The sequence below is a fragment of the Moschus berezovskii genome, chromosome 21, assembly GCF_049115385.1.
Source record: "Moschus berezovskii isolate FMDL1 chromosome 21, NW_MosBer_1.0, whole genome shotgun sequence".
Lineage (NCBI taxonomy): Eukaryota > Metazoa > Chordata > Mammalia > Artiodactyla > Moschidae > Moschus > Moschus berezovskii.
The window spans coordinates 40,878,069-41,165,415 of record NC_142480.1 but is presented as its reverse complement, the minus strand read 5'-3'; the positions used below and the strand labels follow the sequence as shown (position 1 = coordinate 41,165,415).

General features: G+C 48.4%; 1 protein-coding gene across 2 annotated transcripts; it reads left to right on the top strand.

Annotated features, from left to right (window-relative positions):
- The first annotated feature begins 91,282 nt into the window (after positions 1 to 91,282).
- Positions 91,283 to 274,857, top strand: PCSK6 (proprotein convertase subtilisin/kexin type 6). Of its 2 annotated transcripts, XM_055417993.2 has the most exons (22): positions 91,283 to 91,567; positions 145,346 to 145,450; positions 166,689 to 166,799; positions 167,254 to 167,397; positions 169,623 to 169,699; positions 171,496 to 171,584; positions 209,636 to 209,808; positions 215,367 to 215,579; positions 218,983 to 219,083; positions 223,457 to 223,560; positions 225,711 to 225,828; positions 233,212 to 233,400; positions 235,859 to 235,995; positions 256,429 to 256,608; positions 256,729 to 256,767; positions 261,614 to 261,716; positions 262,501 to 262,697; positions 264,677 to 264,764; positions 265,654 to 265,757; positions 269,403 to 269,532; positions 272,178 to 272,290; positions 273,516 to 274,857. In XM_055417993.2, the coding sequence occupies exons 1-22, from the start codon at positions 91,283 to 91,285 to the stop codon at positions 273,611 to 273,613; spliced, it is 2,898 nt and encodes a 965-aa protein (XP_055273968.1). In that variant the 3' UTR covers positions 273,614 to 274,857. The 2 variants fall into 2 exon arrangements, with proteins under 2 accessions (XP_055273968.1, XP_055273969.1); XM_055417994.2 differs by lacking the exon at positions 256,729 to 256,767.
- The last annotated feature ends 12,490 nt before the right edge of the window (positions 274,858 to 287,347 follow it).

Here is a 287,347-nt window from a genome sequence, read left to right as displayed (position 1 = left end):
CCGAAGAACCCCTGTTACACAGGCCAGTGAGTGCCCACCTAGGTGCCCCTCCTCTAATCTTATCAGGTATTTGAAGTTGGTATTGTCTCTTGCAAAGGCAGAGGCATTACTTTGCTGACAAAGGTCTGTCTAGTCAAAGCTATGGTTTTTCCAGTAGTCATGTACGGATGTGAGAACTGGACTGTAAAAAAAGACTGAGTGCCAAAAAGTTGATGCTTTTGAACTGTGGTATTGGAGAAGACTCTTGAGAGTCCCTTGGATAGCAAGGAAATCAAACCAGTCAATCCTAAAAGAAATCAAACTTGAATTTTCATTGGAAGGACTGATGCTGACACTGAAACTCCAATACTTTGTCTGCCTGATTAAAGAGCTGACTCATTAGAAAAGACCTTGATGCTGGGAAAGATTGAAGGAAGGAGAACTGGATGGTAGAGAATGAGATGGTTAGATGGCATCACGAACTCAATGAACATGAGTTTGAGCAAACTCCAGGAGATAGTGAAGGTCAGGGAATCTTGGCGTGCTACAGTCCATGGGGTCTCAAAGAGTCAGACACAGCTGAGCAATGAACAGCAACAACTTGCTGTCATATTAAGGGGAAGATACATATTTATCTTGGTATATTTCTTAAAAACCCTGACACCCAGCCTTATTGAGGATCAAAATCCTCAATAAGCTAACAATATAAGGAAACTTTCTCAACCTAAAAAAAACAAGCCACCCCAATTGTCACAGGTATTCCCCACAATAATGCAAGATGTTAAAAACAGGGAAGTTAGTGGGAGGTGAGGCTCTGTGGGAACTCTCTGAAGTTCCACTCAATTTTTTTCCTGAAAACATAAATCCACTTAAAAATCTTAAAACATATAAAATAAAAAAACAACCCACAGCAAACATATTTAATGGTGAAACTCTGTAAGCACTGTGATTAAAATAAGAATGAAAAATGTAAATGCTATCAATAAGTTCTAGTTGCTCAGCTATGTCCGACTCTGCGACCCCATGAACTATAGCCTGCCAAGCTCTTCTGTCCATGGGATTCTCCACACAAGAATACTGCAGTGGGTTGTTATGCCCTCCTCTGGGGGATCTTCCTGATCCAGGGATGAATCTGTGTCTCCTGCATTGCCGGCAGGTTTTTTACCATCTGAGCAACCAGGGAAGCCCTAAATGCTACCAATACCTTGCATTACTGCTGTCTCTAGCAAACATCATCCGTTTCTGGATCCTTTTGTCTGTGACTTGAGGCACTTTGCTCACTCCCAGTTCTGCTTCCCAGGCTCTGTCAGCTCATCTCCCCTCATCCCCCGCCTTACACTGTTGAGATGGATGAAGACTATCATTGCTTTTTTGTGGATGGATTCTCAGAGGTGGAAAACAACAGACAACAGAACAACTAAGCCCAGTCAAGTGCCAGAGTTACACTTCCTTCTTTATGAGTCCATGGTCAGCATCCTCAGGTCCCTGAAAGGAAAATTTCACATGGACTGTGTTTCCTGCTCCCAGCTACTTGAAACTGTGACAGAATGTTTGGTCTATTTCATATTCAGGTCACATCTTTTATGTCCAGTTCGATTTTCTTTTGGAGAGAAGACACATCTGGTCTTACTCTACAAACGCTTGCAGCTTCTGGCTCCCTACACCTCCGTGTGACTCAAGTGTGTGTCATCCTTGCTCTTGAGTCCTGCCTGAATCCTCTACTCGTCTGAATCAGGTGCTTTAGTCTTCTGTGGAGCGCCTGGGTACCCCGCTGCCTGTGTCTCACACACTCTGTCCTTGACATGGCTCCAGGGTCTGGGCATGCAGTGCTCAGACGCCTGTTCTTCTGGGCCCTCGCTCCCAGAGCCTCTGACCTGCCCCAGCCTAGAGCTCTCTGCTCAGGTGTGGTTCTGCGACTCTCCTGACTGCAGTTCTGGGTTTGGACCCATTGTTTCCTGGAGTCTCTGTTTTCCCTTTTCTTGGTTCCTTCTCTTATTTTGCTGCAGGATTCTCTGTTTCCTAAGAAGATATGCATAAGAGGTTAACTTTCTGAATTCATGGGTATCCAGAAATTTTTTTGGTGCACCTCCTGCTGGAGGTCTCTGTAGCTGAGCCTTTAGCCAGAAGTCTTTTCCCTGGGGGTCAGGAGGCTCTGCCCTGTGGTGCCCAGCATCCTGCAGGTTGCTGGTCTGCTGCTTGTCAGGCTGTCATTCCACTGAAAACCATCTCTCTCTTTGGCCTCTGGAAATTTTCGGGGATTTTCTCTTGATTCTGGCTATTCTGGAAATTCATCAAGCATGGTTAGATATGGATCTTCGTATCATTCAGGATGCTTTCAGCTGCAGTAGAGCTTCCAACATGTGACAACATGAAGGTAAGGAGCTTGGTGGCTTGTCCAATGAGTCCCAGAGCAGGGCCGTTCCAGAGTAGGCTCACTGGGGCCCCAGCTTCTCCCAGTCTTCTCTCTCTGCTGACCTCGACATGACACAGGGCAGCAGGGACCCCAGGCCTCCCCTTGCCCTGTAGTGTTTAGAGTGGGAGGGAACACTCTTGTCCTTGTGTCTTATTTTAGGAACTAAGAAATCTGTCACGGACTTCCTCCTGGGAGACTTTCTCTGTGTTTCCTTGGCTCAAACCAGATCACAGGCCTCTCCCAGTCCCTGTGACGAGAATTACCAGGATTGCACCAGACTGGTATAGAGCCAGTCTCTGGGTCTGCCCAGAGGAACATGAAGATAAAAAAAAGAAAAAGGAATCATGATTCGGTTATAAAGAAGAAAGAGGGAGGAATGGCTGTTGAGTAGTGGTCCAATCCTTTATTTTTCTATTTTTATTTCAGACTTTCAAGTACAAAAATTTAAAATTCTGACACTTGTCATCTAAGAAGCTTGCAAAGCAACTCAAAATGTTTTACTCAAGAATTTCTGTTGAGTTTTTATTTTTTATACAATATTTATACAAGTTTCTTCTTTACACAAACCATGTGATTCATGTAACATGGTTTTCCTGGGTGGGGAGAATGTATAGACAGACAGATAATAGAGAGCCAGACCAGTTCACTGGTAAGCAGATCACTGTCAATTCATGGCACCCTTATAAGAGAAGGGAGTGGCACTGCCCAGCGGGAAGAGTTTCTCTTCTCAGACTATGCAGAGACAAAGACCTGCCCATCTGCGCTGTGACCAGGACACTGGTCTCATGGTCTCACTGCTCACCTATATCTTCTCTTGTTCCGAAAGCTCCACCCAGCTCCTCCACCCCTTCCACCCAGGAGGGGACATTGAACTTGACCTCCATACAGCACATCTGCACCCACCACTGCCCTGGGGCAGAGAAAAGCCCTGCCGTGCACACATCCTTGAGGGTGAAGGGACACCCTTTTCCTTGTTGTTCAGTCACTAAGTTATGTCCAACTCTTTGTGACCCCGTGGACTGCAGCATGCCAGGCCTTCCCTGTCCCTCACCATTTCCCGGACTTTGCCGAAGCTCATGTTCATTGCATGTGTTACCTGTATACTAACAAAATGATTATGAAATTCTTTTGAGTATGTTCAGACCACCAGCTCCACTCTTGAACTGGTAACATCTTTCTTAGAGGCCCAGTCTGCTCTGATCTGGCCTCGTTACCTCCCCGCCACCCCTTCCAGTAGCTGCACAGCTGTTGTCCTGGGGCTTTAATATCATCCTTGGGGTTCCCGTCACCCCTCTCTTACGTTGAAGCCCCTGTTTTCTGAATCTCCAGAAATCTATGTTCTCAGTTTACATATTCATTTTTAATTGGAATATAGTTCATACACCATAAAATTCACCCATTTGAAGTATACAGTTCAGAGGTTGTATTATATTCACAGCACTGTGCTTGTCTGTCTAATTTAAGAAGATTTTCATCAACACTACAAAAAGCCCCAAGCCTGTCAGCAGTCTCTCCCTTTTTTTTCTCCCCTAGACCTGGGAACTGCTAACCTACTCTCTCTGTAGATTTGCCTATTCTGGGCCTTGCAAATAAACAGAGCCACACAATAGGTGGCCTTTTGCGTCTGGCTTCTTCCACTTAGTGTGTTTTTGAGGTTCCTCTATGCTGTATGGGTGTCAGTGTCTCATTCCTCACATACTGAGCTGAATGATACCTACTGAATAGATGTAATACATCCATTTAATCTGTCATCAGTGGAAAAGTGTGAGTCGCTGAGTTGTGTCTGACTCTTTGTGACCCCATGGACTATAGCTAGCCAGGCTCCACTGTCCACAGGATTCTCCAGGCAAGAATACTGGAATGGGTTGCCATGCCCTTCTTCAGGGGGTCTTCCTGACCCATGGATTGAACCTGGGTCTCCTGCATTGCAGATAGATTCTTTACTGTCTGAGCCACCAGGTAACCCCCCATCAGTGGATAGGCATGGGGTTGTTCCAGTTTTTTGAGTGTTATGAATAACATTGCTAGGAGGTTTGTGTACAGGTTTTTGCGTGGCTGTGTGTTTTTTATTCTTTTGGGCAAGTGTAAGTATATCACCCCAAAGTGTACTCGAGCTGTAAGGAAGCGTAAATACTCACTCAGTCATTCTGATAAGGTGCATCCTTTAGCAGCTCCCTGAGGTAGGATGCCTGGTCGCACACCACTGGACCTTGAATGTTTCCAGATATCTTATTTCACCCTCACCCTCACCCTGGGCTGATAGTCTGAGTACAGACTTGTCAGGTGGACGCTGATACCTCAGAATCATGAAGGCATTTTCTCCTCTGCCTTCTGGCTCCCAGTGCTGCCACTGAGAAGTCCAATGTCGTGTTTATTCCAGATTCCTTTTTTTTTTTTTTACAATATTTTTAAAATATTTATTTGTATGTATTTCTTTTGTTTGGCTGCACTGGGCTCAGTTGTGGCACACAGGAACTTCTGTCTTAGTTGCAGCATGCAGATTCTAGTTCCCTGACCAGGGATCAAACCTGGGCCCCTGCATTGGGAGCGCATAGTCTTAGCCACTGGACTACCACAGAAGGCCCCAAGATTCTTTTTATATGACTTTTGTTTCATCTTTGAAAGTTTATAGAAACTTTGCTTTTCCCCTAGTATTCTGATATTTCCCTGTGATGTCCCTCATGTAGGATTTTTCCCATTTATTATAGTGGAGATGAAGTGGAACCTTTTCATCTGGAAAGAAAGTGAAAGTGAAGTCGCTTAGTCATGTCTGACTCTTTGTGATCCCATGGACTGTAGCCTACCAGGCTCCTCAGTCCGTGGAATATTCCAGGGAAGAGTAATGGAGTGGGTTGCCATTTCCTTCTCTTCTTTCTCATTTCCGTTTCCTTTCTCATTTCCATTTCCTTCTCTTCTTTTCATCTGGAAACTCATCTTTTAAGTCTGGGAAATTTTTCTGTACTGTGTCTTTGGCAATTTCCTTCTCTTTCTCCTCTTTGCACTTTTTGCTTAATGTGTTAACTACTAAGATTGTGTACTTCTTGCATTGGTGCTCTGTGTCAGGTAACTGTGCAGTAAACCACCCCTAAATGGAGTGACTTGAAGCAGCCACCACTTGTTTAGCTGGAGACTCTGGATGTCAGCAGTCAGGTGTGGGCCTGGTCAGGCTCATTCACATATCCGTGGTCTGCTGCTGGGCTGCGGATGGCTGACTGGTGTCAGATGGTCTCAGCTAGGACAGCCCCTCCCTCTCCACAATTTCCCTGACCTTCCAGTTGGTAAATGTGGGGTCAGTTCTCATGGGGGCCACATGTGTGTTCCCATGGCAGGAGTCCAGGGAGACACGCAGGAGTGTTCCAGGTTCGGAGCCTTGGCTTGTATGTCGCCTCCTGCACATTCTGTTGACTGAAGCAAACCCCCAGGCCAGCCTGGTTCAAGAGAAGGGGAGGAGACGCTGCCTTCTCTTGCAGGACCTGCAGAGTCACATCCACAAAGGGCGTGCGCTTCTCCCTGAGTTCATACATGGAAACCCTAATCCCCTAATCTCCAAAGTAATGGTGTTTAAAAATGGAACTTTGAGGAGGAGATTAGGTCGTGAGGGTGGAGGTCTCATGGAGGGATCAGGGCCCTTATTAAAGGAGACAGGAGGAATCTTGATTCAGCGCCATCACTGCCACATGAGGATACAAGAAGACTTCGGTCTAGGACCCTGGAAGCAGCACTCCCTAGACTCCAGATCTGCTGGGCCCTTGGTGCTGGGCGTCCAGCCTTTGTAACTGCGGAAAGCAGGCGTTAGTCACCGGCGGCCTGGTCTCAGCATCATGACTATGGCGGCCACGCTGACCGGCCGGCGGGGGTGCAGGAAAGGAGGGCTCTTGGCCATCTTTGAGATCAGTCCCATGTTTCCGTGAGCCACTTCTCTACTTTAATATCTTCATCTTTTATTTGACTCCTCAAGCCTCTTGTTCTTAATTTCTACTACTGTATTTGTAATTTCCAAGAGTTTTTTTTTTTTTCCTCATTTTTTAATCATTAAAAAAAAGCCATAGTGTGATGATTCGGGCCTAAAACAGACCCATCCCTGTGTCATTTGGAAGGAACGCACCCTACTGGTACTTGGATGTCCAGCCCAGCCTCCAGACTGTGAGAAAATCCACTTCTGCTGTTGAAGCCACCCTGCGTGGAGTATTTTGTTCTGGCAGCAACCCCCCCCCATTACCTGAGGCACGCAGTGGCCTGCCTCCTTCAGGACTGTCGGGCAGCCTCTCTGCACTTCTCTGCTGAGCACCGCCATCCCCCTCCAAGGACTAGTCTACACCCATTCCATCAGCGGGAGGCCTAGGCACAGGGAGAACCCAAGTCCCTGGGATGCTGCACACCCGCTTCTGCCCCTCCACCCCCATCCAAGGTCGTCACCCTCCTGTCCTTCTCCTGGCTCCTCTCTGTGTGCTTTAAATTGGTCAGCACCAGAAGGATTTGAGAAACGCTGCTGTCAGTGAGCCTTTCTGCTCTGAGTTGGCTGTGCTGCCCCACTGCAGGGAGCCTGCAGCCCCGGCCCTCTCGCCCTGACCTCCCCTACTCCCTCCACCTCCCCAACCCTCCCCCGCTCCCACCAACACCCACCCCGCTCCTGCTCTGCCCAGTCTTGTTTCTCTGCCACGGCTGCTTTCCTCCCATTCTTCTGTCTTCAGACAGCAAATCTTGCTGCTGCTGTTCTGTGTTGTTACTAACCCCAGGCTCCCTCTGCCTTCTGAAGCAGCATTGACCCAGCAGAGGCCTAGGGAATGTTTGCTGGTGACCTGTGATGGCTCCCCCAATGCCCCCACTCTCCTGTCCAACACGCTGCACTTTCTCTATCTGCTGGGGGGAGGGGGGTGTCCAGTCCCAGGGGAAGTCCCTCCATTCTCTGGGCCAAGGACCAGTGAATCCCATCCTCTCGTGAGGGAGAAGTGGTCCTACCGTGCTGCTGGCATCCAGTTGAGGAGGGCTTCCCAGGCAAAGCCTTTAGTCTCTGCAACCCTGGGTCTTTCTGACAAAGAGGAAAGAGTGGTGGTGGCTTTCATTCAGCTGTGAGATCCACTGCTGTTAAGGTATCCCATCCCATGGCCCCACCTCAGGCTGTCGAACTTGGTGTGATTTCTGACACAGCCAAGAGCTTCCATCTCCCAGATGCTGACGTTGTTACTGTTCTCCGGGTGGAGAGAAGGAAGAAGAATCCTTCCCCACGACTTCATTTCCTGCTTGGTTGACTCTGTGAAGTACTGTCTGTCTCCAGAAGACTGCTCTTCTCGTTTCCCAATTGTTGACCCACAACAAAGTCCTGTTTCTTTTATTCCTTTTTCTCTGAGGAAGGCTTTTAGCTCTCTTACAAGTGAATTTCCAGTGGTGTTTATACCAGAAATGGTCACTCTTCGTGGCTGGTGGTTGACCTCCTTATACTGAAGTTCCTAGAAGTGGCTGGCAGCTGCCCAGAGGCAGGCTTCTCCTTTCTGTCTGCACCGCTTCCCAGAGGCTGCACGGTGAGGCAGGGGTCACTTCAGTCTGCCCCTCCATTTCAGCAGCCGCTTTACTGCCATGAAAAAGGGCTCGATTTATGACAGTAGCTGTAGACCGTCCCTCTGCTTTGTGAGAGAAGGGGACAGGGAGAAGGAAAGAGATCTTGGAATGAGTGTCTTTGGGAGAAGCAAAACTTCTTTTGGCAGAAACTTCCTGAGTCCATTAGACACATTAGTCCAATCCGTGTGGAGGCTGCTTGAAATATCAGTGAGGGCACTGCGGGCAGTAGGCCACGGTATGTGGGGAGGGTGTTGAGGGGGAATGGGAAGCCATGCTTCCCCTGTGAATGGTAGCTCCCTGTAGAGAAGGAATCACAAACAAGGATTTAGCCAAGTACATCTCTCATGGTGCTGTTCTTCCAACTTCTTATAATGCTGGCATGGTCATAAATAAAAAATATGTGGCGTGGCCCTGTCCTCCTTTTTTTTTCTATTGTTTCTGGCCCAGTTACAAGGTCTGAAATCTTTGCCTCCAGAGATACTGTGCTGGGAGGAGAGACCAGACCAGTGTTCAGGGATGTGGCTTTTGGTTCCCACCCTGTAACTCAAGTGTCTGCTGAGTGACACTCTGACCTCATGTCCTCAGCACTTAAGGAGGAATTAGAGCCAACAGCCATTCAATGGAGATGAGCATTAACGTGAACTAAATTATTAATGTAAATTATTAATGGTGTAAATTAAGTTATTAATGGTGATCTTCAGCGTGGCCACTTAGAAAGTAGCTCAAAGTATGTAGTAAATAACACAAAAATTAAAATGGCACATTATAAGACTTATATTTAACACAAAAGAAGGCCGTAACACTTCCCAGGTGGTTCAGGCATAAAGAATCCTTCTTCACCTAGCAGGAGACACAGGTTCAATCCCTGGGTCGGGAGGATACCCTGGAGAAGGAAATGGCAATCCACTCCAGTATTCTTGCCTGGAAAATCCCATGGGCAGAGGAGCCTAGTGGGCTACAGTCCATGGGGATACAGTTTAGCAACTAAACAACAATAACACCAGGAACTGTGGAACAGCTGCAACAAAGATGAGTATTTTATTTTAAATCTAAGATAAAATTTCAACTGTACAGTATTCCCCACAAGTCAACTAACTTATAAGATGCACACATTTCCCATTCCATAAAAATGAAATTTCATGTCTTGATGTCTCATTCTTGAGGGTACTGTCAGAACTGCCTGAAAATGGAGACAGCTATTAGTTGGATAAAAGAGAGTTTTTAAAATCCATTTCAAAGTTGTATTTTTTTTTAAACAGACAATTTAGATGATCAGTTTGGCTATTATATTGATTAAGACTATTTTGCATGCAAGTGACAGACACCCAGGTGAAACTTTCCACAGAAGGAATGTATTGTCATTTGCATAAACTGAATTTATTGTCATGTGTATAAATTATGATTCTTAGTTGCAGACTACAGAATCCACTCCAGTTTGTTTCAGAGAAAGGAGTTTATTACAGCATATTATGTGGTTTATAGAATTTCTGGCCAGGTCAAGAGCACATGCTTAGATCCTGCAGCCAGAGAGATTCCTGTCCAGACCCCAGGACTCATCTTCTGAAAACCCCACAGTGACACCTGCCCCTGCCCATGGCTTAGGGCTGGGACAACGGATGCTGCCTCTCAGCTCCCTCTTGGCTGCTCAGGTGGGAGAGTTAAGCACCAGGTCCACCTTGCCTGGGGAAGGTCTGAGCTCCATCCTATGGTCTTGCTTCCACCTCCCAGTGTCCTGCGGTGTGTGGCAGTGGGCCACACCTGGTGTGGGCCTCAGTCACAGGTGAAGACCTTGCTACAGGGTTTCTGGGAAACATAGACTTTAGCTTCCCATTATTACTGGACTGGAGTAGGTGCCAGTCTTTAGGCATTCCTGGGCAGGAGAGAGCTGGCCTTGGGAAAAGGGCTGGGCGCTGGGCACTGGAGAAGTGACACAATTCCATCTTCATGTTTCCTCTGCCTCTCTGCCCAGCTGCTACCTGCAGGTGACACAGCCTCCAGAAGGTTCAAAATTGTCCTCAGAGTTCGGGTCCAGAGGGGTCTGAGTCCTACTTCCAGCCTCCTCAGGAAAGGGACGGGTGGACCCAGGCAGAGGCAACCATACACTGCCAACAGGAGCAGAGCCACAGTGCATCAAACAGCCATTCACTTGAAAGTAAGGGAAATAATTTTCAGAGAAAGAGTAGCAGAGGGGAGAAGTGGGTGCCTGGGTGAGCTGACTATCAAGAAGGCAAAAGTTGTCACTGAAGCTGCCTCCTCCCTATTGACTGGGCCTAGCTCTGGCTTCCTACCCAGTGGGGGTGGGGCTTTCTCGGACTGTTGCATGTTCACTGTTTTTCTGTATCAGAGCTGCTGGAAGTAAAGCAGGTGGTGAGAGCACGTCAGTGGAGCAGGGCGAGCTGACACTTAGCTCTACTGTCACCTAAACTAGTAGCCTTGGGTAACCCCTGCAGCCCTCTCTGTATCCCCCTGTGTTCAAGATGAGCTGGCAATCAAGGCTGTGAAATTTACACTACAGATGTGGCGGGTCCCTCTGTGGCATCCTGAGAGGGGCCTGTTGGAAAGACAGCGGTGAATGACTATAGTCAGGCACCCAGTTAGTACCTTAAAAGAGGAAAGGATGGGACGTTCTTTGTGGTACAGTGGATAAGAATCTTCCTGCCAATGCAGGGGACACAGTTTCGATCCCTGGTCCTGGAAGATCCCACGTATCCTAGAGCAACTAAGCCCGTGCACCACAACTGCTGAGCCCGTGAGCCCCAAGAAGAGAGAAGTCATTGCAGGAGAAGCCCATGCACTGCAGCTAGAGAAAGCCCATGCAGCAGTGACGACCCAGCACAGCCAAAAACTAAATTTAAAATTTTTCTTCAGAAGGAAAGGATGGTAAGGAACTCCTCGAAGTTCTCTTGGATCTGTCCCTACGCATGGTATCAGGGGCTCTGGGGTGAAGATGGGGCAGAGTGGTAGGAAGTCATCCCAGGATGTCTTGGAGACTGGCTGCCCAGAGATGACCTAGCTGCATGAGGCGACCTGGTTGATTGGGACTGGGTTCAGAAAGGGGCAGTCATGGTCCAGAGTAGAGGCTGTCTGAGTGAACGGCCCCTTGGGTATAAGAAAGCTTGCCTGTCTAGTGGAGGACTGGCCCACATGCGTAGAGGATGTGATGTGGTCTCAAGGTGATACTCCAAGTGATAAAGCCATAGTGGACATCTCCCGCTAGGGTGGGGCTCTGCGGCATCAGATGACACCATCCTAAGGAAGGGAGACCTGGGGCAGCGAAGCAAACACCACCTCGAGATCAGTGAGGGGGCACGTGACTCCTCCTCAATCGTGGTGATGGCCCCCATTGTGTGCACTGCTCCTCTGCCCTCCAGTTCACCCACCACCCGCCTCGCTTGCTCCTACCGTTGTGTCTGGTTTCACATTCTGATTTCTTTGCAGTGAAGCCTCTCTGATCTAAGCATCTAACAGTAATTCCTCCCTTTGCTCTCCCATCCCTGTCACACTGGTCATACAGTGCTAGAGCTTTTTGCACCTGGTCCCCGTCCTGCCCTGCAGTATTTCCAGGCAGAGCCTGCACAACAGTGGTCCAGGGCCAGTCCCTGGGGCTTCTGGAAGCCAGGGGGTGTCTGGGTGGAAATGCTGGTGGAGGGGTGGTTCTGCTCCTGTGGAGATGGCTGTATGAAGAGGCTGCCGTCCGTCTTCCCTCCCAGGGTCCCTGGACATGTGGGGCCTCCCCTGCCCCTCAGGTCCAGTGCATGCCCAGCTGCTCCTGCAGCCTAAAAGAACCTTGGAGACCAGCCTGTGGGGCTTATAACCAGATAGACTAACCCTCTCAGGCTGCTGAATGAGGCACAGAGTTTAGCATAGGGGATTTTCCAGTTCTGCACGTAAGGAGCTTGGAAGTTGCCACTTGTCCTAACAAGTAAAAAACTAAACAGACTGAGAAATCGATGTTTCCTTGGGTCCCTAGGAGAGGCGAGGGCACATGGCCAACCACTGCTCTGAGACTGGAGACACGACCCGCCTCCCAGGGGAGAGACTAGAAGCTGGAAGCTGCCACAGAGCCCAGTCAGGTTGGGAAACCTGGACTGTAATTGATGAACTGTGGGAGGCTCACTGCTGACAGCCCTGAGTGTTGGAAACTCCAGGGCTGCAGTCACAGGAGGTTCTCCACAATTCTGTGAGATTTGCCACCAGGAGCTCGACCAGGTTCTTATAGTAAATGTCAGAGCAATATCCCCTCATGCTTCTGGAGGGGGCGGGGAAAGGAATTATTTTGAAATATGTGCAGAGCAGTTTGCTCTTAACAAAACCTGTCCTTGGGGGAACTAGTTAGCAGAGCTTAATCTGCTGTAGTGTTGTCACCAGGGCCTCGCTGACCGGATGGAGGGAGACAGTCAATTCCAGGCCACTCTTGCCACCTCGTCCCACAGCAGGGGGAGAAAAGTCCAAAACATTTATAAAGGTCACAGTCCAGAGGCACAGGTTCACTGAGTCCTGAGACCTGATCACAGGCTGTAGAGCACCCTGCCCGCCCCAGGTCACCACCCAGTTACTCAAGGCCGGTTTATAACAGTTTTTTTCACCTGGTACTGAGGAAGGCTTTCTTATCTCTCCTTGCTAGTCTTTGAAACTCTGCATTCAAATGGGTATCTCTTTCCTTTTCTCCTTTGCCTTTCGCTTCTCTTTTCATAGCTGTTTGTAAGGCCTCCTCAGACAACATTTTGCCTTTTTGCATATCTTTTTCTTGGGGATGGTCTTGATCCCCTGCCTCCTGTACAATGTCATGAACCTCCATCCATAGTTCTTCAGGCACTCTGTCTATCAGATCTAATCCCTTGAATTTATTTGTCACTTCCACTGTATAGTTGTAAGAGATTTGATTTAGGTCATACCTGAATGGTTTAGTGGTTTTCCCTACTTTCTTCAATTTCAGTCTGAATTTGGCAATAAGGAGATCATGATCTGAGTCACAGTCAGCTCCTGGTCTTGTTTTTGCTAACTATATAGAGCTTCTCCATCTTTGGCTGCAAAGAATATAATCAGTCTGATTTCGGTATTGACCATCTGGTGATGTCCATGTGTAGAGTCTTCTCTTGTGTTGTTGGAAGAGGGTGTTTGCTGTGGCCAGTGCATTCTCTTGGCAAAGCTCTGTTAGCCTTTGCCCTGCTTCATTCTGTACTCCAAGGCCAAATTTGCCTGTTACTCCAGGTGTTTCTTGACTTCCTACTTTTGTATTCCAGTCCCTTATAATGAAAAGGACATCTTTTTTGGATGTTAGTTCTAAAAGGTCTTGTAGGTCTTCATAGACCCATTCAACTTCAGCTTCTTCAGCATTACTGGGCATAGACTTGGATTACTGTGATAATGAATGGTTTGCCTTGGAAACGAACAGAGATCATTCTGTCGTTTTTGAGATTGCATCCAAATACTGCATTTCAGACTCTTTGTTGACTATGATGGCTACTCCATTTATTCTAAGGGATTCTTGCCCACAGTACCAAGGGAACTTTTCATGCAAAGATGGGCACAATAAAGGACAGAAATGGTATGGACCTAATAGAAGAAGAAGATAGTAAGAAGAGGGGGCAAGAATACACGGAAGAACTGTACAAAAAAGATCTTCATGACCCAGATAATCATGATGGTGTGATCACTCACCTAGAGCCAGACATCCTGGAATTCTAAGTCAAGTGGTTCTTAGGAAGCATCACTATGAACAAAGCTAGTGGAGGTGATGGAATTCCAGCTGAGCTATTTCAAGTTCTACAAGATGATGCTGTGAAAGTGCTGCACTCAGTATGCCAGCAAATTTGGAAAGCTCAGCAGGGGCCACAGGACTGGAAAAGGTCAGTTTTCATTACAATTCCAAAGAAAGGCAATGCCAAAGAATGCTCAAACTACCACACAGTTGCACTCATCTCACACGCTAGCACAGTAATTCTCAAAATTCTCCAAGCAAGGCTTCAACAGTACGTGAACTGTGAACTTACAGATGTTCAACCAGGGGAATCAGAGATCAAGTTGCCAACATCCGTTGAATCATCAAAAAAACAAGAGAGTTCCAGAAAAACATCTACTTCTGCTTTGTTGACTATGCCAAAGCCTTTGACTGTGTGGATCACAACAAACTGGAAAATTCTTAAAGAAATGGAAATACAGACCACCTGACCTGCCACCTGAGAAATCTGTATGCAGGTCAAGAAGCAACAGTTAGAAATGGACATGGAACAAGACTGGTTCCAAATTGGGAAAGGAATACATCAAGGTTGTATATTGTTACCCTGCTTATTATTTAACTTATATGCAGAGTACATCATGAGAAATGCTGGGCTGGATGAAGCACAGTGGAATCAAGATTGCCAGGAGAAATATCAATAACCTCAGATATGCAGATGACACCACCCTTATGGCAGACAGTGAAGAAGAACTCTTGATGAAAGTAAAAGAGGAGAGTGAAAAAGTTGGCTTAAAACTCAACATTCAGAAAACTAAGATCATGGCATTTGGTCCCATCACTTCATGGCAAATAGATGAGAAAACAGTGGAAACAGTGTCAGACTTTATTTCTTAGGGCTCCAAAATCACTGCAGATGGTGATTGCACCTATAAAATTAAAAGATGCTTGCTCCTTAGAAGAAAAGTTATGACCAACCTAGACAACAGATTAAAAAGCAGAGACATTACTTTTCCAACAAAGGTCCATCAAGTCAAAGCTATGATTTTTCCAGTAGTCACGTATGGATGTGAGAGTTGGACTGTGAAGAAAGCTAAGCACCGAAGAATTGCTGCTTTTGAACTGTGGTGCTGGAGAAGACTTTTGAGAGACCCTTGGACTGCAAGGAGATCCAACCAGTCCATTCTAAAGGAGATCAGTCCTGGTTGTTCATTGGAAGGACTGATGCTAAAGCTGAAACTCCAATACTTTGGCAACCTCATGCGAAGAGTTGACTCACTGGAAAAGACTGATGCTGGGAGGGATTGGAGGCAGGAGGAGACGGGGACGACAGAGAATGAGATGGCTGGATGGTATCACCGACTCGATGGATGTGAGTTTGAGTGAACTCCGGGAGTTGGTGATGGACAGGGAGGCCTGGTGTGCTGTGATTCGTGGGGTGGCAGAGAGTCAGACACAACTGAGCGACTGAACTGAACTGAACAACAGAGTATCAGACTACACAAGACAAAAACTAATAGAACTGCAAGAATAGTTGAATCCACTATCATAGTTCGAGATTTTTGCACTCCTCTATAATAAGTGGACAGACCCAACACACAGAAATGCAGTAAGAACATAGTTGACCTCACGAACACCATCAATCACCTGGATTTAAGTAACATCTACAGACAACTTCATCCAGCAACAGCAGAATACACATTGTTCTCAGACTCACATGAGACTCACTTTACCAAGACAGGCCACATTCTGGGGCATAGAACACAATTTAACAGATTTGAGAGAACAGAAATAATGCAGTGTCTGGTCTGAGACACTGAATTAAACTGGAAATTAATAACTTTTTTTTTCCATAAAGTAACCTGGAAAATCCTAGAATACATTTCTAAATAACATGTGGGTCAAAGAAGAAATCTCAAGAGACATTTAAAAGTGAAGTGAAAGTGGCTCAGTCGTATCTGACTCTTTGCGACCCCATGGACTATACAGTTCATGGAATTCTCCAGGCCAGAATATTGGAGTGGGTAGCCTGTCCCTTCTTGAGGTTATCTTCCCAACCCAGGGATCGAACCCAGGTCTGCTGCATTGCAGGCGGATTCTTTACCAGCTGAGCCACAAGGGAAGCCCAATTTGAAAGTAGTTTGAACTAAATGAGAATGAAAATAAAACTTATCAAAGTCTGTGGGTTGCAACAAAAGCAATACTTAGGGGAGATTTTACAGCATTGAATACATCTAAAATCAATAAGCTTTCACCTTAGCAAACTAGAAAATGAGCAAGTTAAAATTGAAAATAAGCAGAAGAAAAGAAATAATTCAAGGCGAAATCATTGAAATTGGAAATAAGAGTTCAGTAGAGAAAATCAATGAAATCAAATTCTAGTTCTTTGAAAAGATCAATAAAATTGATGAGCCTCTAGCCAGGCTAACCACAAGAGAGAAATAGGAGACAAAGTACCAATATCAGAAATGAGAGAAGGAACATCACTGTAGATCTTATGGACATTAAAAGGATAATAAAGGAGTACTGTGAACAACTCTATGTCCACAAACTTGATAACCTAGGTAAAATGGATCAATTCCTTAAAATAAAAAATCTATCAAAACTCAGTCAAGAAGAAATAGTCCAAATAGGCTTATATCTATTAAAGAAATTGGATCAATAGTTAATAACCTTCCAAACAGAAAGCAGTGAATCCAGATGGGTTCACTGGTGAATTCTATCAAACATTTAAGGAAGAAATTAGACTAATTAGCTACAGTTTATTTCAGAGGACAGAAGCAGGAGAAATACATTCTAAATCATTTTATAAGGTCAGTATTTCTCTACAATTAAAACCAGACAAGAAAACTATAGATCAATACTTCTCATGAACATAGATGCAAAATTGTCAACAAAATATTGAATCCAGCAATGTTCAAAAACAATTATATATTAATACCTTAACCACTTGGGGTTTATCCTAGGTATGAAAGCCTGATTATTTGAAAATTAATTAGTGTAACCCACCACATCAACAGACTATGTCATATCACTAGATGCAGGAAAACCTTTGACAAAACCCAACACCCATTAATGATACTCATTGAACAAATCATTGAACAAATTTGAAATTAAAAATGCAATATAATCTAAAAATGAAATACTTATGTATAAAGCTAATGAAATTATGTATAAGATATATAGGAAGAAAACTAAAATGTTGATGAATAAAATCAAAGAACTAAATAAATGGAGAGACGTGCCATGTTCATGGATAGGAAGACTCAATACTGTCAAGATGTCAGTTCTTCCCAGTTTGATCTATAGATTCAATACAGTTCTAATCAAAACCCCGGCAATTTATTTTGTAGATATTTACAAACTGATTCTAAATTTTAAATGGAGAGGCAGAAGGACAGACTAACCAATAAAATACTGTAGAACAAATCTGCAAGACTGACGCCACCCAACTTTAAGACTTAATATAAAGCTATAGTAATCAAGACAGCGTGGTACCTCTGGGATAATAGATGATTAGGTCAATGGAACAGAATAGAGTGCCCAGAAATACAGCTACATAAATATGGGCAACTGATCTTCAACAAAAGAAAAAGGCAATGCAATAGATAGAGTAAAGGCAGTCTTTTCAAAGAATGGTGCTGGAACAACTGTACATCCACATGTGAAAAATGAATCCCAACCCACTTCATAAAGATTAACTCAAAATGGATCATAAACCTAAATGTAAAACATAAAACCATAAAACTCCTGGAAGATAGCATAGGATGACATTGCATATGGTGTATACTTTTTAGATACAGCATCAAAGGCATGGTGAATGAAAAAAATAATTGATAATCCAGACTTTATTGCAATTGAAGACTTCTGCTCTGTGAAAGACAGTGTCAAGAGAATGAGAATGCTCTTCAAACTTAACAATAAGAAACTCAAATAACTCTTCAAACTCAACAATAAGAAAAGAACCAAATGAAAAACTGGACCAAAGACCTTAAGACCTCACCAAAAAAGATGTACAGATGGCAAAGAAATATAAGGAAAGATGATCCATTCACATGCCATCGGGGAAATGCAAATTTAAACAACAGGGAGCTGTCACTCTACTGCAATTCAGGTGGCTGAGCTCGAGAACAGTGACAACACCAGTGCTGAAAAGGATGTGGAGAGACGGGAACTCTCCTTCATTGCTGGTGGGGATGTGAAATGGTGCAGCTACTTGGGAAGACATACTGTTAACATACAATCCAGCAGCCATCTTTGGTATTTGTTTACTCAAATGAGATGAAATTTTATGTCCATACAAAGACACACACATTTATAGCAGCATTATTCATAACTTGGAAGCAATTAAGAAGTCTTTAATAGGTGAATGACTAAACAAACTGTGGAAGAACCAGACAATGGAATACTAACTCAGTGCTAAAAAAGAAATGATCCATCAAGTCATGAAAAGACATGGAGGAATCTTAAAAATTAATGATTAAGTGAAAAGAAGCCAATCTGGAAAGCCTGCATACTGTGTAAGTCCAACCTTATGACATTTTGGAAAAGGCAAAACTATGGAGAAAGTAAAAGGGCCAGTGGTTGCTAGGGATTGAGGCGAGAGAGGACTTTAGGGCAGTGAAGCTACTCTGTATGAATCTGTAATGGTGGACACATGTCATTCTACATTTGTCCAAGTCCATGGAGTGTACTTTGCCGACAAACGTCCATATAGTCAAAGCTATGGTTTTTCCAGTAGTTGTGTATGAATGTGAGAGTTGGACCATAAAAAAGGCTGAGTGCTGAAGACTTGATGTTTTCAAACTGTGGTGTTGAAGAAGACTCTTGAGAATCTCTTGGACTGCAAGGAGATCAAACCAGTCAATCCTAAAGGAAATCAAACCTGAATCTTCATTGGAAGGACTGATGCTGAAGCTGAAGCTCCAATACTTTGGCCACCTGATGTGAAGATCTGACTTCTTGGAAAAAATCCTGATGCTGGGAAAGATTGAAGGCAAGAGGAGACGGGGACGACAGAGGATGAGATGGTTGGATGGCATCACCGACTGGAAGTTTGAGCAAACTCAGGGAGATGGTGAAGGACAGGGAAACCTCATGTGCTGCAGTCTACGGGGTCGAAAAGAGTTGGACACGACTGAGTGACTGAACAAGCACAATGGAATGTGCAGCACCGAGAGTGGCCCTGATGGGCTTTGGGTGTAGCAGTGTGTCAGTGCGGCGGGGGGTGTTAACAGTGAGGTAGACGGGTACATAGAACTCTCTATACCTTCTTAATTTGTTGATACGTTGAAACTGCTCTTTTTTTTTTTTTTTTTTTTAATAGTTCTTGTTAAAAGATTTCTCGCTTGGACTATGGGATCAGATTTGCTGAACTTGAAACCGGGCTAGTGTGGCCTCTGACAAGCTGCTTAACCTGTCTGTACCTCAGTTTCCACATCTGTAAAGCAGCTATAGTAACAGTCCAGACCCTCCGAGTGACTGTGAGTGTTGATAAGGTAGTGCACGAAAAACATGTAGCCCCGTGTCTGCTGACAGAGTGAAAGTGAAAGTCACTCAGTCATGTCCAGCTCTTTGCAACCCCATGGACTATACAGTCCATGGAATTCTCCAGCACTGGGATGGGTAGCCGTTCCATTCTCCAGGGGATCTTCCCAACCCATGGATTGAACCCAGATCTCCCACATGTTGCAGGCAGATTCTTTATCAGTTGAGCCACCAGGGAAGCCCAAGAATACTGGAGTGGGTAGCCTATCCCTTCTTCAGGGGATCTTCCCAACCCAGTAATTAAACCGGGTTCTCCTTCATTGCAGGAGGATTCTTTACCAGCTGAGCTACCAAGGAAGTCCAGAAAGAGAGAGAGAGATTTATTATTTACAACTGGTTTGTTGAACAGTCTGAACCAGTGAGGAACACACAGGAAGTGGCTTGATCTTCCTCCAACTTTGGGCTTCTTTCAAATGAATTCTTTCCCATCTTCCTTCTCTGCCCCTTGACAACATCTCAGCAAGCCAGCTCCCTTCAGCATGCCCAGCAGTTTTTTTGTTTTCTTTTTTTATGGCTGTGCCGGGTCTTCATTGCTGTGCCTAGTTGTGTCAAGTGGGGACTACTCTGCAGTGCACGGGCTTCTCATTGTGGTGGCTTCTCTTGTGAGAAGGCTCTAGGGCGCATGGGCTTCAGTGGTTGCAGCAGGCAGGCTCAGTAGTCGTGATTCCTGGGCTCTGGAGCTCGGGCTCAGTAACTGTGGCACACAGGCTTAGCTACTCCACAGCATATGGGATCTTCCTGGACCAGAGATTAAACTTGTCTCCTGCATTTGCAGGCGGATTCTTTACCACTGAGCCACCAGGGAAGCCCTCACCCAGCAGTTTTAATTAGAAGAACAAGCTCTGTTTCTATAAAAATGACTCACTTCCAGGCATGACGGAATCTAGTCCAATCTCAATCAAAATTCAAATCTCACATCCAAGCCAGACTCCTGGGCAGGCCCTGTGACCAGGCCAGCAATGGAAGGGGAGCACCATGCCCCTCTCCTATTCCTCGTTCTTCCCCTTCCTCTCTGGGAGATTACAGAAAGGAAGCAAAATAGCTTTTTTCTTTTTTAACTCAAGTAGCTCTGTGGCGGCTGTCCCCACGATGGTTCTCCAGTGGTACCTCTCTCGAGGGCCGCGTTCTGTGGTTTCCTTGGAGGCCCCTGGGCCTGTGCAAACTGCAGTTTCTTAACCTGAGAGATGCCATCTTTAGATAATCTCTTGCAACCCATTTTAGTAGGTTCATTTTCTCTGCGCCCCATCTCCCCACCCTGATGCACACCCCCTTCACTTTCTCTGTGCCCCCAGAGCCTGAACCCTGAGCCTCCGGGCTTCCTCACTCACTCACCTGTGGTTCAGCCCATGGAGGCTTCAGCAGGAGACAGGAGGGTAGAAGCCGGCCCACCCCGCCTCGCAGCACCAGCCCTCTCTGGGCTCAGGGAACACCGTCGGTGCCCTTGACCTCTGTCCCTGGAGCGGGAATGGCTCTCTGTTGTCACCAGTTCTCAAGTCTGGCATCCACCAGAAGGGGTACCTTCAGAGAAATTCCGGGAATTCCCTGGTTGGTCTTTCCAGCGTTTAGGACTTGGCACTCCCATGGCTGGCGCCTGGGTTCAGTCCCTGGCTGGGGAACTGAGATCCTGCAAGCCTCACACCATGAAAGAAAAAAAAAAAATGAAAGAAAAATTCTTCAAAAGACATCACATTGTGTTCCATATCAGAAACAGTTATCAGCAACATGCAGGTTGACAAAGGACTTGCATGTGTACACAGGACTCCTGCGTGCCAACAAGAGAAAGAAAACATGAACATGGACAAAGACTTGAGTAGGCGTGTCACAAAAGAATGGATCGAAATATCCTTTTTCATGTGTTTCATAAACAGACAAACGATTCAACTTTGTTGGTCATCAGGAAGATGAGAGTGAGGTACGGGTGCACACTCACTTGAGTGGCGGAAATGAAAGTGGTGGAAAATGCCAAGTGCTGGTGAGGCTGCGGAGCAGCTGGGACACCCCACACTGCTGGGGGCGGGGAGAGAGTGTGAGCATTTTGGAAAGGTCCTTGGTGTGTCCACTGACGTTGCGCATACACACACCCTACTCCCCGGCAGCTCCATTCTCAGGAAAACTCCCAATAGAAACATGTGCAGAGGTCATTAAAAGACGTGTGTAGCAGCACTACTTTTTTTTTTTCCAATTAAAAGAAGTATTTATTTGCTTGTTTTTGGCTGCCCTGGGTCTTCATTGCTTCACGAGCTTTCTCTGGTTGTGGTGCGTGGACTTCTCATTGCTGTGGCTTCTCTTGTTGCAAAGCATGGGCTTAGTTGCTCCGAACCACGTGGGGTCCTCCCGGACCAGGAACCACACCCATGTCCCCTGCATTGGCAGGTGGATTCCTAACTGCTGGACCACCAGGGAAGCCCCTAGCAGCACTAATGTTAACCACCCTAGACTAGATACCAGGCACATGTGTGTTGACCACTGAACGTGCCCATGAATTGTGGTGCAGCCACTCGGCGGAGGACGGCACAGCAGTAAGAATCAGTGATCTTCACGGACAGGTGACACATGTATGACTTACAGATATGCTACTGAGTGAAAGAACAGAGATTCAGAAGAAGACACTCTGAATGATTCCACTTAGGGAAAGTTTAAAAGCAGGCAGGACTCCTCCCAGCTGTTAGAGTGCCAGAAATGGTTGTCATGGCTGGGTTGGGCTGAGGGGCAGTTTTAAGTGTCTGGTCAGCAGGAAACGGTCCATTTCTCTGTCTGGGACTCATAACACAGAGGTGCTCAGTTTGCAAACCTGCTTGAGCTGTACTCAGACCTGCACTTTTCTGCGAGTACTTTATACTCAAGTAAAAAAGGTCTTTTTGTCCTTATCAACAAGCAGGTTGTAACACTTAGACCTCTGTGTGGAATGACCCTCAGCCCTCACCTCACACCACATTTTAGCATTAACTTGCTGTGGATCGCAGTCCTCAGTGTAAGAGCTAAACGATGCAACTTTGAGAAGCAAAGATAGGAGAATGTGTATCTATAGGCATGTGTGTTAGGAAAAGGTTTACTCACTACAACACAAGAAGCACCCAGTATAAGAGAAAAAGAATTAATAAATGGGACCTCATCAAAGTTTTAAAACTTTTGTTCTTCAAAAGATGGTATAGGGACTTCCCTCTCAGTTCAGTGGTTAAGACTTTGCTTTCCAGTGCAGAGGGCACCAGTTTGATCCCTGGTAGGAGAACTAAGATCCCACATGTCACTGGGCAGCTAAGCCCATGCATCACAAAGAAAGATCCTCTGCACTAGAACTAAGACCCAATGCCCCCCAAAATAAATAAATAAATAAATAAAAATTTTAAGAAGACTTTTTTTTTTTTTTAAAGCAAAGACACACTGCAGACTAGGAGAAAATACTTGCAAAGTCATATCTGACAAATCACTTGTATTGTTCAGATTACACAAAGAGTGTGCTGTTCTTATACCTCATAAGAAGATAAAAAACTCAAAAAAGTCAGAAAAATTTGAATGAGGCGTGAAACTTCTAATCCGATTTGAAGAATATAAAGAAATACTATGTTGTAAAAAAAAAAACACCAAAAAATTAACATATGATAGAGTATCATTAAAGTACAGATTTTGTTCAAATTTCACTAAGTTTTAGGCTAATGTCCATTATTTGTTTTTGTACCTTATTCAAGACTCCACATTGTATTTAATTGCATTTAATAGCTTCAGCTGCTGGAGAAGGAAATGGCAACCCACTCCAGTGTTCTTGCCTGGAGAATCCCAGGGACGGGGGAGCCTGGTAGGCTTCCGTCTGTGGGGTCACACAGAGTTGGACATGACTGAAGTGACTTAGCAGCAGCAGCAGCAGCAGCTTCAGCTGCATGCAACAAATTCTGGTAAATTCTCTTTTCGTTTTTATTCTATTGCAAGTATTTTCTAAAAAAAAAAATAGGCAAAATATTTGAATAGACACTTCACCAAATATATGTAGAAGGCAAATGAGCGTATGAAAAGACTCTCAGTAGTGGCATCAGTTGTTAGGAAATGAAATTAAAACCCCATGAGACACCTCTACACCCCTCATAGGTTGGCTGCAATTCAAAAGAGTTCCTATACCAAGTCCTGGCAGGAATTTGGAGGAAATGGGACCTGCATATACTGCCGACGAGGACGCACAATGATACAGGCACTTTTGGAAGGTCTGCCAGCTTTCTTTAATGTTAAACACACACTTAACATGTGATATGTGCCTCAGAGAAATGAAAACATATGTCCACACAAAGGCCTGTATATGAATATTTATAGCCCGTTTTTCATAATCACCCCAAAACAAAATGTCCTTCCACAGAGAACAGATGAACAAAGGGTACACTATGCAGAAATAAAAACGAACAAGCCACAGGCTCATGCAGTCGACATGGGTGAATCTGAAAAACATGCCAGGTGAGCAAGGTCAGACACAGACGGCTTCTCACCCTGTGATCCCATCACAGGACCTTCCATAAAAGGCACGGAGGACACTGCGTGTCAGTGGAGGCAGGAAGCGGGACTGGCTATGGAAGAGCTCAGGGGCTTTGGGGGGTCATGTGTTAATAAATCTTGGACTTCTCGCTCGTGGTGGTGGTTACACAGCTGTAAACATTTAGCAAAACTCATTAAGTGGTTCATCCAGTGAGAATGAATTTCATTTTATGTAAATTTCATCTCAATAATTGAATTGAGGGCAGGAGGAGGAGGGGGCTGCAGAGGAGGAGATGGTTGGATGGCATCATCGACTCGGTGAACATGAGTTTGAGCAAGCTCCGGGAGACAGTGGGGCTTCCCAGGTGGCTCAGTGGTAAAGAACCCACCTGTGAATGCAGGCAACACAGAGATGCGGGCTCCATCCCTGGGTCAGGAAGATCACCTAGAAGAGGAAGTGGCAACTCACTCCAGTATTCTTGCCTGGAAAATTCTATGGACAGAGGAGCCTGGCAGGCTACACTCCATGTGGTTGCAGAGTCAGACATGACTTAGCAACTGAACAGCAACACCTCAATAAACAGGATTCTATAAATCTCTTCGTTTTAACCACCTGGGGTAAGTTTCTGGGGAGAACTTGGCCTGAACAACGCCTCCCCCTGGTAAGCCAGCCTCGGGGAGGGCTCGAGCCACCCAACAAAGGCCTGAGTGAGGGCCGTTCCCCTGCTGCCCCTGGGCTGGCCTGCAGTCTCATACTGTTCAAGCACTTGGACTTTTCTAGGAGCAAGGTTGTCCTCTGCACTTTTCCACCAGGGAGCACTCACCAGGTATCTTCCAAGGAAGCCTGCTCATTGCAGGGGATGTGCCAGTGTGTACCTGGGAAACATGATGCCCATCTTTCTTCCTTGGGGCGCCCCATTTCTAAAGGGCCCTCCCTCACTTGGCCTGAGGGATACCCCCCAGCTTTCCCCGACAGGCAGTGACCTCACTTGACCCCACTCCTCTCTCAAGTTTCCACAAGGGGTTGGCCGATGCCCCCGAAGTGAGCGCCACAGAATCAGTTTCACTTTTTTAGCAAAGCCCAGAATGGGAGCTGCTGGTGCTCCGTTGACAACATGGAAGGTGCTTCTTTGCTGTCGTCCTCAGCTTTGGTGTCTCAGCCAGAGCGCAAGCACCTCAGGGACATTTCCTCAGAGCTGGATGGGAAGCCTCATCCGTGCCCCCACAGGAACAAGTGACACAGCCATCACCCATGCAGCGATCTTCAAAAACAGCTGATTGACTGGTTAATTGAATCAGAGCAGATGGCTTTTTCTGGAGAGCTGCACCAAATATATAAAAACTGCAGTAAAGCCTCACCACGTCCTGCCACATCAGGGTTTCCACTCAGGTGAAAGAGTCTGTGTCTGCAGCAGTGTCCCTGGTGCACCCCCAGATTCCTGCAGAGAATGCTCCCCCAACCATGTTCATCCTTGATGGCTGTGAGTGTATTCCTGGAGGGTTGGCTTCTTGTGCTGTTCAGGGAGGATGGACATGTTTCTATTGATGTATAGTTGATTTACTATATCGTGTAAGCCTCAGATGTGTAGCATAGTGATTCAGCTATACACACACACACACACACATATATACAACTTTAAATATATGTTTATATATATATTGTATGAGCTTCCCAGGTGGTGCTAGTGGTAAAGAATCTGTCTCCAATGCAGGAGATACAAGAGACGTGGGTTCGATCCCTGGGTCAGGAGGATCCCCTGGAGGAAGGAATGGCAACCCACTCCAGTATTCTTGCCTAGAGAATCCCATGAACAGAGGACCCTGGTGGGGTACAGTTCATGGGTCACAAAGAGTCAGATACTATTGAAACAACTACAGCACACCAGGCCTCCCTGTCCATCGCCAACTCCCGGAGTTCACTCAAACTCATGTCCATCGAGTCGGTGATGCCATCCAGCCATCTCAATCTCTGTCGTCCCCTTCTCCTCCAGCCCCCAATCCCTCCCAGCATCAGAGTCTTTTCCAGTGAGTCAACTCTTCTCATGAGGTGGCCAAAGTATTGGAGTTTCAGCTTTAGCATCAGTCCTTCCAATGAAGACCCAGGACTGATCTCCTTTAGAATGGACTGGTTGGATCTCCTTGCAGTCCAAGGGACTCCCAAGAGTCTTCTCCAACACCACAGTTCAAAAGCATCAATTCTTCGACGATCAGCTTTCTTCACAGTCCAACTCTCACATCCATACATGACCACTGGAAAAACCATAGCTCTTATATAATGTGTGTGTATTCTTTTTCAGATTCCTTTCCCTTATAGGTTATTACAAAACATTGAGTATAGTTCCCTGTGCTATACAGCAGGTCCTTATTGGTTATCTATTTATAAATTATAATGTGTATCTGTTAATTCCAAACTCCTAATTTATCCCTCCCCCTACTCCCCTTTGGTAAGCATAAATTTGTTGTCTGCATCTGTGAGTCTGTTTCTATTTCATAGATGAGATCATTTGTGTCATATTTTAGATGCCACATGTAAGTGATATGATATCATATGGTATTTGTCTTTCTCTGACTTTCTTCACTTAGTGTGATAACCTCTGGGTCCATCCATGTTGTTGCAGATGGCATTATTTCAGTCTTTCTATAGCTGAGCAGTATTCCATGGCGAGTATGTACCACACGTTCTTTGTCCATTCCTCTGTCAGTGGACACCTAGTTTGTCTCCACGTCTTGGCTATTGTGAATAGTGCTGCAGTGAACACTGGGGCACAGTTATCTTTTCACACTGTGCTTTGCTCCTTTCTTTTTTCTTGTTCTATGGCAACATTCAGGGAGGAGGAGTATTTTTAAGGCTGGAGATAGCAAGTGGATGTTGCTGCAGCGCTTCAATAGGCAGCTGGGGAGAGAGAACCTGCCCAGCCTGGACTCTGTTGCTTCAAGTCTGAAAGGACCACCCCCCTGCCTCCCCGCCCCTGACCTTTGCCAGAACTAAAGCTTTCTCTGTGTAGTTGAGGACCTGGCATCCAGTTGTGAGCCATGCGGCCACAGAAGCAGGGAGAAGATGCTGCCCCTGAAAGAGGCATCCACTCAGAACCCAGATGGCAGCGCTGGGCACGTGAATGGACCTTCTGCATCTTGGGGAGCAGCAAAGGCTGTTACAGGAAAGAGAACCCCATCCAGGCCCAAGAGTGGGCTCTCCTCTAACACTTGGAAATGAACTGTCCAGCAAGACACACGTGCAGACAGAGCAAGAGACTTTATTGGGATGGGGTCCCGTACGGGGAGCAGGAAGTCAGGGAACCCAGGAGAACTGCTCTGCCATGAGGCTCACAGTCTCAGGTTTCACAGTGATGGGTTAGATTCCAGGTTGTCTCAGCCAGTCATCTTACTTGGGCCATACTTGGTGACTCAGGGTCCTTCCTGGTGGTGCGGGCATCTCTCAGCCAAGATGAATTTTAGCACCTCCTGAATTTTCCCAGTTGATTTTCACTGCAGTACCGTTGTGCGACAGCTCATGCAGGTGGTTATTCTCATGCCTGGCCGAAGCAGGCCATCTTGGTCAATGGTTCTCTGATCCTTAACAGAATAACACGCTGACAGGGTCACCCATCTATCCAGGGAACCGGAGAGGCTTCAAGGTGAATGGCTTTAGCTTTACACATCCTGCGATCTGCTTCCATGCTCTGGACGGGTGCCCCCCACAGCTGAGATGTTCTTTCCAAGTATGAACTGGCTTTTTCCAGCTTTGAGAGTCTGTCCACACCCTGTGCTTATGGCCCCTCTCCCACTTCAAAGACAGCAGGCTTCATTTCTCTCCCCCCCAACCAACAGCCACCTGTTCCTCTGACTACAAGTAGGGAAGGGTCTTTTTATTTCTTTTCTGTTTTGGTTTGTTACAAGATATCAAATATAGTTCCCTGTGCTGTACACATGGGGAACTTGTTTATTTTATATGTAGTACTGGTGGTGATTTAGTCACTCAGTTGTGTCTGACTCTTTGTGACCCTATGGACTATAGCCCACCAGCCTCCTCTGTCCATGGGATTCTCCAGGCATGAATAGTCGAGTGGGTTGCCATGCCTTCCTCCAGGAGATCTTCCCAACCCAGGGACTGAACCCTCATTTCCTGCATTGCAGGCAGATTCTTTAACACTGAACCACCTGGGAAGCTCCCAATAATGAAAGGTATGAATGCCAAGTGTGCTGATGAGGGAAACCAATATGTAGCAGTATGTACATGTTAATCCCAATCTCTTGATTTATCTTCTCTTCCTCCCCACCCTACCCCCTGCTTTCCCCTTTGGTAACTACAAGTCTGTTCTCCATGTCTGTGAGTCTGTTTCATAGATAAGTTTATTTGTGTCATATTTTAGATTCCACATAAAAGTGATATCATATGGTAGTTGTCTTTCTCTTTCTGAGTTACTACACTCTGTATGATAATCTCTAGGTCCATCCATGTTGCTGCAAATGTCATTATTTTGTTCTTTTTGATGACTAATATTCCATTGTGTATACGTACCACATCTTCTTTAGTCATTCATCTGTTGATGAATATTAAGATGGTTTCCATGTCCCAGCTATTTTAAATAGCACTGCAAGGAACATAGATGTGAATGTATCTTTTCTAATTTTAGTTTTTGCTGATACATACCCAGCAGTGGGATTGCTGGATTATATGGTAATTTTATTTTTAGTTTTCTGAGAAACCTCCATTCTGTTCTTCACAGTGGCTACACCAATTTACATTGGGAAAGGTTCTTTGCTTCTAAAGATTTGTGTGATTACATTGGGTCCCCCTGAAAAATTCAGGATAATCTCCCCATCTCAAGGTCCTTCACCTTAATCACATCTGCAAAATCCTGTTTGCCTTCTGACATAACATGAAAGTTCCAGGAATAGAGGTGTGGACATCTCTGCAGGGAGGCATTACTCAGTCCACCACACAACAGTGGCTACCATTTGTCGAGTAGTGGTGATTGTCAGTTTGAGTGAAGCACTTTACAGATGTTACCTCATGTAACCCAGCCCGGAGTCCATGAGTCAGGCACTCACGGGACAGATGAGGAAACAGGCCGAGAACAGAGATTTAAAAGTCAAGGCCGATTCTTATGAGTAACACAGATTAATGAGAACCATGAGCCTTTTCGATGTATTTGTTTGTCTGTTTGAAGATAATATCAAAACCTTAACAGAGACCCAGAATTTTCTGGGGAACTGTTTATAACACTGAGCTGTTTAATCCACAGTGTTTGTGCAGGTTAGGGGACAGTCTGTTGAAAATCCATCAAGTTGGATCAGGCATGGATACCCCATCCATGGAGGCAGGGGCCTGGGCCGCCATTTCACCAAGCTTGTCCAGTCTTCCTTGGAATAAAGTGTGGCTCCATGGACTTAGAAAACCATAACTTGTGCCCAGTTATGTTTGCTTTGGATTGAATTTCAGATAAATGATGAATAAATTTTAGTGTAAGCATGGTCCAAATAGAGCTTCTCAGGTGGCGCTAGTGGTAAAGAACCCACCTGCTAATGCAGGAGACATAAGAGACGGGTTTGATCCCTGGGTCGGGAAGGTCCCCTGGAGGAGGGCATGACAACCCACTCTAGTATTCTTGCCTGGAGAATCCCATGGACAGAGGAGCCTAGTGGGCTACAGTTCATAGGGTTACAAAGAGTCAGACATGATGGAAGCAACTTAGCATGCATGCATGGTCCAAATAATGCATGTTTACATACCTAACTTCGATCCTTGGGTTGGGAAGATCCCCTGAAGAAGGAAATGGCAACCCACTCCAGTATTCTTGCCTGAGAATCCCATGGACAGAGGAGCCTGGCGGGCCATAGTCCATAGGGTCACAAAGAGTCGGATATGACAGAAGCGACTTAGCATGCATTTACTTAAACACACAAAAATTTCTTGTTTATCTGAAATCCAAATTTACTCAGGCATCCTGTGTCTTATGTGGCTGCATGGGAGACACATTTCTGGCTTAGGCACCAAACTTGGTGAATCCAAGCCTCATCTTACAGTCTTTAATGACTGCTTTTCAGATATTCTCTTTGGTCTTCAGCAGTTTCACCAGGTTCATGTCCAGGTGTGGTTTTCATTTGTACCACCTGGGCTTTAGGACTCTTCTTCAATCTGTGGCTTTCTGTCTTTCATCATTTTTCTACAGCTCTTGGCTGTTGTCTCTTCAATTGTTACTTCTTGCCCCCATTCCCTCTCTCTTCTCCTTCTGGGACTTGAATTACATACGTTTCTCTTAAATTCTTTTTGTATTTTTAATATTTTTCTCTTCTTGCTTCAGTCTGGATATAGTTTTTCTAATGTGCCTTCACTGTTACTTACTTTCTTCATGGTTACTTACTTTCTTCACTTTGTGGAATCTGAGGTTAAACTTAATTTTAGTTAAAAATCAGTGCCTTAATTTTAGTTACCATATTTTAAAGTTCTATAATGTCCATTTATTGCCTCCAGGGTGCTAGTGCGAATATCCATCTTGTCATTTAATGTCTGGAACACATGACTCTAGTATTTCAAAGTTCTTAAGAGCCTGACAACAACAATATCAGAATCTCCAGTACAAACTGATTCTATTGTCCAGTTTTTTCTTTTGGTCCAAACTTGTCATTTTTCAAACCTGGTAATTTTTTACTGAATGTTGGACATTGTGAAGAAAAATACTGAGAAACCATTGCCATCCTTCTCAGAAAGGTGGCGCCCTTTGCTCTCAGTTGTGGACAAGACAGCCTGCGTCCCCGTCACACAGCACTTGGTATCACCATCTCTACCACAGACACCTTCTCTTTTTATCTCTGCAGAGCAAACCTTCTGACCAGTGTGGAGTTTGAAACTTCACCTTTCTCTGACCCCAAGTGAGGTAGAGCCTTATGTCTTGTATTTATTAGCCATTTGTATTTACTCAGAGGACAGTTTTCTGTGTAAACCTTCACTCGGGTCGTGAATATTGAACATCACTGAGCAGAACTGATGGTGGAAAAGGAAAACACAGCTGTGCATGAGTTTGTGACCCCAGTGACCTGATCAATGAAAACAGCCCCAAACCATCAGCACTGACTCATTCGTAAAGACTCCAGTATCAGTTTCCCAACTGGAGCCTCTTCCTCCGCAAGCCATTTGGGCTGATGAACTCCTGACCACAGGGGCTGTGCCCCGCTGAGAGTGGGTGAAGGTCTCTGGAACATAGTCACAAAGGGAGAGGCAGGGTCAGAGTTCACCATGCTGTGGAGAAGAGAGCTGCCTATGCTTAGAATGGACATAGACTCCGGTGTCCACTGCTCTTCTCATTTCAGTGGCTATCCTCACAAGGGGCAAAGGAAACTGTCACTTGCTTTTGCAAATCCCTGTGACCCTGGCTGCATCCTGTGCCAGGCAGCCCTCCTGGATTCCACTGTTTCAGAAACCCCGTCCATCTTGACTGTGTGTGTGTGTGTGCGCGCGCGTGCACGTGTGTGCCCATCAGGCTCCTCTGTCCATGGAGTTCTCCAGGCAAGAATACTGGAGTGGGTTGCCATTTCCTTCTCCAGGGGATCTTCCTGACCCAGGGATTGAACCTGGGTCTGCTGCATTGCTGGCAGATTCTTTACCATCTGAACCACTGGGGGAAGCCCACTCCTTTTCGGTTGCACTCCTGCACAGGGCTCATGGGAAGCCTCTCCAGCAGTAGAGAAGAGTTTGTATCTAGGCTTATTTTAGGTGTTTGCTTTCTAAATAACTCACCTGGCATGTACAGAGCAGCCAGACCCAGGCATTTAGCTAGTCATTTTTAAAGTCAGGGGTGGGCCAAGTCTGCTTCATTTAGGAGGGAGAATGAGGCCTCCATGTTCTCCTCAGTCCCCCATCAGGGCTCCCTGGACTCCCTTGTGGTCATACTGGCAGCAGCTCCCAGGCAGGTCTGGGCGGCCCGCAAGGCCGGCTTCCAGGAGGGATTTTCTCAGTAATGACCCCCCAGGTGGCCCTCACATGTCCATCCTGTCAGTGAGTAATGTGGAGTTCCTGCTAGGGGACTGGACTTTCCGATGACAAGAACTGGAAGACCAGCTTCCCACCAGTTCTCAATGGGCTTTTATGGCCGAGACCCCAGATCCAGGGCTTTTCTCAAGGGATTTATGTGGCAATTAACGGCTTCAAGCAAACCCCCAAACCCCTGAACCTGACCCAGTGCCAGAGTGTTCACCGCTGGGGAGGCTCCAGGAGCCGCATTTGTTCTCTGAAGTTGCTCTGAACAGGGAGTGTTCTACAGCCATAAATAACTGCTTTTCTTGGGGCGGGGGTGGGGACAGGTGAACCACAGTTAGATATTTTTTTAAAGAAGAGAAACAGTAAACTTACTATGCCTCAAGAAATTTCCATGGATGTCCCATTTATTCCTTGCAGGAAATACCCTGTAATTTTCCTGACTTTCATGCCAGTTTTCCTTATTTTCTACTTTAATGAACGAGGCTTGCAGCCATCCCACGCTAGCTCCATCTCTTTAACATTTTTTCCGTATTGTTATTTGGAGGCTACCTTTCCCCACAGGCTCCTTTCCACCCACACGTGGTCGCCGGAAACAAGCCGTCCAGATGGTCCCAGGAAGCAGGGGTGTCCTCTAGCTCCCGTGGCCAAGCCCCATAGAGCATCACAGATGCCCTAGGGTCCGTGGAGAGGGAGGGAGTGGGGTGGAGGATGTGGAGAAGGTTCTGTGTCCCCCTTCCTCACCCCACACGAGTGAGGGGTTTCAGAAGGGCCTGGAGTGTGCAGGGGAGACAGTGATTGAAGGAGCGAGGCCTGATGAACCTGAACATGGCTGCCCACCCCAGCCTGCCCTGCACCTGGCCCAGGTGTGCTCTGCTACACCCCCAAAGAGCTTCTCCTTCCCGCCTGTGGAGACCCTCCTTAGAGACCAGATGACCTAGCAGGGACTGCTCATGCCCCTCTGTGCTGCTGACTGTTGTCTCTGCATGGCGCCCAGCCCTCTGGGGCTCTTGTGACTGTGCGCTGATCATCAGAATCCCCAGCACCCACCCCACAACCGGGAGCCCAGGTCACCCACTTGCTCTCCTGCCCCCTGAACACGGGTGGCCTGAACCCTGCCAGGCTGCAGGCTCTGAGCCTAATGGGCAGGCAGTGGCCCTGCCAGCAGGTCCCTGTCTTTGCCAACTTGAGGTCTCAGAGGGGAGATGGCTGATAGTGGACACATGGACCAGATAGGAGACTGGAGGATTCCAGCACGTCGGAAAAGCCACGAGAATGAGAAACATCAGAAATCAAGACGGCGAGGTGGGGCTGACTTTGGCCCGAGCAGCCAGGTTTGTCCAAAGCGAGGCCCGACCTGGTAGACAGGTGCAGAAGGTGCCACGTAAACAGATAGGAGGGAACCAAGAGCAATGGGCAGGACATGGAGCCTCCACCCTTTGGCTGGAGACCGGCCTTCTCCTCCTGCACCTGCCAGGAGCTCCTCACAGGGAGCAGGATGCCATAACCCCAACCAAAGGGGAGGCTGGTTTTCTCAGGAAAGGGCACTTACCCCCTGGAGAGCAGGCCTTAGACCACACTGAGCCTGGTGGTCCCACCCATGGGGACTAGGGTGGGACTGGCGGGGCTGATGGCAGGTGGAGGGGTCCCTGAGGCCCCACATGCCTCCCCCCAGATCCCCAGACCTGTGCCCGACAGGGACAAGATGCCTAGGACAAGGTGCCAGCCGCCCCCAGGGGCCTCAGTGCTTCTGGAAGGGGCTTCCCAATACCACAGGTGACCCTACAGTGGCAGCGGAAGCCTGCCCAATCCTGGGGGGCTCCAGCGCACCTCGGTGGCCCTGTCTTGGAGACGCCCAGCCCTGCACACCTCTTCTTGTTCTGCTCCGTCTTCACCCAGGAAGGTCTCCCGGACTCCAACTCCACCAGCACCTTGACCTTGGACTTCTCAGCCTCCAGAGATGGAAAGTAGATGTTGTTTATAAGCCTCCCAGTTAATGTCACTTTTTGTTACACCAGCCTGAACGGACTGAAACAGCTGTGTAACAAGTTACCCCAAAACTTAATGACAACCTTTAGTAAAGCAGTGCTTCTCCTGAGAGGTAGAGGGGTCCAGGAGAGAGCTGCTTTTCTGACCACTTCCTCCCCCACCACCATACCCCTGGAGGTCCACGCATCACTACATACCATCAGTGGGCTCAGTCACAAAGCCTGCCATCCTCACGGACGGGGAGCCTGACTCCTCCTCTGTATGGGCTTCCAGAAGAGCCTGCTATGTTCTCTGTCACCCTGACCCGCCTTGGGAAGACAAAAGGTGCCTGCACTCCAGCCTGGACTTCTCAAGGGACCATCACAGGGCACCCAGACACCCGCAGGCTGAGCAGGTTATGAGTGGAGGAAGGTCCCTCAGCCACGTGAGTACTATCCTCGGTCTCGAATGCCTTGCAGAGAGGATCTAGGTCTCTGTTATCATGTGAACAATGTGTGACAGCGTGCTGGAGGCTGAGCCCCGTGCCGTCTGCTCCTTTTTCACGCTCGCTCTCCTGCATCGCTCTGTCTGCATCTGTTTGTGTCACTGTTGGAAGCTTCTGCTGAATTAGGCTTCTAGTGATGTAGCAGTATCTTGTTTTATTTGATTCTCCATGTTTGGGAGCTTTGTCTTCTAGGGGGTGTCATCTTATTTGTCCACAATCATCCAAGAAGATAAAGGAGAGGGAAGGAAAGGGAGGAGGGGAGGGCGGTTTGATTGTTATGGTATTGCTGGGAGGGAGGTGGTTTGTGGAGTCCTGTATCACTGTTTTGCTGCTGCTGCTGCTAAGTCGCTTCAGTCCTATCTGACTCTGTGCTCGGTTTACAAATAAAGACCCCAGAGGCCAGGGGTGCGAAAACACAGGAAGCGGACTCTCTGTCTGCAGGATGTTTTCTTTTTTTTCCTCAGGAAAATTAAATTCCAAAAATATTTGCACTGACTTAAAAAAATGTTTCTCTTCACGACTCTTATTTTTAGCTACAGTCCTCATGTGTATGTCAAAAAGTTTAAATAGGATCGGAAGATATTTGCTAAAGATGAAGCCAAGCTTAGAGAAACAGCTGGTAAACGGAAAGAACACCATAAATGTGACAGTGGAGAGGAAACTCCTGCCCGCATTTAGACGGCAGCATGGAAGGCAGCCCCTCAGAGCCCCTCCTGGTCCTCAGGCTCCCCTGGGGTGGGGATGGAGGGACCCTATGGGGGTCACGTCTCTGGGGCACAGGTTCGGTCAGCTTGAACGAGGCCCGGATGGTGGAATGTTCCGGAAGGAACCAGCAGTTCTGCAGGTTTCAGTCCTGACCCCGGCCGGTGCAGATGTGCAGGCAGGGTGTCAACTGGCAGAGGCTCTAACTCCTGCCAGAGCTCGGGGAGGGGCTGGAGGCGAGGGCTTCGGGATCCAGTGACTGGAGCGCACTGCGAGCCAGGCGGCCCCAGGCCCCGCCCCAGAGCCCGGTCCTGTCCAGTCGTCCGGGCGTCCGCTGGACCGTAAGGGACCCGGACCCGCCGCCCCTTCAGGGACCCACCACCTCTCCCACCGCCACCGCGACACCTGCTATCACTGCATCCCCGTCCCCTGCAGGAGACCCCGCGATGGCACCACCTGTCCCTTCCTCCCCGGCTCAGCGTGGGGGGTCTGTGCACTCACAGAGCAGCTCCGGGGGTCAGCTTAGACGGGGGAGGGGGACAGTGAGGGGTGGGGGTGGTGAAAGCCGGGGTGTGGGGCCAGGACCCCCACTCCGAGTCGGGGAGATGCACAGCCCCGCCCTCCGTCCACCCCTCTTCCCGCATCCCCCCACTGCGGCTGTTCAGGACGCGACCCATCCCTGCCCCACGCCCTTCACCGCCGCCCCCTTGGTCCACTCCCAGCAATATTACCTCCCTCCTAGGTCACATTCTCCAGCTGGACGCACGTGGGAGTTTCTCTTTCTTCGCGTCCTAAAGGCCAACACCGAACAAAAAGTCCTCCCGTGACCCACTTTCCTCCGGTCACTGCTTTCCATCCTCTTCCAAGAAACTTGTCAGCGAGCCGTCTACACTCGCTTGTCTCCAGTACCTCTGCCATTCTCTCTCCAAGGCTGTCCGGCTCTCAACCCCGCGATCCATCCCGCGGTTCTGGACAGGGGGATGCTGCCCTCTGCCACTGACCCCTCCACCCCCGACACCACATCCCGGGCAGCCCAGTCCTCAGACGCCCTCTGCGTGCACTGGACCGCGAGAAACAGGCGACTCCCACCGCCTTCCTTATGGTCTCACCTGGGCCTCCTGCCCTGCCTCTGCCGCTGGACACCCTCACCTCCCCCTGCTTAAATGCCATGACCCCCGGGCCCGTGTCTCTCACCAGTCTCTGTCCTGCTTGTCCCCTGCCCCCAACACAGAGACAGAGCCAAAGCCCTCTCAGTGGAGTGAGGCTGTTCCCTCCTCCCCGCCTGATTGCCCCCGCCCCTGCCCTCTGCCCTTCCTGATCTCAGGGCCCTGGGGACCATCCCTCCCTCTCACCATCTCAGAGACCCCTCCTCACCCAAACTGCAGCTTCCCTAGGGACCACTTCCTGTCCTCTTTTCCTGCTCCATTTTCCTCCTTATTATGGGTATTTTATTTAACTGTCCTGTTTATGTTTCCCCTCCCCATTAGACTGTAACAGAATGTCCACTCCATAAAAACAGAGCAGGCACTGTGTCTGTTTTGTCTACCCAGGGCCCAAATGAGGGCTGGACACAAGGCCTTCCTTAGCCAGCGAATGAACAGCCCAGAACATCAGCCTCCCCTGCAGCATCAAGGGCCTCCCCTGCCCAGCCAGGTGGAATGAGCTGTAGGGTCCCACACATGAGAAAGTACCATGGGTCTCAGGGTGGACCCACTGAAGAACTGACCTCCTGAGTTACACAGCACCATCCACGGTGAGGGCTGTGAGGTGGGTCCCTCTCAGGGACCAGGACAGGACTGCCGAACACCACCGACAACCAACAACCACTTCCAAAGAGAAAAGCTCCAAAGACACAGGAGGCCCTTGGAGTTTTGCAAGGCTGACCCTCCTCCTAACCAGGACACAGTCGTCATACAGGAAGTGAGCCATTCATGCCACTGACCCAGGGTGAGGGGCTGGGTCCATGGCCCCCCAGCACCAGCTGTGTGGCTGGCGAGTTGCTTCAACTCTCTGCACTTCAGTCTTCTCATTTGTAAAATGGGGATAATAATGATGCTTTTTCTCTTGATTGGGAATGTTAAATATATTAAATACATACAGACATCTATAGTTTAGAACTGTGCCTGGCACTTAGTAAATACTATAGGAATGTTTGCTATTAAAATTGTCAAGCTTATGAAATATGCCCAAAATCTAATTAACAATAGGTTCCTGCATTTTTTATTGTAAGAGGCAGATCATAGTTCTGTATCCGGTAATTTTTTTTTTTTAATTTGTAAGGCAAAATGAACTCCTATGTGAATTTTTACACATTTTCACAATTTGGTTTCATTTTTAAAGAAAGTTCTAGCCAAGCCCCCTTTTCACTATTGCCTGTGAAATGTGCTCAGGGGATCAGAAGTGACCTTATTCAGGTCCAAAGAGGCCACCGGTCACAGGGTGCTCACTGGAGAGGGTGAGGCCTGGGCTGGGGGAGTGCAGAGGCCCGGTCACCAGTTGGCCTGCAGTGAGCGCTGAAGGTGGGCTCCAGGGGGTCCATCACCATCTCATCCATGAATTCACCCAACTATGTTTGCAAGCATCCGCCAGGGCTTCGAATCCATCTGGACTTGGGGGAGGGTAGAAGGAGGATCTGGATGAGAGAAAACAAGCAAGGGCTTCCCAGGGGGTGCTAGTGATAAAGAATCCTCCTGGGAGAGATTTAGTTTCCATCCCTGGGTTGGGAAGATCCCCTGGAGGAAGGCATGGCAACTCACTCCAGTATTCTTGCCTGGAGAACTGCATGGACAGAAGAGCCTGGTGGGCTATAGACCATGGGGTCGGATGGAATTGGACATGATTGAAGCGACTTAACATTTAGCAGAAGGAGGGGTCTGGATGAGATGGAGAACAGGCAGGGGCTGTACTCACCCCCACCAGCATCAACCTTGAAGACCCCTTAGGAGAGGGAGGAGACACACAACTGGAAAGCCCTGGGGAGATGCAAAGCTGGTGGGAACCCTGGGGATGGTGATGGGGGTGCTGGGGGGGAGAGGACGGCCTCCAGGGCAGAGGAGAGCTGGGTGGTTTTGTTTCTATCTCTGCCCCTTTCATCCGAGACAGAGACCAGCAGCTCAGGCAGCAGCCTCGAATCAGGGAGGGTTTGATCGGGGCGGCCCCATCCTGCCAGGTGAGGTGCTGTGGAAGCTGGCACCTCCAGATCAACTTTTCTCCCACACCCCTTCCTCACCTCCCACTCTGAGACTCAGAAAGCCGGCCTCCTGCCAGGACCCCTGGCATCTATCAGTTTAATGAAAATTCTGGTGGAGCAACAGCAAAGAAGGGAGATGGGCAGGAATTCTGTGGTCTTGGGGCTCGTCTGTCTCTTGAAGCCCCTCCGGGAGGGACGCCAACACTCAGATCCAACCTGGGCTTCACCTTGTCCCCCATTATCTGTCCCCAGACAGAATGACAACACCCTGGGGAGGCAGGAGCCCACAGGTACAGCAGCTCACATAGAGACTACACCTTGGACCACAGTCACCCCAGGGAACAGCATTTTCAGGCAGATCCAGAATTTAAAATAAGTATAATAAATGTTCTCAGGCAAAGGAGGGTATTAATAATAAAAAGCAGAAACAAGGAGTCATAAAAAGAACCAAAGGGTGGAAACTGCAACTGTGGAAAGAAGGGTAATGATAGGTGGGTCCCGCGTATGGATGGTTTTGGCAGGGCTGTGTGCTGAAGGGAGGGGTTGGCCTGGGGGCGGGGGAGCCTGGGACTCTCAGCCCCTGTTAGAAGCCAAGGCTTGGATGTGCACACAGACCAGGAATGAATCATGGCCATGGTGCTGAGTGGAAATAAGAAACAAACAAGGCCAACAGACTCATATTAATCATGTAAATTTAAAATATGGTGCTGTGTGTCAACAGATGAGTGGATAACCAACCCATGGTTTCAAAACACTGTGCTACTGTGTGCTAAGTCGCTTAGTCGTGTCCGAATCTGCGACCCTATGGACTTTAGCTTTCCAGGCTCCTCTGTCCATGGGATTCTCCAGGCAAGAATACCGGAGTGGGTTGCCGTTTCCTTCTCTGGGGGATCTCCCCAACCCAGGGATCGAACCTGCATCTCCTATGTCTCCTGCATTGCAGGTGGATTCTTTGCTGAGCCCTCTGGGAAGCACTTGCTGCACTACTCCTCAGCCCTAAAAATGAGGGAAATTCTGGCACCTGCTATGATGTGCATGAACTTAATACATTGTGCTCAGTGAAATAAGCCGGTCACAAAAGAGCAACGACTGTGCAGTTCCACTTACGTGAGGTCCCTGGTGGTGGTATAGTCACTCAGTCGTGTCTGACTCTTTTTCGACTCCATGGACTGTAGCCCTTTAGGCTCCTCTGTCCATGGGATTTTCCAGGCAAGAATACTGGAATTGCCATTTACTCCTCCAGGGGATCTTCCTGACCCACAGATCAAACCCAGGTCTCCTACACTGCAGGTGGATTCTTTACCATCTGAGCCACCAGGGAGGCCCTAGGTGAGGTCCCTATAGCAGTCAAAGTCCTAAGTTCAGAAAGTAGATGGGGGTTGCTGGGAGCTGGAGAGGGAGAGAATGGGGAGTGAGTGTTAATGGGTGCAGAGTGTCATTTGGGGAAGATAGAGTTCTGTGGATGGATGATGGTGATGGTTGCAGTTGCAACCACTTAAGTGAATGTACTTAACACCTCTGAACTGTACACGTAAAAGGAGTTAAAGGGTGGGGCTTTCCTGGTGGTCCAGTGGCTGAGACTCCATGCTCCCAATGTAGGGGACGTGAGTTCAATCCCTGGTAAGGGAGTTAGATCCCACAGGCCACAATTAAAGATCCTGCTTGCCACAACTCAGACCTGGCACAGCCAAATAAAAATTTTTTTAAGTAGTTGAAACAGTAAATTTTATGTTAGATATATTTTACCACAATAAAAAAGTAAAATCTAAAAAAAATTTAATGAACATAATAAAAAACAGCACTGTGTGTTATATACACGGACACATACCAATAAAAGGACGCACATTCAGCCTGCTAGGAGGGTGAAGACATAAAAAGGAATAAACAGACAAATACGCCAAAGGGCTACAATGCAGGGCAGACACTGACCTCTGCCCTGTCCAGAGAGAACACCCACGTCCTCACCAGGGAGGGAGAGGGCGACTGGCTGGGGAGACTGGATTTTCCCAGGAGCAGCTTTGCCAAAGGCAGGGGCTCCCTTGTACCCACAGAGCCAACAGCCCTTCCAACCCCCAGCCCCACCAACACCTTTAGTGCTGTCCACGGTTCCCTTCTCCTCTGCTCTGAGGCACTCGAAGACTGACTTTGCCTTGCTGGCCACCTGGGGCCACCCCTTCCCCCACACCCATGGTCAGTACACAGTCCTGTCTGCTGGTGGGGGACTCGCAACTGGCTCGTGCCTGCAGTAGATGTTCAGTGCGTTTCTGTTGGGTGACAGTGAATGAATGACGGGGTGACTGACAGGAGAAGCATTTTTAAAGGGAGACCCAGTGGCTGGAGGATCACCTGGAGGAAATGATCAGAACCCCAGAGGCACTGGGGGCTGTAGCCTCAGCCCAGGGACTTCCCAGGTTGTATCCAGGCCTCCGCTATTTATGCCCAGGCCTTCTGGGGGCCCTGCCCAGCCCAGTGCCCCCTTCCAGGGCTCAGGAAGAGCTCCTTCTGGCCCTTTGGGTTTTTGTAGAAGGAAGCAGGGGTTGGCCTCCCACCAGAAGAGCTGATTCCCCTGACGTGAGAAGGCCATTCTGATGTTGGACAGCCTAAAATAAAAATGCCCAGCACCATATCAGTGACCCTGGATGTTTCTCAACCCTGTGGCCCCTCTTTGCTGAAGACGAATGACTACTAACCAGTGTCATGCTGTTCAGATTCTTTCCGTGTTTCTTTCTGGTTTCCAGCTGTCAGAACTGTGCTGTGCACAGAGAAAACCTTCTTCCAATACCTTACACAGCCTCGTGTCTTTTTCTCAGGGTATAAAACTATATTCATTCTGTGAAACCTGAGACTAAGTCTTCACGCAAACATTGGCTCTAACAAGTGAAAAGTGACTTCACCAAGGACTGATATGCAGGCCCCAGTCTGCCTACAACAGGACACTGCTCAGCGCGTCATCCTTCACAATAAATGGCCAGGTGTGCAAACAGCCTCAGGGAGTTGTCCAGAGGTCAAGGTCAGCTATGGTTTGGGCAGGGTGGGCAGTGACTGGCCAGGAGGTGTCTGGGTCTGTGGGTCTACGGTTGGGCAACTCCACAATCGATGCCCTGGATGATGAAATGGGGAGTTTGGCAGCAGCCCTTGGTCCTGAGTTGGAATTTCACGTGCAGGTGACCCCAAGAGCCACCCTCAGCAGGGAGGAGGCGGGGCTCCAGGAGGTCTCTGTGGGAGAGCCTTAGGGATGATGGAAAATAGGGGTGGCGTGGGGGAGGGTGGGTATAAGGCTTGAGGTGAGTGCATGATCTGTCACTCCTGGCCTGATTGATCCAGACTCCGTCAAGATAACCACCCTCCTGGAGACCAGGCAACTGCAAGATGGGAGCAACGGACAGAACACTCTAGAAAACAGACTGGCTTGTCATCTCCTGGAAGCCATCCTGCTTGGTGTCCCGAAAGGCCCAAGTGTGAGCTGGAGGACTTTCAAGCAAGCCTGGGATTCTTTCCACAAGTTAGAGGTTCTCCATTTGCGAGCACCTGCCCCAGGCTGTGCGCCCGGAGTCTGCAAAGACACCCCTTGGGACAGCGCGTGAGTCCAGGAGGACAACCCAGCCAGGGCTGCGGGGCGCAGCTGCCCACGCGAGGGGCCGGCGGCCAGCCAGGAGCCGCCTCCCAGGCCCAGCTGCAGGGCTGGGTTTCCTGCAGAGCGCGATTCTGGAGCCAGGCCGCTAAGCCCGTGACGCGTGTTTATGGTTCTCACTGCCCCCCGGGACAGCTGCAGGCCTCTGCGCCCGGCCAGGGCCTGATCGAGGGCTGCTGAAGCTGGAAACCCTGGCAGCTGCTAATCCCCTAAAGCCCCGGCGGCTTTGAGCAATCGGAGCTGTTTGTTCTTCTCAGTAAACAGCTGTTTTCCCAGTGACTGCCCAGATCGTGTAAAATATTAACAAAGCTGCCTCCACAGCCCCTCGCTTAAATATTTAAGTAATTGTCTTTCGGTCCCTGAGTGACTTTGGCTCAAATCGCTCTGTCACCGCACTTGCGTCCGGGTTCATGGAGCATCGGGAAGTGCCAGCGCTCCTGTTCTCTCTCCTCTGCTGTCTGTCCCCTCTGGACATCACTCAGGCCCTGGGTCAGATGTGAATGGCCAGGGTGCGCCCCGCCTCCTTCTCACATGTGTGTGTCTGTGCATGTTTGCACACTCATGTGTGCTTTGCGTGTGCGTGCGCATTCTTGTGTGCGTCTGTTTATGCGCGCACATGCTCAGGTGCGCGCTTCTGCGATCCGTCCTCTCTGGGGCCCGGCATCTCCGTCCTAGTGCATTGTGACCTCTAAGCCGTACTCTTGTTCGCGTCAGGGTTCATCTGAGACCTGTGACTCCTCTGCTGAAGGCTCACTGCGAAGATCAGGAAAAAGGATTAGGAGCTCAGAGCAGCCTCGGCACCGCTGCCGGCAGAAAAGGTGCACGGGGGTGCCCTCGGAGGGCACAGAGCTCAGGGCTCCTGGGAGCTCGGGCTATGCTGTAGTTTCTGTGTCCGCAAGGCCTCTGGTCATAACCACACGCCTTTGGAACGTCCTCCCCGAAACCACAGGTTTACTTGGATTCAGCTGTGGATCTGGCTCCAAACAGGCACTATGGGGGAACCACAAGGCAGTGAGCTTCTCTAGCTTCCTTCTTCCTAGGCTGAAGGTTGGGGATGAAACCACTGAAGCTCTCCGTAGAAAAGGTGGGAAATTCTGGCCCCTAGCTGGGGTCTTCCATCCCCGCAGGAGCGGATGGAACTCTCCCTGGATAACAAGCTGGCGTCCTTCTCCAACGTGGGCTGGACATTTCTCACCTAGTTTTGTGAGAGCCTGTGACAGCTGTGCGCATCCTACGAGCTACTGAAATCTTCTCAAAGCTAAACCAATTGAAATCCACTTTATCTCAAGAGCTACTATTAAGCTCTCAGAGTAAAATGAACTTCAATTCACTTTAATTTTCAAAAGAAATGATCTTTTAAAAATAGATATCTTTTTAAAAAATACTTTTTTAAACAGGGAGAATGGGGTCACAGTTACAAAGCTGCACTTCCGCTGTGGCCGAGGTGTGGCATCACCTGTCCTATGGCTGCTTCCCGTGGGCAGAGCCTGTTGTAGGCGCAGCCAGCAGCACATGAGCCTGTGTGGGATTCACGGGCCCCAACCATGCAGGCATCTCTGCTTCTCACGCCCCTCCTTCCTAAATGGAGAAAATAGAATATGTGTCTCTTAGTGTCCGGAGATTACAGTAGACCCCATCTGTGAAGCGTGGTGCCTGGACACGGTGAACTAGCAATGTAAGTGCTGGAGCCACAGCCATGACCACAAGCTGGAAAGAAGCGTTGCGTGGGTGGAGCAGGAAGTGTCCAGGGTGCACATGGGGGTCACTGGTAGATGATGAGCTGGCTGCTGTGGTCCAGGCCAGCCTGGAGGCAGGGGGCATTAGCAGTCAAAAATTTTGAAAGAAAGAAAAACATGAAATGATTCTGTAAGCTGGAAAGCAGGTGAATGGGTATGAATGGAGGAGAAAGGACAGAAGAGTCCAGCCCAGGACATCACCAGAGGGAGGCTGCAGGCTGCTGGTACCTCCCCCAACCAGAGGGGCACAGGCTGCAAGCTGGCAGGTCAGGAGGTGGGGGAGGGGAAGGCTGAAAAGTGCAGGACTCATTGGAAATCTGCTTATGAAGTATCTCAGTCTAGCCATTCCCCACCCCACGGCACAGAACAATGACAACTTCAGGCCACAAAATGGGCTTTTATTTAGAGACATTGAACAAACTTTCCGATGTGCAAGAATTAACTCTAAAGCCATGCTTCTCAAAAAACGTTCCCTACCAGCAGCATCAACATCACCTGGGAACTTGTTAGAAATGCAGGTTCCCAGGTCCACCCATACCTGCTGAATGAGAAGCTCTCAGCCTTGGGGCCCACTGGTTGTATTTTAACCAGCCTCCCCCCACCCCACCCCCGCCAGGAGATGAAGGCCACACACTGTCAGCTGAGGATCCCTGATCTAGAACAGAGCTCCTCATCCTTGGCTGCATATTGGAATCACTTTAGAAAATGCTGATGCCTGGGGCCCCACCCCCTAAAAAGATTCTGACTTCATGGGTTCTGCACATTGCCCAGGCATCAGGATTTTTAAGACATCCATCAGCTTGGACAGAGAACCACTCCAATAAGGCCTTCCTGTTTTGCATGCATCAGCCATCAGCCCAATTGCTTAGGCCTGAAGCTTCTCGGCCAAAAGCCCTGTCCACTTTGATCTCACTGTCACTCTCCTCAGCTAAAGGAGGGAATTCATGGAGTCCAGACTGACTGCAGCCACAGGGGAACCACGTAGCAAGTACCCAGGACCACTAGTCTGGAGCTCTGCTCTCAAACACGAAAGGAGGTATAATGGTCCCAGGCACATAAGAGAGACCTGCCATGTGAATGAGAAACAGGAAGATAAGCAAGCAAGCCAGCCCTATAGGAAAAGAAACAACGCAGGGATCACAAGATAATTCCTAAAAATTCTCATATCCTCAAAGGGATATGAGAAGTTATTAAATCTGTGAAACAAAAACCAATGCTATGAAAAGGAAATAATTACATAATAAAGAAGAAATTTTAAAAATTAAAAATGCAATCTTTAAACAAAAATTTCAATAAAAGAAAAACTGGGACGCTTCCCAGAAAATAGGATAGAAATGAGAAAAAAACTGAAAACATGAGAGAGATGGGGAAAAAAAGACAAATAGCAATTCAAACCAGGATGTCCCTCGTCTGCCTATTACAGTCCCAGAACAAGCAGAGAACAGGGAGGGGAAAGAAGCAATCTCAGATGGACTGAAGGGTATCTTCTCTGAGGTAAGGGCTGTAAGTCGTCAGACTGAGGAGACCTACACGGGTCACTCGGGGTGGATAATGAAATGTCCACGCCCAGACACAGCCTCATGGATCTGAGAACATGAAGGATGAAAGGCAGGTGCCGAAAGCATTCAGGGAGAAAATAAACAAATACAAGCGGACTGCCTGTAAAGAAATAAAGCCCGGACCTCCTCAGGGAGGTTGCGTTCTAGAAGACAAAGGCCTTCCAAGGCTTAAGAGGAAATATCTTGAATGTAGAATTCTATACCAGCTGAAACAATTCTCAAAAGGATTTGGACTAACAAAAGCAGTTTTCAGATAACTGAAAACTTAGAAATTCTACAAGCTTTTTCTTCCTCAGGAGTTTCCTGAGGAAGTACTCCAGCAAAACGAGGAGGAAAATCAAGAAGGAAGGATCCAAGAAAGACTCTTGTTGAAGGGAAGTCCCCAGAGGACATGGGTGCAGCAGCCTGGGGGCCCCCTGGTCAGGAGGTGAGGCTTTCAGGAGGGCCTGGGAGGCCTGTCTCCAGGCAGAGGAGACTCAGTGCATGGGTCAGTGTCCAGTCAGTAAAGCAGAAACTCCTCCAGATGTTTCCAACAGAGGGGTTGAAATGAGGGAACTGTTTTAAGATGTATTGAAAGCAACTTAGAGTTTCCAGTCTGACATGTAAGGAGCTTGGAAGTTACCACTACTGTCTTCACCAAACAGCTGAACCAACTGAAAATCAACAACTCCCCTTAGACTAACAGGAGAACTGGGGTCACAGCAAACCACTGCCCCAAATATTAGAGAGACAGACTGGTAGATATGGAGAATAGCGGAAGCCTCCAGTGAGTCTGGTGGGTCTGTGGGTCCAGTGCCAAGGCAGAGAGGCCCAAACTGCCCCTTGAGGGCTGGAGCCCTGGTGTGGATGTGTCTGAGAGGGCTTCAGCCTTAGGTGGGGACCCACACACTCATGAATTTTACCTCCATGATCCCTGCAGTGAATTTCAGAGCATAATCTTCCCTTGTGCTTCCAACAGGGGAGTTAGAACAGTAGTCATTCTGGGGATTTCCCTGGAGGTTGTGGTTAGGACTCTGGGCTTCCACTGCAGAATACACCATACATGGATTCAATCCCTGGTCAGGGAACTAAGATCCTGCATGCTGCAGAGTGGCCCCTTCCCCCTGCCGCCCAAAATAAAGTGACAGAGAGAGAAAAGTTGTTGTTCAATTGCCAAGTTGTGTCCGACTCTTTGCGACCCCATAGATTGAAGCATGCCAGGCTTCCCTGTCCTTTACCATCCCCTGGAGTTTGCTCAAACTCATGTCCATTGAATCAATGATGCCATCCAACCATCTTATCCTCTGTTATCCCCCTTCTCTTCCTACCCTCAGTCTTTCCCAGCATCAGGGTCTCTTCCAATGAGTCAGTTCTTTGCATCATGTGGCCAAAGTATTGGAGCTTCAGTTTCAGCATCAGTTCTTCCAATGAATATTCAGAGTTGATTTCCTTTGGGATTGACTGGTTTGATCTCCTTGCTGCCCAAGGGACTCTCAAGAGTCTTCTCCAGTACTACACTTTGAAAAGCATCAATTGTTTGGCATTCAGCCTTCTTTATGGTCCAACTCTCACATCCCTGCATGACTGTTGGGAAAACCCATAGCTTTGACTACACGAACCTTTGTCGGCAAAATAATGTCTTTGCTTTTTAATACACTTTTAGGTTTGTCATAGCTCCTTTTCTTCCAAGGAGTAAGTGTCTTTTAATTTCATGGCTGCAGTCACCATCCACAGTGATTTTAGAGCCCAAGAAAACAAAATCTCCATGAACAGTATGAAAAAATGAAAGAAATGCAGCCATTCTGAAATATTTCCAGAGCATTCTGCTCTTCTTAACAAGGCCTGCCCTCAAGAGAAACTAGTTTCCTAGAGTCTGACCAACTAGGGTTTTATCAGGCCCTAACTTATTAGGCCCTAACTGACCTGGGCGGAGAAGGTGATGGCACCCCACTCCAGTACTCTTGCCTGGAAAATCCTGTGAACAGAGGGGCCCGGTAGGCTGCAGTCCATGGGGTTGGGAAGAATCAGACACGACTGAGCGACTTCACTTTCACTTTCATGCATTGGAGAAGGAAATGGCAACCCACTCCATTGTTCCTTGCCTGGAGAATCCCAAGGATGGCGGAGCCTGGTGGGCTGCCATCTATGGGGTTGCACAGAGTCAGACACGACTGAAGCGACTTAGCAGCAGCAGCAACTGACCTGGGAGGAGAGAAATGTCTAATTCCATCCCCTCCAGCCTTCCTGTCTTATTGGGAGTTGGGGTATTGAGAAGAGCTTGTGAAGGTCACAGCCCAGAGGCAGAGACCCTCCAAAAGTTTGAGACCCAAACTTTGGACTATGGGAAGCTTCCCCTCCCCCATACTCACCAGCACTTCAGCAGAGCTTCTGAATAACAACCAGAACACAACTGATAAGCTGTGCATTTCAGGCTTTATTTTAGAAGCCTCTCGGGAAACTCAAAAGACAAGGAGATGCAAACAAGAACACTAGAGTAAATTTTAGCCTGACCCTACAACTGTAGTTATCAGTAAACACAGCCTGACTTCTAGCCAGATACACATGGTGAAGGCCTACCTGCATCCCCAGTTCTTTTACCAGTTCTTTTACAGCCTTACAGCTGTCTGGCTTTAAGCAAACATTACACGGCATACTAAAAGAGAAAAACAAAAACAACCAAAAAACCACACAGCTTGAAAAGACAGAGCAGGTATCAGAAGCAGACTCAGATACGGCAGAGATGTAGGAATTACCAGACTAGGAATTTAAAACAACTATGATGAATACACTAAGGGCTCTAATGGAAAAGTGGACAACATGCAAAAATACAAGGATAAGGTAAGGTAAGCAGAGAGATAGAAACTCTGAGAAAGAATTGAAAAGCATCACTAGCAACTGAAACACCAGAACAGAAATGAACAGCGCCTTTGATGGGCTCATTAATAGACTGGATGTGGTCCAGCAAAGAGCTGGTAAGCTTGAAGGAGTGTCAGTAAACACTTCTCAAGCTGAAATGTAAAGAGGAAAAAAATAAGGATTGAAGGACAGAGGCACAGATATTGGGAGTGGATGTCACCCAGTGTGTTAGTCTTCTTGGGCAGCCATGACCACATGCTGGGGGCCTTACACAGCACTTATTTCTCGCAGTCTGGAGGCTGGAAGTCCAAGATCAAGGTGTTGGACGTCTGGGGACTTCCCTGGTGGTCCAGTGGTTAAAAATCCACCTTCCAATGCAGGAGACACGGGTTTGATATGAGGTTGGGGACCTAAGATCCCTCATGCAGTGGGGCAACTAAGCCAACGTACCACAAGAGAAAGCCCATGCACTGCAATGAAGATCCAGCTCAGCCAAAAAAAAAATAATAATAATAATAGAAGAAAAGGTGTTGGAAGTTTGGTTTCTGGTGAGGACACTCTGTGGTTTTCAGACAGCTGCCTTCTCCCCATGTCCTCAGATGACATTTCCTCTGTGTGTGTGCAGATAGAGACAGACAGAGGCAGAAAGAACTCCGGCATCTCCTCCTTCTCTTGTAAGGAGACAGGCAAGTAGGGTAAGGTCTTCATCCTATGGCCTTACAAACCTTAGTTACCTCCTTAAACGTCCTGTCACCAAATACAGAGCTTCAACATATGAATTCAGTGCGTAACACCCAGAGATCAGTGGCCACAGGGGGTCCCCAGCCCCTTCTAGAACTGGACGAGTGGAGTGGGAAGTGGGGTGACCCAGGGAATGGGAGCACTACCGCCATTCATTGGGAAGTGGGGAGCTGGCCCCTGGCTAGTGCACAGTTTGAACATGCAGAGCCCAACCCTCCTGCCAGGCCCTCCACCGTTTGAAGCTTCAGGCACCTGCCGTTGCCAGCTGCTGCCACCAGAGTTAGACCTTGCTGGGGAATACAGTTCACAGCTTTCCAGCCCCGTGGTGCCCATGGGAGTGTAGAATGCCAAGTTCCCAGACAGGCCGCTGAGTAAATGATCAGCATGGGACTGAGAAGCTCAAGAATCAGAAGGCAGTTCCTCTTTGTCTACAGGAAAAAAAGAAAGGGTAGTAGAACATTTAGGGAAAAAAACAGAAAGTGGTCTACAAAAGTCATGTTCTCATCATGAATAAAATGAACTTGTGGGCTGATTTTGAGCAAAATGAATGTGTGGAAGAGAAAGAATCCTTCGACCTTGAGGCTAAAATTGTTCTCCTTTCTGTGACTTGGGAAAGCCATCAGCCTGTAGAGAAGGAAACTGCATGACTGCAATAGACAGAGAATGTTGCCTGCCATTTCAGTAAACAGAGGATATTGCTGTGGCCACAAAGCCTAAAGCCACCAGGCACTGCAGCTCTCCCCCAACCCCATTCCACCAAGATGCACCTTGAAGGGATTCAGGATGGAGAAAAACAGAATACTGGTCCTAAACAGTTAAAGTTCCTTTCAAAGGAATAAATTCAATAAGCCCAGACTCTTACATCCTCTGAGACATAGAAAAGTACTAAATCATTAACTTGAAATGTCTGTTTTTTTGTGATTAGCAGCAATCTTTTGATGTTCAACCTTTTTTTTTCCCCTCAGCAAAAATGCCTATATATCCTGTCTCCTCCCTTACCTCATTGGAACAGTCCCTCCAAGGGAGCTGAGAGGCTGCCATCCCAGCCTATGTTGGTGTGGTTTAGTCACTCAGTTGTGTTCAACTCTTTGTGACCCCATGGACTGTAGCCCGCCATGCTCCTCTGTCTGTGGGATTCTCCAGGCAAGAATACTGGAGTGGGTTGCCGTGCCCTTCTCCAGGGAATCTTCCCAACCCAGGCATTGTACCTGAATCTCCTGCATTGCAGGTGGATTCTTCACAGCTGAGCCACAACTTTTAGGCTCTGCTTTTTTATTTTTTGGTTGACACTAGTGCTGTGATTCATGGGGTCACAAAGAGTTGGACACGACTGAGCGGCTGAACTGAACTGAACTGATTGTGAATACTTTAAGGAGTTGTAAAAATGCAGATGTCATTTACCTGTTTTTACCTAGATAAAACTTAACAAAGAACAGAAAACTCAATTATGGTTGTCAAACGGAATGTTATAAATCTTTGATGCTGTAAAAGGGAAACGCAGCTGATAAGGGAGAAACAGGGAAGGGAAATGGAGGAGAGGGCAGAGATGCTGTGGTGAAAGCTCAGTGCTCCTTACAGTGGACAGACTAGCAATGCGTTTCAAGGCTGCAGATGTAAAATATATGAAAAATTAAAAGTCATATTTTGGAGGAGGTGAGGTTAGGATAAATGAGTGAAATTCTCATTTTTAATACTGTAGAATCAGTAAGTATTGTCTAAAAATGACAAATGAAGAAGTAGATGTATTGGCTTACTACCAAGAGTTTTGACATTGAATGAATGGATTCTTTTTAAGAATGGAAACAAGGCCAGAACTACAGACCTTTTTCACAGAGTCTGCAGGAGGGGGTCAGCTGCCCTATGGCCTTGGGACAGTTTTGTGTTGTTTTGTTTTTTTTTCCTTTGCCATTTGCTTCTGACGGTATTTGCATGAGTTTTTATGTTTCCTTAAGCTAAAAGAGGTTGCTAGGGATTTTTCTGGGCCTCTTTGTCTTACTGTAACCACCACAAGACTGTGTGTATCTTCACAAATTAGATGTGGTTTGTTTAACTTCTCAAATGAAGACTTTTGTCCAAGGGCATATTTGCCTTCTCTTTCTTGCTTGTTCAGGGCGGGGAAGCAAGCTTGGGTACAGCTTCAAATGCCCTCTGAGCTGAGCTGGCTGTCCTCAGGCTCCGCTGCTCCCTGCAAGGTTGTGGCCAGGTGAGCAGCTGGGAGGCGCTGGACCAGGTCTTGTCGAGCACAGAGGCTGGAGAGCTGGGTGTTGGCAGTCAGTTATGGGCACTGCAGAGCACTCATATCCCTGGACCCCCAGGGATATGAATGTTTCCTCCCTTCCAGTGTCCCCTTCCCTCTGACGGGCTAATGGTGCCACGACCTGCACTGTGGGCAGTGGTCCCCTTGCCACCCCTGCTTGTAAGGGACCTCCTGTGCCACCAGTTCCATGCGGGCAGGGCAGTCTCAGGTCTCCAGCATCTCCTGTCTCAGCACCCCTGCCAGAAGCCCCCCTCCTCCCACTTCTGGGGCCTGTGTGCAGGACTTTCAGGCACCAGTTTTGTTACCCGGCATCTGCATGTCAGCCCGTTCCGCTGGCATTTTCAGGACATCGCTCATCCTTGTCCACTACCCGTGACCTTGCTGTCACTCTGGGTACTGGCCTAATAATCCTTCTGGCCCTGAGTCTCCTGCCCCCTTTCACTTCAGTACAGACCATCAGGTGAACTCCTGGATCTGTGCTGTAAACGGGACAGATAAGACATGTGAGGATAGGACTGCTCTCCTCAGCAAGCACTTACTGTGTTCTTGACACTGCTCAAGGCATATTACGTCTCTGAAATCATTTACTCCTTGGAGCTCCAATTTTATCTCCTTTCTATAGATAAGGCTCCAGATGCACAGAGAGGTTAAGTGACTTGCCCAAGATCACCCAGCCAGGAAGGGAGAGAGAAGGGATTTGAATTCAGGCTCTAGGGTCCAGACTCTCAAACTTTACACTCTACTACCCCTCCTTGAGGGTTGTTGCTGACCTTGGCCTGGGGTAAAGACGAATTCCATTGGATTGCCCTCTTACCTGAGGCCTGGAACCAAGGGGAGGGTACAGACAACCCCATGGTGTCCCTACAAGGGCCTGGATATTGAAATGTTATGGCATCACTGATTCAGTGGACATGAGTGTGACCAAACTCCAGGAGACAGTGAAAGACAGGGAAGCCTGGTGTGCTTCAGTCCACGGGGTGGCAAAGAGTCAGACATGACTAGTGACTGAACAACAATATCTCTGTTAGGTTGTCAGGAGCTAGTGGCTCAGAATGACAGAAATCTGTTGTCTCACAGGGTCTGCAGGCCAGAAATCCCAGGTGAGCCCTGCTGGGCAGCTACAGCCCTTTGGCCTCTGCCTCCATCACCACCTGGTGTTCCGCGCGAGTGACTGTTTCCTCTTCTCATATGTACCACAGTTGTATTGGATCAGGACCCACGGTCATTCAGCATGACCTCACTTGAACTTGATCATGTCTGCAAAGACCTTGTTTCCCAGTAAAGGACGCATTTACAGGTACTGGGGATTAGGACTTGAACACATCCTTTACGGGAACACAGTTCAGCCCACGACACAGTTGTCTTTGTCCTGTGTTGTTCTTTGTGTGTGATAGATAATGAGCATAATTTTCAAAATGTCTGCCAATGCCCACTCAAGCATATTATGTGACCTTCTTCTTTTTTTTTTTGGCAGTGATTTTTTTCTAAGGGGAGGTTTACTTATCTCTCACTGATGGTGTTGAAGAAAAATGGGGCAGGAGAGGATGACTGTGTACTGCTCTTTGGTGAGCCCCTGGGATGGGCCACTAAGTAAGGGTCTACAGCTTTGCGTGGGAAAGAATTCAGGAGTGAGACCAGTATAGGGAAAGCAAGTTTACTGAGAGAGACACACTCCACAGACACAGTGTGGGCATATCAGAAGGCGTAGGCAGCTGGGAAATATGGGGTGGTTAGTTCTTAAGGTGGAGAAGGCAATGGCAAGCCACTCCAGTACTCTTGCTTAGAAAATCGCATGGATGGAGGAGCCTGGTGGGCTGCAGTCCATGGGGTCGCTACTAGTCGGACACGACTGAGCGACTTCACTTTCACGCATTGGAGAAGGAAATGGCAACCCACTCTAGTGTTCTTGCCTGGAGAATCCCAGGGACGGCGGAGCCTGGTCGGCTGCCGTCTATGGGGTTGCACAGAGTCGGACACGACTGAAGCGACTTAGCAGCAGCAGCAGCAGCAGCAGCAGTTCTTAAGGCAGGGTAATTTCACAGGCTAACTATTGGGAGAAAGTGGGTGGAGTTCCAGGCTTTGGGGCCCCACCCACTTTGGACCTTTTATGGTCCCCCCGGAACTGTCATGGCGCATGTGGGCATGGCTTAGGTGCTAATGTATTACAATGAGCGTATAATGAGGCAGACCTTCCATCAGAAGACAACTTTCCACCATATTGGGCCTATTCAGGCTCTGCCAGCTTTAGGTCAAGTCGCCCACTGCTGTGTCCTTTCAGTGGCCGCACCCTACCCCTTCCATCTTGTTTCACTGGAAGTTGACGCGCAGTTAGGAGACACACTGTGCAGAGCCAGTGGCCCCCTGGGACCCACGTGAAGGCCGACGGCACCCAGGCGTGGGGCTGGCAGAGACACCCTCAGGACCCAGCTGAGAAGGAGCCGGGACCGCCCGCCTCTGGAGTCCCCGTGAACCTGTGCGGTAAGGAAGCGTGCCCGCTGCCGGACGGCAGTCACTGGGGTCGGGCCGCGCAGTTCCTGTCGGTCCAGCAGCCCCCCCCGCCCCCGTCCCAGTGACCAGCGCCTGTGTGCTGGCTCTGCCACTAGGCTCACCCACAGGGGCTCCTTGGGCTCTGGGCTTGGGGTGGTGGCCGAGTTGCGGGGGAGCTGTCTGGCCTCAGTCAGGGCCTCCTGGCTGAAGGAGACCAGGGAGCCTGCCTGCCTTGCGGCCAGCACCTCCCCAGTGGTTTCCTTCCTTTCAGGGCCTGGACGGCCTACAGGGCTCCGCCCTCGCCTAATTCCCCTCCACCCCCTCCACGGGATGTCCCCTCATTCCCTGTCCTGGGCGATGTGACTCCTTGCCACGTGCGGGCCTCGTGTCCTCAACCTGGAAACACTGGCACAAGGTCGCCTTTGTTTTATCCATCTAATTTCGGGAGGTGTGGCTCCTGTGAGCAAGGATGCGCTGAGCGGTCCCCCGCCTCGCAGAAGGCGGCTGGCCTGCTGGGTCCCCGTCAGGATATGGAAAGTCCTCTGTCAGTGGCCCTGTGATGAGGGCGCCCTTCTGCGCCCGCGGAAAACGTCGCTAAACGGGGTTTTGTTTGCGATTTAAAAGAAATAGAACCCTTGGAGCGTTTGGCTTTGGTGAACAAAGAACACAAAGATGCGGGATTTCCTTGCGGTCCGTCCACGCCCAGCCAGGTTCCCGTGGCTGCTGGAGGGAGCGGTGGGCACCCAGATCCCTTCTTTCCTGCACCACCCCTACCCCCGGGGACTGTCCCTGGAGCTGAGTTCTACCTGTTGACTGCTCTGGCATTTCTGTTGTGCTGGTTGGTTGGTTGGTGGGGTGGCTGCTGTGGGCCTGGGGCCGTGTGGCGTGGGCGGGCTTCCATCCCCGGCTCTGCAGTATTTATAGGAAGAGAATTAAAGCCAAAGTAACTGCCATGATAAATGTCCATACTCTCGGCTCCCACCCGACCTTCTAGTCGAACTGGAGCCTGAGTCAGTTTCCAGGAGGATAAACTTAATATTAATGATAATAATACTTTGCACTTGGTCTAGTGAAAATATTTTGAATACGATGGAGGCAAGGATATGAATGTTTGCTTGGCGCTATTTATCAGGAAGTGCTTCTGCTTGTTTATTATGTTAGGGCTTTGTATACAAAACTATTTTTTTCCTCTCTCACCACCGGGGGCCACATTTCTTGCCTTTTGCTACATCCAAAGTTTAACAGGAAGTTGCCGTTCATATTTAAATCATATGTTTTTAAAACACATCTGTAAATAGCTGAAGACGGGAGGGCTGAAAGGTGTGGAGTTGTTTAATATTCTCCCTGACAGATATTTTTGCACTTGAAATTACATCTCAGTGGTTGTGAAACAGGAAATTTGAAAGCACCTAGTCGCAGAGATGGTGACATTTTAATACTTATTCATCTTTGAACCTCTGGGTGTTCTGAGATACTCAGGGAATGAGGATTCTGAGGGGAGGAGGTGACTCTGAGGAATTATTCTTACTTGTATCCAGACATATTACAGGAGAGCAGGAGCTAACCTGGGAAAAGCAAGTGCATATCAGTGTTCTTCCCTAGTTGACAGTGGGGAGAAAAAAGATACTTTGTGAGCTGCATGGTAGCTGTCTTCTCTCCAGTAATTATGAAGAGTTTTCTTGCAGATCCTTCACTTACTCTGGGGGCCATCTCCTGGGTGTGTGATACATCATCTGTGGGTGACTCTGGCGTCAGTGAGACAGCACCCAGTGATGACTGGGGGCTGTGCAGTCGCAGCAGCAGTTCCCTTGGACGGGGTTGGGGCGCTCCATCTTTCCAGCACAGCCTCAGGTGATGTGTTATTCACAGGATAGAACCCCCCCAGGGACCAGTGTGCTCTGACTCCAACTCAGATGAACCCAAGATTCGGCTTCCGGTTGCTTATTGGGTCTCCGCGGCAGTGATTCAGTATCTTATAATCCTTCGGAGTCACAGATCTCGCAAGTCTGGCTTCAGATCCAGGAGACCGTAACCCCCACAGGCCAGCAGACATCAAGTCTGGGCACCACAGACCCATGGCACCGGCTGGCTCAAGAACTTGGAAGGTCCTTTGACTCCTACTTAGATGTTTCTCTAAGTTAAGGAAAAACCAATTATGTGTTTATTCTGCAGAAGCTTAAGAGCTCATAAAACTAGGGAAAAACAGACTTCTGCTTTAAGATGGTGGATTTTTCTTTTTCCTTCCAAATCTCAGTAAAGAGATACAAAACTTAAAAATTTCCTTAACAGGAAGGGGGAGCAGAAGAAGGGGTTATAGGCAAAGAAGACATTAAAATGGATACAGAGAGATGGAAAAGGCCTGGTGACAGATGGGAAGAAACCAAGGATGGCTGCACCCACTCCAAGAACACAGCAGTGGGGCTTACAACAGTGTCCAGTCCTCCCAGCAGAACACAGAGAGACTGGAAAGTGAACAGGGGCATCAGACAGAATGTTTAATTGAAGGTTTATCAACAGAACAGTTGTGTCAATTAGTCTCTACCCTAAAACCCTACCCACTTCACCAGGAGAGACCAACAATCAGGTATTTACCCCTGAGTGAACTGAAAAACCAGAAGACCCCTCCTAAAGGCACTTGGCCAAGGAGATCCAACAGTCTCAGTGTGGGTTTTGGGGACTTCCTGTTCAGATACCAAAGAATGCTCCCAAGAGCACCAGCATCCTACCGGTGAACCCTAAAGCAAAGTCTACTGGTGCACATGGCCAAGCCCACGCGTGATTCTTGCCTCCAAGCCTTTATTAGCTTAGGGTATGGCTTGTTGATGAGACTCAACATGCCAGCTACAGTAATTATGTTCCTTCAACCTCAGATATGAACAGAGGACTAAAGATAACCAGACACTTGGGGAAAGCTGGCCATCTGAAAGAAAAAGACCAAGAAAATTAAACAGAATAGCTGACCCCATAAGATTAAAATCACAACCCAGGGATGAGAGAGAACCTGACAAATCTAGTGACTAGGTTGGTGCAAAGGTAACTGCAGTTTTGCATTGTTGAACTTTGCTGTTTGATATTGGAATACATTCTTAAGTAAATGTGGTTATGCTGTACATCATTTTAACGTGCATTTCTCGCTCTATGTTTTTTTACTAATGACTTACCACTTGTTTATTTTATATATATTTTAGACTAGGGAAATGATGTTAAATGAAAAGTGAATTTGAGTGAGTTTCCTATTCGAGTTCAGAATGGGTCATAAAGCAGTAGAGCAACTTGCAACATCAACAGCGCATTTGGCCCAGGAACTGCTAATGAACGTACAGTGCAGTGGCGGTTCAAGAAGTTTTGCAGAGGAGGTGAGAGCCTTGAAGATGAGAAGCACAGTGGCTGGCCATCGAAAGTTGACAACGACCAATTGAGAGTTATCATCAAAGCTAATCCTCTTATAACTACATGAGAAGTTGCCAAAGAGCTCAATGTTGGCCATTCTACAGTCATTTGGCATTTGAAGTAAAGTGGGTGCCTCATGAGCTGACTGCAAATCATAAAAATTGTTTTGAAGTGTGGTCTTCTCTCATTCTATTCAACAACAAACAAACAATTTCTCTATTGGATTGTGACGTGCAACAAAAAGTGGATTTTATAGGACAACCAGTGATGACCCCTCAGTGATTGAACCTAGAAAAGCACTTCCCAAAGCACTTCCCAAACTTATACCAAAAAAAAGGTCATAGTCACTGTTTCTTGGTCTGCTGCCCATATGATCCACTACAACTTTCTGAACCCAGGTGAAACCATTACATCTGAAAAGTATGCTCAGCAAATTAACCAGATGCACCAAAAACTGTAATACCTGCAGCTGGCATTGGTCAACAGAATAGACCCAGTTCTTTGCCATGACAATGTCATTGTCATGACCGCACATTGCACAATCAACACTTAGGAAGTTGAACGAACTGGGCTACAAAGCTTTGCCTCATCTGCCATTCTCACCTGACTTCTTATTAGCGGACTACCACTTCTTCAAGCATCTTGTCAACTTTTTGCAGGGAAGATACTTCCACAACCAGCAGGATGCAGAAAATGGTTTCCAAGAGTTTGCTGAATCCTAAAGCACAGATTTTTAACCTTCAGGGATAAACAAGCTTATTTCTCGTTGGCAAAAATGTGTTGATTGTAGTGGTTCCTATTTTGATTATTAAAGATGTGTTTGAGTATGGATCTAATTATTTAAAATTCACGGTCCAAAACCAAAATTACGTTTGCACCAATCTAATAGTATCTTCGGCAATCAACTTTCTTCACAGTCCAACTCTCACATCCATACATGACCACAGGAAAAACCATAGCCTTGACTAGACGGACCTTTGTTGGAAAAGTAATCTCTCTGCTTTTTAATATGCTATGTAGGTTGGTCATAACTTTCCTTCCAAGGAGTAAGCGTCTTTTAATTTCCTGGCTGCAATCAGCATCTGCAGTGATTTTGGAGCCCCCAAAAATAAAGTCTGACACTGTTTCCACTGTTTCCCCATCTGTTTCCCATGACTGTGAAGAAAGCTAAGCACCAAAGAATTGCTGCTTTTGAACTGTGGTGCTGGAGAAGACTCTTGAGAGTCCCTTGGACTGCAAGGAGGTCCAACCAGTCTATTCTAAAGGAGATCAATTCTGGGTGTTCATTGGAAGGACTGATGCTAAAGCTGAAACTCCAATACTTTGGCCACCTCATGCGACGAGTTGACTCACTTTAAAAGAGATGCTAGGAGGGATTGGGGGCAGGAGGAGACGGGGACGACAGAGAATGAGATGGCTGAATGGCATCACCGACTCGATGGACATGAGTTTGAGTGAACTCCGGGAGTTGGTGATGGACAGGGAGGCCTGGCGTGCTGTGATTCATGGGGTTGCAAAGAGTGGGTCACGACTGAGCGACTGAACTGAACTGAACTGAACTGAATAGTATCTTCAGAGAAATTTGGGTGAGATTTTGTATCCACAAAATCAGAATTGGTTGCTATGAAAAGAAAATCAGAAGTAATGGTTTTTGTGTGTTTGATTTCTGGCTTAGAGCAGCAGAATTGTTTCTCTCCCAGTCCTCAGTTCAGTTCAGTTCAGTTCAGTCGCTCAGTTGTGTCCGACTCTCCGCGACCCCATGAATCACAGCACGCCAGGCCTCCCTTTCCATCACCAACCCCCGGAGTACACTCAAATTCATGTCCACAGAGTTGGTGATGCCATCCAGCCATCTCATTCTCCTTCGTCCCCTTCTCCTCCCGCCCCCAACCTTTCCCAGCATCACAGTCTTTTCCAGTGAGTCAACTCGTCGCATGAGGTGGCCAAAGTATTGCAGTTTCAGCTTTAGCATCAGTCCCTCCAATGAACATCCAGGGTTGATCTCCTTTAGAATGGACTGGTTGGATCTCCTTGCAGTATAAGGGACTCCCAGTCCTAGAGGCTGGAAATCAGGTGTTGGCAGGGCTGTGTTCCTTCTGAGGGCTCTAGGGGAGAATCACGAGGCTTTCGGAAGCTAAGCATTCAAACAGAGGGCTGAGAGACAAAGCTGAGGAGACCATTTGGATGTGAAACATAGGGATGAAAAGATTAAAAATATAAGAGAAAACATAAGGGACCTACAGCATTATTCCAAGAGAGCCTATCCATTTTTAGATAGAAGATGGAGAGAAGAATATTACCAAAAAAAAAAAAAGCAAACTTTTTGTTCTTCGTTTTAAAAATTTTATTAAAATATAGTAGATTTATAATGTTGTGTTAGTTTCAAGTATGTAGTAATTTAGTTATATATATGAGAAGGCAATGGCACCCCACTCCAGTACTCTTGCCTGGAAAATCCCATGGATGGAGGAGCCTGGTGGGCTGCAATCCCACCAGTCGCTAGGAGTCGGACACGACTGAGTGACTTCACTTTCACTTTTCACTTTCATGCATTGGAGAAGGAAATGGCAACCCACTCCAGTGTTCTTGCCTGGAGAGTCCCAGGGACGAGGGAGCCTGGTGGGCTGCCGTCTATGGGGTCACACAGAGTCGGACACGACTGAAGCGACTTAGCAGCAGCAGCAGAAGTATAAACTGTATAGATATATATTCCTTTTTCTACATTCTCTTCCATTGTAGGTTATTACAAGGTATTGAGTGAGTATAGTTCCCTGTGCTATACAGCCAGTCCTTGTTGTGTATTTCATATATTTGTAGTTGTTTAGTTGTTGTTTAGTTGCTAATTCATGTCCGACTCTTTTGCAACCCCATGGACTGTAGCCTGCCAGGCTCCTTTGTCCATGGGATTTCCCAGGCAAGAGTACTGGAGTGGGTGGCCATTTGCTTCTCCAGGGGATGGTCCCATCCCAGGGGTTGAACTCACATGTTCTGTATCTGCATTGGCAGGTGGATTCTTTACCACTGAGACACCTGGGAAAGCCCGCATTTTATATATAGCAGTGTGTATGTTTTAATCCCCAGCTCCTAGTTTATCCCTCTCCCCCGTCTCCTTTGTTTTCTATATCTGTTAATCTGTTTCTGTTTTGTAAATAAGTTAATTTACATCCTTTTAAAAATTGCACCTACAGCTTATATCATATGTTAATTTGTCTTTCTCTGTTAGACTTACTTCACTTGGTGTGATAATCTCTGGGTCTTTGCATGTTGCTGCAAGTGGCATAATTTCATTCTTTTTTATGGCTGAGTAATATTCTGTTGTATCTATGTACCACATCTTCTTTATCCACTTATCTGTTGATGGACATTAAAATGGTTTCCATGTTTTGGGTATTGTAAATAGAGCTGCAGTGAACTTTGGGGTGTATGTACCTTTTCAAATTATAGTTTTCTCCAGATATATAGGCCCAAGAGGGGGATTGAAAGATCATATAGTACCTCTATTTTTAGTTTTTTAAGGAACCTCCGTCTGTTCTCCATACTGACTTTACCAATTTATATTCCCACTGACAGTCTAGGAGGGTTCTCTTTTCTCCACACTGTATCTAGCGTTTATTATTTGTAGACTTTTTTATGATGGCCATTCTGATCAGTGTGTGTGAGATAATACCTTATTGTAGTAATAATACCTTATTGATTTCCATTTTCTAATAAGTGAAAAATTGAACATCTTTTCATGTACTTTTTGGCCATCTCTATGTCTTCTTTGGAAAAATGTCGTTTTAGAGCCTTTGCCTATTTCTTTTTTATTGGGTTTATTATTTTTTTTAATGTATATCCTGCAAATTTACCAAATTCATTGATGAGCTCTAGTAGTTCTCTGGTAGTGTCTTTAGGATTCTCTATGCATAGTATCATGTCATCTGCAGACAGTGACAATTTTATTTATTCTTTTTGAATTTGGATTCCTTTTATTTTTTCCTTCTTTGATTGCTGCAGCTTCAACTTCCAAAAGTATGTTGAAGAAAAGTGTAAGAGTGGGCCACTTGTCTTGTTCCTGATCTTAGAAGAAATGCTTTCAGCTCTTCAAGTATGATGCTAGCTATGGGTTTGCATATGTAACCTTTATTATATTGTAGTAAGTTCCCTCTATGCTTACTTTCTGGCTAGTTTTTTTTTTTATCATAAATGGATGTTGAATTTTATCAACAGGTTTTTAATGCATCTATTGAGATGATCATATGGTTTTTAATTCTTCAATTTGTTAATGTGGTTTATAGCACTGATGGATTTGCAAATATTGAAAATGAAAATATTTGAATATTTCTAAATATTTCTAATATTTCTAAATATTGAAAATCCTTGCATCCCTGGGATATATCCAGTTGATCATGGTGTATGATCCTTTACATGTGTTGTTGGATTTGGTGTGCTAGAATTTTGTTAATGATTCTTGCTTCTATTTTCATTGGTAATATTGGCCTGTAAATTTTTTTTCTGTGTTATCTTTGTCTGGTTTTGGTGTCAGGGTGATACTGTCCTTATAGAAGGAGTTTGGAAGTGTTCCTCTCTCTGCAATTTTTGGAGTAGTTTCAGAAGGATAAACTCTTCTCTAATTGTTTGATAGAATTCACTTGTGATGCTATCTGGTCCTCAACTTTTGTTTGTTGGTAGTTTGTAAATCACAGATTCAGTTTCAGTACTTGTAATTGGTCTGTTCATATTTTGGTTTCTTCTTGGTACTTCTTGGGGGAGATCATGCCTTTTTGACAATTTGTCTATTTCTTCTAGGTTATTCATTTTATTAACACATTGTTGCTTGTAGTAACATATGGTAGATAGTCTCTTATGGTCCTTTGTATTTCTGTGGGGTCTATTGTGACTTCTTTTCTGATTTTATTGATTTGAATCCTCTCATTTTTTCTTCATGAGTCTAGTTAAAGATTTATCAATTTTGTTTTATCTTTTCAAAGAACCAGCTTTTAGTTTCCTAGATCTTTTCTAGTGTTTTTTAGTTTCTAGTTCATTTATTTCTGCTCTGATCTTTACAATTTCCTTCCTTCTACTAGTTTTTTTCCCCATTCATCTTTCTCTTTTTGCTTTAGTTGTAAGGTTAGGTTGTTTATTTGAGATTTTCTTACTTCTGCGGTAAGCTTGTATTGCTGTAAACTTCCCTCATATAACTGCCTTTGCTGCATCTCTTAGAATTTGGATTATGGATTTTGGACTGTTGTGTTTTCATTTTCATTTATCTCTAGGAATTATTTGATTTCCTCTTTTACTTCTTCAGTGACCCATTGGTTGTTAAGTAGCATATTTGGCTTCACATTTTTGTGGTTTTTTTTTTTTTGGCAGTATTTTTTTCTTGTAGTTAATTTTAATCTCCTGGCATTGTGGTTGGAAAAGTTGCTTGATACAATTTCAGTTTTCTTAAATTTGCCACGGCTTGCTTTATGTCTAGCATGTCATCTATCCTGGAGAATGTTCTGTGTGCACTTGAAAAGGATGCATATTCTGCTGCTTTTGGATGGAATGTTTTGTAAATATTAACGGAGTCCACCTGATCAGTTTCCTTATTGGTTTTCTGTCTGGATGATCTGTCCATTGATATAAGTGGGATGGTATGGTCCCTCACTATTACTGTGTTACTGTCAATTTCTCCTTTTATGTCTGTTGACATTTGCCTTATATATTGATATACCCCTATGTTGGGTACATGCTTATTTGCAATCATCATATCTTCTTTTTGGATTGATTATCATGTAGTGTCCTTCTTTGTTGTGACAACTTCCATTTTAATGTCTTTTATTTCTGATATGACTGTTGCTACTCCAGCTTTCTTTTGACTTCTGTTTTCATGGAGTACCTTTTTTCATTCCCTCACTTTCAGAGTATGTGGTTCAGGATCTGAAGTGGGTCTTTTGTAGACAGTGTATATATGAGTCTTGGTTTTATATCCATTCAGCCAGTCTATGTTTTTTGGTTGGAGCATTTAATCTGTTTAAGATAATTATCGATATATATGTTCTTATTTCCATTTTGTTAAGAGTTTTGGATTTGTATCAGTAGGGCTTTTTTCTTCCTTTCCTCCTCTTTTATCTTCTCTTGTGGCTTGATAGCTATTTTCAGTTTGGATTCTGTTTTCATTTTTCTGTGTATATATATCTATTATGGATTTTTGGTTTGTGGTTACCATGAAGTTTTGATTTAGCAATCTATGTAAGTACATGATGTTTTAAAGTTGCTGATCTCTTATTTTCAAATGCATTTCAGATATCTTACATTTATACCCTCTTTCTCTTATGTTTACTGGTTTTGATATCTGTATTTGTGTGTATCCAGCCTTTCCTGTGGTTACAATATGTTTGTCTTTACCAGTGAGCTTTCCCATTTAGTAGTTTTCTTGTTTCTAGTTGTGGCTTTTTCTTTTCCACCTAGAGAAGTTCGTTTAGCATTTGTTGTAAAGCTGGTTTGGCGGTACTGAATTCTTTTAGCTTTTGCTTTTCTGTGAAGCTTTTGATTTTTCTGTCAAATCTAAATGAGATCCTTCCTGGGGAGAGTATTTTGGCTATAGGTTTTTCCCTTTCATCACTTTAAATATATCATGCCACCCCCTTTTGGCCTGCAGAGTTCTGATGGAAAAATCAGCTGATAACCTTACGGGAATTTCCTTATATGTTAAGTGTTCCTTTTTCCTTGTTGCTTTTTTTATTTATTTTTTTCCTTGTTGCTTTTAATATTTTGTATTTATCTTTAATTTTTGTCAGTTTGACTATTATGTTTCTTTCTCAGTGTGGTCTTTCTTGGGTTAATCCCGTGTCGGACTCTCTATGCTTGCTGGATTGGGTGACTGCTTCCTTTTCCATGTTAGGGAAAATTTCAGCTGTTAACTCTTCAAATATCTTCTCAGGCCTCTTCCCTCTTTCTTCGCCTTCTGGGACCCCTGTCATGTGAATGTTGGTGTGTTTGACATTGTCTCAGAGGTGTTTTAAACTGTCCTCCTTTCTTGTCATTCTTTTTCTTTATTCTACTCCACAGCAGTGATTTCCAGCGCTCTGTCTGGCCACTTATGTGTTCTTCTGCCTCATTTATTTTGCTATTGATTCCTTTTAATGCATTTTTCATTTCACTTTAATATTCAACTCTGTTTGGTTGTTCTTTATTTTCTTCATTAAAAACTTTTTGTAACTTCTCACTTTGCACTGCATTCTCTCTCAAGTTCTTGGATCGTCTTGTACTTTCCTTTACTTGGAACTCTTTCTCAGGTAGATTGCCTGTATCCACTTCACTCAGTTGTTTTTCTGGGGTTTTGTCTTGTTCCTTTGTCTGAAACATATTTCTTTTCTGTCTCACTTTGTTCAAATTCTGTTTGTGTTTTTATGTATGTAGTAGCTTAGCTGTGTTTTTGGATCTTGGAGAGTAGCTTTCTGTAGGGCGTGCCCTATGTGTCCCAGCAATACTCTCCCCTCTTTCCACCCAGGGGCCAGGGACCAGCTGATCCAGGTCGGTTCTGACCTGTGCTTACAGAGTCAGTTCTACAGGCTGCAGGATAGTGGTTTCCTTCCTTCTGGTGTCTGCCTCCCAATGGGTGAGGCTGACCTAGTGGCATGTGCAGGCTTCCTGGTGGGAGGGACTTGTACCTGCCCACTGGTGGGTAGAATTGGGTCTTGGCCCTCTGAGGGAGGACAGGATTGGGCAGGACTATGTCAAGGGGGATGTCTCGAGGAGGCTGAGGGCTCAGAAAGTCTTTCAGCAGCTTGTCTATCGTACCTGCTGATTGTTTGGCCTTAGGAATCCCAGCACTGGAGCCTGCAGGCTATTGAGTGGGCCAGGTCTTGGTGCTGATGTGCCAAGCAAGATGTCAGCCTTTAGCTGAGTACTCTGTGTATGTTCACCACCAGCTTTTATGCCCCAGGAGAGAGCCACAGCCATGCCCTGCCTCCCCAGGAGACCCTCTAAGCAGCAGGTAGGAGAGGCCCAGGCTCCTGAGGAGTCACTGCTTTGCCCTGGGTCCTGGTACACACGACACCTTTTGTGCGCCCTCGGAGACTGGAGTCTCTGTTTCTCCCAGCCCTGTGATCAAGACCCACTGGCCTTCAAAGCCAAATGCCCTAGGGGGCTCTTCCTTCCGATACCAGACCCCTGGGCTGGTAAACTTGACATGGGGTTCTCTCCTGTGCCATGTAATTATTCTTTAGTTTGTGGATCACCCACCCAGAAGGGTATAGGGTTGCTTTTTTATATCATGTGTTCGCCCCTCCTACCATCTTGTTGTGATTCCTTCTTTGTTTTTGGTTGTAGTATATCTTTGTTTGGTAGATTCCACTTTTTTTTTATTGATAGTTGTTCAGTAGTTAGTTGTGATTTGAGTGTTCTCATGGGAGGATGTGAGCTTAAGAGCTTCTATTCCATGATGTTGTCTTCAGTCTCAAGATTATTTATCCTCATTGAGGATGCCTCTGTTCCTCTGCCTCATAGTGATATTGTTGGGGCCTTGGTTAAAATGCACTGTATGTGGGACTTCCCTGGTGGTTCAGTGGCTAAGACTCCATGTTCCCAATGCAGGGGACCTGGTTTTCATTCCTGGTGAGGGAACTAAGTCTCACATGCTGCAACTAAGAGCTCGCCTGCTGCAACTAAGTTCACATGCTGCTACTAAGGATACTGCATGTCCCAACTAAAAGGTCCCTGCAAAAAGATCGGCTGAGACCCACTGCAGCCAAATAAATAAATAAAAATAAAATATTAAAGAAATCTACGCTGTGAGTGGGCAGTCCCTCTACTGAGAAACAAAGACTGTCAGGTTGGCTCAAAATTCTGCCATATTCTGCTTATAAGACACATGCCTCTGCCGTCAGTGGTGGGCCGTCTGACTGAGGGCGCCACATGATAGAGCAGACCTGAGAGAAGTGGCAATGGGATGACCAGGTCCAGAGATGGTAGGGGAATTGGTGGGGTAGTCAGTCATTTGGGGGCCAGAGCCCCAGTGTGCAGCTGCATGCGGTGCAACCCTGGCTGCACTCCACGTAGAGATATTTTAGAAATATTTTAGAGATAGATCTATCTTCTGGTTTAACGTGGCAGAATAAACACCTGAATTTATGGCTGCTCCCTCTCAGAATTTCAGTAAAATGAAAATGCGGGGGATGAATATGTAAGGGCAAAGAGAATGGGAGGAGAGACTGAAGCAATCCTTTTGGAAGCTGAGGGGCAGATGGATGAGCAATAACTGTTAATAGACCCACGAAAGCTGAAGCCTACAGTAGGGTAAACTCTGGAAACTAAAGAGCTACCCAAAGACTCTGGAGTTGAAAGAATCACTTAACTCTGAATGAAAGGACTGGGTGAGGCTCCAATGCGGAGAACTGGTTGAAGATCTTTACAAGAAGTAGGTAGACCTCCTGAGATTCCCATCCTCATCGTGTTCATTGAGGTGACCATCACTCTCTTGTGATGAGCAGAAGAAAGCTTAAAAATCATGATTGAAATCTTAGAAACAAATATATCCATCAAAAAAGATTATTGGACTTCTGTTTTAGCTGATGATAGTGTAACGGGGTCAGATTTATCCTCCTCCTAAAACAACTAAAAATATGGAAAAATGAATGAAACTGAACTGGAGGGCTACTTGAAATGACCTATTATATTTAATTGGAACCCCAGAAGGAGAAGATAAATGCATGAGGTAGGAGTAGGAAACAGGAAAAAAAAATTGAAGAAATAATGCCATAATTTCCCCAATTTTGATGAAAAGTATAAACCCAGAGGTGTAAGGAACTCAGTAGCCCCCAGCACAAGAAATGTAAAGAAAACTACACAAAGGCACATCATAATAAAATTGCTTAAAATCAGAGATAAAGAGAAAAGAGCACCAAGAAAAAAAGTACATTGCTGTTAGATACAAGTCATAGCAATTTCTTGTTGGAAACAAAGCAAGCCAGAAGACAGTGGAGCAACATGTTTATGTACTGAAAGGGAAAAACTGTCAAATAAAAATTGTGTACATGGTGAAAATGTACTTTGAAGACAAAGGCAATACTAAATACATTTTTGAACATACTGAAGCAGAAAGTATCACTTGCAGAAACAAACTACAAGAAATTTTAAAAGAAGTTATAAAGGCAAAAGGAAAATGATCTAGGGGTAAAACTAGATTTGCACAAAGGAATGATGAGCACCAGAAATGATGTGCATGTGAATATACGATTTCTAGTTTTTAAAAAAATAATTTTTAATTGTAAAAGTAATGACCGTAGAGGGTAAAGTTTGTAACATGTAAAATCTAGACGAAACATAGCACAAAATTCAGGGGAGGGAGAATGGAAATATACTATTGTAAAATTTTTATACTACATGTGAAATGGTATAATATTACTTAAGAGAGACTATAATAAGTTAAAGATGTATACTATAAACACTAAAGTAACCACCGAGATAAGAAAGTAAAGTTATAGCATAGCTAATAAAGCCAAAAAAGGAGATAGTTAAATTATAAAGTAAACCAAAAGAAGCTGACAGTAAAGGAAAATAGGAACAAATAAAAGATGAGACAAATAGGAAACAGATATCAAAATGACATGTTTAAACCCAAACACATTAATAATCACACTAAATGTAAATAGTATAAACATCCCCAATCAAAAGGCACAGATATTCAGCGTGAATAAAAGAAAGCAAGACAACTATTTCCTTCCTAAAAGAAACCCATTAAAATATAAAGACACAGATAGGTTAAAAGTAAAAGTTGAAAGGAAGCATATAAAGGTGAAAAAAAGATTTAAAAAAGATCCAGTTGTCTGGATTTAAAGAAAGCAGGAATGGCTGTCAGAGAAATTAAATTTCAGAGCAGAGAATATTATTAGGGATAAAAGGATAATTTCATAACTGTAAAGGAGGAAATTTAACAAGAGTATAAAAAACAAATGTAAACATTAATGCATATCATAACAGAACTTCAAAATACTTGAATCAAGAGTGAAAATATTTGTAAGGGAAAATGGACAGATCCAAATTCAAGTTAGAGATTTCAACTTTCTACTCTCAGTAATTTGTGCAAAAAGTATATAAAAATCAGTAAAGATACAGAAGTCTTGAATAGTATTTTCAACCAACATATTCTGATATTTATAGGACCTTCCACTTATCATTCTTTTTCAGTGCATATGAAATGCCCACTAAAATAGAAAATTCTTAGGCAATAAAAAATTCAATAACTCTATAAGAATTTAAATCAAAATCTATTCTCTGACCACTATGGAATTATATGGATACCTAGAATATCTTCAAATATTTGGAAATGAATACATTTTAAAACAACCCAAAAGTCAAGGAAGAAATCAAAAGATAACTGAATCAAAATGAAAATGCAACCTGTCAAAATTTGTGGGATACAGCTCAAGCACTGTGCCAAACGCATATATTAGAAAAAAGAAAAGTCTCAAATAAATTGCTTCATCTTATACTATAAAAAATAAGAGAAGAAAAGTTAAACTCAAAACAGATGAAAAGAATGAAGGTAAGAGTATAAGTGAATAGAGAATAGAAAACAAAAGAAAAAAATCAATGAAGCCAAAAGTTTGTTCTTTGATAAAAATCAATAAAACTCAAAGCTTCTTGCCAGAAGTATTAGAAAAAAAGAAAGAAGATAGGAATAACTAATATTGGGAATGAGAGAGGTAATATCACTATAGATTTTATACATATTAAAAAGAATATTATGAAGTATCATGAACAACTTCATATCAATCAGTTTAATAACTAAGATGAAAGAGACATTCTTTGAAAAGACATAAACTTTCAAAGCCCCTTCAAAAAGAAATAGATAACCGTAATAAAGAACAACATTCTGACACTTGCTGCAACATGGATGAACTTTGAAAACTTTATGCTGAGTAAGCCAGACACAAAAGTAAAAATGTTGTATGATTCCACTTATGTGAAATACCTATGATAGGCAAACTCAAAGAGAGGAATAGAGGTTCAGTTCAGTTCAGTTCTGGTGGCTCAGCAGTAAAGTATCTGCCTGCAATTCAGGAGACCAAGGTTCGATCCTTGGGTTAGGAAAATCATCTGGAGAAGGAAATGGCAACCCACTCCAGTACTCTTAACCTGGAAAATCCCATAGGTAGAGGAGCCTGGTAGGCTGCAGTCCATGGGGTCGCGAAGAGTCAGGCACGACTGAGCGACTTCACTTTCACTTTCAGTTCAGTTCAGTCGCTCAGTCGTGTCTGACTCTTTGCGACCACATAAATCACAGCACGCCAGGCCTCCCTGTCCATCACCAACTCCCGGAGTTCACTCAAACTCACCTCCATCCAGTCGGTGATGCCATCCAGCCTTCTCATTCTCTGTCGTCCCCTTCTCCTCCCGCCCCCAATCCCTCCCAGCATCAGACTCTTTTCCAGTGAGTCAACTCTTTGCATGAGGTGGCCAAAGTATTGGTGCTTCAGCTTTAACATCAGTCCTTCCAATGAAGACCCAGGACTGATCTCCTTTAGAATGGACTGGTTGGACCTCCTTGCAGTCCAAGGGACTCTCAAGAGTCTTCTCCAACACTACAGTTCAAAAGCATCAATTCTTCGGCACTCAGCTTTCTTCACAATCCAACTCTCACATCCATACATGACCACTGGGAAAACCATAGCCTTGACTAGACGGACCTTGGTTGGCAAAGTAATGTCTCTGCTTTTTAATATGCTATCTAGGTTGGTCATTGGAGAAGGCAATGGCAACCCACTCCAGTACTCTTGCCTGGAGAATCCCATGAACGGAAGAGCCTGGTAGGCTATAGCCCATTGGGTCGCTAAGAGTCGGACACGACTGAGCGACTTCACTTTCACTTTTCACTTTCATGCATTGGAGAAGGAAATAGCAACCCACTCCAGTGTTCTTGCCTGGAGAATCCTAGGGACAGAGGAGCCTGTTGGGCTGCCGTCTATGGGGTCGCACAGAGTCGGACACGACTGAAGCGACTTAGCAGCAGCAGCAGCAGCATCAGGTTGGTCATAACTTTCCTTCCAAGGAGTAAGTGTCTTTTAATTTCATGGCTGCAATCAGCATCCACACTGGTTATCAGGGACCAAAAGGAGTGGGGAAAAGGTTTGCTGTTTAATGGCTGCAGAGTTTCTGTTTGGAATGATGAGAATGTTCTGGAAATAGTGGTGATGGTTACAGGACATTGTAAATGTTCTTAATGCCCTTGAATTGTGCATTTGAAATGTTTAAAACGGTAAATCGTATGTTATGAATATTTTATCACATAAAAATTTTTAAAAAGCTGAATCTGAAATAGATAACCCGAATCAAAAATACATAATCTGAATATGAATAAATCTATTAAAGAAATTTAGTTTGTAAGTTAAAATCTTTCCAAAAAGATGAGTCCAAGCACATATGGCTTCACTTAAGTGTATTCCATACATTTAAGGAAGAAAAAATATCAGTTCTACACAAACAAAATATCAGTTCTACACAAACTGGGGCAATTGAGTTTTGAGAAAGATACCAAAGTGATTCAAGGAGAAAGGGATAGCCTTTTCAATAATTGGCACTGAAACAGTTAGATACACATATCCAAAAAAAAAATGAACCTTGTTTATTGGTTCACATCAGATCATAGACTAAAATGTAAAACCTAAAACTAAAAATCTTGTCGATTAAGAAAACATAGGGAAAATCATTGTGAGCATGAGTCAGGTAAAGATTTTTCAGATACAACATGAAAAGCATAATCCGTGCAAGAAAAATTATTATATTGATTGTAGTGACAGTTTCAATTTTATATACATTTGTCAAAACTTACCAAATTGTATATTTTAGATGTGAACAATTACATATTAATTTTATCTCAATAAAGCTGATCAAGGAATATTGCTGTAGAAAGGAAGATTTAGAACACAAAAATGACTTGGGAATTTAAAAATAAGAAAGCAGAAGTGAAATGTTTAGTAGAAGCCTAAAAAGAAAGTTGAGGAAATCTAATAATTAGAACAACTCCAAGAAAGAAATGGAAAATAGAAGCTAAAAAGTGAGGAAATTAGACTAAGCAGGAAGTTCAGTTCAGTTCAGTCGCTCAGTCGTGTCTGACTCTTTGCGACCTCATGAACCGCAGCACGCCAGGCCTCCCTGTCCATCACCAACTCCCGGAGTTCACCCAAACTTATGTTCATTGAGTTGGTGATGCCATCCAACCATCTCATCCTCTGTCGTCCCCTTCTCCTCCTGCCCTCGATTTTTCCCAGCATCAGGGTCTTTTCCAGTGAGTCAGCTCTTCACATCAGGTGGCCAAAGTATTGGAGTTTCAGCTTCAACATCAGTCCTTCCAGTGAACTCCCAGGACTGATCTCCTTTAGGATGGACTGGTTGGATCTCCTTGCAGGAAGTAGAACAGCTTAAATTATAAAACTTTCAAAAGTAGAGAAGAAAGAAAATGGAGGGAGACAGTTTACAAAAGAAACAACTCAAGGAAATTTTCTGCATATGAAAGACTGAGGGGTTCACCACACACCCAGCATGTTGAGTGGAAACAAAGCCACACAGGACACATCAGAGAAAGGTTTCAAAACGCTGGCGGCAAAAAGAAGGCACTGCAGTTAGGGAGAAAGCAGAGGCCACACAAGACCCAGTGTTAGTCCTGCAAGTGAAGGTGAAGAGTGAGAAAGACCTTCACAGCGCTTATTTATTCATTTATAAATCGAAGTATAATTGCTTTACAGAATTTTGTAGTTTTCTGTCAAACATCAGCATGAATCGGTCATAGGTACACATATGTCTTATTGAAAGTAACTTCCTAGAACTTTGTGTCTTCAAACCCTCACTGTGCTGTTGTTACTGGTGGGCACTTTCGGACATGCACTATCTTGGGAACTTTAAAAAAACTGCTCATGTTTTCTTGCCCAGGAAAGGGAAGATTATCTCTGCTGTTGAAGAGTTTGGGGATGGGTTTGGGATAGGTACATTAAAAACTAAACAAATGGAAAAAAAACATTGGCTTCCAGTGAAAACACAAGATTGTATAAGAAAGGAAAGAAAAATGTAATGTACTACCTACTACAGCCTCTAATAATGTATACATAGTCATAATGTTATAAATGCTAAATATTGATTTGTTCAAAAATTATGATAATCATTCTATTAGCAGAATGGGAAGGAGAAGAAATGTATTTTAGGGTACGGAAGTAGAATGAGAGAGCTGAACCCTTATTGTACATTATCTGAAGTAAATACATTATATTTAAAATATGCAAAAAGAAACATTGGAATTTAAGCATGCGATTTAGAAATACAGAGGCAAATACCAAGGGCTAAAATCATTAAAAGTAGTAGCTTTGGGGAATGGGAAGGAAACAGCTAACCTTATGTGAGACTCGTAAAACTATTTTTGAACCATGTAAATATACAACTTCTATTACAATTAAAAGAATAAAGACACAATAGAAGAAAGTTTCTCAAAAGTGAAGGGAGATATTTATTGCCAGACTAAAAAAGCCTCCAGGTTCCAAGTAGGACAGAGAGTAAACGATTCATGCCTTGATACAGACTCAAGATATTTCAGGACAGCAAATATAAAGAGAAATTCCTAAAGCTTCAAGAAGAGAAGTCATCCTTGAGAGAGCAAAAATATTCTGTCCTCAAATGTCTTACCAGGAACACTAGATATTAGAAGAAAAAATTCTAGAAAATATAACTAAAAACACAATATTCTATACACAGAAAATTGTCATGCATGTGAGAAAAATATAGAACTTCAGACTTGTAAGTACTCAGAAAATTGATCTCCAGAGTGCTCTTTCTGGATGTATTCCAGCAAAAAGCTTTAAGAAATAGTATAATTAAGAGGCTTGGTAATCACAAAGATCTAGCAAAGGGAAAATAAGGCCAATAAAAATTCCAAGAAGAAGGAAGAGCTATGTAAGAAGTTCATCAGTTCAGTTCAGTTCAGTCGCTCAGTCGTGTCCGACTCTTTGCGAGGCCTCCCTGTCCATCACCAACTCCCGGAGTTCACTCAAACTCATGTCCATCGAGTCGGTGATGCCATCCAGCCATCTCATTCTCTGTCGTCCCCTTCTCCTCCCGCCCCCTTTTGAACTGTGGTGCTGGAGAAGACTCTTGAGAGTCCCTTGGACTGCAAGGAGATCCAACCAGTCCATTCTAAAGGAGATCAATCCTGGGTGTTCATTGGAAGGACTGATGCTAAAGCTGAAACTCCAATACTTTGGCCACCTCATGCGACAAGTTGACTCACTGGAAAAGATTCTGATGCTGGGAAGAAGCTCATATCTATGCTTAAATGTGAAAGAAACAAAGTACCGTGAATGTAGCGATTGACCATTTGTGATTCTTGGAGTTAATGACACTGAACCCACAGAGAGGGAAAAAAATCCTACCTGATTGACTTGAATAATATTTTCAAAGCCATAATAGCATAGAAACAGTATTTATTGTTTTTTTTTTTTTTTTTAAGAATCAGCCTATGGACAGAACATGAAAGAATTATGTTCGTAAAACAGTATATAAAACTATCAGCTCTGGCAATGTAAAAATTGTTAGTGTATCATTTGCTGTGGTTGTTGTTTAGTCACTAAGTTGTGTCTGACTCTTTGTGATCCCATGGACTGTAGTCCGCCAGGCTCTTCTGTCCGTGGGATTCTCCAGGCAAGAATACTGGGGTGGGTTGCCATTTCCTTCTCCAGTGGTCTTCCTGACCCAGGGATCGAACTCACATCTCCTGCTTGGCAGGCGGATACTTTACTGCTGAGCCATCAGGGAAGCCCCTGACAAAGTATCATTGAGAGAAATTAATTGATTGAAAACAATAGAACAAGAAGTAAGATTTAGGTGTGAGACGAATGTTTCAAAGGTAGCCAACAGAAAAATTTAAATAGTAACTGTCAAAATTTAGGGGAGGATGTAGTTTAAGTTAGCGAAAGCCTGTGTTTCATAGTAAGGGGTCAAGTTGAGTATCAAGATAGAGCCAGAGTATGCTAGAATTAGGATGCTAAGCACCAGAAGAGCCAAATGCAGAAATGGTTAAAGATGATGGCTTGTGGGCCTCTGGGTTGGGAAAGGAAAGGAGAGAGCGATCTTTGCTTTTCATTACATGCCTTCTTCCGCTGCACGTATTCAGAAAAGCATTTTGAAATGCTTAAATGAATAAAATAAAATATTGATGTAGTACAAGCCCAGACAAGTTTTTGTTGTTGTTGTTTTGTAATGCAGGTGTCTGACTGATGCTTTGATTGCTTAAGCGTCCACCTCAGGAATGGCAGCCTGGTAAATACACCATCGTCCACGGGACTAGAGAAGACCCGGGCTGCCTCCCCCACTGGTGCTCCTCATGTTAGAGAGCTTGTTTGATTTCAGTAACTGACCGCTTGGGCTACTTGTTCTTTTCTCTTCCCACTCTTTCATTTTAAATTCACCAATAAAAAGTGAGCCTGTGAAACCCTAGACCCTCATACTCAGCCTCAGTAGAAACAGAAACCCTGGCCCAAGACCTCCCTGTGACTGTGTGGTTTCTGGGTCCTATAAGTAGTAAACCTTTGTTTTCTCCAGGCTTCCTGATGGCTACTGCTGAAGGGTGTCTTGCAGTCATAATAAGAGCCATAAGGTCCTGTCCAACCACGTCACTGGTTATTGAGAGGAGGAGTCAGGTGCAGAATAGCTATACTGTGAATACAGCCTTGTTCTGAGGTCTGGGTGCAAAGGCTTGTTGATAGGGAAAAGCACATTTTTTAGCCATCAGGATACTTGGATCTTCAGTGTTTGTCGTCCATTTGTCATCAGGCTCCAGGATGCTGCTGACCTTGCTGGGAATGAGAGGACAGTCTGTTTTTAGTTAGGACTGGTGACTCAGATGGTAAAGAAACTGCCTGCAATGTGGGTGACCTGGGTTCAGTCCCTGGATTGGGAAAATCTCCTGGAGAAGGGAATGGCTACCCATTTGACTATTCTGGCCTGGAGAATTCCGTGGACAGAGGAGCCTGGCAGGCAGTCCATGTGGTTGCAAAGAGTCGGACTGAGTGACTTTCACTTTCCTAATTCAAGAATAAGGATAAGCTTACAGTGAACATGGACTATGGTTTTGAGGCCATGTGTCCGTGTGTGTGTGTACACGCCTAGCGAATGATAAGAAGAGCTAAGTGTCTGAGTTATGAATCAAAACAGACAAGCAGTTTTTGTAGAATGTGATTTAGAAGACCTAAAAATAAACCACTACTAAGTATAAAAGAAAGTCCACTATTATGACCTTTAGCGATAGAGCCAGCTGCTGGCTGGGACCCTCCTCTGTGACAGATTTCCCAGTGGCTTCTGCTTAGAGAGAGCCCCTTGTGTGCTTGTGTAGTTCAGCAGTCTTGGATATTTTTGCATCCCGTCTGGGTCCTGGCAGACAGACCCTGGAGAACTGGTAGTGACTTGCCGCCTGGCAGACACACAGGGCCTCCATCCTCCCAACCCCCCTCCCATCTCATTGTGGGAGGCAGTTCTTATTTGTGTGACCTCTTATCTGCTGAGCCAGGCCTCCCATGGACCATGTCTGACTGTCTGGGTCACAGGCCTAGTGTCCCCAGGCCTCTGAGATGGCAGTCCAATGGCCACAGCCCCCACAGGAATTCCTCTTCAGCTCATTCCCACCACCCTGAGGTGCATAAGGATGGCGTGGACTGCCTGGGGATGCTGAGTTTCAGCACCAGTGGATGATCTGACCTTGAGATCCAATCTGGCATTCACGGTGCTGGTGGAAACTGTACATCACGTATTTCACAAGGAAAAAAGTCTCACCTGCCCAAAAATGCAGGCCATCTTGCCAACCCCTTCAGGCTATTTCCAGTACATTGTCTTTTCCACCAGCCCTTAGATGCTTACTGTGATTGCTTACTTGTTTGGTTTTAATGACCACTTGGTTATCTTTGCCTTTGGGGCTGTGTGTCTGACCCTTTGCCTGGCACCTGTGGGAAAAGCTTTGCATTATATGTGTCTGCACGGAGGTAGTGTGCATCGCAGCCTCACTTAGAAGAGAAGACTGAGAAGAGCAGAGTCAGAGCTGTGGGAGAGGGTCTGGGGCCAAGGTGGACTGTTAATGCTTGGTTTGAAAAGCACTGGGACACCCACTGAGAAGGCCCCTCCTGACTGCTCCGCTGACATGAGTGATGACCCCTTGATCAGGGTTTGGTTCAGGTTCCCAGTGACTGTCAGCAAATAGCAGCCCCCTCCCCTTGCCTGACAGAGCTCTGGGAGGGGACTATGCCACTGCAGATGGGCTTGGCTGGAAAGTGTTCAGATGATGGGCTGGTGGCCAAAGTTTGACATTTCTATAGCTTTTGCCTTTTAACATGCTCACTTGAGGACAGCCTGTACCTGCTTTTCTTCTTCAATCCATCACTTTTTTTTTCTGGGAAAAGCACAAAATAATACAGAATAAGGTTTCTGGGTCCGGCAATGGCAGGTACATCCAGGTTTCCTTGAACCTGAAGAAGTGTGGATTAGTCAGAGCTCATAGTTGGCACCCTGTTTCCATGTATGGCAGACGAGAATGACCATTTTCAAATAATTAGGAAAGTTCAATAAATTACTGTATCATGGCTTCTCTTTAACCCGAGACTCAAACAACCCTAGGACTGCTTACAACCTTGATGCTCACTATTCTGCAGACCTCCAGAAGGGCTGGTTATTGTAGAACTAAAGTCACCAACCCTTAACCCTGCCCCCTGGCTTTGGACTAGAAGACAGTGCTGTAGACACTGCTGGACCCCTCTGTGCAGGGGGTGTTGTGTGTCCCCATGGCCTCCCACCTGGTGTCCAAGCCACCCCATGTGCTGTCTCTCACCATGGCTGCTCCAGCCAAGCAGAGTTCATGAAAAGGTTCCTGGGTATCTGGTCTTATGGGGCAGAAAGGACAACAGATGGAATTCACGTCGTGTTGTAAAACGTGGCAAGAGTCTTGCTCACGATCAGAAAAACATTTGGGGGAAAGGGGAAATGAGTAACAAAAAAATGGAGGAAAACAGAATTTAAAACTCAAGGAAGACAGGTAAGAGGTGAAAGAAAATGACAGAAGAAGCAGGAATTGTTTGGGATGGAGCCTCTGATTTGGACAGTGGTCCATTTTGCTGGGGTGCTTGGGTGAGTGATGGGAGCCAGGAGGGATGCTCCAGGGGGATGCGCACAGGAAAACTTCACCTGCCCTGGCCTTGGGTCTGGATCTCTCACTCCACTCCTCACACCACGAAGCCCTCTGGGGCCAGGGAGGGAGGGGGATGGGCAGGTAACAGGATGCTTCCTGGGTCACCCAAACCCTTCCTGATACACCAGCTTGCAAAACCTCCCTGACTTGAGCCAATTCCAAGCCCTGGATGCTGCTGCCGGAGGCTCCAAGCTTTATTGTGATGGCCTTCCTGTCTGTGTCTGTCTTTGTTTTTATTTTTGTGTTGTTTTAACCTGTCTAGATTCCTGATGGGCTGTAATTGAGCTCAGCAAGACACTGTTAATGGTTTTCGTTGCCTTGATTCCTGGTCCCGTCAGAAAGTGTTCGGAATTTTTAAGCTAAAACCTTCGCCTGGTACTTTTTTTTGGCTCTCCTGAGTCTTAGTTGTAGCATATGGGATATTTAGTTGTGGCATGCAGAGTCTTTGGCTTCCCTGAATGCTCAGCGGGTAAAGAAATCCGCCTGCAATGCAGGAGACCCAGGAGACGTGGTTTTGATCCCTACATTGGGAAGATCCCCTGGAGGAAGAAAATGGCTACCCATTCCAGTATTCTTGCCTGAAGAATTTCATGGACAGAAGAGTCTAATGTGCTACAGTCCTTGGGGTCACACAGACTTGGATATGACTGAGTGACTAAGCAAGCACATGTGGAATATTTAGCTGTGGCATGTGGGATCTAGCTCTCTGACCAGGGATGGAACTTGGGCCCCCTGCATTGTGCGCTCGCCATCTTAGCCACTGGACCACCAAGGAAGTTCTTCTCCTGGCACTTCTTAAAGTGATACTCTACCCTTCCCAATTCAGCTGAAGCATTTTTTACCCATCTAAGGCTGCCAGATTTAGCACAGAAAAGTACAGGAGAGCCAGGTAAGTTGGGATTTCAGATAAATAACAAATTATTTTATTAGTATATTCCAACTATTACATGGAATATACTTACATTTTTTCCCATTGTTTACCTGAAATTTGAATTAAACTCAGCATCCAGTTTTCAAATTGTGCTGGAGAAGACTCTTGAAAGTCCCTTGGACTGCAGGGAGATCAAACCAGTCAATCCTAAAGGAAATCAACCCTGAATATTCATTGGAAGGACTGATGCTGAAGCTGAAGCTCCAATCCTTTGCCCACCTGATGCGAAGAACCGACTCATTGGAAAAGACCCTGATGCTGGGAAGGATCGAAGGCAAGAGGAGAAGGGGACAACAGAGGATGAGATGGTTGGATGGCATCACCAACTCAATGGACATGAGCTTGAGCAAACTCCAGGAGATAGTGGAGGACAGGGGAGCCTGGTGTGCTTCAGTCCATGAGGTTGCAAAGAGTTGGGCATGACTTAGTGACTGAACAACATCAACCCATTTTTTGTCTGGCAACCCTGCCAACTAATCCTTTAGCCTTTCTATGAACGCATGTAAGCCCAGGCTCACTCACACTAGACATATGTGGTCGTGTTTGCTGCCTAGTGATCACCCGCGTCACTTGCTCACGAAGTGCACGTCTCCGTCTGGCTGGATGTGTCCAGACACACCTCGGCAGTGGGCTCCTGAGGAAGGGCTGACTGCACAGCTCACTTTTGGACGGTGTCAGGCCATTGGAGGGGATATGTGGGGTGCTCCCGAGCTCTGTCAGGGCAGGCAGGTGGGCTTTGAGGCTGTTTACACTGAATTCTGGACTCAGGGAGCAGGCTCTGGGAGTCTTCTTGAGCTCAGCTTCGCGGAGGGTGAAGGAGGCCCCGCCTCAGCGTCTCTAGCAGGTGCTGCCCCGGCTCTTCCTGAACCCCTCCCCACTCAGGAGGCTCCTCGCCTCACCTGTGGTAAAAGCGGTCCCTGTGGTTCTGCCCTTCAGCCCAGCTCCTTCATCTTCTGCCAAGGGAAGCCTGGCTCAGGAGGGACAGGAGCGCTCTCAGAGCAGGGTGTCTGTGAGGCCTTCTGACTGTGGGCCCTGCTCCTCCACAGTGAACTCTGCTTTCTACCCTCTTCATTCCTTCTTCCTTCCTTCCTTCCTTTCTCTTTTATTTGCCTATTAGAAGTCCATAACTAGTTGCTATTTTTTCATCTCAAAAAGGACAAATTTCCCAAAATTGTGACCAGAGACGGTGCAATGTTCCCGTGAACAAGGGGGGCCCGAGGAGTGGAGGCGCTGTTCCCGGGCGGTGGGCATGTCGTTCCTGCCGCCCCGCAGCCCGCCGGCCATCACAGGGAGCATAGTGACTGACAGGAGGATTTATTTCCGCCAACGAGAGAATGGCTCATCATTTACAGCCCACTGAGCCGGCTTCCACCGCGTCATTAGAGCCTTCTTTTTGTAGACAGTAATAAATTCTCTTATCACCACTGCTGACATAACATGCTCCTTTTTAAGTGCACCATAATTTTTATTTTTAAGAGAATATTCATCCTTGATGGCCTAGCTCAGGGGCATGTGGCTCTGCTGCCCTGGAGAGAAGACCTTTTCTGTTCTTTTCTGCTTTGAAAAAGAAGGTATAATTCAGTTCCCACAAGCCACTGGCAGGGTAGGCTTGCAGACGTTGGGGGGCAGAAAGATGTTTCTAGACATCAATAGAGGGCCTTGTCTTTCAGGAAGAAGGCATCAGAAGGAGGAAGGCATCAGAAAGGTGAAGGCAAGACTTTGCTGCTGGTTTGTGTTGCCTCGATTCCTGGCCCCATCAGAAAGTGTTCTGAATTTCTCCTCCAAAGCCTTTGCCTGACACTTCTCAAAGTATCAGTGATACCTGCCCTCCCCAGTTCTAGCTGAAGTGTGTGATACCATGTAAGGCTGCCAGACTTAGCAAATAAAAATACATGGTAGCCAGGTTAAGTGGGGATTTCAGATAAGACAATATAAGTATATCCCAGTGATTGTGTGGGATACATTTATACTGAAATTTTTTCATTGTTTATCTGAAGTTCAGATTTAACTGGGCGGCTAGTATTCATCTGCAACCCTCCCAGCTAGTTCTGCATGCATCCCCGGCTGGCATTTGGTGCCCACACTTGGATGTGGCCTTGCTACTGCCCCTGGAGGAGGGCCATGGGCTGTGGGTGTGTCCTTGGGCTTTTTATCCCAAAGGGCCAGTTTACCACCACCCAGGGGCAGTGACTGACTGAGGGTGTCCTATACCGGGAGTGGAGGCAGCTCTTGGGATGGTGGGCACCCCCGCCAGGGGATCCCCAGCTTGGAAAACCTGGTCTCCCTCCCCGCCTCACTAGGCTTGCAGTGTGGGGTGGCTTCCCCTCCTCTGTTTCCTCCAGGGGCAGCAGTGTGGCCTGCTGACCCCAGGGGCAGTTCTTTAGGGACCCCAAGAGTCCAGGAGCACAGCCAGATGGGGATGCTAAAGACATCAGATCACTGACAGCAGGGACTTCCCTGGGCCTGTTGCCCGTTCCTGCTGAGACACGGTGGACCAGTCAGGGCTCTGCTTCCCTGCCCTTGCAGCCTGGTCTGGGACCCAGGGACCCAGGGAGCTCACTCACTGTGTGCGGGGAGGGACAAGCACCTCTGGGTGTGACTTGGCCTCCTTGTCCGCCTTTCATCCTGTGCCCTCAGAGCTACCACCTCCATCCTGCCTAGAATATTCACTGGCTCACTTAACCTCAGGAGGGTCTGAGGCCTTAAGCAAGGCCCTTCCTCCCTCTGAGCCTTGACTCTCCTATCTGTGAAATGGGAGAAATGATAGGTACTATTCAGGGCAGTTTCCAAAACAAATGAGACACAGACATGCAGGAGAGCCTGGCAGAGGCCTCAGGAGGGCTGGGTGTGTTTCTCTTCTTGCCCCCCTTCCTCCCCGCCCCCTTGCCTGGATCCCATCTGGTGGCCCCAGAGCTGCACGTGGTGTGCTCTTTCTGGGTCTAGGATGTGGCGCCTCTGTCTTCAAGGAGTAGCACCTCAGGGCTGGCCGGCCTGGAGCACATTTGTGTTCACACAGTACACATACGCTTCTACAGCATCTGTGTTCACAGGTAGTGGCCAGATGCCTCCCAGCCTGTGGCCTCGTAGTCACAGCTCTTATGTGATGCTGTCTAGGCAAGGGCACAAGTCTATACCTACCCTGATTCATTCCTGGTGAACACACATATTATGCCCATTTTATCCTCAGTTGGGAAAACCCAGGCCCAGAGAGGTTAACTGACTTGCCAGAGGTCACACAGCTAGAAAGGGCAGGGCTGGGTAGATGGTCAGTTCAGGAATCTGTGCTGTAAGCCCAGTGATACACCGCCTCTTGTCCTCCTGCCTGGGCATCTGCTCAGTCTGGACCCTCTCTTCCTGTTCTGGGGACAGGACCTGAGCTCACTTCCTGCCATGCTGTCTTGTTTGTGCTCCAAGTCCCACATGAACTTTGACCTGAGAGGCACAGCATCTTGGCCTTAGGGTGGAGACTGAGTGAACGACAGTGACATCTGTGACCTGTGATGGAGCACACTGCTCACTGTTGCTGGTTTATATGAAGGATCAGCTAACAAGAGGGAGGGAGGAGCTCAGGAGAAAGACAGAGAATAGGGGTTGGCCCTGATCCAGATGAAGAGAGCAGGACACAAGATCGTATGGGCTACAGAAATATATGGTAACCAAAGTTTCCAAAATCACTGTGGATGGTGACTACAGCCATGAAGTTAAAATTCACATTTTGGAAGGAAAGCTATGATAATCATAGACAGCATATTAAAAAGCAAAGACATCACTTTGCTGACAGAGGTCTGTATGGTCAAGGCTATGGTCTTTCCAGTAGTCATGTACAGATGTGAGTGCTGGACCATGAAGAAGGCTGAACGCTGAAGAAGCTTTCGAACTGTGGTGTTGGAGAAGACTCTTGAGAGTCCTTTGGACAGCAGGAAGATCAAACCAGTCAATCCTAAAGGAAATCAGTCCTGAATATTTCCTGATGGAAATATTGGAAGAACTGATGCTGAAGCTGAAGCTCCAGTCCTTTGCCCATCTGATGTGAAGAACCGACTCATTGGAAAAGACCCTGATGCTGGGAAGTATTGAAGGCAAGAGGAGAAGGGGGATGACAGAGGATGAGATGGTTGGGTGGCATCACTGATTCAATGTACATGAGTTTGAGCAAACTCTGGAAGATGGTGGAGGACATGGAAGCCTGGCGAGCTGCAGTCCATGGGGTCACAAAGAGTTGGACACAACTGAGTGACAGAGTAACAGCAACCAAATTTTCCACCTTTTGGGAATGATCGTATGGAATGCCAGGAATGGATAGAGTTGCTGGACTTCCTACGAGGGAGAAGGGCTGGACGTGGTGACCGGCGACTCTGCAAAGAGCAGAAGAGTCCCTGGTCTCATCCCCAGGGGAAAGCGTGCTGGGCTGGTCAGGGCTGCAGATCCTGTAGCTCTGTTCTCCAAGGCTGGAGTGTCTGGGTGGAGAGAAAGCATGACAGGGATGTGCTGGCTGGGCTGGGGATTTGGAAGAGTGTAGACTATAAATAGTGAGTATATAAAAAGCCTCAAGTGGATTTTTGGAAGCCCTAAATCCACCACATAGATCCAAGCAAGATAACAGAAACCATTTAGGTTTTAGTAACATCTGAATGTAACTCGGCACAGTGCCCGCCGCCCCACGCTTCTGCTGTCACCACAACCCCTGCCAGCGTCTGCCAAACCAGACACGCGCCTCAGGAGCTCGGCTGTGGGCTACGGCGCGGTGCTGATCCACTCTCCAGGGAGGGCCCGTTTCAAGTCCCATTCTGGAGGCTGAGTAGGCCAGGTGACAAGTCCAGAGTGACACAACCGGAGGGTGTGATTCCACCCTCCTTCCAGGGCCGAACCCTGCCTGCTGCCTGCCCCGCCCGAGACCAGGCTCTGGCCGCACCGGGGCAAGACTGCCTGAAGCTGCACTTATGTCAGCAGAAAATCAAAGCAGCGAGCACGTGGACAGGAAAGGGGATGTCCTTGTGTCTTGCTTCTCATGGCCTACGGTCGCCAGGCTTCTCTCGTTTTTGCGGCCCTTGTTTCATGTGACCCATTGACGTCATGAAGCCCCTCATTCCCTGGCTCGACAAGTCCGATGCGCACCCTGGTCACTGGGTGGCTCGGTGTGGATGGGACCTGGCTCTCCTGCCCTTGGCCCTTGACCAGCTGCTGCTCCTGGACTTCTGTGGTTGGGTGTTCTGGTCTTAACTCTTTCAGCAAAGTCATTGTCACCTGTCACCAAAGGATAGAAAACCTTTGCAGAGTGACATTTAGGATGATCACTGTCACATTTATAGAGAAAACCCAGGGCTCCAATGAATCGTTTAAACTTGGAGAATTCCCTTCACAGTCCTGCCCACCCACGTCAGAGCAGCTCGTCCTCCCCAGGGTTCTGGAAGACACTGCTGTAGGAAGCCCCAGAATGAGGTTCCAGCTGGTTTGTGCAGGGGAGGGGCACTGGGCCTGAGGCTTCATCTCTCAGGGATGAATGGGGGGCCCAGGGAGCCCCATGAGATGAAAAGTGCTTCTGAGACTCAGTCCCCTGCTGGCACCAAGCTGGGTGTGAGAGGTTCCAGGACAGAAAAGAGAGCACCAAAGCAGTTCCTCCTGGGGACAGGAGGGAGGGACACTCTCAGTGAAGGAAGACTTCTTGGAGGAGGTGCCCCAAGGCAGGAGGCCAGGAGGAATCTGTGTGTGGGGGTAGGGAGGGGAGAAAGGCACGCCCAGGGAGGAGCTGTCCAAAGCCAGGCAGCCTGGGCCTGAAGGGCTGGTCTATCTGGGAACGTGGCTGCCCATGACAGGGCCGGACGAACAAGAAAGACAGTGCCAGCCTGCTAAGGGCACGAGGGCTGTGCCTTGTGGTGTCTGGGCTCCACCCTGGTGGCTGCAGAGACTCATGGTGGTCTGAGAGGGCTCCCAGGAGCATGTCAGGTGTCGTAGGGGTGGGTTTGAGGGGCAATGAGGTAGAGCCGGAGACCACATGGGGAGTTACCCCCGGAGCCTGCTTGAGTGGTGAGGGCTCTTCCAGGATGGGGCTGGGAAGAAGAGACTGGGGAGAGAGGCAGGGGAATGTCACAGGGAACCTTCCAGGCCAGGGTCTGGGCGGGGTTGAAGAGGCCAGGGGCAGTGAGGGTGTTGAGTAAAGGGCTAAAGGTGTGGATCGGGGCGTGGCTTTCTGACGATGAGGGTGGCTCAGGTACTGGCTGGAGCAGGGGCAGTGTCTCTCCTCCAGGGAGCAAGTCCAGATTCTTGCCAGAGCTGATGAGGCTGCCCCAGCCTGGCCCCCTGCCTCCTCTCAGGCCGCTCTCCTTTCACTGTCAGTACTCCGGCCCCTCTACCTTCTTCCTGCATCAGGACCTTTGCATGTGCTGGTCCTACTGTAGGTGCAATGCCTAAGCTGGTGACCCCAGGCAGGGGTGGATGGGGGAGTTGGTGCAGATCTAGGGCTACCCCTCTCTCCCGCACCTCAGCTCCTCCCTCGCCCAGGCCACCAGTTCTTCCACTGTAAACACTTGGTGCAGTTTGTGTTTTCCTAGTTAGACCTGACAGATGTCCACTCATCTGGGTATTTCCTGTTTATTTCTTTGAGCTCAGCTTAAAAGTCACTTCCTCCAGGAAGCTCAAACCATCCAGTTCAGTGTGCTTCCAATATCTGACCAGTCCACTGTGCGCGGTGAGGGTGGAATGGAGTGGGTCACACAGGACATCTGGGCTGCTCTGACTTCGGTTTTGCTCTGTGTGAGCCTGGAAGCCGGGGGGACTCTGCACCAGGGAGTGTCCTGAGTGACTGTTTCACATGGTCCCCCGTGATGTGAGCTGATTCAAGGGGCACGGTCAGTGTAGGGGGGCATTTGGGAGACTGCCAAGTTACACCAGGGGGCACGTGTGAGTGGTAGCAGTGAGAGTGGTGAGAATTCAAACTCTGAACGCATTTCCATAGAAACGGTCAGATCCCTGAGAGCCTAGAGTGGGGAGCGGTCGAAGGCGCTGCCCTCCACTGTGAAGGGAAATCTGGGGCAGGGTGGGGGCTAGGCAGACCAGAGCTGTTTGTGGGTGGGTGGGGGGCTTTGGTGCAGAGGGAAACACCCTCAGTGTCCACAGCTCAGCTGTTGGGCCACACGGGGTTAGGAGCCATCAGCTTGTAATGGGCGCCCACAGTGTGAGAATGGCAGACCTGTGCCAGGGGCAGGGGCAGGGAAGAGGGAAGAAGCCCAAGAATGGGGGCCTGGGGCCCTTGATGCCAAGAAGGACCAAGCTGTGGAGGCTGAGGAGCAGCTCTGCGGTGGGGAAGCAGCAGGGTGAGGGGGGTGTCCCAGAGACCACGTGGGAAAGGCTTCAGGGCCAAGTGGCCACGAGCTGCAGGAAGGGCCTGAGGACCAGGGCGAGAACCGGCCCCTGGACTTAGTGACGTGGGCAGTGGTGACAGAGCTGCTCTGAAAGGAGGGAGAGAAACGGAGGGCTGCCAGAGAGTCTGTTGTCATTGCTGTCTATGGAGACAATGGGACCACAGCAGCTTGTTCGTGCACAGAGATCACTGGGCAGCTGGAGCAGGGAAGTCCCTGCGTGACCATGGGGCGGGACGGGGGTCCTCAGGCCGCAGGGGTGGGCCAGCAGAGCCCTTGGGTGCGGTAGGAGAGGAGGGTCTCCCCTGAGAACGTGGTAGGGAAGGGTGAGGGCCTGGGAGAGAGAGGGTGGGGCTGGGGTGGGAGTGGAGAGAGGAGTGTGAGGACTTGCATGACCCTGGAAGTGTGGATAGCAAGTGTCAGAGAGACCCAGTGGCTGGTTCTTCAACTGTGGTCGACTGTGGCCCCAGAGTGACCGTCAGGTGAAGAGCCTGGAGCTCACAGGGTGGGGTGGGGCCACAAGTAGGAGTTCCCTGCGGACCGGGGCAAGCAGGGAGGGGTGGCTCGGAAAGCGGGGGAGGGCAGAGAGGGGCCACATTGCTGCCTTCTGGCCCCAGTAGCCAGTTTGTCCACCCACCCAGCTCAGCCACTCTGCTTGCATCCCCTGAGATGCATGCCCCCACTGTCTCCGTGCACACTCCAGCCCCCAAGACAGTAGTTGTCTAGAAAGGGCTCGTTTGGAACTCTTCCCTCCAGCTTGTGCCTGCAGCCCCCACTGCCACCCCGCCCACTGCCTTGCTCCCTTTGCAGAGACTGCGAAGGGGCCCAAGTTCCTAATTTACTCTCACTTGGAAAGAGTGCTTGGGCAGTGAAGCCGAAACTCATCCTGGCATCAGCGTGATGGTGTCTTCACCCAGGATCCAGATGCAGGTCCCACTGCTCATCTGCTGAGCCTCCTAAGAAGCCAAGGCAAGAAGGGAGACTGGAGAAACTGCAAGGCTTTTATTCTTAGTTGGGACAAGCTTCTGAGCAGTTTTGTTGTTTTGCTCATAAATTCCTCTCTTGACACTAAATTTCCATGTGGGAGTTTATGAAAGGAACACTGAGATAGATAACTGCTAGATCCAGGATAACTGTTTCGCAGGAGAAGCAGTTTTCACAAGATTCTTCAGACATGGAAGATCTAGATGTAAAAGGAGAGTCTAACCAGAAAGACAAGGAGGCGGGGAGTGGGAGCTGTTTATGGCCCCCCCCATCCCAGATGGTCAGACATCCCCCAAGAGAGGAGTAAAGTAGGAATTGGAGCCCACACTGAGGAGGTGATGAGATACACAGGCAGCAACACAGACGGAAGGCAGGGCACAGAACATGGGAGGGGCAAGACCCCTGGCCCGCCACAGCTCGAGGCAATGGCTTCAGGTGGGATTTGGGCTGAAAAGACTTGGGGTTGGTTGGGGGATCCCTGGTTTGTAGATGCCCTGGGTCTGGGTGAAGCTTTCCCTGGGACTGCAGGTGGGGTGAAGATGGCAGTGCGTGAAGGGAGGCAGAGGTCTGCTCTTTCCCACCCCTCCCTCATCTCAGGCTCTCTCTCTGGGTGCTGTATGCAGTGTCTGTGTCAGCATCTGCTGGCCCCCAGGCTGGGGACCGGTGTGCCATCCAGGCTTGGTGATGGGGCTGTCAGCGCCACAGGATGCATTTGTGCGTCTCATCAGGCATCACACCTCTGAAGGCTGCATAGCCTAAAGCACTCAGGGGTTTTCCCGACAGAAGGATAGGATTTGAAAATTCATACTAACCAGGTAATGGAAGAGCCCTTGCTTTGCCAAAGGACTCACAACAGATTTTCATTAAAAACACCGCACTCTTTACCTCTGCTGTGGGATGTCAATAGATGCTATAAGAAAAAAGGTCAGATACATGTGAGAGGGTTAAACAGATTATCTTTACTGCAGTATGCCTCACAGGCACTAGTGCCACAGTCATCAAATCCAAGAGATGCCCTGAGTAGAAGATGATCAGGGTTTGACATGTTACTAAGAAAGGAAATGTGTCCAAGTTGGGGAGTGTCACGGGGACCCTTCCATGAAGCTGTGCCAGTGAAAGGCTGCAGTCGGTGCAGAAGATGAGAAGTAAACCACCGCCAGAGAGGGACCGCACAGAGTCCTGTGGCCTCTGTCCTGGCCATGGTGGAATCAGGGAGAAATCCCGACCCTTTGAACAGTCAGCCGGTTCTCAACTGGGGCCACACCACCCACGTGGTCCCCAAGGGGTTTCAGGAGCTGTGCCCCAGATCACTGGTGGGAGCAAACAGAAACCTACTTGGGAAGATATTAATTTCGGTCCAGGCCAGTGGTGATCACAAAACACCATCTGTGAGATTTCTGGGATGTTAAAATGCAAGGAAATGTGCAATGAGGCATGGTGGAGGACAGGACATTTCCATGCCCCCCTGGAGGCTCCTGGTGCCCGGCAGCAGTGGTCACCATTTGTTCAGTGCAAACTTGGTGCCAGACTGGGCAAGGGACTTGGCCCGCTTCAGCTTTGACGGGCCTTGCAGCTCTTGCGTGGAGACAGCATCACCACTGCCATTTCTGGCAGAGGGTACTGGCGAAACCCTACTTGGGGGTGCACAGAGCAGGGGCGAAGGTCTGCTGAGGGCTTGCTCTTCCCTCACATCAAACACTCTGTGGGGGCCACCCTGACCTGCCAAATGGAACACATGTCCAGAAATGCAATTTTTCAGTCAACAGCCTGTTGCCTAAATGGAGGCAGTTTCTGGATCAAATTCTGTCCCAGCGCACCCCAGTGGCTATGTGAAGTTGTCTTCTGTTCAGTGGTCTGGGCAGTACTGGGCATCTCGTGGCCCCAGCTGTGTAAGCCTGCTCTTGTGTAAAGAGGTCAGCCTTTGTGCCAAGTAATATCCACCAGCGATGCTGCCGCCTCTGGTCTGATTTGAGAAGATGCTGGCATAAATATCACGTTGTCATATTAGCATTTGCTAAAACTTCTGAAGGGACTTCCCTGGTGGTCCACCACTGGTTATCCCAGTGCCACTGCAAGGGGTGCGTGTTCAGTCTCTGATGGGGGAACTAAGATTCCCACATGCTGCACGGTGCAGTCAAAAAGTAATTAAAAAAAAAAAAACTTCGGAAAAATGTCCTGGTTCCAGTCACTTTTCTGGGCCATGTCCTATCTACCTGTAGGACTGCTGACCTCCCCCTCCCTGCAGAGCTGTGTGACCCCCAAGGGCAGTCTGGAGAGCTGAAGCTCGAGTGAGTGGGAAACCCCCTTCTTGCAGGAGGATGAGCCAAGTTGCATTCCAGGTCCCATCATAGAGCAGAGGGCTAGACTTCTGTGATTGAGCCGTCCTGTCACCGTGAAGTCAACAGGAAGCCACTGGAGGCACTATGATTTGGGATGTTCATTTTGGGAACCTGGTCTGCCTACCACATTGAAGCCAAGATATTGTCCAGGCACGTCCACAATAAATGGGAAGTTTATCCCCAAATGAGCAGATGTTAATAAATTCTGATCCCTCCAAATAAAAATTCAGATGCATTTTAGTCTACTCTCAGCTCAGTGGGCTGAATCCCTTAATCTACTAAATTGTTATGGAAAAACCCTTATCTCTGTCTGTCAAAATCACTGCTGTCATGGGGTGCACTCTTGGGAGGCATGAGCTGCCTCATAATAACTTAGATTTTGTGCAGTGTAGCCTTAGTGTGAAGAGAGTCACACACTTTTTTTTCATGTTTTCTTTTTTATTGTGGTAAAAGTCACATAATATAAAACATACCGTTTTAACCATATATATGGTGAATGAACTCAGTGGTAGTAAGGACATTCACATAGTTGTACAACTCTCACCATCATCAGTCTCCCAAATTTTCCACCTTCCTGAACTGAAACTCTGTCCCCATTAAACACTAACTCCCCATCCCCCTCCTCACACCCGCACCCCCCTAACCCCTGATCCCTGGCATCTACCAGTGTACTTTCTGCCTCTATGAAATTGACTATTCTAAATACTTCATATAAATGGAATCAAACAGTATTTGTCTGCACTTAATGTATATTGGAATGCATTTTTAAGGTTAACTTAATTGTCCTGCAAACAGATAGTGCCTTTTCCCTGTGCTAAATAAACAGTAGCTTCTTATTAGTTATCTATTTTATACATGGAAGATTGTATATGTCACTTCTCATCTTCCAATTCATCCCACTGCCTCCTATCCCCCCTTGGTACATATGTTGGTTCTCTACCTGTGTCTCTATTTCTGCTCTAGAAATAGGTTCACCTGTATTATTTTCTAGATTCCACATGTATGTATTAACATATGATATTTGTTTTTCTCTTTCTGACTTACTTCACTCTGTTTGACAGCTTTTAGGTCCACCCGGAGGGTCACAGACTTGAAGGAGAACAACACAGGGTCCAGGCCAGGGCCTGGGGACAGTCTGGCCAACAGGGGCCAGAAGGGGACGGGTATACTGCTGGTAAGTGACAGTGACCCTCCTCTGTGGGCAGCCAGGGTGGCATTGGGAGGAGGTGGGCTGCAGGTTCTGGCTTTGCCTCTGCCCCATTGGGCGGTATGATCTCCCACAGGGCAATCCCACCTGCCTTCGGGCCTCCTGCCTCTCGGGTGGGCAGGATGAGGCTGTCTGTAGGTGGGGAAGGAGGGGTCTGCATTCTGCCTGGTGGGGCAGGCCCAGGGAACTGAGCCCGCTTGGCAGGGGAGGAACGGGAGGACAGACTGCATTTAGTGCAAAAAAGTGGAGAAGGTGTGGAGAATCAATTCCAGGTTCCAAAAGGGGCCTCTGGCAGGAGATCGTGTGAGCAGGAGTTCGGCTGGTCCCTGTTGGGCCTCCCATGCTCCCACCTCCACTGGGGTGACTCATGCCTGCATAAAGGGTGAATCATGTGGGTTACGAAACCAAAGGGCTCCTGAGAGGGAGGCTTGAGAGGCCCCAGGGAGGCCATCATCCTTGGGTCCTGCTCTGTCCCCACCGGCTCCTGCCCCTCTTCACCTGCCTTCTACCTGCCAAGCCACAGACGCACACCCTGAGCTCTCTACAGCCATCCAGAGGCAGTCAGTCAGGTCACTGGTCCCCTTCCCACTTAAAGGCCTTCCTGGCCTAGTTTCTGCTTTGCTGCCAGTGTTAATCAGGGTGAGGCCTTGCTTCCCACGCGTGGCCAGTTGGGACCAACAGCCCTTGGGAGGAATGGCAGAAGAGACCCTGGCCAGTCACCTATCCCATGTGTGACACTCCTGTAGCTCTCCAGGTGCGCCAAGCGTGTCTCTACTGGACTGTAGGCTGCTGGAGGCAGCAGAGCCAGGAAGACCCCCACTGACTGTCCCCCTGACTGGTCCCAGGGTTGGTCGGTGGGGGTGGGATGGCGTTTAAGTCTGCACAACTAGTGATCTCCTACTGCGAGGCAGGCTAGAGCTCATACAAACACTCAGCAAAAGCTGGTGCATGGCCAGCGCTCCTGTCATCCTCTGAACAGCGCCACCGGGGAGATGACTGTTGTCACTGCACTCACAGATGGAGCCCTGTGCTGAGAAGGGGTGGCAGCTTGCCCACGGTCGCGCTGCTGGGAAATGGACAGTTGGGGACCCACAGCGCCGTCCTCCCCCAGGAAGGCTGTCCCCGAGGTTCCTCCCGAAGCCAAACGTCTCTGGCCCCCTTGCTGTGTCCCACTGTCAGGCCTGGTTCTCAGCGGGGCCGACCCGTTTTTCCTTGTGGTTTCTTCTCCCAAGACTCAGGCGAGCCGCGCTTTCACGCGGGGACGAGTAAGGCTTTGCGCGCAGGAGGTCAAACAGTATTAGGCGAATGACTGAGGCCCCCAGGCACCCCGACGGGAGGGAGATGCCGGCAGCCAGACTGGAGTGGGACTCACCTGAGATGCCCTGGGCCTTCCGGCCGCTGGGGGAACGCGTGTCCCGAGCGCCCCCTTAGTCTGCGGGAAGTTACGGGGTGAGGGGGGAGCTCTTTGCCCGCGGCGCGCGAGGGCCGGGTGCCGGTCACCGAGCGCGGCCCAGGGCACTGCCGGGCCGCGCGGGCGGGAACGCGCGGCGGCCGCCGCCTCCTCCCCTCGCTCCCGCCCGCAGCGGCGGCGGCGGCGCTTCCCCGGCGCGGAGCGGCTTTAAAAGGCGGCACCCCACCCCCCGGCGCACTCGCCGCTCCGGCGCCGCGCGAGCCTGCCACTGCCATGCCTCCGCGCGCGCCGCCCGCGCCCGGGCCCCGGCCGCCGCCCCGTGCCCCAGCCGCCGCCGGGGACGCGGGCCCCGACCCGAGGGCCGCCGGCGGGCCCGGGCTCCGGCCGCTCGCGCCGCGCCCTTGGCGCTGGCTGCTGCTGCTCGCGCTGCCCGCCGCCTGCTCCGCGCCGCCGCCGCCGCGCCCCGTCTACACCAACCACTGGGCGGTGCAAGTGCTGGGCGGCCCGGCCGTGGCGGACCGCGTGGCCGCGGCGCACGGCTACCTCAACTTGGGCCAGGTGAGTGCGGATGGCCCCGCGCGCCCAAAACTTTGGCTGCCGCCGGCGGGCGCGGCGCGAGGGGGCGCCCTGTGAGGAGTCGCCCGGAGCGCGGCGCGGGGTCCTCGGCGGCCAACGGGGCAGCACCCCGACGTGGACACCTGCCCAGCCGCGCGGGTGGGGAGCCCGTGGAGGCCGCCGTCCTCCCGTGTCCCCTCAGGTCCTCCCGCCGCCGACCCGGCCCATCGGCGCCGGCCCTCCAACTAGACGGGCGGCGCGGGGCTCCGGACCCTGTCCGCGCGCAGGTGGGGACTGAGGTCGTGCGCTCCCTCGGCGTCCGCGTCTCTCGGAGGGAAGGCGGCCCGAGTCGAGGGGGCTTTCCGGGCCGCCTGGACCCCGCAGCCAGAGGTGAGCGTCCAGCCTTTAATCCCCTCCAGGCCCCCGGCAGGGGTTAGGGGGAGTTGGCTTCGTCTCTGGAACTCTGGTCGGCGGGTCTGATGGCAGTTCTCTGCGGACCGGTCGTGTGACCTTAGGTTGGTCTCTTCCTTCTTTTCCATCAGCCCGCGTGTCGGGACGTTGACCTTGTGTACTTAGGTGCGCGGTGGTTGGGACGGTACGGTCCAGTGTTACGGGCCACAGAGCACCTGCCGGGGCCTGATCACTCCCGCGCCTGGCCCGCAGGAGTGCTGTCAGCGAGCAAGAGGGAACAAGCCCGGGGCAGGACCTCGGGTAGGGTAGCTCCATGGGACCTCAGAGGCAGGCTCCCTTTTCCTGCGCCAACCCAGCCCAGCGGGTTGATCCTGATCTATGGCAGGTGGGGGCCGACCGGGGAACCTCTCTGTGCGTTGAGCAAACCTCCAACAAACTACACACTTAGAGGATCAAGTGGAGTGACAGGGACGCGCCTGCTCATAACTCAGACCTTGCCACCAGCCAGCGTTAAATTTAGTTTCATCATCATCCGTGACATTAGCGGGCCATGTCTGGTGCGGCTCTGATGTGAGTGACATTTTTTTGCATCCTAAGTCCGGTGCCAATGCTGCTAACGTGAGTTGTGCGGCCTTCTGGAAAGGTGGATCCTGCTGTCTGAACTGTACTTCACACCGCGTCTCAGAGAGTGTCTGAAATAACCCATCATGTCCTTGGTGTGTCTTTTTGTTGTATCTTGAACACTCAGGTCTCTACAAACATCCTGTGATTTAAGATTTGCCTTTGGGCAGCACTGGCTTCAGTTCCTAAATCTGAGGTTCCTAAATCTCCCGGTTCATGGTCCAGATGAAGAAAGTACTTCTTGGTGCCCCTCTGGCGCCTGCTTCCCCTGTTGGCTCAGGCCCTGCTCCTGCCACACTTGGTTGCTCCACCCAGGTGGCCCGGCAGTTTGTCTTCAGCTAAAAGTGACTATTTAATGGCACAGTAAATTACAAAGTGCCTGGGTTCCTGGCTCTTATAATTAAGTGAACAGAGGGGAACTGAAGTTGAGCGGGGAGCTCCCGGCCATTGCAGTAGAGGCCTGGTGAGGCCCCTTACCACTCCTGTCCTCTGGCATCAGAGCCGCCAGCCCCCTGACCACGCCCCATCTTCAAACAACTTGCATCCCACTACTGAGGGGCTTGTGCAGTGAAGCCTGCTGTCTTTGCCTGTGGGAGAGGTTTCCTTGGGGTGTGCACCCTTCCCCCAGGATCTCCTGGGGAGTGTCCAGGGCAGCCAAGGTGGGCTGCACACAGCCTGGCACTCAGCCTGGGAATGGGATGCTGCTGGGACTGATGCAGGAGGCAGTCACACACTCAGGGGATAAGAGGTGTCTTGGAGGTGAGTGTGTGTGTGTGTGTGTGTGTTCACATGTGTGATTTCTCAGGGAGGGCCTGTTACCCTTTATTCCTAGTGCAGCGTTCCTCCCCACCTCCAAGTGTACTGCTAATGTGGAAAAGGCCTGGAGCAGTCCGGCCTCTACCTACTCAATAAGAACTCTTTAAAAACCTTATTTGCCTTCTTCAGCCAGGAGAATTTGTGACTCATAAATAAGATGTATATATTATTAGCTTTGATTTATGGGTGAGTGAGCCATGGTTAAGCGAGGGCTGGGAGTGGTTTGCGTCCACACGACAGAGTGTGTCACCTCTGACGGTTGTACTGTGCTTTGTCTCCTTCCACGTTCCTGGCTCCCAGTTTTCCTGTGAGTGACCTTCCCTAGACCCTTAGTGGGCAGCTGGTGTTGTGCCCGGGGCCTGCCCTGACTCTTCATCCTGGTCTTTGCTGCACTCAAGCCCTGACTTTACCTTCATACAGCCATAGACTTGATCCCATTTATCTTCTGTGGTGCAGGTCAAATGATACCAGTGGTTATTCACCTGTCTTGAATCATGGATCCCTTTCAGACTCTGATAGAGGCTCTGGATCCTCTCCATTTAAACATATACATAATTGGGAACAGGACAAACAAGTTTCTTTTTGCCCCTCAACTCATTATATTATAATGGGAATCCCAGATAATGCAACACAGTTTACAAAAAAAGAATAAAGATTGGGAAGAGCCAAATGTCACTCTTGACAGATGACAAAATTAACCACATGGATAATCCAAGAGAACCCAGAGACCAACTATTAGAACTAAGGAGAGAGAGAAGTGGGGGCTTGATTGACAAGAGACCCCTGATGATGGCCGCAGCTGCGAGGACAGCATAAGAACTGTTAGATACTTAGGAATCAATCTGAGAGAAGTGTCAGACTCCCTTGAAGAGGATTATACAACATTGTAAAAAAAGTGTTGGGAAAAAGAAGGCAAGAATGATGGAGAGAGAGATTACATTCATGATGGGAGAGGTGACTGTCTCAGGTCCCCTCAACTAATGTGTAAATTCAGTATAAACTAGTTTTAGTGCAAGTAGGTTTTTATATTGAGTATGAAATCACACAAATACCATAGATGACTCCGAGAAGGAAGATGGGGAGGGCAATGTCTGCCACTATGAGTTCGGTGATCATGGCAGTCCTGCCATGGCCTGGTGATGGTCGTGTCTGTCGGTGACATTGACTCCAGCCCAGGCATATGTGGGAGCTTGTGTGTGAGCCAAAGAGGTTCTTGTTGGATGGGAGGGCCGGGCAGTCCAGGACACGGTGCTCAGAGAGCCAGTCTCCACAGGGAAGGGCAGCAGACCCTCACCTCCCACTCTGTATTGGAACTCCAGATAGGATGAGAGCCTGAGTGTGTGTCATTGGGGAAGACCTTCATCACATCGCCAAAGGAGAGGATTTCTGTTTATAACTTTTTTTAACTTATAACTTATAACTGAAGTATAGTTGAATTACATATTGTGTCAATTTCAAAGTGATTAGGTTGTACATACGTAAATATTGTTTTTTATATTCTTCATTCTCAGGGCACTGAATGTAGTTCCTGTGCTATATAGTAAGATCTTGTTGTTTATCCATCCTATAGATAATGATTGGCATCTGCTAACCCAAAACTCCCAGTCCATCCTTCCCCCACCATGCCTCCCCTTGGTAACCCCAAGTCTGTTCTCTGTGTCTGTGAGTGTGTTTTTATTCCGTGGATAAGTTGATTTGTGTCATATTTTAGATTGCACCTTCATTCTTTTTTGTGGCTGAGCTATATTCCATTGTATGCTATTTCATTGCTAAGTCATATCCAACTCTTTGTGACCCTGTGGACGGTAGCATGCCAAGCTCCTCTGTGCATGGGATTTCTCAGGTAAGAAATTTGGAATGGGGTGCCATTTCTTTCTCCATTGTATATATGTGCCACATTTTCTTTACTTATTCAGTTGTCGATGGACATTTAGGTTCCTTCCATGTCTTGGCTGTTGTGAATAGTGCTGCCATGAACATAGGGCCGCATATATATTTTTGAATTATAGTTTTGTCCAGATATATGCCCAGGAGTGGAATTGCAGGGTCATATTTGGCTCAGACAGTAAAGCGTCTGTCTACAATGAGGGAGACCCGGGTTCGATCCCTGGGTCGGGAAGATCCCCTGGAGAAGGAAATGGCAACCCACTCTAGTACTCTTGCCTGGAGAATCCCATGGATGGAGGAGCCTGGTGGGCTACAGTCCATGGGGTCACAAAGAGTCGGACATGACTGAGCGACTTCACTTTCACTTTTTACTTTCACACATTGGAGAAGGAAACGGCAACCCACTCCAGTGCTCTTGCCTGGAGAATCCCAGGGACGGGGGAGCCTGGTGGGCTTCCGTCTATGGGGTCACACAGAGTCGGACACGACTGAAGTGACTTAGCAGCAGCAGCAGCTCCATATTGTGCTCCATAGTGGCTATGCCTATTTTCATTCTAACCAACAGTGTAGGAGAATTGGGAAAGGAAAGGATTTCTTAAACAAGACACAAAAAGATCAAATAGAGAAGGGAAGAGATTGATCCATTAAAGGTTCTGTATAATAAAGGTGTCAGATCTGATAGATAGAGTGCCTGATGAACTCTGGATGGAAGTTCGTGACATTGTACAGGAGATAGGGACCAAGACCATCCCCATGGAAAAGAAATGCAAAAAAGCAAAATGGCTGTCTGAGGAGGCCTTACAAATAGCTGTGAAAAGAAGAGAAGCGAAAAGCAAAGGAGAAAAGGAAAGATATAAGCGTCTGAATGCAGAGTTCCAAAGAATAGCAAGGAGAGATAAGAAAGCCTTCCTCAGCGATCAATGCAAAGAAATAGAGGAAAACAACAGAATAGGAAAAACAAGAGATCTTTTCAAGAAAATTAGAGATATCAAGGGAACATTTCATGCAAAGATGGGCTCGATAAAGGACAGAAATGGTATGGACCTAACAGAAGCAGAAGATATTAAGAAGAGATGGCAAGAATACACAGAAGAACTGTACAAAAAAGATCTTCATGAAAAAGATAATCACGGTGGCGTGATCACTCACCTGGAACCAGACATCTTGGAATGTGAAGTCAAGTGGGCCTTAGAGAGCATCACTGCAAACAAAGCTAGTGGAGGTGATGGAATTCCAATTGAGCTATTTCAAATCCTGAAAGATGATGCTGTGAAAGTGCTGCACTCAATATGCCAGCAAATTTGGAAAACTCAGCAGTGGCCACAGGACTGGAAAAGGTCAGTCTTCATTCCAATCCCAAAGAAAGGCAATGCCAAAGAATGCTCAAACTACCGCACAATTGCACTCATCTCACACGCTAGTAAAGTCATGCTCAAAATTCTCCAAGCCAGGCTTCAGCAATACGTGAACCGTGAACTTCCAGATGTTCAAGCAGGTTTTAGAAAAGGCAGAGGCACCAGAGATCAAATTGCCAACATCCGCTGGATCATGGAGAAAGCAAGAGAGTTCCAGAAAAACATCTATTTCTGCCTCATTGACTATGCCAAAGCCTTTGACTGAGTGGATCACAATAAACTGTGGAACATTCTGAAAGAGATGGGAATCCCAGACCACCTGACCTGCCTCTTGAGAAACCTGTATGCAGGTCAGGAAGCAACAGTCAGAACTGGACATGGAACAACAGACTGGTTCCAAATAGGAAAAGGAGTACGTCAAGGTTGTATATTGTCACCCTGCTTATTTAACTTCTATGCAGAGTACATCATGAGGAACGCTGGGCTGGAAGAAGCACAAGGTGGAATCAAGATTGCCGAGAGAAATATCAATAACCTCAGATATGCAGATGACATCACCCTTATGGCAGAAAGTGAAGAGGAACTCAAAAGCCTCTTGATGAAAGTGAAAGAGGAGAGTGAAAAGGTTGGCTTGAAGCTCAACATTCAGAAAACAAAGATCATGGCATCTGGTCCCATCACTTCATGGGAAATAGATGGGGAAACAGTGGAAACAGTGTCAGACTTTATATTTTTGGGCTCCAAAATCACTGCAGATGCTGATTGCAGCCATAAACTTAAAAGATGCTTACTCCTTGGAAGGAAAGTTATGACCAACCTAGATAGCATATTAAAAAGCAGAGACATTACTTTGCCAACCAAGGTCCGTCTAGTCAAGGCTATGTCTTTTCCCGTGGTCATGTATGGATGTGAGAGTTGGACTGTGAAGAAAGCTGAGCGCCGAAGAATTGATGCTTTTGAACTGTGGTTCTGGAGAAGACTCTTGAGAGTCCCTTGGACTGCAAGGAGATCCAACCAGTCCATTCTAAAGGAGATCAATCCTGGGTGTTCACTGGAAGGACTGATGCTAAAGCTGAAACTCCAATACTTTGGCCACCTCATGCGACGAGTTGACTCACTGGAAAAGAGTCTGATGCTAGGAGGGATTGGGGATGGGAGGGGACGGGGACGACAGAGAATGAGATGGCTGGATGGCATCACCGACTCGATGGACATGAGTTTGAGTGAACTCCGGGAGTTGGTGATGGACAGAGAGACCTGGCGTGCTGTGATTCATGGGGTCGCAAAGAGTCGGACACGACTGAGCGACTGAACTGAAGTGAACTGAACTGAACGTTTTAAAAGCAAAATAGAGAGTAGGAAGTATTTATAACATATAACAGATTCATGTGTAGATTATTTAAAAGGCTATAAATGAATAATGGAGAGGGAAATAGCAGCCCACTCCAGTATTCTTGCCTGGAGAATCCCATGGAAGAGGAGCCTGGTGGGCTACAGTCCATGGGGCTGTGAAGAGTCGGATATGACTGAGCAACTAACACACGCAAATGAATAAGAAAAAGGATAAGTGCCAGGTAGAAAAATGGGGACGTGTATATGAATAGGGAATTGAATGAAAGGGAAACCCAGGTGAGGAAAAGTGCCCAGCCTCCCCAGGAACTGATGGGCCTTAAGGTGGTCATACCACTTCACGCCTGTGGGGTTGGCAGACCGAGATGGTGTCAGAGTCAAGGACTGCCTGGGCTGCAGAGGAGCCAGGAATTAGAAGTGGGTACAGCTGCTTGGAGAGCGATAGGAGGTCGGTTGTGTCAGCATGTCCACATCCTGGCTTCAACCTGGGAGATCCTCGCTGCTGCCCCAGGAGACTTGTACAGGAGTGTTCATGGAGCATCTCTAAATGAAGGGAGACACCGCCTAAATACCACCAGGAGAAGAATGGAGGAGAAAAGTCGTCACACCATAGGGTACTCAACAGTACGTAGAAAAGAGGGAACTAGGTGTGACTTAGCAGCAGCAGCAGGTGTGTGTCTACATAGATACATCCCAGAAGTAATGTTGAGTAAAAACGGCAGGTTGCAGATGCACAGTGTAATAGTATTTATGTAAATTTTTAAAAGACACTAAGCCATTCTGTAGAACTTATGAACGCTTACACAGGTAGTGAAAGTATACAAGCTTGGGCTGGAAGGATCCACATCAAATTCTAGTTAGTAGAATTTCAAACTTAATCTGCATTGTTGTAATTCCTAATCCACTATAGAGGCATATAGGTATTTGTTGTTGTTTAGTTGCTGAGTCATGTCTGACTCTTGCGACCCCTTGGACTATAGCCCGTCAGGCTCCTCAGTCCATGGGATTCTCCAGGCAAGAATGCTGGATTTGGGTTGCCATTCCCTTCTCCAGGGGATCTTCCTGACCCAGGAATCGGACCTGCCTCTCCTGCAGTGGCAGGCAGATTCTTTACCACTGAGCCACCTGGGAAGGCCAGGCATATATGTATATGTATAATATATGTAAGTTATATACAAAATTATGTTTAAGCATTTTGTACTTTTTTTTGTGTTGGAACATATTATCTACACCCACTTGCATACAGACATGCATATGTACATGGGTACACATGTGCATATTCGTATGCATATACATATATACATGCACACACAGATATACACATGCAGTGTTAAAGGAGGGGGAGAAAAATGCACATCACACCCATGTATGACTGTTCTTGGGCCACCCTTGGGCCCAGGTGAGAAGGCCCTGCCTAAAGTCCCAGGCTGGTCACCCGTGGGCTCAGGTGAGAATGCCCTGCCTAGACTGAAGCCCAGGCTGGGTTGGTCCACTTGTGTAGGAAGCGGTGACCTGGAGAAGCAAAAGTTCTGGCTGCAGTCACAGGGTTCTTGGGACGGAGCTGTACCTGGAGCCCATGCACCCCTCTGCCTTCCCCTCTGCCAGTCATCTTTCTCTGTCAGGTCAGCTCTCGGCAGAGGTGGCCTCAGCCCAGCCTACATCATCACCTCTGACGTTGCTCACTCAGAGAAAAGACAGGTTGTTCATTCACATGAGAAGTATGGCAGCAAGCCGTTGGCGCCCACTGGATCACAGCAGCACGGCGTCGGCAGCTCTTAGAAGTGATGTTTATCTTAAGGGTGGCACTGAGGCGCCGTGCTTGCCCTCGCGTTTCTGCTTTGCCTGGAGTATTGAGCTAATTTGTTGGTTCTGAGTCTGAGCATAAAACAGCAGGCTGGCTGCCAGGGCCCTAAAAGATCTAAGAGCCGTAAATGGTTTTGAACTTTCCTTAAATAGTTTTACTTAAAATAGCTACAGAGCTGAGCGTACCTGGCCCAGAATTTCAGGTGGGCCTTTGTCATTCACTTGTCAACAGAGGAAAATTGTCTTGCTGTACACAGCTTGTTCTTACAACCAGGAGCAAGCTGAAGCTTTAGCCAGGTGTTAGAAGTGATGGGCTGGAACTTGTTCCAATGAGTGTTGGGGACTTGGGAGGGACGAGGGGAGCCCAAAACAGCAGTCACTAGGTACTGTTTTTTGCCTGGAGGCTATCTTGCTTTTATGCTCTCAACTGGGAGCTATTCTCCCGGATGGTCTGAGAGTGGCATGGGCAAGTTTCTGGTGTGAGCTGGGGCAGTGCAGGGTAGGGGGTGGGGTGGGGTGGGGATAGACAGAACTGGGACTGCGAAGGTCATGCAGTATTACATGTTCCTCTCTGCCCTCTTCATTCAGATGGTAATGGATTGAAGTGGACAGGGCTTTATTTGATGGGCAGTATCATGAGTCCCTGGGTCTGCAGTGGGGGGAGGTGAGCAAAGCTTGAGTTGCAATGCATGGTGCTGGGAAAGCCCCCAAGGCCAGGGTCCAAGGACTGAGAACCTGGCTAGGGGGCTAGCCAGCTCTCTGGCCCACTGGGAAAGTTGTTTTGAACTTCTCTTGGCAGAGGCCAAGGGTGTTGGTCCTGGTGGGGCGAAGAGCCTGAGGGCCATCTGGACCCTTCCCTGGTCTTGAACTACACAGGACTGTCTACACTTTGGAGAACACTCCAGGCTCCTTGGGATCTCTGGGCCCCTGCACAGATCTGGCCTCTAGAAAGCAGTTCCTCTGGTCTTTTCTGGCACCTCTGGCACTGGCGCCCCTCTTTTCAGCCAGCACCCTGCCCATGGAGGCCTTCACGATCAAGTGTACGTGTCCTTTCCAGCTGGGACTACAGCGTGGCCTTGGCACTGTTGGGAGGCCCTGGTGTGTGCTTGGGCTTGGCTGGTGCTTCCCTGGGACTGCTGTCACCATGGAGCCTGGTACTGACCTACAGGTGCCGCTGGGCCTGTTCACCGTGAGGAGACCTCGGTCCGGTTAAGCGTGACTTGCTACACATTACAAACTGGCAGGCTGGGGCCCAAAACCCTCCCTTCTGACTCGCCTGCCTGGTTACCCGCCTGGCAGAGGGCCGTCACCCTGCATCTCAGACTTGGGTAAGCCATTGGATGAGGAGCCTTTCAGCTGGGTGCTGCCGCTGACACACGAACCCGTGTGGACCCACCAGCCTCGAGTGTGCATACAGTGCTGGCGCTGGTGTGCTCCGTGTTGCGTGGTCTTTGCTGGCTCCTTCTTCTCCACACTGAGGCTTACTCCTGAATCTCCACATTGGAGGGAAAAACCCATCCCTCCCCAGGGGCTGCACACAGTCCCTCACAGTCTGAGGCTCTCCCCTAGATGGGCCCTCCTCCCCCTCCCTGTGGGTCCCAGTTCACCCAGAGCTGGAGGCCTGGAGGGTGCTGCCACCTTCGTGCTCCTGTGCCTCCTGTGCTGTCTGTAACCACGCTTCTCTCTTTGGCCTCCTGTTTCCCCCACTTCTCCCCATCTAGGCCATGTAGACCCTCCTGCCCCTTCCACCACCTTCTGCTCTAGCCAGACCCCTCGCTCTGCACTTGCTTCCTCGTGGCATCCTTGGTGCTGTTCTCTAAGGCAAGAAAGGCTCTCTCCTTCTACGGCCCTCCTGGTCAGCGCCTTGTCCTTCCTGGCTGGCTGCTACTCTGCAGCCATGCCCCTGGGCTCCCAGGCCTCCATCGTGCTTTCTGCTGGCCTGTCTGTGCCCTCACTGGGCTCTGTGCTTTGCGGGCACCTCAGTTCACACCCATCGTCTGGCTGCTCCCTGAGATGAGGTCTGATGGAACTGTCTCTCTGGTGCAGAGCCGTCGGCCCAGGGCAACCTGTGCCTGGCAGACATGCCCACATTGATTCAGACTGTGTTTGTTAATACTCCCCTGGGTGCTGGGCCCTCAGAGTCAAGGGGAAGGCACCCCTGGGAGAGCCTCTCATGGGGAGCAGGGTGCAGGCATTGTGACTGAGCACAATCAGGCTCCTCTCAGCATCTGGACAGAACTGTCTCCCCTCCACTGCTTATCTGGATCCCTGCTTCTGGGAACCTCTGGGCAGGCCCCTCCCAGCTCCATGGCGCGGGGGGAGGAGCTGCCCTGTGATGCTGTAGCTGCCCCCCAGTCTGGTCGGCTACATACCCCGGCTCCGGCCCACCCTATAGGGTCCCATCATCCTGCCGAGTCCTGGTCTCTGTGAGGTCCAGTGTCTCTACTTGCGGAGTGTTGGAGACCTGGCGGCAGGCATGAGGCCCTGTCCAGCACCGCACAGAATGGGATGAACGGCCATCAACTCTCGGGAGGGAGCCCTGTGCTCATGGGATGGGACGGGATCTGCAGCTTGAGTTCCCATGGTAACCGGCCCATCAATGCCCTCAGTGTCAAGACGGTGGCACTGTGGAGAAGAAGAAACAGGCTCATTGTCTCTGCCTTGGCCGCTTGGGCCCAGACCAGCCACACTCCGCAGGGCCGGACAGTCCTGGCCGCTGTGGGGCACAACCTGGCCGGAAAGGGGCTGTGGGCTTCAGCTTCCTGACCTCCCTGTAGCCTCATGACTTCCTGCCGCTGGCGCCATCTTCCTTGTTGGTCTGCTCAATGGGAGAAAGGGCCTGTTTGCGACGGGGGTGAATAAACCATGTCCAGTGTCGTGGTCGGGTGCGTCCCATTTTGTTTGTGCTATGGTTCTCAGAGATGACCTCCCGTGTTCATTCCACCAGAACCATCATTGCCTGTGATAGGACCCAGCCCACCCTGTGATCCTTGTCAGATGCCCCAAGATGGACAGTTGGGGCAGGAGGGAGCAAGGGGCAGGGTCGGAGGGCCCTCTTGTCAGATAAGGGCCTAAGGTCCCCTGGTCTGGAGGAGAGGCTGTTCTTCCACTCACCCGTCATAATTCTCCAAGCTGGAAACCAGGGCATCGCTGGGTTCCCCTGCCTTCCTCCCTGGTGCCCGTCTGTGACTCCTCTCTGCCTCCTGGTCGTGCCTGCAACCTCCTCTCTGCGCCTGGGTTTCTGCCTCCCTGGGCCATTCCCCACTCCAGGCTGTTCGTTCCCTGCCTTGAAATCACAGAGGCTCTTCTGTAGCAGAGCCAAACTGTGTGGCCCTAGGGAGTGAGCTGTCCCCCGCTGCCCCCTGCCTCTCCATCCCCACCCGGAAACCCCACAGTTGCTGGACACTCCAGCTGGTCCAGACCTCTGTTGAGCCGGAAGTGTGCCGCATGCCTTTTCTTTCTCTGCATCTGCTGTTTTGGGGCTGCTGCTTTAACCTGGGCGCCCATTCCCGTGGAGCCCACTGGAGAGCCTGCCCCTCTTCAGGACTAACTGAAGTGCTGTTTCCTTCCCTGTCTGCTGCCTGGTGGGGCAGAACTCTGGTCTTCAGGCTCCAAGGCCCTGGCCTGAGAGGAAGCCTATCTCCCCGCCACCCCGCAGCCTCTTGTGTCAGGCCCCAGGCCCGCTGTCCACTCCCACACCACCTCCCGAAGCACCGGGGGACTGGGTCACTTGGCCACTGGGTTCCAGGACCTCTGTCACAACTGCCACCAGTTGGCTCTGAGCTGCCCTTCTTGCTCACCAGGCACTGCTCTGATCATCACCCCTGAGCCCTGTTAACCCTGTTACATGATGAGCACTCTGAGGCACAGAGCAGCTGAGTAACTCATTGAGGCTCAGGCCCGTCAGAGCAAGGCTTTCCACGGAGGCAGCTTTCATTCCAGCGTCCACTTTGGAAAAGGCTGCGGAGAGCAGGTGGCCGTGGGGCTGCAGTCGGGGTTTCCTAACTGGTGAGGCAGAGGGTATAGTCCGGGCAAAGGAAAGATTGAGATATAGCAGTGCCCCATGTCCAGAAGATGCTGGCACCCTCCCAGTGAGGGGCAGGGCTGAGCTGCACATTCAGACCCTCCCTTCTTACCAGGTCCCTGGGCTAGGGCTTCCCTTCAAAGGCTTAGGGGCGCTAGGGGTAAAGAATCTGCCAGTGCAGGTTAGACCAAGAGATGTAGGTTCAATCCCTGGGTTGGGAAGATCCCCAGGAGGAGGACATGGCAACCCACTCCAGGATTCTTGCCTGGAGAATCCCATGGGTGGAGGAGCCTGCTGGGCTACAGTCCATGGGGTCACAGAGAGTCGGACATGACTCAAGTGACTAGGCACACATGCGTGTGCAGGAATGAAGGTGGCCCATAGCACTCTTGACCTCCAGAGTCTGAGAGCCTCAGAGCAGGGAGCTTCCCTTGGACGCCTCCTGTGGCCCATTGAGGCCACTGTGTTTTCCACCTTGGATGAGAGTAGAGAACTGTCCAGCAGACACCTAGCCAGAAACCAGAACCACAGAGAAGGGCCTTTGTGACCCAGGGTGGCACTCAGGGTGGCCTGGCCTGGACACGAAACTGTGTGGTTACTTGATTTTCTTTGTGTAATACCGAAGACTACAGTGTGTAGAAAAGTTGGAAAATACAGAAAAGAACAAAAAACACTGAGAAAAGATCATTTATAATTCCACCCCTGCCCCAGATAAACACTGTTAAGACATTTTGGGCTGTGCCCTCTTATTATTTAGTTTTTTAAACCCTGTGGGTGTGTGCGTGTGTGTATGCATGTTCGTTTGTATATCTGGGTATATGGGTGCATACACACGTGTACAGACAGTTTTAGGCCGATGGTGTTGCACAGTTGCAGCTGTACCTCCTGGGTCTGTAACTGTTTTGTGGTGAAATTTTTAATGAATACTCAGTGCCCTGGTGGTACCTTACCTAATCTTCCCTGACATTTAGGTCAGTGGATTCTTTGTGAGGTCATATTGCTGCTGGTAGAGAATGCCAGCACTGGGTGGGGTTGTGCACAGGTTCCCCGCTCTCCCCTCCCCTCCACCTGCTGCCAAGCCTCGCCCCCCAGGTTCCCATGCTGGTTACACCCCACCCCACATCCTGCATCACCCGCCTTGCACAGGGTCCCATACTTGATGACATGTGTCAGTCCTGCTCACAAGGATTCTATGAAGCACTTTTTCCTTGTTTGATAAATCTACTGCCATGATGTGTAAAGAGCCTTCCTTCACAGAGAATTCAAACAGTGAAAGATACGTGAAGAGAAGGACCCCAGATCCCCTGCCCCTCCTTGTCCCATTCTCTTTGACCCCTCCCCCAACACCACCCCGTCCACATGTTAGTGTCCGTGTGTCCTGTTTTCGCGGGGGGTGAGTGGGCCATGCCAGATGTACCCAACAGTACATCTTGGAAAGCTCTACTGAAGTACGTAGAGATCTACCTCACTCTTTTGAAGTAGTTTTAAGCTGTTGTATTGAAGCCACATATTTGGTTACAACATTGCCTTATTAATTCATGTTATTTGATTTTTGTCCAGGTTTTTTTTTTTCTGTATCATAAACAACATTGCAGTGATCATTCTTGTTCCTCTTCTCTGTATGAGAATTTCTGTAGGCTACATAATAGCAAAAACAAATAGGAGTAGTGAATATGTAAGTCCCCTACATATAGACCTTCAAGTTGTGAGCGTTCAAAGATGTGAATGTACGTTCACATGTCCAGTTACGTGACTGAGTTCATGTGTCTGGTGTATGCTGTCATGTGCATGCATCCTGTACACGTGGCTGTGCTCACGTGCACTTTAGGGTACAGTCCTGTACAGAGGACAGCAGTGCAGTGTCTTTATTTCAAGCCCAGGATGTCTAGAAGCAAGCGTTAAAGCAGTGGTGATACTGCTGGTACTACTGTACTTTTCAAGGTACTGTAAGATTAAAATTGTCTTCTCTATTTTTTGTGTTTTGTTTTTTATTTGATATTTGTGTAAAAAGTATTATAAACCTATTACAGTGCAGTACTATATAGCCAAGTGTGTTAGTTGGGCACCTGGGCTTACTTCATGGGACTCAGGAACAAATTGGACTTAATGATGGTCCTCTTGGAGTGGAACTCGTCTATATGTTGGGGACTTACTGTAATAATCACAGATACGTCTTGACTCTTATTATGTGCTTTCCCTGAACTGACTCATTTAGTCTTCTTAAGAACCCTGCAGGTAGGTACTGTCACCATCCCCTGTTTACAGAGAGGAAGCTGAGACACAGGAGGGTTAAGTAACTTGTCTGTGATCGCAGCGCTTGCCCATGCCAGAGCCAATGTCTGAGCTGGGGTGGTCTGGCTCCAGAGGCCGGGGAGCTGCTGAGGCAAAGCTGAGTCCGTGGGCTGGGGGGAGGGAGTAAGGGGTGGTCCAGGCAGATGGGGCTGGGTGACACTGCCCACCCCCAGAAAGTAGGTGGGAGGCCAGGCCCTCAGTGGTCCTCTGGGGAGACTGTCAGTACTATTCTTACAGGTAAAAATCAGCTCTCGTTGTTTTAATATGCTTTTTTCCCCCCGATTACTGTTAAAATTAAATGCTTCTTCATAAACTTATGAGTCACTTTAATTACTCTCTGAAGGATTTGTTTATATTCTTTGCTCATTTTTCCAGTGGTTCATTTTTCTTTTTCCTGATGGTCTGTAGGTGCCGTCACTCTCTTGTGGTTATGAATCTTCTGTCTGTAAATATTCTCCTGTCTGTCACTTTTCTGTGCATGTTGTTCAGAGGGTGTGTTGGCTGCTTGTTTTTGGAGGTAGAATGCGCAGGTGCCGTTGTTCGCAGGGCTTTGGGCTTGTCACTCATGTGACTGTGTGAACAAGGCAACGTCCCTGTCGACATCAGAAGAGAACTAAGTAACCATTGCCAGAGGAATGGTGCAAGGAACACACAGGGGGGACCTGCCTGCTTAGGGTGACAGGAGAGTGGGGCTGATTTCCCCTGGGAGGATCAGGGGCGGCTTTGTGACCAGTGGCTTTGGAGCCAGACCTTGAAGGTCCACGGTTGTCGAAAGCAAAGCGGGGAGAAGCGGGGAGCAGGCTGGCCCAAGGGGGAGCGTCATTCTGCATCCCATCGGGGAGAGCTCAACTGGCTGGCTCAGACAAAGGCATGGTCACGGCGGGGCTGCTTCCAGGCGTGTGTGCGGGGTGAGGAGAACCACTCGGGCTGTGTGCCGTCAGCATGGGAGCCACTGCCCGCACTGGGATGAGGGGATGGAGGGAGGGGGAGCAGGGTCCACAGCGCCTGGTGGGCACCAAGGCAGTGAGGACACAGCCCTCCTGGTGCCTCCCGCTGGCTGAGCCCTCAAGAGGTGTGTCGTCAGGAGGGGTGCAGGGCCAGGCGAGGAGAGGGGGATAAGCAGGGGAGCCGGGCAGGAAGGGGAGCATAACTTGGGGAGTGAGGGACGTCCTGGGTGTGGTGTCTCCAGAGGTACAGCAGCAGGCGTTTGTCGGGTGCTAATGTGAAGCCTGACACTGAAGGGGACTGGGTGGGAAGGTGCATCGGGCTGGCATCGCCCCTGGCACACTGCCTCGGCGCCACTGATAACTGTCATGTGTCCTCTCACATGCCTGCAGCCCTGTCAGACCCCATGTACCTGGATCTGTGCCTCCTTGCCCCAGTCAGAGTTTCTTTAGGTATGTCCGACTGAGGATAGAGTTCAAAACGGGAAAGTCCGTTTTTGGCCACTTGGCACTTGGTCTAATACATGACTTGATCTTTGGTTGTTTTCCTAAACATAAGCAAGTTTATATAAGAATCCCTACTTGGGTTCTTCTTGGTTAAGCCTAATTTCTATAAAAAGGAAAGAAACCTTACTTCTGTCCTGCCCTCAAAGTAGCTATTCATGTCTGAGTTTGCTTACGGTCTTATGTACATCTCATAGTTTCTCTTTTGCAGGAATGTGATGCTGTCGGCCACAGGCCAGCAGCAGGACTTGTTTCCATGGCTTAAACAAGTTTTTGTGCCACGACTTTCCCATCTCAGAGCCTCACAGCCTGCATTTAAGCACAAAAGGCAGAAGCCCATTTATGGGAATGAACGCTCTCTGTTCCTGGAGTTTCATGTCCTTACACAACATGACCTCTCCGCTACTTTCTAGGTTTTTTTGTTTGTTTGTTTTTAGTTTGCTTTTTCAAGGAGTGTGGTTTTCTATCTTCCTCTGATACATGGACACACCAGGAAGATCAGAAAACCAAATTGTTCCTTCTCACCCCAAATAGACCTGAAATCCAAAGGAAACCCCAGAGGTAGAATGGGTTTGCTGCCCCTGGAAGTTCCTCTGTGAGGCTCATTTCCAGGCCCAGGACTAACCACCCCTGCATGATGACAAGCTGTGTCACTCTTTTTCCAGCCAAGGAAGTGCATTTCCAAAACCTAACCAGGAGCATCTTTCCACTTCCCCCTTTACTTTTACTCTCAAAGGGCCTTGCATGTGTTGGTGTTTTCTTCTCATGTCAGAATTTCAATTACTCCATAGAAACGCCTCTCTTCAAGCCAGCTGGTTTTAAAACCAGCTGTCACTTCAGTCGTGTCCGACTCTTTGTGACTCCATGGCCTGTAGCCTGCCAGGCTCCTCTATCCATGGGATTCTCCAGGCAGGAATACTGGACTGGGTTGCTATTTCCTTCTCCACTGGATCTTCCTGATGCAAGGATCGAACCCGTGTCATTTCCGTCTCCTGAATTGGCAGGTGGATTCTTTACTGCTGACTCCACCTGAGAAGCTTGAAAGTTGGTTTTATTTTCCAGCAATTGGTTCCTTTCCTGAAGTTCATCACTAATAGTCTTTGAGCATGGTCTGAGCTGATGGTTGTGCCAGCCTGGGCTTGTCCTAGGGCCAGGCAGCCGCTCAGCCTCCTCCTGGGGTTGCCCCTGCGCATTGAGAGTTCTTTTCTCCTGGCAAAGCCGAGGAAATTATCTGCGTGCTTGCCACTGCTTCCCTCCTGTCCATGTCTGTGTTTCACTTGAACCGTGTGGTTGGGATGTGTGAGTTGGGCTCCAAGTCTCCAGGCAGGGCTGCGTTCCTGCATGCACCCTGGGCTCGGAAGAGATGCTCAAAGATTGTTACAGATAGTGCACTCAGGCCCCATGGAATAGCCATCTCACCAGAACTGCCCAGTCCCTTCTAAATGACGCACCTTTCTTCCCAGGTCTTCTGGGGGAGGTTTGTGAGCACTGAGCTCAGTTTGATTTCTGTATCGTAACAGAAATCTTCATAACAGAAGATGACATATTGGCTTCAGTGACCAGCCTTCCTGTGGCCAGCAGGAGCTGGTGCCGTGGCTTCCCTGGCAGGTCGTGGAGCTTTGCTGAGGGAACCAGACTAGTATGTGTGGCTGTCCGTCAGAGCAAGTCACCAGCTGCCAGATCCCTCGCGGTTTCTCAGAAATCAGGAGTGGGGGAGCACTTCTGTTTTCTCCCGGAGAGGATTATGGAGTTCCCTGGGTTGTTCATCTTGTTTATCCCAATTCTTTGAGTGTCTAAGGTCCACCAGTAGAATGGATAAACAATGTGTCACGTTCCTATAGTGGGCATGTGTCCTCAGCAGTAAAGAGAAGAAGACAGTTGGTATGTAGCAGCAGGGTGAGCCTCACAGACTCTGCAGAGTGTAAAAGAAGGCTTACATCAAAGAGTCATCTGATTTCATTTCTTGTTTTTGTTCAGCCACTCAGTTGTATCCAACTGTTTGTGAGCCTGCGGACTGCAGCATGCCAGGCTTCCCTGTCCTTCATCATCTCCTGGAGTTTGCTCAAACTCATGTCCATTGAGTCAGTGATGCCATCCAACCATCTTATCCTCTGTCATCCCCTTTTCCTCCTGCCCTCAATCTTTCCCAGCATCAGGATGTTTTCCACTGAGTTGGCTCTGGATCAGATAGCCAAAGTATTGGAGCTTCAGCTTCAGCATCAGTCCTTCCAGTGAATATTCAGGGATGATTTCCTTTAGGTTTGACTGGTTTGATCTCCTTGCTGTCCAGGGGACTCTCAAGAGTCTTCCCCAGCACTGCAGTTCAAAAGTGTCAATTTTTCAGTGCTCAGCCTTCTTTGTAGTCCAACTCTCACATCCATACATGACTACTGGAAAAAACATAGCTTTGACTGTACGGACCTTTGTTGGCAAGTGATGTCTCTGCTTTGTAATACACAGTCAAGGTTTGTCATAGTTTTTCTTCCAAAGAGCAATCGTCTTTTCATTTCATGGCTGCCGTCACCGTCTGCAGTGATTTGAAAACCAAGTCTGTCACTGTTTCCATTGTTTTCCCATCTATTTGCCATGAAGTGATGGGACCGGATGCTATGATCTTCGTTCTTTGAATGTTTAGTTTTAAGCCAGCTTTTTCACTCTCCTCTTTCACTTTCATCAAGAGGCTGTTTAGTTCCTCTTCACTTTCTGCCATAAGGGTGGTGTCATCTGTATATCTGAGGTTGTTGATATTTTTCCTGGCAATCTTGATTCCAGCTTGGGCTTCATCTAGCCCAACATTTCACATGATGTATTCTGCATATAAGTTAAATAAGCAGAGTTCATTTCTAGAACAGGCAAAACCCACCTGTGGGAGTGGGATAGCAAGTAACGTGTGGACTGCTTGGAAAGGGGCGCAGGGAGGCATTCTGCACTGATGGTGATGTTCTCTGTCATGAAGGGGGTTTGGGGTCATACAGGAGAAAACACTTATCAAAACTCAACAAATTTATTTATCTCACTGTATGTAAATTTTACTTCAGAGGAGAAAATCTGAGCAAACGCTGAACTCTCCTGATGGTGTGGATGTTGAGATGTTTAGGGGAAGTATACTGTTACTGTGGTTTACTTTGAATGCACCAGAAGTAAGAGGGATTGACGGATAGACAGAGGCCTGGATACACAGAAACGTGAGTCACTTCAGTGATTATGTCAATGAGGCAGTCAGGGTGGTGGGTGTGCGGGTGTTTGCAGTTCTTTCAGCTTTCTGTATGTTTATAAATTTCCACAGTAAATGTTGGGGAGGAAAAGACTCTTAGGAGTGTGGTGGGCATAGGGCAGATTCAGGAGAAATCCCCTGCTGTCCTGACAGGCTCGTCAGTTTGTGTTCAGAGATAAGGAGGAGAAGCCTAGTGGTTTAGTAGGGCAAAGAGGTCACCAGAGAAATCCCATGGAATCTGTGCTTGGGGGACGGACGCTTTGGTAAGGTGAGCTCTAGGGTCATGCTCACATCTGGCAGGATTACTGTGGCTCTCTGAGCCCAGGGACAGAGAGATTCGGCCAGGGGAGAAGCACCCAGGGCACAGTGCTGAGTGGAGGCCTGCCGTCTGAGGGCCTTCCTGCAGAGGGGAGATAAGCCTTCCACAGACAGCCTGGCACCGCGTTGCGGGTCTGGGTTGCTGGCCTGCTGCTTATCTTCTCAGGCCTGCGGTGCTTCTATAGTTACAGGATTTGAATCTACAGACTTTTCAGCCCCTTTTTTAAAAAAATCATAGAAGTTATTATTTTTTTAATCACCTGCAATTTGAAAACAATCAGCAATTACTAAAAAGTTTTCTGGAAAAGAAGGCAAAACGATACTTTGATCTCAAAGACGTAGTGTGACCTGTAGGTAACAGTGAACATTTGACGTTAATACGAATAGCCATTGAAATCGTTCTGAATGGGAAAGTTCGTCGTCATTAGCAGTAGGAGCTGTGAGAATGGAGTAACCATTGGTGCCGTTGGTTGAAGCCTCTTGCGGACCCAGGCAGTGTTGGATTGAACAGGACTAGTGGTGTTCTGGTGGGGGGCTGCCGTACACTGGGGTCCTGCCCCTGCTTACTGAGGGGTTGCCCCAGACCAGATGGGCTGGAGACCACCGACCTCAGGCTTCTCGCAGAGCCTCTGCCTTGGGAGGAAGCTCCCGGTCTGCTGGTAAGTAATTTAGGGCATGTGTGAGAAGAGGGGGTGGGGAGAGCAGAGAAGAATGAAAGCATTATTCTAAGAAGCTGATCTTATTTATAGATTCTCCTAATTCTATTAAAATAAAGGCTGGAGGGTTATAAAACTTGGAACACATAACACGTAATAGCCATGAAAGGACGTTAAGCGAAAATGGGGAACAATAGTAAAATGAGAAGACAGTGTCGACAGGAAGAGGTGATGGTTTTCTGAAATAAAATTGTCCTAGGGCACACTGTATGGGGAGAGTGAGTTAAAATGAGGAGAGAACTTGGAAGGAAACAGAAAACATTTCATAATGAAAAGGGGAAAGTGTTAGCTGACTCAAGGGGGAAACAAAGATTACACTAATTACATTAAGTGACAAATAAATAAAATACCATCGTTGTAAAGAGAAATAAAACTAATTAAATACTTAATGTGCTTTAAGAGGTGTTAGCAAAATAAAATGTATTAACTGTGATAAAATATGTAGGCAGCTGTAATTTTCCTGCTTTGTCCCGGCAGCTAGGATGCATGTAAAACAAGGGATTTTTTATTCCTGACATAGCACATTAATGTTTGTGTGTCATAAAACAAAATAATGAGCCCCTCGTATTATTAATAGAAAAGCTGGAATCAAACAAATGCTTTTAAATGAATGAATTTATGAATGAATAAGGAGTTAAAAAATACACGCTCAAAATGGAAAGCAAAAGAACCACCTTCTAAGATAAAAATCTGACAAATGAAGATGTGAAGGAGGTGGTTCTCTTTAGTGCCAGTAACTTAAGCTCTCTGCATTTTCTGCTGGAAAGCAGAGTTACTGGTACCCCCGACAATCAGATGCTTGGAAAATGCCAGGCCTGCAGTGAACATGGATGTGTGTTAATGCTGATAATCTTATCGTCACCACTGTGATGTCTGTTAATACCAAAAGAGAGGGAAGTGGCATGTCCTTTCCGTGTCAGGCCCTGGAGTCAGACTAGGAGAACACCGTCTGTTTTTAAAGTAGAGCTTCAAAGCTAGCCAAAGGTGTCGTGGAGAAGATTTCAGACATACTGCTCCTTTTATCTTTTGTCTTTTTTGAGGGGAAAAGATGAGCTGATGTGAAAAGTTTAGGAAGGGAAAGGTAGAAAAAAGCCAGACCAAGAAAGAGCTGATGAGCCATTGGGTAGCCCAGACATCTGGGCCACAGAGCCTGCCCAGGGAGATACCTGGTCGGTGGCCACTCCAGCCAGCCCACGTGGGATTCCCCCTCCTCAGCCATCCCCCTGCCAGACTCTTGTCCAATCACAATGCTAAAGAGGACACTCCTGCTTGGAACTAATTAGTTAATGATCCTCTTTGAAGGATGAAAGAAGAGTTTAGATTCAGTAAAACTTATTGTCAGTTAGCCAGCGTGGGCACCTGGGAGCCAGTGAACAAGCTCATGAAGGAATAGTTTGTTGCCTGGACACAGCAGTTGGGGCGTGGAGTGGCTCTATGACTCGGCACAGCTCTGTGATGCCCGTTTGCCTGTTGACTATAACCGACAGGTCCACTTTCACCCCCATGAAGAATAGTGTGCCTGGAAGTGCTGAATTTTATCCTTTTCTCAAGCCATTCTCAGCCTGGGCGTCACTCAGCTGGGCCTGCACAGAACCCGGATTCTCCTGATTCAGAGAGCAAGAGTCAGACTGGGCCTCTGGGACAGGAGACACGAGGTGGGTGGTTTTCTCTTCTGCTGCTCCTCCCACAAGAGCCAGATCTCCCCACTACACCTGTTTTCCACTTTATTGAGCTATTTTGATCTGGTAGCTCTTGCCGTCAGAGCCAGTGGCCAAAACAGACTGCAGGATTGGAAGAGTGGGGTTCTAGTCCCAACATTTTGTCTGCAGTTGGTCAGCAGTTGATGTCTCTGGGTGTCAGGTCACATACCAGTCTGTAAAGTGTGGGTGTAATCATCACTTTCCAAACAGCATTCTCATCTGGCTGTTTTGAACATCACAGCGTGGACTGCTTCCTGTGTGACTGAGAGGGCAGACATTATCAGTGCAGCCGTTCGTGAGCTTGCTGGACCGACAGGTGCTCTGCACAGGCCTCTTTTGTGGACACTGTGACCCCCCCCAGCCCAGGGCCCACCCCCATTTACCAGTACCTGCTGTGGCCCCTTACCTACGTCTTGCCTGGGTGGATTCCATACTGATTCTGGAGGAGCCATGGAACACTGGGTGTTTGCGGCATCCTGGGATCACGGTCCACCTTGGGCTGTGAGGGCTGAGCTACCAAAGGACCAGATTGCTACAGTTTAAGCAGTGATCTGAAAGCTCCCTTGCTGATACTGGAGGGTTTTCATTCTGCCAGGGAATAGGACAGTGTGCCAGCAATTTCAGAGCATCACAGAACAGTAGCTAGGGATCATTGAGGTGCTAAACCAGAGGATGGTGCCCGAAACAAAGGGGGCTCTGACCTACCTGCTGTGGGAACTCAGAGGGGACCATGGAGGCAAGCTGGACTCAGGACTTGGTCTCCAGCCAGCGAGATACCTGCACCAATAACCAACCAGTGGAAGGTGCTAGGTTGTCTGAGAGGTGTGGAAGTGATACTGGAGGACTGGGCACTGGGGATCACTTCTACCTTATGAAGGAAAATAGTGAGGATGATGAAAACAGGATGGGGAGAAGGATGAGGATGATGGTTAGGTTGATGTTGATGGAGAGGAGGAGGAGGAGGAGGGTGTGGAGGGTGATGGTGAGGATAATGATAGGATGAGGATGTTGATGATGGTAAGAATGATGAGAATGGTGTTGGGGAGGATGGGGAGGATGATGGTGGTAGTGACGGTGAGGGTAATGGGAGGAGGAGGAGGAGGATTATGAGGAAGAGGATGATGATGATGATTGTAAAGGTGATGGTGACAGTTACAGGAATGGTTAACTCTTACTGGGCCAGAAACTGCCCTGAGTGCTTGACCTCCGTGACTCCTTACAGCCACTTTCTCGCAGTGGATGCCTCTCCTGCTCCCATGTGACAGATGAGGAAACAGCACGGAGGCCAAGTGGCACATACAGATTAGACGCGGCAGAGCTGCGGTTAGAGCTGACTGCACGCTCACTCCTCCTTTGTTGCCTTTGAAACAAGTTATTCAACACATAGAAAATATTTCCCGCAACATATGTGTTCATTATTAAAAAGCGTAAAAATAGAACTATTGACACCACCACCCAGCCCAGAAAGTAGACAATTATCAACAATACTTACGTATTACTTTTTCATCTTACCACTGTTAAAAGGTAAACCAAGGCATATTACACATTTTAAGCATTTATTTGAGCAAAAATCGATTTGAATCAGGCAGAACCAAAGGGGAAGTGGATATTAGTGCCGTGTGAACACAGGAGCGAGGTATAAAGGAGAACCGGAAACAAAGTGAGGAAGTGATCTGATTGGCTGTTGCTTCAGCGGCTGCCTTATTTGGAAAAGCTTAGTTAGCTGATCCTGATTGGCTGCCCTTAGGTTTTGATTTCTTAACCTTGAGGCATTTATAGGCTTGGGTTTGGTTTGCTTACGTGGGCTGCTAAGGCAGTAGAGCCACCTCAGCCTAATGGCCTCCTTGTTTAATTAATTTAACCCCACCCTGCCCATACCTCTCCAGCCCCACAGGGTAACCACTGTCCAAAGAGTACATGTGTCACAGGTGTAGGTATGCTTAGACTGTACCTTGCTTAGTTTTGCTTTTAGCTCTGTAAAAGCTGAAGCTCCAGTACTTTAGGCCACCTGATGCGAAGAGCTGACTCATTGGAAAAGATGCTGATGCTGGGAAAGATTGAAGGCAGGAGGAGAAAGGGGAGACAGAGGATGAGATAGTTGAATGGCATCAGCGACACAATGGACGTGAATTTGAGAAAACTCTGTGAGATGACGGAGGACAGGAAAGCCAGGCATGCTGCAGTCCATGGGTTCGCAGGACACTACTGAGCGACTAAACAACAGCAACAAAAAATGATAAACTGTGTGTGGTGTTCTGGGACTTTCCTTTTTCTTTTTTTTTCACTTCACATCAAGTTTCTAAGGCTCAGCTACATTGTAGCCATAGCCCCAGCATAGCTGTGGTTCATTTCACTTCTCTACAATATTCTTCAGCCAGCAAATCATCATGTGAGTGTCCTTCTCCCAGCAATAAATAAATGTGATGTCTCTAAGAACATGGTTGCTAGAACAGCCCTGTGCATGCCCTCTGGTTTGTGTATGTCAGAGTTTCTCTGGAGCACGTGCCTAGAATTGGGATGACTGGATTTGTGTATACTGCATACCAATGCTTTGCCAGTTACAAGTGTAGGAAATGGCATTTTCAAGTTTGTGAATTTTTTAAAAAATCCTGTGTAGGTGTCTTCTGATTAAATAGGAAAATTAACTGTTACATAATTGTATGCATCAGTCTTTTCTCTTTTTTATAGCAGTTTTATGAAGATATAATTTGTGAGCCATATGACTTACCTGTTTAAAATGTACAGTTCATTTTGTTTTTGTTAGTGTATTCATAGATTAGAGAGGGCTTCCCTGGTGGTTCAGAGGTTAAAGCGTCTGCCTGCAATGTGGGAGACCTGGGTTTGATCCCTGGGTCGGGAATATCCCCTGAAGAAGGAAATGGCAACCCACTCCAGTATTCTTGCCTGGAGAGTCCCATGGAGGGAGGAGCCTGGTAGGCTACAGTCCACGGGGTCACAAAGAGTTGGACACGACTCAGCTACTTCACTTCACTTCGTAGAGTTGTGCTACCATCTCTATAATCAGGTCTAGAGCATTTCATCACCCCAGAAAGAAACCCTACACCCACTGGCTGCCACGCGCCATCATGCCCTGGCTGCCCCAGCCCTAAGCATCAACTAATCTACTTTCTGTCTCTACAGAGTTGCTTACTCTGGACATTTCACATGATGGAATGATAGAGTGTATGGTCTTTTTTGTGACTTGACTTCTTTCCCTTAACACAATGATCCCCAAGCTTTTTGACAGCAGGGACAGATTTCATGGAAGACAAGTTCTCCAGTGACCGAGGAGGGGAGGGTGGTTTGGGCATGATTCAAGCACATCACATTTATTGTGCATTTTGTTTCTATTATTACTATATTATGACATATAATGAATTAATTGTACCGCTCACCATAGTGCAGAATCAGTGGGAGCCCTGAACTTGTTCTCCTGCACCTGGATGGTCCCATCTGGGTGTGACAGGAAACAGTGACACCCCAAGTGTGTTGCTTATGTCTTCTCTGGAATCTTGTGTTGGTTGCTGTCACTTCAGAAAACCCTGATTCACAAAGATGGGATACTGAAAATGGATGCAGGCTTTTCAGTGCTTTTGTGCAATCTCAGGGTATTCTACCTTGACTTTAATCCAGAATGTATGGAGATTTGAAGTTGTTTCAAACATACTCTTTAGACCACCGTCATTTGTGATCTCAAGTAGTTGATCTTCTAGCACAGATAAAGTCAGTTCAGCTGGCTTATTCACGGGTGGTGGCAGATCCATGCATTCTCAATCTGGGGGTCTTTCATGGTTGGAAAATAAGGCTCAAACTCTTAATCTCTTTCAAAATCCCTGTTACTGTTTGAAACGTCAAAAGTCCCAATGTTCACTCATCACCCCCATAGTTCCAGTTTGGCTTTGAATGCAGTCACTTCATCTGCTGGCTTGAGCACAGTTGTCATTCTTCCCGAAAGTGATAGATTGAGTTAGTTGAGCAGGTTGAATATGTCACAGAAGTAAGAAAATTTTGTGACCCATTCTGTGTACTGAAATGTGCTGCCAGTGGGGGCTGCTTTTCTAAAAGAAATCTTTTCACAGTGGGGAGACCCGCATTCAGAGGCAACCTCTTTGATGCGAGTAGTGAAACCCAGAAGCCATTCAGTCATGGCAGCCACTCCATCCGAGCATCAGTTCAGTTCAGTTCAGTCACTCAGTCGTGTCCGACTCTTAGTGACCCCATGAACCACAGCACGCCAGGCCTCCCTGTCCATCACCAACTCCCGGAGTTCACTCAAACTCATGTCCATCAAGTCGGTGATGCTATCCAGCCACCTCATTCTCTGTCGTCCCCGTCTCCTCCTACCCCCAATTGCTCCCAGCATCAGAGTCTTTTCCAGTGAGTCAACTCGTCGCATGAGGTGGCCCAGTATTGGAGTTTCAGCTTTAGCATCAGTCCTTCCAATGAACACCCAGGACTGATCTCCTCTAGAATGGACTGGTTGGATCTCTTTGCAGTCCAAGGGACTCTCAAGAGTCTTCTCCAGAACCACAGTTCAAAAGCATCAATTCTTCGGCGATCAGCTTTCTTCACAGTCCAACTCTCACATCCATACATGACCACGGGAAAAACCATAGCCTTGACTAGACGGACCCTTGTTGGCAAAGTAATGTCTCTGTTTTTTAATATGCTATCTAGGCTGGTCATAACTTTCCTTCCATGGAGTAAGCGTCTTTTAAGTTCATGGCTGCAATCAGCATCTGCAGTGATTTTGGAGCCCAAAAAAATGAAGTCTGACACGGTTTCCACTGTTTCCCCATCTATTTCCCAAGAAGTGATGGGACCAGATGCCATGATCTTTGTTTTCTGAATGTTGAGCTTCAAGCCAACCTTTTCACTCTCCTCTTTCACTTTCATCAAGAGGCTTTTGAGTTCCTCTTCACTTTCTGCCATAAGGGTGGTGTCATCTGCATATCTGAGGTTATTGATATTTCTCCTGGCAATCTTGATTCCAGCTTGTGCTTCTTCCAGCCCAGCGTTCCTCATGATGTACTCTGCATAGAAGTTAAATAAGCAGGGTGACAATATACAACCTTGACGTACTCCTTTTCCTATTTGGAACCAGTCTGTTGTTCCATGTCCAGTTCTAACTGTTGCTTCCTGACCTGCATACAGGTTTCTCAAGAGGCAGGTCAGGTGGTCTGGGATTCCCATCTCTTTCAGAATGTTCCACAGTTTATTGTGATCCACACAGTCAAAGGCCTTGGCATAGTCAATAAAGCAGAAATAGATGTTTTTCTGGAACTCTCTTGCTTTCTCCATAATCCAGCGTATGTTGGCAATTTGATCTCTGGTGCCTCTGCCTTTTCTAAAACCTGCTTGAACATCTGGAAGTTCACGATTCACATATTGCTGAAGCCTAGCTTGGAGAATTTTGAGCATGACTTTACTAGCTTGTGAGATGAGTGCAATTGTGTGGTAGTTTGAGCATTCTTTGGCATTCCCTTTCTTTGGGATTGCCATCCGAGCGTATACAGACACAAAATGACTAATTCAGTGTTCCCAATATGTGCCCATTTAGAGGCTTAAATAGTTCTGCAACTGTGGTGTTGATTGGCAACAAAAGTGCACATAACACAGTCTCCTGCACATTCTCCTGAAAAATATCTCCCACAGAAACAGGCGTTGTCTTGTCAACACAGGTAGACTCATCAGACCTCTCTGCTAATGATAATCTGTGTTTGTAACTGCTGCCCAGCACTAGCATCACTGCCTCAGCTCCATCTCAGATCATCAGGTGTTAAGATTCTCATAAGAAGCAAGCAACCTAGATGTTTCACATGTGCAGTTCATAGCAGGCTTCATACTCCTGTAAGAATCTACTGCCACCACTGATCTGACAGGAGGTGGAGCTCAGGTGGTCATGCAAGTGATGGGGAATGGCTGTAAATACAGATGATGCTCCACTCACTTGCTCGCTGCTCACCTCCTCCTGTGCAGCCTGCTTCCTGACAGGCCACAGATGGGTCCATGGCCTGAGAGTTGGAGACCCCTGCCATAGCATGCTTTTAAGATTCATTCATTTGAGTATGTTCCAGTACTTTATTCTTTTTATTTCCAAATAATATTCCAAATGGTCATCTGTTTATATATACCAGTATCTGGATATTTTATTTGTCAGTTGATGGACACTGAGGTTATTTTTGCTTTGCTCTTTTGGCTCTTGCGAGTAACGCTGCTGTGGATGTTTGTATGTAAGTTTTATGTGGAGCTATTCTTTTGCTCCTTTAGGGTTATACGGAGGAGTGGAATTGCTGGGTTGTGTGGTAGCTCTCTTTGACCTATTGAGAAGCCACTGGATTGCTTTCTAAAGTAGCTCTATCACTTTATAATCTCTCCAGCAGTGTATGAGTTTTCCAGTTTCTCCACATTCTCATCAACAGCACTTGCTGTCATCCGTCTTTTGTATTGTACCCATTCTAGTGCTGTTGTGGTTGTGGTTTGCATTTTCCTGATGGCTGATACTGTTGAGCATCTTTCCATGGGCTTTTGGCCTCTTGCATGTCTTCTTCAGAGAAATATCTGTTGAGATCCTTTGTCCATTTATAATTGTTTTGTCTTTTATTATTGCATATTTTAGATACAAGTCCCTTACCAGGTATGTTATTTGCAAATACTTCCGCCAAGTCTGTGGATTGTCTTTACATTTTCTTGGTGGTGCCCTTTGCAGCACAAAGATTTTTTTTTTCATCGATTCTTTCATTCTCTGTCTTTGGATTGGTATATTTAGGCTATTCACATTTAAAATCATTGCTGATATCATTGGCTTAATATCATTTGTTCTTCTTCCTGCTGTTTATACATCCTCTAATTATAATAGAGTGTCTTAATAATTCTGTTTTATTTCTTCACATAACACATCAATTATACTTCTTTAAAGTATTTTTTAAAGAGATTTCCTTAGAGTTCACTATATATACTGTAAACTAGTTTATGTCCACCTTCAAATAGCCCTGTGCCATTTGAAAGGTAGTGCAGGCACCTTGTGATAGAGTCTTCCCAGTCTCTCCCTCTTGCCTTGGTGATGCCAGTCTTCAGGGGGAGTGCTTCCTGTGCTCTTGTTGAAGAAGTGCCTCCGTACCTGAGGTCAACAGTCTCTCCCATGCTATTCATCAGTGTCGCAGAGGGCAGCAGACGGCACTGCGGCCTTTCCTTTAGAATAGCCCCATCCCAGCACCCCAGAGGTGGTCAGGGCGTGTCATCCTTCCTTGGCACATGTGCTTGGCTCTGTGTTCTGGAGCTGGGAAGTGAGCCAGGAGGTCCCTCGGGGGCACTGGACACACTTTCAGGTAGACCCAGTCCTTGGACAGAATATAACAGAACACATGGAAGGTTATGTCAGTTCAAGGTAGATCCTTTGAGCCAGGGTGGTATTTCAGGGATGTGGGAGCAGTGTGGATGCAGAGCTTGAGTCTGACGTCCACCGGGAGGTCTGGGAGTCCCCAGTGTACCCCAATCTGAGAGGGTCTGAGGGCGTGGGGGAAGGCCCTCACTCATGCCAGCTGCTCTTGTCCAGGCCTCGCCTGAAGGCAGTGCCTGTGGTCACTGAGGGGCTCTGGGTCTGGGCACTGAGCTCCTGGGGACTCTGCTGCATGGTGCACAGTGGCTCAGTGGGCTTCAGCTTCCACGTGTCAAGGGGCTGCCCCTCTTTTCCTGGGTTCATGCCACCTCTGTCATCACCTCACCCCCTCCTGGCCTCTGTCAGCTGTTCCTGCCACTGGCCTTGACTTCAGAATCCTTGGTTCTCACTGAGAGGTGGTGGGGTGGAGCATCCTTGTCACCTGCCAGACAGAGAGGACAGCTACCGGGATGCTGCCCTGCCCCCAGGCATGCTCTTACCCCTTGGTGAGCAGTTTCCAGGAGACTGATCCCTTCACTTTTACCCACTAACACCAGCAGCAGCAGGGACGACCCTTTTGGGGATGAAGATGAAAACCTCTGAGGCAGGCCTAGCTGTTGGATGTATGAGCCCCTCCCCCAGTCCCTGCGGACCCAGTGTCCGTGAGTCTGGAGAGCCACTGCCCCATGGGTGTCCTTAGTTCCAGCACCCTGACCTCCCCAGCCATCAGCTTTGGTTCTCTCTTGATGCTGATTGGCTAGTCTTGGCGACTGTAAATACGTCCTGCATGTCTGAGTTAGATGTTACAGGTCCCAGTGTGGGGAAAGCATTGTGTCAGTTTGTCTGGCCCTGTCTGGGCAGTTTACATCCCCTCGGCCTCCTTTCTATGTGCAGGCTCTGCTGGCGCACAGTGACTCCCCCAGGGCAGCTCCATGACCTCTGGGTCCCATCTCATTGATGGGTGTGGGGGCAGGGGTGTGGCTGGGTCCAGAGGAGGAAAGGCCCCACTGTGAGGGACACAGGGACACACCTTTTGCTCACGTTGGTGGGAGGGCTGCTTCAGTAGATAAGTGAAGTCAGGTCTAGTTGCGACCAGTGTGTCTGACAGGCCCACTTCTTCCCACCACCTTTCCCAGTCGTTATTTCAGAATGTTGTGCATTGTGATTTTTTTTTTTTCTTTTTGACTCTGGAACCTTGGAGTTGCACTCTGGGGTGCCACAGTGGCCTGCTGGTTCCCCACGTGTGTTCTTAGTTACTGATTTATAGATTTTAATTCCCCTCCTCCCTCCCTCCCCCACTGTGTGCTCTCTAAGGCCATAAGCAGAATCCACCTGACTTTACAGGCTTTGCAGTCACAGTTGTCAGGTTGCCAGGCACCCGTTCTCCCCAGGCCCCACGCACTTCCTGCACTTCATCCCATGTATCAGTATGTGCAATCACGGATGCTCTGGATTGCGTGTAACCCAGTGCCATGGATGACCCTGAGTCCTACACGTGCACACAACCAGTCCTGGCAAGGTGGTTGTCTCAGTACTCCAGGAATGTATACATAGCCCAGTCCCAGGACCCCCTTTTGAGGGACTATTTTAGGATCGCTTGCAGTGAGGGTTGCTTTATGAGTCAGGATCTCAGCAGGAGAAATTAGGGTACTGGGAGGAGGGTAAATTGATAGACTCACCTTTCCCTAGGTGTGGGCAGAGTTCAGAGAAACCACCTGGGACTGTTAACAACAGAATTGCTTTTATCCCACGGCCCCAAAGGGATAGAGTGGGAAGTGATGGAGCCGAGGAGGAGAGATGGCCTTGAGAAGAACCACAACTTCCAGGGAGACACAGCAAGCTTAGGAGACCCTACAGGAGAGCCAGGGGAGTAGCTCAGCCATGTTTACTCTCCTTCATCCCCTCTCTGCTCCCTTCCCAGGGTTTTCCAGGACCAAACTGCACCCTCAACCATAGGGCGCAGAGCTCACTGACACAGTCCTTGTTCCTGGAGCAGAGAGCCAGGTGGAAGAGGTTGGAAAGGAGATGTAGGGAGCTAACCTGAAGATATCTGGCCCATTCCTGTAAGTTCTAAAAGCTTTGGTTTGATGTCTCACGCTTAAATACTTACTCTGGCTTGAACTTGTTTTTGATGTGAAGAAGGGATTTAACTCCCTCCACCCAGTCCCGTATAAATTTCCAAGCACCATCAGTTTCTGAGTCCCTCATTTTAATTGGTTTCTGATAAATCAAGTTCAGTATTTGCATGGGTTTGTCTCTTTTCTGTTCCCTGGGTTAATCTGTCTGTCCTTGACCCAGTGCCTCATCACCTTTTTTGCTGAAGCCTCATAATAAAGCTTGATGTCTTGTCCTTTTCCAGGAATAGCGAGGCTATTCTCGGGCTGTTGGTCTAAACATGTTGACTTTGAATCAATTTGACAAGTTCCACAAAACAAATAAATCCTTTTTGAAATTTGCCAGAACTTTTATATATAAATCTGTTAGATGTGGTTGTTATATCTTTCTGATATGGGGTCTTCCTGTCTGTGAACATGGTATGTCTGTTTATTTAAGTCTCTTTTAATGTCTATTAGCAAAGTTTTGTAACTTCCTATATAAAAGACTTGCATTCTTTTCTTCAGTGTATTGTTCTGTTCCTCAGTTGTGTCCGACTCTTTGTAACCCCATCGACTGCAGTACACCAGGCTTTCCTGTCCTTCACCGTCTCCTGGAGCTTGCTCAAACTCATGTGCATTAAGTCAGTGATGCCATCCAACCATCTCATCCTCTGTCATCCCCTTTTCCTCTTGTCTTCAGTCTTTCCCACCATCAGGGTCTTTTCTAATGAGTTGACACTTCACATCAGGTGGCCAAAGTATTGGAGCTTCAGCTTCAGCATCAGTCCTTCCAATGAATATTCAGGGTTGATTTCCTTTTGGATTGACTGGTTGGATCTCCTTGCAGTTCAAGGGACTCTCAAGAGTCTTCTCCAACACCACAGTTCAAAAGCATCAATTCTTTGGCGCTTAACCTTCTTTCTGGTCCAACTCTCACATCCATATATGTCTACTGGAAAAAACCATAGCTTTAACTATATGGACCTTTGTTGGCAAAGTAATGTCTCTGCTTTTTAATATGCTGTCTAGGTTTGTCATTGCTTTTCTTCCAAGGAGCAAGTGTCTTTTTAATTTCATGGCTGCAGTCACCATCTCCAATGATTTTGGAGCCCAAGAAAATGAAGTCTGTTACTGTTTCCATTGTTTCTCATCTATTTGCCATGAAGTGATGGGACTGGATGCCATGATTTTAGTTTTGTGAATATTGAGTTTTAAGCCAGCTTTTTCACTCTCTTTCACCCTCATCAAGAGGCTCTTTGTTCCTCTTCACTTTCTGCCATAAGGGTGGTGTCATCTGCATGTCTGAGGTTATTGGTATTTCTCCTGGCAATGTTGATTCCAGCTTGTGCTTCCTCCAGCCCAGCATTTCACATCATGTACTCCGGGAGTTGGTGATGGACAGGGAGGCCTGGCGTGCTGTGATTCATGGGGTTGTGGAGTGTCGGACACGACTGAGCGACTGAACTGAACTGAACTCTGCACATACGTTAAATAAGCACAGTGACGATATACTGCCTTGACATACTCCTTTCCAATTTGGAACCAGTCCGTTGTTCCACGTCTGGTTCTAACTATTGCTTCTTGACCTGCATACAGTTTTCTTAGGAGGCAGGTAGGGTGGTCTGGTATTCCCATCTCTTGAAGAATTTTCCACAGTTTGTTGTGATCCATAGAGTCAAAAGCTTTAGCATACTCAATGAAGCAGAAGTAGATATTTTTTCTGGGATTCTCTTGCTTTTTCTATGATCTAACCAATGTTGGCAATTTGATCTCTGCTTCCTCTGCCTTTTCTAAGTCCAGCTTGAACATCTGGAAGTTCTTGGTTCACATACTGTTGAAGCCTGGCTTGGAGAATTTTGAGCATTACTTTGCTAGCATGTGAGGTGAGTGCAGTTATGCGGTAGTTTGAACATTCTTTGGCATCGCCCTTCTTTGGGATTGGAATGAAAACTGAGCTAGTTTTCTAAATTTGCTGGCATATTGAGTGCAGCAGTTTAACAGCATCATCTTTTAGGATTTGAAATAGCTCAACTGGAATTCCATCACCTCCAATTGCTTTGTTTGTAGTGTTGCTTCCTAAGGTCTCCTTGGCTTTGCACTCCAAGATGTCTGGCTCTAGGTAAGTGATCACACCATTGTTCAGTGTATGGATACCTTAAATTTTCTATATATAGGAATTGCACATTTTTTGTTACATGTATGGTAGCTTAAGTTTTCCAGCAGTTGTTGCTGGAAAAAAAATCACCCAGTTGACTTTTTAAAAATATTGTTCTTATATCTGACCACCTTGCTGTAAACTCCCTTATTCTTTCTAGGAATTGGAAATGCTTTCAGTATTTCCCTGTTAAGATGGATATTTGCTGTTTGTTTTTATAGATAGCTTTTTACCAGGTTAAGGAATTTCCTTTCTCTTTCTAACTTGCTAAGAGCTTCTTATCATATGGGTGTAGAATTTTAGCAGAAGTTCTCCTGTATCTCCTTTAATCTTGTTCATGTAATGATTACATTTATTGATTTTCTAATGTTAAAATACCCTTGCATTTGTCAGATAATCTAAACATGGTCACAGTGGATTATCTTGTTTATGCTTTGCTTAATTTGGCTTTCTAATATTCTAGTTAAAAGTTTGCTTCTGTATTCATAAAAAAATGAACCCATGATATATTCCTTTCTTGTACTATCCTTGTTTGGTTTTAATATTAAAGATTTTCTGGCCTTACAAAATTTTACTCTTTTTCTGTTCTCTGGAAGAGTTTATGGTAGACTGAGATGATTCACACCTTGATTTTGGTAGAACTTACCCATAAAACTGTATAGGCCTGTTTGTGTAATAGAAAACATTTTTTTTTTAACTACTGCTTCTGTTTCTTTAATGGAAAGTCTGACATCCAGGGACTTGCTTATATTATATACATTTTCAAATTTGTTAGCTTAACATCATTCATAGTGCTTCTTTATTATTTTTAAATTCTCTGCTTTGCTTATATTATATACATTTTCAAATTTGTTAGCTTAACATCATTCATAGTGCTTCTTTATTATTTTTAAATTCTCTGCTTTGCTTATATACATTTTCAAATTTGTTAGCTTAACATCATTCATAGTGCTTCTTTATTATTTTTAAATTCTCTGCTTTACTTGTAGTCATGTCTCCTTTCATTTACAGCATCACTTCTTGTCTCTTCTCTCAGTTTTTCTTTGTTGATATTGCTGTGAGTTTGCCCTTCTTCCTAGATTTTGGCCTTGTTTATTCTCTTTATTATGAATTTATTTTCTCTTTTTGCAGAATTCTGCTCCTAACTTTATCATTTTCTCCTGTGGCTTATTTATTTAGTTAAACAGTGGTTTTAATTAGACTCTTAATCTCATGAATTTTCAGCGTGTCTCCTAATTTGAGCACCTAAAGTGATATGTTTCCCTCCCACCACCTCATTCACTGGTGCTTATAAAGTTGTTGTATGTAGTATTTTCACTCATCCCGTTCTACGCATTTTTAAATTCCCATTATGATGTTTTCTTTGACCCACGAGTCATATGAACATATTTGTTAATTTCCGAGTGTGTGGATTTTTTGAATCCCTCTTCACCTTACTGATGTTGCTCTTAATTCCACTGCCATCGGACACTGTGTTGTCTTGGAAATCAGTTTTCTGATGCTGTGGGGGATGTGCTTCTGGCCCTGGTCCCGGATCAGGCTTTGATAAGGTCCTGTGTGTCTGGAAAGAGTGCTGTCCTCTGTTGTTGGGGTGGAGTTCTGGGTCCTCTGGACCCTCTATGTCTCCGTTGCCTTTTTGTCCTGTTCTCTGGGGATTTTGCTGTGCCTCACGGCCTCTGCAGCCTGGGGCATGTCCAGGAGGAACAGGTTTGGGCTGGCCCCAGAGGATGAGGAGGATCCTGTGCGATGGATAGCGGTGGGACAAGGCCGCAGAGTGGTGTAGCCTCCAAGGGAGGGCAGAGAGGAGGGCCAGCACCAGAGAGCTTGGGCAAGGCCCTGCACAGAAGAGAGGCCGGGGAGAGTTGTCTGAGGGGCCCACAGAAGGGAGGCAGCGAGGGCTGAGTTGGGGGGTCTGGCTCTGTGGCGTGAGCTCTGGGACGCCTGGTAGTGCTCAGGGTCTCCTGAAGTGACAGCCTGACCACGTGGTCAGGGGGCTGGAAAGGCAGGAGTCGCCAGAGGTAGGGTTCTGAGGGCAGTGATTGAAACAGCAGCCCCAGAGGACCAGGTGGGCCAGTGACCAGGAGCATCCGGGTTGTGGTGGACAGGTAGGGAGAACTGTGGTGAAGGAGGGATTTGGGTGTGGGGGCCTGGCAGGGGCATGCCCACTGTGGCTGGAATTGCAGGGCGTCTGGGAGAGAAGAGGGGAGTTCCAAGGCCAGGGTGTCAGGAGTTTGCTTATCAGGTCATCAAAGTCCTCTGTCGCAGCACAGTGGTAAGGAAGGAGGAGGTGGAACCTCTTGATGGTGGCCACCCTGGGAGCACAGGGGTGGCGGGTCGGTGGACCTGGGCGGTGGGAGAGCTCCCAGGAGCGTCCTGTCCTGGGAGGCTGTCCATGATCACGCTGCTGACTGTCCAACCTCAGTGTTTCTGAGGCCAGAAGGAGAGCCGTGAACACTTAGGCTGGACGCCGGGACTGGGAAAACCAGGACGCACTGCTGACTGGGGGCTCCCAGGCAAGTGGGAGCTTTCAGCTAAGATGAGATTAAGACATGGTATACAGGTACACCATGTGGATGGAGAAGTGTGTTGTTTGTTTGTCTGAGGCTTTTTAAAAAGTGATCACTCATGGTAAAATACATGCAACATAAAACACACCATTTCCACCATTTTTCAGTGGACATTTCAGTGGCATTGGGTATACTGACAGAGCTCCTTCTGTTGCAAAACTGAAAATCTGTGTCTGTTAAAACTAATGGACCACCAGGAAATTCCCTCATTTAAAAATAATAATAGGGATTCCCAAGGGCTCAGTGAGAGGACTTAGTAGGGGCTGCATGAGACTCTGTCCGTGTCCTTGGGGACAAACACAGTAGAGCCTACAGGGGCTCAGTCTAGGCTGCTGGGCCTGTTGCTCATGGGGAGATGCCCTGAGAGGAGTAGCACTGTGAGAACAGAGCAGGGAAGGCCCTGGAGGTGGGGGGTGGCCTCTAGAGGGGCCCAGGGGTACATGCAGCCCCCCAGCTATATTTTATTTTATCTAGAATGGTTTCAGAAAATTGGAATAGTTACTGGCTTCCCTGGTAGCTCAGAGGTTAAAGCGTCTGCCTCCAATGCGGGAGACCTGGGTTCAATCCCTGGGTTGGGAAGATCCCCTGGGGAAGGAAACGGTAACCCACTCCAGTATTCTTGCCTGGAGAATCCCATGGATGGAGAAGCCTGGTAGGCTACAGTCCACGGGGTCACAAAGAGTTGGACACGACTGAGCGATGGAACGGAACATTTAAACTTTGGGAGGTTCAGTTCAGTTCAGTCGTTCAGTCGTGTTCGACTCTTTGCGACCCCATGAACCGCAGCACACCAGGCCTCCCTGTCCATCACCAACTCCCGGAGTTTACTCAAACCCATGTCCATCAAGTCAGTGATGCCATTCAACCATCTCATCCTCTGTTGTCCCCTTCTCCTCCTGCCCTCAATCTTTCCCAGCATCAGGGTCTTTTCAAATGAGTCAGTTCTTTGCATCAGGTGGCCAAAGTATTGAAATTTCAGCTTCCACATCAGTCCTTCGGATGAACACCCAGGACTGATCTCCTTTAGGATTGACTTGTTGGATCTCCTTGCAGTCCAAGGGACTCTCAAGAGTCTTCTCCAACACCACAGTTTGGAAGCATCAATTCTTCGGCGCTCAGCTTTCTATATAGTCCAACTCTCACATCCATACATGACCCCAACAGAAAAACCATAGCCTTGACTAGACGGACTTTTGTTGGCTAAGTAAAGTCTCTGCTTTTTAAATGCTGTCTAGCTGTGGTGTTGGAGAAGACTCTTGAGAGTCCCTTATACTGCAAGGAGATCCAACCAGTCCATTCTAAAGGAGATCAATCCTGGATGTTCATTGGAGGGACTGATGCTAAAGCTGAAACTCCAATACTTTGGCCACCTCATGCGACGAGTTGACTCACTGGAAAAGACTCTGATGCTGGGAAAGGTTGGGGGCAGGAGGAGAAGGGGACGACGGAGAATGAGATGGCTGGATGGCATCACCGAATCTGTGGACATGAGTTTGAGTGTACTCCGGGAGTTGGTGATGGACAGGGAGGCCTGGCGTGCTGTGATTCATGGGGTCGCGGAGACTCGGACACGACTGAGCGACTGAACTGAACTGAACTGAACTGAGGTTGGTTATTTAAACATTGGGAGGAACTCTGCTCAATATTCTGTAGTAACCTAAATGGGAAAAGAATTTGAAAAAGAATAGATATGTGTGTGTGTGTATGGTTATATCTGAATCACTTTGCAGTATACCTCAAACTAATTAATACAGCATATAAATCAACTATACACCAATATAAAACAAAAATGTAAAAAAATTAAATTTTGGGATATTTCAGATAGAAATTTGTTTCTAGCATCTCTTTCTGAATGAGTTTTATTATTACAAAGCTTATTATAAAATTTAAAAATTATTGATTTTTTTAATTAAAAAATTACTATGAAGTATTATAAGAGTTGCATTTTAAAGTTGAACATTATACTTCAGCTTATTGATAGGAACAATAAATTCATTGCTACCTACTTTCTTATAATTTTTTAGTTGAAAATTCACTTTCACTTTTCACTTTCATGCATTGGTGAAGGAAATGGCAACCCACTCCAGTGTTCTTGCCTGGAGAATCCCAGGGACGGGGGAGCCTGGTGGGCTTCCATCTATGGGGTCGCACAGAGTCGGACATGACTGAAGCGACTTAGCAGCAGCAGCAGCAGCAGCAGCATACAAGGTACAGTCCACGGGATCGCAATGAGTTGAACGTGACTGAATGACTAAAAGACAACAGCAATAGTTAATTTACAATATTGTATTAATTTTAGCTATACAGCAAGGTGATTCACTTTATATATAAAGTGAATATATATAATATATCCAACACATATAATGTTTATATTATATATATATATTACTTATAGCATATATAATATATATATATATTCAGATTCTTTTCCTTTATAGTTTATTACAAGATATTGATATAGTTCCCTGTGCAATGGTGCAGGTCCTCGTTATTTATCTATTTTATGTATAGTAGTGTGTATGTGTTGATCCCAAGGCTCTCCGTCAGCTTCTCTTGAAAAATAGGAGAGCTGGTCCCTTCCGCACAGGGAGGCAAAGAGGGAGTGTGACCCCAAGGGTCATGTTAGATCCTGTCAGGTCTCAGGACAGATGCGCTCTGTGCCTCAACTTGGCTCTCTCTTCCCCAGCGGGGCTAGGCATCACCCTCCCAGAGGATTTGCCCATCATCCTCTGGGAGGGGCAGGTCCTTGCTTCTGATCTGGCTCCAGAAGAGAAGCTGCTGCGCCTGGGGGCACAAGGGTTCAGTCTCTGGGCACCCTGTTCCTACTCAGGGGATGTGCCATCTGTCTGCCAGTGAGAGTGTGGAGGTACCAGTTCTCGGCTCCAGCGAGGGACCATACATCAGACAGATCCTCACAGAACTAATGAGCACACCTCACTCAGAGTGAGTTTGTCTTACAGACTTGGTCACATGACTGATGACAGAGGCATGAATTCACCTCACAGAGCGGAAAAAAGTGACTCAGCCTAGAATCAATTGTATATTTCAACCTCATTCTCTATACATGGATAAAAAAGGAACAAGAAGGAAGTCTTTCTCAGGGACTTGAAACACCCTAAGGGTGGCCAGATGGGGTGGGCATTGTGGCCCCAGCCCTGCCAGTCCCCATGGCCCAGCGCAGGCCTGTCCAGTAGGCGGGGCACTGTTCACTCTGGCTTTGTTGGCTCTGTCAAGGTGGGAGTGTTTTCCCCACGGGGGCCACTGATAAAGAAATATGTGTGTGTTTTTAATTGAAATTAAAGAGCAAATGGGATTTGTTATCTGGCTTTGTGACTGACTTTGTTGCAATCCATTTTCCCTCCAAAGTGAGATGCATATTACTTCTTACAGAAATAATAGGGGAAAAACTACCTGAACAACAGCCTGCCCTGTGTCAGGCCCTGAGCAGGCATCTCACATGTGTCCTGCTTCATTTATCCTCCCAGCAAGCGTGGGGTGGGGTGGGGGGTTAGGGAGGGGTGCTGTCATCTCCGCTGCCTAGTAAGGGAAATGACAGCAAAGAGAAATTAAGGAACTTGCCTGGAGTCTCTTCAATAAAATGGAGGACCTGGCCCTTAGATCCAGGCAGCCTGGCTCCAAGGCTGCAGTCACTGCGTGGAGTCTCCCTTGCCCCAAGTTCAATGCTAGGCAGTGACCAGAGTCCCTTTGCCGTCACCTCCCTGCCCTGGCCCCATCTTGCCCCGTTTTTCCTCGAAATCCTGGTGAAGAACTTCTCCCCACTAGCAGGATACCAGCTTCTCAAAGCATGGACCCCCTTTCTCTGTAGGAGCATCAGGCCGCCTGTTGCTTGGAGTCTGTGATCTGAATGCTGACCTTGCAGAAGAGCCTCCACTGGGCCTCCCTCACCTGTCCTGAGCTGCTCACTTCTGTGGATCTCCTCCTGGAGGCAGGTCCCAGACACCGTGACCCAGCTTGAGACCTGCCTGGAGCCTTGTGGAGAGAGTAGAGGTGTGAGCGGACAGGTGCCCAGCAGCCGCGTGGGTTCCCGGGCATAGTGAACACGGGGTGCTGTGGTGGTAGGGCATCCTCGGCCCTGCTCACGAGTTGCTGGCAGACAGTCGTGTGTGTTGACTTTGTGACTCGTGGGCGGAGGTGAGAGGGCAGACCGAACAGGGTGATCTGTTTTTTCTCTCTCCTTTTACACACTGACTTCTTGCCTATAAATGAGTGCTTTTGAAGTTTTACTTTGAATATGAAAGTTCTGTTGGGAACTTTTTATGGCCACACACTCCATAAACCATCATGTTAGCATGAAAGGGACCGAGAGACGCTGGTCCAGCACCTCCTCAGAAAGTGGAGTCTGACCAGGGCGGAGACGGGCGGCCCCTGCAGCCCCTGACCCGAGATGCCGCAGCTGCATGGACAGTCACAGCAGCACAGCAAAAGGCCCGATGGGGAGAGCCACACGAGGCCCTGCTCTAGTTTATAAACCAGGACATGCTGTGTGGCTGGAAAGGGCCCTCCAGGTGGGTGTTGGTGGAGCTGGGGCAGCTGCCCCCCAGGGGACTCTTCACTGTGAGTCACAGGAGTGGGGTTGAGTCCTGAAGCCAAACAACAGCGCATGGCTCTCTCCCTGTGTTCTTGGAGTGCATGGTGTCGAGTTTGGGCACTCATGTGCTTTTGCTGAAGGCTTCCCCGGTGATTCAGAGGTAAAGAACCCACCAGCAGTGCAGGAGACACAGGTTTGATCCCTGGGTTGGGAAGAGCCCCTGGAGGACGGCATGGCAACCCCCTCCAGTATTCTTTCCTGGAGAATCCCATGGATGGAGGAGCCTGGCAGACTACACTATATGCGGTTGCAGAGTCAGACACGACTGAAATGACTGAGCTCCCACTCATGTACTTGTACTGAAGGTTTCTTAGCTCTGTGAAGTACAAGCCTCATGTCTGAGCGGGGTCAGCCCCCATACCCCCACCTGCCAAGAGGCCAGCTTCCAGGATGGGCCAGAGCTGCGCGCTCAGCAGACCCCCAAGGACAGGCATCAGGAGTTGAGGGATATTGGATCAGGTGGATGTGGGCTGTCTCTATGGGCATGGCTGTCTCCTCCCTGGTGTCTCTTTTCCCTTTAGGGGAAACCACGTAATAGAGAGGGATGCAGGACTGGGTTGAGTGGCCTGGAGCCCAGAGTAGTTCGTAACCACGGCCGGGCAGTGTTGCTGGGCCCTGTCCTGTCCTGGGCGGGCTGCACCTCCCCTCCTCGGGCCTCCAGTGCTGCTGTCACTGGGGCTAGGGGTGCCCAGCACCCAGAGTGACCCCAGAGAGAAGTTAGTTTTAGGAAAGGTGGGACAAGAATGTCGAGGAGACATTTTTTCTGTAATTGCAATAAAATACACATAATAAAATTTACCATCTTAGCCATTTTTAAGTGAACTGTTCAGTGACATCAAGTACACTCACATTGTGGTGCAGCCATCACCTCCATCATTTCCAGAACATTCTCAATCTTCTAGAAATGAAACTCTCCCTGCCCTGGCCCCTGACGCCCACTGTCGCTGTCTCTGTGATTGTGACTCATCTGCTGCCTCTGTGGGGTCACAGAGGATTGTCCCGTGTGCGTCTTGTCTCATTGAGCGTCAGGGCTTCAAGGTTCACCCATGCTGTCGCAGATGTCAGAGCTGCCTTCCTTTTTGAGACTGAGTGATGGTCCCTGTGGGCATGGACTGCACCTTATTATCGCTCCATCCATCCATGGGCACTGGAGTTGCCTCCTTCTCTTGGCTACTATGAACATTACTGTTCACATGTCTGTTGGAATCCCTGCTTTCTCTTCTTTAGGGTATTGAAGCGATGTATTTTTAAAGTGAATATTTTAAAGATTAATTTCTTCAAAACACTTTTTAATTTCCCTTAGGATAATTCCTCTCAGGTGAGAGTTTCAGATATTAAACTTTTGAGTTGTAAACATTTCTCTCATAAGGATAGAAATCTTCTTTATCAAATGTTGTAGCCTTCTCACCCGCCTCCGTCAGGTAACCCTAGGCTGCAGCTTGGTGCTGGCCCTTCTTTCTAGGGAGCCTGGGAGGGGGCCAGTAGGACCAGGTGGGCCTTCCCCGGTTTCTTTGCTCAGGGCAGCCCAGCACTGACCACCCCCAACCCCACACCACCCCGAGTGCTGTGTGGCCATTGTGCTGAAGGTCGCTGGTATCATCTCCATTCACAAGCTGAGGTGCTCTCTGCTGAGAGCAGTGTGGGTGTGTCTGTCCCGGGCTCTCTTACCTGGAGATGGGACCCTCTGGGGTGAGGCTGTCCCCATATGCCTTCCATGCTCAGCAAGAAAAAGGCATGCTCTAGCATGAGGAGAGCCCAATCCCCTGTCACAAGGACCACGGGCTACCTGCAGTGGCAAGTGGTTGCAGGCGGGCCACACGACAGGGCTCACATTCAGAGTAGTTGCCAGTGAGGTGCTGGAAATTTGCAGGAGGCTGAGGTAGGATCGGGATGCTGGCTTCCTTGTAAGAGTTCCAGGTCCCTGTTCTTGACCTGCCCCCTGCCTCCCAGTCGGGGATCCCTCTCCCCCGTGGAGTCCACGCACTGCAGAGCAGTTAGCAGGCAGCAGGGACATGGGGTGAACCCAGCCTCACCCTCACATCAAGTCAGCTTCATGGAGTTGGGGGGTGGTCGAGCTTAGAAATGGGATAAATGAATAATTCTGGAAGTCATAAAGACACCTTTAAGCAGTAAAGGGTTTAAGATGAAAATCTTCCAAAAGGCTGTGTAGTTTTTCAGATGTCTCTCTGTGGATGTAAATGGTGTAGCTTGATCTATACATTAACCATCCTCATCTGAAGCGAGACCGTTCAGCTTGGTGACTTCAGGGAAGAGAAAATGAAGTCTGTTAAGTAAAAATTAATGGTTTTTCAGGAATTTGTAGGAAATCGAGCAGCTTAATGACATGCTTTGGGTGGATGCGTGTTGAAGAAAGCAATTTGAGCAGACTAGGAAATTGTGCAATAACCTTAACTTGGGTCAGAATTGTAATTACTGCAGTAACAGTGTCGCTGTGTGTCTCTGTAACCAAAATGGGAAGCAGGATTTTTTAAAAACGCTTTTAAAAGTAACAACAACTTGTCCATTCTCTCTCTCTGGACTTCCTTCATTATAAATACCAGGTAACCCAGTGCTGGCTAAATATAGGTTCAGTGGCCATCTCTGTTTATGACCTTCTTTAGGCGGAAGTCACCAGCACAAGGCCAGATTAATTTGGTGTGTAGGTTTTTATAGGCTCTAATTAGTTATGTTTTTCTTGAACAGACCAACTGGGATCAGTAACATTATATAACTGAACTCTGACGCCCGAGACTTTCAAACACAGACGCCTCTCTCAGAGCTGGGGCCCCTGGGAGATGCGGACCCGGCGGCCCGGCAGCCAGCCCATTGCAGCTGTGAGCAGCCGGGCTCAGAACATCTGTTGCCAGCCAGGGGCAGCTCTAGGAGTGATAAACTGAATACTTTCTTACAAAGTCAGAAGCCTCATCTGCAGCCCATTGGTTTCTGCATCCTTGAGGTTTGACATGGCACAACCACTTATCAGCTGCTCCCTGAGGCAGATTCCACTGTGCTGGCCCAGGAGGAAGTGGGGGAGCCAGGGACAGAGCAGAGTGTGCGCTTGACCAACCTCCCTGCCTCACGGCTTGACAGCCCTGCACCTGCATCTGAGTGTCTGAGGTCACGGCCATTGGAGGCCTGAGTGGGTGGTGGACCTTTGGAGCCATGGAATGTCATCTGGGGTGGACCCAGCACACTCACCAATGACTTTGCTGCACAGCAGACTTGATGAATGACTCTGGGCCCTCCTCCTCTGTTCTCGAAGCTCTGCAGAAACCGCCAAGTCATCTCCTTTTCCTCCGGGAAGGCAGGGTGCGCCCCCCTGGCAGCACCCTGGATCCCACCTACTTCACACCTGCCCTGCTTAAACAGGGAAGTGACATGAAGCTAGCCATGCTCACACCGATGGGAAAAGCAGGACTGGAGGGGCTCTTCCTGTAAACACCCTGGCCCAGGCCTCTTTCCCCATCACACTTGGCCCCTGCCCCTTCTTTACTGGGCTTCACAAGCTGTTGCCGCACCGCCCCCCCCACCAGCCTGTGGTCCCCTGGATGCTTCCTTTCCATGGAGCGCCACCACCTGCCTCCCAGTCCCGTGACCCTTGGAATGGATGTTAGAGGAGCCAGCCTGGGCCTCACCCAGCCACTCAGCTGGTGGGTGGTCTGCCTGCATCCACAGCCTCAGGACTGTCCTGGGAAGGGGGCTAGAGACCCCAAAGACCAGATGGCTGGGAGACCCAAGGTCTTGGTCACTTCCACACTGGACAGCTCTGTGTGCGTGGACAGGAAGATATGTGTCCTTCCAGTGTGACTCAAGGTCTGTTCATTTCCCCAAACATTTCTTGACCTCCTGCTGTGCACCAGCTGCTGCCAGTGCCTGTGGGTTATACAGATGACAGTTCCTGCATTTGAGGAGCTTATCTTGGAGGGAGGGACCGAAGATGGGCTATAACGGGCACATGTAGGCACACTTGGCCCTGGGAGGTCCAGGAGGGCTTCCTGGAGGCCACGACAGCTGAGGTGATAGTTAAAATCAGAGCAGGAGGTAGACTTGGTGTGAGATGGCTGGTGTGAGCAGGCTTGGGGGTGTGAAAACAAGCAAGGGTCCCTCACACACGGCAGCATTGCTGGAGAACAGGGGTGATGCTGGCGAGGCCAGGCCTGTGCCAGAGGGAGAGCTGACCTGGCCTGGTCGTGGAGACATGCGTGTGCCCTGTGAGGGGCCCACGGGCTTCTGCTCCTCCAGGAGGTGAGGATGGCAGTGTGGTGGAGAGTAACGGAGGCCAGGAGGCAGTAGGGCCCTGCCCCATGATGGGGGCAACAAGGAGCCACCAGACTTGAGAACCCTTCAGGATGTCACTCTCCGAGGGCTTGGTGACAGATGCCTGGGAGGACGGTCGTACCTTCACCGAGAGGAAGGTCTCCTCGGGAGGAGGGGTCTGGTGAGGGTGAGGACAGCAAGATGGTGCTGAGTTCAGGGTGATGCTCTGATTGTGGGGGTCGGCGTAGCCTTCCCAGCTCAGCATGCCAGGTGGGGGCGGGGTGTCTGGTGGGGTCATTCGGGAAGGGCCAGGCAAGAAGTGGAAGGGCCTTCTCCTAGGAAGAGCTGTCCTCGGGGTGGGTCACAACCCTCAGCTGTAGCTCGGTGCCTCCTGGAGGTGGTCCAGACCTCGATGACCAGGACCTCCATGTGGGGGCCGGCCCAGCCACAGCGAGTTTGCTCCTGTTTGCACGCCAGGCTTCCCTGTCACTCACCACCTCCTGGAGTTTGCTCAAATTCATGTTCATTGAGTTGGTGATGCTATCTAACCATCGCATCCTTTGTTGTCCCCTTCTCCTGCCTTCAATCTTTTGCAACATCAGGATCTCTTCCACTGAGTTGGCCCTTGCATTGGGTGGCCAAAGTATTGGCACTTCAGCATCAGTCCTTCCAGTGAGTAATCAAGGTTGATTTCCTATAGGACTGACTGGTTTGCTCTCCCTGCAGTCCAAGGGACACTCAGGAATCTTCTCCAGCACCACAGTTGGAAAGCATCAATTTTTTGGCGCTCAGCCTTCTTTATGGTCCAACTCTCACATCCATACGTGACTACTGGAAAAACCATAGCTTTGACTATATGGACCTTTGTTAGCAAAGTGACGTCTTTGCTTTTTAGTATGCTGTCCAGGTTTGTCATAGCTTTCCTTGCAAGGAGCATGCGTCTTCTGATTTCATGACTGCAGTCACCAAATGTAAGTACACACAAATCTGTGTATATATACACATTCTCACATCTGTGCACACATACAGTCATACATCTACATATGTACATACATAAATACACAGGCACCCATTTCCATGCCCGTCCATCCACAGACACACCCATATATGCATGGGCCACAGTGGTCTCTCTCCAGGTTCCTGCACTGGTAGGAAGGAGAGTGAGCCCCACGAGGCCCTGAGCTGCTGTGAACAGTGTGTTGCTGGGGACCAGGAGGGGTGAGTGGGGTCACTATGGCAACAGCGCTGCAGATATGTCCAGAGGCAGAAGGGTGATGGTTAGGGATGTGAACTCAGATTCACCTTCTGACTGTGTTGAGTGCAGTGAGGGGGCGGTTCTGAACCACTCAGAACCTCCATCTCCCCATCTGCACCATGAAAGTGAAGATGGCACTTGCCTTGTAAGGCTGCTGTGAGGCTCAGGTTGTGTTGTTTCAGCTGGAGGCCTGGGACAGCAGGCTGCCCTGTTCTGAACCAGGAGCCCCAACAAAAATCAGGGGCCTTGGGAGCTGCACAGAGAAGGGGAAGACAGGACTTGCTGTTGCCTGCTCTTTTTGTTCCTATTTTCCATCTGTATTTTGTACCGAGTGCATGTGGAACTAGGTTTCTAAAGTGCCTCATGGAAGGTCCTGGTTGGGAATCACATCCAACTCTTCACTGTGGGTTCTTTGATCCCATTTCTTCCAGTGTTCTGGCTTAGAATACTTTGCCAGGGTTTTAATGATGTTACCAATTTTATCAACTAATGTGTATAATTACATACCAGTGTTAAGTAAAGAGATGTGGGCCTCACACACTCAGCAGATTGTTCATTTTCTGGCAGGTGTGGTAGGCTAAGAGAACAGCTCTGATTAACCCATCGTGGAAATAACACAGAAGAAAAAGAGAAAAGCATTTACAAAAATTTTATGTTGTGACCAACACCTCCACACCCCGCCAAAATAAAAAAAAAAACTTAACAAAAAACACCTCACAGACTGGAGATTAGAGTCACTAAGGCAGAATGGATTGAGGTTCTGGGGGCTCAGTGCCAGCAAGGGCTGGTCGGTAGCTGGAGAGAATGGGAAGAGAGGAAGAAGAGAAGACTGCCTGGGCACGTGGGCAGCAGGGTTCTGCAGCAGCCACCGCCCCGTGTCAGTCAAGCAGGTGGCTCAGCCGCTGGCCAGGGAGGCGGTGTGCAGAGCACGGGCAGGTGTGGCGGCCGGGGCACAGTGTCTGGGATGGTGGGACTGTGGAGCTGGGACAAGTGCCCACATTAATGTCTGTGGAAATCAAGTGAAAATAAGGGCCTCTTCTTACCCATGGGGTTGCCCTGCATTTAAGGTGTCTTTTGTGCCCCCCGCCTCCGCCACTTCTCTGTCTGCTCTTCTGACTCCACCTCTTGTCGGTCTGACCCTGAGGCTGTATGAGTAGTGCTGCAGCGATCCTGAGCCCTAACCCGTGTGCCTGTGTGTCATTCGGTGTGAGCTTGTCGCCTGTTTGGGCACAGTGGGGAGAGTCTGAACGTAATGCTGAACTTAGCCTCCTCAGCTTCGGCATCATCCGGGTGGGGAAGGTTACTGAGTGGGGAGGCGGGGCGCTAGTCAAGGGGCAGGAAACAGCCACGTCGTAAATGCCGCATTGTCCACGCTGGGCCATGTCCCAGTTCAGGCAGGGACATGAAGGGGAGCAGAGCTTCCCGCTCTGCTAGCTCTCGAGCCTTTCTGACCTTCTTCCCATCTTGGAAACCTCATACTCCTAACCAGTCCTGATGCTGGGGAGCGTGAGTCAGATGGGAGTGACCAGGTCACTGGACAAAGATGGTGCCTGGAAAGGAGGCAGCTCCGTGACTAGATAAGATGCTGAAGGTGCTGAACCCTTTGGTATGGGAACTGGTGGTCTGGCCTCAGACTGGTCGACCCCCACCCCAGACACACCCTGCAGTAAATGCTAGAGTTGCAGGTTGGCAGGCCTTCTCTGTAAGGTCCGCACATGGCCTGTTCTAGGCGAGGGGGCAAAGGGTCCCTGTGGCAGCCACTGGGCTCGGCATCACGGCGTGGGGGCAGCTGTGGGCAGGGTCCCCAGGGAAGCTTTACTTACAGAAACAGGAGCTGTGTGTATGTCCTAGGATGGAGAGCACGGTCACCAACAGACACATCACATAGTGCACTCAGAGCAGTCAGGAGGTGGGAGCAACCCAAGTGCCCATCAGAGGGCTAATAGACAAGCGATGACGGCGTATGCCCACCATAGAGTGTGGTTCAGCCTGAAAGACGGAGGGAGTTCTGACACCTGTGGCAACAGGGGTGAACCTGGGCATCATGTTAGGGCAGCAGACCCGTCACAGAAGGGCCAGTGGTTCCCCTGAGAGCGCCAGAGTTGTCAGGTTCACAGAGATAGAGCAGATGTTCCTTGCTCTGTCTGCCCTCTGTTTGCCTGTTCGCAAATCTGTCATCTCGAGGAAGGATGGTTTCTGCTCCCCATGCCCGCACACTGCTCCAGGAGGGCCCAGGGGGTGGGAGTTCACATGTAACGGGGGCAGGACTTCAGTTTGGGGAGATGAGAAGGTTCCCAAGATGATGATGGTGATGACTGCATGACAGTGTGAATGTGCCTGGTGTCCTGAACTACAGATACTTAAAACACTGCGACAGTGGTAAATGTCATGTCTGTTCTGTGTGCTAGGTCACTTCAGTCGTGTCCAACTCTTTGCAACCCCATGGACTGTAGCCCACCAGGCTCCTCTGTCCATGGGATTCTCCAGGCAAGAATACTGGAGAGGGTTGCCGTTTCCTCCTCCAGGGGATCCTCCTGACCCAGGAATCGAACCTGTGTTTCTTACATCTCCTGCATTGGTAGGTGGGTTCTTTACCAGTAGTGCCACCTGGAAAGCCCTCTGTCTGTTTTACCACAATTTAAAAAGCTCGCACAATAAGCAGGAGATAGATCATTTGCCTGTGGTCCGTCCTCAGCCCGCTGCTGCCCTTGAGTGGGTCAGGACGTGATTGACCACACGGCATGTCCTCGGGCTTCAGGATGTCATGTCGATCCAGGCGAGGGTGGTGCCAGGACCTCTCCCAGTGTCAGGACTCCCTTCTCAGCATCTGGCCGTGCCTCCTTCCTCCTCCCTCTTCCTGCACTCACGACCTTTCCAGGGTCAGGCAAGACCTGACCTGACCTGACCTGCCCTGTTTGCCTGTTCAGAAATCTTTCATCTCAAGGAAGGACGCGTTCTGCTCCCCATGCCTGCGCCCTGCTCCAGGAGGGCCCCGAGGGTGTACTGATGCACACAGAACCCTGGGAAGATCTGGGTGGCAACTGTCAGAGTTCTCAATAGCCAGTGACCTGACTCGCTCCCCTTTTGCCTGAATCAGATTCCAGCTTCCACACCTGGCGTTGTCAGGATGGGAGGGTGTCCTTACTGGTTTCCCTTATCCCCTGCGCCTTACCCAGACCTTTATCATCCATACTGGACTGCAGATAAATTCCCGGAACAGATGTGGCATTGCCCGTTGCTGCCCTCGGGGCAGTCTGTCTGGTCAGCACCATGGGAGCCATCTGTTCTTCCCTGGAATTGCTCAATGGAAATGACTCTTCTCAGTGCAGACCCTCTGAGCTCTGCTCAGGGTGGAGCTGGATGGGGCAGCGTCACGGACCTGCATGGCCTGGGGACTGGCCTTTGCAGAGAGGCTGGGCTGCTCTAGGGCCAGGTGCTGCCCTGAGTGGCATCCAGGGCTACCCTGACACGGGCCTACTTAGGGTCTATGAGTGCATGCTCAGTCATGTCTGCCTCTTTGTGACCCCGTGAACTTTGCAACCCCATGGAGTATAGCTCACCAGGTTCCTCTGTCGGTGGAATTTTCCAGGTAAGAATACTGAAGTGGGTTGCCATTTTCTTCTCTAGGGGATCTTCCCAAACCAGGGATCGAACCTGCGTCTCTTGTGTGTCCTGCATTGACAGGCAGATTCTTTACCACCTTTCTACCTGAGAAGCCCAGTGCTTAAAGTTGGCAGCTCTGAAATTAATCCCTCCCCTTGCCAGCACATTGGATTCAGCTCTTAGTTTCTCCATGTCCTAAGTGGAAATTGATTTGAACATTTGGAGTTAAAAGACCCAAAGTTGTGATACATCTCCCAGAGATGGTGGCTGCTTATAAGCAAACATGTGGATTAAACATTGCTGTAAGTTAAAACTGCATTATTGTTAAATAACAGCTTGGCTTTCTCTAGGAGGAGCCCTTTGACAGACATAACAATTAACTTCGGTGAAAAAGTGAGCAGTTAACTGTAAGAGGAGAAATAAGAATGCTTTTGTGCAAAACAGGGCAGAAATAATGAGGTTTATGATGGTTGAAAAATGCTTGAAGTAGAAAATGAACCAAGATCATAATTGCAGAAAACCATGTATAGGGCACTTCCTGCCTGCCAGGTACTTTGCTGGCTCTTTATATATGAAGAGCTGTGCCTGACTCTGTGTATGTGTATGGGTGCGTGTATTGTTGATGTTTAGTCGCTCAGTGGTGTCCAACTCTTTGTGACCCTACAGACTGTAGCCCGCTGGGCTCCTCTGTCCTTGGGATTCTCCAGGCAAGAATACTGGAATAGGTTGCCATTTCCTTCTCCAGGGGATCTTCCTGACCCAGGGATTGAACCCAGATCTCCTGCATTGGCAGGCGGATGCTTCACCACTGAGCCTCCAGGGAAGTTCGTGTGTGGTGTGTGTGTGTGTGATGTCTGTGTGTATGTGTGGTGTATGTGTGATGTGTGTGTATGTACGGTGTATGTGTGGTGTGTGCATGCAGTGTATGTGTAGTGTGTGTGTGTGAGTGTATGTGTGTGTGTGAGTGTGTGTGTGGTATGTGTGTATGTGTGTGTGTGGTGTGTGTGTATAAGTGGTAGGTGCGTGTGTGTGTATAAGTGGTAGGTGCATGTGTGTGTGGTGTGTGGGGTGTGTATGTATGTGTATGTGTGATGTATGTGTATATATGGTGTATGTGTGGTGTGTGCGTGCAGTGTATGTGTAGTGTGTGTGTGGTGTATGAGTGTGTGTGTGTGATTGTGTGTGTGTGTGTGTGGTACGTGTGTGTGTCTGTATGCATGTATGTATGTTTGTATAGGGGAGAGGGGAGAGGGACTGTCTAGGAACAAACCTTGAAGGTAATAGTTACTATTCTCAGAAGGAGACTAAGAAAGGGTCTGAAGCCCAGATTCCGCAGCAGGTAAAGCTGAGTGAGGGTGCATCCCAGGCCCAGGGAGGGATTGAAGGAGCCTTGGACAGGAGCCAGGGTGAGAATTCCAGCTCCCAATACAGCCAGGATTTCCTGAACAGCAACTGTGTTCAAGGCACTAAACTAGGCAGACACCATATAGCCTATAACGGGCTAACCTTCACAGCTGTCATGGTGTCACTGTTCTGCGCTTAAAGACAACTGAGACACCCTGGAGCAAGCTTGAGCAAACAAGGAGGTTCTTTATTTCTTTATTTGGTGTCTCTGGAAAGTGAAAAGCAGGATGCAGCCGGAGTGCTGGGTTTTCTGGATATGAGGATGAAGGGTACAGTCAAGCAGGCTCTCTCTGTAGACATCTGCTCAATCTTCTTGTGGAAAGACATGGAAATGGCTGCTTAGCATCTCCATGTCCCTTTAGGTCTGTGCCTGGTCCCATCCACTGCATTGGACAGATGCAGTATCTATGAGCAGGAAGAGGGGCAGCAGAAGGTCATGGTGAATTAGGTGGACGTTCAGTTCAGTTCAGTTCAGTTGCTCATTCGTGTCCGACTCTTTGCTACCCCATGAAACACAGCACGCCAGGCCTCCCTGTCCATCACCAATTCCCGGAGTTCACTCAAACTCATGTCCATTGAGTCGGTGATGCCATCCAGCCATCTCATTCTCTGTCGTCCCCGTCTCCTCCTACCCCCAATCCCTCCCAGCATCAGTCTTTTCCAGTGAGTCAGCTCGTTGCATGAGGTGGCCAAAGTACTGGAGTTTCAGCTTTAGCATTAGTCCTTCCAATGAACACCCAGGATTGATCTCCTGTAGAATGGACTGGTTGGATCTCCTTGCAGTCCAAGGGACTCTCAAGAGTCTTCTCCAGCACCACAGTTCAAAAGCATCAATTCTTCGGTGCTCAGCTTTCTTCACAGTCCAACTCTCACATCCATACATGACCACGGGAAAAACCATAGCCTTGACTAGATGGACCTTGGTTGGCAAAGTAATGTCTCTGCTTTTTAATATACTATCTAGGTTGGTCATAACTTCCCTTCGAAGGAGTAAGCGTCTTTTAATTTCATGGCTGCAGTCACCATCTGCGGTGATTTTGGAGCCCAAAAAAATAAAGTCTGACACTGTTTCCACTGTTTCCCCATCTATTTCCCCTGAAGTGGTGGGACCAGATGCCATGATCTTTGTTTTCTGAATGTTGAGCTTCAAGCCAACCTTTTCACTCTCCTCTTTCACTTTCATCAAGAGGCCTTTGAGTTCCTCTTCACTTTCTGCCACGAGGGTGGTATCATCTGCATATCTGAGGTTATTGATATTTCTCCCAGCAATGTTGATTCCAACTTGTGCTTCTTCCAGCCCAGCGTTCCTCATGATGTACTCTGCATATAAGTTAAATAAGCAGGGTGACAATATACAACCTTGACGTACTCCTTTTCCTATTTGGAACCAGTATGTTGTTCCATGTCCAGTTCTGACTGTTGCTTCCTGACGTTAGTCCTGCTTAAACAAGTTCTTGAGGTGTGTAGTTTTATCCCCACTGTACATGTAAGGAACTGAGATTTGCAGGAGGGGAATCTTTCTCAGGATCACAGGATCGTGGGCGGTGAAGGGAGTGAACAAGGTTTGGATGAGGCCTGTCTGGCTGAAACCAGGCTTGTCACCATGACATCTGACTGCTGCAGAGGACAGTCTGTCTTCAATCCACCCTCTCGTCAGGAGCTGGAAGAGAAACTAGGATGGTTCCGCCTGAGGAGGGCAACCTGAGAGTCTGTGTAGCATTTGCTCCATCTTCAGTGACAAGGCTCTGCTCCGGGGTCGTGGCCAGCCAGCTGTTTCCAGCAGCCAGTGGAATTTAGGAGAAGAGGCAGGTCTCCTGAGCAGTGTCCTGATGCTCCAGGGTTGTGAGACACGAGGCAGGTTGGGGCTGGGATGGCGGGAGGAGGTGCTGGAGCAGCCTGCCGCGTCCCCTCCAGCCCTCAAGCTGAAATCCACCCTGATAGAACGCCGCTGGCTGAGAGCCCGGACACCCTGGGACTCGGGTGTTCTCAGCTGACCTTTCCACAGTCCCCAAGCAGATGGGGCTGCGTGTTTGCCTTGGCTCCTTGCTGCACTTGGGAGCGGACGTTCATTCTTAGATGTCTCAGTGTACCCGGGGGGCAGAGAGCATGGAGTTTGTTTATAAATGAGCGTTTGGTGTAGACTTAGACCTGACTTGACACGAACTGAGCTGCTTCAGGGATGCTTAACCCAAAATGAACATGAATTCTTGTCTAAAATAACTTGGCCATGGTAATACAAACTTTAAATGATATGAACTCACTGCAAGATCTGGGGAGCATGTATTTCATCGGAAATACCACCTAGTGTTTATCCAGAAAGGGATCTCCGAGTTGACATTCACAAACCTTGAATCTGTGGCAGGGATGTGAGTTCGGGAGTGTCACGGAGGGTGTTCTCGCTCTGGGGGCAGGGTGGGTCTCTCAGAGGAGGGGGAGGTGTTCTGAGAGGCAGGGTTTGGTAAGACCATACTGATTGGTAGTATCCTGCTTCTTGTTTTGCAGATTGGAAACCTGGAAGATTACTACCACTTTTATCACAGCAAAACCTTTAAGAGATCGACCTTGAGCAGCAGAGGCCCTCACACGTTCCTCAGGATGGACCCCCAGGTACAGCTCTGCTTCCTGGCCACTCTAGGTTCTTAGGGCCTAGAGTGTTGCGTGCGAGTTGTTTGTGTCTCTGGTTCTGAAAATGCCCAAGTCTGAATTTTAATGAGATTCTCCATGACCCAAAGTTTTCCTCTCTGAACAAAACAAAACAGATGTGCAGCTACATATCGGAGCATTTAAAAACTCCAATTTTTGGGTCCGTTGTGAGACTTGAGAATTTAAATTCTTGACTTCAGTTTGAAGCGACAATCAAAAGACTATAGGGCTATCATTTTAAATCTTTAAAAGTCAACAAAATACAGTTATTAGTGGAGATAAATGTGTGCATCTTACCCATAAAGGCTATGCAATTCAAACTGTTGTTTTAATAATGAAATTAGAGTTTGGACGGGCAGGTGTTTTTGTGGTTGTCATAACACATATCTTAATGGTTACCATGAACTTGAAAACTGGGGCAATGAATGTAGCTTTTTCCTTAAAAATCCCTGTGATCTCTGAGATGAAAACAGATGTAATTTGAAAAGAGGCTAATAACGTTTTTAGTATAATTCTTATTTATCAGTGGTTAATCATACTTTCTACATAGATTTGAGATTAATATTTGACTCATGGGTCAGCAGGTACTTGGTCAGATAGATTAAAGATTTAAGATGGCCAAGTGAGCCTTTGATGGCCTCATTCATTCACCAGGTGATTTTGGAATACCTGCTGTGTGTCCCGCTATGTCCATAACAGGGCCATTGGAGTGGATGATGGGGCGGACAGTCCATAGAAATACACATGATATGTCACAGGGCATTGAGAGCTACAAGGGATGGTGAAGTGCAAGTGACAAGCAGTTACGGCCCCAACAAACAAATGAGGCCATTGGTAAATTGTAGTTTTAGGACATGGAAATCATCCTCTCCTAAAAGCAGTGTGCAGAGTGTCCATTTAGACTCCCAAGCAGGCATGGGGTGTTCCTGCAGTGATCCCCAGAGAATGTGGATAGTAAAGTTTCTGTGGAGAAACTGGCCATGGAAGTGTCCCAAACACCACCCCCCGCCACCACCCCGTCACCATCGTGGCTCCTCTTGTGTTGATGGGAGAGATGGTTTGTCCCGGGAACGCTTCTCCAGTTACAACTTTGTGATTTCTGGTTTCAAGAGCGTGGGTAAGTCATCCCAGTGCGTGAGCCAGCCCATCCATGAGCTGGGCTCTGATAAGGTGGACACACAGTGTATGGTTCTGAGTTCACTTTATGGGTGGGTACGAGGATGGTTGGATGGATGGTGGGTGGGTGGACAAACAGAAGGAGATAGAATCAAACACTGTGCTAATCCCATTCTTCCCTCACAGCTAAGAGGAAGTTTGTGTTTATGAAGGGCACCTTATGTGCCTCCTCCCACCTGGCTGTGTGGGGCTGTGGTTAGATCTGTGTGTGTTCACACCACAGAGCTGGAAGGACACTTTTCACAGGGGCTGGTGCATTTATTTTTCCTCTCAGAAGCAAAGCCAGGTGGTAGTGGCTAAGTCGCACAGGATGGGCCATTGGAGAAGAGTGGGCAGACCCCATGCCCATGTCACCATAGGGCTGAGAGCAGAGCGCATGGCCATCACAAAGACACATGGGGGTCCTTGCAGCTGGTGGTGGGGGTGGTGTTGAGGTTCGCAGGGACTCACTCCTCACCTGTCTAAGCTCAGAAGGGAGTCGCAGCCATGCCCTCCACAGTTTTTCTTAAGCACGCAAAGGTCTATCTTGTGAGGACGGGATGCTTGTTTGGAGTTATTGTTCCCACAGGCAGAGTCACAGCGAGGGGCATGCTGTTTACATAGGGGACACCCCCCCCCCCATAGAGATGTGCATGAGAACAGGATGGGATGGTGGGATTCTTTGTCATTTATTTATCTGGCTACATGTCTTTTATTTATTTTAATTAATTTGTTTATTTGGCTGCATCTGGTGTTGGTTGCAGCACACGGACTCTCTAGTTGTGGTGATTGGGCTCAGTAGTTGCAGCGTCTGGGCTCTCCAGTTACAGCACTGGAGCACTCAGGCACTGGAGCGTGTGGAATATTAGTTCCCCCACATGGGATGGAAACCTTGTCTCCGGCATTGCAAGGCAGATTCTTGCAGGGTTGTCCCTGGATGGGAGGTTTCTTGATCCCCTTTCTCCTACCCAATAGGATGCTTGACCTCCCCCACAGACAGGAGATTCAGGCAAGACTTCATTGGGGCCCCTGCTGCAGCAGAGAGAGTAGGAACAAACAGCAGGCTCCCTTGCTTGCTTGCTTGCTTCCCGATGTGGGTGGGGTGAGTGTAGCTGGTTCCTTATATGGGGTGAGGGTCAGGGTGTGTTCAGGATCAGGCTGGAGGGGTGGCTTAGGTGGTCCGCCCACCCCTTTGGTGGTGTTGGGTGCAAGGGGCATGTGCAGTCCCCTGCTTCTGTTCCGGGCTCTTCAGAAATGGCAGCTGGGTTTTTAGTCTTTTTGTATCTTGTCCGGAATTTCCCCCAACTGTGCATGCATGCAGTTATTTTTAGTCCCATACACTTTGTGCAGGTACAAGCACCGCAGTGAAGGGCCCCAGGCCCCTGCATGTCTCATTTCTGAGGAATTTTGGAGAACTTAAGTGGCTTCTCAATTGTTAAAACTATGGTGGAGGTGAAATAGGAGATGTAACCTGTGTTTCTGAGAAGGCAATGGCAAGCCACTCCAGTACTCTTGCCTAGAAAATCCCATGGATGGAGGAGCCTGGTAGGCTGCAGTTCATGGGGTCACTAAGGGTCAGACACGACTGAGTGACTTCACTTTCACTTTTCACTTTCACACATTGGAGAAGGAAATGGCAACCCACTCCAGTGTTCTTGCCTAGAGAATCCCAGGGACAGGGGAGCCTGGTGGGCTTCTGTCTATGGGGTCACACAGAGTTGGACACGACTGAAGTGACTTAGCAGCAGCAGCAGCAGCAACAACCTGTGTTTTGGGGTGGGGGTGGGTGGGTAGGGGGATTCACTCTTCTCTAGTGTCTAAATTGTAAACCTTTTAAAGGTATTCAACTCAACTGCTTCACCCTTCCTTTCAGAATTACTGTGCACCTGCTGAGTGTGACCCTGTGTCCAGGAACACGGAGATGCCCACCTGGTGGGCTTCTGGCCCGTGGCCCCAGCAGGGCCAGACATGGGGGCCTGGCTGTGAGGCTGCAGGAGACAGCTGGGCAGGACTTGAGGCGGGCCCCAGCTGGCTCCTCTTTGGCATCTGTGGTGATGGGTTTGTGCCGTGTGGGTGGGTTCCAGACACTGCGTTCACTCTGGGTCTGCGGGCAGGGGCTCCCAGTCATCAGTTGTGGGCCTCGAAGAAGAGGGAAGGAACTCCCACAGGCAGTGCCAGTTAACTTTTTTCACATTAAAAATCCCTTTTATGCAGAGCTTCTTAATCAGCTCCTGGCAGAGCTGCTGTGGGAGCATCCTGCCAATAGAGAAGGAGAGAAAAGGTAAACAGCCACACATTCCAGTGCCCACAAGGCCCACGTGATTGCGATTGTTTCCCACAGTTCTCATTAAACATTCAGCCCCAGGGAGAGCATATAGACAACGGAACCGGTGACAAATTCAGAATCGCAACTGAAACGCCTCCGTTTAAATCAGTCTAGTTTTAATGCAAACCACATCAGTTAGCTGTCAGTCTGACTAATATTTACTCTACCAAGTAATGAAATATCGGGTAAAATTAGCTATTTTACAGAGATGTTTAGTGCTATCTTTTCCTGCAGTGCACTAGTACGCTTTCCCACATTAGCGAAGTGTTTTGTGACACCTTCGCGATCAGAGAGTTGTGTAATTAATATTAAAAAAGGGAAAAGATGATTTTATACTATCCAGAGTCATTGGAATGCAGTTGCCATCGTGTTTGAATGACCAAACTGGAGATGAATGTTATAGGGCTTAGGATAAAGTTCAATCGAATGCAGATGGTATTTTATTTTAATTAGCTCCAGTCCCTATTGTATACAATTGCTTTGATAAGTGATGGAATTTAAAGCCCACCCCTACTTTGCCTGAAAGCTGATAGAGTGTACATTTGTTAAACAGAACAGAACAGAACACCAGCAGGAGGGAAGATTGAAGACTTCAGTCACATGCATGCACATACTTTAGGCATCTCTGCTCTGACCCTGTACCAGCATCGTGCAGTTGTTGTCCCTAATCACCTTTACTTGATGTTTTAAACCGCCTTTGAAAAGGGCCATTTTGCTCAAAGAGCTTGGTGGGCCAGCCCTCTCTCTTCTTGGGAGAACAGCCAGCCTGCTCTCCGGGTGCGGTATCAGTCGCTGGGTTTCTCCAAAGGGCTGTCATTTAAGCCAACTGAAAGCATTTGTTTTTAACTTGTTCTTTCGCCAAGAGTCTGGAGCAGGGTGGATGTTACAGAAGCACCAGCCAATAGCTGTAAGGGCTCCCAAATGTTTTAAAACTTACTTGTTCTGACTATGTTCCAATCTGGCTGATAGTTGGATGTTGCGTCTTCCAAGCCTTACATTTTAGAGTGGTGACTCTGGCTCAGCCCTCCCACTGCGTGCTCAGCCAGATCAATGACAGAAATGGTAGGATAAAGATGTTGTCAGGGGCCCTCGGTGGCTCCTCATGGAGTGGTGGGAGGCTTCAGGTTGACTCTCTGCTCCAGCCCTTCAGCGCCTGGGAGCTGGGAAGTGATTTCCAGGACCAGGGCGGGCATTCTGTTTGTGGGACAGGACTTTGCCCCAGAGCTTCATCAGCTTCAGGTTCTCCTCCAGCAGTGATGCAACACTGAAGCTGATCTTTCCATTAACCACAGAGGGACTTTTATCTGAGTTCTGTGTGCTAGAGCCGCTGGGTGTGCAAACAGACAGAAAGTTCCTGGCAAATACCAGCACGTGGACAGGAAGTGACTGCATTGATCTGGGGGTTGATGAACTGTGGGATGGGCTGGGGGTGGAGGGGATGGGTTGGGCTGGGGGGTGGGGTGGCCTGCCACACACAGCCCGATGGGTCCACCCATGTGGGGTGGGGAGGCCTTCAGCTGTCCGCACATTTCAGCACAACTCTGCTGGGTCGAGTGGACTGGCTGCTATGAACCGGCAAACAATTTTCAAACAGACTTTAAAAGATGGTGCAGTATGATTTCACCAGCAGGCTCACACTTCCACTTATATGCCTCAAAAAGTCCCACAGTCCCACTTACACACCTCCAAGAGTCCTACAGTCACCATGTCCCAAAGCCGAGTAACGTCCCAGCCACAGCTCTGTCTCAGAGAGAAGCCGCGCCTCCCCGACTCTCGTTCCTCCACCTGGGCAGCCCTGTCCTGGCCTTGTCCTGCGTCCCCACCTGCACCCCTGCCCCAGCCCTGTCCTCTGTTGCCTGGATGCCACACAGCCCCTTTCACTGGCCAGCTGTGGGCATCCTTGCCCAGCCCTTGTTGTGGTGCTGCCGCCCCGGGCCGTCCTGCCCAGGCCCCCTGGTCTGGCCTCCCTGCAGCCAGGCTGGGCTCTGTGATCCTCGCCGGGTGACATCTGCGCTTCTCCCCCAGCCTGTGCACACACTGCCTCCCCTGGTATCTCTCCAGTCTTGGCCCGTGCACCCTCCCACTGGGAGCTGGCTCAGGGCGCTGCTGTAAGTGGTGGGAGGTCCGCACCCTGGGTCTGTGACGTCCCCGGCACTCCCGGAGCGGAGGGGTCCAGGCTGTCTAGATATTGTCCCAGCACAAAAGCCACAGGGCCGGAGCTCATCCGCCCATGTTTGGAGCTGCCCACTGCTGCAGGGCACGCACCGTCTTACTGGGCTTGGGGACCCACAGGCATCCTCCTCCCTGGGGTTCCCCGTACTGCGAACCCATCCAGAGCAGCCGACAGACCCTCGGCCCTCGGTCCCGCTCTTGTTCCTATAAATCTATTTCCGGCTGCCCCAGAAACTACCAGGACCAAGGGCCCAAGCTCGGCAGAGTTTGGTGGGAGTGAGGAGGGCTTCGTTTGCTGGGAATCTGTTAGTGACCAGGACTGACACAGGGCTGGTGGGAACTGCAGCTCGTTCCCAGGAGGCCTGGGATTCCAGGCCCAGGAGCTGCAGAGAGGTGCGGGGAGAGAGGGGCTGGGTTCAGATGCAACCCACCTTGTGCCTGGGTGGTTGGGGTTTGGGGAGGGTGAGTCACGTTCTCAGGGCCGGGCCACCCTCACTTGCTTTCACTCCCAAGTCTGGCAGGCCACCCGGTGAGTAGCAGATGGACCCTCAGTGTTTACTGAAGCAGATGTCAATTTTCACAGGGTAGGTTCACATAGCAAGTTGTATCTGTTATTGTTTTCTCATAGACTTCTTTTTATGTAATGACTTTTTTTTTAAACAAGTGTAACTTTATATATTATCCTATTTTTGTCTAATTTATGTTCCCTTGTTGCGGTGGCAATGAGGGAAAAAGGGAAACCTTCTTCACGCTGCACAGAGGTTGTGATACTGACCCTGAGACAAGGGTGGAAATTTCTCGACGAGCTTATGCCGGCTGTGGCTGGCCTGCGGTCAGCCTTGGATGTGAGTTCCGGTGCCCAGAGCAGCCCAGCACGGGGAGTGAAGAATCCAGCCCCTCCCCACCCGTCGTCCATCACCCAGGAATGTTCGAGAAAGATGTCTCTGGGTCCCTGGACCTGTGGCTCTGAGAACACCCACCAGGTTGCTCAGGTCCAGGACCGTTCCTGCTGCCCAGTTATCCTGATTGTGTCCCCGTCCCAAAACTTCAGAAGTACCTTGTGGCCTTAGTTAAATTGTGATAAAAGCCCTAAAGAGGGCTTTAATTGACCAGACGGTAGAAGCACTGACGTGGGCCGGCCGGGCAGCCCTGTCTGGCTGGTGATCCTGGAGTCAGCGCTCCGGCCCCCTGTCCATTTTGTGATCCTCAGGGGCACAAGGCACAGGAAGCTCCCCTTTCCTTTCAGGGAAGTGAGAACTCAGATGAATCAAGGATCCCGACCTCCTGAGTCCGGTCTTGTCTCCTGCATTTGCAGAGGCATGGTGCTGACTCATACCAGTGATGAGCGGTCACCTCTTGGCCCCTGTCCTTCAACTTTGGCAGGGAGGATTCGAGAGGTGGCCTGTGCGCTGGTCAGCTGAAGGAGTAGAGATGTGCCTGGGTCCCCAGTGGCCTCTGTCCCATGGGGGGATTGGGGAAGGGGGTTGCGTCTAGGCTGTGTTAGATCAGCTTTGAGTTTTTTGGTTTGTCTTCCTTCTCTTCTGCCTCTTCTACCACCCAGGCTCTTGGGTTCCCATAGTAGCCTGGCATCTCCTCCCCACCCCGGATGGTACCTCGGGGTGCTCAGGTGTCTCCCTGAGACTCGCTCTAAGGAGGCTGGTGCCCTCTGCCCCAGGAGGTCAGCTGGAAGGGGGTTGGTGTCAGTCCTCTTTCTCTGATCACTTTCCACCTCTGCAAGCTGGCCTCAGTTCTGTGCTTCTTAACTGTGCCAGAATCACAGGCCTCTTGGAAGGCTGATGAAGGCTGTGGACACCGTTTCTCTCAGAGGAGGAAAGAAACCCTAAGCTCACATCCATACGGCTCTACACACAGCTTCTGGGGCTCCTGGGACTTGAACCTGCCCCTCTACCAGGGACCCTGGATGCTGGGCAGGAAGCCCCCACTTGGCAAATGCTCATTTCCTACATATGCAATCCATGGCCTGTCCTCAGAAAAGGACCACGTCACACACTGTAAGGTGATGTGCTTTGGTCAGGGAGCATGATTTCCTTTCTGTTGGTCCTCACACCGTGAGTTCGCATCTCACTGCTTCTTGGCTGATAGAAAGCTGGCCTAGCACGTGCTGCAACAGGTGTGGGGAGTGGTCAGTGTTGATGGGACTCGGGATGTGAGCATCCGGGCCTTCGCACACAGGGGCCCCAGATGGGCTGATCCGACCCTCGCTCCACAGGCTGGAGGCTGAGGTGCAGATGACAGGGTCACAGGTTTCCTTTCCCAGTGTGCCTGCCGGTCACCTCTCTCCTGGAAGAGGCCTTCGGATCGGGGCCCCAGACACTTGGAGTCTGGCCTCTCATGACTTCCAGAGACTTGCCTTGGTCTGCAGGCATGGCTGGCTCTGTCACAACACACTGGAGAGGGAGTCTCCATCCTTCCCCGGTGACAGAAGGATGCGTCCCTCACTTCGAGGACGCAGAGATGGGGAGAGAGGGGAAGGCGGACTGGAACTGTCTCTCTTGCTGTGCACAAACTTAGCTGTGCACGAACACAGGGCCTGAATAGAACTCCATGTCACCAGCTGAGCGTGGGGGCTGTGAGGAGGCCGGCAGCTTGATTCAGTTCCTGCTCCTCCCCTTGAGCCGATGGAGGTCTGGGAGGGTAGGCACAAGGGTCTCAGAGAAGGGCTGTTGTCCTTCATCCTGTCTCAGAGTAGAGCCCTGGGGGCCTTTTCTGGGTTCCACCAGCTCCTGGTGGTAGCCCAGGGCTTCCCTAGTGGGCAGGGCCTGTGGGTGGTGGAGGGCATTAAGCGGAGCACAGGTGTGCAGTGGCTTTGGGTGGAGTGCAAGGGCCATTCTTGCTCTGGTGGCATTCTTTCATGGGACAAAGTTTCAGAACAGCCCTTTATCGCTTGTCATACCCAGGACAACCTGCTGGCCGCCTTCTGGCCCGGCAGCCCAAGGGAAGAGAGCATGGGCCTCTGCCCACACGATACTTGGGCATCGTATGGCCTGATAACCCACAGTTTTCAAGGCCGTTCCAGGGTCCTGCTCATTTACGTGACCTCTTTCTCAGCATCTTTTAAGTTTACCTCCTCTCAAGTGCAGAGTGACATTTCAGTTCAGTTCAGTCGCTCAGTCATGTCCGACTCTGCGACCCCATGAATCACAGCACGCCAGGCCTGCCTGTCCATCACCAACTCCCAGAGTTCAGTCAAACTCATGTCCATCGAGTCGGTGATGCCATTCAGCCATCTCATTCTCTGTCGTCCCCTTCTCCTCCCGCCCCCAATCCCTCCCAGCATCAGAATCTTTTCCAGTGAGTCAACTTGTCGCATGAGGTGGCCGAAGTATTGGAGTTTCAGCTTTAGCATCAGTCCTTCCAATGAACACCCAGGATTGATCTCCTTTAGAATGGACTGGTTGGATCTCCTTGCAGTCCAAGGGACTCTCAAGAGTCTTCTCCAGCACCACAGTTCAAAAGCATCAATTCTTCGATGATCAGCTTTCTTCACAGTCCAACTCTCATTTAGCAGATGCCAAATTTTAACTTGACTTCTCAAGAAGAGAGCTGGAGGAGGTATTGCCTCCCGAAGTATGCACTGCTCTTCACCTCATCTTGAAAGTCTCATGACGAAAATGTTTAACGGGAAACATACAGAAAATGGATAAAAGAAAAAGTCAGAGTGATGTTTCACTTCAAAATATAGGACTGAAGAATTGAAAACACTTTGCACGGGTTATAGAGGCTTGCCCAGACGAGATGACCTGTGCTGAGCTGGGCTTGAATGTGGCAAACCCAAAGCACCAGTCTTTCACACAGAGTCCATACAGCTCCCCTGGTAGCCATGGAGACCCAGTTGCGCACTCTGTTCCACAGTGGTTTCGAAACTCTGGTTATATTTGAAATCTAAAGTGTATTCATTTAATGTCATTCCTTCATTCAAATAGCATTTAGTGAACTCCTACTGTATGCCTCACATCGCCTGGCACACATGAGTACAGTGGTGAGCGAAATGCAGCCCTGGCTTCACACAGGCCAGTCGGGAGCAGAGGGTGGTCATACCGACCTGGACACGTCCAGCCAGAGTTGTGGGCGGTGCTGGATGAGTCAGATCAGGGGAGCCCCAGCCTCAGGAGACGTGCTTCCCTTTTCAGCGTCAGGGGTCGTTTGCCGTTTAAGGAAGACAGAAGACAGGAACCCTGTTACAGGCTGAGAGCTGGAGAGACTCGCATGACCGAGACACATCCTTCCCTCCTGGGGAGCGGGGTGGTGGTTCCTGAAGAGTCCGTGTCCATGTCCTCCATGTCAGCGGCGTCACTGCACAGACACGCTCAGGGCACAGGAGGCTGGTGGCCCACCCCGGCCGGCCCATGTGTCAGGGCAGGGTTCCTGGGCAGGGAGGGTGGAGAGGAACACAGTAAAGAGGCACCCACCATGAGACCAGGCCTGTGGGCAGGAGGCCAGGCCAGAGGGGGCCTGGGCAGGGGTCAGCCTGCACCAGGCATCAGTCATGGAGCAGGGACACTCCCAGAGTCATGTGACCTCCAGATGTTGGGGGATGGCAGCCATGATGAGCTGTGGGTGATGGGGTCCTGCTGCCTTTAGGAGACTTGTGTTGGAGAAGATCCCTGCATTGTCCTGACTTGGGGGGTTGAGCGGAGACAGTGGGTTTTAGTGCCACCGAGTTAGGAGAATCAGGCAGTGAGAGGGCCCTAGGTGGGCGGCAGGACCCACTTTTGTGGCAGCTTTAGTTTGAAAGGACAGCTGGGGCAGGTGTCCAGGGCCCAGTGATGTGCAGGGAAGGGCGGTTAGGGTGGGGGTTCCAGCCAGAGCTGGTAGCAGTGGGCACCCTGGGATGGCCCCTCTGTTTTGGTTAAGTCCCCATGCCAGTGCCCCCGCTACAGCCCTCAGCCCCTCCTCTGGGGGCTCCAGGTCCGACTTTAGGTAGGACAGCCTCATTAATTCTCAGACATGTAACACCTCAGCCCTGATCAAGGCTGTGATCCCAGGGTGGCCATAACAAGTGTCCACCAACTGGGGGCTTCAGACACCAGAAGCATATTGTCTCATCATCTGGAGTCCAGAGTCTCCAGAGCTATGGTATTGGTAGATGTGGTCCCTCTGGGGGGGTCCTGCCTTGCCACCTGCAGCTCCTGGCAGCTGCAGGCACTCGTGGAGCTGTTTTCTTCCCAAGGTCTCACCTTCCTTGGTCTTAGTCTCCCCCTGCTTGTCCCGTGTCAGGATGCTTGTCGTGGGATTCAGGGCACAACCAGGTAATCCAGCATGATCTCGTCTTCAGAGCCTTAGCTGATTACAGTTGCAGAGACCCTCTTCCTAAATCAGGCCACGTTCCCCCCGTTCTGGGTGAGTGAAAGCACCTTTGGGAGGCCACAGTCAACTCCCTGTGAAACCTAGTGGGAATGATAGAGAGCCGACAGGGACTTTCTTGTCCCTTCCTTCCTTCCAGGGACCTGAAGGTTTTTCAGAGTGATCAGTTCTCTTCCTAAGAAGGCTGGGGCCCCACCCAACAGCTGAGCTCTCACCCTGCACACACTGCCACATGTGTATCTTAATGTGACCCAGACTGCAGATCTGCAGGCTTCCCTGAGTATACCCATGGCCTTGACAGGTAGCTAGTGTGCACCACAGTCTCTCTCCTGCCATCTTCACCAAAAGGTCTGAGCACCTAGAAGTTCTGAGGGCCCTAGTGAGCTGACCAGGAGTCAAGCTGCCATGTAAAATGGGCAGGCTGCCAGCAGAACAGGACAACGTTCCCTGTGCTCTGGCCTCTTGGGGAAGGAAGAGCTCACGGTCAGGTCCCACCCAGCCTGACTCGCCATCATCACCAGCTCACCGCCTGTGTTCCTCTTCAGTGGTTTGGGAAAAGTTTCAGAAGGCTTCCCTTATAGTTGGTAAAGAATCTGCCTGCAATGCAGGAGACCCTGATTCGATTCCTGGATAGGGAAGATCCACTGGAGAAGGGATAGGTTACCCACTCCAGTATTCTTGGGCTTTCCTTGTGGCTCAGCTGGTAAAAAATCCACCTGAAATGCAGGAGACCTGGGTTTGATCCCTGGGTTGGCAAGATCCCCTGGAGAAGAGAAAGGCTACCCACTCCAATATTCTGGCCTGGAGAATTCCATGGACTGTATCCATGGGGTCACGAAGAGTTGAACATGACTGAGGGACTTTCAGTTTCACTTCAGAAGGATGCATGTTATCTTTCAGTGTTTGCTAGAACTCACCTGTGAAGCCATCTGGTCCTGGACCTTCAGATGTTGGGAGTTTTTTCACCACGGTTTCAGTCTCAGCACCTGTGGCTGGTCTGCTCTGGCTCACTTGTTTCCGAGCTCTGTGCAAGTATTGGTTCCACAGATGACATGTCCTTAGGTTCCTGAACTGTGTGTTCCTTTGTCATGAACAGCCTCACTGTTCACAATGAGGTGCCCCTTGGGAAAGCCACAGTTTCAGGCACTTGATTGGGGGTCACCGACACCCCTGACCCTCCTGGAGAGGCCTGCTGGCTCTGGGTTCCAACCTGAGGGGCTCCTGAAGCAGAGCTCTGTATCTGAGTGGAGGTGTGTGTATGTGTGTGTGTTTGGCAGGGGAGGGGGGGTTGGTCCTGGGTGGGAATCAGCGGTGTTTACACTCATGCTCACGTCCAGAACCAGCAGTGGACACACTGGAGACAGTGCAGCGTTATTGAGCAGGCCATTGAGTAAGGGGCCATGGGGCCATGCTCCCCAGAGACACAAGGGCCAGTCTGGAAAATGGCAGGAGGATGGAATGCAGGAACCCTCTCCCCTTTCCTGGAGCCGGGTGAGAAGCAGGGCTGTGGCTGGGGCCTGGAGAAGGGAGATGGGGATTGGCCCTGACCAGGGGACCATGGGCTGAGTCAGCCTCTGTGCCTGGCTTCTGGGAGTTCATCAGTACAGGCCTGGTGAGTGATTTATTGTATCCAGGTCCATTGGCCTGACAGTGACTGACAGTGTCTGGCTGTCCCAGGGGAGAGAGCTGCCGTGGACCACGCCGCAGGGACAGCCCCCAGCCATCACGCCCCCCGCCCCAAAATGTGTGTCAGCTGGGGTCTTACCCAGAGTGCAGCAGCCACTGAGACCAGGAGCCCTTACTGTATCCTACAGGGGGCTTGTTCTGTGACTGGTGGCGCTGTGCCCTCCGCCACCTGCCTGATTTGCGGGAGCCACCCAATTGGCCTTCGGAGAGGGAGGTCCGCCTCCTCTGTGATGGGAAGTGCATCCCAGTGAGTAATGAGTTGGCCGAGCCGATGGGCCCAGAGCATCCCATTCCAGGAGCTTTAGCTGTCTGTGGGGTACGACCACTGTACTTACAGCATGCAGCCCAGCCAATTAGGGCATAGGATCTTAGGCATTTTATACCGAATTAAAGCTTCCTGGTTCAGGCAGTAATACTTTGGGAAGTCTCTCAATGCCATCAGAGGGTATTATGAGCAGAATACTTCACTGTGCAGTTTTATTTGCCATGCCCATGTCTCCTGCATCTCCTGAATTGGCAGGCAGGTTCTTTACAGCTGAACCTTCCCTGGTGACATTTCCTTCTGAACATGTTGTCCTTGAAGATCAGGGTCCCCCTTAGCTGTGGGGCTGTTCCACTCTCCTCGCTCAGGCGTCTGTGGGGAGGCCAAAGCTGAGGTCTGAGGGGAGCTGCTTGGCCCTTGACCTTTGTGCCTTCATCCCCCTGGGGTCACCAGCCTTGACCTGACCTCCAGGTCACCCAGCCCTCCATGCCCAAGGCTCCATCCTTGTCTTCCTCCCCTCCCTTCCCTGCCCTTGGCCACCTGTCTGCCTCACTCTGGGCTGCCTGGGGGAGTCCTCGAATGGAGCACCAACTTCTGAGATCAGAGCTGGGTGTCCCCGTCCTGTCCACTGCAGCCCCTGTGAAGAGCTGAGTCCCAGTGGCAGGAGAATGGGATTGGGGGACCCATAGCAGCTGGACCGAGAAAACGTTTAGGTTCAGGTCATGGGAGTTCCAGCTCCCTTATCTTTTATTTTTTTTAAATTTTATTGGAGGCAAATTACCTTACATTAATATATTGGTTGGTTTTGCCATACATTGACACGAATCTGCCCCGGGTGTACATGTGTTCCCTTTCTTGAACCCCCCTCCCACCTCCCTCTTCCCCATATCCTCCCTCCAGGTCATCCCCGTGCACCAGCCCCAAGCATCCTGTATCATGCGTTGAACCTGGACTGGTGATTCATTTCACATATGATAATATACATGCTGCAATGCCATTCTCCCCAATCATCCCACCTTCACCCTCTCCCACAGAGTCCCAAAGACTGTTCTATATACCTATGTCTCTTTTGCAGTCTCATATACAGGGTTAAGGTTACCATCTTTCTAAAATTCCATATATATGTGTTAGTATGCTGTATTGATGTTTTTCTTTCTGGCTTACTTCACTCTGTATAAGAGGCTCCAATTTCATCCACCTCATTAGAACTGATTCAAATGCATTCTTTTGATGACATCTAGGTTGCTTCCATGTCCTGGCTATTATAAACAGTGCTGCAATGAACATTGGAGTACATGTGTCTCTTTCAATTCTGGTTTCCTCGGTGTGTATGCCCAGGAGTGCGATTGCTGGATCATATGGCAGTTCTATTTCCAGTTTTTTGAGGAATCTCCACACTGTTCTCCACAGTGGCTGTACTAGTTTGCATTCCCACCAACAGTGTAAGAGGGTTCCCTTTTCTTCACACCCTCTCCAGCATTTATTGCTTGTAGACTTTTGGAGAGCAGCCATTCTGACTGGCGTGAAATGGTATCTCATTGTGGTTTTGATTTGCATTTCTCTGATTATGAGGGATGTTGAGCATTTTTTCATGTGTTTGTTAGCCATCTGTATGTCTTCTTTGGAGAAATGTCTGTTTAGTTCTTTGGCCCATTTTTTGATTGGGTCATTTATTTTTCTGGAATTGAGCTGCAGGAGCTGCTTGTATATTTTGGAGATTAATCCTTTATCAGTTGCTTCATTTGCTATTATTTTCTCCCATTCTGAAGGCTGTCTTTTCACCTTGCTTATAGTTTCCTTTGCTGTGCAGAAGCTTTTGATTTTTATTAGGTCCCATTTGTTTATTTTTGCTTTTATTTCCAATATTCTGGGAGGTGGGTCTTGGAGGATCCTGCTGTGATTTATGTCGGAGAGTGTTTTGCCTACGTTCTCCTCTAGGAGTTTTATAGAATCTGGTCTTACATTTAGCTCTCTAATCCATTTTGAGTTTATTTTGGTGTATGGTGTTAGGAAGTGTTCTAGTTTCATTCTTTTACAAGTGGCTGACCAGTTTTCCCAGCACCACTTGTTAAAGAGACTGTCATTTCTCCATTGTATATTCTTGACTCCTTTGTCAAAGATAAGGTGTCCATAGGTGCGTGGATTTATCTCTGGGCTTTCTATTTTGTTCCATTGATCTATATTTCTATCTTTATGCCAGTACCATACTGTCTTGATGACTATGGCTTTTTAGTTGAGCCTGAAGTCCGGCAGGTTAATTCCTCCAGTTCCATTCTTCTTCTTCAAGATTGCTTTGGCTATTCGAGGTTTTTTGTGTTTCCATACAAATTGTGAGAGTATTTGTTCTAGTTCTGTGAAAAATATTGTTGGTAGCTTGATAGAGATTGCATTGAATGTATAAATTACTTTGGGTAGTATACTCATTTTCACAATATTTATTCTTCCAATCCACGAACACGGTATATTTCTCCATCTATTAGTGTCCTCTTTGATTACTTTCACTAGTGTTTTATAGTTTTCTATGTACAAGTCTTTTGTTTCCTTAGGTAGATATATTCCTAAGTATTTAATTCTTTTTGTTGCAACAGTGAATGGAATAGTTTCCTTAATTTCTCTATTTTCTCATTATTAGTGTATAGGAATGCAAGTGATTTCTGTGTGTTGATTTTATATCCTGCAACTTTACTGTATTCATTGATTAGCTCTAGTAGTTTTTTGGTAGAGTCTTTAGGGTTTTCTGTGTAGAGGATCATGTCATCAGCGAACAGTGAAAGTTTTACTTCTTCTTTTCCAATTTGTATTCCTTTTATGTCTTTTTTTGCTCTGATTGCTGTAGCCAAAATTTCCAGAACTAGGTTGAATAGTAGTGGTGAGAGTGGGCACCCTTGTCTTGTTCCTGACTTTAGGGGAAATGCTTTCAGTTTTTCACCGTTGAGGATAATGTTTGCTGTGGGTTTGTCACATATAGCTTTTATTATGTTGAGATATGTCCCGTCTATTCCCACTTTCTGGAGGGTTTTTATCATAAATGGATGTTGTATTTTGTCAAAGGCTTTCTCTGCATCTATTGAGATAATCACATGATTTTTATTTTTCAGTTTGTTAATGTGGTGTATTACGTTGATTGATTTGCGGATATTGAAGAATCCTTGCATTCCTGGGATAAAGCCCACTTGGTCATGATGTATAATCTTCTTAATGTATTGTTGGATTCTGATTGCTAGAATTTTGTTAAGGATTTTTGCATCTATGTTCATCAGTGATATTGGCCTGTAGTTTTCTTTTTTTGTGGGATCTTTACCAGGTTTTGGGATTGGTCTGTTCAGATTTTCTATTTCTTCCTGGTTCAGTTTTGGAAAGTTGTACTTTTCTACGAATTTGTCCATTTCTTCCAACTTATTCATTTTATTGCCATATAATTGCTGATAGTATTCTCTAATAATCCTTTGTTTTTCTGTGTTATTGGTTGTGATCTCTCCATTTTCATTTCTAATTTTATTGATTTGGTTCTTCTCCCTTTGTTTCTTGATGAGTCTGGCTAGTGGTTTGTCAATTTTATTTACCTTCTCAAAGAACCAGCTTTTGGCTTTGTTGAATTTTGCTATGGTCTCTTTTGTTTCTTTTGCATTTATCTCTGCCCTAATTTTTACGATTTCTTTCCTTCTACTAACCCTGGGGTTCTTCATTTCTTCCTTTTCTAGTTGCTTTAGATGTAGAGTTAGGTTATTTAGTTGACTTTTTTCTTGTTTCTTGAGGTGTGCCTGTATTGCTATGAACTTCCCCCTTAGCACTGCTTTTACAGTGTCCCAGAGGTTTTGGGTTGTTGTGTTTTCATTTTCATTCATTTCTATGCATATTTTGATTTCTCTTTTGATTTCTTCTATGATTTGTTCGTTATTCAGCAGCGTGTTGTTCAGCCTCCATATGTTGGCATTTTTAATAGTTTTTCTCCTGTAATTGAGATCTAATCTTACTGCATTGTGGTCAGAAAAGATGCTTGGAATGATTTCAATATTTTTGAATTTACCAAGGCTAGATTTATGGCCCAGGATGTGATCTATCCTGGAAAAGGTTCCGTGTGCACTTGAGAAAAAGGTGAAATTCATTGTTTTGGGGTGAAATGTCCTATAGAGATCTATTAGGTCTAACTGGTCTATTGTATCATTTAAAGTTTGTGTTTCCTTGTTAATTTTCTGTTTAGTTGATCTATCCATAGGTGTGAGTGGAGTATTAAAGTCTCCCACTATTATTGTGTTATTGTTAATTTCCCCTTTCATACTTGTTAGTAATTGTCTTACATATTGCGGTGCTCCTATGTTGGGTGCATAAATATTTAGAATTGTTATATCTTCTTCTTGGATTGATCTTTTGATCATTATGTAGTTTCCTTCTTTGTCTCTTTTCACAGCCTTTGTTTTAAAATCTATTTTATCTGATATGAGTATTGCTACTCCTGCTTTCTTTTGGTCTCTATTTGCATGGAATATCTTTCCAGCCCTTCACTTTCAGTCTGTATGTGTCCCTCGTTTTGAGGTGGGTCTCTTGTAGACAACATATATGGGGGTCTTGTTTTTGTATCCATTCAGCCAGCCTTTGTCTTTTGGTTGGGGCATTCAACCCATTTACGTTTAAGGTAATTATTGATAAGTATGACCCCGTTGTCATTTTCTTTATTGTTTTGGGTTCAAGTTTATATACCCTTTCTCTGTTTCCTGTCTAGAGAATATCCTTTAGTATTTGTTGGAGAGCTGGTTTGGTGATGCTGAATTCTCTCAGCTTTTGCCTGTCTGTAAAGCTTTTGATTTCTCCTTCATATTTGAATGAGATCCTTGCTGGGTATAGTAATCTGGGCTGTAGGTTACTTTCTTTCATCACTTTAAGTATGTCTTGCCATTCCCTCCTGGCCTGAAGAGTTTCTGTTGAACGATCAGCTGTTATGGGGATCCCCTTGTGTGTTATTTGTTGTTTTTCCCTTGCTGCTTTTATTATTTGTTCTTTGTGTTTGATCTTTGTTAATTTGATTAATATGTGTCTTGGATTAGTTCGCCTTGGGTTTATCCTGTTAGGGATTCTCTGTGTTTCTTGGACTTGGGTGATTATTTCCTTCCCCATTTTAGGGAAAATTTCAACTATTATCTCCTCAAGTATTCTCTCATGGTCTTTCTTTTTGTCTTCTTCTTCTGGGACTCTTATGATTCGAATGTTGGGGCGTTTAATATTGTCCCATAGGTCTCTAATATTGTCCTCATTTCTTTTAATTCATTTTTCTTTTTCTGTCTCTGTTTCATTTATTTCTACAATTCTATCTTCTATCTCATTTATCCTGTCTTCTGCCTCCTTTATTCTACTGTTTGTTCCCTCGAGAGTGTTTCTGATCTCATCTATTGCATTATTCATTGTATATTGACTCTTTTTTATTTCCTCTAATTCCTTATTAAACATTTCTTGAATCTTCTCAATCCTTTTCTCCAGTTTATTTATCTGCTTTCCAGATTTTGAATCATTTTCACAATTAAAATTTGAAATTCTTTATCGGGTAGGTTCCCTATATCTTCCTCTTTTGTTTTTGTTGGTGGGCATTTATCCTGTTCTTTTACTTGCTGGGTATTTCTCTGCCTCTTCATATTGCTTATATTGCTGTGTTTGGGGTGGCCTTTCTGTCTTCTGGCAGTTTGTGGCGTTCTCTTTATTATGTAGTTACCTCGTTGTGTGTGGGGCTGGATGGGTGACTTGATAAGGTTCCCTGGTTAGGGAAGCTTGTGTCGATGTTCTGGTGGGTGGAGCTGGATTTCTTCTCTCTGGAGTGCAATGAAGTGTCCAGTAATGAGTTTGAGATGTGAGTGGGTTTGGAGTGGCTTTGGGCAGCCTGTATATTGAAGCTCAGTGCTATTCTCCTGTGTTGCTGGATAGTTTGCGTAGTATGTCTTTCACTGAAACTTGTTGACCCTTGGGTGGTGCCTGGTTTCAGTGTATTTATGGAGGCCTTTAATGAGTACCTATCAATTAATGTTCTCTGGAACAGGAGATCTCTGGTGTTCTCAGGATTTGGCCTTAAGCCTCTGCCTCTGGTTTTCAGTCTTATTCTTGCAGTAGGCTCAAGGCTTCTCCCTCTGTTACTTCCAAGGCAGTTCCTTCTGTTGAAAAAGCTCTTCTGTTTTTCTGGTCTCCTCAGTGTCTAATTCCCATCCTGACACCAGGATGCGGTGGTGGACACTTCCCCCCCGCCCCGCCCCGGCTCACCTATTCAGTCCTGCTGTGGGGAGGGAGGAACGCAGCTAACAAATATCCCTGGCGTCTGTGGGGAGTGCTCACAGTGTCTCGGCTACACTGGGAATGCTCCCGCTCAAGGCGTGTGTGCTTTCCCTGTTTATGCTGCTTAGGCTCTAGGTTGCTCTGCTGGGAGCTGTCCACGGCCGGCTCTGGGTTGCATGCACTTCCCAGGTCTGAGTGGCTCAGGTTCAGTTCCTCAGGTACTCCACAAAGGCGCAGACTTGGCTGGGCCTGCGTTTTGTGCCTTCCCCGGTCGGAGCAGCTCAGGTGACCAGGCGTTTGGTGAGCGCGGTCGCTGCTACTTATCACCTTCCCAGTCCCTGCCGCTCGGTTTTCTGGGTATACAACTGGCGCACTTTCTCAGGCGGATATCGACCGGCCCGAACCCAAGAAGTCCTGGCCAGCAAGGAAGCCTGCCTGCAGCTTGGTATGGGAAACCTCTCTGGGGCTGCGGTTGCCCCCGTCCTGGTGCTGGCTGCCCTCCCCGCCCGAGTCGGGGGCGGGGGCTGGGGGATAGGCTGCCTGCTGCCGGCTCGCTCCGCTCAGCGCCCTGTTCTGTGGGTGGGGCTGGCGGAGTCTTAGGTTGGGGCTTTTCGCAGCCTTTTTGCCTTTTAGCTGCAGCATCTGCTTCACTATCTTAAGTTTGCGCCCTCAGTTTGCCCTGGGGCGTTCAAGCCCGGGTTCTCCCTCTAAGCGCTGCTGCGGGCGCCTCCCTGCCCAGCCCCCGTCTGCTAGTGGGGGGTGCGGGCGTCTGTGCTGCTTCTCCGCTGAGAGTTTCCTCTGGGCACTTAGTCCGTGGGTTTTAATTATTTATGTCTTTTGTCTCCCAGTTATGTGGCCCTCTGAGGTTCCACTCGCCAGTGTTTCCAGGTGTTTGGAAACGTCTTTCTCTTTTTTTTTTTTTAAGCCTCCCTTCTCGGGACGGAGCTCTGTCCCTCCCTCTTTTGTCTCTCTTTTTATCTTTTATACTATTTCCTACCTCCTTTCGAAGACTATGGGCTGCTTTTCTGGGCGCCTGATGTCCTCTGCTGGTATTCAGAAGTTGTTTTGTGGGATTTTCTCAGCGTTCAAATGTTCTTTTGCTGATTTTGTGGGGGAGAAAGTGGTCACCCCGTCCTATTCCTCTGCCATCTTCCCGTGCCCCTCTCTCCCTTATCTTTTAAAAGTGAAAAAAAAAATCTCTTCCACTTTGAAACACACACAAGCACACACGTGATGACGATACATCCATGTGCTGGTCACTGATCGCACATTTTGTATGCCATCCTCCGTGATGCCACAGTGATGCCCATTGCACAGGTGATATGAGCAAATTGAGGCCAGGGAGGCTCCCTGCTCGAAGTCACTCTGCTGGTGAGTTTGGGCCCAGATTTGAATCCAGGCAGCCAGGCTCCAAGATTCCTGTTCTTAAGTAACATTTATCCTGCCTCTCAAGCTTTTTTTCCCTTGGTCATGACAGTGGGTCATGCCAGTTGAAAGAAGTTTATAAAACCCTGAAAATAATTTTAAAATCTTAAATGAACACCATCCAGGAATTGCTATCAATATTTTTCTGTGTGCCTCCCTAGGTTTTCTCTGCATGTCCGGTACCAGGTCTGAAGTAGTTGCTGTGCTTCCATTATAGGGATCATCATAGTTAACCGTGTCCTCCCGATAAACCATTTGACGCCTTTTATGCCTCTGCACTCTCCATTCCAGAGCATGTATTTCCTTTTAATTTGGGACAAGCGTCACCAGAGTACTGACAATTTCACAAGGTCTCCTTTAGTAGGATGATTTTCCTACTGTTCCAGAAGAGAGGTCCTCTTCCCTTCCATGTAGACTGGTTCTCATCTTTCAAATATGGTTGCTCTGAAGTGAAAATGTCTCCTTGGAATTAACCATCCGAGGCATCTGATAGACCTAGATGTTCATGGAGAAGGACTCCTGGAACATGTGTGAAGCGGCCACGTGGAACCAGGACATGGCTGCTGAAACAGAGAATAACTGCATTTCTCTCCTGCTAGGTGAAATGGCTCCAGCAACAGGAAGTTAAACGCCGGGTGAAGAGACAGGTGCGAAACGACCCGCAGGCACTTTATTTCAACGATCCCATCTGGTCCAACATGTGGTACATGGTAAGTAGGCCATGGGCCTCTGTCCCTGCACTGTTTCTGAGACGGGTCAGCTCTAGACAGATGCACTTCATCTGCGTGCAGAACCCCTATCTCAGTGCTGTCAGGCACATGCTCTCTTGTGAATTTCTTTCATTACATGAGGGTCAGGGTGAAGGGCCCCTGGAGCAGGAGAGGGTGGGCGGCACCTTGAGTCATGGACAGAGCCCCTGAAGGGCAGGGACACCAGGGAAAGCCGTGGGGACATGGCCTGGCTGGGGCAGGAGGGCCTTCCGTGTACATGTGGCCAGGTCAGAGTGGGAGAGCGATGCAGCCCTCCTCGAGGACTCTTGCTAGGACCAGGAGGAGGAAGGAAGGTCCTGCCCTGTCCTCCCGCGAGCGCCACAGCACCTCTGTTGGGCTGGCGGGTCTGTGTCAGGCATGTCTGTGCTGGGGGCTTTGTGTCTCCTGCCTGCAGCACTGTGGTGACAAGAACAGCCGCTGCCGGTCAGAAATGAACGTCCAGGCGGCGTGGAAGCGGGGCTACACGGGAAAAAATGTGGTGGTCACCATCCTGGATGACGGCATAGAGAGGAACCACCCCGACCTGGCCCCAAACTACGTAAGTTGAGTCTTGGCCTGGCTCCCTGAGACGCTCACCTGCACTGGTCATTACCTGAGACGACGTACAGCATAACCTACTTAAACCCCACCGCCCCGCCCTATTATGGCACAGTATGGAAACTGAGCTGATGGTGCTGGTGAACCCAGCTGCCCGGAGCCAAGGGTGTGTGAGAGGGTTCCCGCGCACTGCTGGGGCCCTGAGAGGCTCAGATGTGTGTGCATGGGTGTGTGTGTGGGGTGGCCCCTCTGCACACGTGTCTGTGTGTCTGTTTACCTTCAGGTCAGCGTGTGTGGGGGGGATGTGTGTGTGTGAGGGGCGTGTGTAGGGACCCTCTGCCTGTTACTCCTCCAGTTGTGCAGAGAGGAGAACCTGGCACGTGGTAACTTTTGAGAACTGCCTTCAAGATTCCAAGGCACTTGGGTGCCTCAGTTATGTCAGTTGTCTCATGGTTGGGTAGATGGGTATGCACCCTTAACAATGTCAGTTTTTTAATTTTACCTTCTTAAAACATTTATTAAAGTAAAGTTGATTTATAATGTTGTATTAATTTTTGCCATCTGGCAAAGTGACTCAGCTATAAATGTGTAAAACATCTTTTCTGTTACGGTTTATCACAGGATATTGAATATAGTTCCCTGTGCTGTATAGTAGGACCTTGTTATTTATCTACCCTATATATACTAGTTTGCAAAGGATGACAGTTTTGAAGTCAACAATCAGGAGAGCTTTTACAACATGTCTTAAAGGAAGATAGGAGATTATACAGATACTATAAGTATATAAAGCAAAAACATACGTATTAAAAATATAAGATGAAGGGAATTATAAGGCATAGCTACTGCATGGATGAACCGTGAAGACAGAATCTGGGTCACAAAACAACACACATTGATTGTTACTGAAATTGCAAGTCTGTGTGCCCAACACACAGTGAGGCCCATCAAATACTAAACATTAGACTTTGGCACAGAGAAAAGTTTATTATAGGTTCATACAAGCAGATGGCTAGCTCATGCCCTAAGAACCCCAAAGTTACTGCAAGCTTTCAGCGAGGCCCTTTAAAAGCAAAAGGTGAGGGAGGGGCGAGGTTAGCTGTTGTAGACTTCTCTGTGTCAGATCCTTTGTTCCTGAGGTCAGGTGGTCAGGTAATGATGTTCCTGTAAATCTCTACCAGATGAATGTTATTCTCTGTACTGACAAGAAAGCAAGGTCCCAAGGCACAGCTTTCACCATTCAAGGTCCCAGTCCCTGGCTCAGAGGAGACAGATCTCAGTTGGCAGCTCCCTCAGGGCCATGAGGGAGCCAGGTATCCAACCCACTGGCCCTCAGGCTGCTCAGGCCGCCCAAATGGGGAGACCAGGTCCCACAGACTGTGACCCAAACAGATGGCCACTGCTAGTTAGGTCGCAGAGACAGGGATGGGGAGAGGTTCACGGCTACTTCAAGGCCTGGGGCAAAGTTAGTGGGTGGCTTTGGCAAGGGCTCTTAGGGCCATAGTCTCCAGTCTGCTTCCTGGGCCCCCAGCTCACCGAAGGCTGGTAAGCTGCAGGGCCTCCAGGAGAAGTCCTGAATCTGCCTCTTACCTCACTGTCCACCTGATGACCACCACACCACCAACCCTTGACTCAGTCACTGCCACAGTGGTTCCTCAGTGTCAGGTACTAGTGGTCAGGGCCCACCGCAGCACTGACCAATACCTGAGCGGCACAAGTAATGGTCGCTCATTGACAGTTGGCTGCTTGTGGGGCGGGGCCCATTGAGGCACCAGAGCAATGGCTGAGGAGCCCTGTTGCCTGGTAACAGGGAGCAGAGTAATGGCTGCCTGCTAATCCCACTCTGTTACATGATCTCCTGTAGGTGAGGTCCCTGGAGTCGTTGTATTCATAGAGGTGGAAAGCAGACGGTGGCTGCCAGGGGCTTGGGAGGGAGGATCAGGAGTTAGTGCTTAAGAGGTGCAGAGTTTTGCAAGATGAATCCTGTGGATGGATGGTGCTGGCAGCCACACAACTTGCGGATGTACTTAGCACCATTGAGCTGTAAAAATGGTTAGGGTGGTAAATTTTATGTGTATTCACCACATAATTATATATATGTATAATTGTTGTTGCAGTAAGAGAGTGCCCAGCTTATTTCTGTTTCCAGTCGAGGCGTAAAACCAGTTATAAGCAGAGTTGTGATTCGCTGGGCCACTTCTCTTTGGTCACCAAGGTTTCATTTTTTAGGATTCCTACGCGAGCTATGATGTCAATGGCAACGATTACGATCCGTCTCCACGGTATGATGCCAGCAACGAGAATAAGTACGTCCTGGGTCACCTGCCTGACCCCTACCTGCTTCCTTCTCTGTTTCTGTGCCTGCAAATGGTGGAGCCAGCCCACGTGGGGACCCTGGGTTGGAGATGGGCCGGGGGGGGCAGCTCTCTGCCTCCTGGCGGGGTCTGGGGCTAACCACCAGGAGCCAGCCCCACACTACCTTCTAGGCTTGCAGGCTCAGTGGGTTTGGCCCCTTCCTGTGGGCTGTCACTCTGCTGGTCAGCTGCAGTGAATGTTGGGCCAGCATTATTCCTGTTTGCAACATTTTCAGAATATCTCATGGTTTGCACAGCCACCTGTGTCCAGATCACAATGTGTTCTCTCGGATCACTTGGTCAGCACCCAAGCCTTCTTGACTGTGTCTTTGACCTCACAAGGGCAGTGGCGGAGGCCCATGTGATGGTTGGGCTGGCTGTGTGGCTCTGTGCAAGTGGGGTGACCTTGCTGACTCTCAGTGTCTTAGAGATGCCTTATATCCTGATGCTTCCTCTTCTGAGGGCTGGGGGGGTGGTAAGATGACGGATGAGGGACACACCATTACTGTTCGGTCATTGAGACTTGTGATAGAGGGAGTGGGGGTGGTCTGGAGAGACTGGGGGACTTGGCACCATTGGTAGCAGCCCTGGGGGTGATGTCCAGCTTCCCAAACCTGCCTGGGCGCTCCTGTCCAGTGTCCGGCCAAATCTTCCTCCATCAGCCGGTCCTGTGCACTGGCTCTTCCCCTTCTTCCAAAAGTGTTTAGAGGATGGTGGAAGCCCTTTCTTTCCCCTGCTGACTCGAGGCCTGCAAGGTGTGTACTCCTCAGAGTTCCCTGTTTCAGTCCATATGATGCTGAGGTTGGAATCCCGGTGCCCCAAGGGAGCCCCGCAGGAAGGCTCAGCCAGTGGAGGCAGTCAGCGGGCTGTCCTCAGTGCTCCAAGCACCCGTGGAGGCCTGGCCTCATGTCCCAGGTGCCCTTCCCACTCCATGGCCACCACACTGGGGCTTCAGGGCACAGCGGGCAGGGAGGGACCACCCAGATGCAGCGTGGTGAGTCCCGAGTGGGACCCTGGGCCCATGACTCAGGGACAGCCCCAGCTGTAGGCACACATGGTCCAGAGTGTGGACAGAGGGAGGGCTGCCCCGGGGGCTGATACTTGGGCCCAGGACCGGCTTTAAAGGTGGTTTTGATTCTGAATCAGTGATTCTCATCTCTGACGGACATTCTCAGAGATGTGCCTGCTGTAGGTGGCAGAGTGGGGTCATTACTGAGGAGAGTGCTGACCTTGGGTCACCTCTTCCTATTCCAGCGACTGCTGTTGAGTGTTGCGTGTCCAGCCCTCCTCCTTGCCCTCTGCTGGAATGGCTGTGGAAAGGTGGGTGGGGGGAGGGGTCTGCCCAGGGTGAGCACGGGGCAGGGAGAGGGCTCAGGGGACAGAACCTAAGCCTTTGTTTCTTCTTATTTCATCTCTGCAGCTGGGCCAGCATCTGCACTGTGCTGTCAGTCAGGGGGACGCAGAGCCTGGGGGGTGGGATGCGGAGGCCGTGGGTGCCCAGCAGAGCCCAAGCCTGATACAGGTGCATCACATCTGCAGTGCAGCCTATGGGACGCATGGATGGCCCAGCAATGATGGGGAGGAATGGGGGACGGCCTCAATGTCCCCCGGCTTAGGGACAATGGCTCTTCTCGCAGGAGGGTCCTGACACGGGGGTGCACAGATGGCCCAGCAGTTATGGGGAGGATTGAGGGAGAACCTCAGTGTCCCCAGCTTAGGGTCCTGATTGCCTTCTCTCCTTCCCGCAGACATGGCACTCGCTGTGCAGGAGAAGTCGCCGCCTCCGCCAACAACTCCTACTGCATTGTAGGGGTTGCATACAATGCCAAGATTGGAGGTGAGGCCCAAGTGCGCTGCCGAGTGGTTCAGGCTGGCCTGGGTGCAGGGTGCAGTCCCCTGCAGGTCTGGGCAGCTGCACTCCCCATGGTGTTGAACCCAGTCGGATCCTGGGCCTCACCTCATGCTTCCTGGGGCCTGTAAAGCCTCCATGGGTGGTGGTGTCTGGCCCCTGAGTCACCGCTGTCAAGCTGATTGCTCCAAGAGGCCGCTGGGTCCTGCTGCTGGCCTCCCCAGGCTTGCCAATCACTCTCCCAGCAGGATTTATGGTTTTCACCTGAGAGGAAGCCTAACCTTGGCACCAACTCCTGCTGTAGCCTCCTGGCCCACTGTACTTGCCCCTCAGCTTTAGCCAGAGGACATTTGTCACAGTGACCCGCAGACTTGCCTGGTCTCCCCTGTTTGTCATGGACTTGTAGTATTCACATCACCCCAAAAGCCTCCCTGCCTCCCTTTTGGATCAGTCTACCCATGACTTACAGTTGCCCATGCCCAACTATGCTTCCATGGAGACTCTCGAAGCTGGATGCTCCCACCTTGTTCTCCAGGAGGTCAGCCTTCCAGGGCCCTGTAGGGAACACTACCTGACCGGGGATATCTCTGGCTCTGTTGTTTATTTTCTCCATTGGAGAGTCAGGCTTCTCTTGTCAGCATGGGGCTTTAAGAGCAGAGAGTCACGCAGCTTCCTCTTGCCTCCCCCGCCCAAGCCTGGCGGTTGGTCATTTCAGAATGGCAGAGGGTCATTCAGCATATCCTCTGCAACGTCTCGTAGGTGCGTGTGGCTGAACTGGCACTGAGCAGGCATGTGCCAGGCCTGAACGGTCCCCGACCGTCCACTTGGCATCAGGGCACTGCATCCTCACCTGTGGCTCTGGCCCTCAGCTTGGAAGTGCTCATGTGCATGCCAGTGGCTGTGCTGGGTGCCTCCTTCCCATGGCCTGGCCTTCTCTGCTGCTTTTCCTTTATGAAGGGGCCATAGCTCCTTCAGTTCTATGATGAGCAGTGAAAGGTGGGGAGGTTGGGCCAGGGGTTCTGTGGGTCACTCAGTCCTTGGGGAGCTTCTTGAGTTTTGAGAAAAGGCTCCCCAGTTTTCACTTAATGAGGACTCTCCACCTGCCCTCTCCCTAGAAACCTTTGAAGTGGCTGGGACTTGTCAGTCTGTGACATCATTAACCACCAATAGCATGTCCTGCAGAGAACAGATCAGAGGACTGTCACCTGACCTCACTCCATCATGGACAGTTCTTTTATGTTGAGATGTGTAAGGTCTCCCTGGAGACTTTGATGAGTGAAGACCCATGAAAAGTCTCCCTGACTGATCTGGGTACCAGTTGAATTCCCACCACCCACTGCCTCTGTGTCCTGGGACAATGGGTGGAAACTCTCTGTGAACAGGGGTGGGGTTGCCATGGAGGAGGGGTGGGGGTATTGGCATTGACCCAGGGAACCTATGACAGCCACGTCTCCAGAGCTGCTGCACACAGCATCAGCCTCTCCACCCTCTTCCCAACCCTCCCTCCAAGCCCACCCTGGACAGGCAGCCTTCAGTCACCCACAGCCTCCCTCTCCACGTGCTGGCACAAAGCAGGGAACTTCCCTGAGACACCCTGGTGTGTCTGTGATCTCTACCTTTTTATATCTTTTCTATTTCTAAAGTTGTTCAAGAGATTAAAGTGTATATCCTGACTTAACTCTAATCTACATGGAGTTAATATTATACAACTTCATGTATAGTATATGAACCTAAAACATTATTTGAGTTCACACTTAGTGTCATCTTTTATGCTGTTGTTTTATGTTTTCATATTTTATAAACCCAGTGTTTATTCTTGCTGTAAACAGTTGGCTTGTGAAAAGAAATATACTTACCTACATGTTTACCCTTCCTTATTTTCTAGCTTCATGTTCCTTCTGTCTGGTTCCAATTTTTCTCCAGCCTGAGAATTTCTTTTACTACGTTAGTATTTCTTGAAGTGTAGGTATGCTGGTGAGAAATCATCTCATATTTTATCTGAATTTCATCTTCTTTGAAAGAAGTTTTGGTGAACCTAGAATCCTGGGATGACATGGTTTTCTCTCAGCCCTTTAAAGATGCTCTTCCATTGTCACTGGCATTCATTGTTTCTGATGATGAGTTGGTTGTCATCCTTATTGTTGGTCCTCTCTATGTAATGTGAGTTGTTTCTCTGGCTACTTTTATTTAGCCAGAGTAAATATTTCGTAAATATTTCATTATTTATTTTTATTTATTTAGTAATTTTTTTCTCTCTATGCTTTGTCTATGATGACTCTGATGGCCCTTGGTGTAATTTCTTTCACAGTTATCCACCTTGGGGTTTGCTGTGCTTCTTAGTGGGTTGTTTGTTTATTCTTTCTTTTTCTAAATGAAGTTTGGAAAAATTTCTGTCAATATTTCTTTAAATATTTTTTGCAGTCCTGTTTTCTCTCTCTTCTCTTTGGGCACCAGTTATAGCTGTTATATTGCTTGATATATCTCACAGGTTAAAGCTGTATTCATTTTTTAAATATTTTTTGGGGGGTGTGCTTCAGATTTGATAATTTCTTTTGCACTATTTTCTTCAAGTTCACCAATCCTTCCTTTTGTTGTGTCCAATCCATTGTTATTTCCACCCAATGATTTTTTCCTTTTTCTTTCCTACTCAAATATTGTGCTTTTCTGTTCTTTGATGTCCATGTGGCCTATTTTTTCACTATTTCCAAATCTTTTCTGACATTCTCCTTCTCTTCATCCATTATACCTATATTTTATTTTGGATTCTTTAACATATTTATGAGTTTTTTTTTACAGTCTTTTGTACTGATTCCAATAGCTTGGTCATATATGGGTATGTTTCTATTTTTTAAATTGACGTGTAGTTGATCTACAGTGTTTCAGGTATACATCAAAGTGGTTCATATATATAATACATATACATGTATCTTCCGGAGAAGGCAATGGCAAGCCACTCCAGTACTCTTGCCTGGAAAATCCCATGGATGGAGGAGCCTGGTAGGCTGCAGTCCGTGGGGTCGCTAAGGGTCAGACATGACTGAGAGACTTCACTTTCACTTTTCACTTTCACACATTGGAGAAGGAAATGGCAACCCACTCCAGTGTTCTTGCCTGGAGAATCCCAGGGATGGGGGAGCCTGGTGGGCTTCCATCTATGGGGTCAGACACGACTGAAGTGACTCAGCAGCAGCAGCATACATGTATCTTCAGATTTTTTCCATTATAGATTATTACAAAGTAGTATGTCCTTGTTATTTATCTGTTTCATATATAATATGTATCTGTTATTCCCAAATTTAAGTCAGACAAAAACAAATATATGATATAACTTTATGTGGAGTTTATAAAACAGTGATACAAGTGAACTTACTTGCAAAACAGAAACTGATTCACAGACATAGCCACAGACAAGCTTCTGGTTACCAAAGGGAAGTGAGGGACAAACTGGGAATGTGGGTATGTTTCTAATCATTGATTTTTCTTTTTACAATGTGCAACGTATTCCTGTTTCTTTGCACATTGTCTAGTAATTTTTTATTGTACACTGGACATTGTTCCACTATACTGTAGGGACTCTTGATTCTGTTATCCCTGAATACAATTGAGTGTTGTTCTTGCTGTCAGTTCAGTTTTTCATTTTGTAATGACTCATCTGTTCTGATTTGCCCTTCGCCTTAGAGGAAATCCTTTAGTGCAAGAACAGTCTTTACTCTTAGATGTTATTGTTGTTCAGTTGCTAAGGATAGTGTGACTCTTTTAGTATTTCAGTGGAAACTCTGAAGTGTTTAACTGGCATTTCTAAGTTGGCAAGGTTCAAGCTCCAAGTTGACTGCAGTGCCCCTGCAGTGGCAGCAGCTGGAGTATCTGCTGACTCATTCAGCCTCCCCCTATTGCTCTCTACCTGGGCTTCTTAGAGACTTGCCCAGATGTGCTCCAAGCAGGGTTTAGCTGAATATCTGAAGGAAGTTTATGTATATCTTCCTTTCTAGCTCTCTGCTTTCTAGGATTTCTCTCAATTTCCAGCTTCTCTAACAGTTCCAGACTCAATCCCACAGCTCCCCAGTAAAATAAGATTGCATTTTCCTGATTGAGTTCTAGCTTCTCTGTATTAAGAGACATGAGGAGTTCCTTCAGAGGAAAAGTGTTATGAACCTGCATCATACCTGGTACGGTTGCTCTTTTAAGAAATGAATCACCTGCTTCTGCCTTCTTCTGGTTGCTTTCCAATGCCCTTAAAAAGTTCTTGTTTTCTTAAGTCTTTAGTCCAGAGTTTATAATTATTATTTTTAAGAGTTAGTGCGATAGAAGGTACTCTGCCTCTATTGGAACTAACACTTGTGATTTCTATTTCTTTACCAAATAGATGGTGTCTGCCCTGGTGGCTCAGATGGTAAAGAATCCACCTGCAATGCAGGAGACCTGGGTTCAATCCCTGAATTGGGAAGATCTGAAGGCGGGCATGGCAACCTACTCCAGTATTATTGCCTGGAGAATCCCCATGAACAGAGGAGCCTGGCAGGCTCCATGGGGTCACAAAGAGTCAGATACGACTGAGTGACTAAGCACAGCACAGCACGTTGCTGCATGGTAGTTACTCCAGCAAACATTTGTGATCTAGCACAGACAGTGGATTAACTAAGTGATTCCAGCTGAGGGTCATTCATGAGGTTGGCTGTGATTGTCTTCTGAGGGCTTGCTGGTGGCTGCAGTATCCACTTCCAGGACAGGTCACTTATTTGGTTGTTGGCTAGAGTCCTCCATCCCCTCCTGACTGTTGGCAGGAGGCCTAGCTTCCTCCTCATGTGTACTCTCCGTGGGGTTACCAGAGGGCCTGTGGCATGGTACCTAGCTTCTCTCACTGCAGGTGATTCAGAGAACCAGCAGGAAGCAGCAGTGCTTTTTATGATATGGTCTTAGAAGTCACACACGATCAGTTCAGTCACAGTCTGATCTTTTGAAATGAACCCAACGTATACTCAAGAGGAGAGACATTAGGCTACATCTGTTGAATGAAAAAGTGTCAAAGAATTGTGGATATGGTTTAAAATCACCGCAGATGGGCTCCTAAAAGTTTACTGTATATTTATACAAATGGAGTGATTTTTTTCTACCAACTTTCTTTGTAGAATTGCGTGTTTCTTACATGTTTTATCACAGGAAAATAAATGGAATAAAAAGTGGCACTGTCCAAATTATGTCTTTAAAATAATATGCTTGCTTGCTAACAAGTCGAAATAACTTCACAATGTTCAGTTCAGTTCAGTTCAGTTGCTCAGTCGTGTCCGACTCTCCGCCACCCCATGAATCACAGCACGCCAGGCCTCCCTGTCCATCACCAACTCCCGGAGTTTACTCAAACTCATGTCCACAGAGTCGGTGATGCCATCCAGCTATCTCATTCTCGGTCGTCCCCTTCTCCTCCCGCCCCCAACCTTTCCCAGCATCAGAGTCTTTTCCAGTGAGTCAACTCATCGCATGAGGTGGCCAAAGTATTGGAGTTTCAGCTTAAGCATCAGTCCTTCCAATGAACACCCAGGATCGATCTCCTTTAGAATGGACTGGTTGGATCTCCTTGCGGTACAAGGGACTCTCAAGAGTCTTCTCCAGCACCACAGTTCAAAAGCATCAATTCTTCGGCAATCAGCTTTCTTCACAGTCCAACTCTCACATCCATACATGACCACGGGAAAAACCATAGCCTTGACTAGACGGACCTTTGTTGGCAAAGTAATGTCTCTGCTTTTTAATATATTATCAAGGTTGGTCCTAACTTTCCTTCCAAGGAGTAAGTGTCTTTTAATTTCATGGCTGCAATCAGCATCTGCAGTGATTTTGGAGCCCAAAAAAATAAAGTCTGACACTGTTTCCACTCTTTTTCCATCTATCTTCAATGTATGTAATGCTTTATCAAAGTGCAGAGGAGGACAAGGAAGGTACAATATCATCTGGAACGTGGTGAAAACAGAAATAACCAGTACTTACTGAGCTCTGTCTGCATTGTAGGCATGGATGAGGTGTCTGTGTGTAGTGTCTTACATAATCTCTACAGAGCACTCTGTCATTGATGCTGCTTTTGTCCTCATTTCACAGATGAGGGCCAGCCTGCTCTTAGCCTCTACTCTTTTACAAAAAATGCAGTGCAGGAGGCCTGGGTTTGATCCCTGGGTCAGGAAGATCCCCTGAGAAGGAAATGGCAACCCACTCCGGTATTCTTGCCTGGAGAATCCCATGAGCAGAGAAGCATGGCGGGTTAGAGTGCATGGCATCACAAAGAGTTGGACACAACTTAGCAGCTGACGCTAACCCTTTAAACCATATTTACTAATGTAGATAGATGTAGATAATGTAGATAGATGGATGAATGGATGGATGGATGGACAATATTGTTGGTTTTTTTTTAACTTTTGATTGTACCATGCAGATGGTTCCTTAGACATGATGGTTTGACTTAAGATTTTTCAACTTAACCATGATGTGAAAGTGATACATCAAAGTAGAAACCCTAGTTTGAGTTTTGAATTTTGCCCTTTTTTGGAGCTAGCAGTATTCCATATGGAATTCTCTCATGGTGCTGGGCAATGGGAACCTCGGCTTCTAGTCAGTCACAGAGTTGCAAGGGTAAACAGCTGACACATGTACAACCGCTTTGGTTGTACTTTTGGTACAGTATTCAGTAAATTACAGGAGATATTCAGTGCTTTATTATGAAATAAGCTTTGCCATAGGCGATTTGCCCAACTGTAGGCTAATGTGAGTGTTCTGAAAATGTTCAAGGGAGGCTGGGTAAGCTATGATGTTTGTTGGGTAGGTATATTAAATGCAGTTTTTACTTAAACCTGTCCTAAGTTGAGAACATTTTACGAGAATGTAACCCTATCATAAGTCAAGGAAGATCTGTACTTGTTTTCAGTAAAATATACTAAGTTTAATTTTATCCAAACTTAATACGAGAGAAACCAAGTGAAACTGAATATTCCTGAACTTTAGATTAATTTTATGTTTAATTGTGTTTGTTTAGTGTTTAACTTTATGCTTGCTTTATTTGATTTATGTGCATTGAATAGAAGAAAAAGAAAACAGCTTAAGGGGAAGAAATTGCTGAACTTCACATAAATATTTCCTTATGTGAAGAAATGACATATTTTCTCAAATATCTCTCTTTTATTAAAAAAAAAAAAGTCCTAAGATTGTGACAGCCTTTAAAGATGCCAGGGTTGATTTTTTGTTGTTACATATATTTCCCATACTGTGTAATTTGCATTCACTTCATCTTGTTCTCACTTCACCCCACACCTCAATTTTAGTTCTTTTTTTAAATATTGTTTTTACATGGTCAAGGTTCAATATTAGTCACCTGTTATTATGATTCTCATAGTTCTTTAGTCTTGGGTCCCCACCATCATTTTCAGTACAGCCTTTTCACTCCTGAGTAATTTAATATGATTCATCTCTTAATTCACTGGACTTTGCCACCGATTAACTTTTTCAAGCTGGAGGAGGGCATAGCAGGCACCTCCCGTAGTCTTGCCTGGAGAATCCCATGGACAGAGGAGCCTGGTGGGCTATAGTCCATAGGGTCACAAAGGGTTGGACACAACTAAAGTGACTTAGCACACATGCAACTTTTTCAAGAAAGGCAAACAGGTGCTGTTTTCTTTCATCTTTGGGAAGTTCTGAAGGTGGCCTTTGCACCTGAGTTATACCTTTAATGTATACAGCCTTATGGAACTTGATAAACATCACCTGCTTGTCTTCTGGATCCACTGTTGCTTGGGAAAGTTTGAAGTCAGCCTAAATCCTTCTCCTTGTAGGTGACTTGACTTTGGGGCTTGGATTGTTGTTGCTCTTCAGTCACTAAGTCATGTCGAACTCCTTGTGACCCCATGGACTGCAGCACGCCGGGCTTCTCAGCCCTTCACTGTCTCCTGGAGTTTGCTCAAACTCATGTCCATTGAGTCGATGATGCCATACAACCATCTCATCCTCTGTCATCCCCTTCTCCTTCTGCCCTCAATCTTTCCAGCATCAGGGTCTTTACCAATGAGTTAGCTCTTTGCCTGAGGTGGCCAAAGTATTGGAGTCCCAGCCTCAGCACAGTCCCTCCAGTGAGTATTCAGGGTGGGTGAGCCTCCTTTACCGTGGAAATCCAGCCCCTGCGGGGCTACCTCTGGCTGAGGCTTCTGCAGCAGCTGGTCCAGGGACCCAGCATCCTTGAAAAGATATGAGTGTTTTCAATTTTAGGCAAATTTTCTTCTGTTATGATTTTTTAATATTTTTAGCTCTATATGTTCAGTTTTATGCTTCTTATGAACCACTTATATGTGTATCAGATCTCTATTTCCTAGTTTCTATATCTCTTTCTGTTCATATTTAACTTAATTATTTTCTGTTTTATTTTCCTCAGTTTTTATCCAGCTCTTCTTCTACGTGTCTGACTGTTTAACCAGTGCCTTCTTTTTCCCACAGTTTTTCTAGTGTGGCTTTCATTTCTGAAGGTGTTGAGCTGTCTCCATCTGTTTCTTTCCTCAGGGTAACACACTTTGGTCTTCTTTCGTCTTGTTTTCTCTTCATTGAATTCTTGTGTCTCTTTGACCCCTTGCTTCATGGAGAAATCATGTTTTCTTTAAATTTTGGATATGATGGAACAATGCTTGCTTATACTTTTCATCATTTTCTTCCCTTGTCATGTCCCCTTTTCCCTTATCTTTTACAGCATTGTTGTGGAGGTGTCAGACTAGTCACTTTCTGGTTTTAATTAGTGACTGGCTGGAGAAGATCAAGGTCTTTCTTCCTAGGCTGCTGCTGCTGCTGCTAAGTCGCTTCAGTCGTGTCCGACTCTGTGCGACCCCATAGACAGTAGCCCACCAGGCTCCCCCGTCCCTGGGATTCTCCAGGCAAGAACACTGGAGTGGGTTGCCATTTCCTTCTCCAAGGCGTGAAAGTGAAGTCGCTCAGTTGTGTCTGACTCTTAGCGACCCCATGGACTGCAGTCTACCAGGCTCTTCTGTCCATGGGATTTTCCAGGCAAGAGTACTAGAGTGGCTTGCCATTGCCTTCTCCGTCTTCCTAGGCTGCTGCTGCTACTGCTGCTGCATCGCTTCAGTCATGTCCGACTCTGTGCGACCCCATAGACAGCAGCCAACCAGGCTCCGCTGTCCCTGGGATTCCCCAGGCAAGAACACTGGAGTGGGTTGCCATTTCCTTCTCCAATGTGTGAAAATGAAAAGTGAAAGTGAAGTCGCTCAGTCGTGTCCGACTAGTAGTGACCCCATGGACTGCAGCCCACCAGGCTCTTCTGTCCATGCGATTTTCTAGGCAAGAGTACTGGAGTGGCTTGCCATTGCCTTCTCCGCTTCCTAGGCTAGTAAGATGCTAAAACAGAAAGGAAGAGAAGTGGGGCGTGAGCTGAGCTGGAGGCACTGTGGACCCGGGTCGTCCTCTCCTGCCAGGCCAGTGCCTCTTAGAGGCCCCTCCGCTGACCAGGGAAGTAGCGTCAATTTATCACCTGCTGACTCAGCAGGAATGCGGCAGTGCTGACAATCACTTTTTCTCCTACAACAAATCAGGCCACAGAAACTGCCTGTTCTTGGAAAGTTGATGTGTCTGTCTGATTCCTGGTCAGACATCACTGTTTTCTGAAATAATGGACATTTAGATGACTTTTCATCTTGGCTGTAAAATCAGTGCAGTGGCAAAGAAACAGACTCCCCCAGCCACGCATGCACAGTCTTACAGCCCCCAAGTGCATCAGTATTTTGTGAGGAATTACATACCCTTGGGAATCATGGAGGCAGGTGTCATCTTTTTTGTTTTCAGAGAGGAGAGTGGATCACTCCTGCTTCTTTAACTGAAAGTCCCAAACTTTCATTTTAGACACATTTAAAATTTTTTAAAGTTGTGGAGCTAGCTATATGTTGATGACTTTTACCGTTTTTTGTATGTAATGTTTCAGTTAAAATCTGTTTAAAATTTTTATGATATATTTGTAATCTTCCCTTTCAACTCTTGGGTTTTGGATTTTGCTTAGAAAACCCAAGGTAATAAATTTGTCTTATATTTTGTCGAGAAATTTCGCTTCAGAATAGTTCATCTTGAAACCTTCATGGTTTTGTCTTTTCTGTTAAGCTTTTTAATCCATGCACAATATATTTCTGCAAATGTTGTGGAGAACTCTGACTTTACTTTTCTCCAGTATTAATGTTTTGTGATCTCTGCATGCCACCCTTATCATATACTAAATTCCCAAAGTATATTGGATCCTTCATCATGTTTCATTAGTCTATTTGTTTTTAATCCCTAAATAATATTTCATTTTAAATTATAGTTTAAGAGGATTTTTTTTGATAACTGATAGGATAAATTTTTTCTTAAAAGTTTTTTTTTTAAATTTCTTGGCTATTCTTGCACATTTTCTCTTTTGGATGAATTTGAGAATCCACTTATCAAGTTTCATAAAAAATCCTGTTGGGATTTTGATTGGGATTACATGGAAATTATAGATTTATTGGGGGAGAATTGGCATCTTTACAATAATGAGTCTTCTCACCCAGAAACATGGTATGTTTTTATTTATTCAGGTCTTCTTTGACATCATTTAAAATAGTTTATCACTGTCCTCATTTTGATTCTGTGCATTTCTTGTTAGGTTCATATCTAGGTTGTTTTTTTAAAAATTGCATTGCTCATTGGTTATTATTGAAATGGATATAGAAAAGCTATTGATTTTTGTGTGTCAATTTGTTAAATCTTGCCACCTTAATGAACTATATTGGTGCTATTATTTTTTATTCTCTTGGATTTTCTGCTGCTGCTGCTGCCAAGTTGCTTCAGTCGTGTCCGACTCTGTGTGACCCCATAGACAGCAGCCCACCAGGCTCCACCTTCCCTGGGATTCTCCAGGCAAGAACACTGGAGTGGGTTGCTATTTCCTTCTCCAATGCATGAAAGTGAAAAGGGAAAGTGAAGTCGCTCAGTCATGTCCGACTCTTAGCAACCCCATGGACTGCAGCCCACCAGCCTCCTCTGTCCATGGGATTTTCCAGGCAAGAGTACTTGGCTTTTCTGCTGCTGCTGCTGCTAAGTCGCTTCAGTTGTGTCCGACTCTGTGCGACCCCATAGACAGCAGCCGACCAGGCTCCGCCATCCCTGGGATTCTCCAGGCAAGAACACTGGAGTGGGTTGCCATTTCCTTCTCCAGTGTGTGAAAGTGAAAAATGATGGCTTTTCTAGACAGGTGTAAATAAAAGCTGTCTATAAATGATGGTTTTTCTGTTTGTAATAGTTAACCGTTTATCTCCTTAATAACTGTCATTTCATTCCCATGTCTTATTTCAGCGTATCAGAACTTCCAATGAATAATAATTGTTTATAGGTTTTGTTGTTTGTTTCTGATGCATACAGGAATGTTGCTAGTGTTAACACCATTTGTAGGCGCCTTCTGTAGCTTTCCTTCTGTTACTCTTGATTAAATTAAGTAAATTTTCATATTTCTAGACTTCTACGAGTACTGATCAGGATGGATGTTGAATTTTATTACACGTTTTTTAAGAAAGCATTTAGTAAGGTGATTTTATTGTTTTTCAACTTTACTGTTTAATATGTTTAATGCAGTAATTGCAGTAATACATTTCTTAACATTGGAAATTTCATCCTTTCATTCTTGTGATGTGTCTTATTTGATTATGACTATTAGTCTTTTGTGCTTCCCTGGTGGCCCAGACAGTGAAGAATCTCGCAGTGTGCAAGACCCAGGTTCTGTGCTGCATTCAATTGTTAATATTTTATGCATGGATTTTGCACCTTTATTTATTAGATAGATTGAGCTGTTTTTATGATGTTCCTCACCAGTCTGGGTATAAGAGTCATGCTGATTTCACAGAACGACTTAGGAGGCTTTCTGCCTTTTACTGTACTCTGAAATATTTCATATATTGTGGATATTGCCTGTTCTCTGAAACTTTGGTGGACCTTGTTAATCAGTCTGAGCATTTATGGTGACTGTTTAAAAGGGCTGGGTCTGTTCAGGCTTTCTATTTGTCCTCGAGGGAATTTGGTAGTTAAGCTTCCCTGGAAAATCATCAATCTCCAGATTTTCAAATATATGAGATAAATTTTATGTTGTATTTTCATAATTAACAAACATATTCTCCATATTTATAGTTAAAATTGTTCCTAATCTTATTTGTGGCATCTTGCCCTTTCCTTTGGTCAAACTGGTAAAACTTTGCTATTTCCTACAGAACAGATTTTTTAGAGAACTAGATTTTTAAAATTGAAATTCAGCTGACATATAACATTATACTAGTTTCAGATGTACAACTTAATGGTTCGATATTTGTATACAGTGCAAAATGATCATAAGTCTAGTTACCATCTGTCACCCCACATGGTTATGAAATGATTTTTCTTGTCATGAGAACTTTTAAGATTCATTTTTTTAGCAGTTTCATATTTGCAGTACAGTATTATTGACTGTATTCACCATGCTGTATGTTATATCCCCATAACTTATTTACTTTATACCCAGAAATTTGTACCTCTTGGTCCCCTTCACCCATTTACCTCCATCAGACCCCCTTCCCTCTAGGAACCACCAGTCTCTTTTCTGAGCAGTAGTGGCCCCATTGTCCATGGTTTTGCTTTCTGTGGTTTCAGTTACCCGCAGTCAGCTATGGCCTGAAATACTAAGTGGAAAATTCCAGAAATAAACAATTCTTAAGTTTTAAATTACAGCCATCTTAGTAGTGTGATGAAATCTCGAGCCAACCTGTTCTGCCTTGCCTGGGACATGAATCATTTCTTTGTGTAGTATGTCCCTGTGTTAGGCACTTAGTGGTCATCTCAGTTATCAAATGGACTGTTGCAGTGACACAGTGCTTGTGTTACTTAATAGTGGCCCAAGCCCGAGAATAGTAATGCTGGCAATTTGGATACGCCAAAGAGAGTCCATAAATTGGTTCCAGTAAGTGACAAGGTGAAAGTTCTTTGCTTAGTAAGGGAACAAAAAAAACTCGTATGCTGAGGTTACTAAAATCTATGGTAAGAACGAATCTTCTATCCATGAAATTGTCACGAGGAAAAAATTTGTACTTTTGCTGTTGCATCTCATACTGCAAAGGTTATGACCACAGTATATGATAAGTGCTTATTTAAGGTGGAAAAGGCATTCAGTTTGTATAATAAGATATTTTGAGAGAGAGAACGAGCAAGAGAGACAGACCACCTTAACATAAGTTTTATACTGTGCATTGTTATAATTGTTCTCTTTTATTCTTATTGTTGTTAATCTTGTTAAAATTGTTAATATCATCATAGGTAAAAGTATGTATATAAAAGAAAAAGTGTAGGATACAGGTTTCATATTATCCATGGTATCAGATTGACTTCAAGTCTTGAAATGTATTCCCCACAGATCCAGGGAGATTGTAGTATCTGTGAGGCTTTCTATTCTCCACAGATCCAGGGAGATTGTAGTATCTTTGAGGCTTTCTTTTTAGATTCAGCATACAGGGTTTGTCTTTTCTCTACCTGGCTCATTTCACTTAGCACAGTACCTTTGAGGTCCATCCATATTGATGCAAATGGCACGATTTCCTTCTTTTTAATGGGTAATCATATGTGTCATGTGGAGAAGGAAATGGCAACCCACTCCAGTGTTCTTGCCTGGAGAATCCCAGGGATGGGGGAGCCTGGTGGGCTTCCGTCTATGGGGTCACACAGAGTCGGACACGACTGAAGTGACTTAGCAGTAGCAACATATGTGTCATATATATATATATATATCACATCTTATTTATCCATTTATTCATCAGTGGACTCCTAAGTCATTTCCATGTCTTGGCTATTGTAAGTTACACCGCAGTGAAATCACAGTTAATGTATCTTTTTGAATTAGGGTTTTTATTTTTGGATAAGTTATCCAGAAGTGGGATAGCTGGACCATAAGGTGTGTGTGTGCTAAGTCACTTCAGTTGTGTCCGACTCTTTGCGACCCCGTGGACTGTAGCCCGCCAGGCTCCTTTGTCTGTGGAATTCTGCAGGTGAGAATTCTGGAGCGGGTTGCCATGCTCTCTTCAGGGGATTATATGGTAGTTCTTTTTTCAATTGTTTGAGAAACCGCCATGCTGTTTCCCATAGTGGCTGCACCAATTTACAGTCCCACTAACAGTGCACAAGGAATCCCTTTGCTCCACATCCTCACTGGCACTTGTCTTTCTTATCCTTTGCATAATAGCCTTCTGACAGGTGTGAGGTGATAGCTTGCTGTGACCTTAGTTTGCATTTCCCTGCTGTTTAGTGATGTTAAACATCTTTTCATGTGCCTGTTGGCCATCTATATGTTTTTTTGGAAAAATATCAGTTTATATCCTCTTCCCATTTTTTAATCAGATAGATGATTTTAAATGTTTTCCCCAATTCAGGAAGTTGCCCTTTTATTTTGTTGATGGTTTCATTCACTGTGCAGAAGTGTTTCAGTTGGATGTGGTTCCATTTGTTTATTTTTACTTTTGGTGCTATTGCCTTTGGAGTCAGATTTTTAAAAAAATACTACCGGGGGTGATGGCAAGGAGCTTGCCAGCTATGTTTTGTTCTAGAAGTTTTGTAGTTTTAGATCTTTACATTCATGTTTTTAATCCACTTTGAGTTAATTTTTGTGTATGGCGTGAGCTATTTGCCCAGTTTTGTTCTTCAGCATGTGGCTGTCCAGTTTTCCCAATACCTTTTATTGAAGAGATTGTCCTGTCTCTGTTGTATATTCTTGCTTCCTTTGTTGTACATTAATTGACCATATATGGATGGGCTTGCTATTTCTGGGCAAGCTATTTCTGGGCTTGCTATTCCACTCTGTTGATATATTAATATGTTTTTTTTTTTTTTTAGCAATTCCGTACTATTTTGATTGCTAGAGCTTTGTAATTAGTTTCAAATCAGGGTGTATGATACCTCCAGCTTTATTCTTCCTTGTCATGATAGCTTTGGCTTTGTAAATTTCATATAAATTTTAGGATTATTTGTCCTAGTTCTGTGAAAAAAATGCCATTGGAATTTTGATAGGAATTGCAATGAAACTGTAGATTGCTATAGATTTGCTTTGGGTAGTATGGATATTTTTGCAATATTAATTATTCTAGTCCATGGACATGAAATATCTTTTTATTTCATCTTCAGTTTCTTTCATTATGTCTTATAAGTATTCAGTGTACAGGTCTTTCACCTCCTTAGTTAAATTTATTCCTAGATATTTTATTCTTTTTGATGCAGTTGTAAATGGTATTCTTAATTTCTCTTCTGATAGTTGCTTGTTAGTGTATATAATGCAACAGATATTTGTATATTAATTTTGTGTTCTGAAACTTTACTGAATTTATTAGTTCTACCAGTTTTTTATGAACTCTTTATGGTTTTCTATATATAAAATCACATCATCCAGAACTAGTGATAGTTTTACTTCTTCCTTTCAGATTTATATGCCTTTTATTTCTATTTCCTGCCCAGCTGCTGTGACTGGGACTTCTAGTACTATGTTGAATAAAAGTTTCAAGAGGAGACATCCTTGTCCTCTTCCTGAATTTGAACAAAAGCTTTCAGCTTGTCACTGTTGAGTGTGGGTGGCTGTGGGCCTGTCATATGTGGCCTTTTTTATGTTGAGGCGTGGACCCTCTGTATCTACTTTGTTGAGAGTTTTATCATAAATGAATGTGGAATTTTGTCAAATGCTTTTTCTGTATACGTCAAGATCATCATATGATTTTTATCCTTCATGTTTTGTATCATGTAGACTGATTTGCAGATGTTGAGCCATCCTTGTATATCTGGAATAAATCCCATTCAATCAAGATGCATGATCCTTTTAATGCATTATTGAATTTGGTTTGCTAATATTTTACTGAGAAGTTTTACATCTAGGTTTGTCAGGAATATTGAACAGTTCTTTTTTTGATGCCCTCGTCTAGATTTGGTATTAGGGTAGTGCTGGTCTCATAACGTGAGATTAGGAGCATTCCTTCCTCCTCAGTTTTTTTGGAAGAGTTTTGAGAAGAGTGGGTATCAAATCTTCAACTGTTTGGTAGAATTAAGCAGTGAAGCCATCTGGTCCTGGGCTTTTGTTTCTTGGGAGTTTTTTGATTACAGATTCAATCTTCCTAATAGTGATTGGTCTATTAGGGTTTTCTAGTTCTTCATGATTCAGTCTTAGAAAATTTTATGTTTCTAGAAGGTATCCATTTCCTCTCGACTGGCCAATTGTTTATGCATAATTATTCATAGTAGTCTCTTATGTCATTTCTGTTTCTTTGATATCAGTTGTAATGCCTGCTTTTTCATTTATGATTTCATTTAAGGCTTTTCTTTTTTTCTCAGTGAGTCCAGGGAAATTTCAGTCAATTTTGTTTATGTTTTTAAAGAATCAGTTTTATAGATCTTTTCTGTTATTTTTTAAGTTTCTATTTCATTTATTTCCACTCTGATCTTTGTTATTTCTCCTCTTTTACTAACTTTGGGCTTCATTTCTTGCTTTTCTAGTTTCTTCAAATAGGAAGTTAGATTGTTATTTGAACGTTTTCTTGTTTCTTGAGGTAGCCTGTATTGATATAAGTTTCTCTCTTAGAACTACCTATGCTGCATCCCATAGATTTTGTTATGCTGTATTTCCATTTATATTTGTTTCAAGGTATTTAAAAATTTCTCCTTTGATTTCTTCATTGATCCATTGGTTGTTCAGTAGCATGTTTAATATCTACATATTTGTGATTTTTTTCAGTTTTCTTCCTGTGATTGATTTCTAGTTTCATACCATTACTTGATATGACTTCAATTTTAACTTTATTTAGATTTGCTTAGTGGCCTAACATATAATATATCCTGGAGAATGCTCCATGTGCACTTGATAAGTGTGTATTTTCTGCTATTTTTAGATGAAATGTCCTATATTTATCAATTAGGTCTCTCGTTTAAACATCATTTAAGTCTGATATTACCCTATTAATTTTCTATCTGGATGATCTATCCATTGATGTAAGTGTGGTATTAAAGTCCCCGATGCTAAAGCTGAAACTCCAATACTTTGGCCACCTCATGCAAAGAGTTGACTCACTGGAAAAGACTCTGATGCTGGGAAGGATTGGGGGCGGGAGGAGAAGGGGACGACAGGGGATGAGATGGCTGGATGGCATCACCAACTCGATGGACATGAGTTTGAGTGAACTCTGGGAGTTGGTGATGGACAGGGAGGCCTGGCGTGCTGTGATTCATGGGGTCGCAAAGAGTCAGACACGACTGAGCGACTGAACTGAACTGAACTAGTATTGTATTTCTGTCAGTTTCTCACTTTAGGTCTGTTAATATTTGCTTTATATAAGGAGGTGCTCCTATGTTGGATGCAGTCATACTTAGAAATGTTGTATCTTATTGTCAGTTTGCCCCCTTTGTCATTGCTTGATGCTCATCTTTGTCTTTTGTTACAGAGCTCATTTTAAAGTCTGTTTTCTCTGATACCAGCAGAGCTACCCCAGGTTCACTTTTATTTCCCTTTGTACGAAGCACCCTTTTCTGTCTCGTCACCTTCAGTCAGTGTTTGCCCTTACCTCTGAGGTGAGTCCTTATAGGCGGCAAACAGTTGATTCCTGGCTGCTGTTATGTATTCATTCAACTACCGTGTCTTTTGATTGCAAACGTTAGTGTATTTAAAGTAATTATTGATAGGTATGTACTTACTGCCATTTTGTTAATTGTTTCCTGACTGTTTTGGAGTTCTGCTTCTTTCTTCTTATCTTACTCTGTTCCCTATTCTGATGACTTTCTGTATTGTTATGCTTGGATTACTTTCTCATTATCTTTTGTATGTCTTAGTTCAGTTCAGTTCAGTTCAGTAGCTCAGTCGTGTCCGACTCTTTGCGACCCCATGAATCACAGCACGCCAGGCCTCCCTGTCCATCACCAACTCCCGGAGTTCACTCAAACTCATGTCCATTGAGTCGGTGATGCCATCCAGCCATCTCATTCTCTGTCGTCCCCGTCTCCTCCCACCCCCAATCCCTCCCAGCATCAGACTCTTTTCCAGTGAGTCAACTCGTCGCAGGAGGTGGCCAAAGTATTGGAGTTTCAGCTTTAGCATCAGTCCTTCCAGTGAACACCCAGGATTGATCTCCTGTAGAATGGACTGGTTGGATCTCCTTGCAGTCCAAGGGACTCTCAAGAGTCCTCTCCAGCACCACAGTTCAAAAGCATCAATTCTTCGGTGATCAGCTTTCTTCACAGTCCAACTCTCACATCCATACATGACCACTGGAAAAATCATAGCCTTGACTAGACGGACTATAGGTTTTTTCTTTGTGATTACCAGGGGACTCATAACAGCCTATCTGTATAATAGTCTGTTTTATGTTGATAGCAAGTTAAGTTTGGGTGCATCCTAAAACTATGCATTTTCACTCCCCCACCCCCTCCACTGCCACAATGTATGCATTTGATGTCACTTTTTACATCTTTTTATTTTGTGTATCCCTTATTATAGCTATAGCTATTTTTTTTACTACTTTTGTATTTTCATCTTTATACTAGCTTTATAAGTGATTAATCCACTTCCTTTACCTTACCAGTGAGAATTTGACTTTCAGATTTTTTTTGTTACCAAATGGTTCCATTTCTTTTCAGCTTAAAGAAATCCCTTTAACATTTCTTATCAGGCCAGTATAGTGGTGATTAACTCCTTTAGCTTTTGCTTGTCTGAACAAGTCTTTTATCTCTTCTTCACTTTTGAGTGATAAACTTGCCCAGTAGAGTATTCTTGGTTGGAAACTTCTTTTTCTAGCACTTTGAATATATCATGTCACTCCCTTCTGGCCTGCAAAGGTTCTGCTGATAGTTTCATGGGGGTTTCCTTGTATACAACACATTGTTTTTCTCTTGGTGTTTTTAAGATTCTATCTTTAACTTTTGACATTTTAATTATAATGTATCTTGGGGTGGGTCTCTTTGGGTTCATCTAATTTAGAGTTCCATCACTTCATGGGAAATAGATGGAAAAACAGTGGAAACAGTGTCAGACTTTATTTTTTTGGACTCCAAAATCACTGCAGATGCTGATTGCAGCCAGGAAATTAAAAGACGCTTACTCCTTGGAAGGAAAGTTATGACCAACCTTGATAGTATATTAAAAAGCAGAGACATTACTTTGCCAACCAAGGTCCATCTAATCAAGGCTATGGTTTTTCCCGTGGTCATGTATGGATGTGAGAGTTGGACTGTGAAGAAAGCTGATCGCCGAAGAATTGATGCTTTTGAACTATGGCGTTGGAGAAGACTCTTGAGAGTCCCTTGTACTGCAAGGAGATCCAACCAGTCCGTTCTAAAGGAGATCAATCCTGGGTGTTCATTGGAAGGACTGATGCTAAAACTGAAACTGCAATACTTTGGCCACCTCATGTGACGAGTTGACTCACTGGAAAAGACTCTGATGCTGGGAAAGGTTGGGGGCGGGAGGAGAAGGGGACGACAGAGAATAAGATGGCTGGATGGCATCACCAACTCTGTGGACATGAGTCTGAGTGATCTCCGGGAGTTGGTGATGGACAGGGAGGCCTGGCGTGCTGTGATTCATGGGGTCGCGGAGAGTCAGACACGACTGAGCGACTGAACTGAACTGAACTGAACTGAATTTAGAGTTCTCTGGGATTCCTGAGGGGCTTCCTCCTCAGGGTAAAGAAGTTTTTAAACATTATTTCTTCAGATAAATTTTCTTCCCCCTTTTTTCTCTTTTCTCCTTTTACATAGCCTTTAATTTGAATGTTATTCTGCTTGATGTTGTCCCATAGGTCCCTTAAGCTATCTTTCCTTTGTAAAGATATTCTTTTTTTTTTTTTTGCTTCTCTGTTTGGGTGAGTTCCACTGCCCTGTCTTCATACTCACAGATCCCTTCTCTGCTTCATCTAGTCTGCTGTTGAATTCCTCAAGGGTATTTTTCAATTAAATTATTGTGTTCTTTGGCTTTGTGACTTCTGCTTGGTACTTTCTTATATATTCACTGTCTTTACTGAAAGTCTCACTGTGTTCATCCGTTCTTCTCCCAAGTTTGGTGAGCACTTTTATGACCATAAGTTTGAACTTTTAATTAGGTAAATTATGTATCTTTGTTTCATTACAGCTTTTCCTGGACTTTTTATCTTGTCCTTTCATTTGGAACTAATTCTTCTGTTTGCTCATTTTTCTTGACTCTGTGTTTGTGTCTATGTGTTAGGAGAAACAGCTGTCTCTCCCAGTCGTGACAGGGTGGCCCTGTGTAGGTGGTGAAGTTTATCATTTAAACCTGTCCTCATTCTTAGTTGTCTTTTGAATAGCTCTTTGATTGTTCTGGATGTGTTAGCCCCAGAAACACAATCCTCTCTGGCCATGAGAGCCTGGCTCTCAAGGGCATCCCATGTGGGGGCTGCATGTACCCACCGGCTTTGGGGGACTGTGGGGTGAGGGGTGCTTGTCTGTTGCCTCTGGTGCAGCCATGGCAGCAGTGCAGGAGGACTGACACTTACCTGCCTTCTCCTTGGGGCCATAGCAGCAGCACAGGGAGGCAGGGAGGACAGGTGCGGACAGGTTAGCATCAGAGGGCAGAAATGGCACCTGCCAGCGTCCGTCCCTGAGACTCCCTGAGACACCCAACAGACTTTTGCTCCTTTAGCAGATTGTTTAAGATTTGCAGTTGAATCTTTTCACACATGATCTTTTTACATGCACCTGGGTCCTAGGGTTAGTGAGTTTGCACGGGAGCTGACCCTTTAAGAGCTGACCCTCCATTCCCTCCAGCCCTGAGGGTCTCCTGGGTATGAACCCCATTGGTTTTCAAAGCCGGACATCTGAGAGGCTTGTCTCTCTAGTGCAGATACCCGAAGTGGGGCCTGACATGGGGCAGCAAACCTCTCGCTTCTCAGAGAGGTTATGTGTTTGTAAGATCCCTCCAGACTGTGGGTCTCCGGGCCTGGAGTTGGGATGGGGAGAGGGTGTTGGTGAAACCATGTCTCCACCTCTCCCACCTGCCTTGAGGTGGCCCTTTTAGCCTTTGTTGAGTAGCTGCAGCTAGCTCTTGGGTCTCTCTCCAGAGGGCACTTTTTTCATATTAATATGTAGTTTAGATTATTAAGTATCCACGAGAGGAGGTGAGCTCAGGATCTTCCTGTGCCAGTGTCTGGAAGCACCCCGTTCTTTCCTCCTGCCAGGGTCCTTGCCTGAGTCAGCACCCCCTGTCGTCGCCCCATTCCTGATGTCTACCTGGTGCCCATGCCTCCCCCTACCAGTGTCCATGCCTGAGTCAGCACCCCATGTGCCCCGCCTTCCCTGGCTTCCTGGTGTCTGACTGGTCCCGTACCTCCTTCTAAACAGCTCGGCTCCCTTGCCTTACGCCTCTGGAGAGCCAGTAGAGGCAGCACAGCACACAACTCCTGGTGATCCAGGGCCGACTGCTCTTCCTTGGCTCTTGCTCTCGCCTGCCTCACCTCCTTGGCCGGTTTCAGGTTTCACCCGGGACCTGGATTGAGGCCAGCTCCACCTTCCCAAGCTCCTTGATGCGGCCTCATCTCCCTCCCACAGCTGAGACTGATTTTTTTTTTTATTGAGTTCATTTTCAACTCATGAATTTCTACTTTTGTTTGTTTATTAATTCCTCCAGCTTTTAAATTTTTATTATTTTTTTCCTACCTCCTTGAATAGAATGTTTTGTTCTTTATTTTCAGGCTTTGATGTGCTTTAATAAGTAATAAACATTTTACTTGTTTTCCTCTCATTACCTATCTCTGGCTTAATTACACAGTGCTCTTATTATTCATTTCTGAACCATCTTTAATTTCAGCTTTGATTATTTTTTTCCCTGTAGCTCAAAAATTATTTATAAGGGGTTTAAATGTTTTTTCCAACTTCATATAGAATTTTTTGGGTGCTCCCTTTGTTGCTAACTTTTAACTTTATTGGAATCAGGGGCTGTTCTCTGTATAATTTCTGCCTTTCTGAATTTGTAAAGTTCTCTGTGTGGTCTAGGACCTGCTGGGTTTCTTACAAGCATTCCAGTGGGTATGTGACGAGTACTTGAGGAGTACTTTTCCTCTGGGCTTATGCAAATAAGTCTCTACAAATTAGACCAGAGGTGCACCCGTGCCCCCAGGCTGCCTTGGCTTGCAGATGTGTTTTGTGTGGCCCACACCAGTGTTGTTTTTTTAACTAGAGGAAACATTTATGGATCAAGAGATTTTATGTAGAAAATAGGAATTTGCCGCTTTTCTTGAAAAAAAATGAGAAGCTCTGGCTGCGCTGGCCCTCGTTCCTTCATGGCAACATTTAGCTGGGGCTGCACAGTGGCCGCCCTGAGAGGGCAGTTTCCGCACCCCACTCAATGCCTGGTGTTATAGCGCTGTCCATGTCAGCCATCTATCCTGCCTGCCTGGTGCCTGGAGAGGCCACATTTGTCACCTGGCTGCCTTGAGCTCCTTCAGGTGTGTGGGCATCTTGTATTTTGTCTGCCTGGTCTCTTTCTGTGAAGGGATGTTAGTCTCCATATCAGTTGTGGATTTGTCAATTTCTCTCAATTTTGGTGTATACATTTCATAGTTACGTTATAAGATGCATAAAAGTTATCATCTCTCTTTGTTGTAATGGTTCTTTCTTTAATCAGTATAATACATTTCATAGTTACAAGATGCATAAAAGTTATCATCTCTTTTTTGTAATGGTACTTTCTTTAATCAGTATAATACATTTCATAGTTACAAGATGCATAAAAGTTATCATCTCTTTTTTGTAATGGTACTTTCTTTAATCAGTATAAAAATCCTCCCTTTGTCTTATTCTCTTTTTGTCTTTAATTGTTCTTTTGGGGATGTTAATATTGCCATGCCTGGTAAATTATTTTATCATCGCTTTCCTTATGTATTTATCATTTATTTTTAACCTTTTGTAAGCACCATGTGGGCTTCCCTGGTGGCTCAGTGGTTAAAAAAAAATCACCTGTTGATGCAGGAGACGCAGGTTCAATCCCTGGGTTGGGAAGATCCCCTAGAGGAGGAAATGACAACCTGCTTCAATATTCTTGCCTGAGAAATCTCATGGACAGAGAACCCTGGCAGGATACAGTCCACAGGATCTCAGAGTTGGACATGACTGAGCAACTAAAAAACAAAGCAGCATGTATCTACTTTTTTAAAATTTTTTTATACCATCTGAGTCTCCTTTAAAGGGAATTTGATGTAGTCACCTTCCAATTCCAGATATATTTGTTATTGTATTTTTATTTTATTAATTATTTACTTATATATTATTATATAAGTAATATATAATATTATTTACTTATATATTTTTTACTGTTTTTCATTGTTTCTTTTACTTGCTCCCTTTTCCTAGATAGATATAGATTGTTGCCTCTTCTTTATTTTTTTTTTCATTGTAATGGCTTGAAATTTTTGCATTCCAGTTTTTCTAACACCTTGAAACACACCTATCTGAATTTATCTTTCTGCAGTGTTGCACTTTGATCTGCACCTGCCCACTTCTACTGAACTAAGCAAGAACCCTACTGTAGTCCCGCTCCCCTCTGCCTTCTTCCCCTCTCCTGTGTTGCCCCCCACATTGGCACTGCCTCCCACATTGGCATCATCCAAGATTTTCAGTCCGTGATGTTACAACATTTCTACATTACGTCACAAAAGTTATTAGGGCTTCACTGCAAAGATGGGCCAGTTTCTTTAGTTACCTTTTTTCTTTGATCCTATGTCTTTCTTTTATGTTAATTGTTTTATTTTACAAGACTTTCTTCTCTCCTAAGGTCATTCATTCTTTCAAAAGATATTTTTGAGTGCTTTGCTGTATATATGGGTAGCTATCAAGGTAGTAAACTTTCTGAGTTCTTGAAGTCTCTATTTTCTTCCAGCAGATTTGGCTGAGTTTATATTTTAAGTTCAAAATAATTTTCACTGGGAATTTTAAAACCCATGTCCCCTGGATATTTGGTATGAGGGGTCCGGTGCCAATGTTAATTTTTGTTCCTTTTCAGATAACTTCCTTCTTCTTCCAGAATCTTTCAGGATTGTTTTTACTTTTCCTCATTTTGGGATTCAACCTGTGTGTCAATATGAGTTTGTTTTCCTTTTCCTGTCTGGCCCTCCTGAGTTATTAATCATCTTACACTCCAGAAATCATGTGAGCTTAACTGCTTGGCGGAGGGGTGAGGTGGGTGGCAGTTTCTTTGGTCATCACTGTTCAGATTTGAGATTGAAATTTAAAGACTTCTCTGCTTGGCTTCAGGGATCCTTCTGTTATTTATTTGACTCTCTTGCTTGACTTTTCCTCATTCCATCCTCCCAGAACTCTTATTAATAATGCAGTGACTAGAACTCGGCCTCTTAACTTTCAAACTTTTAATCCCTTTGACCTTTTGTCTTGGGTCTTGGGAGAATCCCTAAGCTCAGTTGTTTAGTTCTCTGATACTCCATCTTTGCAGTTTTGACATTTTGAAAATAATTTACCTTCTGGGATGTTTTCAAGTGTCCATTTGAAATAATTATAGATTCACATGCAGTTGTAAGAAACAATACATAAAGATCCAGTGTATCCTTTACCCAGTTCTCCATCGTGGTGATCTTTGTGTAACTATAGCATCAGAATCAGGATACTAGCACTGATACAGTCAAGACAGAGAACAGGGTCACAGATAGATCCTTCATGTAGCCCCTTTATTGACACAACCACTGCTGCTCACCTCCTTCCTTAACCTCTGGCAACTATTGTTGTCTCATTTCAAAAATGATGTATAAATGGTGCCATAATTTGGGACTAGGAATATTTTGGGAATGTCTTCCTTGTGCAAAAGTGAATTAACTCTAGGGACCGTTCTGTGTGTGTGTGTGTGCGCGTGCGCTCGCATGCATGTGCTTAGTTGCTCAGTCGTGTTGTACCCCGTATTAAGAAGTCACTCTACTTCCTGTCCCAGTGTTAGTACCTGATCACATTGCCAACAGAGATTGTCAGTACTCTGTGGTGGGATTGAATCATGGTACTGATAAATATAAATATCCCAGTTACAATGTATACATGAAGATGTTCCATTAATATGTGTTACAGATTCTAAGAGGGTTAAATGTAAACTTTGCCCTCATTGTATTTCCTGAGAAGGAATTAGAGTTGAGAGATTAAAATTCAAGCAAAAATTCAAAACTTTTGAGTCCAAAAGAATTGCTTTAAATAAAATTTTCTTTTCCTTTCATTTTTAAACATGTGAACAAATGAAGTTCAAGAGTCTTCCTTCCCAGTTTTCTTACTTTTAACTAGAGATTATAATCAATGTCTGGGTAGAGTATGGGACCACATTGATTTTTAAGTCATAGAAATATTAGCTTCTCCATGTTCAAACATTTTCTCTCCAACTTGTTAATAACTTATTTAATATTAATGTTAAAAATTTATTTTTATCTGGTCAGAATAATTTTTATCTTCTAATTTCTGACCTTAGTTTTGTGATTATTATTATCTAATTGATTTGTAATAAAGGTTGATAAAACTTGAAAAAAAGGAACCATATACTATGTAACTTTTGGGACTGGTGTTTTGCACTCATGGTTCTTCCAAAATTCTTCCAACTTGTTGTATACATCTGCAGTTTGATCCTTTTCATTGAGAAATAGTGTTCCATGGTATGGATGTGACACAGTTTGTGTCACCGCTCGCCCACTGAAGGATATTTGTGTTGTCTCTAGTTTTGGGGGTATTACTAGTAAAGCTCCTGGAAGCATTGTTGTATGAATGTGTGAGCATTCTTCCATTCTTGTGTGAGTGGTGTCTTCATTTCTTTGGGATAGACGTCCAGGAGTGCAGTTTGCTGGGTTCTATGGAAAGTTGCATGTTCTTCTTTTTTTTTTTTTTAAAGAAACTGGCAGTGTTTTTCTGAGAAGCTGTGCCATTTGACATTTCCACTGACACTGTGCAAGTGATCCAGTTTCTCTGCTGCTTGCCAGTATTTGGTATTGTCACTGATTCTGCATTAGCCATTCTGATGGGTATGTAGTGATATCTCATTACTTTGCATTTCTCTAAGGCTAGTGATGTGGGGCATCCTTTCATGTCCTTATTTGCCATCTGTGTGTCCTCTCTGGTGGTATGTCTCTTCATGTCTTTTTTCTCATTTTCTAATTTTTAACTATTAAGTGTTGAGAGATCTTTATATGTTCTAGCTATTTGTGCTATGGTGATGATGTTGTTTGTGAATGCTTTCTCCCATTTTGTAACTTGTCATTTCATCCTTCTCAACTATGTCTTTTCCAGTGTAAAATTTTAAAATTTTGATGAAATCCAGTTGATCAGCTTTAACTTTTATGGGTCGTTTTATTTTGGTATCAGTCTTATAGCTCTGCCTTATCTTACATTCTAAAGATACTATCTGTTTTTTCTTTCTAAAAGCTTTATAGAGGATTCATGTCAGTGTATGGCAAAACCAACCAATAATATTATTGTAAAGTAATTAGCCTCCAATAAAAAAAAATAAAAACTTTATAGTTTTATAAAAGATTTTTCGTTCCATTTTGAGAGATCCACTCTGAGTTAGTTTTGTATAATGTGTCAGACGTGTGTCAAGGTTTCTTATTTTTTGTTTTGTTTGCCTAAGGACAGTTAGTTGCTGTGGCACTGTGTGTTGCAGCTCCTTTCTTCCATTGAGTTGCTTCTGAACTTTTGTCAAGAGTCATTTGAGTTATTTGTGTGAGTTTATATTTGAACTTTCAGTCTGTTCCATTGATCTCTGTGCCTGTGTCACTCTGCCAGTGCGGCAAAGTCTTAATTGTTGTAGCTACAGAAAGTTATCAAATAAGGTAGACTGATGGTTCCCACTTTATTTTTTCTAATTCTTTTACTTTTCTGTACAAGCTTTGTCATTATTTTGTCAGTATCTAGCAAAAAATCTTGCTGGGGTTTTGGTAGGAATTGTGTTAAATCTGTGTATTAATTGGAAGAATTGACCTCTTTACTGTGTTTATGAGCACAATATGTCTCTTCATTTATTTATATCTTTGATTTCTTTCATCAGCACCATGAAGCTTTCACCATGCAAGTTCTATATATGTTTGGTTAGGTTTGTATCTATTTCATTTTATTTAAATGATGATAAAAGTCATTGTTTTTCTTTGACATTCATGTGTTCATTGTTAACATACAGAAATGCAAATGTTTTTTGCATGTTTATCTTGTATCCTGCAACCTTTCTAAACTTCAATATTAGTTCTAGGTGTAGATTCTTTTAGATTTTATACTTGATACTGTTATCTGCAAAGTGGGGCAATTTTATTTCTTCCTTTTAATCCATGTGCCTTTTATTTCCTTTTCTTGCTTTATCACCATGGTTACAACTTCCAGTCAAGAGCAGACATCCTTGCCTTGTTCCTGACCTTAGGAACAAGGTCTGAACCTTTACATTAAGAATAATCTTTTTTTTTTTTCTTTTAAAAAAATTTATTTATTTATTGAAGTATAGTTGACTTACAACATTGTGTTAGTTTCCGGTGTACAGCAAAGTGATTCAGTTATATATGTATAATATATATACACACGTATACATCTATTTATATTCTTTTACAGTTATCTTAATTTTATATTTCCTCCCTAGATGTGTACTTTTATCTATAAGTATTGAATACAGGTATTTGAGCTACTTAAAATATTAAATATATGGAAAGTGCTTAATATATTTTTCCTATAGCTAATGAATAATTGGATTACTTGAAGAGTAGGAAAATACTCCAAAATATATTGGGTTCATATGTAAATGGATACAATATACACTAGCCTAGCAAAGATGGTAGGAATAGGAAAATTACTAATCTATTTTTTTTTTTTTTCTGTTCATGGAATTTTTTTTTTTGTAATTAATTTATTTTTTATTGGAGGCAAATTATTTTACAATATTATATTGGTTGGTTTTACCATACATTGACATGAATTCGCCCCAGGTTTACATAAGTTCCCCCTCCTGAACCCCCCTCCCACCTCTCTCCTCCCTTTATCCTCCCTCTGGGTCATCCCCACATGCCAGCCCCGAGCATCCTGTAACATGCATTGACCCTGAACTAGTGATTCATTTCACATATGACAACATACATGTTTCAATGACATTCTCCCAAATCATCCCACCCTCACCCTCTCCCACAGAGTCCCAAAGACTGATCTATACATCTGTGTCTCTTTTGCTGTCTCGTATACAGGGTTATCATTTGCATCTTTCTAAATTCCATATATATGCGTTAGTATGCTGTATTGGTGTTTTTCTTTCTGACTTACTTCACTCTGTATAATAGACTCCAGTTTCATCCACCTCATTAGAACTGATTCAAATGTATTCTTTTTAATGGCTGAATAATACTCCATTGTGTATATGTACCAAAGCTTTCTTATCCATTCGTCTGCAGATGGACATCTAGGTTGCTTCCATGTCCTGGCTATTATAAACAGTGCTGCAATGAACATTGGAGTACATGTGTCTCTTTCAATTCTGGTTTCCTTGGTGTGTATGCCCAGGAGTGCGATTGCTGGATCATATGGCAGTTCTATTTCCAGTTTTTTGAGGAATCTCCACACTGTTCTCCATAGTGGCTGTACTAGTTTGCATTCCCACCAACAGTGTAAGAGGGTACTTTTCTCTCCACATCCTCTCCAGCATTTATTGCATGTAGACTCTTGGATAGCAGCCAAAGAATAATCTTTTTGTAAATGTTTTTTAGGAAGTTCATTATGCTCCCTTCTATTCACGGTTTTTTGAGATTTTAAAGACTGCATGGGTGTAAAATTTTGTCACCACCTTTTCCTCATCAAGTGACATGTTTTATGTGATTTTTCTTTAGCTTGTTAGAATGGTGAGTTATATTGGTTTCTGAATATTGATCCAGTATTGTCTGTAGAGTAAGCCCCACGTGGCCGTGGTATTTTCTTTTCCTTTTTGATACATTACTGAAACCCATTTGCTAATATTTTGTAAAGGGTTTTTATGTTCATGAGGAGTCTTGGTTTATAATTTTTTTTCTCTCTCTCTTTCTTTACACTGTGTTTGATCTTAGTATCAGGGCAGTCACTTCAGTAAGTGAATTGAGAATTGTTCCCTTCCTTTTATGTTCTGAAAGTGATTGTGTAGAATTGGTGTTAATTCTTTAACTACTAGTAAAGGAGATCAATCCTGGGTGTTCATTGGAAGGACTGATGCTAAAGCTGAAACTCCAATACTTTGGCCACCTCATGAGACAAGCTGACTCACTGGAAAAGACTCTGATCCTGGGGGCAGGAGGAGAAGGGGACGACAGAGAATGAGATGGCTGGATGGCATCACTGACTCGATGGACATGAGTTTGAGTGAACTCCGGGAGTTGGTGATGGACAGGGAGGCCTGGCGTGCTGTGATTCATGGGGTTGCAGAGAGTTGGACACAACTGAGCGACTGAACTGAACTGAGACTCTTCTGACCTAAAAAAATCTCTTTTGGGGGGAGATTGTTTTTTAATTACAAACTAATTTCTTGAAAAGTTACAGAGCTGTTAAAATTGTCTGTTTCATACTGAGTGCAGTGCACATATGCTCTATTGTGTCCGAGTCTTTGTGACCCCATGGACTGTAGCCCTCAAGGCTCCTCTGTCCATGGGATTTCCCAGGCAAGAATTGTGGTAGTTTGTATGTTGTGAGGAGGTGGTCCGTTTCATCTAACTTGTCACATTTATTTGTGTAGAGTTGTTTGTAGTATTCTCTTATTGCACTTTTGGTGCAGTAGAGTCTGTGGTTACATTTTATTTAATTCCTAATGTTGGTAATTTGTGTCTCCCCAACCCCCCGTTTTTTTTTTTTTCAAGTATTTCTTACTTGAAGTTTACCAAGTTTTAGTAATCTTTTTAGAAAACCAGCTCTTTGTTATGCTTATTTTCTCTAGTCTTTTTCTGTTTTCAACTTCATTGTTTTCTGCTCCCATCTTTATGCTTCCTTCCTTCCTCTTGCTTTGGGCTTAGTGAAGTCTTTTTCTAGGATCTTGAAGTGGATGCTACCGTTACTGATTTGAGATATTTTCCTCTTCTCTGATGTAAACAGTGGTGCCATAAATCTCTCTCATAGCAGTAAGTTTAGCCATGTCTCACAGATTTTGATACGTTGTATTTTCCTTTTCATTCAGTTCAATGTTTTGCTTCTCCCTTGATACTTCCTTTCGGGCACATAGATTATTTAAGAGCGTGTTGTTTTGTTTCCAGCTGTTTGGAGATGCTCTGTTCTCTTTCTGCCATTGATTACTAGTTACAGTCCAAGTTAGAGTCCCTCGTGGTTGTGGAACACACGGATAGGAGTTCAGTTCTCCTGGATTCATTGAGGTCGGGGTGAATCTGTCTTGGTAGTCTTCTGCATGCACTTGACAAGGACGGGTATTCTCTTGTTGAGTAGAATGTTCTAGAAGTGTCTATGAGACCCTATTGGTTGTTGTTGGTGGTGAGTTCTTCCACATCCTTGCCAACTTTCTGGTTGTTCTGTTGACTATTGAGAGAAGATTCTGGAGTCTGTCAAGGTGCTACTGGCCCTCCCCATTGCCCACTTTGTTCTGCCTGTCCAGCCTTGGTGCCCTCGTCCTTGGTGTCAGACTCTGAATGAAGCCTCCCCTCTGACAGCCCAGAGGGGAGGTGGCTGTCCCACCCACCTAACCCTAACCCCAACCCTAACCCTCTGGCGTGGCAGGACCCTAACCCTAACCACCCTGCCCCCTCGCCTACCCCACTCCACCCCATCCCCTCACCACCACCCCCACTCCACCCCCCACCGCAGCCCCCCACCCCGCCTCCTCCTCCTGTCCCTTGTTTTCCAGGGCTGTTACTGTTTTATCCGTTTCTTTTCTTGCTTCTGTTATTTCTAGGGCCCTGAGTAGAGGTAGACCAGGGGCTCGATTTCCCTTCGTCTTCCGGCCAATCAGAATTTTTATTGTGATGGCGCTCAGTGCCGTCACTGGTTGCCGTTAGTTACCAGATGCTGCACCAGCACACGTGGTCGTCTGTGCCTCTGGTCCTCAGAATGATGCTTGGAGCTGGGTGTTAGTATGGTTGCTTCACACCAGGGGAGACTGACAGTCAGAGAGGAGGCCTGCCTGTACGTCTGGGTCCACACCACTGCTGCTGGCAGAGCTGACATGTGAGCTCAGGCCCCTGGCATTAAGCCGAGGTCGTCCCTTTGCAGCTGTGGCTTCTGGTGCTGCAGTGATGCCCGGGTGAGGACTGTTGCCACCACGCCTGTGAGGAGGCGCAGAGCAGATAGAAAGGGTCCATGGTCCACAGTGGGCATGTGAATCCTTCTCCTTGGCTGCATTCACATTTCTTCCAAAGGTAACTGGGCCTTGCTTCTCTCTTCTGGCCTTATGTGTTCTAAGCCACGCTCTGCATCCTTCCTGGGATAACTGGGACAACCTGGGAAGACACAGAGAGAGGGTGGCGAGCCCTCCCCCGCCCTTTCTCCTCGCTGTCTGTATTCTCTCACTCTCTTAACCTTTTTTTAATATTTTTTAAATTCTCGCCCTGTGCTTAGTGTTCCCCGTCCCTCTTTCCCTGTCTGCTTCTGGTTGGCAGTGGTGGTGGGTGGGCTCAGACTTGTGCCCACCAGCCTTCAGCTCACCGTCATCAATGTCTCACCTGCCAGGTGAGTTCTGGGCAGAGCCCTCCCTGCTGCTTCCTTGAGAGCCCCTCCCAGACTTGAGGGGTGAGCCAGGCCACTGCATCAGGTCCTCCGGCCTCAGGGCCCCTCCCAACGTCCTGTAGGATGCCCCCCCAACCCTGGCCTAAGGAAAACTTGCTGGGTGAGGTCACCTATAGGGCATGTGATGAAGCCCTTGCCTTTTTAACTTTAGGGGGCGTCTGGCTTTTGGCAAGTTGTTCTCCTGAGCTGATGCTTAGCAGGACTCAGACACTTCCCTGAGTCAGGTTGGGGTCACCTGGAGCACAGCCTGCCCCTGTGTCCAGCTCCAGCTCAGTGAAGCCCCCAAGCCTGAGGGACAGATCCCCAGGCTGCTGGGGGGCAGGCGGTGCCCTGGAACTGAAAGGTGTCCTGCTCAGGCCTCGTGAAGGACAAATGGCGGGCACCTTTTCAGCCTGTTGACTGTTTCTGGGAAGGAAAAGTGCAGCAGTAGCAGCCACATTCCTGCTGGTGTTTTTGTTCCCTGTTTTGACAGGGGAACTGAATCATGCTTTTCCTTTCATAAACAGGAGAATGTTAAGTACATAACAGCTAAATTAATCCTTGCCCATAAATTAGTTCATTATGTTAATTCAGACTCACAGAACTCAGTCTCATTAGCGTTTCCATTAAGCTGTTTAGGCTTACAAGTATTTTAAGAGTACAATTTAAGCTGCAGATTAATCTTCAAAGGCTCCAAGTGTGTTTTTAACTGCAGGAAAATTTAAAATGCATTGGGAGGTTTGGGGGGATTTAGTGACTGTGGGCAACCACAGCCCCTGCATTCTCCTCAAAGGCCCCCACCTGCTGGGTATGGTACCCCGAGGCTGAGAGGAGCCTTAGGAAGGAGGAGATGGGCAGGTGTGGCCACCATTCTCCTCAGAGGACAGGTGAGCCGGTTCTAGATTGCATGTGCAGTTCTGAGGTTGTCCTCACAGATACTGAGTGGAAGCAGTTCCACCCCTGGGGGCTTGTGAGAAAGATAGGCAGGGAGAGAACGCAGAGCATGTCCGAGCCTCCGTGACAGGACAGTGACCTTCTTGCTGGGTGGTGTGACTGTTTTCTTGTCACTGCCTTCTGGTCTCCATCAGAGGCCCGCTTAGGGCATCCTGTCATAGGACATACATCCTTCAGGGCTCCTCGCATCCCTGCCTATGGGGCTAAGTCCCTGTCCTGCCTGCTGTCCCCTGTCCCACCCCGCCAGCCCTCATTGAACTGCTTTGCTCTCTGGACCCTGCTCCCTGGTGCAGAAACCACGAAATTCAGTCAGGATTTCAAATCTCCAGTGCACTGCTGAGGTTCTTCCACTTTTTACTGTTCTCTGACAAATCAGCAGAACCTGATTATGAAGGAGTGACCTGTTTTGAAATAGAGTTTTCATTATTATTCAGGTATGACAGGCCTACAGGTCAGGAGACAGTGGTCCCTGAGCAGAGTCTGTCACTAACAGTTCCAAAGAGAATGGGTCATGCTGCCATGGGGGACACATGGCAGGCTCCAGGGTCTCTCTGGAGGCAGAAGGAGCAAGGGAAGCAGTGATCTGCAGCCCTTATTGTGGTTTCTGCATAAAAGACAAATGAGGAGGGGTGAGCAGGCTTGAAATGGGCTAGTTTGAATCATTTCAGGGCTCGGGGTTTAGGGTCTGGTTCCTGGCCCTGGGGTGATTGGGACAGGTGGAGAGTAACCTGAAGGTAAGACCCCCCCCCCCCCCGCAATGAGAGACATGCTTGTGGGGTGGGCTCTGGATTGGCTGGTTTGCCCAAGGAAGACATCCTGGGGGCCTCCTGTACCATCTCCAGGAACTGGCCATTCTGGGAGTGTGGGGGTTCAGCCCCTGAAGTGTCAGCAAGGCCTGAAGCATCAGAATACAGAAAGAGACAGGGTTCATGTGAGATCTACTGGGAGAGGCCTCCTCTCAGGGACCCAAGAATGGTGCAGGCCCCAAGAGTTTACTGGACACTGCCAGCTTCTGCCTCGTTTCCACCATGAGGGATATCGGACTGAACAGGAGCCAAGGGAGACCTGGTGTGGTGGTCAGCTGCAGCATCTGGACACTTCCTGTGACCCTGTGGCCAGTTCACATGTGCTTCCCAGTCCCGCAGACACGCCCCAGGTCTTAGAAGGAGGCTGTTCAGTGCAGGCACGTTTACAGATCTGAGAGCTTATTTGTCTTGGGCCATAATGAGAGCAGAAGCCTTTCAGGTTTGCAGCATTTCTAAACAACTGTTGCAACCTCCCTCAGCCCAGAATGGCTGTTGGTAGGACAGAATATCGGAGAAGGCAATGGCAAGCCACTCCAGTACTCTTGTCTAGAAAATCCCATGGATGGAGGAGCCTGGTAAGCTGCAGTCTATGGGGTCGCTATGAGTCGGACACGACTGAGCGACTTCACTTTCACTTTTCACTTTCACACATTGGAGAAGGAAATGGCAACCCACTCCAGTGTTCTTGCCTGGAGAATCCCAGGGATGGGGGAGCCTGGTGGGCTGCCGTCTATGGGGTCACACAGAGTCGGACACGACTGAAGTGACTTAGCAGCAGCAGCAGCAGGAGGACAGAATATACTGTAGTTTTAGTGGAAAAAGAGAGAAAGACGAAATCAATTCTCTGTGGAAATTGCTAAAATAAACTCAGGATTAATGAGCAAAGTTTGTTGGGGAGGCCCATTTGTCACACGCCGGAAGCCACAATCTAATTTTACTTGCTGCTGTTCATTGCTCTTGCATTGCCATTCATTTGCTGAAGGCAAAACACATTACCTCTCAATAGATAGGAGTGGGCCCATGTCCCGCTCCCCTTCCCTCCTCCAGACAGCCTGTTGGCTGACTTCCTGTTGGGGAGAGGGAGGAGGGCAGGGGGTGTTCTTCCAGTTATCTTTTCCTTGGCTCACCAACAGAAGCATTTTATCTCGGTTCTAGAGGCTGAACGTCCAAGGTGAAGGTGTCGGCAGGCCTGGTTTCTTCCAAGGCCTCTCTCTAGACCAGCAGATAGCTGCTCCTCTCTGTCTCCCCATGGTCATCCCTTAGTCTGTGTTGCCTGTGTTGGAATTTCCTCTTAGAAGGATACCAGGCCTGTTGGATGGGGTCACCCATGTGACCTCACTTCAGCTTAATTACTCCTTTAAGACTCTGTCTGCAAGTCCAGTACCTCCCCGCTCCCACTGGCCTGTGAAAGTGGATGGATTCAGGGCACACTTGCAGGGGCGATGCAGTGGCCCTGGGTGGGTTTTCCCGCTGCACACAAGCCTGTGATTTGCACGTGCTGTGTGCTCAGTTGCTTCATTCGAGTCTGACTCTGTGTGACACCAAGGACTGTAGCCCACCAGGCTACTCTGTCCATGGGATTCTGCATGCAAGAGTACTGGAGTGGGTTGTCATTCCCTTCTGTAAATTAGGAGCAGGGGAAGGGAGGAAGGTTGGGTCACTATGAGAAAATTGTGGTTGTTTCTTTAACTTCCTTAGGAGACTTATAAACTCAGTGCTTTCGTCAGGTTCTCCAGGACAGTGAGACTGCTGTGGGTGCAGGTCAGTCTGTGGAGAGGTGACTGTTTGCTGCAAGCCCAGCTGTGTGATCTTCCCAGGTGTGGCTCTGCCAGGGGCTGAGCTGCCCAGCAGGCCCCGTGAAGCCCCCTCCCCGTCTCCTCGTCACACTTCTCCCACCTCGTTCCCTAGATGGGACCTCAGAGTGGATGGGTCAGCCCCGCCTGTCCCGTTCCCGGGAACCCTGGGCCCAGCCTGCTGCCCAGTTGTGGGCACACCAACAACCAGGACAAACCAGATCCAGATGGTTTGTCCACATTATTTTTGCACCTGACAGTTTATGGGAAATGAGTCTTTATTTTTTCTTTAAAGAAATGACTACTGTTTTCTTCAGTTGGGCATTTCCAGAGAGCCGTTTGCATTTAATGCTAATACTGGAACAGCAGGTCTCTACTGGAAATATTTACCTTTTCCTTGTTGGCAGCTTGTCAGTGTTGGGAAAACAGATGCTTAATTAAAACCTCAGTATGTCATGCCTTCTTCCTCACACATCAGTCACTCTTCCTCCAGGATGGAGGAGGAGGCATGTGAGAGGTGTCGGGAAGCATTCTGGTCTTCTGTTTTTACGTACTTGGGGAATGTCTCCTGGCATCTTGTTCCTGTTCAGACATTGGCATTCCACCACCCATCCCTGGCCTGGAGAGGCCTGAGGGTGACAGGCTATTGTCACCACCTGGATGGCAGAACTGGTTTGGTTTTGGCTGTGTGTGTGGGCGGCAGGGTCTCTTGCCCTGAAGACTCCATTGCTAAAGATAAGGACATGAAGAAAGCAGTGGCTTTTTCTCAGAAAGCAGAGGGCATCAGGGCCCCAGTGTTATATTATCCTCCCAACTGCCCCAGTAGGTTTTGTGGAAAACATGGGCTCAGAGAGTGTGAGACCCTGGCCCGAGGCCAGATGCAGCTGGGATGTGATCCCCCCGGGACTGTCTAGCCCCTGCTCTCTTCCCCCTGCAGCACTCTGCTCTTCATCTCGCCCCGGGGCTGCATCTTTGCCCCACGAAGCAGCCAGTATCCTGTACTGGTTGTGGCCCCTCCTCGGTGCTCATGGCTCCAAGAGCCCCACGGTCCCATCTGTGACACAGCCATGGAGACAGGGGCCCTGGACACAGACCGGAGACCAGGAGGCATGGTTTGGGGGGCCATGCTGACTGCCATCATCCCCCAGAAATCAGAAAGGAGAAAGTACAGCATGGGGGTTCCATCCTCCACAGATGCTGACAAGCCCAAAGAAGATTTGGCTCTTACTGTATTCAAATAGAGAGCCTCTGTTTATCAAAAGACACCATAAACAAAGTGAGAAGACAAGGCACCAACTGGGAGAAGGTATTTATAACATAAGTAACTGACAAAGGATGAATTCCCAGTGCACGCTGTGTTATTTAACCCTGCTTCCACTTATGTTAAAGCACCCATTGTTAAGGCAATGGATAAACTAATGCACATTTCTGAGTACTTTCCTGTGTGAGGGGCAGGCCTGGGTCAAGGCCTCAGGTGTTCAAGTTCATATTTTCTCAAGATGGAGGTTCATGTGTGTCCATTACTTTATTTAGTAGGCTTTGTAACTAACCTGTGTACCAGGCTTTATTTAGTAGGCTTGTAACATGTTTACCAGGCAATCCTTCATGTGTCAAATAGTAAATGTTTTAAAAATAAAGGTAAAAAGTAATTATTGTTAACAGCCCTGGAGGTAGGTTCTACTGTCCCAGTTTTTACAGATAGGGTCAGACTGGCTGCTGACACAGTGGCCACTTCCCGCGTGCCAGGCGCGTTATATGAACCATCTTTTTTTGATGTTTTGGCGCCTCAGCAAATTTGACAGCTTTCTACACTGCATATTACAGACGTCAGAAGCTTAGGAAGATGAGGTAGCCCCATGGTCACTAACTGGTTGCAACAGGTGGTCGGGCAGGGTCTCCCCAGTGGCCTGCCCCATGTTCCCCCCACCTCCCGTGGGTGAGGGGCCTCCTCCCCAGGCCTCCTCTCCAGAGCTGGTGACGAGGTGTCCACCCCCCCCTCATCCTGTGCCATCACATCCAGGCTTGAACAACGGGTGCAGCCCCGGATCTTGCTACCAGGCACCTGAGGGTCCAAACCGCTGAGGCAGCCATGACAAAATCCCACAGACCAGGCGGCCCAGACCACAGGCCCTTGTGTCTCACAGCTCTGGGGGGCTGAAACCCAAGTTCAAGGTGCCCGCCCACTGCTTTCTTGCGAGAGCCCCATAGCGTGGCCGCTGGCAGATGACAGCCCTCCATATCCTCCCACGGCAGAGGAGATGGGAGGCGCGCCCTTGCTGTCTGTTCTCCTGAGTCTGCTAGTCCTACCCTGGCCCCTCGTGACCGCATCCAGACCTCCTGAAAGTCCTGCCTTCAGATGTGCTGGCATGGGGTTAGGGGGTCAACCCTGAGCCTGGGGACACAAGCCTGCGGTCCATGGAGGGTGAAGAAGAAGGAGTGGGGAGCAGGCGGAGCCAGCAGGTGAAGCAGTTGGTGTTGGTGTCTGCTCACTCTTGAGGCCGTCCAGCCACAGGAGCCGGCCGCTTGGTGACCTCAGCCTTCCCTCAGGCCTCGGCCAGGGCCCACGTGACTGTGGGCGCCATCATTGAACCTGTGATGGTGCTCAGGTCTGAGTCCCTCTCATTCTGCTGTGACTTTCTCTGACATTGTGTTCAAGCAGGGTTTCCAGGCTCTCAGGGCGGGAGTTGCTAGTGGCTGGGGTCCCAGCTGAGTGTGGGGCCCGATGTTATACATCGGAACCCTGTCCACGAGGGGCCAGCATCCACATGGCTCTCACATCCGCCTGTGCTTTCAGGCATCCGAATGCTGGATGGAGATGTGACTGATGTGGTGGAGGCCAAGTCTCTGGGCACCAGACCCAATTACATCGACATCTACAGCGCCAGCTGGGGGCCGGACGATGATGGCAAGACGGTGGACGGGCCCGGCCGGCTGGCCAGACAGGCCTTCGAGCATGGCATCAGAAAGGTGTGGTGACCCAGAGCCGCGGTGGGAGGGCAGGGTGAGGGGCAGAGTGAGGGCTCTCAACAGTTAAAAAGCAGAAAGAATAAAGAAGCCAAAAACATAATCTTAAAAGCAATTCTACAGACCCAAGATGATCTTCTCTGCACGTTGAAGGACTCCGCTTCTCACCCTTTAAGAGCTGAGTGCGGGATCAGCTTCATGCTGGTTTGCAGTCTGTCTTAAAGTAACCAACGTAGAAATAAGGAGAAATCTTGTCATGTAGGTAGCAGTGAATAAATTTGAGGGATGTCACTGGAGGTCCAGTGGTTAAGACTTCACACTTGCAGTGTGGGGGCAGGGGTTCTGTCTCTGATTGGGGAAGCAAGACCTTACATGTCCCCCCAAAATTAAATAAGTGTATAAATAAATTTGAGGATCACACACAGAGTCGGAGTGACTCAGGGAGAGCCCCGACACAGGATGAGGTGGGACCAGGGCCAGATCGAGGGAGAAGTCAAGTAGGGGCTCAGGGCAGTAGCTACCCACCAAACCAGAGCAGAGGGATGTCATCTCATTACAGAGTCGCTGTTCCCAAGGTGCCTGCAGCTCACCTGCCAGCCCCAGGACTCTGCCTCGCAGCCTGACAGCCCCCAGCTTGGGGTGTGCATCTGGGTGGTGGGGGTCCTAGACTGACTGCCTGGTCTGTTAGTGGAGCTCTGCAGGTGGAATGGTGTCTGGGACTCAACCCACCTGCCCATAGGACCCCCATCCTGGAGGTCTGTGCATCCATCACAGGCTGTGTGCTCACCCCACACCCACAAGGCATCAGGTCTCCATGGTGCTCTCTCCCCGCCAGTGTGCCACCCAGACATTTAGGACATCTTGTGGGTAGAGCCCACCATGGGCTGTCCGAGCAAACAGCTGAGCATGGGCCCTCAACCTATCGGCCAAGGCAGGCAGAGGAGGACACCCCAGTCACTCCGTGGTTGTCGGTTCTGGGTCCTTGTGAGTCAGGAAAGCTGGGGCAGAGAGGGTCTTGGAGTCAACCTAGGTCTCACAAGGAGGGGGCACAGTGGATTTCTGGGCGAGGACAGCTTCCTGGAGCAGACACTGGCCTGTGGTCAGTGTCCTGGTGGCCCCGGGAGGCCAGGCAATGCCGGCGAGGTTAGAGCTGTTAAGTCCAGGCCTCCCAAGGCAGGGTTTATGCCTCTGACTTCTCCTGTGGGAGATTGGACAGTGGGGCTGTGTCAACCCCATTTTATTATTTATATACTTTTACCATATTGTTAAAGTTATTATTTTATTATAAACTGTGCATCATGATTAAAGTGTGGTCAATACATAGTTAGCAAGTCAGATGGTTCCAGTGGTTGTTCTGAAAGCAAGGCTTACCGTCCTCTGCACCCCACTCAGCTCCCCTCCACAGGCCCTTGTTAATGATTTCCTTTGTCTGAATAATACAATCTGGTCACTTTTCTGGATGTGCTGAGTTTGTTCACTTTCTATCTATTAATTCCCTTCTATGGGGCTGGGGTGTTTGTCTCCTGGAACACCCCCAGCCTCAGACCCCATGGTCCGGTGGCTCCGAGCCATGCGATACTGTACACAAGTCTGAGGCTTCTTATTCCGCCCTCTCTCTTCCCCGGCTGCTCAGGGCTTGAATGTCTGAGAAGTGAGTGACCAGAGTGGGGCACCGTTCTCATGTCCCTCACAGCTCTGTGCTTACCCAGACACTCATGAGACAAAAGAAGAGGGGAACAGGTAGACATCAGCAGGTTCATAGCTCACACTCAGGACACAGACGTCTTCCTCTGTCCTCATGACTCCGAGGAGATGTGCAGGCTCTTCAGTCAGCTCAGCGAGTGGCCGAGCTCACCGGGTGCTGGGGAGGTCAGGCGCAGGCACGTTAGCCACTGCCAGATGCACAGATCTCATTGCCCCAATTTCCAGCATCTGTCGCGTGCTGGGTCATGTGGATCTCACTCTTACCACCAAGGGGAACCTCCTAAAATTAGGTGTAAGTTAGAGACCACATTTATTGAATGGAAGATGCTGCCTTTTAAAGATATTTTCCTTATTCACTTATTTGGTCGCACCAGGGCTAAGATGTGGCACATGAGCTGTTTAGTCACAGATGTGAGCTCTTAGCTGTGGCGTGTAGGATGTAGTTCCCCAACCAGGGATCAAGCCCGGGCCCCTACATTGGGAGCCCAGAGTCAGAGTCATGGGACCACCAGCGTCGTCCCTGAAGATGCTCTTTGAGACATGAATCCTGAGTGTCGGTCATTTCTATGAGATGATTTCTAAAGATTCTGAGAGCTGAGGATGAGCTGTTTCCAGGTGAGGGGCTGGTTGTCTGGGCCTGACCTCTCTTGAGTGTATAGGTGAGCTTTAGAGGGTGGAGTGTCGGGAGCTATGAGGCTCCGTGTCCTGAGTTCTGAGTCAGGCTGGCATCATTCAGCCATCGGGCGTGCAGAAGCTGCAGAGGGACCGCGTGGTTCCCACCACTCGTGTCAATTTCCTGAGATGCTGAGGTCATTTCATTGTTTTTTTTAGTCTTTCTGAATAAAATATGTCACATCAGTTCAGTTCAGTTCAGTCGCTCAGTCGTGTCCGACTCTCCGCGACCCCATGAATCACAGCACGCCAGGCCTCCCTGTCCATCACCAACTCCCGGAGCTCACTCAAACCCATGTCCACAGAGTCGGTGATTCCATCCAGCCATGTCATTCTCTGTCATCCCCTTCTCCTCCCGCCCCCAACCTTTCCCATCATCAAGAGTTTTTTCCAGTGAGTCAACTCATCGCATGAGGTGGCCAAAGTATTGCAGTTTCAGCTTCAGCATCAGTCCTTCCAATGAACACCCAGGGTTGATCTCAGGGAGCCTTAAATTGAAACTATCAGAAGCTGTCACTGAAAATCCTCCTAGAAATTTGATGGTCTCAAACCAAACCACATTCTTCCATCTGTTTTCCTCTTTGATGCCCCACTTGTCACTTGCAGCCTTCCCTGTAAAACCTGACTGCATCTTTGGTAGATGGTGCGGGTTCTGGTAGGCACCGTCAGACGCTGCACTTTAGCATAAAGAGGTGTTGGGTATTAGTCCTCACGTGGCTGGTCACCCACAAGGGGAGAGTCTGCCACACTGTGGCTGAAGGCACTGGCTGGGTCCAGTGCCAAGCATTCACTGGCATTCCACTTCCACAGATGAGCCACCTCCTTCCCTGGCAAGGTGCCGAAACACATTCTGAGGAGTGGAGGTGGTGTCTTCCTGAGCAGAAGTGCGAGTTCACAGCTGGGGTTGACACGTCCTCACCCTAGAGCAGGGTCCCCATCTCCAGGATCTGATGCCTGATGATCTGAGGTGGAGCTGATCTAATGATAATAGAAATAATGTGCACAATAAGTGTAATGTATTTGAGCCATACCAAAACCACCTCCACCCCAGTCTGTGGAAAAATCATCTTCCACAAAACTGGCCCCTAGTGCCAAAAATGTTGGGGACCGCTCCCCTCCGTCCTGTGGCTTCCAGGTGAACAGAAGATGCGGAACGTGAACACACAGTCCTCAGAGACAGCTTGGACGTTCCTTACACCTCAGCCCTGGGTGTTTCCTCTGCCCTGTTCCATGCTCTTTTCCAGGAGACTGTTCTCAGAAGGGAGAGAGGCTCTGGATGCTCTGACGCCTGTGAGAACTCAGGGGTCAGGGGTCCCTGCAAAGTGCAGGGTGAGGAGATGCAAGTCTTTGGCATTTAGGGCCCTGTTGTTCACCAGCATCACTAGGGAGCTCATTAGAAACATGGACTCGGGCTTACCTGGACCAGCCAGGCCCATGCCTGCAACGTAGTGAGACCCAGGCATTGTCCTCTCGCATGTGAGCAGCGTGGGCCATGTGAGTAGTGTGGGCGCTCACGAGTGTGAGCGGTGTGAGTGGTGTGGGTGCTCAAGAGTGTCAGCGGTGTGGACGCACATGATTGTGAGCTGTGTGAGTGGAATGAGCGCTCATGAGTGTCAGTGGTGTGAACGGCATGGGTGCTCACGAGTGCAGGCCATGTGAGAGGTGTGGGCGCTCACGAGTATGGGTGGTCATGAGTGTGGGCAGTGTGGGCACTCACAAGTGTGGGCAGTGTGAGCATTGTGGGTGCTTACAAGTGTAAGCAGCACTCTGCAAAGCAGGAGCAGGAATGTAGCTCCCCCTGCCTTGAGTAACGACGGCCTTTGATCAGTAACCTGCAGTGTGGTGAGGACTGAAGGTGAAGGTGTCCAGAGATGGTTCTCGTCAGAGAATCAGAGACAGGCTCTGACTGAATTTCATTTGGATTCTTACTGCTTTGCATGAGCTCCGTGTGTGTTACTTGCACAGACAAACCCGTGTCCTCAGTCCTTCTAGCGACTGCCCTTTGTGCTGACCATGGGCAGCCTCTCTGTTGGGCTCCTGGCCATTGGGACAGGCCTCCCCAGAGATGTGGGAACAAGAGTGGACGAGGCAGCTTTGAGCCAGGGGCTGGGCTGTCTCTCAAGCCCCAGGTTGGAGCTGGCGGGAATGTTGGAGTGAAGACACACCGGCACAAGAGGGCGGGCCCTGGGGTCCACTTGGTCCACATGTGGGGTGTCCTGGCACCTCCGGGGCAGGTGGGCGCCTCAACCCAGGTGGCCTTGGGTGCCGGGGTCACATGTCTGCATCCCGTCAGAAGCAGGGCTTCAATCAGCTACCAGGGTTGCAGGATTCCTTTGAAAGCTTCCTTTAAATTGTCCAGTCGCTGGGGAAAGCCTGGGTTTCCTCCTGCATATTTGGATGGGGGGTGGGGGTGAGGAGACTGGGGTGCCCGCCCACCTGGAGACGGGTGTTGGCCCCGCCCTCCGGGACCGGCTGGGTGCACTAGTAGGTCCTGCCTTTGGAGCAACAGGTCAGCTGCACCTGGCACTGGTGTGCTTGTTCAGCCAGTGTCTGTGGCTGAAGGAGCCTGGTCGGGCCCGTGGGCGAGAATGGAGTTTGGCCCAGCTGGCAGTCTGAGCGCTTCAGTGCTGGCCTGTGGATGCCCTGGGGCACTCTCCTAGGATGGCCCTGGGCATTCTGGCACATGGCCCTTGTCCCTTAGGTCCTGGGCCACCTGCTTTTCAAGGAGCTTGCTCCCCAGGAAGGGTGCATCTGCAGTTGGTTTTGCAGAACCTTCATCCCCTCCCTCCCAGGACTAGCTCTTGCAACTCAGAAAAGTTAGATTCAGCCATCAGCTCCCATGTCAGTGTACGTGGGGTGCAGTGTGGAGTTTATGACCATGTTTCGCTACAGAGGAAGGTACTGGCATGGCCCTGGGACAGGACAGGTCATGGGAGGGCCTGCATCTTCCCCTGAAGAGCAGGAGGGCTCTTCAGTACCGTCCAGTCATTCTGCTCGGTCCAGAGTTTTGCCAAGGACTCTGTTAACATCAGGAGGAAGCCCAGAAACTACACACTCGGGGCCCCCATCTGGTCCAAGTGCATCCTTCTGAGCTTCCTCCTGGGGGAGGTGTGCTGGGCCAGGCTGAGACGAGCCAGCGGGGGCATCCAGCGGGGGCTGACACCTGTCCCCACCCTCCCATCCAGGGCCGGCAAGGCCTGGGCTCCATTTTTGTCTGGGCGTCAGGGAATGGCGGCCGTGAGGGGGACCACTGCTCCTGTGATGGCTACACCAATAGCGTCTACACCATCTCCGTGAGCAGCACGACCGAGAATGGCCACAGGCCCTGGTACCTGGAGGAGTGTGCGTCCACCCTGGCCACCACCTACAGCAGCGGGGCCTTCTATGAGCGCAGAATTGTGAGTCTGGAGAATGGTCTCGGGGGTGGGAGGGGGATGCTCCTGCCCCTGGTCTCATGAGTCCTCATGGGCCCCAGGGAGTGGGGGCTTCTGCTCTTGGTCCCGTGAGTCCTCAGGGGGCCCTGGTGGGTGGGGTCTCCTGGTCATGGTCCCATGAGTCCAGAGGGGGTTCCCAGGGGAAGGGCTCCTGCTCCTGGCCCCATGAGTCCTCCCGGGGCTCGAGGCGGGCAGGGTTCCTGGTCATGGTCCCAGGAGGCCGTTAGGGCAGTTTGGACGCAGCCGCAGCCAGCCTCGCCATCAGGGAACTGGTTGTGCCTTGAGGTAAACCCCAGGCCCTTGGCAGCCTCCCTCAGACCCTGCCTTTCTAATTTTGGCACAGAATATCAATTAAAACCCTCTCTGGCTCTGGGGGTCTAAAAATACCCTGTAAGAATGGGGTGCATTCTCACCACAGTGTCTTTTTTTAGTTTTCTAAATTCTGCGGTCACATTGCTTGGGGTCCAGCTGGCCCGTTCAGTTTCAACGTGTAAAACAGAAGGAGAGAAAGTCTTGGCTTTGTGCTGAAACATTTTAGAAATCCGAGTGTCTTGGGTGTTCCCTTCCTCACAAAAGGACTTTTCCACACCCTTTAGGTTGAGAGTGGTTTTCTATCTGCTGCAGTGGCTTCAACGAACATAAATCAGTATGGTTTATCTTTTAAAAATAGCTTTTACTTTAGTGTATGGGTGAAGTTCATGCTTGTTCCTTCCCCAGGTGCTTTCATACTTTAAAAAGGTAGGAGGGAAGGGTTTAAAGTTGAAGTCAATGCAGAATTCAAGTGCACAGTCCTTAGGATGGTTTTTAGATGTCTAAAAAATGAGACCTTGGAGCTGGCCAGGCATGGTTTAACCTGAAAATTCCTTGGCTTCTTTTCATTTTTCCTGCTGCCTGGCCACATCTGTAAATGTTATTTGCAGGCACATTTTTACACTTTCTTGCGGGATCCTGAGGTTCCCATTGCCCACTGTCCTCTGCAGCACCGGGAGGATCAATGGTCCTTCTGCTGCCAGCCTGGCATTGACCTTGGCCAGCTCATGAAAGTACTCATTAAGTTGTTACTTTCATTTCTGCTGGAACACGCACCCCTGGGATGGGGCTAAGATGCTGAATGGTGTCCTGTTGCTTTAAATATCTAGCTGGTTTGAGCTCAGACTTAGGACCTGTCAGAGGCCTGGACTGGAGTCGGGGGATGGTGCAAGCAGGGCTTGCAGCTCTGTGTGTTTAATGAGTCACACAGCTGATGTGTGTGTGTGTGTGGTATGTGCATGCGTGTGTGTGTGTGTGTACATGCACGAGCACACACCTTAGCTACAGAATGCCTGTATTCCGCCATCTCTTCCTAAAAAATTCTCTGAGCCCTGATGTTCAGTAACTGGGTGTCGCTGGGCAGAGTGCAGAGGAAATACAGTGGGCAGCTGCTGTCCAGGGCCCTTCCCTGGTAGCACGGGTAGCAGGTGGTTTTGTTTCAACTCAGCAAAGGCAAGGTGTTTGCTCCGAGTCCCTTAGAGACCCTGCCAGAGGGCGTGCCCTGTGCTGGATGCTCGGCAACTCATGTCTGTGTTCTGGCAGGCATTCGACAGCAAATGTAGCTTGGGCCCCTGTCGCTCTTGTGCACCGAGTGCCAACAGCAATGACTGCCTGGTGTTGAGATGGCACCTCTCCCTCCTTCATACTTTCATATGGCCACGCCACGTCCCAGCAGCATAGAGGGTCTCAGGAGTGGGCAGCTGACCCTGGTTCCACTACCCCCTTCTGCTAGCCAGGGGAGGCTCCTCTGCTCACACCCTTTTCTCTGAGGCTGCAGAGACAGCCCCAGACCTGCCTTGCCCTCAGGAGCTTGGTTTCCTGCCCAGACACCCCCATTTCCCTCCGGCCACTTTAGATTGAGCACAGGCATGTGCCAGGCACCAGTGTTGCTTCTGCAGCAGCCCTGGGAAGGGCGTGTCAGTAGCCCATTGGCAGGAGGATCCTGGGGTCACAGAGGGTGCAGGCTCCTCGCGTCTCCCTGCCCTCCCCAGGGTCGAGGAGGAGGAGTAGGCTGGTCCCTGCCAGCACCCCGTGAGTCTTCCTATGTGTGTGACCCACACGGGCTTCCTCTCTTGGGGTGATGGTAGGCCTCGTTGAGCCCTGACAAAGGAAAGACACTCTGTTTGTAAGAGGCTCTGGACTCTTCCCACAGGGGAAATTCTTTCTCAGGGACTTGTAGATGGGTAGCTGGAGCCTGGCAGTTGCAGGTATGTTAGTCTCCTGTTGGCACCGTAACAAATGATCCCAAGATTCCCAGCTGGAAACAGCACAGCTGGGCCATCTCACGGCTCTGGGGGCACAAGTGCAGCATCCTCCACGGGCCCATTTTCTGGGCCTCACGAGGCTGAGTCCAGGTGTCAGCTGGGCTGTGTGTTTTCCATAGGCTCAACAAGAGGGCCTGTCCAGTACATGTCCCACGTGTTGGCAGACCTCAGTTACTTGTGGTTTTAGGACTGAGCTCCCATCTCCTCATGGGCTGGCTGCCGAGGCCAGTTCCTGGCTGCTGTGGGCCACCCACCTTCCTGGCTTGCATCCCCAGCGTCCTCTCTAACGCCAGCAGCACAGATCGAGTCCTTCTTGAACCGCATCTCTCTGACAGATTTAAGGGCCTGTGATTACATTGGGCCTGCTGGATCATCCAGGATAAACCCCTGACTTAACAGTTGGCTGGGTGGCAGCCTTCGCTCCATCTGCACTAGCATGGGGGTCACTGCAGGGCCAGCACCCATCCTAGCACAGTGGATGTCTCCTACCTGTGCCTCTGTGAGGTCGCCACCTCAGTTCAGGGGGGTGCAGTCAGGCCGTGCCATGGTGAGACTCAGAGTCCGCTCCCTGTCCGAGGGTGCTCCGCGTGTAGCTCTTGCAGCAGATAGGGTGGGGGCTTTGGGACACTGCCAGCTACGAGGAGGACATCCTGGTAGGGATGGTCTGTGACCTCTGACCCATCCCCGGCCTCTGGCTCACAGCAGAGATGCTCTCCGGGCCACCTGGTGCCTTCATGTCTTTCACACTGCTCTGAAATTGGGGTGACCTAGGGGTCATTGATGGGGGCCCTGGCAAGGAGTCTTGCTGTGGAGGCCCCTCTGTTTCATTCTGTCTCTCCGTGGAGTCTTGGGGTGCATCTGCAGGGGTGTGGGTGTGTGGCTGGACCCCATCTCCCCACCCCATTATCAGCCTGTTGCTCTGGGGGTTGCCAGACCTGTGGAAACCTCTGTCCCTGAGATGTGTCTGCATAACACCTCTTCCGTCCCTGGGTCAAAGTCAGCCTGCCTGGGGCAGTGTCCTGAGCAGCCTGTGACCCAGCTGCTTGCTGGCCCCCCCCACCCCCGCCCTCCAGGTGACCACAGACCTGCGTCAGCGGTGCACAGACGGCCACACCGGAACCTCAGTCTCGGCCCCCATGGTTGCTGGCATCATCGCCTTGGCCTTGGAAGCAAAGTAAGTTCTCACTTGCCTTCCCTTTTCCTTTTTTAAAAAAGTGTTTAATGTATCAAAGTACACAAAATGTAAAATTTACCATGTAAGCCATTTTAAGTGTGTAGTTGATGAAGTATATTCACTGTTGTATGACCATCTCCACCACCCCCTGCAGGACGTCTCTCTTTGTCCAAACAGCTCCTGTCCCCAGAAGACAGCTCTGCCACAAAAAAACACACAGACAGAGCTTAGACAGGAGATGTTCCATCTCACAGTCCCAGGGCCAGAGATCTAAGACTGAGTGTCGCAGGGCTGGTTTCCTCTGAGGCCTCTCTCCTTGGTGTGTCACCTTCTCCCCGTGTCCTCATGCGGCCTTCTTTGTATGTGTGTGTTTGTTGTTCAGTCACTTAGTTGTGTCTGACTCTTTGCGACCCCATGGACTGTAGCACACCAGGCTTGCTTGTCATGTTTAGATCCTGTCCTAAGGACACCAGTTACCCTGGATCAAGCCCCACCCTATGGACTCCATTTCACCTTAAGAACCTCTTTATGATCCCATCTCCACGGGCAGTTACATCTGAGGTCCTGGGGGTCTGGCTTCCACGTGTGACTTTGGGGAAGGGACACAGCTGGCAACCACATCTGTGTTCTCTGTCTTTGAGTCTGACTCTTCTGGGCCTTCAAATGAGTGGAGTCACAGTGTTTGTCCGTCACTCAGCACAGTGTCTTCCAGGTTTGCCCATGTCGCAGCAGATGTCCGGATGTCTTCCTTTTTCAGGCCGTCCTTAATAGGAGTCAAAAGGTTCCTTCCTGTCTCTCCCTTTTCAAGCTCACAGCCTCCTGCCTTCACAGGGGCACAGCGAGCTGGTGGCGCAAACCTCAAGCCTGCACTACACCCCAGATCACACTTCAGGTCAATACAGCTGCCCTCTGTCAAGGGGGTTCATGAGTGGTGATGCTTTATCTGCTTCAAGCCACATAAAAACCCCCAAATTGCCATGTGTTGGATGGGTCCACTTTACATATGGTCGTGGAATCAAAACAGGTTTTAGTTTAAACATCAACAGTGGCTTGCAACAACAACCTGTGCCTTTGAAGGAGTCATTTGCTGCAGATGAGAGTGTAAGAAGTTGTGTTTGGGTTGCTGAGTCCATCTAATTATGTGTGTTTTGTTTGTTGATTCACATCAGGAAAAAGAGCATAAAGCTCAAATGCTACCCATTTAACAAAGAAACAGGTGTGTTTGATTTTCAGGCCAAAATGTTAACTTCTGTGTTCTGGGGCTCATTTTAAAAATACTAAATAGTTACTTGTGTGGAAAGTTGCATTCACATACTTAGTGATTCATTGTTTTATATTTTCTTTCCTCCCTTTTTGGAAACATGCAAGGAATTGTTAGTTGAAGATATATAGAAAACAAACCCTGTTTTGTGCCACTCGTTCCATTAAACCTGGCCTGTGGACTCAAGAACTCCCTGATCGCTGTCTCCTCATCATTGTAGCCCATTCTCAGAATTTTACAGACAGCAGGCATCCCTGGACACAGCATCCACTTAGAGCGTGTTAGAGCGTGTAAGTGCAAGGGCTGGTCAAGGGAGAAAGGCATTGTAATGGGCGTGCTGCCAGCCTCAGCTGAGGGGCTTCGGAGGCTCCAGGGCCAGGACCGCTGCTCATGTGTGCAGTGTCTTCCTGGCAAAGCCATGTCGCCCAGGGGAGGAGAGAAGCTCTCTGGCAGGAGGCCAGCAGGCAGCACGTGACAGGATGAAGGAAGAGCCTAGTGTGTGAGAACCGCCCCTGGGGTCAGCCGGGAGTTCAGGGCCATCTTTGGAATGTCACATCAGTCCCTTCATCATGCGAAACCATGTTCAACACCATTTCTTAGATACGTTTCCATACAACTGTGAGTGCAACTTTATTACTATTATCAGAAACAAGGTGTGTTTCCCCCTAGGAAAATAGTTTCTCACAGCCTCCCTTTCTGGACCCTCTGTCATCAGCACTGAAGCCCAGGCTTCCTGGTGCCTTATGCTGAGCTTCCGGGGTGAGGGGAGGCCTTCTGCATTTTTGTGGGCCCCACTGTCATGAGCAGCTGTTGCTGCTGCTGTGAAGTCGCTTCAGTCGTGTCTGATTCTGTGCGACCCCATAGACAGCAGCCCACCAGGCTCTGCCGTCCCTGGGATTCTTCAGGCAAGAACATTGGAGTGGGTTACCATTTCCTTCTCCAATGCATGAAAGTGAAAAGTGGAAGTGAAGTTGCTCAGTCTTGTCTGACTCTTCGCGACCCCATGGACTGCAGCCTACCAGGCTCCTCCATGCATGGGATTTTCCAGGCAAGAGTACTAGAGTGGGTTGCCATTGCCTTCTCCGATCATGAGCAGGGACCAGCCCAAACAAGCAAGGATAGGACTGTGGCCGTATCTGCCATCTGGACTGCAGAGCCTGTGCCCAGCCTTTCCGTCAGGGGGAGCAGTCTGTGCCCAACCTCACTGCCAGAGGGCGTGGTCTGCCCCCTCTCCACCAGAGGGCATGGTCTGTGCCCCCTCTCCACCAGAGGGCATGGTCTGCCCCCTCTCCACCAGAGGGTGTGGTCTATGCCTGGCCTCTCCACTAGGAGGTGCGGACTATGCCCCCTCTCCACCAGAGGGCATGGTCCATGCCTGCCCTCTACACCAGAGGGTGCAGCCTGTGACCCCCTCTCTGCCAGAGGGCATGGTCTGTGCCTGACCTCTCCTCCAGGGGGCGTGGCCTGTCCCTAAACTCTCCAGCAGGGATCACGTCCTGCACCTGGCCTCTGTGTCAGAGGATGTAGCCCTGGGCATCTGGGCCACAGGTCCTCCTCTGACAGTGAGGCTGGCTGTGGTCCTTAGGTGGGGCCGTGGATGAGGGGATGGCAGGTCAGCTTGTGCCAAGGAAAGTCTGGAAACTGGACCGATGGATGCAGTTGCGATGAGGCAGCCAGGAAGCCAATATATGGCCAGGGACAAGCATAGTGGAGAGAATGTGGTGAAGTCAGGGAAGGCCAGGGCTAGGAACGGGAAGTGAGAGCCCCCAGGGAGGAGGACACATACCCCCAGGACCCAAGCTACAGATGAGTGTCTCGGAGGAAAGCAGGTAAAGAGGGGACATTTGTTGGGAAAGTAAAACAGTTAGCTGCTGTTAAAAAAACTAATGGCTTCTCAAAAAAATTAAAGAATTACCATGTGATCCAACAATTACACTTGTGGGTGTGCACCCACAGGGATTAAAAGCAGGGGCTCAAAGAAATGTTTTTATGGCCATGTTTGTAGCAGCCTTACTCAATAGCAAAAGGTGGAAGTGCCTCAGGCATCCATCAATAGGTTAGTGTGGTCTGTGCAGCCATGGAATGTCGTTCAACTTGAGAAGGAAGGAGACCTGACCCCTGCAGCAGCAAAGGCATCACAATGCATGAACTAAGTCAGTCACAGAGGGTCAAATCCCGCGTGACTCCACTCATGTGAGGCACCTGGAGTCCTCAGATTCACAGAGATGGAAGGTGGTGGGAGTGGGGGCCAGGGATGGGAGGAGGGAGGGGAGTTGGTGCTTGATTGGTGCAGAGGTTCGGTGGCTTAAGGTGATCAAGCTCTGGAGGTGAATGGTGGTGATGACTACACAGCACAGGGAATGTATTTAATGGCACCAAACTGTATTTCTAAGAACCATTAAGATGGTACATTTCACGTTATGTATGTTTGCAAAGACACACACACAAAGAGCAGGCAGTTGGAAGGATGTTTGTGAGGACTGGTCAGACAGGTGCTGTTGAGGAGGATACGTTGGAGACTGTGTCTGCTATTGTCTGTGATGCGGTCCTAGCACTGTGGACTTAGGAGTCTTGAGAGCTTGTGTTGAGAAGTGTTGGAAAAGCAGGCAAGGATATCTTAACCTGTGCATTTTTGGTAGTAGGCAAGTGTTCTTTAACAAAGTGCTGTACTCCACACCAGAATGAATATATCGTAAAGACAGAGTAACTAAAATCTCAAATTCTAACTTGTGGCCAGTAGTCCTGGGAGTGGGGTATGGACAGGTGATGGCTGGCATGCCCCAGTACACAGAGCACTCCCTCATGGGGTGCAGACCAGCCCAGGTTTTCCCACCACATGCTAACATGCAGCGCCATCATCTCATGGATTCAAGGGAATTATGGCCCAAGGCTGGACTTGCCCCAGGTGTCAGGTCACCTGCTGCACCATCTTATCTCAGGCTTTGAGGATCAAAAAAGATTCTTGACCGAGAGGGTGTGGCATCTCCCCTTGCCAAGTGGTAGTGTCTTGGGGCTTCCTCAAGTACAGGAGCGAGGCCGGCCCCCAATGCCCCACCTCTTGACGGACCTCTGACTGATGTGAGTACAGCTGTCTGTTCTTGTGTCATTGCAGCAGCCAGCTGACCTGGAGGGACGTCCAGCACTTGCTGGTGAAGACATCCAGGCCGGCCCACCTCAAAGCAAACGACTGGAAGGTGAACGGTGCCGGTCATAAAGGTGCGGCCGAGACTTGGGGGCTGGGCAGGGCCAGGTGCCATCCGGGCAGAGCCTGTGGGTGACCTCCCAGAGCCTGTATGGGGGAGCATGAATTTCTCACCGAAAGAAACCCCAGATGACAGTAATTGTGTGTCACAAGAATGAGGAGCACAAACTTAGTAGTTTAAGCAGAGTACCTGTAGTCACCTGTGTATTGGGCTCCCTAAACCTCATGACCTTTGCCACGTCAGGGGCCCCGGTACCGATACTGACTTCATAGTTCTCTTTAAAGTTTTGCCTATTTTTTTTTTACACAAAGGAATATATTCTAAAAGAAAACTGCATTACATCTAGTCAATCATGTGTGTGTGTTAGTAGCTTAGTCGTGTCCCACTCTTTGTGACCCCTTGGACTGGACTCCTCTGTCCATGGAATTCTCCAGGCAAGAATACTGGAGTGGGTTGTCATTCTCTTCTCCAGGGGATCTTCCCGACCCAGGGATCAAACCCAGGTCTCTTGTATTGCAGGCAGATTCTTTACCACCTGAGCCACCAGGGAAGCACCCCAGTCAGTCATGGGCTTGATGCCAATCATAATAAATGAAGTTTGCTTACATGCCACCTGAGGGCAACTTGTACTCTTAGCCCTGAGTAGCTGTCCCTAAGTTTCCACATCTGTGCAGTGAGGACACTGAGATGGTTATGTGAGTTACTTTATAACTTCTGTCAGCAAGTCCTTGTGTTTTAAAAGGGCTGTCTGCCATCACAGCTTGGGGCTGACCCAGGTACCGGGAGCTCAGCCCGTGGTCAGGCTTGCAGCCAGGTATGTGAGCCTCTTGAGCAGGTAGTGATAGGAGTCTGCTCCTGGATTTGTCTGTCTTGCTTCTTACCAGAGACACTTGAAAATGATTTACATTCAGCCAGCCCACTCCAGTGTTCTTGCCTAGAGAATCCCGGGCACGGGGGAGCCTGGTGGGCTTCCGTCTATGGGGTTGCACAGAGTTGGACACGACTGAAGTGACTTAACAGCAGCAGCATGGTATATTAAGGAGAACATTTTCCCTTTTCTTAGGGTCAGATCCAACTATTTTGACACCACGCCTGACAGTCCTCTCCCCCCGTAAAATATAGGTCAAGCATTGTCACCCCAAGTTCCAAGAGACATTCCTTTAATGAGGAGGTTGGCTAGACCTGATGCATCCTTGTCTTACAGGGATGTTGGTGGTAGTGGTACACAGGAGCTAACCTACATTTCAATTTTGGCCTAATTAGTAGGAAAGGGGTTGTCTTTAGTTTTTAACCTTGCTCCTAATTCTGAAACTCCCCTGCATGGCCAGATTAAACATTGACTCAGGCCAGCCTGTGTGCTGGGCGATGCTGCTTTCCCCGGATGCCCTGGAAATTCCACAAATGGAAAAAGAGAAGAGCAGAGCCTTGTTTGATTGTGTCTACTGCACGCATGGTTGCATGAGCCACAGCATCTTGGGTCTTGTTTTTCTCGTCTGGTTCAAGACTCGGGGAGCACAGTTCAGTTCAGTCGCTCAGTCACGTGCGACTCTTCGCACCCCATGGACTGCAGTACTCCAGGCTTCCCTGTCCATCACCAACTCCTGGAGCTTGCTCAGACTCATGCCCATCGAGTTGGTGATGCCATCCAACCATCTTATCCTCTGTTGTCCCCTTCTCCTCCTGCCCTCAATCTTTCCCAGCATCAGGGTCTTTTCCAGTGAGTCAGTTCATCCCATCAGGTGACCAAAGTATTGGAATTTCAGCTTCAGCATCAGTCCTTCCAATGAATTAGGGAATGATTTCCTTTAGGATGGACTGGTTTGATCTCCTTGCAGTCCAAGGGACTCTCTTGGGAGCACAGATGCCGAGAATTCCCTTTAATTTAAAGAAACTGGTCCTCATCTCACAGAAAGAAAGTTCTAGACCCTCCCAACATTTCTTTCACTGTGCACCCAAACAGGACACATTTTCTGGCCTTCATTTCTGGTCTGAAAGAGTTCTTTGCAGAAAGTAAGGCTGCCGGGACCCTGGTGCGTCCTTGGTCGGGGGGGCAGGGGCTTCAGCTGGGGTACTCTGGAGCTGGCTGTGGCCTCGCAGCTATGGGGAACACAGGCAGCCATCCCTGGACATGGGGGGCTGGGTCTGAAGGCCCTGTCTTTTCAGTTAGCCACCTCTATGGATTTGGCCTGGTGGATGCAGATGCCCTGGTCGTGGAGGCCAAGAAATGGATGGCGGTACCCCCACAGCACACCTGTGTCGCCGTCACTGACAAGAGACCTAGGTGAGCTCGGCTCCTGCACATGCACTGGGCCCTGCTGGCGGGTGTTTGGGGGTTGGGGGGTGCGGAGTAGATGTTCACACGTGCATTCCTGTGCTTGTCGATGGGGACACATGTGTGTGCGCCAGTGTGTGTGTGCGCGCTTGTGTGCGTACATGTGTGTGCATGCATGTGCACACACTTGTGGTGTGTCTGCATATGTGTCTGCCTTTTTTTCCTGTGGATTATGAGACAGGTAGAGGAATTGCTTCTCACTCCAGGACCGTTTCGAGGCCTTTTGCTGTCGATGTCGTTCCCTCTTATCTGTTGCTCCCTCAGCCTGAGTCCCTAACGAGGACTGGAAATTCTCAGCGTGTATTTAGCGGAGCTCCCAGAGGAGGACGCTGCACTGCCAGCTAGGGTGACGGGCAGCAATGGCACCTGCCCCAGGGCCTGGGATGGCAGCCCTGCTGCTCCTCTGTTGCAGGGCACACCGCAGTGTGTCGCTGTGTTTGGGCTCCGGTGACTGGCAGGTTTAAGCGCTGGGGTTTAACCTGCCTCGAGCCGTGCTTCGCGGAGCCCTGCGTCAGCTTCCCGCCACGGCTGAGCCCTGCCCTCTGTGGAAGTTATTTTCAGTCGGTTGCATTTGTTCATTGAGATTTTTGTTTTGAAGTTTTCAGCTGTCAAGTAATCAAAATGGCAAGAACCCTGTTCCATTAGGGTCAGATGATTCCCCTGAATTCTGCTGTTGCCACTGTCCCTTCTACCCTTTTTTAGAGTGTGTTTCTCTAGGCCTTAAAATCTGATGAAGAATGGAAGAATGAGATGCATTCCTTTCTAGCATTTATAACCTTTGGAAAATGTGTGTTTTTTTAAAAAAATGATGAGGTGATTGAAAGTGGTTTTTGCTTTGTCAACAAATACAGATCGCTCTCTGAGGTCACCTTTTCCTTGAAGGCATCCACTTCTTATAATATGCCCTTTTGCGATAAAATTTTCAGAGAAGTACTTTTTGTTGATGCCTTGTGTGCAGCAGGAATTCAGAAAGTATTTGTTGGATGAATACCACAGTGGGAGCTTTGGAAAAATTACATTTCCCTCCTGATGCTGATGGTGAAGACTGACTGGCCAGCTCGTCCCTCCAGGCCTGACCAGCTGATGGGCCAGCAGATAGGTCTCACTCTTGACGCTGGAAGGCATCGCTTTCTCTGGGGAGCCTTAGACTGTCTGATTCGGAAGAAAGTAGAAGGTCCCCTGAGCCTGAGGAGGCCTATTGCATTCTTCTGCACGGTTGGCTCACAGGTTCTCAGGCTCCAGCTTACGTGACGCCTGCCCGGGGCCGCGTCCGGGCTGCAGCCCTTCCCTCCCGCCGGCCTCCCCGACGGGCGGCTCCTGAATGAAGCATTCTTCTCCTGCCAGAAATAGTTTTAAGATGGGAGAGTGGTGCCTCGGTGGCGCAGGGTTGTTTTTATTTTTATTTTATTTTGTTTTTTAAGTGCTGATCCATGGAGTCTAGACAGCACGGGTGGAGGGGCGCAGCCGTCACACACAGTGTGACATTGTTTCTGTCCTTTGAGGAGAAAAAGGCCACATACTCCAGCGGACAGGAGAATCACATGTCTGTCTCTAAGGGAAAATCATCTTTGCATTCAGCAGCCTTAGCCTCACAGGACTAGTCAGCCAACCAGCTGTCCCACACCACAGATTCAGCTGCAGGTTTGGTTGTCCCCAGGGGTGTGAGGGCCAGGACATGGACACAAAGGCCACCAGCCGGGTGCTCCGCATGGAATCACCTGCCTGCTTCGACCTGTGGTCACAGCCTGCCTGCCAGGGTCACTTGAGCCAGGGTGCTTGGGCGCCCCCAGTGCTCATGGCCGGTTTCCTTCGTCAGGTTCTTGTGTAGCTTTGACTGAGCTGCTTGGATGGCTTGGCTTAAAGATGAAAAGGAAGTCTTCCCACACACCAGCTTCTCCTCCCCTGCCTCTCCTTGCTCTCTCTCCACGGATGCTTCTTGGTCCAGGGTCCCTCAGGATGGCTGTTCATTCTCTCAGCCTCTTTCAGGTTTCTCCTTCTCATGGTGGAATCCAGGAACGCTCTGAGTGTCCTAGACCCAGCTTTAGTGCTTCCCATGGAGAACAGAGAGAGAGGAGAGAGACAGAGAGGAAAGGGGAGGGAGACGGGGAGGGAGAGAGAGAGAGACAGCCAGGGGGAAGAGGGGGCCTCCTTGGGCATCTTGTGCAGACCTTTGTACCCACGTGGGACTCGTCTCCCTGCCCTCCCTCCTGAGTGGAAGGACGAGTCCACCCCAGTGTGAGCTTCAGAGAACCGTGTTCACTGGGAGTAAGTGCAGGCGTCCTGGCAAGTCTGGGGTGATGTCGCTGAGGTCGTGTGGGGTTGTGGGCCAGAGGCTTGGGTGTCCCTGGTCACGTGCAGGGCAGGAATGAAGAGTACCAACACCTCTCCACCCTCGTCCACCCCTCAGTCCTCCCAGGGGTATGTCCTGTCCAGGGAGACGGGCCCCCCGACCGTGACCAGAGGAGTCCCGGGACTGCCCTCTCTGCAGATCCAGCCTGTGCTCGGACATGGACGTCACAGACCCCGTGCCCTGGAGGACTGCTTAGGTCCCGCTGGTGTCCCTCTGCTGGCGGGCTCTGTCCAGCACCACTCCGAACCTGAGTCAGGCTCGGGCCAGAGGGGCAGAGGGCCAGCAGCACAGCAGAGAGGCGGTGATGGGGGCAGGGGGCAGGCTGCCATCAGGAACTGTCGGGGGAGTGGTCAGTCATTCTCTGCAGAAAGGCCATGCTGACTCCTTGCCTGGACACTGTGCATCCAGGGTCTGGCAGTCGGGGGGCGGCAGCCCGTGTCTGTCAGCATTCCTGAAGTTCATGGAGTAGGCCGTGGAGCCACTGGGAAAGGCCAGGAGAGAGGCGCCCTTGGGAGTGGGGTGGTGAGAAAGGAGAGGGGCCAGGGCCCCCCCTACTCACCAGGGGCTGGCCTTCCCTGCACCCCTCAGGGACCAGCCCTTCCCCCACTTCTGTTCCCCAACACTGATCTCCAGATCTCCCTGGGCCACCTGATTACAGCCTTCACTCACCCCCACCCCGGAGCAGCCCCCCAGCACCCACAGAACAGGCATAAGGGCCAAGCATGGCCAGGCGGCTGTCAGCGAGTGTGGAGTCTTGGCCCAGGAGGAGGGCAAGTCCCTTGACCTCACCGGGCACATTCATGTTTGAGAATGACTTGTACAGGCCATACAGGTGACACCGTGGAAACATGAGTTGAGGCCCAGCCTCTGTTGGAATGTGCAGGAACACAAGGATGGCATTCTGGACTAGTTTTGGGTACAAACGGTTTAAACCTCCTTAGAAGTTTCTGTCAATTAATAGAAAGTAAATAGGGTCATAACCAGTGCCATCTACCTGTACAAAATTATTTTAAAGTCTAGGGGTGTCAGATAGAAAAGGGCGAAATGACACTTTTATAATCTTTCTAAAAGTGAAAATCAACCTTAGTATAATTCCCGTGAATGAAAAAGAGTCCCAGCTTTTAAGAATCTTATCTGGCCCATAGGATTTTCTAGCTAGTATGTCCCTACATCTTTAAAGACCCAGCTACAGCTGGACAGTTGATGACATCTTTGCCTCCCAACTCCATGGTGAAGGACAGCCAGAGTCTTCTAAAGCAAGAATTGACCTGCTCGTCTTTGGTTTCAGCAGGTTTGGAAGGTTACCATCCAGACAGTGTGTAGTTTGGTGTGGCTTGTCTTTTATTAAAGAACTCACCCCCCATGCAAAGATACTTCAAAACTGAAAGCTTTGACTCAGGGTTATCTCCAAAGCAGAACATCTATTTCTAGATGTTCAAGAATTAACTGTGCATTAACCCCATGCTGTTTGCTCTTCTGGCATCTTGTTAAACCAGACCATGTGATGGTCTTTTTATAACAGCTCTGGTTATAAATATGTAGTGGGTCGATGGGTGATGATTATCAGGCGCTTACTCTGTGCCAGGCTTTGTTCTAAGCACTGTGTGTATCGATTCACTCATTCAAAACCCCCAACACGGGTGTGAGGTTTGGAAATTATTAGTAGTATTTTTTAATCTGGCTGCGCTGAGTCCTCATTGCTGCGCAGGCTTTTGTTGTGGTACACGGGCTTCTCATGCAGTGGCTTCTCTTGTTGCAGAACACGGGCTCCAGAGCACAAGCTCCTTAGTTGTGGTGCACGGGGTTCGTTGCTCCACAGCTTGTGGGATCTTCCCAGATCAGGGTTGAAGCCATGCTCCCTGCAGTAGAAGCAGAGTCTTAACCGATGGAATGCCAGGGAAGTCCAGTGCTCCCTGCTTCTGAGATGAGTATTGGAACTTGGATGATACAGTTGTCCTCGTTGTTCTAGGAAGTTACCATAGTTGTGTTCTAGGAGGGATACAGGCGAGGTTCCCAGGGGTTCTGAAACACTCTGGGCCAGGATGCAGGTCTGGGCTTGAAACTAAGCTGGGGAGGGGTCTTCCAGATGGGAGTGCAAAGTGAGGCCGACTTGGGAGATGTTACGGGTTCAGTTCCAGGTCACTGCAATAAAACAAGTCACATGAACTTTTTGGTTTCCCAATGCATACAGAAGTTACATTTCTGATACACTGTAGTCTGTTGTGTGCAATAGCACTGTGTCTAAGAGGACAATGTACCTACCTTAGTAAGAAGTACTTTACTGCTAAAAAGAAAAAAAAATGACTTTTACTGCTAGGAAAAAAAAGACTCACCATCATCTGAGCCTTCAGTGAGTCCTAATCTTTTAACAACAGTACATCAAACATCACCAGAACTTTATTAAAAGTGTGAAACCTTCAAAGTTCATTGAAGAGTTTGAAATATTGTGAGAATTGCCAAAATGTGACAGAGGTACACGAAATGACCAAATGCTGTTGGAAAAGTGTTGCCGACACTTGGCTCCCGCAGGGTTACCACAGACAATTTGTAAAGCATGGCAGTGGATGGAGGTCCCTGCGCTGACTGCCGTGGCCTCCCAGCTTGAGCAGAGCTTCTCCTGCTTTTTCCCAACACTTGGTTTACTCGAAAACAGTTCTGCCTCTGGTTCTGAACGTCACTTGGATGCCCTAAGATTATAAGCACCGTGACTAGGTGAGTGCCTTGAATTTAGTAAATTGGGAACTTGTCTCTACAGATATACTAGCAATTAGGTGGTGTCATGTACTGGAGAAAGCTGAATGCAATATCTAGAAAGTGGCTATGAGCCTTTGGGCTGGTCGCCCTTCCCCACCTTCCCTGAGCGGGGAGCTGCTGAGGGGCGTAGGATGAAGGAACACCTGGAGGGTCCAGCGTTGAGTCTGGCACAGCTCAGCAGGAAGTGACACATCTCTGTCCCCAGAGCCCTTTTCCAGTAGGGCAGCCCCCACAGCTTGAATATCCCTGGGTCTGAAGGCACCTCTGAAGTCCTCAGGCTCCCTGGGGTCCTGGAGAGATGGCTTTGTGCACAGACGACAGCTTCAGAGTTTAGTAGCAGAAGAACGTCCTCAGTTATCTTGGGAGCTTTACGATCTCTCTAGATCAGCTTTTGTGATTAACGTGCAGCTTACCTGCGTTTGTGTTTCTGTGCATGATTTAACTGAAACCCCGCAGCTTCTGTGCTCAGCCCCGCCAGTCTGTGTGCCTTCAGGGAGGGCCAGCAGCTGGGGTCCCCGAGAGGCTCTGCCAATCTCAGTGAGGAGGCCACGTGTGCTCCCTAACATGCGCTTTCCTCTTGGGGCATCAGCTCCAAGGCCAGGCTGGGGAGGCAGCTGTGGGGAGTGTGGGGGTCTTTACTTCTGTTCCTGTACCCTGAGGTCAGGCCCCTCATCACTGGTAGCGGGGTTTCCTGGGTGGAATGCATTTCTAGAGCAGAGTGATTGCTCCCCATCCCAGCTGGCAGAAGGTTGGGGGTGGGAGCTTGGTTGTGACTTGTGTGTCTGTTTCACCCCTGTCTTGCTTTTCAGCTGAGGAGAGTGTAGCGTTGCTTAGTCTACACAGGGGAGTGTCCACCACCCCCTTCCCCAGCACCCACATTGCCTCCTCGATGCAGGAGGCGGTAATAGTTTACCTGGAGATGAATGAATGCCCATGGGGCTGGGCAGGACTGCTGACCACTAAACACTGACAGTAAAACCTGGGAGAAGCACTGGGAGAAGTAAGCATCTCTCAGTCAGTTTACGACGTATACAAGTCATGTTTTCAAATATTTAGAGAGTCTCCGGGGGAATTACATCCCTGTTTATAAGTGTTTTGCTTGTTTTTTATGACTCAAGCCCTGTTGAGCCAAGCGATTTAATTCCGGAGACACTGAGCCCACACGGGAGCTCCCTCTGGGGGAAGCCCCCTCCCCAGAGGGAAGTTGGGCATAGTGGAAACAGCGCTCCCCGCAGTAAACTGAGTGCTGGCCCAGCGTCGCAGAGTCACTCATGTGCTGCTGGGCAGAGGGTGGCCTTTCTTAAGCTCACAGGCCGTTCAGGGTGAGCTGTGCAGGTGCGGTATCAGCGGGTGGCCTGGCCCAGCTCTGCAAGTGTCAGGGGAAGGCTTGTCTGCTCCGTCCGGGCAGTGGGTGAGAAAACCCTGGAGGTACTGAGTCCTGAGTGATCGGGCTATGCTGCCTATCCCCAGAGTCCACCCCAGATGGTAAACTCCCCTGGGTTTGTTCAGAGAACAAACTCCCTTTGTGGGGTGGGGGAGGGGGGCCAGCCTTCCAGCAGGACCGTCCAGAGCAGACTTCCTGTCCAGCCTCCGTGAAGAGTCCTCTGGTCCAGTCACCGTGGCCTCCACCAGTGACCCCAGGTCCCTTGTCCTTCTCCTACTTCCTGGCTTCTTGAACGTGATTGTGGGTCCCTGCAGACATCTGTGTAGGTCAGGGTGGCTCAGGTGGACGCAGGGGACTTGGAGCCTCACATGTGTCCATGTGTCCCAGCTCTGCCCCTCCATAGCTCTGTGACCTCTCTGGGTTAAATGGGTCAGTCCTTGTCAGTATTCAGACCAGGGGCCAGTGCCTGGCCTGTAGTCAGCTCAGGAAGTGTTTGCTGTTGTTAGCATTCGGCATCATGACCTGTATCTTCAAGGCCAGTCGTCGAGACAGAGTGGTGGGGTTTTAAAATCTGTCATACCCCAGGCTGCTCAGGAGACTAGCTGGCCACACCGAGGGGGCTGAATTCTGGGTGTGCAGGCTGAGTCTGCACAGGAAGACACTCTTTAAGTCTCTCTGAGCAAATCCCAGAATGATCAACCCCTTCAGGGCAGGTGATGTGACTCTGACAGGCGTGTCTGAGAGGGGGACACAAGGGGCTTTGGCCGGGAGGCCTGTTCTGTCCCCTGGTGCACAACTTAGGGGTTTGGAGCCCAACACAAAGCCCTCCCCCCACCCCTGGCAGGAGCATCCCGATGGTGCAGACGCTGTGGACCTCCGCCCTGACCACTGCCTGCGCCGACCACTCAGACCAGCGCGTGGGCTTCCTGGAGCACGTGGTGGCCCGTGTCTCCATCTCCCACCCGCGCCGTGGGGACCTGCAGATCCACCTGACATCGCCCTCTGGGACCAGGTCTCAGCTGCTAGCGAAGAGGTGAGTCCAGGTGGGCAGGGGCCGGGAGGCTAGGGGATGGGGTCTGAAGCGGGTGGCTGGGCGAGGGGTAGGTAGGGGCCAGGCGCAGCTCAGTGTTACAGGGCTCTGCAAGGCACCAGCATGTTGGGGGCTCTGGAGACACACACACGCAGCCCCCCAAACCTGAGAAATAGCCTCCTGCAGCCGAGCCTTCAGACCCATCCAGAACCTTTTCCACTTTGGGCTGCGGGCAGTGATAGAGCCTTTGGCTGTCTGGTGGCAAGTTGACTCACTGGAAAAGAGTCTGATGCTGGGAGGGATTGGGGGTGGGAGGAGACGGGGACAACAGAGAATGAGATGGCTGGATGGCATCACCGACTCGATGGACATGAGTTTGAGTGAACTCCGGGAGTTGGTGATGGACAGGGAGGCCTGGCGTGCTGTGATTCATGGGGTCGCGGAGAGTCAGACACAACTGAGCAACTGAACTGAACTGAACTGAACTTGGTGGAGAGATGTGTGCCCCTGCTGGGCTCCCCCTTGTAGCACAAGGGTGACAGTAATGTCTCCCCTCTGGAGGGGGCCCGGGCCACCTTCTGCACTTGGGGACCAGTGTGGGCACAAGCATTTGAGGATGCCAGCTGGCAAGCTGCAGCTTTGTGCTATTTTGCAACCAGAGTTGTTGTTAGAACTTTTAGAGGTTTCCTTTAAAAATCCACAAGTCTAGTCTTCTTGAGAAATTGGAAGCTGTCCAGTAGCAGGCTTGCATTCCATGGGCAAACACTCACTAGAGCGCCCAGAGCCTGTCCCTGCACCAGCTGAGGCCGGGCAGGGCTGCTTATCTCCCGGTCCTCTTGAGGTCACCTCTTGGGTATGGGCTGTGGGACCCAGAGACCGGAGCTTGCAGTCTGCTCCTCTAGGGGCCAGCAGGCACAGGGGGCTGCCACTGCTCCTTGGCTCTGGAGGCATCCTGTGGTTCCTCCATCTCAGCTAGCAGAGTTATGAGGACTAGATATGATGACCTAATGGAAGTGCTGGTCCAGACTCTGTGCTCCTTCTCTCCTGACTCCACTCCTTGCTCAGGCCCAGAGTGGGAGCCCTGAGATGAGAGGGCTATGAACCTGGGCTCACCTGGTTCCTAGCTGCCCATGCCCTGGGTCACGCTGAGCCCAGGCCGTCATCTGAGTCTTGGGAGTTGGGTCTTTCCAGGGCAGGCTGTGGGATTACAGCAGGAGTCTCTGTTTCAGGATCCAGTCACTTTTTGACCTCTCAGCTAAGATTAAGTGTGGGATCGATCACCTTCTACTTTATTTTTGATCTTGCTTAATTCAGCGGCTTTTTCAGGTTTCCAGGTTTCTTTTTGCTTCGAGTAAGCGGATATCTTAAGTCCCTCAGTCCCAGAAAGAGCTTGTCTTTATTCTACGTTCATCGGGGGTCATATGTGAAGATCAGCCTACCTTGGTGGTTTCTTAGAAGAAAGTATCAGTTTTCCCCTTCCCGCACTGTTTGTGTAGAGCATGCTTCCTTTGTAAACATTTCTGCACAGTGGACGTTTAGAGAATCCCCAACTGGGAATTGAGTCTGACACCACATGAAACATCTGAGTTTCTGATGAACAGTAAAGAACCCCTACACATTAGAGGTAGAGATAGACAGGTTGTGAAGGAAGAGGGAGATGAGGAGCCTGGAAACCTTTCTTCTCGGGGTCTGAGGGCTGAAGATAGAGGGCGCCCGTGAGCTGCTCCCTGTTGCTGCCTGAAGCAAGCCTGAGAAAGTGGACCCAGGCCGGAGGTCCAGCAGGAAGGCCCAAGGGGGTCGTGCACCTGTGGGGACCCGGAGGGCTGAGGCCAGTGCTCAGGGTGTCTCCTCTCCCCACATGTACCTGAGGGGAGCTGCTAAGCCCTGGGGCCCAAGCGAGGGTTTGTTCTCCACGGGGCTGAGCAGTGGCTCACGTTCCTCATTCCTATCTTCTGGAGAACAGTGCTGCTCTCAGACAATGTGAGCGTTTCCTTCACTCCACAAGTCGCCATTTCAAAAGGGCCTTCTCCATGACACCCTTGCGGCTTTGCAGGAAGGAATGGTGTGGCCCCGCTGCCATCACTTTCCAGTATCCAGGAACTGGGGTCACAGCTCTGTGGAACCCTCCTTGGGTGGAGCACTGGGGCACTTGTTGGTGATGGAGAGAACCCAGGACAGGAGAGGGCATTTCAGCTCCGCCAGTCACTGGAGGGGGGCTTGCAGCAGATCCCTGGGCCTGGAGTCTTCGTGTGAGAGCTAGGGTCGGGGAGGCGCCCACCACTGATGGAGCCCCATCTCATGCTGGCGCCACCAGTGCCGCTTGGCTGCCTTCCTCAGTGAGCACTTGGGGACCCGCTGAGGTTGAGGGTGTGGGCACCTTGCAGGGTGGTGCTGCACAGCCAGGGTCCACCCACCATCCCTTCTGGGCCCCTCTGGACTGACCCCACAACTCCGATTGCAGACTGCTGGATCATTCCAACGAAGGCTTTACAAACTGGGAGTTCATGACCGTTCACTGCTGGGGAGAGAAGGCCGAGGGGGAGTGGACGCTGGAAATCCAAGACATGCCGTCCCAGGTCCGCAACCGGGAGAAGCAAGGTCAGTAGCTCCTGGGATGGTCCCAGCACCTCCTGTGTTTCAACCCTGTGGTTAACCCTAGACTTGACTCAGCCACAGTACCTCAACCACTCTTTACTTTTTCTTAGAGGTAAAGTTTACATAATATAAATTTCATTGCTTTAATCGTTTTTAAGTGTACAGTTTAATGGCTTAATACATTCACGGTATTGTGCAGCCATCACACCATCTAATTCCAGAACTTGGTCATCATCCCAGTGGGGAGCCCCTACATGTTCAATAGTCACCCCACTCCCCACCCCTCGCAACCCTAGCAGCTCCTAACCTATGTTCTATTTCTGGACTCACCGCTTTTGGACATTTCATATAAAGGGAATCATAGTATTTGTGACCTTTTCTCACTGGCTTCTTCTGTGTAGCATCATGTTTCAGGGTTCATCAGTATTATAGCCAGTGTCAACACTTCATTCCTTATTACAACTAACTTCTCTCCCATTGTATTGATGGACTGCGTTTTGCTTATTCATTCATCACTTGAGGGACAACTGGGGTTTTTTCTCTCTTCATAACTACTAATATTATGAATATCCATGTATAAGTTTTTGTGTGGACGTGTGTTTTTAGTTCTCTGGGCTGTGTGCCTAGGAGTGGGATTCCTGGGCCATATGGTAAATCTGTATTTAACTTTTTGAGGAATTGCTGGGAAATTTGACAGTGGCCAGACAGTTCCTGTCATCACGATAGGAGGACTTTAAGTTCCCTACCAGCACTCTCTTTTGTTATAACCATCCTAGTGGATGAAAAGTAGTGTCTCACTGTGGTTTTGATTTGCATTTCCCTAATGATTAGTGATGTAGAGCATGTTTTCATGTGCTTATTGGCCATTTTATCCCTTCTTTGGGGAAATGTCTGTTCAAGTCATTTGTCCACCTTTAAACTGGCTTGTTTGTCTTCTGTCATCAAGTTGGAGGAACTCTAAATATTCTGGAAACTAGACCCTTACCAAACAATGCGATTTGCAAACATTTTTCCCCAGTATGTGGGTGGTTTACTTTATTAATAGTGCCCTTTGATGCGGCCATTTTTTTATTTTGAGGAAATTAATTTTTTCTAGTTTTGCTTCACTTTTAACATCATGTTGAAACCATTGCCTAACCTGAGGTAACGAAGCTTGAAAACTGTTTTCTTCCAGGAGTTTTATAGTTTTAGTTCCTTGGTTTAGGACTTGGGTCTGATTTTAATCACTTTTTGTGTATAGTGTGAGGTGAGAGTTCAAGTTCCTTCTTTTGTGTATGGAGGTCCTGTTGTCCCAGCACCATTTTTCGGAAAGACTGTCCTTCCCCAGAGCTGCCTTCTAGCTCTGGACTTGTCTGACCTGCTGGACTTGAGGGACGGGGACACCCCCTTCGGTGTCCAGATCATCTGCCCGACCCTGCAGTGGCCCCTGGGGCGGGTTCATGTGTGTGAGCTCCACCTGTAGAGACACCACTCTTGAGGTGGCCTCTGTGGGAACAGGGTGTCCAGTGAGTGTCGACAAGCCACACACCCTGCTCCCCGTGCAGGACAGGAACAGGCCCCCCAGTCTCTGCCATCGGGTGGAGCCAGCATTGGTTCCTTTGGGTCTCTGCACATAGAGGAGCCAGGAGGGGAAGAGAGGGCCAGGTCCTCAACCATGCAGGTCAGCATGGTGGGGCCCCAGACAGTGACCTAGGACGACCAGGGGTTCCCCCGATGCTGAACCCAAAGCTCAGGAGAAACTCAGGCCTATGAGCCACCTCGAGGACGTGGTGGGTGCTGGGCACACCATTCCCTCACTGGTCATCAGGTCAGGTTGGCCCCTGGGCACCGGGTCTCTGTTGGCCTCAGGGCCAGGAATACAGCAGCAGCACAGAGGCACCACCCTCAGAAAATGTGGCCAGTCCTTCCTCTGCCATGATCCCTAGAACCAGTGCGTGGGGCACCAGTCTGCGGATCAGTACTGTGCGTTTCAGTCCCTCCATTCTCTGCATCTTAATCACTTGAGAAAGAAAACAACCAATTCACTTCAGGGGTGCGCTGGATGACAGCACTCCATGAGTGGGGCCAGCCCCAGGGCTGGTTGAGTAACTCAGTCCTCAAGTGACTCCCTCCCTCAAACAGTGCTCACCTCCTGTCATTCTCAGCCTGGTATGTGTCGTGTTTTAAAACTTTTTTTCTTTCACCTGAGGAGGAGATTGTTTTCCTCCTCAGTTCCTAGGCCAAAGAAACCGTGTGTCTTCTCCCAAGGTCACGCCCTCCGCAGGCCAGTTTAGGAGTGCGATTGAGTACAAACCCTGCTCACAGCTGGGTAGCTTCTGCCCTTGGCATTTCAGTTGATCCCTGTTCAGCACACCCTTATCAGTCCCAACCTAGAGGTTTCCTTCATTATCCCTGTGGCCAGTCTTCAGGTATCTGGCTTTAGGATGTTTGTGGTTGGGTATTTTGCTTTTAAGTGTTGCAATTAGGAGATAAAAATCAAGTGAAATAACAAAGGCTAACAGGTGCCTGGAACCTGGAGCTTCACTGTGCACCAGGGTCAAGGCTCCTCCCTTCTCCCTGGCCTGAGGCTCCAGCGGGCACTTGACTTCTGAGACCTCACTGTGACCCCCAGGTGTGGACATGGCCCTGTATTTTTTTAACTCACCAGAGCTCTTAAAACACAATAGGCACTTAGAATAGATGGTTATCAATCTTTAAGAGTTTTTCTATATAGGTCTGCCTGGCCTCAGTATCATGAATTAATCCATTCTTAACAAATCTACCATTTTAACACACTCCCAGCAAATATCACCTTGAAACTAAGGGATGGAGCATTGCTCAACTGAATGATCATGAAGTTTTCTGAAAGAGTAGACTAGGGAAAAAAATTCTAAAAGAATTAAATGCAGATATTTAAACATATTTTCAAACTATAATAATTAAAAAGCTGTGGCACTCGTTATTAGAAAAATGCAAATCAAAACTACACTGAGGTATCACTTCACACCAGTCAGAATGGCCATCATCAAAAAATCGACAATAAATGCTGGGGAGGAGGTAGAAAGAAGGGAACCCTCCTGCACAGTTGGTGGGAATGTGAATTGATACAACCACTATGAAGAACAGTATGGAGATTTCTTAAAAAACTAGGAATAAAACTAGCATATGACGGAGCAATCCCACTACATACATTCTAAGAAAATCATAATCAGAAAAGACACATAAACTCCAGTGTTCATTGCAGCACTATTTACAATAGCTAGGACATGGAAGTAATCTACATGTCTATCGACAGATGGATGGATAAATTAGTTACATTAGGTACATATCCACAGTGAAATATTCAGTTCAGTTCAGTTCAGTTCAGTCACTTAGTCGTGTCCGACTCTTTGCAACCCCATGAATCACAGCACGCCAGGCCTCCCTGTCCATCACCAATTCCCGGAGTTCACTCAAACTCATGTCCATCGAGTCGGTGATGCCATCCAGCCATCTCATTCTCTGTCGTCCCCTTCTCCTCCTGCCCCTAATCCTTCCCATCATCAGAGTCTTTCCCAGTGAGTCAACTCGTCTCATGAGGTGGCCAAAGTATTGGAGTTTCAGCTTTAGCATCAGTCCTTCCAATGAACACCCAGGATTGATCTCCTTTAGAATGGACTGGTTGGATTTCCTTGCAGTCCAAGAGACTCTCAAGAGTCTTCTCCAGCACCACAGTTCAAAAGCATCAATTCTTCGGCGATCAGCTTTCTTCACAGTCCAACTCTCACATCCATACATGACCATGGGAAAAACCATAGCCTTAACTAGACGGACCTTTGTTGCAAAGTAATATCTCTGCTTTTTAATATACTATCTAGGTTGGTCATAACTTTCCTTCCAAGGAGTGTCTTTTAATTTCATGGCTGCAATGAGCATCTGCAGTGATTTTGGAGCCCAAAAAAGCAAAACCAACCAATATGATATTGTAAAATAATTTGCCTCCAATAAAAAATAAATTAATTACTTAAAAAAAAATAATAAATAAAGTCTGACCCTGTTTCCACTGTTTCCCCATCTATTTCCCATGAAGTGATGGGACCAGATGCCATGATCTTTGTTTTCTGAATATTGAGCTTCAAGCCAACCTTTTCACTCTCCTCTTTCACTTTCATCAAGAGGCTTTTGAGTTCCTCTTCACTTTCTGCCATAAGGGTGGTGTCATCTGCATATCTGAGGTTATTGATATTTCTCCCAGCAATCTTGATTCCAGCTTGTGCTTCTTCCAGCCCAATGTTCCTCATGATGTACTCTGCATAGAAGTTAAATAAGCAGGGTGACAATATACAACCTTGACGTACTCCTTTTCCTATTTGGAACCAGTCTGTTGTTCCATGTCCAGTTCTGACTGTTGCTTCCTGACCTGCATACAGGTTTCTCAAGAGGCAGGTCAGGTGGTCTGGTATTCCCATCTCTTTCAGAATTTTCCACAGTTTATTGTGATTCATACAGTCAAAGGCTTTGGCATAGTCAATGAAGCATAAATATTACTCAGCCATAAAAAGGGATGCCTTTGAGTCAGTTCTAATGAGGTAGATGAACCTTGAGCCTGTTAAACAGAGTGAAGAAAAACAAATATCATATATTAATGCATATGTATGGAATCTAAAAGGTACTGATGAACCTGTTTGCAGGTCAGCAATAGAGATGCAGAGAGAGAACAGACTTGTGGACACAACAGAAGAAGGTATGGGAGGGACAAATTGAGAGAGTAGGATTGAAACACATACACTACCATATGTAAAACAGATAGCCAGTGGGAAGCTGCTATATATAGCACAGGGAGCTCAGCTCGGTGCTCTGTGATGACCTAGAGGGGTGGGATGGGATGGGATGGGATGGGAGGTGGGAGGGCACTTCAGGAGGGAGGGGACATAGGTACACTTATGACTGATTCATGTTGTTGTATGGCAGAGCCAACACAGTATTGTAAAGCAGTTATCCTCCAATTAAAAATAAAATTTTTTAAAAACGGTGGTGTTGGTGCCAAAATAGACAGATGAGGCAAGGGCACCACAGCTGAACCATGTAGACACACTGAGTGCAGTGTTTCTAACTGGTGGGGCAAAAACAAAGTGTTGGATAAAAGCTATTGACAGTTGGTGCACCATTTGGAAAGGAAATCATTATCTTGGTGGATTTATACACATACAAGTAGAAACTTCTGTTTGGCAAAAAAATACCATAATATTAAAGTTAGAAAAATATTTATAAAATATTTTGGACAAACTCGAGTAACTCCAGATGGCCTTTTTCACGTCTCTGTAGCCCAAGGACTGCGCACTGTTTCTGCAAGGGGCTTTCTCGTCTCTGTGCCAGCAACTCAGTTCTGCCATTTGAGTGCAAAAACAGCCACAGGAAATACACAATGAAGACCATACTTGTCCTAACAGAACTTTACAAAAACAGGAGGTGGGATATACCTCCTGCCTTGTTCTTTTCTCTCAGGATGCTTTGGTAGTTCTGCATCTTCTCCAGTTCCATATACATTTTAGGATTATTTGTTCTAGTTCTGTGAAAAATATCACGGGTAATTTGATAGGGATTGCATCAAATTTGTAGATTGCTTTGGGTAGCATGGCCATTTTAACGATGTTAATTCTTCCAATCCAAGAGCACAGGATATCTTTCCATTTCTTTGAATCATCTTCCATTTCCTTTATTAATGTTTATAGTTCTCAGCATGTGATTCCTTCACCTTCTTGGTCAGGTTTAGTCTCAAGTATTTTATTTTTTGATGTGATTTTGAAAGGGATTGTTTTATTTTTACAGTTCCTCTCAATATTTCATTGTTAGTGTAAAGAAATGCAACCAATTTCTGTACGCTAACGCTGCATTCTGCTACCTCACTGAACCCGTTTTTTCAGTTCTAATAGTTCTTGGGTTTACTGAACTGAACCTTCAGGGTTTTCTATAGATAGTTCCATGTCATCTGCATGTAATGGCAGATTTACCTCTTTATGTCAAAGACTTGCTATGAGAATGAGCATACTCTAAGGAGGGGTGCATTCAATTACAACCAGGACTCAGACCGTACAAACTGCTCTGCCTACCCACCCGCACCCCAACTCCTTGTTATTCCAGTAGCCAGCCCCTCTGAGCAGAGCCTTGACTCTGCCCCAAGGACCAGACTTCACAATCAGGAGTTGTTATTTCATTAGTTCATACTAATTAGTTCTTTACTTCTCTACTTGGAGGAGTAGAAGTCTAATCACCATTGGTTTAATTGCTTATTTAATAAATCAAACTACATTTTTTTAACTAAATCTTGCTCATCAATAAACAGTCATCATTTGAGTTCTCAATATGCTAAAAATTCATTTTTTCAAGGAAGATAATTAAACAGTATTTGGTATAAAAAATTCCGATACACAGGCAGGAAGGCACCTTCTTCATCTCTAACATCTCAACCTCCATGGTTAGATAACTGCAGACAGACAATATTAATATATAATATTAATGTTTTGTATATTAACCTTAATATTAATATATAAATAATCACTAAGAAGTCTAGAAATCTCACAGATTGCTAAGAAAGACGCAAAGATTCCCACTAGAAAAATAGGCAGAGAGCTTAAAAAAGCAATTCATAAGAACAGTGACAACCAGTAAACAAAAGCTATTTCCCTGGTGGCTCAGTGGTAAAGAATCTACCTGCAATGTAGGAGACCTGGGTTTGATCCCTGAGTCGGGAAGATCCCCTGGAGAAGGGCATGGCAACCCACTCCATTCTTCTTGCCTGGATAATCTCAAGGACAGAAGAGCCTGTCAGGCTATAGTCCATGGGGTTGCAAAGAGTTGAACACAACGAGCAACTAACACTTTATTAATCTTTGCAGTAATAAAAGAAAATATAAATTAAAACAGAGATGGACAGTTAAATACAGTTAAGTCTCCTCCATATGAATGAGTGCCACTCTGAGAGCCCCATTGTAAGTCCAGTTTGTTACTGAGTCCAACAAAGTCAGCCCAGGTGTCCAACTAACATACTTGGCTATCTAGTACCACACTGTGGTAGGTGTATAATACTTTTCACACAAATACCACATAAAAAACAACATGAAAAAGAGAGAAAACAGTTTTAATCTTACAGTACAGTACCCTGAAAAGTACACTAGTACCAGCTACATCAGCGCTGCTTTTACACTTGCTTCTAGACATCCTGAACTGGAAATAAAGACACAGCACTACCATCCTCCATGCAGGACTGTACAGTAAAGCACCCATGAGCACAGCCACGTGTTGAGGGCACGCTCATGTGATAGTGTACACCAGACACGCGAACTAACTCTCATGAGTGGACTTGTGAACACATGTTCACATATTTGAAAGCCTACAACTTGAAGGTTCGCATGTAGGGTTTAGTGTATCAGGGTAGCGAGCGAGTGGGAGTTCCCAAATGTGCCTGGCGTTCCGCACTTGGGGCCACAGTGTGGTTTGGTGCAAAGAGCCTGAACGCAGATGTCAAGAGGCCTGGGTCCCAGTTCCAGCTCCACAGAGTACGGCCTGGGGGACCCTGTGAGTGACAGGAACTCTGTCGTGTGTGTTTGGGCACCTGATGGGTGTGAGCATTTCCAGCACGACGTGGCACACGGTTCCCCTGGATGTTCGGCCACTTTTCACCTCATCCCACAAGTGCAGGTTCTGACCGCAGCCTTTGGGAACTGGTCCACGTGCCCCCGGGGAGGCTTCTGCCCAGAGAACACAGGTGGAGACCTGCCTGGTGCCTGTGGGGAGGGTTAACCTGGCTGTGAGAGTGGAGAGCTGGGGGGCTTGGGAACACCAGAATCTGGGGTGGGGTGGGGGTAGTGCCAAGGGCCTGCTCACTAGGTTACCATCCAGTCTGTTCTTTCAAGCCTGCAGCTCAGCAGATCCATTCCATATCCATTCTTCTTCTTAGGCAACATTTTTTTCCATACAAAAGAAGCAAAAATTTGCTCACTGCTTGATTCTGAAACTGCTGGGAGAACATAACCCACAGCTTGCCTTCCCAGCTCTGAGTGGCTGTGTAAGCTCGGGGCATCCTGGGGCCAAGCCTTGAGCAAAGGTCCTACATTTCTTGGCTTTCTCTGGAGCCCACCCAGCACACCAACTCCACCAGCTCACTTCCATGGAATCCCAGCTTTGAGTTTCTCCTTTCCCTAAACCTGAAAGTCGGAGCCAGGGCAAGATCAAAGAGGCCTGGCCGTGTTTGGTTGGTGTGTTTGCCAAGTCATGCGGAGTAAAGCTGCAGGGCTGGGTAAGTTATGCAGCTGGAACCTGCTCCATGCTCACGCCAGCCTAATGGAGAGGAAGCAGAGTCTGTGAGGAGGCAGGGGCGAGAGGGAGCCCAGGCCTGCAGACCCCAGAACCCTGCTGCCTTCAGGCCCGAGCACTCTGCGTGCGGTGAGTGGAGCAGGGTGTCTGTGGGTATAACCTCATCCTGGAAGCTCCCAGTCCCCTGCCCTGTGGTGTCAGGGGATCATGGTCCCTGTGTTGCAGGCCGGGGAGGTTCCAGGTCACGATGTTGCACATGGTGAGCAGAGACATCCGCAGTGGGCATCCCTGGACCTGTCATGTGTTTCTTGTCTTTGTCAAGCTCAGTGATTCTTTGGCCTGCTGTTCTGTATGCCTTACCAAGATGTGCTGCTCTCTCATTTTTAAGGAAATTGCAAGTCTTTTTTTTAAGTTTTGAAAAGAATCTTTATTTGGCTGCACCAGGTCTTAGTTGCAGCATGTGGGATCCAGTTCTCTGACCAGGGATCTAAACAGCACACCCTCCACTGGGAGCATGGAGTCTTAGCCATGGGACCACCAGGGACACCCCTGCGGTGTTCCCTTGGATAGAAAGGAAGGGACCAGAGAAAGCCCAGGGAAGTCGTTCTTTTTGGACTTTACGCTTTGCTCTGTCCGTCTTGCACCACACCCTCTGTGTCCTCCCAGGTTTGCTCAGCCCCACTGCCTGGGGACCTTGCCTCTGGCCCAGTGGGGACATTGCTGCTGCTTTCTCTCCACCTCCAGGTCACGTGTAAATCCCAGCTTTCCAGTGGCAACTGAAAAAATGCACACCTGGTGAGTTGAGAGTTAGGTTTTATTCAGTGGACACACTGAGGGCTAAAGTCTGGGGAACTGCCTCTCAGATAGCTCTGAGGGACAGCTCCGAAGAGGCAAGCAGGGAGCCAGGGCATTTTAGAGCTTTTGCAACAAAATCCAGGTAGTCCAAATATCAAAAAATTAGTATTAATTAAAAAAAACCAGCCATCTCAAGTTAAGGAACTTAGCATGTTTCTATATGTGGGAAGAGACAGGGCTCTGGGCTCCCTGAAGGCGTTCCTCTGACACAGGCATCCCAACATCCAAGGCCAGCACCCTGCTCTTCTTCATCCTGCAGTCCTCCAGGGTACATGGTTGTGTGGAAGGGTGGGGGTGCTGCAGCAGCTGAGGGCGCCATGGGCAACCTGTTTTCTCCATCCTGAGTTCCTGCAGTGCTCTGCTTCAGCTGAATCCATGGTGGCAGCATCCTTTATTTACTAATATGGGGGTGAGGTCTTAGCTCACGCCAGCACCTAGATACCTGGAGGGGCAGGTAACACACCTGGAGTGCACTGGAGGTTTACCCAGGGAGCAGGGCACACACCCTACCCAGCCCCACAAGGCCCATGGGGAGGAGCTCCTCAGCCTAGAATCTGCAACTTTGTGGGGAACACACAGCCAGCTCAGTATCTGTTGCCCTCTGCCTGCCCAGCCTCCCCTACCCCCACGATTGCCCCTCCCGGTAAAGCCTTAGCCCATAGGCTTTGCCACAGACTCTGGCTTTCTAGAGAACATGGCCTCAAACACAAGGTCGTTGGCAGGTTGGGTGTGTGCTCCAGTGGTCCCTGTGAAGTGCTGGGAGGGTGGGCATCATGGGCATCCAGTCAGGACTGGTCCAGTGTGATGCTGGTGTGCTGAGAAAGAGTGGGATGCCGTCTCTCCTCTCCAGCACCTAGAATGTGTCTAACGTGCAATTGTTGGATGGGGGAGTGAGTGAAGCTGCCCGTCCTTGTTTAAATCAAGAGCCCATATAATTTGAATCGTCTGTTTTAAGCTATGCATACTCATCTGTTCCTTTCGGTCGCTCAGTCGCAGTCATGTCCGACTCTTTGCGACCTCATGGACTGCAGCATGCCAGGCTTCCCTGTCCTTCACCGACTCCTGGAGCCTGCTCAAACTCACGTCCATCGAGTCAGTGATGCCATCCAACCATCTCATCCTCTGTCGTTCCCTTCTCCTCCTGCCTTCAATCTTTCCCAGCATCAGGGTCTTCTCCAATGAGTCAGCTCTTTGCATCAGGTGGCCAAAGTATTAGAGCTTGAGCTTCAGCATCAGTCCTTCCAATGAAGATTTAGGACTGATTTCCTTTAGGATTGGCTGGTTTGATCTCCTTGCAGTCCAAAGGACTCTCAGTTCAAAAGCACCAATTCTTCAGCATTCAGCTATCTTTATGGTCCAATTCTCACATCTGTACATGACTACTGGAAAAAACATAGCTTTGTCTAGATGGACATTTGTCGGCAGAGTAATATTTCTGCTTTTTGCTATGCTGTCTAGGTTGGTCATAGCATTTCTTCCAAAGAGCAAGCGTCTTTTTATTTCATGGCTGCAATCACCATCTGCAGTGATTTTGGAACCCAAGAAAATAAAGTCTGTCACTGTTTCCATTGTTTCCCCATCTATTTGCAATGCAGTGATGAGACCAGATGCCATGATCTTCAGGTTTTGAATATTGAGTTTTAAACCAGCTTTTTCACTCTCCTCTTTCACTTTCATCAAGTGGTTCTTTAGTTCCTCTTCACTTTCTGCCATAAGGGTGGTGTCATCTGCATATCTGAGGTTATACTCACAACCCGTATAATAATCAGTTAAAAGAGGAAAAAATTAGTCTCTCCCATGTGACTGTTCTTTCCCTTTTTTCATCATAAAAAGTTCCATGGTTTCTTGATTTCAGTTCAGTAACTTTCATACGTTTCTTTCTTACTGAGAGCATAGCTGTTCTCACTCTCTTGTTGGTTTTATTGACCGCTGTTGAATTGACATCTGCTTTGAGCTAATCTTCACTTCCAGAAGAAGAATGGAACTTTTGCAATCTGTGTTTAATGGCTCAATTTATCTCATACTGGCAGCTAGAAAGAAAGTCAGGTTTCAAGCAATGCCTTCTGTGCTGGCTTCCAGGTTTGTCCCTAAAACTCCTTTTCTGGGAGATTGCTCCTGCTGCCTGGAGAGAACTGAGCACATCGGGAGGTCATCCCCACAGTTGTACAGAAGCCCCGTTTTAACCCCATTTGCTCTGAGAGTATTTGGTGGGTCTCAGTGGGTCTCTGCCTCCCTTCGCTCTTTCAGGGGCCCATTTTAGGGCACTGTTCCCCTGAGTCTCCTAGTTCAGGAGGGAGAGGGAGGGCGACACCCTGCCTGTCCAGGTTGTGCAAGCTTGTGCACATTCTCAAGTCATGGCTTCATTCATCATTCTGTGTCTCCTGGTCTTGGATGGAACAAAGAGATGAGATTTTTCTTGAATATTTCATTTGTACAAATAATACACTAGACATTGATAAAAATGAAGAATGAAACATATGGGAAGAGGAAGAGCTCTCCTGAAAACCCCATCCCCAGGTTCCCCACCGTTGCATCAGCCACAGAGGTGCAGCCACCCTGTTCAGCATTCTGGCAGCCAGATCTCCTCCCCCCAGCCCCTCACCCTCAGAATACGTAAGTGCATTTAATGTTTGAAACTCTTGACATTATCCTTTTTCAGAAACACATCATGTTCAATATATCCATATTTCCACTTGGTGTTTTTCGGACTTGATATTTTATAGTGTTTTCTAACCATGCTGCATGTATAACTTTGTATTTCTTTTTGTTACTTGCACATCTCTGTAAGCAGCATCTTATATATTTTTATAATACCTCGCCAAGTAGAAATACCATCACTTATTTAGAAAGTTTAGTCGCTCAGTCTTGTCCAACTCTTTGTGACCCCACAGACTGTAGCCTACCAGGCTCCTCCGTCCATGGGATTTTCCAGGCAAGAGTACTGGAGTGGGTTGCCATTTCCTTCTCCAGAGGATCTTCCCGACCCAGGGATTGAACCTGGGTCTCCCACATTGTAGGCAGATGCTTTATTATCTGAGCCACCAGGGAAGTCATTTATTTAAGCATCCCACTATTGTAAGACACATAGATTGTTTTCTGGGGGGGGGGTTGCTGTTATACATAGACAACTTAGTGCAGAAAGTGTTTTCCTAAATTTCAAAAGGTATTTTCTTGGAATCATTCTCCAGAATTAAGGGTCATAGGACAGATAAGCAGTGGAAACCACAAATATACATACTCCTGATACATATTACCAATTTGCTTTTCAAAATGGTTGAACCAACCTACAAGTTTGTCAGGCATAAGTAGGCATTGTCATTGCCAACTCTCGAGGAGATAAATGATATCTTCCTTTCAGTTTGCAGTGTGATAATTAGGAGGTTGAATGCTTTCCCATATGTTTGTGTGCACAATGTGTGTGTGTTTAATTACCCCCTTTTTTTTTTTTGTCCAGAGAATAGTCAGTATTGTCGTTATCAAGCTAGTAGTTGCTTCATGTAAAATACAGATGTAATAACCCTTTCTGGGTCATAGCTCCTATAAATATTTTTGTGGTCTGTTATTTGACTTAAATAGTCTTAAGACTTATCTATAGCCTTAAGATAATCTTAAATTTCTTCTCTAGAGTTTTGCTCATTCTCTTTTTATTCCCACTTTGTGATTTGATTTTCTTCATAGTGTGATTTGAGGTTTTGTTATTTGTTTTTTTTTTTAGTATAAGGTAAATATCTTTCATAAATTGCTAATTAATTACTCACAAACAAAGACAAAATTGTAATGTTAAGAGATGTTGTGGCTTCTGTGTCTGGCACCAGAAACACCAAAAACAGAACAACTAGCGAAACAACTAGAATACACAAAACATGCTGTGAAGTCCAGCTGTGTTGATAGTTCCAGTAAAGGTAAATAGACAGACTACTTCATTTAGAAGACAAAGATTGTCAGATTAGATTTTTGAGTGTGTTTGCTATTGCATCTGCCCCACTCTGCCTTGAGGTTAGCTTGTACAAAGGCTCTCTGCCCGTGGCTTGTGGTGGAGTGCAGCCAAGAGAACTTCAGCAGGAAAATAGAAGGAGGAAAGTGGTACTTCTGTGTGAGTTATTTAGCCCTCCTGCATCCCTTGGGGTCACACCCTCCCCTCCCTTTGCCTGTAGGCTATAGTACACCTGTGGGCTTAACACCCCTTCTGTTTCTAGCCCTGGGGAACCTCGTCATCCCTTGCCTCCGCTCATTGTTGTTAAGCCACTTCAGTCGTGTCTGACTCTGGGACCCCATGGACTGTAGCCTGCCAGGCTGCTCTGTCCATGGGATTCTCCAGGCAAGCATACTGGAATGGGTAGCCATTTCCTTCTTCAGGGGATTTCCCCAACCCCGGGGATTGAACCCACGTCTCTTGCATCTCCTGCTTTGGCAGGCAGATTCTTTACCACTGAACCACCTGGGAAGCCACTGGATTATCTGAATTTAATTATGCTATCTGCTTCATGCTGTGACTGACTGAGAGAGCTATATGTAAGAACAATATCTAAACTATAAGAAAACTGCAAAATTAAGAATACAGTGGATGGTAAAAGGTAGCCCAAGAAAATGCTAACCACAGAAAGCCGATGTAGTTCCGTTAACATTGGAGAAACAAACATTAAGGTGGAAAGCCTTCCTGAAGCTGGAAAGAGGATCACTGATGTTGATAAAAGATTTGGTTCAGTCCTGACGTGGCCTCAAAATATATAAAGCAAAAATTTGTTAAAACTCCAAAGAGGAAAAGACAGACTAACACACAAGGTGAGCGGTTTAGTGTACCTCAGGTACATTTGATAGACAAAGCAGCAAAAGTCAGTAGGAAGAGAATTCTGAACATCACAGCTGAAAATTAGGTCCAACCAGTGGACCTGCACATAATGACGGGAGAACACACTCGCCTTTCCAGCACAAGGTGGATTGTTTATGAGAACTGGGCACATCATGGGCCATTTGGCAAGCTTCAGGCTATCTCCAAGAACTGGTAGTATATAAACCCTGTCCTCTGAGAGTACATGTAAGAAATCAAAACTTAAGAGGTTACTAGAAAAAGCCTATACATTTGATAGTTGAGCAACACTACTAAATGACTCGTGTCAAAGGAAAATACCATAATTTAAAATAGGAGATCTTCGGAACTGGATGATTATAAAAATACTGCCAATCCAAACAGGTAGTGTGGGTTAAATAGAGGTGATAGAGGGAGACCTAGTCCCGAGTGAGGGAAAAAAAAAAGCTACTCTTCCCCATGCTCTCCCTGTGGATCTGGATTTTACGTGTGACCAAGAGTGTAATGCTGGGAGGGATTGGGGGCGGGAGGAGACGGGGACGGCAGAGAATGAGATGGCTGGATGGCATCACCGACTCGATGGACATGAGTTTGAGTGAACTCCGGGAGCTGGTGATGGACAGGGAGGCCTGGCGTGCTGTGATTCATGGGGTCCTATAGAGTTGTACACGACTGAGGGACTGAACTGAACTGAACTGATCTTCCCTCTGCCTGAAGAGCTTCTTCTCCATTACTTAGCCTGCTGGCCATGACTCTTCCCTGCTTGGATTTATCTCAAAATATCTTTATTTCAACCCATCTTTTGGTTTGTTTTTAAGGATAAATTATTTATTGACACGTTGATTTTGACTCTGCTGACAGGAATCAAGGTGAGGGTGGCATGGCTCCACCTATTTCTGAACAGTTATTTTCACTGGATCCTGGGTCAGTTCTGTTTCTTTATTATTATTTCAGCACTTTAAAAATAGTACATTTTCTTCCTGTCTCCACTGTTTATGTTGCGAAGTGCTTGCATTTACTATGAAAACAAGCATTGTTTACATCTGAGCTAGCTGGCATGCTATGATAACATTTCCATTCTCGTTTTGTTCTGGCTAGCAAGTTTGCTGAATACGAAATCAATAAACAAAAAGTGTGTTTTCACATTCCAGCATGCAGAACCTCTAATCATTCTTAGTGCCTCACTGATAAATAGCAAAGGACCCCCACACATGTGAGAAGTTTATGCAGCATCAAAACAGACACAGACTTTACAGAAAACAAACCCCGGAGGGGAAGAAGCAACTCAGGCAGCAAAAAGCAAACAAGAGCAGGACCAGAAAATTTCAAGAAAACTGCAGTTGGTGTTGTAAAATAGAAACACGGAGTAGGGGAAAACCCACTTCTTCCTCCCTCCCGTGTTTCTCTGCCTGTGTCTCCTCTGTTCACACAGAGCTCTTCACTTCAGTCACCAAATGTGTGGGGTTTTCCCCCGGACAGGCAGTTCTCTGCAGCTCCACCTGGGTGGGCTACAATGTAACTCCATTCTGGCACCACCTGCCACAGGACAGCGTCAGCCCTACAGACTGAGGGTTCAGTCCCACAAGACTTCCCTGCCTCTTCCCCACACCACTGTACTTAGTACACGGGTTATCACCTGTGCTTTTGACCGACTGCCTGTAGATCTGAAGACCCCCTCCTTGAGTTCAGTTCAGTCAGTTCAGTCACTCAGTAGTGTCCAAGTCTTTGTGGCCCTGTGGACTGCAGCATGCCAGGCTTTCCTGTCCATCACCAACTCCTAGAGCTTGCTCAAACTCATGTCCGTCGAGTCAGTGATGCCATCCACCTATCTCTTCTCTGTCGTCCCCTTCTCCTCCTGCTTTCAGTCTTTTCCAGCATCAGGGTCTTTTCCAATGAGTCAGTTCTTTGCATCAGGTGGTCAAAGTATTAGAGCTTGAGCTTCAGCATCAGTCCTTCCAGTGAAGATTCAGGACTAATTTCCTTTAGGATTGACTGATTTGATCTCCCTGCAGTCCAAAGAACTCTCAAGAGTCTTATCCAGCAGCACAGTTCAAAAGCATCAATTCTTTGGCACTCAGCCTTCTTTATGGTCCAACTCTCACATCCATACATGACTACTGGAAAAACCATAGCTTTGATTAGACGGACCTTTGTCAGCAAAGTAATGTCTCTGCATTTTAAAATGCTGTCTAGGTTTGTCATAACTTTTCTTCCAAGGAGCAAGCGTCTTTTAATTTCATGGCTGCAGTCACCATCTGCAGTGATTTTGGAGCCCAAGAAAATAAAGTCTGTCACTGTTTCCATTGTTTTCCCATCTATTTGCCATGAAGTGATGGGACCGGATGCCATGATCTTAGTTTTCTGAATGTTGAGTTTTAAGCCAGCTTTTTCACTCTCCTCTTTCAGCTTCATTAAGAGCTTCTTTAGTTCCTCTTTGCTTTCTGCCATAAGAGTGGGGATGGTGGAGATTTAATAAATTCTTTGTTGTTCATAACTTTGCTTATGGCTGAAGAAAAGCCAGGAATTCAAAGGATTAGTTCAGAGCCCTTAATCTAACAAAATCTTTCCCCCACATCTAGCTTGTTTGGATTAGCACTTAATTCAAAATGCTGGAAGAGAAAAGCGATATCATTGGTGGTACTTTCCTATTGGCAAACTCTGCCTTAATCTTTCCTTAATTCTTGATCTCTCTTTGAATAGAAATAACCCTGTTTGTTTATTAGGAGCTCAGTTCATTGAGAGGAAATGCACTGAAGACAGTGAATGAAGACAAGGCCATTTGTCGGCAGCCTCGGGCATCAGCTTAGATTACCCTCGCCTCTCCCAGCAGTGCTGCCCGAGCATTTGAGCAGGCGAATGTGCCCTTCCTTCTTCTAGGGGCTCAGGAATCTGATGGAGAGACAGCCAAGGCATTGCTATCAGGGCATCTCTTAAGAACCCTTTTCTGGAAACTAAGGAGTGAATGGTACTGGTTGGGGTTTTGTAAGGGTACCTTGTGCATATTTGACCAGTAAGCAGTACAGTCTTGTTAAAAGGTTCTACTGCCCTGGATGGAGTCCTGTGGAGTGTGGGCTGGGTCTCTGCTATAAACCTGGATGGAGTCCTGTGGAGTGTGGACTGGATCTCTGCTATAAACCTGGATGGAGTCCTGTGGAGTGTGGGCTGGGTCTCTGCTATAAACCTGGATGGAGTCCTGTGGAGTGTGGGCTGGGTCTCTGCTATAAACCTGGATGGTGGGTCTAATGCTTCCTCCTTGGTTCTTCCCTCTGCATCTCCTCTCCTTACAGCGAGGGCGGACTCTGGGCATGGTGAGAGTGCTGGGAGCTGACACGGGCTATGGGCTACATCCTCGGGGTTGTGGATGGGTGTGGAGTCAGTGGGGAGGCAGGGACCACCCTGCAGCTAAGAGCCCAGAGCTGCTCTTCCACGTGAGTCACTTTTCTGAATCTCTACTGTCGTTAAAGTCACTTCATTCCCCAGGCCGATCCGTGAGGTAGGTGCTGTTAATGTGATCCCACTTCACAGGTGAGGACGCTGAAGAACAGGGAGAGTGAGTACTTTGCCCGAGGCCTCACAGCTCGCAGGTGGCCGAGCCAGGATTCAGAGCCGGGTCCTTGTGCTGCCAGCCTCGCCTGGCGCCTCCTCATGTGACCCAGGCTATAGGCTGTCTGTGACTGCAGACATTCGAAAACAACTTCAATGCCTGTCAAGGGCACTGTTAGTAAGTGACGCCACATCTCTCTGAGGCAGTGATGGAAAGATCAGCAGGATGTGTTTTAATGGAAAATCCCAAGTGCAGAATGTGCTGCCAGGTGTGTTGATAAAAGGGACGGGGCAGAATATGTGTTCATGTTCGCTTGGATAAGATTGAAACACCTCTGGAAAGATGCTCAAGAAACAGGTAGCTGAGTAGCCGTGGACAGAGATGGTGGCTCGGGCAGGCAGGTTGGGGGGACTTCCACTCTGCTTCCTCTGTACTTGTAGATTTTGAGCCTTCACGTTTGTTTCAGAAATGTAAATCAAAAGCACTGGGCCTCAGCTTTTTCACGTTTGCTTCCTCGAAAGGAATATATAACCAGTTTGTTCCTTTTTTGTTTTTGTTTAGTCACTAAGTCTTGTTCGACTCTTTTCGACCCCGTGGACTGCAGCATGCCAGGCTTCCCTATCCTTCACCATCTCCCGGAGCTTGCTCAAACTCATGTCCAAGGAGTCGGTGATGCCATCCAACCATCTCATCCTCTGTCATCCCCTTCTCCTCCTGCCTTCAATCTTTCCCAGCATCAGGGTCTTTTCCAATGAGTTGGCTCTTCATGTCAGGTGGCCAGAGTATTGGAGCTTCAGCTTCAGCATCAGTCCTTCCAATGAATATTCAGGGTTGATTTCCTTTAGGATTAACTGCTTTGATCTCGTTTAAAATATATATATATATTTATTTATTTGGCTGCACCTGATCTTAGTTGTGGCACACGGGATCTTTAGTTGTGGCATATAGGATTTAGTTCCCTGACCAGGGATCAAACCTGGGCCCCCTTCAGGGGTAGCAGAGAGTGTGGAGTCCTAGCCACTAGACCACCAGGGAAGTCCCTGTTTATAGATTTTTAAACTAAACTTAATGATTTAATATTCATATATGTGAAAGGTAATATATGCCATGTTTTTGGTCTTTTTTAAATCAAACCATCCACAAGGGAAAACAATAAAAATGAAGTCTCTCTTCCATTCCTGAACCCCAGCCTCTCCCTCCCGGCCTCCCCTCTCGGCCTCCCTTCCAGGCCTCCCTGCAAGACAGATCCTCCTGCTTTTTTCTTGGAAATATTTTTCTTGTCAGCTTTATCGAGATATAATTGGCATGTGGCCCTGAGGAGCGTAAGGTTACAGCACAGTGACTTACACATCAGGAGAAGTGATTGCTGCACGCAGTCTCCCTCATAAGGTTACAGCACAGTGACTTACACATCATGAGAAGTGATTGCTGCACGCAGTCTCCCTCATGGCCTACAAACAGACAAGGAAGGAAAGAAACTGGTTTCTCCTCATGACGAGAACTCTTAGGAGCTGTTCCCATGGTTTTTTGGTATTGGTTCTGCTCTACCCACTCACACACAGGCTGTTCTGATCCCAAGCTTGGAGCCGCCTCCCTTCTCTTGTTTGTCCCACCAAACCTCTGCCTAAAATAAGCATCTAACTTTAGTGACGAGGCCTTTGGTGGGCTTTCTAGAGACATGATCCAAAGTTGAAATAAATCTCAACTCTGATTATAGCTCATGAAGCCCTCATTGCTGCCTGTGGTCACTACGCTCCCCTGTGAGTCACTATGCAGTGTTCGTCACTCAGCACCTCACAAGCCCAGAGCTTTGTGGTTGTGAGGTATAACTGTCATTTGATCCCTGGGGCTTGAGAATGGACGGTGCTTCCTAGCCCAGCTGTGTTTGCTGCACCTGGGCCCACTTGAAGCATTTCCCTGTCAGGGTCACTTGCTGTGCTGGGGACTTGGCCACGGGAAGAGCCACACCCTCTGGAGACATGTTCCAGGGGACAGTCAGCCCAGGACAGGTCCCTTACCTGCTTTAATCCTGGTCAGGCCGGGAGGGCCTGAGCCTGACTTGGGGGCTTTTGTGGCTGCAGCTCTCAGGGACTGGGACCTTATCCGGCCGGGATGCTGGGTAACAGAAACCAGTGCTGATCTGTCCCCCGCTGCATGACAGAACCAGCTCCTGTGGAGCCAGTCCTCTTCTCAATAAACCCTGTGCAGCTGGGGTGACCGGAGCCCGTTAGCGCGAGCCGAGGCTTGTCCTTCGGCAGGTCGCACTGGCCCTCGGCCCCTCACCTGCACGATGATGACATCAGTGACCCTCCCGACACAGTCGCACGGCCCCGAACACTGGCCACACTTGTTGAGAGAGGGAGGAGGCCTGCAGTCGTGTCTCCCCCCGCCCCTGTGGGCTGTATTACATCAGTGATCCCACCTGCACGGTGCCAACCAGGTTCCCCTTCTCACACCTGAGCATATCCAGCTGCCCGGGCCTCGTTCCCTAATAGAGGCAGCAGGGTGGTCCCTGCTGCTCCCTGTCCCCCTCCCTACACGTGCAGACCAGTGAGGGCACCAGTCATCTTTCTGTTTCCAGGACCCGCCGTCCTGTGACCCAGGGTGGAGACCCCAGCTAGCACATGGGAACACATGGGAGGAGGCTGAGGGCCCGCCTGACCCGGATCCATCCTCTGGATTTTCCCAGACAGGGAGGGAGCTACCCATTTGTGGGGGTGGGAGTCATTTGGTGGTGGGGAGGGGCTGCACCACCACCCAAGGAGGGAGAGGTGGCTGGGCAGGGGGTGCCAAGTGGGGGATGGCGCTGGGCTGGGAGCCCTTCTGTCAGAGGAGGGCTGGGGACCTGAGCTGGCAGCGCCAGGCACTTCTGGGGGGCGGAGGCCCCTGGCTGGAGCACGTCCTGGGCCTCCTGAGGGCTCTCTGGACTCTAGGTGAGTCTGGATCCGGTGCCTTCCAGGTAAGCTGAGGGAGTGGACCCTCATCCTGTACGGCACTGCCGAGCACCCCTACACCGCCTTCAGCGCCCACCAGTCCCGCTCTCGGATGCTGGAGCTCTCAGCCTCGGAGTTGGAGCCCCCAAGGACTGCCGTGTCACCGTCCCAGGCCGAGGTTCCAGAGGACGAAGAGGACTACACAGGTACTGAGCCTGCGGCTGGAGGACACACCTGCTTGTTCGCTCCCCGGCAGCAGACGGGTTAGGGCTGCCGGTCTCCTCTTGCTCGGGAGTCGTAGTAATGGTGGTCATTTGCACTCGCAGCTCCTTCCTCCCCCGGCTCTCCTAGTCTTTTACAGACCAGTAAGTATGCTGCAAACCAGTAAGTACTCTACAACCTTCCTAGGACGGGAATACAGGTTCCCTGTGCCCCACCAGAACGTGGACCTGCCCCCGGCTAGTGGCACTCCTCTGGGGCACCCCCTTTCCTTCAGGGGACCCCCGGCTCCCGGCTCAGCCTCCAGACCCTCTCCCTCATCTGTCTGCTCTCCGTCCTCGTGGCCAGGATGAGGGAGAGCCCGGGGCACTGCCGGGCCGGGACGTGTGGGCGTGGCCAGGAGGAGTGGCTGGTTGGAGACCACAGGACCAGGGGGTAGGGTGGGGGACCTGGAGGAGGACGCGGGTCAAGGCCTGATGTCGGGGGAACACTCACAAGCAGCAGGGGTGCCTCCTTGCCAGTGGTGTTCCTGCAGCACCCCCACGGGCAGCCCTGGCTCAGCCTGCAATGCTCCATGCCAAGGGCCTGCAGCCTAGGCAGCCATGCACACTCCCAGCACCGGGCTGGGCATGATCTTGTGGGCATACCTGGCCGAAAGCTTTCCTTTCCCTCAGAACCACCCCAGTGATTGTAAAATGTGGAATCTTTCTGGTTGGGCATATTTTCCTTGGCTAAATATTTCAGCTGCTTGATAAATGATGGGTGAGATCTAAGAATATTGATGCTTTGAGTTATCTAATAGCTTCTGGAAAAAACAAAGTAACAAAATGGAGAATTCCACCAATACAGATCAAGCATAAATTATGGGTGATTCAATTTTAAATTTCTCCTACCATGCCTTTAAAATGGAGCATTGAATTATGTATGGACTAATCTGCTCTGTTTCCCCCTGTGATTTATAAACAGTGGCAAGATTCAGTAATTATTAATAAAGGACTGATTCCCTCCCCCCCTAAAATCTGCTATGGCTCTAACCTCTATTCCTCTGTCCTGGAATGTCACTCTAATTCTTATGCAGCCCAGGCCACTTAGGAGCCCAACCACGGGGATTAGAGGGGTCTCTGTGGGACTGAGAGGTATTCCTGACCCTCAGGGAGGTTCCCTGGGGTCTTGGGCAAATAGGCCGGGCACATAAGGAACAGCAGAAGAACAGGAAAGGGGCCAGGGCAGGAGGGGCATGGAAGGAGGGGTGAGGTCTTGGGGGGCATCTCCTGGGTGTCTGGGGATCCCCTCTGTCACAGACAGACAAGCCCAGGTACAGAAGCCGAGGGAGAAGGAGAGGGACCAAGTGGGGAAGACTGAGGTGCAGCTGTGACTGTGGACTTTGTGGGGTTTCTCGCACAGCTGAGGGGTGAGCTTGAGAGGTGGCCAAGAACTGGGGAGCCTTCTCGGATGCCAAGCTGGTCATGCCGATGGTACATGAGGGGCACTGGGCCCTGTTCGTTCCTGGCTCTGGCAGCGGGGGCACCGGGCAGTGCTGTGATGGGGGGTGGACAGACGCCAGGTCGGCCTTCCTGGAGCCAAGAAGTAAATAAAGGGGAGGAGGTAAGTAGGGGGATAGAGAGGAGGTCCAGCCGCCCGCGGGCAGTAAGGGTCTCTGCAGACGGCCCCCCTGGTGCCCACCTCAAGCCTCGCAGTGACATGGAGGCTATGCTTCTGGGTGGTGAGAGTGGCAAGGACTGTGTAAGACTCACTGAATATACCTGGTCCTTCAGGCCTAGGCCCGTAAGGACAGAGCCATTGAGAACCCCCAGCTGCTTTCTAATGTTTGCTCATGTTATGTTTTTTATCCTGGATTCACTCCACACAGGAGTCAAGAAAGAGTTTTTAAATAAGCCAGTGTCAGTCCAGCCCCTGCAGAGGGGTGTCAACTTAAAAAATAGTCTCAACCGAGAAGTTGAGTTATGTTTTATTTGAGGGAAGCTTTTAGGACTTAAGCCTGGGAGGCAGCATCTCAAGTGACCCTGAAATAACTGCTCTGAGGAGGTGAGAGGAGTAGGAGCCAGGTTATATAGAAGTTTGCAATTAAGGGCAGGTAGTCTGAACATCAAAAATATTTTTGTGAATTAAAGAAAACTAGATATCCCAAGTCAAGGAAGTTAGCACTTTTCTGTATATGAATGAAAATGAATGTGAAAGCGTTAGTTGCTCAGTCATGTCCGACTCTTCGCAACCCTATGGACTGTAGCCCACCAGGCTCCTCTGTCCCTGGGATTCTCTAGGCAAGAATACTGGAGAGGGTTGCCATTCTCTTCTCCAGGGTTCAGGGACTGAACCCAGGTCTCCTGTGTCTCCTGCATTGCAGGTGGATTCTTTACTGTGTGAACCACCAGGTGAGCCCAGACTCTTGCATCTGCCTTTTGTGTATGGGACAATACAGGAGTCTGGCTCGCTGAAATCACTTCTACCATGTGCACCTCAGCTGTCTGGGGTCTCTGTCCTGTGCAGTCACATCCTGAGTTCCTCAGGGCTCCCTGTAGGGAGTGGCTTCAGCCCCAAGGCTGCCAGATGGCCCAGGTGTTCTCTCCTTCCTGGGTGCCCTGGAGGGCTGGACTCACTGATGACTGTGACCTTCTTGTTTACTGATAGCGCGGGAAATGCTCCATTTTCTCAGGGGGTGGCCGCCATCCTGCTGGCTGCAAAGCTGCGGGGAGAGTGTTGTGCTGCCCTGTGGCTGAAGCCCTGGGAGGTGAGACAGAAAGCCAGGGGTCTCTGAGAAACCTTCAGGCTCCTGGATAGAAGAGGGAAAGGAGGCATAAGTGCACCCACCCAGAAGATGGATATAGCTGATCCCAAGGGAACCCAGGTGCTTCTGGGGGTGGGACCAGGCAGCCCAGCTGGCAGACAGAGTTCAGGAATGATTCCTGGCAGGGATGACCCTCCTGTTGGGCTATTCAGGGTGATCCAGGAAGAGATTTGAACAGGGAAGGGGCTCACAGATGCGAACCAGAGGACCTTGCTTGAGAGGGTCTCACTGCACTCCCTAGCACAAGGCTATCGACCCCTCGCCCCTGTGTGGGGCTGAACTTGCCATCCCTGGACCTATCAGGGTTCTGCAACCCCCACCTAGCATGGGGCTCCCCACTGGGTCCCTGACTAATCTCTCACCTGCAGAGAGGCCCCAGGGAGAGGGGACTGAGTGCACCAGGCCTCCCCCTAGCCTTCCCCATTCTGGGACATCTGAGGACATTCTGTGTGTGGATAGGAGGGCACCGGGCTGCCCCAGTACCCTAGTGCCTTTCTCTTTCATCCCTTCTCTCACCCTCAGCCATTCAGCAGGTATTTACTGAGCACCTGCTCTGAGCCATCCTAACGCCTTTCAGGTGCCAGAAAGTTGGCATCCAGCATGGTTACTAGACCAGGTCCTGCCCTGTGGAGCTCCATCTCCCAGGCTGGGAAAGAGTGGTGAGTGTGGGCTATCTCCTCCCATCCCTACACTTCTCCTTAGGTTTAAGAAAGTTATTCTCAACTTCTCACAGGAGATTCCCCTGCCTTGGGGGGAGGTGATCCCAGGCCACATGTTGTCAGGCCGCTGTGGGGAGGACTGGATGCCACAAAAGGATGAGCAGACAAGAGTCAGCTCAAATGCAAATTGAGGCCCAAATCCAACAGCTTCCTGTAGCTGAGGGAGGGATAGGGAGCCTCAGGCCCCCAGACCCTGAGGAGCCGTCTAGCTCATCCCCAGAGATGAACACAGCTTTGAAAGGGGTTCCCGGTGGGACCCACAGTGAAAACTTTGGAAATGCAGACAACGGTATAAACCTTGGGGAAGGAAAGCCAAATACAGCGAATCTAGCACTAGGAAGGTCTGGAGGCCCTTCAAAGAGGAATGAAGGGGACTTTGTGCCCTCAGCAAAGACCCATTGTGGCTGCACAGAGTAAGCCCTTGTGTCTTTCCCTTCTGGCTGTGAAATGCTGGTGACCGGCTAGTCACCTCCTCTTTGCCTCTGAACCTATACCCTACCCTCTCCGACAACTGAAACCTTGTAGAAGGTGGTTGTTTTCTCTTCCAGGGACTCAGAAGCCTTCAAATGCCCCACCAGGCCCCTCCCCACATGGGGAGGCTTTCTGGAGCCACTTCCCAGTGGAGACACTGGGGGAGGTGGGGAGGAGACAGGAGGGGGGATTCCACCGTAGCTCAGCCCAGTGGCCAGTTGAGGAGGACACCTGTGGAGGGCCCCCAGCCCAAGGGCCAGAACTGAAGAGCTGGTCTCTTCCCAAAGCACAGGTGGAGGGGAGACCAGGACGGCCCCCAGTTCTAGCAACACACAAGCTCCCAGAGTTAGAGTTTGGGGATGGAGGGAAGGCGGGGGCCACCTCTGAGGTCAAGATGGGGGAGCCGAGCAGGGCCCGCTCGGGCCATGGAGACCTGCCCAGCTCCATCACTACATGAGGGTGGCGGCATGGTGCACCCCGCTTCCCTCCTTCATTCCTCATCAGAAAGTGGCTGCCTGGTCACAGCTGTCCCACGTGACTCTGCACTGCCCTTCATGATGGAGATGGGGATGGTGACTGGTCCCCATGTGACTCTGCACTGCCCTTCATGGTGGAGATGGGGGTGGTGATTGGTTCCCATGTGACTCTGCAGTGCCCTTCATGGTGGAGATGGGGGTGGTGACTGGTGCCCATGTGGCCCTGCACTGTCCTTCACGGTGGAGATGGGGGTGGTGGCCAGTCCAGCATCATGACCTTGCCGCGGGAAGGATGCTAGAATGTCACAGTCCTGGGTCCCTGCCCACCACTCTCCTGCTTGTCCTCAGGCATCCCCCATCTCAGGTCATCAAACTCTCTGTTCTCAGCCGAGGCGGGTCCCTACAGGATGGGTGTGTTGGTCCAGCAGGGGCCTCTGGGACCCAGACACGGGTTTCTGGGGGGCTCGACATGACTGAGACAACATCTCTGTGGGTGAAAGGAAACGGTTGTTTCTTTAAGGTGTGTGCCATCCGGAGTGTGGGGACAAAGGCTGTGATGGCCCCGGTGCAGACCAGTGCTTGAACTGCGTCCACTTCAGCCTGGGGAGTGTCAAGACCAGCAGGTAGGTAAAGGGCTGGGCTGCAGCTCTGTGTCCCGGCTCCTACATAGGGATGAGCAACACCACCCAGAAAGGAAAGGTCACATACAGGGTCACAGCCATACACCCTGGAGGGAAGTCTCTTTGAGGGTCACAGCCATATACCCTGAAGGGAGGTCACCTGGAGGGTCACTGCTTGAAAAGTTTATGCTTCACAGCTTTCTGTTCTCATCACGTGAATAGCTCGTGACTGAGACAGAACTCAGAGGCCGTGGGTGGCATTGTGCTATGTTCATAAGCTTTTTCTCTCCATTGTGTTAAACAAAAGTGGATCGTACTGACCATGGCAGTCGCTTGGAAACTGCAGACAAACGTCATCTCTGGGGCCAGTACTGCTGTAAACATCAGCAAAGTCTGCCAAGAACGAGGAGTCCCCACCCCTGCGTGCCCAGGCAGGGGTGCAGCCCCCCTGGGGTGCACTCAGCGGCCAGGGCTCTGGCAGGGGAGCTTCTGGGCCCTCATGGTGACCTTGGAGATCCACTTGCTGCCTATCAGGGGGCTTCTGCTGGCGCTGGGAGTTCTGCCCAAGGAAGCCACGTGCCCTTCAAATGACCCCCACCCCTTGGGGAAGCCTTGAGAGGGAAGGGCTCTGGGCTTCCCATGCAAGCCGTCCCCACTCAACTGCATCAGAAACCTCCAGGGGCAGCTGAGGGGTCCCCCTGCCCGCCCTCGCCCACCCCTCCCTGTGCCCCTGTGCAGGTGGGGACTGGGCCCAGCGGTACCGTCTTCCCCGTGTCTGCCCCCACAGGAAGTGCGTGAGTACGTGCCCTCTGGGCTACTTTGGGGATACCGCAGCCCGCCGCTGCCGCCGCTGCCACAAGGGGTGCGAGACTTGCTCTGGCCGGGGCTCCACGCAGTGCCTGACCTGCCGCCGTGGCTTCTACCACCATCAGGAGGTGAACTCCTGTGTGACCCTCTGTCCCGCCGGATTTTATGCTGACGAAAGTAAGTGCGTGTCTGTTCCTGGGCCTAGGATAGGAGTCAGTCCCTTCGGAGCAGGGTCCCCTCTCCTGAAAGAACTGTCCATTCGGGGCTGGGGTCCCCTCCTGGGAAAGCTGTCCCCTCGGGGCTGGGGTTCCCTGTCCCCTGGGGTCCCCTATCCTGTGATAACTGCCCACTTGGGGCTAGGGTCCCTCCTAGGAGATCTATCTGCTTGGGGCTGGCTCCCCTCTCCTGAGAGAGCTGTCCCTTTGGGGCTGGCTCTCCTGGGAGAACTGTCCCTCAGCTCCCTTCTCCTGAGAGAGCTGTCCCCTTGGGGCTGGCTCCCCTCTCCTGAGAGAACTGTCCCCTCAGGTCCACTGCCCTCTCCTGGGAGAATTGCCCTGGCTCTCTGCTTCCTGTGTGCAAGGACCCTTCACGGGAGGGAGCGGGGAGGAAGGGGGAAGTCACAGCCCTCGGACCCTGGTAGTGGACAGTGGTTCACATGGAGCCTGGCCAAGATGGTTCAATGTGACACAGAGATGGAGCCCCTGGAGCCAGGGCTGTCATGCGTGTGAGGGTCAGTGTCCACTGTGGAGGTTGAACAAGAGGTGACTTGAGCCAGGGGCCTTTAGGCTCACTGATTTCAGACACCTGGATGGAAAGGCCTCCAAGGACCCCGCTTGTCCTAGAGCCGCGGGTGTGAGCGTGGGGGCTGGGGGGGGTGGGGAGCACAGACCCCACACACACCCCCACCCCCACCACCATCCCCACCCCTGTCAGCGGCTTGCGGCTTTGGTGGTTTAGCCGCTGTGCTGAAGTTGTGGTTGCAGACAGGGAGGTTTTGGGCCTCCGTGAATGAGGAGAGCCTGCTGTTGGGTGTGACTGGGCTCAGGAAGACAGCATTGGTGGGGGGCGGCGGGGGGGGTTGGGGTGGGGCCGTGCACCTCACAGTGACCAGGCTCCCATGAGCTAGGCAACCCTGCCCTCACCCTGCCGACGGGAGGAAGCTGAGCAAGGCAAGAGGGTCCAGCAGCGATGACCCAGCAGGGCGTGAGCTCAGAGTAACACCAGAGTCCTGCCGGGGAGCAGGGTGGACGGCTCCAGGGCCAGTGGCTCACCATCCACCCCCCACACCCTGGAGGAGAGCGCAGAGAGGGTCTGGGTTAAATCGATGGAGACAGTTCTCAGATGGCATGTTGGCTGTGGTGCAGATGACAGGCCTTCTCGGAGCTCGTGTCTGGCCCGGGCCTGTAGGAGGCCCCGTCACGCCCTGCTGTCACTGCTGTGGGGAGGAGCCGGGCAGTCTTTTAAGGATGTTTACAGCTGTGGAACAATGATCACCGTCTTCAGGGGAGCCACAGAGTCAGGCAAGACAGGCTTCACAGGTTTTGCAGACTCCTGTCTGGGGGCCAGGTTGGATACCCCTCCATCCCCACTCCCCACCCCACCCCAATGCCTTGTCCCCCTAGACGTGCTCTCTGAGCCCCTGCAGCATATATGATGCTCCCTGCGGGCCCTGGGGATGATGCCCCGAGGTGTGGTGGCCAAGATGCCAGGATGAGTGACCTGGATGATCGCCAAGACCCAGGGCTTCCCCTTCAAGGTGTGGCAGATGTTGAGCTTTGTGTCTGACCCCTGTGAAGACCCTGTGTGGGGCTGGGGGGCTCAGGGGCTCCTGTGGCCTGACCCGTCTCACTCAGGAAGACCTGCCCCTCAGGAAATTGCTCGGCTGCCTCCAGTCCCCAAGGAGAGAGCTAAGGGCCCCCTCCAGGCCTTAAGGTGACCTGAGGACCTGAGTTTACTCCAGAAAAGGGGTACAAGGCCTGTGACCTGACCCGCAGGCACGTGGTCCCCACGTGGCTCTGGCGGTTCTGTCAACACGTCACCCGTGACTGCGGTTCCATCAGTCAGCCGCTCTTGAAACTCTTCAGTCCTGTTGGCCCGAGCTTGACCTACATCCACTCTTCTCAACCTTCTCTTTTCCTCCCCTCACTTTTCTCCAGGTCAGAAAAGCTGCCTTCAGTGCCACCCAAGCTGTAAAAAGTGCATTGATGATCCAGAGAAGTGTACTGTCTGTAAAGAAGGGTTCAGGTAGGACCTTCCTGTCGGGCGTGCCCACGGCGTGCACTGGTCTTAGTGTCTGTTGTCAATTTACACTTTTTCCTAAAAGCTAAAGTTTCAGAGACCCAAAGCCTTTCAGGATAAGGATTCCAAGTCAAAATCAGATCTGCACTTAGAGCTTATTGACGATAGAAAGTTGGAGGATGAGGAAGGTCTCTAGTCTGAGGCAGCATTTGGGGAATCGGCCAAAGCTGATCTGCTGATGGAAAGTGGGGCTGGACGCTGGAGGGTGGGAGTCCAGCTCCTTTCTCAGGCCCCGAACCCCACCCACCTGTCTCCCTTCTGGTCTGGATATGGGGTTCCTCCCTTTGCCCCATCGCCCGGCCTTCTCTGTCTCCCAGCCCTGTGTCTCCTTCCAGGGAGCTCTCCTGTAAACATCTTACTGTTTGCTGTAAAACATCTTACTGGATTAAAGGTTTTTATGGGAATATTTTGAAATGTTGGTTTAGTGCATTTCATGCCATCAAATTACACACCACTTGTTCCTTGAAGTCACTGTCTAGAAGCTTAGAAGTCATTCTGTTAGGAATTGTGCTGCTGGCTCCTCTCCCGCATTACAGATGCTGCGCCCTGGGAGACGGAGCCAGTGGGGTGACCCCACCACCCCCTCGGGCCTCGGATTCCATAGTGGCTGGTGTCAGAAAGTGCACAGGACGCGGCACCCCGCATGGGGACAAGGCCACCAGAAGGCCTGAGCATCCCTCCCAGCCACTTTTCCTGAGCTCAGAACCTGAAGTGACACCAACTCCTGTGTTCTAACACCTCTCATCTCCTCTTAGGAAAGATGTTGAGGGCAAATCCTAATACAATCAGAGTTTCCGAAAGGATGTGCAAACCTGCCTTTTTCCCTGTTCACCAGCCTTGCCCGGGGCAGCTGCATTCCAGACTGTGAGCCAGGCACCTACTTTGACTCTGAGCTCATCCGATGTGGGGAGTGCCATCACACCTGCCGGACCTGCGTGGGTGAGTTCACGCCTGCTCCCCAGGCCGGAGGGTGGGCGGAGGACCTGAAACCCAGAAAGCCCTGACCCTTAGGGCTCTGTGGGTGGATGTTGCAGTGTTGAGTCCGGGAGGAGGGAGAGTGATTAACAGGTACAGAGGTTCAGTTTGGGAAGATGAAAACGTTCGGGGCATGGACGGTGGTGGGAATGGCTCCACAACAGTGTGAATCTCCTTAATGCCACTGACCATAGGGTCAGACCAGGTATTTTTTATGGTGTACTCTACCCTAGTTTTTCTGAGCATGCCCAAGGCAACATATGAAAGACACAGGTGTATTATAATATTGTGTTGCTACTCTTTCAGTCGTGTCCGACTCTTTGCGAGTGTAGCCCGCCAGGCTTCTCCATCCATGGGGTTCTCCAGGCAGGAATACTAGAGTGAGTTGTCATTCCCTTCTCCAGGGAATCTTCCTAACCCAGGGATCAAACCCATGCCTCCTGCATCTCCTGCATTGGCAGGTAGACTCTTTACCGTCTGAGCCACCAGGGAAGCCCTAATGCCACTGAACTATGTTAAGTGGTCACTGTGGTAAATTTTACGTTGTGTACATTTGACCACAATTTTTAAAAATTAAGAAAAACCACAAGGGCCCACATCCTGGTGTTAGGAGCCCGGCCAGGCAGGGGTTACTTTCAGGCCAGGCCAGGCTGCTCACTGCTCTCGAGCTCTTGCCAGGGCAAGTGCCTGAGGTTCAAGTCCTAAAGATTCAAGAGTCATCGGGGAGAGACAGGGTCAGTTCTGAGTGGGAAGGAAGGAGAAGGCTTCTTAAGACATAGCCTTAGTTCCTGGGCCTTTCTTACCTTAAACACTCACTCTCAGAGGAAAGGCTTCCGTAAGGGGGGTGTGTGTACTGTCGTCCCCACAGGGATGATGGCAGAGCTGCCATCCAGGCGCAGATTCTGTGTAGAATCTGAGAGTGATTGTTTTGTCGGCTCGTGCTGCAGAGCTGTGTGCAGTGGATGATGCCGCACATCAGAGTTTGTGACCCACATACATTTCTGGTTGAATCTTCTCTGACCCTCCTTCCAAACCCAGCGCTGGGGCCCTTGTTCTAGGAAACCCACATCGGGTGGAGCTTTTGCTGCAGAAAGGGTGTAAGAATGAGCTTTCCACTAAGGATGTAATGTGGGTCCCGGCAAGACAGGGTAGCCTCCAGGGTAGACATGCCATGGCCAAGGCCATAACCTTAAGGCCTCTGGAGCAAGCCATGCCTCCCCGGGGCCACTCCAGGACAGCCCCCCAGAAGGCCAGGGCTTGTCGGGCAGCCCTCTTGTTTTTTGCCTTGATGCCTCTCAATGTTGGTTCTATGTCTCTGACTCGTTGTTTAGCCCAGATTGATAAAGGAACATCACCGACATCACTTATTCAAATGTCGCAGTCTGTTGAGTCCATAACACCCAGCCAGGCGTGTGTCTTTATAGCACTTTTGCTCATTCAGTGCAGTTTCCTTTCTTGGCACCCCCACACTGCCTGCTGGTGGATGGCTTTAGAGTCACTTGTGGGTTCTCTCACCCAGCCCAGCCACCTGTCACTTCAGGGCCCTGGCTGTCCCAGGGCTGCCCTGCACCCACGCCCACCTGCCCAGGTGCCCTCTATGCTCTGGGATGTGTGCACCCACCCCAGCTGATGTGGGCAGAGGGACTCTGCCTCCAACTCTGAGTCTCAGAAGGCCCCTCACTGCTGGTCAGGGTCCTTGTCCAGAGCCCCTGAAGGCCCAAGCCACCTGGCCTTCCCCTTCTGCTTTCAGTCAGGGGCCCCTGCTGCCCTGTCTGTGAGGGTCCTGGGCACCGTGTGGGGAGGTTCAAATACACAAGAGCTTGGGGGCATCTGTCCCCACCCCAGGCGGCGGGGACCCCGGGATGGTCAATCCATTTCCCAGAGCCTCTGAGTCAGGAGGCTGGGATCCCTGGGGTGCCCTTCTGCCTTGGTGGGTGCAGGAGACCCGGCTCTGTCTCTGGCTCTTGTTCTCATGGTAAAAGATCCAGAATGGAGAAGGTACTGTCTTAACAGTGCTGAGGCGCACACCTTGGCAGGGCCTCTGCCCATCCAGGGCTTTCTTGGCTTCCAGCCGCAACTGAGCGTATCTCACCTGCTTTGTGTTTAGTAAATTGAGCATTAGAGTAGGAGTAGACCCCTGCAGATGCTAGGGAGTGGCCCAGGTGGTAGGATGCGGGGGTGGGGTTCAGTGGGGAGCCACCAATGCACACACTCCCTGGAGATAAGTGGGGGTGGAAGGAGGGGGGCACAGGAGCAGCTGTCAGTCCAGAAGGACGTGCACCAGGTACTCTTGCAGGGAGGCTCTCCCGCCACACCTCAGCTGCAGGGGGACAATGCACCGTGCAGACCCGGGCGGTGGGCACCTGTCCTTCACGAAGGCCCGTCACGCACGGGCTCCCACTTCCACCTCACCCCCATCCCCCCAGATGCTCAGAACCCCATCCAGGCCAGCAGCTGTGGCTCTGAGACACAGGACCAACTGTTGGAGCGTGGAGCCAACTGCAGGGGTTCTCCCTTGACACAGGCGCAAGACCCTCAAGTCCACAAGGTCCACAAGTCACTCCTTGAAGACAACTGGACACCTCAGCCTAAGCTGCCAGGCCTCCAGCCGAGGCCAGACCCCAATCAAAGTGGGGGGAGGTCCAGTGAGGGGCACATCCGAGATGACTGCTCCCCACGCTTGACCCTCTGCGTCGTCAGCCTGTGGCCTCCTGGCCACCTCTGACACCCCGTGAGGTGCTTTCAGGGCGATTTGGCACAGAGTGGATGCCTGGCACTCACTTGCTATTGGTGTGAATGGTGAGGAGGTGGGCAGACAGATGGACAGCACAGCCTCTTCAGTCTGGGCCACTCCTGCCCCACGCTGACGAGCCCTGTTGACTGAGCTGCAGGTTTTCCTTCGTGACTCTTGATCCTTCACTCAGAGCCTTTGCCTCTTCTGTCCCCACACCCCACTCCATGAGCCCGCGTGGCTTTTTTCTGTTGACGTTGTCCTGATCCTTCACACCGCATCTGTCAGCCCCTGGCCCCCACACCTCCTCTTTCCATTCCCCACGTCGTCTCACACCACATTCGGTCCCCTCGAAACACCACGTGGGCTGCGGGTGCAGGTATAAGTTACCCTGAGAAGCAGGTGGAAATCAGTAGAACATCATGTTTAACCACATGTATGTAAACATTACCATTTCTCCATGTAATTGATATTTAAAGATCAGTGAGCTATTTTACTTTGTTGTTTTTTTTTTTTTAACTACATCTCTGAAATCTGATGAGTAAGTTTTTGTGGTCAAGCCCCATTTTGAGTTCAAGGCTACACCCAGCTGCCCTAGCCCAAACCAGCCCAGGCCTGTTGGGAAAGAAGGCCCTTAGAATCAGGCTGATGGATGTGGCTAGGGCTGGGGGAGTGCTCTGAGCTTGGCGTGTAAGGTCCACTTCCTAGGAGTGGGGAAGGGGGCCAGTGCAGACATGTGGTGGGCACCTGTGGTGGGGGGGGTGATCTTGCTTTTGGGGCATCCGAACAGGACCTGGATCTCGGGCGAGGCCACAGATCTGTGACACGCAGCAGATGATGGGTGGTCACTGACCTCTGCTCTCTCCCCGCCCCCCCAGGGCCCAGCAGAGAGGAGTGCATTCACTGTGCCTCAGGCTTCCACTTCCAAGACTGGAGATGCGTGCCGGCCTGTGGTGAGGGCTTCTACGCAGAGGACATGCCAGGGCTGCCTCACAAGGTGTGCCGCAGGTAGGTGCCTCCTCCAGGCAGACTTCCCGGCCCAGCCCCAGATGGCTGAGCATAGTGCCCGTGGAGGAGGGACCAGGTCTGGAGGCCCCTGTCTCAGGGACTGGGGTGGGGTTCACTTTCTGAGTATCTATTGAGACCTACTGCCACAGACCACAGTGTGCTCACTTTGTGTCAATAAGGAAACCACCTGTTGGGTTTGCTTAGATTCTGAATTAGATAACTTAGAGAAAAAGAAAAGGTCCAGACAGCCTCCTCATTCTAAAGCCATTTCCAGCCATTGCAGCGATGCCATAAGCCTTCCCAGTCTCCTTTTCCGCTCCTCCTTTGTATCTGCACAGTGCCTCGTCCTCGTCTGGGAACTCTGGTCATCATGGGTCGTGGGCAGTGATGAGAGGCCATTTGCTTGGTGTCCTCCTCCTGTCCTGCTCCTGTCCTGCCTCACGCCAGGCTTCGTGACCTAAGCCCAGGAGCAGGGCAGAGCAGCCTGCCTCGTCCAGGGTGAGAGTGACCATGAGGAGTCTGCAGGTGACCTTGAAGACCTTGACATTGAGCCTGAAATAGATTCGAAACAAGGGAGCCCGGGGCCCACATCAGAGCAGTGTGGAGAGACCATACTCCATCTTCCAGCTTACAGCTAAGGACCCACAGGGGATCTTCAAGGCCCCCAGGATATATTTGAGAACTGTTCCAGATTATAACCTATCCTCTTAAAACAAAACCCAGCATCCAAACATAAAACAGGAACACCAACCACTCTGTGGTAAGCCAATGAGATACCACCCGGTCCTTGCATTTGTAGGACCCACACAGGAGGGTTGGCGTTTCAGCCCTTCTGCCCAGCTGCCTTCACCTGGCCTGGCCAAGTCCGTGCAGGCCCCTTGACACCAGCATCTGAAGTCAACCTTGATTTTAACTCACCAACTCTTTCTAGGGCAGCAGCCCAGGGACTACACTTTCTGTAGTGATAACAGTCTTATTTGTCAGACACCCTGGACCCCTGGGGGTGCAGAGTGCTCCCACACTGTGAGATCTCCCAGCCCCAGGAAAGCTCCTCCTGGGCTGCAGAGACCAGAGCTCTCTGGGTGTTCTCCCCCATGGGAGATGAGGCTTTCAGCCTGGAGCGGGGTCCAGCACTGAGGCCGACACAGCAGGTCTCAGAGGTGCATCCCAGGAAGAGGCCTGCATGGGGCACCAAGGTGGTGGATGCTGACATTGCAGCGAATTTCCTCCTCCTGACCCCCTGGCCCTGAAGACCCCTCCACATGGCTCCTCTGGGAGGATGGATGGCCTTGGTCCCTGGCTCTGAAGACCGCTCTGTGTGGCTCCCTCAGGAGGACGGACTGCCTTGGTCCCCTGGCTCTTCAGGGCCTCTCCCAGCCTGGGCAGCAGCAGCTCCCAGGGTACCTGACTCTCCAAGACCCACGGTCCAGTGCCAGCCAGGCCCATTCCTGGAGAGGACGGATGGGCAGATTCAGGGGGCAGGGCCCAGCCAGCTGGTCTGGAGCCTGAGCACTGAGGAGACCCATGAAGCCGAGGGACAGGGCTGAGAGTGAGAACAGTCCACACTGAGTACTTCAGACGAGGTCTGGACACCCCAAGACTTAGGAAGAAGACCTGGAAGAGGAGTAAGAACCTCTTTGAAGACAGAGCAACTCAGGGGGCGGGGGGTACTTGCCTGAGGGGGTGCTAGCCTCGCCTTCCCAGCCTTCCCACCACACTCCCACCCCGGCCCGGCCTCTCCGGGTTCACTGTTAGGGCAGGACTCGGGCAGGCCTCTGCCGTCTGAGTGTCACCAGAGCAGCCTGAAGATGCAGGTGGGCAGTGGTCCTGGCAGTGGGGGAAGGCAGTGGGGCTGCAGTGGGTGCCACCCTGCGGAGGTGGAGGACATAGTCACAGGGATCTTTGGGGGTGAGGTAGTGGGTGGGGGACTGACTGGAAGTGGCACCTGTCCCATGCCAGGAGCTGCTCCATGGGGCAGGCCCAGGCCTGGCTGAGCCGCCTCCTGCCCGCCACACTACCTGCCTATCTGAGCCCACTCCCGGGCCTGCTGGGCCTGCGGCAAGGCGGGTCTGGGGAGACCTGGTGCCTGGAGTGGAGCTAGACTGGAGAGGCAGGGGCAGGCGAGGTCCGTGTGTGGCCCAGAGCAGGTCGGCGTCGGCTGGCTCTCCTGAGGGGCCCGACGGTGAGCCCTGTAGGTTGGGCTGGCCGTCCAGTCTCCAGAGCAGCTGTTTGTCCCCAGCACTGCAGCCTAGCCACAGCTGGTTGTAGATGGACAATACAGGTCCCAGCAAAGCTACTGGTGTGGCCTAAGGCCAGAGTGTGCTGACCCCCAAGATCACAGCACTCCGATGGTAGTAGTCCTGGGTCCTGTTTCCGGGACAGGACTGAGAGGGCACCCCCAGCCCTGTCCCCGGGGGGTGAGGCCAACCTCATCGCAAAGGAGGCTGAGCCTGATGGGTGGCGCCCCAGCGACTCCTGGGTCCTATCTCTCACACTGGTGACAGAGGTCAGACAGGAGGAGAGACCACCGTGGGGGCAGGGTTACTGCCAGGGGCACTGAGGGAGGGCAGGCAGGCCGGCCAGAGGGCCTTGGGAAGGGCCAGAGTGGTGGGGCCCCTCCTTATCGGGAGCCCATGTCCCCACAGGTGTGACGAGAGCTGCCTAAGCTGTGAAGGCTCCAGCAGGAACTGCAGCCGGTGTAAAGCAGGCTTCACACAGCTGGGGACCTCATGCATCACCAACCACACATGCAGCAATGGTGAGTGGGCATGGGCTGGACCCAAGCCCCTTGGCTGCCCAGCCAAAGAGAAAGGGAGAGAGGGGCAGGGGCCACAGGCTGGTCCCTCCAGGGCCCTCACACTAACCAGAGAAGATCCAGCCACCACCCTGCTACTGTGGGTCTGTCCAACGAGTGACTCAGGAACGATTCGGACATTGTCCCACTCTCACTCCAGTAGCCCCAGGTAACTTGGGTGTGGTGGCACGTGTTAGGAAAGGCCCACAAGTTCCACAGGAAGGATTTGTGTGTGTCCTGTGGGAGAGCCCTGGGCCTCTGTTCGACTGGGAGGCGAGGATAGGTTGTGAAAGCAGAAACTCAGGGACCAGGTTGGGGGTTCCAGGCAAAAGGAAGAGTTGACACAGAACTCTGGGCTGGAGACCAGGGCAGAGGCCGTGGGCAGACGTGCCATGGTAAGGAGCCACCGTGGCTCAGGAAGCATAGGGATGAGCAGCCTGAAGCTGTCTCTGGGCGCTGAGAGCCTGCTGGCATGCTGGAGTGGAAGCTGCCAGCACCACAAGGTCCCTGAGCATGGAGCTGGCAGTGGCCTGGGCCTGGCAGTGTGAAGCCCCCAGAGAGAGCCCGGGCATGCCCTGCAGACCATGAGGTGGCCTCCTTGCCTTGGAGCTCTGTGGTTTCCTTGGCTTGGAGACTCATGTTCCTTTAAGGCCAGGGAACACTTACTTCAGGAAGCCACCTCCTCGGGTGAGGTCCCAGCCCCAGAAAGTGAGGCTGTCCCTGCCCCATGAGTGCAGGTCCCCAGAGGCCAGCTGCCAAGGGGAAGGCTGGCCTTAGTGGCTTGGCTCTTCCCCTCCCTCAGCCATTCCTGGTTCCCTGATGAAGCCCTTCCTCTCATCATCCTTCCTCCCTGACTGGGGCATCCCCGACATCACGCAGCAGCCCCCACCCTGCCCCCACCAGGTCTGACCCCTCTTCCTCCCACATCCAGAAAGAGGAACAGTGACCACAGAGTGCTCCCAGCACAGCCCGGCATCCCCAGACCCTGCGCCCCCCACCCCCCCAACCCGTCTCCTCCCCCACCCGCCGTCATCTCCAGGCCCAACTCCAGCCCCAGCCTCACTGGGCTGGCCACCTGTCACCTTGGGGGTGATGGCAGACGGCTGCCTTCTGGAGTGGGGAGCTGGGAGCAGCCATGTCTAGCCCCCATGTCTGACTTGTCCCTCCTTTCTCCTTTGTGGGAACCCAGCTGATGAGACATTCTGCGAGATGGTCAAATCCAACCGGCTCTGTGAACGGAAGCTCTTCATCCAGTTCTGCTGCCGCACGTGCCTCCTGGCCGGGTAGGGGCACCCGGCCCCTGCACAGGGCAGGGCCCCTCCCGTCATCCGTCTGTCCGTCCACCTTTCTCCAGGCTGTCGGCCAGAGCCTGTTTCAGGGATGGCACCCCCATCTGACAGTTCCGTCTCCCTAGGAGCAAGGTCCTTCCTGGCGACTCTGGGCACCCAGGCCAGGTGGGGGCAGGGAGTGCCTGGAGGAGTTGTCCCGGGAGTGGCGACATCCGCTCACACCCACTTGCTGGCTGCATTCTGGCCAAGTCACAGCAGGAGCAGCATGAACTCTGGGGATCCACAGCTCCGGGGACCATGCATTCACTGAATCTCCAAGACCAAAGCAGAAAGGCCGGCCCCATGGCCCTAAGCAGCACCCTCCTCCCCGTGCTTCTGTGCCGCCCGAAGAACCCTGGCTGTGCCCCACGAGGAAGGGCCTGTGGCGCACCTGCTTCTCTGCCAGCCGCCATCTGGGACGCGGTTTGGTCAGACTCAACAGAGCAGATCTGGGAGCGTAAAACCTGTGACCACTGGGGATGGAGCGTCTGTTTCTACATGGTCAGTGACTTCTGAAACCACAGCCATGGCTTAGAAAGTCACATCCCAGTGGGACGGGATGGAGAGACCCTCCTTCATGTACAGCCCTCACCTCTGAGTGGGCCGAGGGCCCCGGGTCACTGCGTCCCATCCACGCCTCTGCTAGTCTCATGGTCTGAACGGTCACCTCTACCTGATGGAAGGTAGCCCCAGCAAGCAAGCAGTTCTTCCTATCAAGATGTAAGCCTGTCCGTGAATCGCTGGTTGTCAGTCACTTCCCTTCCATGGAGCTGCTCTGAAAGCCCGTGGGCCCTGCTTTTCAGGACACTTGTCTTAAGGTGGGCTCGCCTGTGTCTGTGTTTGCTGTGAGCCTGTCGACACGGTTGGATTTACTTCTGCCAAACCTGTGTGGGCATTTTATAAGCTACATGTTCTAATTTTTACCGATGTTAATTATTTTGACAAATATTTCATATATTTTCATTGACATGCACAGATCTGCTCGATGAAGTCCCTTTAATATGGGAATTAACATTTGCCTTAAATTTTCTCAAGCTCGTTCTCCACTTTCGTCCTGCTCCCCTCTGTGTCTCTAACACCTTTGGCGAGCCACTGGTCAGCTGGGGGGAACCCAGCTGTTGTGGATTGAGTCCACAACTCCGAAAAAGAAATTCACAAGGCAGACACGGTGTTAACCCTAAATTAATAAAAGAGTTAACATTCCATGGCAGAGGAACCTGTGTTTCTTTCCAAGGCACAACATTTAAATGTGGGCACTGGTCAGCGTATGAGATGGCTTTACATGTGGTTTTATTGCAATGTCTTGGAGACTTAACAAATGATGCTACAGCAAAGTCGTGGGAGAATCACACAGCCCCAGCTCCAGGGTGTCGTCAGGCAAACAGATCCACTTCGGGCCAGGGGAGGGAGGGGCTGGATGTAGAGATTCCTCTTTTCTGTCCTTGGGGAGCCCAGACGGCAAGTGTCTTCAGCTGGATCTACAAGTGTCGTTTAGTTAGGTTGCAGCTCGTCTTCTGCATGGTGGCCGGAAGCCTCAGGCCCGTGGGCTCCACGCTGTGGGGGTTTCACCCTGGCCTCTCTGTGAGGTAGTTGTCCTTACCAGGAGTCCTTCGGCTGCAGATAAAGGAAACCCACCACCTGGAACTGACTCAGGAAGAAACAAGTGGGTGAGGGGCGTTGTTCTGGGATTCCAGGGTTGTCTCGGGATTTCAGGAGAGCTGCTGCTGCACTTGGGAGCCCATGTCCCCTGGACCCTCTCTGGGGGACCATGGCACTTCCTCTCGCTGCACATGATGGGACAAATGACAGGCAGGACCACCCACAGCTCCTGAGAAAACTGGTGCCAGGCGGGCCTGGGTCACCTGCCCCTCGTCTGGGTTTGCCGGGTGCCCCCAGCTCTGCCCACAAGGACAGGCTTTCCAGTGGTGACTGTGTGGGTGGAGGCAGCAGCAGCTCTAGGAAAATGGGAAAGCAGGGGGAGTGGCCATGCAACCTGCCAGCAGCCACCAGGAGCCAGAATTGACCTGAGTCGTCAGTGTGAGGCAGAGGGATGGACGAAGTGAGGTGTCTGCTTGGGAGACAGTAGCCAGGACTGTCTGTGATTGAATTAAAATCAGAAGCTTGCTAAGTACCTCCAGGGCGAGGTGCCATTACAGTCCCAAGGGCTCTTTGTCCACAGAGAGCATATGGTTTAACACATTCAGTTGCAACTGAACCAGAAACAAGTCCTGTTAGTCTCAAAGGACACCACCTACAAGAAGGTGGTGGGCACCAGGCAACCTTGGAGCACATGTACCCTCCTGGCCGTGGCTAGGCCAGCCTGTCCTGGGATCGGCACTTGTGCTGCAGAGTTGAGAAGCTGCTCCCCAAATCCTAAGGACCCAGCAGCCCCTTGTAAAAAGGGCTTGAAAACTGACCACATAGAATGCCTGTGTGCAGATTGCCTGACATGAGGGTTGTTGGGGTCCTGCCGGGACAGGACATGTCTGAGGATTTTGCTTCCTGCGATAGACTCATGGGGCACATCCTCTGAACCCATCCTATCATAGACCACAGCTTGTAGAGCTGACAGGATCTGGCTCAGGCTGACTTGGGCCAGGCTGTTTAATCATGTGCCCAGGAGGGAGGCTGGCTCTTGCAGGGAGATGATCATTTCAGCAGCTGGCCGGATGCAGCCATGGTGCCTTCACTTTAAACTGTCTTCATTCCTGGTGGGTGACATTTTTCTGACTTTGTCGCCCAATTTAAGGTTCCATGGTGGTCCCCAGATGCAGGTCCCCATCCTCCCTGGCTACAGCTGACAGCATACCTCGTATCTCTTCACAGGGCTGGGAAGAACTGCACTTCCTATAGGAGATGCACTGATAACAAATGGGGGCTGGACGGAGTCTTAAGAACAAAGAGGGCAACGTACTCTAGGCATGGCCAATATAGGATGCTATAGGCGTGGCCGATATAGGGTGCTCTTGAAGTTGGGAAACTGCCACTCACTACATTTAGATCATTGATCATATGACTGGAGGGGGCCCTAACCCTGCAAGCTCAGACCCAGGGCCTGGGAGTAGGTGAGGGAGGGTTTAGATCACAGGATGGAGAGGGAAGGAGTTAGAAAAGTGAAGTAAAAGGAAGGATTTTTTAAAAAATTTAATTTTAATTGGAAGCTAATTACTTTACAATATTGTGGTGGTTGTTGCCATACATTCACATGAATCAGCCATGGGTGTACATGCGTTCCCCATCCTGACCCTCCCTCCCAGCTCCCTCCTCATCCCATCCCTCAGGATCATCCCAGTGCACCAGACCTGAGCACCCTGTCTCATGCATCGAACTTGGACTGGTCATCTATTTCACATATGATAATATACACGTTTCAATGCTATTCTCTCAAATCATCCCACCCTCGCCTTCTCTCACAGAGTCCAAAAGTCTGTTCTTTACATCTGTGTCTCTTTTGCTGTCTTGCATAAAGGGTCATCATTACCATCTTTCTAAATTCCATATATATGCGTTAATATACTGTATTGGTGTTTTTCTTTCTGACTTACTTTACTCTGTATAATAGGCTCCAGTTTCATCCACCTCAGTAGAACTGATACATTCTTTTTAATAGCTGAATAATACTCCATTGTGTATATGTACCAAAGCTTTCTTATCCATTCATCTGCAGATGGACATCTAGGTTGCTTCCATGTCCTGGCTATTGTAAACAGTGCTGCAATGAACATAGGGGTACATGTGTCTCTTTCAATTCTGGTTTCTTCAGTGTGTATGCCCAGGAGTGCGATTGCTGGATCATATGGCAGTTCTGTTTCCAGTTTTTTAAGGAATCTCCACACTGTTCTCCATAGTGGTTGTACTAGTTTGCATTCCTACCAACAGTGTAAGAGGGTTCCCTTTTCTTCACACCCTCTCCAGCATTTATTGTTCGTAGACTTTTTGATAGCAGCCATTCTGACTGGAGTGAGATGGTACCTCATTGTGGTTTTGATTTGCATTTCTCTGATCATGAGTGATGTTGAGCATCTTTTCATGTGTTTGTTAGCCCTATGTATGTCTTCTTTGGAGAAATGTCTGTTTAGTTCTTTGGCCCGTTTTTTTATTGGGTTGCTTATTTTTCTGGAATTGAGCTGCAGGAGTTGCTTGTATATTTTTTAGATTAATTCTTTGTTAGTTGCTTCATTTGCTATTATTTTCTCCCATTCTGAAGGCTGTCTTTTCACCTTGCTTATAGTTTCCTTCATTGTGCAAAAGCTTTTAAGTTTAATTAGGTCCCATTTGTTTATTTTTTCTTTTATTTCCATTACTGTGGGAGGTGGGTCATAGAGGATCCTGCTGTGATTTATGTCGGAGAGTGTTTTGCCTATGTTCTCCTCTAGGAGTTTTATAGTTTCTGGTCTTACATTTAGATCTTTAATCCATTTTGAGTTTATTTTTGTGTATGGTGTTAGAAAGTGTTCTAGTTTCATTCTTTTACAAGTGGTTGACCAGTTTTCCCAGCACCACTTGTTAAAGAGATTGTGTTTTCTCCATTGTATATTCTTGACTCCTTTGTCAAAGATAAGGTGTCCATAGGTGTGTGGGTTTATCTCTGGGCTTTCTATTTTGTTCCATTGATCTATATTTCTGTCTTTGTGCCAGTACCATACTGTCTTGATGACTGTGGCTTTGTAGTAGAGCCTGAAGTCAGGCAGGTTGATTCCTCCAGTAGGAAGGATATTTTAATAGGAACATGCAGGGGCTACAGAAAGTAGTGTCCTAGGTGGCGCTAATGATAAAGAACCTGCCTACCAAAGCAGAAGATGCAAGAGACACAGTTTGATCCCTGGATCAGGAAGCTCCCCTGGAGGAGGAAATGGCAACCCACTCCAGTATTCTTGTCTGGAGAATCCCACGGACAGAGAAGCCTGATGAGCACTAGTCCATAGGGTTGCAAACTGTCAGACATGAGTGAAGTGACTTGACATGCACATAGCACGCATGGGGAGCATACATTACAAAGCCAAGTCATTCTCATGCATTGTGAGGTTCAGCCCAGCAGGCGGAGAGGCAGCTGGGCTGCTGGTCCTGGGAAAGGAGGAGTTTACATCCTGTCCAGGCCTTTTTCTGCTGCTTTCCTTCTTGAGCCCAGGCTTTGTCCTTCCTGCTGGTTGCCCCAGGCTGGTCCTAACCATCCTCAGAGGCTTGTCTGTGCACAGAACAACACCAACACTGCTACGTGATACAGCAGCTCCCACCACCAGAAGCTACCTCCATGACGTACCAGGGGCACGAAGCGTGGTCAAAGGTCTCCAGAACTTTCTGTCCAACAGACAGCAACCAGAGTGCCCAGAGCAGAGAATGTCTTTTTGCAAGCACAGTGGTTCTACCCCAGGGGCGATTTCTGTCTCCCTTGGGACACCTGGCAATCTGCAGACAACTGGAATCACGACTGGAGGGATGTATTGACATCTAGTGGCCAGAGGCCAGGGATGCTGATTCTGGTTTATGTTTTGGTGTTTTGGCTTCTAACCATGTGGGATCCTAGCTCCCCAGTCAGGGACTCAGCCCACACCTGCCGCATTGGAAAGCAAAGTCTTAGCCAACTGGACCCCAGGGATGCCGCTAAACATTGTGTAATGCACAAGACAGTCCTCACAACAAAGAATTATCCGGTCCCCAAAGGTCAACAGTGCCAAGATTGAAAAAACCCTAGTCAAGAGAAACGAGATCAAGAAAATCTATTCTCAACCTTCTGCATGTGTGCTCACTCAGTTGTGTCCAACTCTTTGCGACCCCATAGACTGTAACCCGCCATGCTCCTCTGTCCATGGGATTTCCCAGGCAAGAATACTAGAGCAGGTTACCGTTTCCTACTCCAAGGGATCTTCCCGACCCAGGGATCAAACCCGTCTCTCCTGTGTCTCCTGCATTGGCAGGCAGATTCTTTACCACTGAGCTACCTGGGAAGCCCTTCCTAGACATACCCCTAAAATGAATCAAACCAGCTATAGTTGGATTTATGTCTCCGTTCATGTGCTGAAGCAAGAGAAACCCATGCCACTTTACTATTTTAAAGTAAAGAAATAAACCCTTTTGTTTTTAGTTCAATAGGAGAAAGGCTTGTTTAGCTGAGCAATTCCAGCTAAGCTATTTAAAATCCTAAAAGATGATGCTATTAAAATGCTACACACAATATACCAGCAAATTTGGGAAACTCAGCAGCGGCTGTAGTACTGAAAGAGGTCAGGTTTCATTCCAATCCCAAAGAAAGGCATTTCCAAAGACTATTCAGACTACCGCACAATTGCACTCATTTCACATGCTAGCAAGGTTATGCTCAAAATCCTTCAAGGTAGGCTCCAGAAGTATGTGAACTGAGAACTTCCAGATGTTCGAGCTGGATTTACAAAGACAGAGGAACCAGATATCAAATTGCCAGCATCTGTCGGATCATAGAGGAAGGAAGGGAGTTCCAGAAAAATATCTAATTCTGCTTCATTGAGTATGCCAAAGCCTTTGACTGTGTGGATCACAACAAACTTTGGAAAACTCTTAAAGAGATGGGAATACCAGACCACCTTACCTGTCTCCTGAGAAACCTGAATGAGGGTCAAGGAGCAACAGTTAGAACCAAACATGGAACAATAGACTGGTTCCAAATTGGGAAAGGAGTACATCAAGACTGTATATTGTCATCCTGCTTATTTAACTAATATGCAGACTACATCATGCAAAATGCCAGCCTGGATCAAGCACAAGCTGGAATCAAGACTGCCAGGAGAAATATCAACAACCTCAAATATGCAGATGACACCACCCTCATGGAAGAAAGTAAAGAGGAACTAAAGAGCCTCTTGAGGAAAATGAAAGAGGAGAGTGAAAAAGTAGGCTTAAAACTCAACATTCAAAAAATGAAGATCATGGTATCTGGTCCCATCACTTCATGGCAAATAGATGGGGAAACAATGGAAACAGTGAGAGACTTTATTTTCGTGGGTTCCAAAATCACTGCAGTTGGTGACTGCAGCCATGAAATTAAAAGACCCTTGCTCCTTGGAAGAAAAGTTATGACAAACCTAGACTGTATTAAAAAACAGACTCCACTTTGCCAACAAAGGTCAGTATAATCAAAGTTTTGGTTTTTCTAGTGGTCATGTATGGATGTGAGAAGTGGACCATAAAGAAGACTGAGCACCCAAGAATTGATGCTTTTGAACTGTGGTGCTGGAGAAGACTCTTGAGAGTCCCTTGAACAGCAAGGAGATCAAACCAATCAATCCTAAAGGAAATCAGTCCTGAATATTCATTGGAAGGACTGATGCTAAAGTTGAAGCTCCTATATACTGGCCACCAGATGCAAAGAGCCAACTCATTGGAAAATGCCCTGATGCTGGGAAAGACTGAAGGCAAAAGAAGGGGGCAGCAGAGGATAAGATGGTTAGACAGCATCACAGACTCAATGGACATGAGTTTGAGCAAACTTCGGGAGATAGTGAAGGACAGGGAAGTGTGCTTCCGTTCATGGGGTCACAGAGAGTCAGATAGGACTTAGCAACTGAACAACAGGGCTTGTCAAATCAACTCTCTGACCTAAGGACTCCACCTGGTGGTTCTCTCTGGAATGAAGTGAAGTTTGCATTGTTTGGTTCTTTTTTATTTTGGAAAAAACTACAAAGCAAAATTACAGAACAGTTGAACAATTTGAAAACAAATTACTGACATACTACCCTCAGTTCAGTTTAGTCACTCAGTCGAGTCCAACTCTTTGCGACCCTTTGAACTGCAGCACACCAAGCCTCCCTGTCCATCACCAACTCCCGGAGTTCACTCAAACTCTTGTCCATCAAGTTGGTGATGTCATCCAACCATCTCATTCTCTGTCATCCCCTTCTCCTGCCCTCAGTCTTTCCCAGCATCAGGGTCTTTTCCAATGAGTCAGCTCTTCGCATCAGATGGCCAAAGAATTGCAGTTTCAGCTTCAACATCAGTCCTTCCAATGAACACCTAGGACTGATCTCCTTTAGGATGGACTGGTTGGATCTCCTTGCAGTCCAGGGGACTCTCAAGAGTCTTCTCCAACACCACAGTTCAAAAGCATCGATTCTTCTGCGCTCAGCTTTCTTCACAGTCCAACTCTCACATCCATACATGACCACTGGAAAAACCAGAGCCTTAACTAGATGGACCTTTGTTGGCAAAGTAATGTCTCTGCTTTTTAATATGCTGTCTAGGTTGGTCATAACTTTCCTTCCAAGGAGTAAGCGTCTTTTAACTTCATGGCTGCAATCACCATCTGCAGTGATTTTGGAGCCCAGAAAAATAAAGCCAGCCACTGTTTCCACTGTTTCCCCATCTATTTGCCATGAAGTGATGGAACCAGATGCCATGATCTTAGTTTTCTGAATGTTGAGCTTTAAGCCAAGTTTTTCACTCTCCTGTCTTACTTTCATCAAGAGGCTCTTTAGTTCTTCTTCACTTTCTGTCATAAGGGTGGTGTCATCTGCATATCTGAGGTTACCCTATCACCCCCTAAATACATTAGATCATTTCCTATAAACAAGTATCTTCTCCTACATAACCACAGGGATCAGGAAGCTGACACTGATACATTTCTACTGTCCATCCTCTGACTGGATTCATCTCTTGCTAGCTGTCCTGATAATGCCCTTAGCACAAGGGTCCAGTTTGCATCATACTCTGCACATACTCATCATGGCTCTCATCTCCTTCAATTTAAAATAGTTCCTCACTTCTTTGACTTTCGTGACCTTGAACATTTTCAAGATGACCAGCCCTCAGCCTAAGTCCTGAAGGACTTACAGGCTGTCCCTCAGTGTGTGCTTGTCTGAGGTTTCCTCACATTTCCATTCAGGTCAAGCATCTTTGACATGAATCTGTCAGAAGCAATGCTGTGTTCTTCTTATTGCATCCTAGTAGGTGATACAGGACTTTGATTTATTTCATTATGGGTGACGCTATCTTTAATCAAGTGAAGAGGATTCCCCTCTCCCTGGTCTATGAAGCAGAAAATGTTTTCCTGTCCCAGACCTGCATGACCATAGTAAAACTGCAGCTACCCCCTGCCCAAAGGCGAACAAAAGATGCTATCAATGGGTAGAGCTTCCTGAGGTAAGAACTTCTCCTTCCGCTGATGTCTTTTCTTGAATTGGACCTTTGAAAGCTCATTTCTTCTGCAAAATGGAAGAGGCAGTCACATTTCCTATCCATTTGATTCAAATTACAGCCCAAATTATGATTTGGTGATTTGGGGAATAAGATGTTTTCTTAGACCAAACTGGATCACAGGGACGATGTTCTGTGTGTTAGTCACTCAGTCATGTCTCACTCTTTGAGACTCCATGGACTGTAGCTCCACCAGGCTCCTCTGTCCATGGGATTCTCCAGGCATGAATACTGGAGTGGGTTGTCATTTCCTTCTCCAAGGGATCTTCCCAACCCAGAGATTGAACCTGGGGGTCCTGCATTGGACAGTATTCCTGCTACCTGTGAGGTTTTTGTATTTAAGCAGTTTAAGCCCCCATCCCCAAGAGTTAAAGGTAAGCCACAGAATATACCTAGAATATATATATAAGAAATTACATAATGAATTGTTTAAAAAGCAGACAACCCAATAGAAACAAGTGGGTGAAAGACTTGAATGGGCACTTTGCAAAAATTATCAGAATGCAGCACAGGAGAAAATCCTCAACTTCATGGTGGCTCAGTAGTAAAGAATCTGCCTGCAATGCAGGGGACAAGGGTTCGATCGCTGGGTTGGGATGATCCCCTGGAGAAGGAAATAGGAACCCACTCCTGTATTCTTGCTTGGGAAATCCCATAGACAGAGGTGCCTGGAGGACTATAGTCCATGGGGTCACAAAAGAGTCAGACACGACTTAGCGACTCAACAACAACAACATTAGTTATTGAAGAAAAGCAAATCAAAAAAAATTTATTTTGCCAAATTTAGACTTAAATTGAAGAAAGTAGGTAACACCATTAACCATTCAGGTAAGACCTAAATCAAATCCCTTATGATTATACAGTGGAAGTGAGATATAGAGTCAAGGGATTAGATCTGATAGAAAGAGTGCCTGAAGAACTATGAACGGAGGTTCGTGACATTGTACAGGAGGCAAGTATCAAGACCATCCCCAAGAAAAAGAAATGCAAAGAGGCAAAATAGTTGTCTGAGGAGGCCTTACAAATAGCTGTGAATAGAAGAGAAGCAAAAGGCAAAGGGGAAAAGGAAAGATTTACCCATTTGAATGCAGAGTTCCAAAGAATAGCAAGGAGAGATAAGAAAGCCTTCCTAAGTGACCGATGCAAAGAAATAGAGGAAAACAATAGAATGGGCAAGACTAGAGATCTCTTCAAGAAAATTAGAGATACCAAGGGAACATTTCATGCAAAGATGGGCTCAATAAAGGACAGAAATGGTATGGACCTAATAGAAGCAGAAGATATTAAGAAGAGGTGGCAAGAATACACAGAAAAACTATACAAAAAAGATCTTCATGACCCAGATAATCACGATGGTGTGATCACTCACCTAAAGCCAGACGTCCTGGAATTTGAAGTCAAATGGGCCTTGGGAAGCATCACTATGAACAAAGCTAGTGGATGTAATGGAATTCCAGTTAAGCTATTTCAAATCCTAAAAGATGATGCTTTGAAAGTCTGCACTCCAGCAAATCTGAAAAACTCAGCAGTGGCCACAGGATTGGAGGAGGTGAGTTTTCATTCCAATCCCAAAGAAAGGCAATTCCAAAGAATATTCAGACTGCTGCACAATTGTACTCATCTCACACGCTAGCATCTTGCCTGGAGAATCCCAGGGATGGCGGAGTATGGTGGGCTGCTGTCTGTGGGGTCGCACAGAGTCAGACACTATTGAAGCAACGTAGCAGCAGCAGCACACAATAGCAGAGTAATGCTCAAAATTCTCCAAGCCAGGCTTCAGCAATACGTGAACCGTGAACTTCCAGATGTTTAAGCTGGTTTTAGAAAAGGCAGAGGAACAAGAGATCAAATTGCCAACATCCGTTGGATTATTGAAAAAGCAAGAGAGTTCCAGAAAAAAATCTACTGCTGTTTTATTGACCACGCCAAAGCCTTTGACTGTGTGGAGCACAACAAACTGTGGAAAATTCTTAAAGAGACGTGAATACCAGACCACCTGACCTGCCTCCTGAGATATCTGTATGCCGGTCAAGAAGCAACAGTTAAAACTGTACATGAAACAACAGACTGATTCCAAATCAGAAAAGGAGTATGTCAAGGCTGTATATTGTCACCCTGCTTATTTAACTTATATGCAGAGTACATTATGAGAAATGCTGGGCTGGATGAAGCACAAGCTGGAATCAAGATTGGTGGGAGAAATATTAATAACCTCATATATGCAGATGACACCACCCTTATGGCAGAAAGTGAGGAGGAACTAAAGAGATTCTTGATGAAAGTGAAACAGGAGAGTGAAAAAGTTGGCTTAAAGCTCAACATTCATAAAACTAAGATCATGGCATCTGGTCCCATCACTTCATGGCAAATAGATGGGGAAACAGTGGAAACAGTGACAGATTTTACTTTTGGGGGCTCCAAAATCACTGCAGATGGTGACTGCAGCCATGAACTTAAAAGACGCTTACTCCTTGGAAGGAAAGTTATGACCAACCTAGATTGCAAATTAAAAAGCAGAGACATTACTTTGGCAACAAAGGTCTGTCTAGTCCAAGCTATGGTTTTTCCAGTGGTCATGTATGGATGTGAGAGTTGGACTATAAAGAAAGCTAAGTGCTGAAGAATTGATGCTTTTGAACTGTGGTGATGGAGAAGACCCTTGAGAGTCCCTTGGACTGCAAGGAGATCCAACCAGTCCATCCTAAAGGAAATCAGTCCTGAAAATTCATTGGAAGAACTGATGTTGAAGCTGAAACTCCAATACTTTAGCCACCTGATGTGAAGAACTGACTCATTAGAAAAGACCCTGATGCTGGAAAAGATTGAGGGCAGGAGAAGGGGACAACAGAGGATGAGCTGGTTGGATGGCATCACTGACTCAATGGATATGAGTTTGAGTAAACTCCAGGAGTTGGTGATGTACAGGGAGGGCTGAGGTGCTGCAGTCCATGGGGTCGCAGAGAGTCAGACACGACTGAGCGCCTGAACTGAACTGAAAGCAAAGCATTAGTGCAATACCACCACTGGCCCACCAGAATCGTAAAATTATAAAGACTTGACAATGCCAGTGAAACTGACATTGGAAGCGATGGAACCCATTACACACCATGAGAGTGTGGAAATGATTTCAACTTCTTGGCAGTAATGGTCAGGTATCATTTATTGATGATGCCACACCCCATGTCCCGTTAGCTCCACTCCTGGGGAATCCAGGCGCAGCTGCATCAAGTCCATGCACACGAAAATCCACAGCAGCGTTACGGAGAACCGCCGGAAGTGGAGCAACCGGCGCAACCAGAGGGTAAGTTCAGTTCAGTTCAGTTCAGTTCAGTCGTGTCCGACTCTTTGCGACCCCATGAATCACAGCACGCCAGGCCTCCCTGTCCATCACCAACTCCCGGAGTTCATTCAAACTCATGTCCATCGAGTCGGTGATGCCATCCAGCCATCTCATTCTCTGGTGAGACGCAAAATGGGTATGTTATGGCATGAGAGGTACAATGGAATTGCATACAGCAGCAAGTAAACAAAGCACTGCTGCCTGCAACCTGGATGGATTCCAGGCAGGACACAGAGCCGAAGACACCAGGCCCAGAAGCGGACTGCACCAGTCTCTATGAAAAGCAAGCAAAATGAAACTGTGGTGTGGGATTCACGGTTGCCTTTGGGGGCGGGTTAGGAAGGAGGGTGTAGGAGGTGGTTTCCGGATAGTTTCTTCAGGTGTGCTCTCGCTGCTGCAGACCTCTGATCTGTGCACTTTCCTTCCTGTCAGGCTTCAGCTGCTGCTGCTGCTGCTGCTAAGTCACTTCAGTCGTGTCCGACTCTGTGTGACCCCATAGATGGAAGCCCACCAGGCTCCCCCGTCCCTGGGATTCTCCAGGCAAGAACACTGGAGTGAGTTGCCATTTCCTTCTCCAATGTGTGAAAGTGAAAAGTGAAAGTGAAGTCGCTCAGTCGTGTCCGACCCTTAGCCACCCCAGGGACTGCAGCCTACCAGGCTCCTCCATCCATGCGATTTTCTAGGCAAGAGTACTGGAGTGGCTTGCCATTGCCTTCTCCGAGGCTTCAGCTAGAACATCTTAACTCTCCAGCGGCAGCGGTAGCGGTTTAGTCGCTCAGTAGTGTCCGACTCGGCGACCCTATGGACTGTAGACTGCCAGGTTCCTCTGTCCGTGGGATTCTCCAGGCAGGAATACTGGAGTGGTTGCCATTTCCTCCTCCAAACTGTTCAGAGAGCACAAGCCTAACCGCAAACTGGACCTTGAGGGGTGATCCAGCCCCAGTCTGCACAGGGGGCCAAAATCCAGGACCAATCACTGGATCCCACGAGGACAGTCACAGCCTCCCTTTCACCTCACGGTGCATTGATGCGCGAGGAAGTTACCCTCGGGGGTTTTCATACTTTGTTAGCTTGCGGACACAACACTCCGGATCCGCGAGAGGAACGGAGACACAATGAAAGGTGCAGCAAAGCCAGCGAGAAATCTGAGCCCGAGCCCGGGAGGCGGAGCCCGAGCCCGAGCCCGGGAGG

Excerpts from the sequence above, each read along its gene's own strand:
- PCSK6 (XM_055417993.2), top strand. The coding sequence starts at position 91,283 with ATGCCTCCGCGCGCGCCGCCCGCGCCCGGGCCCCGGCCGCCGCCCCGT. Across the intron at positions 91,568-145,345 it reads GCTACCTCAACTTGGGCCAG|ATTGGAAACCTGGAAGATTA; the intron begins GTGAGTGCGGAT and ends CTTGTTTTGCAG. Across the intron at positions 233,401-235,858 it reads TCTCAGCTGCTAGCGAAGAG|ACTGCTGGATCATTCCAACG; the intron begins GTGAGTCCAGGT and ends CTCCGATTGCAG.